The sequence below is a fragment of the Hirundo rustica genome, chromosome 1 (assembly GCF_015227805.2).
Source record: "Hirundo rustica isolate bHirRus1 chromosome 1, bHirRus1.pri.v3, whole genome shotgun sequence".
Taxonomy (NCBI): Eukaryota; Metazoa; Chordata; class Aves; order Passeriformes; family Hirundinidae; genus Hirundo; species Hirundo rustica.
The window spans coordinates 85,929,140-86,195,106 of NC_053450.1; the positions used below are offsets into that span (position 1 = coordinate 85,929,140).

The window sequence follows — 265,967 nt, forward strand, 5'->3', positions numbered from 1 at the left end:
TTTTGCACCTATGTATTAAAAGAAGAAATACAGCCTCAAGATTTAAGTAGATCAGTTCCTGGATGCTGGTTTGACAACACAGATGCAGGTGATTTTCAGTTTAGGAAGAAGACGAAAGCAGCTGCCCTTGGGAGCAAAATATAATGAAGGAAATCTGCTTGGAAATTGAAATATCTGTATGAATTTTTTGTAAAATCTGTGGGGACTTTAGAAACCAAGATCCACAGGGATGTTCCATTGATGGTTCAAGAAAATAAAGGGAAGTGGAACCAATGAGGTGAAGAAAGTTTGTGCAGTGATTATAGATTTATTAGAGCAGGCAAGGATGTGTTGGGCTTCTTGGCTCTGCTCCTGGTTCTACTGCCGTGGCTTTGGCAGGTTACTGATCTGCAGCTCAGAAGACACAATCTGGTCATGGAAGCAGCCCTCTTAATTTCTAACAGGCTTTAGATAATGTACATACAGGAAAATTGGAGGAGCTGGTGAGCTATAAATCAGATAGGTTCAGTTTGTGGCAATTATGAAGCAAACCATCTGTATGCATTACAAGATAGACAAATAATGATGATTACTATGGATTTGTCAAGAACAAATCCTATTAAATCAATAAGACCACCTTTTAAAATAAGGTAATAGATGTTCTACAAAGGAGAGAAGTATTAAAAAGTCATATATCTTCATTTTAGTAAAGCTTTAGACAGTGTTTCTTGTGAATAAGCAAAGACAATATGGTCCAAATTGAAAACCTCAGAGTGTCAGAAAAGGCAGGGCCATTTCTGGGGAAGAGTTAGCAAAATGGGGCCATTATCAAAAGACGTATTGAAAGAGGTTTCTCAAGAGACTATCCAGTATCTGATACTCTTTATAAAAAGAACTGAGTAGAGACTAAGCTTGATATATTTCAAGAGGACATGAAGAAGAGAGCAGATAAAAGAGTGTTAGAGAACAGAGTTAGAATTCAGAGGGAATTTGTCAAACTGGTTATGAGGGTTGGTTTTTTGGTTTTTTTTTTTTAAGAAAAACACAAAAGATGGTATTCAATAGGTGCAATAGACATAGCATCATCAGCTCCCCAGATACAGGATGGGAAAAGTAAATAGGATTACATTTGCCTGGAAAAAATGTAGAGTAGAGTGAATCACAGGCTAAGCTCGAGTCACCACTGTTACACTGTTGTGAAAAGGAAAATGTCATACAATGGGGTAGAAACAGGAAAACAGCCTGCAAAATAGGCAAAGTAATTATTTTGCTCTGCTATCCTATGGTACAGTTTAAATTTCAGTGTTTTGAGTTTTTGGTTTTTTTCAAGTTTTTCACCTGAATCATGCTTGGCTTGGGGAATTGCATTTCCAGAATGACATTGGGTGTCTGGAGCAAAGTGCAGGGCAGCTTATGCTTGATTACCAGTCCAGAAAACATTAAATATCAGGATATTAATGGGACTGTTTGGAATAATGAGGCAAAGCAGTACAGGGCCTTTAAATTCAGAAAAGACTGCTACAGGGAGGAAGAAAAAAGTCTGTTCTCCAGGCCAACAAAGACAGACCTTTCACTAATGGACTGAAATTTCAGTAGGGGATATATTCAGAGCATACATTAGAAAAAAAGACCTCTAGTGATAAGGGTAGAGAAACACTGGGAAAGATTGCCTGAGGAGATGGCAAAAGCACCATACTGGGAAGCCTTTAAGGACAAGATTGAAAAAACAGTTAAGTTACAACAAAAGAGTAGTTGATCCTGTCTTGGGGCAAGGAAAAGAACTAGAGAGGGTTATTTCTTAAGGTCATATTCAATCTTATGCTTCTAAGCGTTTTTCTGTTCTTCACATTTCCCTGGTTATAATATTCACCCCACAAATTTAAACAGAAGTAAGAGGAGGTCTGGTTTGGATGTCCACATATCAAAAAAATTTAGGCAATAGCTTTAAGGCATTCAGAAAGCAATTCTGGAAAGGCACTCAGTGCAGAATCAAAGTTAGTCCATACAGTTTGTCAAGAGAAGGTGAGGGAGTAAATCTGCTGCATTTCACAAACATCCTCAAAAGGAAGACATTTCTGTTAACAAGAAGCAGGCTTGCAATAGACAGATGTTGTGGGTAGAAGAATTTACCTTTTCAAACAACATTTATATTTCTATCAGGTTTTTTTACACATTAAGGTAGTGTGGTAGATATTAGCATAGCCACTGAGAAATCTTCAAAATGCAATGATGGATTTGCCATTTCTCTGAAATAAATACATAAATAACAAATTTTATTCTTTGAAATAAAATGAAGATGCCTCTTTAAAAAACAGCTACAGAAAGAAAGTGTGGGAATGGCTGGAGGAAATTCTACAGCTTTCAATATTCAGATTAGACAAGATGATCATAATAATCTCTCTGGCTTTCAAATCTGTTTACCAAAATTTGTAGAGAGATGTAATGTTTACAGATCACTGTCAAATCTGCATAAATGGATTAGAAAAAGGCATGAATGAGCAATTATTCTTGTGACCTCTATGAGGTATAACACTTACTATTTACCAGGTCATTACATTACAAATTGTCACTTCTTTTCCTCAGTTTTAACAGCATAGATTAATCTCTTTAACAGCATCTGGAGTTCCATAGAGTAATATATTTATATTAGCAGCAATATATATGACAGCAAATATATACTATATATTATGGTATATACATCGTAAGTTATATATATATGACAGATACATATATGTATTTTTTCATCACACTAGTTTTCTTCCTTTTGTTCCAAAGAGGTATGTGGGGAGGGTGTTTCTTTTTTCCAGAGGGTCACATCTGCAGTCAGTCATTGTCAGCTTTGTTCTGGAGTCACTGAAGGGGTAGGTGATGGTCACCAAACATCAGCTGGGGAAACCACCCACAGCAGATTCAACAAAGTGCCACACACAGGAAGTTCTACATAGAACTATTATCCAGGGCCCTAGAGATCATAAGATTCCTGGATGTTGCTTGTAGAGAATAGGAGGTTTTGACTGTGTGGATGCCAGTGAAGAGAGTACATATGCCTTTTCTAAGGCTTGTGCTCTTGCAGAGTTTAGCCTGATTGTGCTGTTCTGACAAATTCCCAAGGACCATGATCTGCATAAAAACACTGCTGAGCAGCTTTTTAGAAACAGCAGCTTAAAATCCCTAACGGCTAGGTGTCATTTTCACAAGGAAAAGATCTGTCAGCTTGTCCTCACTGTGGGGGGTTAACACTGGGGAGATTGACTCTTTTCAAGTTCAGGTTCCCTCTTCTTAATGATTCAGCTGTTTAGGGTCTTCAATTACAACAGAGGTGAATATTCAATCAAATCTGCAACCGAGCTGCAGTTTGGCACTGAAATGTATCACTTGAACTAAATCTACACTCATGCTTGCTTATTACAAAACCTTCTGGGTACACAGTTCCCTTTATGGACTCCCATAAAAGTCAAGGGGCTTTTTGGGCACAGGTATCCCCTCTCAGAGGGCACTGGGCTGGGTCCCAGGTATGCAGTGTGCCAGGTGGGGCCTTCTGAATCCACCAAACCTCTCAAAGAGCGGTTTTCTTTGGCACATCTGATGACAGGCGTTCAATGAGAAAATCCAAACAAGCTGTCATGGAGGAAAAATGTAATTTTGAAATGGGTGGCAAATGGTTACCTTTTTTTAATCTGATGCCAACTTTACTTTCCTTGGACAAACGAGGAGTTAATTTTCTGCATTGGATCTCAGTAGAAAACTGTAGTTATTAGTTACAACTTTGGAAATAATTATAGGAAATATCGCTACCATGTGCTTTTGTTTTTCTCCAGAAGAATAGTGTGTGATGTTTTACAGAGGAAAGAGTAAGAAAAGTATTCCTTATTCATGGTATGGCATATTCCAGTCTTTAACCTTTAACCTATGAAAAAAAGTTTAGGAAACTTTTGGAATTTGGTCATAATGGTTTTTTATGGTGCTTTAACGTTTTATGCAAGGTAATTTGTTTTCCCAATAATGTCCTGCTTTGGGCTGCATTGGCAAAACTGAGGAGTGTATTTTTTATTTTTTTTTTTTCCCTCTCATTTCTTTCCCTCTACTTCTCAGTAAGATTTTGTTTGAAATTGGCTTTTGCAACCAAATATTGAACAATACCAGCAAAAATTGAAAATGGAGATTTCCTGACTGTTTTGATAAGGAAAAGAACTTGTGTTCAGAAATCCCTCAGGCAGCCAACACATTGGAAAGACACATTTTTACTGGCTTATCACGAAAGGATAGATTTATGTCACCTGGGGCTGACGGCACTGCTTGAGTATTTGTGCCTGGGCTTTTGCCCATCTCCCCTGACAGAATCACAGAATGGTTGGGCTTGGAAGGCACCTCTGGAGATGGTCCAGTCCAACTCCCCTACCAAGGCACGGTCAACTGGAGCAGGTGTCCGTGACAGGAACGTGTCCAGGTGGGTTTGGAATATCTCCAGAGAGTGAGACTCCATGAACTCCCTGGGCCACCTCCCTCACACCCCAGGCTCGGAGTCCCAACAATATTGCTGGGTGAGTTTCTGCCTATAGGGACAGTGCTTGGGTGTGGCTCTATCATCGTTTATTACTGCTGCTCACAGAATCTGCCGGGTTGGAAGGAACTCACAAGGATCACCGAGTCCATCTCCTGGCCCTGCACAGCACCGACCCCAGACTCACACCATGTGCCTGAGAGCATTGTCCAAAAGTTTCTTGAGCTCGGCCAGGCTCGGTGCTGTGACCACTGCCCAGGGGCGCCTGTTCCAGCGCCCAGCCACTCCCTGGGTGAAGAACCTTTTCCTAATATCCAACCTAAACCTCCCCTGGCACAACTTCAGGCCTTTCCCTCAGGTCCTGTCGTTATTGTCGTTGCCGTAGTCAAGACTGCTATAATTCAGTTCGTATTTTTTTCCCTTACTCTTCACCACCTCCCGTTTTTCCCGGACGCCTTCAGAATCCCCCGCTCTACGTTGGTAGAGAGGGAGGGAGGAAGGCGGGGAAGGGGCGGGGGCCCTGGAGGGGCTGGGCCTCCCTGGAGGGGCGCGGCTCCTAATGGGGCGCGGCCCGGGGCTCGGCGGCCTCCCCGGCCCGGCTCGGTGTCTCGGCGCTCCCTCGATGTGCTCGGGCGGCGGCTGGCGGCGCCTGCCGGCGGCGGGCGCGGGGCGCTGCCGGGAGCGGGGCGGCCGCAGGTGCCGGATGCGAGCGGCGGCGGGCGGTGAGTGACCGGCCCCGGCCCCCGCCCCGGCCCCCGTCGGGCGCTGCGGGGCAGCTCCGGCCCCTTCCCTTTCCCCCCACCTCTCGCCTCCCCGGGGCGGAGGCCCTCCCCCTCCCTTCGGCTTCCCCCCGCCTTCCGCTCCCCGGGCGGGATCCAGCGTCGCGTCCCCGCCCCGGCCCCGTGGGGACGGAGCTGTCGGCGATGGCTCTCGGGGCGCAGGGGGCGTCGCTGGGCTCCGGCCGTCTTCCCCTCCCGGTGACTTCCCGGCTGCAGCGTCTCTGCCTCCTCCCCGGCCCCTGCCAGGAGCCGGGGCACTGCCGGCGGGGCGGGGGGTTCCTGCCACCTGCGGCTTCCCCCGGGGGCGCACGGCGTCCTGCCGGGTGACGCTCCCGGGCGAGGTCGGGCCCGGGCCGGGGAGCCCTTCCCAGCGCTGGTGGCACCGTCCCTGCGAGCCGGGGCCCGGCAGCGGCAGCAGCAGCAGCTCCGTGGCCTTTTCCTCTGTCTCACGGGTCTGACAGCGGCCTGGGGGAGCGCCGGCGCCCGCTGGGCTGCGCGGGCTGGGCCAGAGCTGTGCGGAGTCCCAGAGTCAATTAGGTTGGAAAGGACTCGTGACATCATTCAGTCCGACCCGGGGGAAATCAGATAGAGTCGTTCGGCTCAATGAAGTGTGGGTGTGTTGGGTGGGGGTAGAGGAAATAAGCAGGGTAGAGAGATGAGTCAAAGCTGGTTACTTGCAGAACTGATTTTTTTTTCGGCTCTTTTGTTTTTAGTTTTTTCTTTTTAACTTCACGTTTAGTTATGCTGTCACTTTTTAGCTACGTCTCCCCAAAATGACTGGGTACCTAGGCAAGTGCAGTAAGAAAGCAACAGGGTAAGGAATGTGGAAGGAATTGGAATAACATGTCGGTTGAGAGATGGTTGTTTTCATTCACATCTATCTGGAGATATCGCACTTCTCAGAGACTTATATTTATTTCTTTTTTTTTTAACTTTATACCCAGTTCTACATTTCTACCTCGTTTGAGCTGCCTTGCAGTCCAGAAGTGTTCGTGAGCTCGGTGACCAAACATCTTTCCTCCTTGCCTCTTCAATATCTTAATTAAGAACCTTGAAAATTATCTCTTAGCAAGGTGTAGGTGTCTGAAATTTGGGATGATCTTGTTTCCAAAAGGGAGTATCCCATTCTGTCCGTTTTACCATTTTTTACAATAGTCTTCCTGCTGCAATTTCCTCTCTTATTGCAGGTAACATCTTCTAGCCATAGACTCAAAAACTCTTGAGTTAAAAGACAGTAAAATATTAAGCCATCCTAGCCCTGACAGGACACCAGAATAAATCTAAGCTCCAAATATTCATTATTTAAAGTGTAATTAAAATATTAATCTCATTTCAGTTTTCCGGGTTTTCTGATCATTCTTATAAAAAGTAAACAGTCTCCTTTCTCCTTTAGTGGTTTCTCTGCCTTTCATTGCTGTAGACTTTTTTTGGTTTTGCTTTTGATAATGTGGTTTTGCTTATGATAAAGTTGCCAGAACAGTTAAAGGACTGTAAATAAACAAACTTGTGCCTTAGAAAAGCAGGTCTATTTTCATCCTTTATATTTTGCTCGCCTGAAAAAGGAACCCTCTATAATTCTTACTTCCCTATTTTTTTGTATCTTGTCACAGCTTGTACTGACCCAGCAAGAGGCATGTCTCCTTGTCGATTTCTTTCCTATGGCTAGCTTCGTTTACAGTTCTTGTGGTTTGTGCCCACTTCTTAGACAACTTTTTACTTAGATGGGATTCCTGTTGTTTGCAACATCACTTAAAACAGATACGGTTATTTTCATTATACTAGTTGAATTTATTTCAGTGAAAATCATTTTAAATTCCAATGGTAATGTTTTCTTTATGGAAAACATTTTAGGATGTGTCTTAGGTGATGCACTTTTAATTAAAAGGTTGTTATCCATCAAACTTATGCTGGCTTTTTAAAGAATATAAAGTTGTCTTGTATTTTTCTAGTCTTCATTCAATAAATTAAAATGTTTTTACAGACTTAATAGTTGGTGGTTTTTTAATATTCTAATTGCTTCTTCATATTTCAGAGCTAAGTAGCAGTCTGGGTTAATGAAATTTCAAATGAATTTTTTTTAAAAAGTAAAGTTCTGAGTCATGAACAGTAAAAAAAATCTAAACTTGTAGGATTTCTTGTGAGTGTGAGCAAGGGTTTTATGCTTGGTGTTGAGAGCATTTGAAGCAAAACTGGACAATAAAGACATTAAAATCTGTAATTCACCACTTTTTTTCCTGAGGTCGTATTAGAAAGAAACTGTATCCACTGATACAGTCCATTCTTTATTATGCTGCTCTTCCCAGAGAAGCTGGACTAAAGCAAAATAAGTAGGCTGACCAGAAAGGCAGAGGCCACTGACCTCTTTTATTAATCAAAACTTTCAGATATGTTATGTTAAACCATACTTAATCAACTTCTTTCAATGTAGTGGTATGTTTAGCTGTAAATTCAGTAAGTCGTAATCACGGTACTTGAAATTAAACGTCAGTTTTGAGTTATTTTAATTCTGTTTATTCTGTGTTTTTCGGCTTTCCGACTTCACTTAAGAAAAAAAAAAAGAAAACAATCAAAAATGAAAAGAAAAAATATCTTGATAGGATGGTTACAGAAGACTGAATATAAAAGGTGTTCTTAAAACATAGATTCTGATAACTACGGAAAATACCCATGAAATAATATACAGTTAGAGTTTTTTATACACCAGGACAAAAGCTTGTGAAACACAAGCACGCACTACCTGCGTGTATTTTGAATGCCTGTAGGCACTATTTATTTATGCAAACAGGCAAAGAAAACCTTCTGCAGGAGAAGTCAGAAGTACTTCATTTTACAGTTATGGACTGGAAAATAGTGCCCGGAAGACTGTAGATGTTAAAGTGAATTTATTTTCTATGTGAGTTTTTCAAACAGAGTGGAACCTACTGCTATACTTGAAGCCAGCTGAAGGTTCAAAATCTGAAAACAGCTGAATTAGTATCTTTTAGCAGAAGTCAGATGTTAGCTCTTCAGCTTAACTTTGACCTTCTGTCTTGGACCACCTACATTCTGTAAATCTGGGCTGTGCAACATTGTCTTTCAAATTACTTTTCCCAGGAGAGAAATATGGTGTTTGGTAATGGAGGGAATCTTGTTTGTAAAGGTGCTTGGAGAATGAGGGATGATGAGACAGCACATGCACAGCGCAGTCACATCAGATTCATGTTTCATCTTTTGTGTTTAACATTAAAGCAAAGGTCTGTGTTTAAAGCTTGCAAAGCATGAGTTCAGAAATCTGGCTGATAAAATTTTTTGTACTTTACCTTGAAAATTATTTTAGAAAATTTCAATCAGCATTTCTGTTCAAGAACCCGTGGATTATTCTCCCAGTGTCAAAAGTTATAAGGAGAAGGGAAGGGCAGCAGGGAGAAAATATCAATTTTGTGATATCCTGGAGCAAAAAAACCCCTCAAAACCTCCCTGAAGCAACTTCTCTAGATACCAAGTAATGACAGAAATGCCTGCAAATAATTAATTGTATGATTTCCATGTTACAGGCTATGAATAGGGAAAGGTGAGATATGTATTTAGTATTTTAAACAACACCAGGTCATACACCTCATTCCTCTGGAGAAATTCTTTGTAATTGTACTTTTTATATTATTTTGGAAGTATATCATGCTTTTTGTCCAAAAGGAACTTGGTCCATGTAGCTTTTCCTTGACTACAGACATTATTAATCTGCAGAAAGTGTGTTCAGCATTTTCATTAGAAAATACTGTGATTACGCCTGGTGATAAGTGTGAAAGCGCGTGCTTCCTTTCTAATGTTGTTTGCTTTGTTTTTAAGGAAAACAAAGTTTCTGAGACACCAAGTCCTTAATGGGTCTGGTTTTCCCTTGACCTTAGCAGAACTGCAGATTCCCAGATTTTCAGTTTTATTCTCAAAGGCAGAGCTTAGGCTGCATTGTGCAGAGACCAGTGGGGTCTCTGGCGCTGTAAAAGTGTCTGTGGATCAGATTACAGAATAAATCAAGGATTTTTAGGTATATTTAGACTTGGGGGGGGTTTTTTTGTTTGACACTGTTGATAACCCAAAAGCGATGTACCCCATATTTGGAAGTTCATGAAAAAGCCTGCATTAGTTAAAGATTTAGGCTATACTAAGTAAAAGTTCCTTTTTAAATAGCCACTTTTGTGTTGAGGACAAACTAAACTGATTTTTTTGAGATTCTCATGAAATGTCTCAATTAAAAAAGCAATTACTTTCAGTTTTCTGTGTAAGAATTCTGTGAGTCTTGTGACATTTTAAATCTCACCGTGGTTTTAACAGGTGTACCTTGCTTCTTGCTGGAAAACTGTGCGTTGGATTTTTGGCAAAAAATTAAGAAGCTATGTATATAGCAGATGAGTTCTTTGCATGCTTCCTTAGCAGAGAAGGCAGGGGAGATTGTGTTTCTCACAAGACAATCTCACTAATCTGTAAGCATGATCACTCCATGCAAGAGATGGGATTTTAGGCGGATGAGTGGAAATGAGGAGGCAAATGCAAAGACAGGCTTTTGTTAGAAAAATACCTGTGCACACAGTCTGTCAGAGAAGTGTTTGAGTGTGTGTTGGACCACGTGAATTAAGAAAAATGCTGTAGCTTATGGCTTGAGTACTCCCCTGAGCAAAGGCCAGAAAAAGGTGTTGGGGAGAGAACATGAAAAATATCAGAATCTCAGTAGCACAACTGTATGTCTCGTCTTTTAAATATTTTTGAGACAAAAGGAACTGCTAAAATAGTCACACTATAAGTGTTAGTGTTGCAGTCCTACCTACAAGCATCCAAGTTAAAACTTCAACCATGTGAACTGTGTAATTACAGTGGTTAGATAGTGTTTTTATAAAGAATATTGTGTATAGTTACAGGGCTCAGAAAAAAAATCTGTGGTGTCTTGTTTCTTTTCTCTAGAAAAAAAAATCATCCCTTTGGGATTCATTTAGTTTATTTTTCTGAACTTCTGGATCTTTCTGAATGCATTTGCATAAACATATTTGAAAGATTCTGATAGCTGAAGTATTGTTTTCGAATTTCTGCCTGTGAATAACATAAGAGTGAGGGATAATGAGGTATTAAGATTTTTTTACCATTTTCCTATTAATTGAATGATGTACAAAAAATTAATCATAACTTTAGAACAAAAGGGGGGTGAGTGGCTGAACTGGAGGAGAGTAGGATAATGGCTTCTGGATGAAGCAAACATTGCGGAATGTTAGCGGTAGAAGCAGATGTAGGAAGATGTGCTTTGTGAGAATTTAGAAATTAATGAGAGATTTATGGCCATCTGTAATGTGGTTTTGTATAAAGCTGAGTTGACTTTATATATATGTTTATGTACAGATGTTTAGGACTTTTCTTTACAATGTTGCTAGATTATAGTGATGTGTCACACAGTAAATACAGAAGCTTTTAACAAGTAGATGAATTCATTTCTGGGGAGTTGCAATGTAATTTATAAGGAAAGTAGCAGAAATTTTGGGGAGAAACATCTGTGTTCAAACTTTCTTTAATTATATTTTCTTCTATGCTATTGCCCTTTTCTAGGCAAGCCAGTATGACCAAAATAGATATTCAGAAAACTTAAATTGGTTGACTTGAGTCTTGGTTATGAATAGGTGCTGTTACACTGAATATCTCAGCAAAAATGTTCATTCAAGAACTGGCATAAACCAAAATGTTGTCCGAATTAATAAATTGGGGGAATAAATTATTTTCAGTGTGAAGTTATAGAACTTTGAAGCTAACCTTTTTAAAAACGTATTTGGTAAGGTGAAATTTTTTTGGATTTTTTTCTCAAGGTTTTCACAGACACAAATATATTCAACCAAGTTTATAAGGCTGTTACTGACATTCAGCTCATTGTAGTTTTGATGGTTTTGTTTAATAGTGGCACTTGGAGATTGTCATTGTCACTTATGTAAAAAGATTTTGAACTGAGGTGAAAATGTGACTGTGGTTCTGGGCTGTCCAGATGTGTAAGTATAAAATTAAATTTGTGTGCTGGTGAGCTTGATGGGGAAGGTATGTGTGTTCGTGGTAGCAGAGTGGAGGCAAGGAAATCTTTTTTTAAGTAGACTCACTGAAATAGATTTTATGAGTCTTCAAACGTTTCATTCTGCTTTCTCTGTTTGAACAGGTGACATAATTGGCAGATGAAATTATTTCTGAGCTAAAAGGAACAAAGAACTCCCCCCTCCCCCATTTTAAAAGTCTCTTTTCATCTGTGTTATAGGCTATTGTTGGTTTTAATCTATTTTTAGTGTTTTGCTATTTTTACTTCTTGCTGCTGTTGAGTTACAAACTCAGTGTTATGTGGTGGCTTATTAACTTCCTTCAGGTTGTTTTTGATATACGATGCTAATGAACAAAACTTCATTTTACAATGGAATATTTTTGGAGAAAATTTGGTGTTTTGATGTCATAATGTCATCTGTGTGGTTGATTGTTCATTGTGGGGAGTATCTCTCCCCTCTCCAAATAAATAACGTCTCAGAACTCCTGATGTAAAAATAGGTCAATATATATGTACTTTTCACATTGTAACTGACAGGATGCTGTCAATTAAAATCTACAAGGAAATGGATCTATACTAGTCTAGGTTTTGGGGTTTGGTGGGTTTTTTGACTTTCTTTCTTTTTTTTTTTTTCCTTTTTTCTTTTTTTTCTTTTTTTTTTTTTTTTTTTTTTTTTTTTTTTCCCTTGACATGTGATAGATAGAAGGTTAATTGATGTTAAATGGACGCTTTGTTAGCCCTTCATCAGCTACTAAACTAGTACAGGAGGAGTGCACATCATTACTACAAAAGGCCAAGGCCAGTATGTTTTCTTCTTGAGCTTTATAGGTCTTTTTTCTTATCCCTTCCTTCTTTCCCTCCTTCCCAACCACACAAAACATAACCAGCTGTAATGATAGGAGGAGAGAGCAAGCAGCTTTTCCAAACACACGCACACACACTCTGGCACTCCGGCCCCCCTCTTTCCTCCTCATACCTCAGCGGACTGACAGCTTCTAGATGTTGCGTGCGAGTGAGTTCAGCTGGTGCTGTGTGGTCTGGGTGTGTGGTCTCCAGCTCAACCGAGAGGCTGCTAACAGGGTGGATGAGAGAGAGCAACGCTGTTTACTTTAATTTATTTCGGATGCCGGAACTGTGCCCGGAGTTTCTCCCGAGCCGGGTTCCACCGTCAGCCGTGTCAATCCCTCGCAGCTGCAGCCCAGGCTGCGGCGGGCGCTGAGCTCCTCTGCCGAGGGCTCTCCCAGCATCTGCCCCGGGTCCAAGCCTTTTAATCCCTTGTGACTCAGAAATGTTAATGGCATCGCTGAGTGCTGTGATTATTTTGCTTTCGCCCCATCAAGATACATCGCCATGAAGATGTACCTTGCTGGGTGCAGGAAAGCGGCCCCTCTGAGATACTGAAGGGAACCTGCGAACTCGGCTGTCGTGAAAGCAAAGCTGCTGCACTCGTTCCTTGTCCACCCTAAAACTAAATATGTAGTGTCCCCTTCGTGGCTGATTGGAATATTCAGGAGCCTTTTCAAAAAGCACGGGCTATCATATTATGTCATTTAATACTCCAAGTCTTTTATTTTGTGTCGTTTGCCTTCTCTGTCACAAAACTTGCACATTTTCCCAAATTGGAACTGATTTTTGGCATGTAACGCTGTAGGTTAACGTGTTTGTCAGTGTTAATATTGGCTTGAATCAACACGCCGGATATGACAGGGCAAGACAAATGAGGCTTTGTTTTTTCTGTGTGACAGTGAAATTACCCACTTTTTTATGTTTGTTCATCTTTTCATTATAAGTAGCTTAGTGGTGTTATGAAGAGTTTCTTTCCCCCTAAATGTAAGATTCGTGAGCGCTTCTTGTTTAAATTGACAAGTATTCTTTTATTATTTAAATAAACAGGCATAGATTCTTAATATCACTTGGAATTTCAGCATTGTTTAGCTTATTCACTTCCCAGTCTTTTCTGGCAGGCTTGCAGGAATGGACTTTATATTATTAATGCAGTGTTGAAGGCTGTGGCAATTCTAGGACACTGAAGATCTCCAGAGGGGTTAATAAATGTCAGTTATTTTCACAGGGCTGCTTTTTGGATGCTTTTAATTCTTGGTTTATGTAGATTGTCTGTCTGAATTTATATTGTTGGGAAGATAAAGCACAGAAAAGGTTGTAATAGTGTTTTTCATCATTTTGTAATTGTTTCAAGTACAAACATCTAGGAAACATTTTGCTTTGTCGTTCTTCTAGAGGTCGTTTGCTGTGTCCCTTCACTGACTTTGTCATAGTGTGTTGTACTTGGGGGACTCTCTGGGTTTTCTAGTGAAAACAAACTATTTATGTACTAGAAGCACAAGTATGTGTAGTTTAAGGTTAAAAGGCCATCACCTACATTCTGGATTCTGAGTATTTATTGCTTGTTTAAAAACGCGTGTTAAAAATCTTTTCATTTGGGAATCATTTAATGCTGTGATGTTAGTGCAACTCATCTGTTGTTTTCAGGTTGGTTTTCTTGTTTTGGTTTGTTTTTTAAAGTAAACAGCAACATTTGAAACATACTGTGATTTGCACAGGGATGATACTTTGCTGTTCCTGCCTCAACATTTTTTAAATTGTATTCTGTCACATACATATGATTAAGAACACATATCTCATATATGAAGGTTTAAATGCCTTCTTCTAACTTAGACTTTCTCAATGATGACAAATTGGGTTTTCCTTCCCTCCCTTGTTCACAGCTTTGATTCCCTTTGCTAGATGACCATGGCACCTGTATCGACCTTGAGTCTGCCTTCCTCCAAGAGAATCTTTCAAGTTCAGTGTCTGTGGCAAAGTATCACTGAAAATGTTAATTAAACTGAATTTTCAGTCACTGGAACCATCTTGCTATTTTGTTTTAGAAGTCAGAAACTCTGTTTTAAAACAAACACTTCAACTGCTAATTTTTCCCACTGCTAAAATTTGTAAGGTGGCAGCATATTTTACTCATCTTCCAAAGTTCCATGCCTTCAAGATGTTTGTAGTCTCATCTTGGGATTTGAAATTACCAGCCAATTTAATATCCTTCAATCCTGAACTTTTGGTTCTTCATGTTTTTCATATTTTGGTGGTACTTCTGGAGTGTGGTAAAATGTAGAAACAGAACAGGTATGATAGCTATTGGCACTTTACTTTGAGTTTCTCCTTTGTTTGCCATTGAAAGCTGAATGAGGAAATCTATGTAAGAGCTCTCATTTCAAACCAACTGAAAGCTTACAAAACTAAAAAAAAAAAAATATAGACTTGTGCTTTCCCTTGTGCTTGTCCATATTTCATTGCTTCATTATTTATGTTAAAGTGGGTTTTCTTAGGATAAAGATGAAACGTGTCATCTCTTTAGCAAGATTGTAATGCTCAGGATTGCCTGGATTTTTTTTTTTAAATTATTTTTAACCAAACCTTTGAAAGGACAGTTTATTTGAGAAACTGGCGTAAAGACAAAGATGTTGTTTGTGAAAGGCATTTTTCAAGAGGACTTTGTAGTAGGTTATCTTCACAGAGGTTTTCTAACTCCTTGTGCTTTTATGATGAGAATTTTGACAGAATAATAGAATAATATGGGCAAGACTGTGGGAGCAGTCAATCAGATATCCACATTAAATTGTTGAGGAGATAGTGTGAGGAAATTAAGTTTTTTTTAAAAAAAGGGTGGAGAAGGAGAGAGGTCTGTTAATATAGAAGATTGTCCATTGTAAAAAACAATCTTGTTGAAACCTCTTGAGTGAGCCTGGCTCCTGAAAGATCTTGTATAGAGAACCGTCTTTCTGCAATCTCTCCTTGTTTGCATGAGAATCAGCCTTTCAGGAAAAGGGCTGTTTTAAAAAAAAATACTATTTTATGTGTAATACATATTTTATAAAAAATAGATTTTATCTTTAGGAAAATGTACAAAATTGCAACAAAAGTAGGTGTGTTTTGTCATGTTTTGTGTAATGAAAAAGTAATTATTTGTCAGATTTGCCTTAAATATTTTTTAAAGAAATTTAGGAACTTGCTACAACAGTATGGGGGCTAGGCTTCCCAGTAAGCACCTAAGTCATGTTAGCTATTGACATCTGTCCTAAGAAGGAGAGGAAATACTGGAAATGAATTGAAGGCTCCCAAGCATTTGCTTGATATTTATAATAATGACATATTATAAAGAGTTACACTGTTTGAAATAAATGAAAGCAATTGCTGTTTAAAAATAATAATAACAGAGCATCTTAGTGCAATAGTCCTTTGAAATGTGTTGAGATTTACTGTGGTATTCTCATTCCAGTGAGGTATTTTAAAGCAATTCTGCAGTAAGTATGGAAATACTTTAGATGAACTACTAGATCTCAGGAGGCTCAGCATTTTTATTACATTTGTTTAGCTCATCATGAAGGGGGATCTAGTGCCAATTCCTGAAGTCCAGAAAAAGATGTTGTAATATTACTTTTGAGTTTTGCTATTGAAACAAGCCAATTACCTGTGTGCCTGGGTATTTTGGAAGCAACAATAGCTGCATGTAAGGGAACTATAGCATTTGGGAGGGGATCAACCAAACAATACCACACAAATAATACCACAGTAGCTTCTATTTAACTAGTGTTTCTCAAGGTTTTTTCTTCTTCATATTACCTGATGTTCATGAAGGTGGCTTTTTTATGTCAGTGTTACGGATTATTCCACATAAATAGTTACAAAAAATTGCTCCAAGATAAAAAAAGTGTTTTATATTGACTAACTCGTATCTAGACACATGTTGCTTCCTGCAGAAGGTGGTTGTGTGCACGGGTGGACGTATTGCCACTGTTCTTTAGAGCTGTGGTATATCCTTGAGCTCTGCTGAGGATCTGTGAGAAAAGCTGCAAACACTACATAGATAAGATTATGGGGAATAGACACAGTTTGTTCTCCTCCTTCTTGGTAAAATTAGGGACATGATTCTTCTCTAGCATCATATTTCTATTGTGCTGCCCACGTTTTGTTGGGCAGTGCTGTGGTGCTGTAGTTTTGAATGTAGCACAGATGAAAGCTGGGCAAGCCTTACGACTCCAGGATTAGGGATTTGACAGAAGATGAGGTCTATAATTTTCACCTGTGGTGAGTAAGTGGCTCAATAGCTGTGCAGATGATGTATCTGGACAAGAAGGCTTGGAGAAGGGAATGCGAGGTAAGAGGAATTACCAATGTGTCTGGATTTGAAAGGAGGATGGAATAGTAATATCTCTCTCTGTCCTTCCTTGAACTTATGGTTAAAAGAGGGACAATCAACAAGATAGGGGCAGAAACAGTTTGTCTGCAAGATGAACTTGATGTCTGGCCTCGGTTTTGAAGTGAAGCAGGGACTGTGTCTGTTGTGAGGGAGGAGGAGGAGAAGCCGGTTCTGTGAAAGGAACAGGAGTAGGGCACTAGCACAGAGCACAGCCTTCTCTTCTGTAGCTGGAGATGACTGTCAGCTGATTTCTTTGTAATCTGGTGATACAGTTCTTTTCTTCTGTGCAGTTCTACCCTTATAGCCTGCATCTGACTACTTGCTTCTCCAGCCTCATGCTGGGTTCATGTAAAATGTTCTAATATTTCACATATAAGAGTATTAAGAACAGACACATTATACTATAACATTATTTTTATTTCATCAGTTGGTTGCTTGCAAAAAAACAGAAACCAATGTTTTATTAAATACGTTATGTAGTTTTTAATGTTAAGGAATGCTATGAGGTTTACCAGGTAAAGATACAAAACCAAACTAGATTCACACTGTGTGTGTTATCATGGGCCCTTACCAGCCTTCCTTCATGCTGCAACTTACTATGTTCTTGCTTGTTCAACATGAATTTACATCTCTTATTAACTGCACGCTGTTCAGTCTGAAACATTCTCTGAAGATATTAATACTTCTGTTGTGTTCAGGATATCTAAATGCCTTTTCTATGTTAATGAATTAGTTTTCAAAAATAGATTTTGAGATGAGTGATAGCACTCCTATTTTAAATATGTAAAACCAAGGAAGAGACATTTAAAATCAGACATATTTATGGAATTGAGGTGGTTGTTTAGGACCTCAGTATTTCAGAGCACTGTGCAGTATTCCCTATATTCAGGATGCCTTTCACACCGACTTCAGGTGTAGCTGTGGGCTCTGAGGTTTGATCAGAATTCAAAGTTTTTTTTATAGGTGACCTGCTATGCGCCTATGGTATGGACAGACAGAGACAGGAGAACCGGTTCGGAGGGCTGCATTTGATTACTTTTTGCATGAGATTTTCCTCCAATTTCTGCCTTGTCTGTCTCCATCTTTATTTTGAGTGTGTGTTCCAACTTTGGAATGTAAGAAAGAAACCAGTCGGTGGGAGTTTCTTTGATTCTCATGTCGGGTCTAGATACTAGCACTAAAAAATGTGGGGAGGCTGTGTAGAAGCCTGGGGTATGTTGGTACAATGAAGGTATTTTGTATATGCAGACGCAGCTGAAACAAGTATGTCTTAATTGTAGTATGTCTTAACTGCAGGTAGCTGGAAGCTGCAGCTTTGGTGCCATTCATTGTTAGAGATGATGTAGAGAGTTTCTCAGTTTCATGGACTTGAGCATTTGCAAATAAAAGCAGAAAATACATTTTGAGTCAAAAAACAATAGCTGAGGGGAGCTTTATATTGGCTTGTATTCCACATTTTTTTTTACCAACCTGAACTTCCAAAATTGTTTACACTAAAGTGTTATGTGTATGTAACTGAGGTTTTGGAATGGTGATGGTGTTTGGTAAGTGTTGTAATTCACGTTATACTCATCATATCATCATATATATATATATACACACTCCTTATAGCCGTTTATAGCTACAGAACTGCACAAAGGAAACTACTGATAAAAGATAGGAATTTGTGATCAGTTGCATAGTAAACTGAATGTAGACTACATTGCATGGGTACCGTATTTGTGTTTGAGCTACAGATCTTATTAATGATAGAGCTAATTAAACTGGTCTGAGCTGACTCAATTTCAGGCACAAAGGAATACTCTTCTAGAAATGCTTCTTCAATAATTTTACGTTCATTTTTGTTGATATGTCGGGGTATTGTTTGTTTTGTAGATGGTCTGCTAGTGTAGTGTTTGCAAGTCATGTTCTAATTTTCTCAGTGCATGTTAACATGGATGCTTTATACAAATAAGTGCTGGGGGCTTCTTCACATGGGACTGTCTGTGTCAGACAAGATATTTGGAGAAGTTACCTAAATATGTAATCATAGTCTATTACTTACCTTAGATTAACCGTTCTGAATTTTCTAAGGAATACAATAATAACTTTCAAGTAACAGTTGGAATAGACTCATTTGAGTTCTGACATAAGTAATTTGAAGTCTGTGCATACATCTTCACTAAGCATTCAGAAGGTTTAATATTTTTCTGAGTGTACCTTTTCTTTCTTTCAGAAAGCTATATTTAATTTCTTTAAAAGTGCAAAGAGGGTATAATTTTTCTTTTTTGTTTTATGATTGTGTCAAAAAAGACTTTCAGAATGGTGTTCCATATTTATATTTCCCTATAATTTTAGAAGAACAGGTCTAAATTGTTTTAATATTTTTTATATAATTTGAGGGTGTTTAATTTATTTTTTCTTGATGAACAGATAAAAGCAGCTCAGATTGCAGTAACTGAACAGTCATCATGTCTCGAGCTCGGCAGCCCCCACTTGTAACCGGCATCTCTCCCAATGAAGGCATCTCATGGACAAAAGTGACAATTAGAGGAGAAAATTTGGGGACTGGACCTACAGACCTCATAGGTAAGTTGAAAAAACACCTCTTGGGTACTGCAGCAGGTAACATTTTGGATATGATTAGAGATAATTTTTTGCATGATAGAATCTGTGTTGGATGTTATGAGGAATGCCCTTTACACAAATACACACTTGAATCCTTAAATTCAGGGATGATGCCCAATGCGCAACTATTCAGACTGACTGTACCTTTTTAGATGAGCCCTTAATCTGGCTCAGCATCCTGTGCTGAACATGAAAACAAGGAGTGAATGCTTTTTGCAGTGTACTTAGACGAGGGGAGACGTAATGAGATGCTCCTTTGTTAATTTCTCAGGAACTGAGAATTTCCACATTAAAATTTTCATGTCAAAAGTGTTTTCAGTATATTCAGGAAGTCACTGGGGGTTGCTGTGCCTTGAATTAACGTCAGTTTGTGAATCTGTAGCAGTTACAACAGAGCAGGTTCAGTGATTTAGCTACGCAATATGTGAAGAACCCTTTTCATTGCTGTATTGATTTTTAACATGTAATTTCATTAGAGTCATCATAGCTCTTGTGCTGAAGGAGGGGACAAGATCTTTTCACTGGTTCTCCTGGTCGCAGGCCTTGTTCATTACTGCTCTATTGCCTCCTTTTTGGGCTGATATGTCTTAGCTTATTTAAATTTTCTACATGTATCCTTGGCCTTTCTTCTTGTTCTTCAGCAAACCTCTTTTAGTTTCACTACCAGTCGAGGGTGACACATCTTGGTTTGTGTGCAGTGTTCAGGATGTGAATGCCCTGTGGCATAACACTGTACTTTCACTTTTGTTTTGTATTTCGGCCGTAGAGTTCTGCTTTCTGTGTAACTCCTACTGAGAATCAGACTAATGTTTTTGTTGTTCTGCTTACTATAGTTCCTTGATTAAATGCAGGAGAATTAGTAGGCAGTTTGAGCTTGCTGTCTGTGAATTTAAGGTTTTGCCTGCATGCATCTTGTTTTTGTTCAGTGAATTTCAGCTGTTGTGTTAAAATATCTGCTTTATAGTGCATCACTCAGTCTAATAAGTTCTGGCTTGCATTTTCCTGGTTTTTATGGTCTTCATGCTCTAAATAAATGGATATCATCAGCAAACTTTATAACCTCTTTATCTTGTCATTTATAAATGTACTGAACATAAGTGATTCTGGCATATACCCTGCGGAATCTTTCCTCAGTCAAAACACATTGTTTACTGTAACCCTGTTTCTGTGTTGCTGAGCTATTTATCCATCAGAGGTTCATATCCTATAGCTACTTCATTTTCTTAAGCCTTTCGAGAAGGACTCTGTAAAATCTACTGGAAATCCAAGTTAGCTATAACTACTGGAATTTCCCTTATTTCTTTTGTAAATTATGCATATGTGTACTTCGGTAGTCATGTTAGAGACAATTTGTCTAATTTGTTGTGGAATCACGGCTCCTCTGAAGGCCATTGGAATTTTGTTTGGCTTTACTAGAAAAAATATTTCGCTTCATGGCTGTAAACCAAGGTTCACGAATTCCATTCATGGCCAGCACAATGAGCTTTATGGCCAAGCATAAGCTACTTCAGTTTTCCACTCTACTTCAGCTTGCTGTCTCTCAAAAGGAGAAGTATTATTTTCCTGAGCTGCTAGGTGAGATTGCGGTACACAATAGAATCCATATTGAGAAATCCTCAGATAACTGATGTTAGGGGTGAGTATATTTCTGTGTATTTGTGTGATTGATGCCCTTCAATAGCCTCATTAGTTCATTGGTATGATGCTCTTAGAAATGATCAGTGTGATCTTGGAAGAAAGATGTGTCCTGAACTGTACCCTCTGTATTTCAGCTGACCAACTGCTAATATTTCTTCTTATATTTTTTTTGAAGTAACATTTGTAACACACAGCTGCTAATACTTTTATGCTTTGAGGTAAAAATAAATAATGCATTGCCTTATTTTTTTCCTTAGCTTAGTTGTCAGCTTTCTCCAGTAAGTGACTAAGGCCCCATATATATAATGATTTCTTTTAATGGTTAAATTAGGCATGTAAATATTCCCTGCTACTTGAATGGAAATACTTGGAAAAGTGAGGCTATATAGGCATGAGAGTTAAGCAAGTTTGAGTGAGGTCTTTATAAAGTTTGAAATGCATTAGTGTAAAATGGAAAGCAAGAAACTTTTTTTCTGTATATAAACACAGTATCACATAATAGAAGAACATTTTTTTGGTTTCATTTAAGAGTTTTCTAGTAATCTCATTGTATCTTTGAAACAAAATAAACTTTTTATTTGTAACTCTATAGCTCATGCTACAAAATGTCAAATCCAGGAGATAACTGTAACATTTGTGTTTTCAAGGTTTAGCTTGTCTTTTAAGACATTTGTAGGTGTATATTTTAGGCATTGTAAAATTGTCCATGTATGAGCTTAACCAAAATTGAAAAACCTCCATAAGAGTATTGCTTATGCCTATTTATAGAAAGGCACATAAAATCTAGAAGCTGGGAATGATGTTCTCAGAGATCTTTGTATCATGCAACAGATTCAAATCAAGTTTTATTTAAAGGGAAGTTTCCTATTTCTAGAGAAAGAAACGTGGTAACTGCGCTCTCGTAACTTCTCCCCCAATATGCCTTTATTTGTTTTAGAAATTGCATTGTGCCATTACTATGTTTCATGTGGTATATAACATGTTGATGATGACTTAACTTCCTTTCACATTTTTAAGATACAGGCAAAGGCCGTTTCCTGCCATTTCAAAAGGATCTTGTGATCTTGTTCTCTTGAGAGCTTTTGGAACCTCTGATGAATAGAAAATAATTGATACAAGGATCTTCAAACAGTTGTTAAAAATTTTCTACTCTACTGAATTACTATAGCTTAGTTCTGGAGTACTGCTTAATCTAACAATGAACTCAGAAAATACTGAGTGAAAACATATTTATGAATCATTTGGGCAAAGTATTTCAGTTAGTCTTGGTTTCTATCACAATCTTTTTCCTTTAGAGAAGATGCTAGCATAAAACTGTAAGAGATGTAATAATATGCAATATAACATAAGGTTATATAATTGCATATATGTAATATGCATCATAATGTATGGGGTTTTTTCTTTTCCCAGTGAAACTGAAACCTGACCTGTTTAAAATTTTATGACTAAATAATCAATTTTTTAAAGAATTTTAAGTCTTTCTGTGTTTATATCCTACTTCATCCCACTCCCCCCTTTTATTCAGAAAGAATATTTAAGAAACAAATCTACTGTCCTTTCTCAAGTAAAATTAATTGCAGTTGTAATAAGATTCAGTGCCTTTCCATTCTTTTTATTTTTTGGATTTCATTTTCAAGATAATTTTTGGCAGGGAGTAAGGCATTTTTATGTCTGACAGCCATGGAAACTGCCAAATTTGTCTGCTGTGTCATGTCAGAGACTTAAATTGTGAGACAAAATAAGTGTGAAGCTTTGGTACTAAGCCACATATGCTGACCCTTTTCTGTCTCTAAGTATTTTCTAAATTGGTCGAAGCTTTCTAGAAATTAAAAACAAAAGTCAAGCCAACAGGGGAGGAACTACTCTGCCTGACTAATTTATACTCCAGTACAGCCAACACACTAGTAAAGCCTTGTTCTTTTGAAGATGAGGCAAAAAGTTTCTAGCTGAGGGTGTTATTTAAGAAGAACCTAATGAAGTTGTTCTCCAAACTGATACTAGAGCAGTTAGGATCTTGCCAGTTTTCCAGGACGGCAGAACTCCAGCTACGAATATGGAGATTGTTCTTCTAGATCTGAGAAAACAATCCATCTATTCCAGCATTCAAGGCCCTGATCTGACCAGAACCAGTCTGCTGGTTGGTGATCAGTTGGTGGTTGGTTTGATTGATCAGACCAATTTGATGTGAAATCTTAGAATGCCTTGGACCTCATGTTACGGTGCACCTTGACTCTTTAAGTTACAGGAGGTTTTCTTGAACACTGAAGCTTGTCATGAGAAGAGACCTTCTTGTATTTCATAGTTTGTCATTCTTCTTGTGAGAAAGTGTAGAAGAGGGACTAGATGAGCATTACATGATTATTTCTTCATACAACAAGGGCAGTTTTTCCATCAGAATCAGTCTTTCATCATGGATTTTTTACAAAAGAGATTGGGATGGAATATTTGTCAATTAATACTACTTCATCCAAAACAGCCTTCTGTGTCCACAAAAACACTGTTAAACAAATAAGGTTGAAGAGACATTGTTCATTGTAAATGTTTTACAGAGTATCTTTTTTTTTTTTGTCCTGTGCAAAGTTATATAGACTGAACTTGTGAAAGATTTGCTGCATGCAGCTTTTAAAGCAGTTTCACAGAAATACAATACTGAACAGAATTTCTCCAGTGTCTTGCAGATGGAAAATCTGTTGTAGTGAAGGAAAAGTCGCAGTGGCCCAGAAGTGGTTGAAGAGATTCGATAAGTTTCAGACAGCACTGTTCATGTCTCATGAATTGTTGCTGGGACAAAATACCTGAAGTCACCTAGGAAACATCTGAAAAATGTATTTGTGACTCCTTGGCTGTAATTGACTATAGGGGACTGGTGAAGGGTTATATATTTATGTAAAGCACAAGTAGCATCATAAATGAATTTGCATTGCAAAATTTCAAAAGATACTTCTATTCACAGTAGTATATTTATTTTTTGTTTTTCTTTTTCCAGGTTTAACAATCTGTGGGCACAACTGTCTCCTCACTGCAGAATGGATGTCTGCCAGTAAAATTGTATGTCGAGTTGGGCAGGCTAAAAATGACAAGGGAGACATTATTGTTACTACGAAGTCTGGTGGCAAAGGAACTTCAACTGTTTCCTTCAAACTGCTTAAACCTGAAAAAATAGGTATATTTATTGTTCAAATCCACATCTGTTTTCTTTGCTGAGCAAATGTATGACTGCATGCCTCTTTGCATAAAACGTATGTTTGAAATGGATCCACCTCAGGACAATTTTCAGTTGTTTAAAAAATGTAGAGTATATCAATAAAATGTACACACACACACACACACATATATATATATATATATATAGTGAAAGAGGGAGAGAAGCTCAGGGTATATGTAAAATTATTCCTTTCTCAATATCTTGATAAAACCCCCAGTGACGAATGAAAAGTAGCCCTTTTTTTTTCTTTAAATAGCTCTAAACTTCTAAAATTTTAAAAAACTTTATAGCAGATCCAGTAATTACTCTTAAATGTAGTAGGTAAATACAAAATCTGAACTAGCTCATGAGCTTTACACCTAAATCGTGAGCTGACAGTTAATCCTTTAAAGAAAGCTGAGTCTCCAGTGCCATTTCTTATTTGTAATTCAAACCATCCTGCAAGACAAAAAGTCTTAAGTATTTCTCATGAGATGCTTAACCATTGAAATTATTTTGCTGAGCAGTCTAGGACCTCTGCTTAACCTAGAATCCAGTCTAAATACCCTGTGGATTGAAAATGTTTCTCTCAGAACCCCTCATTGATGGAGCTGGATAGTTATCTTCCCTAACACAGGAGTTCCCACAAGAACTGTTTTAGGCTTTTATTCTCAACCCTTCAGTGACAGATAAATAACATAATAACAAGTAACTTCTCCCAAGCTGCACTAGTGTCTTAATAATAGAAAGGTGAAATGTACAAGTGCAAATGTTATACAGTGGAGATTTTGATGATGAGAGAGGAGAATTCACGTTTAAAAATATGGGGAAGTGTGGGGATGGAGTAATTTCTAGTGTTGAGTATCTGATGTCTATGTTAAAGATAGACAAGGCCAAGAGTATGGCTGGCTCCATTTTCACCTGAGATTACAGGACATATTGTGCCTCACCTTAATGCATTGTCTATGCTAAGGCATTGGAAGTAAAGTCAATTCTGTGTCCTTGAAGTCATTTATCTTGGTGTGTAGACAAAGTTCAGTCACCTTTTAGATAGCAATTACGACAGAAAAGGAATCGTCTCTAAAATATGGGAATGAAAAGACTTTCAATTAATTGCTCTTCTGAAAGTAGTGGATAACAAAGTTTGGATAAATACCAAAATACTTGCAGGAATGAAAATACTAATACTTTGTGGTCAGGAAAATGCACTGTGCACTCTGCAAGAGGGTAGTGTTTGATGCCCAGCCATGAATTTTCAGCAGCTATAATGAAATAATTTAGCATAATTGCATCCAGGTTGTTTTGCCATGTATCTTTCAATGTATTACCTAGGTATGCATTTTATATTTATCAGGATTTTTCAAATTAATTCAGTATGTTCGAATTTGATGGTGCTGGACTGCCCTTGTTATTTTAGGGATCTGTGCTTTGTTTTTCCTAGGTATCTTGGATCAGTCTGCTGTCTGGGTGGATGAAATGAACTATTATGACATGCGCACTGACAGGAACAAAGGGATTCCCCCCTTGTCCTTACGTCCAGCTAATCCGCTTGGTATTGAGATAGACAAGTGAGTACCAAATGCCTTTAATCCACCTTTTTAGTGGCTTTCTCTATATGTGTCTTTGTGAATTCCAGGAAAGTTGAATGGTTTGCAGGGCAGGGAAAGATTTAAAAACACATACGTCTATTAGCTGCTAGTATTCTGTTTGGCACTCAGAGTTGTTAGTGCACATTGTATTCTGCTTCATAATCCTCTATTTTGGATCATCAATTAGAACTGTAGATAATCTAAAAGCCTGATATATTGAACACCAGTGATGTTGAGATTTTGAGGATTGCTAAATAACTTAAGGCTTCAGATATATACACTGTAGTTACAGAATACCTACTGTTGCATTTGAGTTTCACAGGGCTTTTAAGGATATTAGATTGCTATCTCTTGCTAAAATTGCACTGTAAAATGTGATATATTATGCCACATCAGCTGGTTTATTTTATTGAAATACTAATACTGTTTGCTAGCACACAGTATTCTTTACTTTACTCCTTAAGTATGGTGGAATTTATGACTTATTTTTTGTCTGAAATAGTAACTTTATAGTGAATGATAAACAGAATTAGGGGTTTTTAAATGGGACACTCTTTAAACCTGTCCAAGTCTTAGAAATAGCATCAGGAATACTGCTCTCAATCAAGATACCAGCTCTACCAAATAAAAGACTATTTAAAATTAAACCATTACTAAAGTATCATCTGCTGAATACTCTTGTTTGTGAGGGGGAGTGCATTGGAAAAAAACTGCAGTGTCCATTGTTAACCTTGTTCTGATGAGAAAGTTGCACTTTTGCAAAATATGTGTGGGATTTCTAGTGGATCTACATCACCTTCCAGCTTCTGGCTGTGCATTTCTTTCCTAGCTTGAATTTGTATTTTTCTTTCTTTTCAAAGTACTAACCCAATTTTTTTTAATAAGCTGGAGATTTTATTTCTTTTAAGTATTTTTCTTTAGCCTTTGGTGTAACTTCTGACAGGTGATTCTTTCATGTTCCTCAGTTTTCCAATCCCTGACAAAATGTGGACCTTCATACTATTGACAGTATTCCAGTGTGTTACTAGAAGACTTTCTGTCACTCTTCCACTCTTCTTCCCCTGCTTGTAAATTAAAAACCCCATAACAATCCTTTTTACCACTGTGCTGCACAGCAACTAGCAGTGTGTGCTTTGTTAGCTGATTCTCTTGAGTCTCTCCTTACAGTTAAGACATGATCCATATGACAGATTTAGAATTATCATATAGAAACTTAAGCTGCATTAGTTTAGAATTTGCTTCATTTAGAGTTATTTGGATGTTTGTTAAATAGAAACCCAGCCATGTTGTATTTTAAATAGTTTTTTTCTCAAAACATGAGAAAATGTGCTACTGAAACCTGAGTTTCATATGAAAAGACATAAATCAGAAACATGCAAATACAGCTAGGAAATAACCGTTTGTAGAGGGAGGGAATTAGGAAATCTTTGGGCAAGCGTATCAAGCCCAGATCATTGTTCTTGGTCTCCCAGGTTCATTGCGGGAGAATCAGGAAGATTATGGCAAGCACCAGTTTGAGAGGCGTAACACTGATCAGTATAATAAATAGGAGGAGGAATTGAGGGGTTACATTGTGCAGAGGGGAAAGAGAGTAAGAGCCTGGTCAGCCCTCATGATATGGTTGACAGCACAGTTCTGACTATAGGTGAACATTCTGGGTTTAATTAAAGAATGCCTTCTCAATGGAAAAATTTTCACAATTTTCCTGGTAAATTGGAGCAATGTGAAATTTATTTCTATAAATAGTTTAGCTAAACTCACATGTTTGCAAGTACTTTACGTATGTAATGGGTAAGTATTGAGAAGTTGTACAAGGCAGTGAAAAAAGCCTACTGTAAACTAAGAAAGAAAAAGCAAGAAATTAGCAATAACCATTACTAGATGCAGGAATATTGTTAGAATGCTTTAAAATAAAATAAAAATGATCCTAATAATACTGTGGTATATGCAGATAGGATCTGCAACATTATGTATCTCTCTTTTATTAATACTTTTGGTTTCTTTAAACTTTTTCTTTAAACGTGCAAATTGGGATGTATTTTAATTTTGAAGCTGAAGCATTTGGCATTGGTCTGACTTGGGATTTAGAACCTTTGCAGCGTGGTGGCTGACAAAGAAGGAAAGGAGGGCCTTGTATTGGTTATGCGAATAGTGGTAAACAAAAGAAACATTAATCGAGAAGCTCAGGGAGAAAAGCAGTGAAAAACAGATGTGATAAAATTGAATAGGAATAAACTATATAGGAGCACACTGAAGAGAAGGCAGAGGAAGGTGATTAGACTACAGATTGAAAGAGAAAGAAGCCCTTCCTGTAGAAAGTTATTATCAGGCATTAGCAAATGATACAGAAAAGACATGCTGCAGCATGGAAATTATTTAGTTGTTTTTTGGAGGGGTTTTGTTGGTTTTGTTTTTTTTATATGGGTTTAAAAGTTCCTTGGGTTTAAGAGTTCCTTTTGTGGCTTTCTTAAACTTTTTTTAATGGTACTTCGTCCTATTAAAATATGCTTAAAAATTCATTGTAGCTTTTGAACCATTCAGGTGGATGTTTTCAAGGTGCTGCAAATGAGACTTTGAAATTAGCGAAAAAACACCTTGTAAGTAATGAAAAGAAGAGCTTCAGTACAGCAGTTTGCTAAGTTATTATTCATGCACAGGGACAAAAAAAAAGATATTCAGACTCAGTAGATAGAAGATTGGAGTTTAATTGGGAGTGACTGAGATTTAAGTGAACAAAAGGTTTGAACTATGAATTAAGGGAAATATATAATAGTGGGGCTAACATTCTATTAATAATTAGAATACTGCCTGTAGATATATTGTAGGAGCAACATATATGTCCTCAAAATACACACTGGAATTGTCTTTTCATATTCAAATGTTGCAAGGACGCAAAAAAGGCAACTAAGTATATGCAGTCATCCTGGCTGTTCTACATAATCAAGATATTTAAAATTTTACTTGTATAGTCAAGATATTTTCACTCAACATGTATACATAATGTTCAGGTCATCATCTTTCAGCCTGCAGGTTTAGCAAGTAGTAAGTATATGTAATTGCTGGCTGATAAGTTCTTCACATTTTCCAAAAATTAATTGCAGTTCCTGGGTCATGTAGCTAAGAATCTCACTTGCTAATAAAAGAATCAGTTATATTGTAATGAAACTTGAACTCACTGGTTCTTGTTTTGGTGGTGACCCTTGAAGTCACAAAAGTATTTGCAGAAAAGTGTTTGCACATGTTTGTTCTCCTCCCTTCCTAAAAGTTGATCAGCTGATCCAATCAGATAAAGGTTTTTTGGTATTGATGTAACTTAGTGCCTATTGTGTGTGTGCTATGAGAGATTCATTTCCCACCGAAAAGCAGGTATTTAAAATACTTAATCTTTGAGTTCAAGTTTTTAATTTTTACTGTGGGGTAAAGACTGATACAAAGGTTTAGTGTCCTATCACTATCTTATGCCTACTTTCAGTTCAGAGGGGGTCTGTGCTACCTTCCTCCCCAGGGAGTATTCCTGGCTGTGGTGTTACACAGGAACCTTACCAGAAACATTGAATCATAGAATGGAATCACAGAATTGTTACAACTGAAGATTTTCAGTCTCATTGAGTCCAACTTCTGACCAATCCCCATCTTGTCAACTGAAGCATATCCCCAAGTGCCATGTTCCCTCATATCTTGAACACCTCCAGGGAGAGTGACTCCACCACTTTCCCTGGGCAGCCCGTTCCAACGCCTGATGACCCTTTCAGTGAAGAAGTTCTTCCTGATGTCCAACCTGAACCTCACCTGGCTCAGCCTGAGGCTGTGTCCTTTTGTCCTGCTGCTGGTTGCTTGGGAGAAGAGGCCATCTGTGTTACAATGCATGCATGGTCACAGAGTCCTAAGGAGCGACTTCGCGTCTCTCAGCCCGGGGTCATGGGATTGTAAGGTCACGACTGCAATGGCACTGATGAAGCGGGGAAGAGATGGGCTCTCCTTTGGATATCCAAAGACTGTTTATTCCAGAACACAAATGGGAATAGCAGAGGGGTCTGGAGACACAGAACAGGGACAGGAACAGCCTCAAATTAAATCTAGGACGAAAACAAGGAGGGGGCCGAGGGCACGAGTTATAAACAAGACAAATGCGGTGGATCTGAGGGCTGAGGTCCAATAGGGATAGGGAAAAATGGTGCAGAATGTTAAATCAGAACTGTGGGGAACCAACAGGGTAACAGGGATGGAGTACTGTGGAAAGACAGAGCCAGTGGGATTCAAGGGAAGGAAGAACATTCTAGGAGGGGTACATATATGGTGAAGAAGGGCTGAACAGGGTGACATAAACTTAACAAACCAGTAGAACAACGGAACCTAAGAGATACTAATATGTGGCTGCAAAGGCCCATGGGAGGAAGGTTTTCCTCACCGTAATCTAGAGGGGTGTGTCTCCTTGTGGCAGGCCCCTGGCCTCCACAGTCCCCCACCTGGCTACAACATCCTTCCAGGCAACTGTAGAGAGGAGTCATCCCTGAGCCTCCTTTTCTCTGGGCTAAACACCCCCAGATCCCTCAGCCACTTCTCACAAAAGTTACTCTCTAGACCCTTCACCAGCTCTGTTGCTTCTTTGGATGCGCTCCACCGTCTCAGTCTTCCTGTGTTGAGGAGCTCAGAACTGGACACAGCACTCAAGGTGTGGCCTCACAGTGCTGAATACAGGGGGACAATCACTGCCCTGCTCCTGCTGGCCACACCATTGCTGATAGGCCAGGATGCCCTTGGCCTTCTTGCACATATGGGCACACATTGGCTCATGTTCAGCTGCTGTCAGCTGGCACCCTCAACACACCCCCAGGTTCTTTTCTGCCCGGCAGCTTTACAGCCACTCTGCCCCCAACCTGTAGCTGCCTGGGGTTGTTGTGACACGAGCAAGATTCATCTTTCTTGAACCTCATACAGCTGGGTTTAGCCCATCAATCCAGCCTGTCCAGATCCCTTTGCAGAGTCTCCCTACTTTCCAGCAGATCAATGCTCCAACCCAACTTAGTCATCCGCAAATTTATTTAGAGTACGCTCAATCCCATTGTCCAGATAATGGAGGAAGTTACTGAACCAGACTGGCCCCAGTACTGACCCTCGTGGAGTCCCAGTAGTGACCATCCAACAGCTGGAGGTAACTGCATTCACCACTACTCTCTAGGCACGGCCATCCAGTTTTTAATCCAGCAAAGAGTACACCTGTCCTTGCTGGATTGCCAGCTTCTCCAAAAGTCTTAAATAGGTTGCAGGAAGAAAAAGAGTGTGCAGAGTAGTTGTCTCAGAATGAGAAATGTGGAACTTGGTGTGAAAATTCTGACTTTAGCAGCAGTGTGGTAGTAGTTGGATTGGTTTTAGCAATTTAGAGCTCTTAAAAAAACAGGTTGGTAACACAAGATTATTCAGTTTTGTATGGTTCTGGGAGAGATTATCATAGACACCAGTTGAAATCTGTTGATGGAAAATTTAGATCTGCATGAGATTTGTGAATGAATTCCTTGTTCTAATGTACCACATACTTTCTCCTCCTGCACGACAAGTCCTTGCTTAACCAAGGGTTCCCTGACTCCTCTAACTACTCTGTCAGGCTAAGAAAATACATTCCCTGCAAAACAGTAATATCAGTCAAACCTAGTGGTGGTTAGAAAATTTTTGAATAGTGTTTGTTATTTTGCATGTAGCAGAGGTCACTCTGGTGGATCTGTCTTGTACATGAAAGCAAAGGCTGACATGCTAAGTACATTCCATATACTTCTGTATCCACCCACTCAGTACAGACGCTTCCCTCTTCCCACGCCAGCTTCCAAAACAGCTCATCTGGGAGAAGAAAACCGATGATCTTACGCTGCCACCTAATGGTAAACATCAGCTTGCTAGCGCGAGATAGGAAAAGACTTTCTGGAGACTGAGATGTTTAATTTTAAATAGCTTGTGTGGAAATGCAGTAAATTTCATCATTGAATGCGATGGGTGTTTGGAAACTTGATCACATGTGAAAAAATTCTGAAAGCTGTAAAAGAGTTTTGGTATAGTCGTAGCTTTATGACATTAAAAAGTAAAGTAACACTGTTTGTTGGGCTGATGCATCAGCTGCAGCTACCAGCATATAATCTCTTAGTAGATTTCTCTTGCCACATTCTGCCAGTTCTAAAATACAGTTGCCACTTTGTTTTCATATTTCTAATGAACCCGATGCTACTAGGGAGGAATTGCCAGAGTACACCCTTATCTTGTTGCTGTTGGAGAGACCTTTGTTAACACCTTCTGATTTGTCATGTTTAGTCTACACCAGTGTCCCTTATGCTGGTCTTTTTGCATGCATTATTAACACAGTACATCTGGTACAAAGCCAGCTTCAAGGAGTCTGACTGGTACCAGACAGAGCGCGGAGTGTACAGCAGCTCTAGCTGGAGCTTGTTTATGCTGGTTGCTGTTCAGAATCTGTGTTTATTTAAAGTTGCTCCTTTTGACCTTTCATAAACTTCTGTAGAACTGAGCTTCAAGGTACCTTTTGGTGGTTGTATCATCCTTTGGGACCCACCTTTAATCTGCAAATATTGTCATATATGCTGAAATTATTACTAGAAGTAAAATTCTGGGAGCAAAACAATTTTCACAGAAAAAATACTACTTGCTAAACTGTGTTCATTGCCAGGCTTTGTTAATTAGAATCTGTTGCATTCTGTTGCTCTTACTTGGTTGTGGCTGCTTGAAGGCTGTGATTTACCCACTGAGATTTCCAACTAATCTCTGGAAAATACAAATGCTGTGAATGGGCACAGGTTCTGTAGTAGAATTTGTAAGAGCCCATGAATCCAGTGCTCTTAAATTAGGTTTGTTGCTAGTAGGCTGTAAAGAATCTGAAGTTTGGGGTAGTGCAAGGATGATGCTTCTATTGATGGTTACTTGTGGCACAAGTGAATTTATTGTACTCCACGTGTTTTAAATCCAAAGTAAATGACCTTTACATGGAAGCAAGGACCACTACATCTAATTTTTTATGGCTCTATTAATTATACTCAAAATGTGTTTTAGGGAAGTGAAAGTGTATAGTGGCTTGTACCTAAATATATTTTTATTATGTTTCTCATTAATATAACCACTATGTGAAATCTCAATTTCTTTTGTATTTAAAATAGTTGCTGATGCATAAATAAGACTATTTTAAAATGTTAACTACAGGTCTAGTACCAGATCTAGTTCTGTTCTAGGTAAAATAGTGTGCCTAGTAGAAAGTGTACCTTTGCTGAAATTGTAAATGTAGTGTAATACTTAGGGTTGTCAAGGGTGGTAAGCTTCACTCTTCTTTTTCTGAGGTTTTCTGGATTCAATTTGAGGTCCTCAGTTTCTTTTACGTTATTAAAAAGTGATTACTTTTTCATAATGATTAAGTATTCTTCGTTAAGTAATTCTTGTATAATGAGCCAATCAACAGAGAAATGATTTACAGTTTATTTACATGTCGTCATGATCTAAGCTTTTGCTACTGATTCATCTTCACCCCACAATGTTGAACAGAATAAACCAGAAATACTTTCTCAAGTCACATATGGGCTTGTTTATTAGTAAATGGTAAGCAAGTTTTAATGAAAACAACTTCCCAAAACTGACTTATTTAATTTACTAGTGGAAGTTAATGAAACAAACTTGTTTGTATGTGGAATCGGTCTCTTTTTAGATGCATCTGGCCAGACATTCTAGACATACAGTTGCTTTCAGTTTGAGCATTTTAGTGTGCACTTTGTTTTGAAGACAGCTGTAGCAAGTCTGTATGTAGCAAGCTGTAGCATATCTGTTAGTGGGAAAACCACTGGTAAAATGTATGATAAAAATAAGGATATTATACCACAGAGTATAACATATTGTTAACATACCTCACACGTTCACATTCATGTTTCTAGTCTGTTGTGACTATGTCTAAAATACATCTGCACAGATAAAAGCATTCTTAATTTACGGTTCTACACAAATGCATCTGCTGGAAAAAAGCTCCTAATAACTTTTCAAGGCAGTCAAACATCAAACTGGAAAAAAAATCCTTGTGTTCCTCTGTCTGTAGACAAGATTCATTTGCAGTAATTGATTACAAGTCTATCTTGGTGTATATATGTGTGTGTATATATATATATATATAATTATTTTTTTTTCCCCTAGGAATTGTATAGCTCATGCATAAGCTTAAAGTGTCATGCATATCCCTTATAAACCTGCAGTAATGAGTAGTATTTGGTAGTGGTATATTTGTGTGTGTGTGGGTTTTGTGTTGTATCGGTCTCTTGGTTTTGGAGAACATACATGGAAATTCTGAAAATATGAGCAAAATTCCGCTGCTGTATTGATTGCATTTATTTAAATAGTGCTTGCAGAGAATGTCCAAGTCTCTCCCAAAAACTCAGATTTGTTTTCTTTGCTTTGTTTTTTAGTATTAAAAATGCAACTGTCCACAAAGATGTCACCATGCATGGACCTAATATAAATGCTTTTTGTACAGTTGTACTGTCTATCACATGTGAAGTACTATCCTTCAACTTCATGTTCCTACTGGGTACTTTTGACTAATTTGAGGGTAAAATAAAGTATCTTATATTGTCTTTAAATGAAGAATAAATTGAAACTTTCTTCTTAGATCCATCAGCATTTTCTGCTTACTGTCATTCACGAAATTTAAGGTCATTGAAAATCCTGGATCTCACTACTTATGCCTAAAAGTTTTATTTTAACATCATTACTTTTTCACTGAACATAGGCGAATGTTGGCACCCTCATTTTTTCTTGCCGCATTTGTTTCTCACACTATTTTCCCTGTATCTCTACTTTTCATATCTGTCATCACTTTTCCTTGCATCTCATTTGATTTTTCTTTTGGATTTTAAAAAGTATTGTTTCATGCCCCTGCTGTAATCAGGCGCTACTGATGAAAGACTTCTGTACCATGTCATTATGTACGTAGGTCCTTTGTACCTGCCTGTGCTAATGGCCATTCGGATATGAAAAGAGACTTCCAGGAAACAACTCCCCTCTATATAATTGTACTTTTTAATGTGTCCCCTTTTAGATTTGTTTCACTTAATATACTGTTTGCTTTTTGTAATAAAACCAGTTTTAACTATCTTGAAACATGTTTAGATTACAGCAAAAACTAAAACTAACAAATCACTGCTTTTGTGTCCATTTAAATGGCTTTCCGTATGTGTTAAATATAAGTCTTAGAACTGACTGTGGATTGCTATTCCCACCCAAGTTTGCTCTCAAATACTTTGCATTTGGTGGCAGATTTTCATTTGCATTCAGTATACTTTGTGTTGCAAAATTCGCCCAACTTGTGAGCACCAGAGAGGGACTTCATTGTCTTTTGAGCTGGATGTTGTGATCCAAAAATGAAACAGTACATTTTTGAAATAGGTAAGAGTATTTCAGTTGAAAGGAACGTAAGTCCATCTAGTCCAACTGACTGACCCATTTAGGGCTGACCAAAAGTGAATTTGTTTGCCACAATTAGTCTCTGAAGATGGGATGCAGCTGGTGGTGAAGATGAGAGGAGGGAGTGCACCTGGTGATGTATTGAGTGCATGGTGGAGTAAATATGGCCAAGTGTTGAGTGTATATCCGGACTGAGGGATGAAGGTTGTCATGTTATCATCAAAAAGTGCTTTAGATAGTTTTATTAAGCAGACTTAAAGTGAATGGAATACATTTTCTGGATGAGTGTCTTAGAAACTACATGTAGTTTTAAAAATGCTGTTGTAGAGAATCTGTTTCCACAAGGAATTGGCTCGCATGATATCTTCATGCATTTGTAAGACTGAATAAAAACTAACAGAACCTGCTGGCTGTCACTTGAGACAAGCCTGTTTTTCCTTTGGTGTGTACGGTGAACAGACAGATCAGTGTGTTCTGCTTTGCAAGAGAATTACTTTAACTCAGTATTATACTTTTTTCAGTGTGTGTGCATGTAATGGAAGTATATTCTGTGTATCTCCCTTTCATATTTCTGTGTGACTTCTGCTGTTCAGGAATCAATAGACAATAATTGTGTGAGATCGTTTACAAGCTGTCAGATTTCTGATGTCCTGCCATTTTAAAATTAAATAGAAGCATTTTGTACAGACAACTTTTCTGTCTGATGTGTAAGAGTGTAATTAATATGGTAAAATTAATTTCACTTAGAATAGATTTCAGTCTCTTCCAGTCATGTTACATCTGTCTGTAATAGCTGATTTTATTTCAAGGTGAGTTGCAAGTTAATGTTCCCATCTTATAGAGAAATGATTTGGTGTTTGTTGTTAGTTTGGGGATTTTTGTGACTGTTTTAATTGTAAACTGTTTACAAGACTATGTTTCACTGAAGAAATGAATATTTATTTTTCAGGGGCAGATTTCCTCAAAAAGATTTAGAGTCGCTCTTTCCTGGGATGAGCGCTGATTTCACAAGTGAAAACTTTTCTGCTGCCTGGTACCTGATCGAGAATCATTCAACAACAAGGTTTGTTGCTATCATATAGGTAATTGTTTCAATTGCCAGTCACTGATGGTATTTTACTATGCAGTAGATGTGTCAATGGTGGTTTGCATTTACAGCAATAGAACTGTAGTCACAATTGTTTCCGGTGTTTCTGCTTGGCCTGAAACTTGAATCAACCAGTTTGATTAATCTGCTTCTGAGATTTTTGTTTTTAACCAGACCTAATTTATGATGGGGCCTTTTTTTATCCCTCTCCCCCAATGTCAGATGTAAACTGTCTTTCTTCAAACTTTAGGAATCAAGAAGTTAGCATGGCCTTCAGTGGAAAGTCCAGGTGTTAGGTCATGAACAGAGACACAGGTTATGGGCACTGAACAGATTACTAAAATTGTTAATATCATTTAGGTTGTAGTTAACACTTGTGGAAAATGCTATAGTAGCAGAAGTTGGACAAGCAAGTAGAATCTTTGAGGTAAATCCCTTAAAATCTTGACAATTAGGATCTTAATTTAGAAACACAGTTGATAATACGTACTTACATAAATGTATTATATAAATATATTTTTGTGTGTATAACTCCATGACTTCTACCTGCTTATATTCACATGGTACTGGAAGCAATTTTTAATAGAGAAGGTGAGCTTTATATGTCGTTTTCAGCTAGATACTCTGCTATTTTAAAGGGAAATACCACTTTACAAACTGTTTTAGTTTTGTTTCCTGCTGGTAGAAAAAGGTATGGGTTGCTTCTTGGCTTTGGGGGTGGGAGGATATTTGGTTTTTGAAGATCCAGAAATAACCATTACTCTACTTGGGAAATTTTCTCTCAAAATGATGGTATTTTAAAGGGTATTTTAAAACAAGCAAGAGAACGTTATTACTTGATAGTGACAACATCTTTTGAAATAAGTAACTCAGAGGAGTTATTCCAAATTAATTCTGTCAGACACTGATAACTCTGGGGATCATCAAGTTTTTTTAAAAAAATTGTGGGATTAATAAAGTGATGAAGAATAAATAGATTTTGATGTAGGTCTTCATAAAAAAAAATTCTCTCTGTTTGGCCCTTGGACTGTTTCCACTTTGTTGCTCATCCATGTGGGCACCAATGACACTGCCCAGAGAGTTGTAGAAGAGATCATGAATGATTGCAGACTGGGGACAACAGTGAAGAATGTGGGAGCCTAGGTATTCCCTTTGACTTGCACATGAGGGGGAAAGCTTCAAGTAACAGGGAATGCATAGTGTAAATTTATAGATAGCTGGTACCCCTGGTTTCAAAAGCAGCACTTTTTACTTCTGTAGCCAGATCCATGACTAAAGGACAAAGACTGCTAGTGAGAAATGGAATTCATTTGAAAAAGTGGGGTGGGAATGTGGGAGCATCTTTGCCAGCAGGTTTGCTCTTTGTTGTCAAAAACTTCAAATTCGGAACATCAGGGAATGGTGATAGCAGTCTGCAGTTAAATGAAGGGACAGAATACTACCTATGGGTTCAGTGATGGCATTAAGAATGCTGCAGGAAGTTACAAACCTAGCTGGAAGTGTCTAACCTTAAGTGTGTTTACACACTCATGTGCCATCTGAGAAACAAGAGACAGACCTCCATGTGGAATTAGACAAACACAGCACTGGAATAAGGTGGGATAGCTCATGTACCTAGTATTTTGGGATAGATAGCAAGAGGCCATCTGACAAAGATACCCAGGGAAGAAGAGAAGAACTTGACCTTCACATGAAGAACAGCTGGAATAAATACATGGGGTCTGTTATGGAGCAGGATGGTTGTGATCTTTTTCAGGAGTCTGGAATGGGTGACATTGCAGTGGCAGGAGAAAGTGAACAAAATCTTCCTTAAGCAACTTGGGGAAATTCCAGGGAGTAGACCCTGGTTTTTGACAAGACTTCTAACATGGCTGCAGTGTGGGCCTTTGGTGGTGCTACTCTTCTGAATCTGATTCTTGCAGGCAAGGCAGGGGGTGTGATAACCACCGGTAGCTGTGGCTGTAGCAATTGTGAAATTGTTGAATTCAAGACTCAAAGGGGTGTGGGGAAGGCAAGCAGGAGAGTACACAGCTGGGATTGGAAAGCAGTCATACAGAAGACAATCCAGCATTTGTAAAAGTTGACTGTCTAGTGCAAATCATCTTCTGGTGTTTTTCAGCAGCAATGTGTTAGGTAAGATATGGAGATAATTATTCTGCTTGGCATTGTTAAAGCTGCAGTTGAAGTGCTCTGCCCACTTATGGCCACTGCTTTAAGAAAGATGTGGGAGCTGAGCTGCAAGCTCAGGAGTGGATAAGTATTGGTGGTTATACAGCTTGAATGAGTTAGGTGCTTTCAGAAAAGAAAAAATATTTTTAATACTTTGTGTAGTATCTGCTTAAGTATTTCATCCTTCTTGCTGAAAAAAATTCCATCGATTTGTCTTTGCATGTCAACAGTTTCAAGTAATGATCTCCTCCATCCAATGGAATAAAAAGTTTTAATTTGTACTTTTAAATGAAATCTGGAGTTTTTTGCATATTAACTCCATTTGTATTGGTTTATAAAATCAAAATCTTAGTGTTGAAGGTCCAAGAGCAGTGTAAAACTCAACAGGAGTAAATGGTCAAAGGGTAGGGTAAATCCAGTCATGTTTTGAATCTAACTATAAGTATCTCTTTGAACAAAGAAGCAGCGAAACTGTTTTGGTTCGTTTTCTTTTTCTTCCCAATTCAAAACGTGTAGTCTTAAAAATATTCTAGAATTGTATAAATATCTGTCCCATATAATTTGTGCCCTTTTTCTGGAAATACAGCAGTGGTTTAGTTCTTGTCCTCTACATAACCTTAGCTATTGGAAATGGTAAAAGTGGGGTGCACTGACATTTTGGTTAGCTTACGTCTGTTTTTTTCCTTGAAGGACATTCTTTTTAAGAAATTAGTGTATCATCCTTTTTACTAATTCTTTTTATTTGGAAATATCCTGTTAAATAGAAGTAAACTATTTTGACACACCATTAGACCATCAGGTAACATTGAAACAGTGCTTAAAAGGAGAACTGTACAGATTTTGTTAAATTGAAAATGCTGCTGGTAAGTACTTCTCATATGCCCAAGTGGACCAATCCAGGTAATGAGTAATGTTATTTCTGTCCAGCAGATGGAAACAGAAAATTAGGCAAAATGTTGTGACATCATCAGTATAAAAAGAAAAGTGCTTTTAAGTGCACCAGTGTGCTTTGTCTCCCAGCAGGTGGTGATAGCCTTCTCTGTGCCTGAGCTGAAATTTGGTTTGTTCTCTTACTGAGTCTTTTTGTACCAGCTCTTTTTAAATTGGGCAGAATATTGATGGAATTCTCTTGTCTTAGTTTTCTATTTCATTGATCCCTCGCCTCACAGAGGTGTAGCACAGTTTTTTGGTTTTGGTTTTTTGGTTTTGGTTTTTTTTGTATTAGGGCAATTGCTTTGGCCTGTAGCTGGGAAGGATTAAAAGGATGGAAGGACTTTAAGGATGAAAATTACTTGCTATATTTGTATTTCTGAGCTTGTTCATGGTGGTGTTTTTATAGTTAATCAAGTATTATAGCTACTGAGGTCACATTAATCATCATCAACAACAAAAAAATTATCTACAATTAATTAAGATTTATTCACAACATAAGACTTCTCAGTTAATTGCAGGTGCTTGCAAAAAATAAAGATGTGAAATCAAATGTAAAGTGGCAAAATTGAGAAATATTAGGAAACTCAGATAGAAAGAAAGTTACCAACATACCAACAACGATGATGAGTTGGCAGTTAATATTGCCCTTGAAATGTCTTTCAAAAGTATTTCAGCAGATTGCTTATAAAAACCATCCCTTCATTAAACAGGAATCTATTTAGCTTTTCTTTATTTTGCACTAAAGTTGTATTCAATTCTGAACTGTATGTCCAAACCAGCATAAAAATATTAATTCCAAAACAAAAGTGAGAAAGGATTGTGAGTAAAGCTGCAGAGTTGAACAAATGTCATTGTTAAAGAGACTTCTAATATCTCAGTAGTTAATCTACTGTGTATAAGTGTAGTGAATTTTACTGTCACCTGTTTAATATAGTACAGACAGTTAAGTAAGAGAAGTGTTGCATGTTTAGAAAAACATCCTGACTAGTTTGTGTTATAAAGAAATCTCTTCCATCACAAGTGATAGGAGCCCCCTATTCAGCATTGAAAATAAAAACCTGAGATCTTTGGACTAAGAATAAACTCTCATTATTGAAAAGCATGCTCGTTAGCAATTAATTCACCCTTACTAGATGTTCTGAAAGTAAGTGGCTTTATTTTCCAAGTAGTTTGTTCTGTTTATTTATTAGCTGGCCTTATTGTTTGAATGTCTCTGAGGTTTTCTTGTTTGTTTTCAGTTTCGATCAGCTCAAAATGGCTGTAGTGAATTTGAAGAAACAAGCCAATAAGAAAAACGAAGGGAGTCTAGCTTATGTGAAAGGAGGTCTCAGCACATTTTTTGAAGCACAAGATGCTCTGTCAGGTAAAGATGCCTTGCACTTACTAAGTACAGTATAATATATAATATTATATATTTATAAGTATTTATAAATACTAAAATTGTGTAATGAGCCCCAAATCTGTGTTGTGATTGTCACAAGCTAGAACTGGCTAGCTAATTGATGTGGTTTATTTGCAAAAGATGTCACCAACTGTATCTTACAGGAATTGAAAGCGTTTAATCAAATTGCTTAGACCACAAATGCAAGAAAGAGAAGTGTTAAACTGGAGTTAATATTCAGATGACTCTGTAGCTACTCTAAACTGTAGCGACAGAAAAAAATTTGATTTTTTTGATGCCTTATTCAATAGTCAGATGATAATATTCATATGAATATCCAGACCCTTGTTACTCTGGGAGATCAGAGAGCCTTTCTGGTCTGCTTGCCATTGGGAGAGTGCAGCACACTAGTGAGGTTATCAGAGTTGCCATTTTTGTGTATATATTTATTATATATAAGCACACAAAGACACAGTCTTAAAACATGAAATGTCCTGCAAGTCAAACCTCATTGTGGGCTACTCTAGTCCTGTCTAGTGAGGCTCTGGTCTGGATAAGATAGCAACTATGCCCAGGAAATCACCCGTAAGAGGTTTTTCATTTACCACTGTGCTGATTATCCCTCCTGGTCATTGACTCCTTTGGCCAAAATCTAACTAGGTTCAATAACAAAATTATTAAATAATATAGCAGAAAACCTGAAGAATGTGGTGGTACTCTAAGAAGAACCATTATTTGGCATTCTTTCACCTTTTTAAGATGAGTTTTCATTAAATGCTAGGAAAAATAATAGGCTTTCCTTGTAATTCTTACACATCTTGAAAATATTGAAATCCTATTTTTTTTCTTAAATTGTCTCAAACATAATCCCACATAAATATTGAAATGTGGCTTGTTTTTCACAACCAAATCTGCTTTGCATGTGGAATATTTATTTTATTTTTTATTTTTTTATTTTTATTTATTTTTTATTTATTTTATTAATTACTCAAAAATTTTAAAAAATATTTAAAAAAATATAAGCTGTGGTATTGTTTTGCATGTTTTACCTTTATCAGTGTTATTTTTTCCTAAAATCAGGGTTTATTGGTGCAGTCCTTTAGCTAAATTATTAATTTAAACTTGGGATGACTCAAGTGGTTCTTGATGTCACTTTTTGTCTGTAACCACAATGGCGTGGCTTTTTCTTCCCCTCAGTGATCTCCCTTTAGTGCTCAAAAGGAAGCAGAATTTCAGCTTATACAGTGAATTAAAGTGGTATAATGGAAGAATGACCTTGATGCTGTAGAGACTTAGAGCCTCACTCTTAATAATTCAAAACTGTAACACTGAAGTTCAAGGACAAGATCAGTATTATACTTAGTTTTTAAATTCTGAACCCAAGTTCTTAATGAGGCTGCCGTACAGGTCACAGCTGCCTTCTGTAGCGTTTGAATACCCATTTCTCTGTTGAAATGTCATGTTAAATCCATGTGCAAAAGGAGTTTTGCTTTTCAGTCAATAAATCCGCTCTTATGGCATATGAATTTCAGTCTTGAATGCAGAACTACTTTTTCACCTTTTCTTCCTCCTTATGCAGGATATTTTTGAGGGAATATAGCTGGAAAAAATGCATAACTTTTTAAAGACAAACTTGTGATAAGTACAATCAACTGTTAAGCTGGATGTGGCTTCCAGTAGCAAGAAGAAAAAAACGACTTCTTCGATGCCATCATCAGCCCTACTGCCACATGTCAAAGCTTTTTCCTGAACATTTAATCACTAAAGTTTTCTCAAATGAAAGATGCTGAGAATTAAGAGTAAGCATTACTAGTATTGTTCTAGAGAAACAGCTCAGATGCAGATTTAAAAAAACACCAACAACAAACCACCAAACAAAAACTCCCAAGCAAACAAACCCCCCATTAATTCTTCAGCATACAGTTATGAAATTCAAGCTTTTTAACAGAAGAACATTAAATTAAAAATATATTCTGGCTAGGCAGTGATTGTGCAAGATGATGTGATGGCACTTTTCTGCCCTTACACATGTAAGGGTGAATCTTTGTTTTATTTTCTCCTTTTAAAAAGTGCAACTAGAATTTGTATGCATTACAACAAACCTATGTGAGGAGTAGTTTATATTTGAAAGCTGAACAATTGCTTCAGCACAAACTCTTAGGGACATAGCCATTGTTCTGCAAACTTTTATTATTTGATGCTGAGCATACAACTGTCACAGATGAAAAGTGACTCAAGGGAAAACCCTTACTGAGTACATTTTGTCTGTCTTCCAATATGATTTAAATTTTCTGAGTTGGCTCATTTTGCTTTAGATATTTTTTAAACTCTCTTGCTTTGGGAAGATTTCTAAAATCTAATGTATTTTCTAAAGATACGGGTTTTTTGAGGGCAAAAATTTAGACTCACAATTTTCCCCTTTAGATGTCTTAGAACATCTTCTAACCCCAGTGGTTATGCTTCATAAACTGCAGATCTGTTGCATTGTAGTTATAGAACAGAGCTACTTGTGAGCGGTTATTTCTCTTAAGTCTCCCTAAATTAGTACAGGATAACTTTTTCTAGGAGGATCGCCTTAGGAGGTATAACACTTGCTTCTCCAGTTACTTCATACTCCTCTACAGCTTTTATACATGCTTTTTAAAACTCATATGCATTTAACAATGTTTGTTTCAAATATGTTATCTTGATTAAGGAAACCCTGAATTACTGATTATTGTGCAGCTTTTTTCATTAGTTAGGACCAGTAACTTCTGTCTGGTCTTAAGTGTACTATCAGACTCTATCACACATTTTAATGACTATTAGTATTTTCATAAATAAGCAGTGGAAAACATAAAAAGCAGTCCTAAGATGTTTATTGTATTTTGTGATTTAGAGGCAGTTTACTAAGAAAATAAGAGCTCAAATAGACCAGAACCTATCCTTGTTTGGTTTAATTTCTGGGAAAATAGAACAGCCTTATCAGATCCCCATGTCTCTCTGCCTGTTAGCTTGGCTGACAGTTTGACAGTGGCTGCAGAGATGTTCAACAGGAAGTTTGTTTCATCTGCTGAAGGGAGCTGTAAACTGAGCTGAGGGGAGCAGGGTTTGTCTCAACTTGACCCACTTGTCAGTGTCGAGGAGTTCAGCTGGTTCATTTCCTGTAGTTCTAATTGCAATCTAGAAGGTAGCATTCCTAAAAGGGTGGCTGTTTATGTCTTTGTAGTTAAGACGTATTTTATCGTCATGAGCAAATCGGGTCCCACACAGAAGTCGTCAGGAAAGTTAGCAAATTAATTTTCTTTCAGTATATTGTTTTCTGAAATTCTCTTTGCAATGAACCTAAGGCTGCAGTTTCTTCTTATTTAAATGAAAGGAAAAAAACAGGGAAATGACTACTTCAGTCGCTCATACAAAAACATGTAAGTACGTCTCTATTGGCAGGGAGAGAAGATGATGTAATGCTTTTTAAACACAGATATGAGCAAATTTGGGGTTTAGATTTGGCTCTCTAGTTTGCCATGGCAACATTTTTTTTGCAACTACAACTACAAACACATTTTTTGTGATTTTCAGGAAGTCGGTACAAAAGAAGCGCTGCTGGCTGTTACAGTACTGTTCCTTTTTTCCCTTTCCCGGCCCCTGTTCAGATATGTGGCCTATGGGAATACCTGCGTTATAGGGACCTTGGACTATATTTGGCCGTTTATCTACTACCTTTCTTAATACATAAACTGGGTTAGTGTGGCTGAAATTACCTGTCTGAAATGATCCTAATCTGGCCAATGCCTGTTTTTTTGATTTGGTTTGTTTTTTTCTTCCTACAGACTATTTTTACAGTTCATTCCCTAAGGCTTATTCTTAGAAGGGGCATGTTAGTGATCCAGGATTGGATTCAGGCTGAATAAGTCTGTGCTGCTGCCATTATGTCTGCTAAATTCATTTTCTCTGAAAGTAAAACAAAAAATATCACCTGAGCTATATTCAATTCTGAGCCGGACTGGGAATTTGAAAAGCTAAAAAAACCCGATTCTAGCCTGTCATAAATGTGTCCCTTTGCCTCAGACCATTGAGGAGTTTTGTTACATTTGAATTTAAAGAGATTATGTAGAGCCAACACAGTTTTTCATTAGTGATTCTGTTTGCAAACTAGATTGATGATTAATTTTGAAATGGTTTTCTTTTGTCCAATTAAATGCTAGTGTGTGACTGTTCTTGCTTGGTAGTGTGGCATTGGCATACCAGGTTTTGCTGTTGTCACACTGCTGTTTTGAAACAAATCTAATTCACACTTTTGCTTTGCTTTACTCTCGTGTATATTTTTTCAAAGAGTATGGATTTTTGTTAAACCTATGAATTTGGGGAAATCAAATTCAAATATGTGATTGCTACCTAAGTGTTGTGCAGGTGGCTTGAAGTGTCTGGAATAGCTCTGTTTCTGATCCTCTATGTGATGTGTGTCTATTAATGTTATCTTCCTCATCCTACTTCAAGTGATAGCATATTGCCTTTGCAGGGTAAGAGCAATCTGCTGTTACAGCTAGTGATTTTAAAGATGACAATTTGCAGAGCATAAGAAAGAACAGGGCCATGAAAATAAACTGGCAAGAATAAAACATGATGCTGCATGTATTGGATGCATATCTGAGAGCATATCAGTCACTTCAGAGCAGCAGTTCCTCTGCATCTGTGTGCCCCATAGTAAAGGCAAGTTAGATCATTTCTAGTTAAGAATTACGATCATGCCTCCATGTAGTCAGCAGGAAGCAATAGCTGATGTGCTCTCTGCTCACTCTCTAGCTTTCCAAGGGGGTCTTCCTGTCTGAATACTTGGATCATCTTTGTTCTACCCTTACAGAAAAAAACGCTGAATGAGATGGATAAGTACTATCAGTCTCATATTTTGTCCTTGCATTTATAGGCCTTCTCAGCATTCAAAATTAAAAAATAGATGTGTTAAATTAGCCATTCTAAAAATACCTATGCTAAATTAAATTTAATTTAATTTTGCTTGTTGAAAACTTGTGTTCTGATCTTTCAGCACTAGATAACAGGAGAGACATTAAAATGAGCAATGTATTCTTAGAGAAAGATGAGATGACAAAGGGGTGCCATTAAGTACCTAAGTGGTGTTAGATAGTTTAGTCTTGGATGAATGCTTCCTCTTCATGCAGTTCTTATGGTCACTTTTTGTAGCAGACCAATGGTTACCTTAATGCAACTTTATAAAATCAAAAGCTTTCACAAATGATAAAAGGCTCAAACTTTCCTTTCATGCATGGCATTGTGTAGGGAGTTGGGGTTTTTTTGTCTCAAGGAAGAGAAAATCTGATTAGAAAACAGAGGAAACAGCAGGAGTTGTCACAGGCTGTAGTGAAAGTTCTCTGCCCAAACCTGTACCTGCTTTTATGCTGACTGTTCATGTAGCTTCTTCATCAGCTATTGTTTTAGAGATGCGAGCTAATTCTCCAAAGGAATTCTCCAAAGGAATGCAGTTTTGGCAGTTTATAGTTACTGTGGGGCTGTCACATTTTATAAACTTGGGTTTTTTTCAGCTAAGTTAACTTTTTTGTGTGAAGTTGAAAAGTAGTAAAGCATGTAGAAAGAGAAATAAATTTTGCAATTGCAAATTTCAAACAGAAAATTCTGCAATTGATTGCAAGTTTGCAAAAAGCTACCTATGATTAAATTTGACCCCGACTTATCCTGCAAGCCATAAAACCACCTAAATTTCATGCTGCATTATTCCATTTTGATTTCCATACCACCTTTTAAATGCAACATTTAAAAGCTGCTTTTATTTTTACTATTTTTACCTTTCACACATGCAGAAAGTTAGCACCAGTAAAGAGAGAATAGCACATTCTGTACTCTTTAATTCTGAAGTTCTCTGGCAAAGGCCTGGATCCAGTCCTGGAATTTTTAGTGCATCCATAGGCAGAATAATAAGTCACATTTTCCTGTATATTTTCAAGATATTTGCCTAGAGATATCAGACTTGCTTTAATATAACTCCATCTGAGAACAACTTGTCTGGTCTCATAATGTTTTTAGACTAAAATTTTCAGGGTCTATTTATCAATAAAGCCTCCTTTCCTAGCACTGTGCTTTAATTCCCTTAAAATACCATATTAAGTCTGTTCATTTTCTTTGGTTTTTTCCACTGTGTTGGTAAACAAGCTTGAAGAAGTAAATGCTAGAGAAACAAAACACGAAAAGGCAACTTAAGACAATACTGCATTTAGTTCAATATTTTGTCATTTTTGCTAGGTATAATAGTGTTAACCAAAGCAAAGCCAAGTTTGCTATGCCAATACAAAAATATCTAGAATTCTCAAGGGGCGTTGCAGGAATGACCAAACTAGACTTAGCACTATTAACTAATGGCCGTAGGAAAAAAACCACCCTACTTTTTTTTTATTTTTTAGATTTTCATAGGATAATGTATTAAGAGCTCTGTTCATGACATGCTGTTATTGCTTTCCTCTTTATATGCAGCCCTGCAGTCTTGTTGAATCCATTCAGAACAGTTTTTACCTTGCATTGGGATACTGTCTTCATCAATAGCCTTCTTATATTTTGATAAACTTACAGAAAATCATCAATCTTCCAATAAAGGAAACCAGAGGCATTTTTATCCATGCATTGGACATGAATCCTGGCAGTGTTCTAACATGTGTTCTTCATTCCTCCATTGCTGTTCTTTGGTGCTAGGTTCTTAGTTATCACACTGATCTTCAGAAATACTTTGCTGAGTCAGCCTTGCCCTTCTTGTATTTTTTCCCCTCCTGTTTTCTGCATCTGACTAAAAGGATGTGATTTATTTCAAGTACGTTTTTTCTTTAACCACATTTCTGTGAAAATGAGTAAGACTTTCAGATATGCCATATGCATTTCTAGCCATCCTTTAGTCAGAAAATGGTAGAAAATGTTCATCTGTGTTGCTTTGAGCTGAGAATTATGCTGAGGAACTTTTTAGTATGCCATGCCTGGTGCCTATCTCAAAATATGTTTTAAAAATATCTAATGGGGGAATCAAGTATGAAATTTGCAAATCAAAAGCTGCATGATCCTGGCAAGTGTGGTTTAATTACTAGATTTATGGTTGCCATAAATCTAACAAAAAAACCCATATCATTTCTTAGATTAAATAAAATTGTTTTCAACACAAGTAGTAATTATTTTAATACAAGGTCTGTATTATGGCTTGTTTGCCAGGTAGAAATTTGCAATTAGTGTATTTAGTCACAGTCAGAGTTTGTGAGTTTTAAACTTAGTTTCTTCACTATTATTAATCAGTATCTGCCTGCAGCTGTGAAGTTTGCAAGCCTTTAAATATTCTGACTTAGCTGGGAAATGTGAACACTCACTGGCAAAGATGATACAAAATACAGTTGATTATCTGGCCTTAGTTGAAGCATCCAGATCAAGCATTTCCTCATTTTTTTTTATTGTATGCTTCTTACAATAAAACTCCTAAAAATAAGGAACACATTCTGCTACGTTTCCTACTGCTTTTCCAACTTGTATAGTTTGTGCCAGATAAATCCAGGGTAACTGGCAGTTCAAGAAAAATTCCATCCATCCTTTAGTTCAAGCCTTCAAAGACCTAAAATTTTCTCCTTACTGTTCTTACTGCTGCCAGTGAAGAGCTGAGGGTTAGAAGTTGCATTTGAAGGTGATTTTAAGTACTGGGTAGTGTGGGAAGAGTAAGATGGCTTTCCACCTTCCCGTGGCCATATGCTCCTTTACTTATACTCCAGTGTTGCCACTGAGGCAAGGTTTAGATAAGCTCACTGATCAGTAAAGCAACATTTCTTCCTTAGTGTAGTGAGTTAGTTTTGCACCAAATTATCTCACTACAGCTGCCCTGCAGCTGTGTGATTGCTAGATCCAGGAAAAGGAAGCCCTTTGGGTAGAGGGGAGCAGGGGTTGTCTCAAACATTATCGTCCCACTATTAGATGGATTTAGCGCTTTAAGAGAAAAAAATAACTTGAGTATCTCTAGATTCCTTCCAAAGATGAGGTCTACAGACAGTTCTCTCGACTGCATATAGTTTAGCTTGTCTAAACTTCTAAATCAAAGGCTTTTTGTCTGGTCCCCATGGAAGAAACGTGCACATAGCTTTTTCAGAAACATTTGATGCAAATGGAGTAAGCTCAGACTTTATTAGAAAGCCTTTTTCACTGCGAAAACTTAAGAATTGGGGGTTTGTTTTTTTTTTTGGAACATGAATGTACCTATTGCTAAATCCGAATATAATGTGTAAAAATACCTACAGTAGACAAAGTAGCTTAAACATATAGAAGGAAATACAAGAAATTTATTGTGTGAACACAGAGTAATTTAAGTAGGTTTAGACTTTAGAGAATGTCCTAAAGTACCTTATTTCAGACAATGGTTAAAAAATGCCTCTTGGTTTACTTCGCTAGCTACATATGCCTTTATCTGTACCCTGCAATGCTTTCCATGTTTCTGAAACTTAACACCTTGGTTTATTTTTATTTTTTTTGCCCTGCTGACATACTTTTCTCTGTCTGAAAGTGCGTGATAAATTGATTTAATAGGACCATTCTTTCTGGGTTTCCAACATCAAAATTTTCAAATTAAGATTCTTGAATACTGTTTTTCAGGTTGCTATGCACAAAAGCTACCAATGTAAAAAAATATTATTTTCTGCCTTCTAAAAGGAAGAGGAGGGAATAGCATATTGCTCTTGTATGTTCTTTTCTGAACAAGATGAGAAAGAGAAGTGCTTTGGGCAGATGTATTTTAACTTTCAGCAACTGGTTAAAGATCCTGATATTTTAATTTTAATATCATCCTAATTTCTATATAAGCTGGCTTCATAATGAGAAGCTACATTTTGAGACTTTTTGAAAGTTCTAACATGGTAAGCAATACTCTTTTAAAACTTTTGTACGAGAAAAAAGTCCTCATTGTGTTTTACCTTTTGTTGCCACTATGTATGCTTTGATAGAGGTTTAGATATTACAGGTCACCTTTGGGAATGCTTAAGTGTGCCCCCTTCAGAAACTACATGATATTGAATTGGTCAGCAATTAATGGTATGTGATTAATGGTGCCAAAATGCTAAATTTTAAAAATTTCTGAGGCAGTATGTAACTTAGATTTTCATCTGTGTCTATTTTTAAAGTATCTTTCTAAATTATATTTCATAGAAGGATTTCAAAATATGTAAATTAAAATCATTACAATTTGATATTATTACAATAGTACTTGCAACATTTGGCTTTAAAATGTGTGTTTATGTTGTGGTTGCTGTTCTGCTGAACTTGCTTTTCAGTGTGTAACGTTAATTGCACTACAGTAATTGGCTGCCTCTGACTGAAAATGGTATATAGAAATAGAATAATGTCAGTAGAGCTGCTAATGTTTTTGTTATAAAATTGTGGAAGTATTCTTGTTGATAAGTGCTATCCACATTGTACACAAAATATGTGCAGCAGGTAACAATGCATCATATTTTAAGATAGATCTCTGTCCTTAAAATATGCAAGAATCTATTAGTTTTAGGTCATTTCATTTAAGAGTTGATTGTCTTAAGAAATATGGTGTCCTAATTAGATTTTTTTTACCCCTCTGATGGCTTGAAGAATGAAAATAGAGTTGCTCTTGTATCTTCATGAAAGCAAGGCGTCCTGTAATTTGTGTAGGATCAAGGGATTGAAGGGTCACATTTGTATGTTTGAAAATAATGTAATTTTTCTTGCTTTTTTCTTTTTTTTTTATTACACATTTGCGTTTTTCACCTGTCTCCCCTATCTCCCCCCAATGAATATTCCTCCTTTGAAAGAGGCTGAAGACTGTAGAGGACCATTCTGTTTCAGAATAGCCACCCTCACTCACACCTTGCAGTAGGACTAAGGCCACTGGGTTCCTGTTCTTGTTCACTTGTTAGCTTGCATCTCCATGGCATGGGCAAGTAGGGATGGCACCAGAGAGGAAACCAGTTGGCAGTGGCATCTCTGTATGCATGGCATGTACAGTTTATGGGAATATTTCAGACCTAGTTCAAATTTCACCCAGTGGATTAAATTCCAGGTATCTCCTTCAGCACATTAGGTGTAGTCTTGGAGTGCTTCTTCTAATGTTGTTTCACCTTAAAAGAATCCAGTTGAGGAGCTCAGGTTGCTCTGCCATACAAACTGGAGCAAGATAAGCTGGAACAATGGAGAGGCTGCTTTCAGAACTGTATCTGTGTTTTGAACTAAAATATATATCATTACTTGCTTTTTTCAAAGGACTGTTTTCAGGGGTAGCTTAGCTTCACTCTTCATTCTACTGTGAACCAATGGAAAGCAGTAGGAGGAGTTTCTTTAAGCCTCGAATATATCTAAAGTAATAAGGGCTGATGGCTATTTGACAGAGTGGATTTTACACATTAACAGATTAAAAATTTGAAAAGGAAATAATATTTTATAAGTGCTGCATATATACAGGAATACTTCCTTAAAAGAGAGAAATGCTGGTTTGTGCTGGTTGTGCTGGACAGTAGGAGGGAGAGGGAGGGCTGTGTGAGAGAAGGGAAGTAGAAGAAAGGCCTACCTACACTACATTCTCTGTTCATATTTTCAGAGTAAGATAGTGTCATCAGGCTGTGCTGTTAAGTCTCCCCCTCCCTGAAGAAGAAAATAGAGTAAATTATAGTAAAAGAACAAATTAGTGCTGGTACTGTGCATTTCCACCTCCATTCCACGTGGAAATAAGAGTATGGGATTTTGGCATTTTAGAGCAGAAGAAAAGCAGCATCCTTAAAAAAAAAATAAAGCAACCTACCCTCTTTTTTGTTGTTGTTTTGAGCAAAATTATACAGAAACATTATGATAATGGTTGATGCTCCAAGAAACTCTTAAACTGTATTTTAGAAGTGCCTTTTTATAGATGAAAAGAAGTGATGGGTGAATATTCTAGCACTTGATTTTGGGATCATCCAGATTCCCAGTGACTCTCTTTCTACCCTATAATTATTGGTAATTTCTTTTTTGTGACATCAGTGACTTACAAAGCAGAAGTATTATGTCTTTAAATAATACTTTTCAAAATATTTTTTTTAATTAATAGATGTACAAGATGGCTAATTTAGATTATAATAGCTAATAGATTATTCTGTCCATATGTTTGTGGATTTTTTCCTTAAGTATTACTGTCTTGTTCAAGAAGATAGGGGAAGTCCATGTCAAAGTAATGGTTAAAATTCTGCAGTATCTGGCTCTAAGCTCTGTCCTCCACTAGACTCTGCTGCCATGAGGCATGTTTGTATTTTTTTGTGTCTAAAAAGAAAAATAACACTTTATTTTTAATTTTAAAAATGTTTAAAAGTGTCACTTTGATGTAATGTGTTCCCACCTATTAAAATGTTCTGCATTTTAACTAGACACTTTATTCCAGCAATCCATCAAAAACTGGAAGCGGATGGAACGGAAAAAGTAGAAGGATCCATGACGCAAAAACTGGAGAATGTACTGAACAGTAAGTTTTGTCCTTCCAGCAGCAACTATTTATAGACTTTGGACTTTGTAACAGGCCTTAATATTTCCCTAGGAATATTGTAGAAAGCAGAAAACAGTGTGTTGTCCCTTCCCTGTTTGGTGATAGCGGTTCCAGGGAGTGATAATGCATCTTTTGAAATAAGTAGCAGTGGTTGCCACAACTTTTGGCAGTGTTTGTGATAACAAAGCAAATAAATATCAAAATAAAGACGGTTTCAAAGTGTTTACTTTAGATTAATTTTGGTGGCATCACAACTTTGAGTGGATGAGGAAAACAGAGGAACTATAGAGGAACTCTACAGGCAGAACTGTGGAAGGATGAGCTGACCTAAATACCAGGATTATAAGACATGCAAGTAAAAGCAGGAAAAAAACCCAATTATAAGATGTTTGCAGTCAAGGTCTCTTGAAAGGATCTTTTTCACTTAATGTACTGGCATTTAGACTATTTGGCGTGTTCATTCTTAGTAGAAACCTTGAAAAGCTGTCAGTACTTTGTTTTCTCTTTCTCTGTATTAGCGGTAAGATTGCATTGAGAGAGATGGGTTGAATTTGCTGCAGTTCGGTATGTGTTTCATCAGATTAAAAAAAGTTACTTTTTTTTTTTTTTTTTTAAATTCTGGGACTTCTGCCAAACTAATTTTACTTTGTTTCATTGTGATTTTTTTCACAGAGGATGTTTCCCTTAGTGCTGTATCAATAAGCAGAAATGACATGCAGATAGCTGACTCAGTGTTGGAAAGTCTGAGTGTGTTTTATGAAATCAAGAAAGTGACATGGAAGTTCACTGTTTTTCTTCTCTTGTATGAAGAAAGCAGTGACTGTATGTGTGTTTGTGTGGGGAGCACAAAGAGAGCAGGGGGTTTCGTGAACAGCTCTAGCCCTTTTCAGTAGGGATTCCTTGATGCTCACAATAAAGGTGTAGTTTGAACACACTTTTCCCCTCATCTTAATGCCTGAAATGAAGAAAGCCAAGCTGGCAAAAAAATTAAAATCACAAAAAATACTACATAAAACCTCACACCTCTATATAAAGACTGTAGCGTGTGTCTATGTGTGCAGAATATTTAGTACATCTAGGTAGGAGAAAAAGGAGCATTTGCTGAAATTTTCCAGTGCAATCCTCAGTGCTTTTTATTAAGGCCATGTCATGCACCAAGAGCAGATTCCTTGGAGATCACTTCCCCTTTTACTAAATTATGTGACAGATTTTAAATAAAAAAGCAAAAATTTAGGTCTGTGATATTTTCCTTTATACACCAATATAAGACAAATTTACCTATATTATTTACTGTTTCATTTGATAAGTGGTGGCTGAACTCTATATGTAGACAATGCAAACTGTCTTTTTCAAGCTGGATCTGTAGAGGGACTTGTGCCAGACACTTCAGAGTGGTTTGAAGTTTGGCTCTTCTATGAAAAGAATTGGCTGCTTTTCCTCATGATACTTTGCAAGTCATGATGGGTGGGAGGCAGGGAAGTAGGAATACAAGGATTTTAAAAGAGTAAATAATATTATGCAAAGTAGTTTAGGATCAAAGCTTTGTTTCTTGTCTGACCATTGAAAAGCTTCCATAATCCATGAGTAGCAGGGACTGCTTTCAAAAATGACTTTAATTCTTTAGTTGAATTGTGCATTTTATGGACTGTAGGTGCATGTTTTGAGAGACAACCGCTGTTGTGTGAGCTTGGTTACAAATCCTTAACAATGAGCATCTTTTCCACAGCTTCTGAATGTATGTTAAGAGGGTTCCAAATTCTTGAATTGAAATGGTATGGGACAGTGAAAGAATAGGTTGGTGTTTTAGCTGGAATTATAGATGTTTGGAATTTTTGCTCAATTTAATTGCTAAACAAGCTGTTAAATTTATATTATTAAAAGCATGCAGTGTCTTATAATTCATTTAATGAAGAATTGTATATTAAAGGAGGTAAATCAAAATCCTTTATGTAGTGTTTTTGTCAAGTTCTAAGACAGACAACTGTTGAATAACTAGGGGTTTATTTTGAAGTAAAAAATTCATGCACTGTAGATGAATCATCTATTTTGAAAACATACTTAGTTAATATAAGAACTGAAAATTTGTCCATGGATGGTTCATCAATAATAAAGAGATAAAGATTGTTATTGTAGAAAGGATTTGGAGGAATGAGGAGGGAAGAAATGTTACAATATTTTAATTTTAAAAAGATTGACCTGTTTTGCATGAAGTGTTGAATTTCATTTATATATTATTCAGTAATTTGATATATTTTAATGTCTTATAAACAGAAAAAAAAGTATCCTTAAAAAAAAGGTAGAATAATTTACCTGAATTGAGGATTTCATAAAGAGATGAAGACAGAAATCACTGTGGTCTTCCTGCAGTTGTCAATTCCCTTTTGAAAAAGGTTTGCATTGAATCAAAAAAACCAAACTTCATGAATGTAATTTCAGTTCCCAGGTACAGCGCATTGCTTCTGGGCTGTTAAAAGAATGGACCAGAAACATGTGAGTTCAAGCAAACAAGATGTTACTTACTAGAAGGATTTACAAACCAGTCATTTCTTATAACTTTGAGAAAAATCATATTTTAACAGTGATCTGTATTTAAATGTCCAGATAACTGTTTTCATTGTGCATTTCTCCTTAATGGATTAAAGTATTCTATGCTGAATGGTATGTGGTGGAAATAGATGTCCTGACAAAACTTTTTTTACATCAAGGCTTCAAATTTTCAACAAAGTTTAAACATTATTTAGATATAACAATTATTTTACAAAGACTACTTTTAACATGAGCAGGCCACCCACAGTGTTGACTAGAGAAAATGGCATGCAAGCCACCCAGCGAGACTGATGTAATTTTTTTCATCTTTGCTTAAAGTATAGTCACTAGACCAGATAATGTAGAAACTTCTACACGCAACGTTCAAAAAGGCTAAAGCAGTTCCACTTTTTTTCTTTTGTTTAATTAAAAGTAAGTCATAAATTGAAAAATGAAAATATTCATATGCAGTAAAAGTCTACTATAAATGAAATCTTATTATTCTGTGGACACAATCTTTATTAGAAGATAGAATGCTTTTTAGTTTGGATAGAAAAAGTTTTAGGGTGATATTTAATGTATTTGTTGAAGAGTGTTTGTAGATAGCATCGAGATTTAAATATGTGAAATTGTTGACCAAGCCTTCATTCGGTGTGTGATGAAACCGGTAAGAGTTTTAATGCAATGTGAAGACAATTTGTATTCATTCTGTTACAGTGACCAGCTAGTTAACTTTTTAGTCATGACATTGTCTTTGTCTTAACCACTGGTAATTTTAAGTGCCTGAAATATTAATAATTTTTGAGACTTGACTTGAAAACATTAAAAAAAATCTTTGCAAAACCCAGTGATAACTTTAGAAGCTCTGACATTAATTACCAAAATGAAATGGTACTTTTTTTAAAAAATAAAGCCTTCTATGACTTTTTCGATATCCTGAGATGCATAATTTGGTTGTAAAATGTACATCTGGAGCCAAAGCAAACTATAAAATATCTGCACCAAAGCTAAGCATTTGAAATAGGAAAGAGTGATTGTTTTTAATCACACAGGGGTCTTACCACATTAAAATGCTAAGTGGTTCACTTTGAAATAGTATTTCAGCAGTTGTAAAATATTAACACAGTTGAACAAAAAAGTATGAAAATCAGCAGTAATTACTCATTTGCTCTAAAAAAACCTTGAATAACTCATTAAAATAAAGAAAATCTGTTTGTGATTTCAACTGATTACTTACTCTACTTTTTTTTGCTGTCACCCTTTTTGAAATAGGAGCCAGTAACACAGCAGATACCTTATTTCAAGAAGTGCTGGGTCGCAAGGACAAAGCTGATTCAACGAGAAACGCACTTAATGTTCTTCAGCGCTTTAAATTTCTTTTCAATCTCCCCTTAAATATTGAAAGAAATATTCAGAAGGTATAATACTTCAAAGATTATTTCCAATTTGCTGAAAGTTGCCTTTTGACATTAATCTTTTTCTTGACAAACGTAAATGCTTGGTTTTTTTTTTTAAAGGGCGATTATGATGTGGTTATTAATGACTATGAAAAAGCCAAGTCCCTCTTCGGAAAGACAGAGGTTCAAGTGTTCAAAAAATGTAAGATACGGGTTATGTTATTTAATGGTTTCGAGCGGTTTTTTTTAACTCAAAGGCTAAAACGCACATAGGAAACCAAAGGGCTTTATGTGGTTTTGATACGGATTTTCATCCATACAAATTATAGATTTATAGGAGCCAATTACTCTAGGCAATATTTCTGACAAGCTTTCTGAGTGAGGTATATAGTACAAAATGTGAGATCACAGCCAATTTTATTTATTTATTTAGGCTTGTTATTACTGGCCATAAAAAGTATTACAGTAATTAAAATGTGACTTTGAGTGTCTTTCTCACATATTGTTAGAAAGACTTGAAAGTGTAATTCTCTGGTTTTTTAAAATGTGTATGTATAATATTTTCAGATGTGGCTTGTTATAAAATGATTTATATTGATTTCCACATTAATTCCAGAAGTGTCTGATACCCTAGGAAAATAACATAATTTTCAGTTCGTGACAGTGCTTAAGGATACATTGGATTTATTCCTGCTCCCTATTCCTAGATTATGCTGAAGTTGAAACCAGAATTGAAGCTTTACGAGAACTTTTGTTGGATAAGCTGCTTGAAACTCCGTCAACATTGCATGATCAGAAACGTTATATACGGTAATCATTTGCCTAGTGCCTTCATCAGACATATGGTGTTAAATGTGTATTTAAACGTTTCCTAAATAGGGTAGTGACTAGTTTTACTATGGTTTAAATACTCATTTTAAAGCTGTATTTTGAGACTCTTTGATAATATAAATAATGGTCATGGAATGGTACTTGATTGTTTATTGAAGGACCAAGAAACAGTTCTTGTGAGAACAATTTATTGAAGCATAATTGAGATTTGAATTTAATTTTTTAAATCTTTAAGGCGTGTTGAAATTTTGTCTCTTTCTCTAAACCGACATATTGCAAGCTGTGTTTGAAATGACCACTCCTAGTTTGCATCTCTCAGAATAGATTCCTTATTAACTTGTTTAGTATTTTAGCTTGACTTGATGTTGAAATGGAGTCATCGTGAGTGGAGTCATCGTGAGTCGGATGACAGGGAGTCTTTAATCCAGGTTGTTCTGTTGTTTGAAAGTGCTATTGGCTCTTTTGAGGCTCAGGCTAAACAATGAAGTTCCTTTGTATTTCATGAACATGAACCAGTTGCCCAGTTTTCATTAACATTTACAGATTTTCTGGTTTTCAGAAAGCTGATGCCTGTTGTAGGGCTGCTGAGATGAGCTGATGTAGCTGATTCAGTCCTTGGTGCCAAACTTTAGCGTGCTCTGGAACATTTGATGGCTTTATTTAGAAAGCTTTTGAGATTTGGTTGCTACCAGGGCTCCTAGTGTGTCTTGACAATCTTGACAAGTGTTTTTATAAGTTATCCTAAAAGAAGCAGACCAACTGTGCTGCTCAGGAAGCATTTGTAAAATTCAGACACCAGCACGAGGTCTTGAATGTTTCGTGTGTGCACCAGGCCCTGTCGGTGTGTTGGTGTCTTAGGTCCCTTTAACTCGTGAGTTAATGACTACAGTGACGTGTGTGCATTTATGTAGGGTGCTCCTCATTCTTCCGGGTCCTACCAAAATGTTGCCTATTAATTGAAATTGGTTTTTAAGATGAATATTTCAGCGTTTTATGTCTATGAAGTTGGCACTGGCTATTCCTTTTCTCTGGACACTCAAAAACTTTAAAGAGCAGCCGCTTAACCTAAGCCAGGTCTTAGAACCTTTTCTAAGGATTCTTTGAAAGACTCATAGTTATACGTGTGCTTCGATTCTGGTTTTCTATTTGCAGGGGTTTTGTGGTTTTTTTGGTTGACTGTGTTTTATTGTTTCTTGCTTGAGTTTTTGGGGTTAGTTGTTTTGGTTGGTTATTTTTAAGGTGTTTTGTTTTCTGGCCCCTTACCTTGAACTATTGACTCTTTAAAAATACCCCAGTCTATATTAATGCAGACTGTGTTAATGTAACCAAATGCATTCCACATGTAGAAGTATAATAAAGAAGAGCAGGGAGTGGATGAATGTGGAATAATTTAGTTCCAATGAATCAACAGAATCCCAACCTACAAAATTGTAAAATTAGTTTCACTACTTTAAATATACATAGGTAGATTAGTTTAAATTTTCTGAAAGCAAGGTATGAAGTAAATTTTCTGAAAGCAAGGTATGAAGTAAATTTTCTTCAGGGGACTTCAACAAAAATGAAACTAATAAAATATAAATAGTAAAATAGTCTGCATAAACCCTGCTGTTTTTATGAGGATTTTTTTTTCCTTGATACACTTGTTTTGTATGTCGCTGAAGCTGAAGGCTGACCAAGACCTAAAGTACTGTAGTTTTCTGCTTCAGATATTTAATGTTTATAATTAGGCTTCAATTCATATTTTCCTCTCATTGTATTTTAGGGTATTTACACTGTTAATTATTTTTTACTGTTCAGAAATAGTTTACCACATCACTTAGCAGCCAAGTAGATGTATGTATTTCAAGCCCAATGGTAACTTTTTTTAAGTTTTGTTCCTAAGAAAAGACGGAAGTTCCCCATAACACTAAAAAGGACTTGAGCTCATGATTTGTAAATGCCACCCTGTCAAAATGGTTAATTCTTTATTTTTCTCATCCATCCAACCAATCCTGCATTCACAGTTTATTTTTTGTTCAAATGCTGCAGGCATTTGTCAAAGAAGACAGAATTCAACACAGTCCTAATTAACATTAAGTATTATTGTAATAAAACAGCTTTTGTGAGGGAGTAAACATTCTCTGCACTGCTTAAGATAATATATCAGAATAGTTCACCTTAAGCATCTTGACTTTTTTTAATCTCTCCCAAGTCTCATTAATGCAGAATATAACAGAGTGCTTTAAACAGTAGAGCAGATAGCACTTTTTGAAAATACTCTTTTGAAAGTACTGTTGTCAGATAGTCTTGAATGCCTTACATGAGGCTACATTCCTTTTGTGTTCTCTTCAAAATCACAACAGCTGGCTTCTAATACTCCTCTCTCCCTAAAGACAGTGTTTTGCTTCTGCAAATTAGAAGCCACAATCCTTTTTGCTCTCTCCCTTCTCTTTTTTTTCAGCCTGTGTGTGGACAAAAAAACACCAGACCAAAACAAACTATTAGACGACCCAGGAGCTTGATTTACATATGTTTGTGCTAGCATGTGCTAAAATTAATGAGCTGCCAGAAATTAATTCCTTCTGTAATTACTTGTTAAGATTACATGATGATACAATCATATACAGTAGGAAGAAAAAGACTGTATTTTATGTGCTCGAGATGCTATCACTGGTTCCACTCAAATCTGATGTGCTAAACTGAAACCCTGCAGATAAAGAGTTTGGTTTCCTGCATGCTTTACTAGAGACACAACTGGAAATACATATTAATATGACATAAAAGGTTTTTATTTCTATAAGATTTTTTTGGTGGAATTTTGACTCACTTGTTGAAGAAAGTGATAAAACTTCTGTTTGCTGTGGTTGTATCTTAATTATTCTTGAATTCTTAAAAATATGTAAAAAAGGAAAAAGTGTTTCTTAGTACATGCTTGGTCTGTTTTAATGAGACCTTCAGTGTGTCAAGTCAGAACTGTGATTTTTGGACTGGATTTTACAGATATCTTTCTGATCTTCATGCGCCTGGGGACCCAGCTTGGCAGTGCATTGGTGCTCAGCATCAGTGGATTCTGCAGCTTATGCACAACTGTAAGGAGAGCTATGTTAAAGAGCAAAAAGGCAAGGATACATTTTTATTTCACCTTAATATACATATATATGTATGTATGTATGTGTATTTGACACTTAGGAATTTGGCATTGCCTTTTATTTGATTCTAGTTTTAGTTTTTCCCCATCAATTTAGATAGCTTTTTACAAAGTTGAATACTAACTTAATTTTTGTCTTTATTCCGTTATAAAAACAAAACAGCAGTTGGAGTTTTCTTTTTGCTTAATTTATAACTTTTAAGCTCTTTACATGGGAAAAAAATTAAATTTCAATCATTATCTATGGTTTACTGTCCTCTTGAAACACTTCTTTGAGGTCATATGAAGTTCGGATTGTTCTCTGAATCTGCCAGTTAGATTTCTTTGTTACAGCATATTCTGTTATTATATGGATACATGGGACACTGGGGCACAGTGGAGTAATGCTTAAATCCTTGACATGTATTAATGGTATTATGGAGTACTCTTCTTCTTTGTGTGCATTTTCAAAATTCAGGTTGTGCCGAATCTGTACAGACCTGTGAGCTGGAGAAAGGGGATATTTAGGCCAAGTTATTATTAAGACCAATATGGATACATAGTTATATTCTGTCTTTGACAATGTTGCTCCTCAAAAAAAAGTGTGGGTATTGCTTGCAGGTATGGTAACAACTTAGCTACAAATTAACATGATCTATCACACTAGCCTACATATAAAAAGCCTTCCAGCAGGTGGAAGGCTGCTGGCCTGACACTTCTAGTCGTAAAATCTGAAAACTGGATTTTCAAATTTGGAAATAGGAACAATGCCTTGTTTCTTAAGAAGTCTTACAGAGTTTGCTGCCAATTCTGAAATGAATAGTCATGTTGGAATCTGGCATCCCTTGGCTTATAGGTAACTCCCGTGTTTAGTGTACGCATATCCCAAGCCAAATAAGGTATTTTATTCTGAGAAACCGCAAAAGTTTTACTGAGTTAGAGCTGCTGTAGAAATGTGCTGTAAATTTTCTGCAGAGGCTTTAACTTTGTGTTGCACAGGTTGTGACATGAGGCACGGAGCGCATCACTTTTGACAGCAATTTTTAGCTTAAAAGTGTGCACAGACCATCTTTGTTCTGCTACATGGTGTGAAGTGCTGTGAAACCACCTGGAATGCCACACCATTTTCCTGGCATCTTGGTGAAAATTCAGAATGTTTCCAAACTCCCCCCATCTTCTTTCCTTGTCAAAAGCCCTCATGAGGCACCACCACCAGCCTCACAACATTAAGTTATCAGGAGCAAAACCCACTTGTGAGAGCAGCCATGGTTAATGATTCTAAGCTTCCTTCTCTCACTTGCAAAATTTTGAATGGCCATTTTCCAGCTTTTTAGCAAGAAAAATAGAGACATGATGATACTTAGTACTTGAGACTTTTTTTTTAGTGGTCTATATAATTTTGTTATGCAGGCTCTAGTGAATGTGTGGAAAATGTCTAAATTCCTAGATTTGCCTTGAAAAATCTCAACATGTTTGGTATTTTTCTTTCAACAAAACTGCTTACCTCAGCCTTAATGCCAAAGGGGCCATTATGATAGAGCTTTGTTTGACTCACAGAAGAAGGAATTTATATAACTTGAATACCTAATAAGTGCGAGTATCAATAGATAATATTTTCTGCCTGTAAGAAAGAAATGATAACAGCTCATTGAATTCCAATCATTTTCTTCCGGCTTTCTATGTGGTGTTCCACTGATTATAGTTTTTTGTACAGATTTTAAAATACTCAAGAATCAATCCTAGCTGATTGAACTTCTCACTTAGTATCTAGTAGGACAAAGGAAAGTTGGTAAGCCTGATTTTTACTTTGCATCGATCTTTAATTTTGGCATACACCAGGTGGAGAAGGAAAAAAGAAAACTCAGAAGTAACTGCCAAGTAGAGCAATGCTGGATGTGATTAGAGGCATGGCATGCATCTTAATCTACTTTAATGTGTGTATGTTTTTCAAACAGGGAAGGTGTGGAGATTTGCTTAGTTTCGTTATGCAAGACTGTGAGATCTAATCAACTTAAACAAGTTAGAAATGTTGTATATTCATAAATTCCTAGGCTCTTTTATTTATGATAAAATAATAATAAAATTTCAAACATTTAAGTCTTCCACTTAACACATGCTTCAAAAAAAAATTTACTTTTTTGTTTATCCAGCATGTGGAGGAAGAGATGGATGATAAGACTGATATTCTGATGAAAGGGCATTGCATTTCTTCTGGGTTTCCATTGTTTCTAGCAGATGGCAGTCTTCATATTATGAATGCTGGAACAAGCAGACAGCAATTTTAGTCCCATCTTGAGCATACCAGCTATTTCTGGCTATTCTTACCTTAGTTCTTTTGCCAGCTGAATTTGTGGGTTCAAACTGATTGAGTCAAAACTTTTCAGAATAGTAAACATAAACCTCAGTAGCAGATTGTATCTATTTCTAAATTTCTGCAAAATTCTTCACCTTCCAGCTGAGTTTGCGCCAAAGCAGTTTGCTGCTATTTTATTAGTTTTGAAAGTAGAACTGTGCTCTGAGTCATTATACATGACTTTTAGTACTTTAAATAGGTTTGGAATTAGACAAACTCTCTGCTTTTCTTACCTGGATAAAGTTGGGTTTTTTAAACCATTCTGAATGGGATTTTTGCAGATGATTGTCAAACTGCAAATATTCTCAAAGAATTTATTTGCTGGCCATGATGTATTCAGGAAGGGAAGGCTAACACTGCAATTATTTGTTAAACAAGCTAAAACACAATCCTAAGCAAATTCTAAGGAGAACTTACTCCAAATTTACTCACTAGTATAAGTCAACAGTGTATTATATGAGACAAAATTGTTCCAGCTGTCTCCACACAACAAGAAGGCTGACCCATTAGTCATTACAACTGAAATAATTTAATTTTCTCATATAGAAATAGCATCTTCTCCTATTGTCTGTAAGAGGTTATGACCTATCCAGGCCAATAGGAATGGCAGTCAGGAAAAGTCCCCAATACCAACAAGAAACAAGTCTAGTTTTCCACATCCTCTCTAGGGTCCTCACCTGATGATTGCCTTCTTGTTAATAACTTCCAAGGGTCTCCAAATTGAAGGACAAGAGTGAGCTAATTTAGATGCCAAGGTATTGGAATGTGCTATCAGAACTTTGTGTATTAGAGATATATTTAAATACATGTTTGTTTTAGGTTGATATCTAAGTGTGTATTTTTGATCTAAGTGTGAATCTTTTACTACTATCACAAGATTTAAAAAAAAAAACCCTCTGGTCTTGTATGTTACTGGAGGTGAACTCCATTTTGTAAGAAATACTCAGCAATTGGAATGATGTCCTAGATGTGCAAAGTATCATTTAATATCATAGCATGGTGTGGTCTCTGATGCAACCTGAGGAAACCATGTCAAGTTTACACAACTGTAATGATCTTGGGAGTTGTTTCTCAGAGTTTATTTCAGGTGTCAGCAGAAATCTTGTTTGTTTCCAATGCTGTTGTTTCCAGTTAATCCAACTTGTGTTAATATTATTTCCAAAAACTTAAAGGGCATATCCAGCTGTGCTAAGCTTTGTCAAATAATTTGGCGTTGTGACTTAAAAAGCTGACAACCGCTGACATCAAATTGTTTAACTGAATTTTTCCTTTGATTATAGTAGACATTGATCATAATAGATGCGGTAATCTGATCATTAGTTAATTGCTTGCATTTATTTCAATGGATACAGGTAGGATGGAGATTTCATTCAAGTCCTGTGTATGAAATACTTCACAGCAGCATTTTGGAGTGTATTTCCCTTGAGGAATAACTCTGTATGTGTATGGATGTAGCGTTTCCCCTCAGTCTAAACAACCCTGTTAGTTCGCTGATTAATCTTGCATTATGTAGATTAATGTTTCATTATGTACTAAGATATGGCTGTTGTTATTCACCCATCATTGCCTTTAGCCTATCTTGCTATAGCATCTTGTCTTGCTATAGCAGACCTTCCTCATTTATGAGGCAAAAAAGAATGCAGGCATGTGATGTTCATATTATGAGAAACTGCTTGACTCCAAGCGCACATGTTTTAAGGAGTCTGTGAAAGTGCAGATGAGACAGCAGATCAGAATTTCTCCTGCACTGAAGTAGCCAGGACAAAGAGACCAAACAGCATCACCAAAGGCATCGTGAGGCAGTGCAGGGGATACCCAAATCATAAAGCTCCCAGGCTCCTGTCCTTGTCTTAAGCCATTCTCCAGCTTCTCTGATGATCAGATTCTTTCATTAATGCTGCAGCTGTAGGTATGGGGGTAGCGCTAGCTCTGCTTATGTAGTAGTGCTTGTAAATGTATGGATTTATTGCATTAAATAGAAGACTTAAAATGCTATCTACCTTACTCATGGAATAGGCAGTTGTGCTCCTTTATTGTTTTTGAGACTTTTTTATGGTCATGAGGTTTTCCTGAAGCATAGATGTATTAGTGTTACCTATCTAGTCATATTCCACTGTTTTGTCCACTGGGAGTACTTCAAGTAGGTAAAGCCAGATGGCTGCTGTTACTTAGTGTGTAGATATGTTAAAGAGAAGGAGATGCATGAGACAGAAGAAAAAAAAGGAAAAAGAGCATTTTTTCAAGCCATGAATATAAAGGTTACCATGAAAGAGCATATGCTCACCCAAAACAGTATTTATTAGATTTCTAGTCAGAAATATTTGAATGGTAAACTGAATTGTGCTGGTATTTTATGCCTTGTATTGGCTAAAGCCCAAACTGCTGGTTTTGACCTTTGATCTTATGATTTGTAGACATCTAAGGGACTTTCAGTTCTGGTACCTGGATACTAAATGGTTTCCTTCAGTTAAGACTTTACATATTTTTAAATTGTAACTGTACATGGCAATTCCTCTATTATTAAAGCATAATTGTAGTTTTTCACTATGGTTTATGCTTCCCAGATTTGTTGGAGTGCAGGAAACATGAAGAACATAATGACATAAGATGACATGAAAATAAATGTAAATAAATGAGGTTTAGCTTAAAATTTTCCTGAGGCACTGGGCAGATGGCCAGAAGGAGTTAAGCAATGGGATTCTTAATGCAAGAAGCAGGGATAGAAGCTGCAGAGGTTATGACTCTTTTCTGTGTGGCCAGTGGTTATTTGCTTAGATTTTAGTAGTGGTTTAGTAGGTTTCATGATCCTTTGAACTAAAATGGGTACGGGCTTCTATCCAGTTATCATCAAACTAACTGAGAAATCATTAATTTCTTAGCAGGTTGTTGCTAGCTTTGTCAAGTCTCACTCCTACAAATTCCTGTTAAAACCACTTTTGCCAGTACCATTGATGGTGATTCTTTGGGTGACCTAAATCAATCATCTGTGATGCAAATCTTTTGAGATTTTATTTCATATTGTTGCAAATAAGCTACCTGTTAGTAGCTAACCTGATTAGAAAAAAAAGCTGTAAATGGAAACACTGACATGGTTGTAGTGTGATCTTTCTGCTACCCTTTGGTTTGCAAAATATATAATACACAACCTATTAAAGGTCCCGATGTGGAGCCAGCTCTCCAAACAAGAGTATGATAGTACAGTCACTGTGGTTTTTTTTCTTTTCAATTATTATAATCTCCTTTTTTAGTCCTTATTCCTGAAAAAAAGTATAATTTTTGCAGCACTGAGTATGATGCACAGCTCTCCAGATCTTGTAAAAAACTCTGCAGGGTTTTTCTGTGCCAGAGTAGCAGCAGCTGTACTTGGTGTGAAAGAGAGAAATGGATGCTTAGACCATGTTGCTCTTTCTTTTGTGCCACACTGAGATTCTATTCACCTTGCAATGAATGATCCATCTTTGTTAGATCAGACAGGCCGGCAAGGCTTGTGTCAAAAGGGCCTTTTCAATTTGTTATGCTAGCAGCTGGTTCTCTTCCATTGCCTTTGCTTACTGTACATCTGGAAGAAGAATTCTTGCAGCTGGGAGTCATTTCATGTCTAAACCACATCCCCTGTCCATAGCAGAAATACCCTTTTGACAGCAGATGTCAAGCAAACTCTTAATGGGTTATTAATTAAAGAAAAAAAAAAAAGTGAGAGAGAGAATAAAAATTGATCAGTACAAAAATGAACAGCAGATTTATTTCCTTCTTTTACTACCCGTATTTATAAGTTTGCTGTAATTTAGAAATTCAAGTAGAATCCAGCATGTTTAGGGACATGCTTATTTTATGTAATATCTTAAATAATATTAAAGTACTATAAAGAAAGTAACTATTGGGATTAAAAAGGAACACAGATAGCTTAAAATCAAAATTTTAAAGGTTATTCTGAATGAAGACAGATTGAAACTCTTCAGTGGCCAGAATTTTAGCTTTGTGTCTGCTCCAGTCTTCAGTACTTTTTCAGGCAATTGAGTTAAAGTGAGTTTTTCCAAAAGTGCTGATGGTCTTGATGTCTGCTAAAGCTAGTAAAATGAAGTAATTTTTATTTATGTTCTGAACTTGAATGCTTGGCTCTTGTTTCAGAATTTTTTGGCCTGAAGAGCTGACAATAAGGCATATCCTTAGGCTGTGAAATACTTAGAACACCACTAGAATAGGCCTAGTTACCCTTTTTGTAGTAAACTGAAAAACAGTTTCATTATAAATGCATTTACAGTAATGAAGACTAGCCTTAAGGTATAAAAAAGCATTCATTTTTAAATATCTCCCCAAAACATTTTTTCTATCAATTTTAATCTTCCATGCTCATCTCCTTTCTAGAAAAGCAATCGGTTTTCTTCTTAGTCACCATAAAATGTAAAGTTAGAAAGAAAAAATGCGAAAGAATAAAACACAGTTATTCATCCGCCGAGCAGGTTAATTTTTCAGTCGTTTCTCCTGCTCGCCTAATTTCTCGCCTAGACAAATTGAAATTCTCAATGCGGTGTCCTTGAAAGGAATCTTATCCTGGTAGCGTCGGTGCGGGCTCCAGGCACCGTGTGTTTGGTCAACAAGCAACAGTGGGTGGTCAGGCTGCAGCACAGGACAAGGGCCCGCTGTGCACGGGAACAAACGTTCAAAGGTGTTTAAGGCTGGTAAGGAAGTCTGCCGCCCTTCAGAGAGTCAGGAGGCTATAGATCAGCCTTCCCTCGCTATTGTAGCCTGTGAGAAAATTCACTGTAAGATACATAATGGCTGAGAAAATACAGTAGCTGTATTCACCTGGTTGCACATCTTGTAGGCTCTATTTTTTTTTTTTTTTTTTTTTTTTAATTCATCTTGCTCATATACACGTTGTGTATGTTGTATGTACGTGTGCGTGTTGTATATGAGCAAGTCTGTGTAATGGCTGACATTTGACTTAACATGGAAAATCTCACTGAACAATTACTTAACCTAAGGCTGGTCACTTGTTAACAATTTTCTTTGGCACTGCAGGAAGTACTGGCACAATGTTAATCCCCTGATAACCAGTAGCTTCTGTAAAAATCTTTACTGCAAGTCGAGTAATTGATGCACCGGGCTGGCAGAATTGCAGAGTGGCTGGGGCTGGATTACCGAGGGAGGCGAGAGATGTGTGACTTCTTCAAGAAACCTCTGGCTGCCAGACCTCAGGGGGAAAAAAAACCCAGGCAGTTGTGGAGCAATGGATATTGCAGAACAATTTTTACACTCAGTTTGGTAATAGTTTAGGAATATGAAGGTAAAGCAGCTTTTAAAATTTTAAATCGCTGGCTGGTTTGCATACCTTGGAAAAATTTATTTTAGGCAAATTTCATGTCAGTTGTCTTTTTAATGGAGTTTGTAACACACTGCTTGCCAAGAGCTTGCAGGTAACAATCCAAAAATGGGGTTGAGGTTTGTACATGAGCTACAGAGGCTGTAGGACAGAAGTACCCTATAGTATGATAAACCTGCAGTTAGGGGTCAGTGCAGGTGGCTTATGATTTACAGAAAGTTAGAGAAGTAATATCAAAAAGAATTGTGCATTTACTGTGTTCTTTAGATTCTTATTTTGGTGAGATCTTACTGCACTAGAACAGAAGAAGAGTGAATGAAACCACTGAAATATTTTTATTTCACACGGCCTCTGAATGTGCAACTTCAAAATATCTGTGCAAAAAAAGTTGAAACCCACTAAAGTCCTTTAAAAATAAAATTAAACTAATTAAGCAGTATTGAGATCCTTAAAACTTCATATTTGATCTTCTCATGATTATATAGTTGCAAATATAATAAAGTGTTAATTATACTTTTGTTTTATCTTTAATGTTGGATAGTAGGAGAGAATGTAGTACATTTATTTTTTCCTGTGTTTCTTTGGTTAAATATACACTTGGCACTGGAGTCACTGGCAGATAATGCTCCATGTAGGTGCTGTATTTTGGAAAAAAATTCTTTTGTAGCTTCAAGATGCAGTGTATTTTTAAAAAGTAAAGATCTACCAGGAATATTTTTTTCATGTTGTTTATACTTCTCAAAACCTGTTAGCACAGTAAAAAGCTAATTTCTCAAAACTTTAAATTGTTGCTGTCCTACATTCAGGATCTAGGAATGTAAAAATAGTACACAAATCAAATACTGAGTGGGCAGTAAATTATTATTTGGTTAGTTTATTTAGGTTTGTAAATATTATTGTCTGCAGTCCATACTACTATTAATTCATTGTATTACATTACACTGCTAAATTTAAGCTGCTGGCTCCAGAGAGAGAACAAGTTGGGATAGAAGAAAAATGGTTTGTAAGTTAACTCCTACTTTTTTTACGAGATGTATGTGTTAGTGTGCAGTCTTCAAGCGCTATCTTCTGGTAGGGTGAAAGCAAGATCAGCTTTGCTAATGTAGTCCAGATGTTTATTAGTCCTGAGGGTATATGTGCTGTTGTAGTTCCCTGCTGCTGTGTTATACTTGCTTGTAATGCTAGACAACCAATTAAGAAATTAGTTCATGTTAAACTTTCTTTTCCTGGTATGCCAGCAAACTGATGATGTGGTTTTTCTGGGGGAACAAGAGAGTATTCTTTACATGTTTTCTGTTACTGGTGAGTATATAAAGCATTCGGGCTGCATGGGTTTAGTGCATCAGCAGCAATACAGCTGCCTCAAGCAAGTGGTTTTAATTGAACTGATTCACATTAAGGTGTTTTGGTAAGTGTGTCTGTTTTTCCTAACTCTGACGTTTAATTGTCGCTGTCATTTTTAGAGAACATCTGTTTACAAGACATTTCTTATATTAATACACAGTCTGAAAGCTGAGAACTTGAATCCTATGCAGAGAGATCAGAGGATTTTTTTGTTGTAGTTTTTATGAACATAATATTGCTACACTCTTGCCAGTATTTTTTTAATAAAATGTGTTTTAAATCTGTGACAATTTTGACTTAGCCTTCTTGACATACCTTTTTTTTTCCCAAATAAAATGCAAATATGTTGAATCTCACTCAAAGGTCCCTGAAATCCCAGGAACTATTTGAGACACTTAAATTTTCTCAGTGTTTACTACAATTTTCTTTTTATTCTGTGTAGAATTTCTGTAAGATAATGGATATATATATATATATATATATTTTTTTTTTTTTTTTTTTAATCTGAAGAGGAATTAATTTGTTTTGGTTTTACTTCATTCTGTAAGGTGGCTAGATTGTTTTCCTGGATGCTGATTACTGCAAAGCTTTGGGTTTTTGCTTTCTCATTAGTGTGCATTTTTAGTTCTTTCAAAAGGAAAAGTCTTTCCAGAAATTCTTGTTCAAATTCAACGTAGATCTTCTCTGTGGTGTGAGTGGATAATGCACTTAAATCACTGCAGTAGATTCTATGTTGCTGAAACTCATCAGTTTTAAAGCTGTCATAAAGATGAGTTGTGTTTAATAAGTGGTGTAGGAGTTAAATAGTGAACAGAATCATAGCACAGCCTGAGGATAGGAGGCTGAGTTCACTGAGTCAGTTCATACAGTGTGTCAATCACAATTATGAATAATGTAGCAAATTGGATTTATTTACTTATGTGTCTTATACTATCAACAGTAAGAAGATGAGTGGAAGATCTGGAAGTTATTTTGGTAATGTTAATGCTGCAGTGAAAGGCCATAGGAAATTTCTTTAAAAGCCTTTAAAGAATTATAAGAGAAAGAACGTCTTTCAAAATGAACCCAATACTGTCACCTATTGGAAGTTTGTGATAAGTTTCACAATACTTTATATTGCACTCTAAGCCCAGACTATTGAAATGAAAGGATTAGCCATGCTGCTCTGACACAGAATAAATGTGAATAGTTTTTATTTTGTTTTACTCCTGAATCTTGACTGTTTTAGTACTACAGGTGGTGGTCATCCTTTGTGGCCTTCCTGTTATTTTAAGTGAATCTAGCTATCAGTGGAAAAGATGAACAATATAAACTCAAATGCTGGGATTCTCACTAAAAATTTCAGCATGAATTACCAGGGGCAGTTTCATCTCAGTATAAGAAAAGATTTTTTTGCATTGAGAACAGTTAATCACTGAAGTAACGTGATTTACAGCGTCCCTAGTGACATTGTAAAGTTGCCATCACTGGAGGTTTTCAACACTGAACTGGACAGGGTGCTAGATAATCTCACCCTGACTCCTTTTCCCATGAAAGGTTGGACTAGATGGTCTTCTGAGGTCCTTTCCAAACTGGGCTGTTCTATAATTATGTGAATTTTGATTCATTTAAGTTTACTTGTTACAGCTCAGTTGAGTAATGCTGAAATAGTTTTTGATGACTGCTTTCAGAAATGTCTCTATAAGGTGAAATGCATAAAGCAGAAATTTAGACTTTAAAAAGGTTATTTGCAGTGCCACAGTACATCAAAAAATTACCACAGTCCTCTTATTCTTCTTATATGGTTATTTTTCAAAATGTATGTTAGGCTCCAAGTATCCACCTTCATCAGATTAGATCCTTGCTTAGACTTGTGAACAGTGACCTACATGTGGACAGGCACCCGAAGTTAAAAATAATTGTTTGATACACTGGAAAATATTTTGTGGGTTTGTAGTTATGTATAAATAAAGACATTTACAAAGGAAACATACCATTAGTTCATCTGATTCCTGGTGGATGGATTCTCTCTACCTGAACTCTGTAGAGGCAAAACAGCTAAGTAATAGTTGAACACTCTGCCCTTAACTGCTTCAGCTAGATGCAAAAGAAGCATGTGCTGCTGAAAAGCGTATTTAGGACATACAGCAGAAAAAAAGCATCAATGTCACTAATGGCATAGGTACATATTTATCCATGGCTTTCAAGCAACTAATTGTAGGGCATTAGTTATAAACAGGAAGATACAGACCAAAGAATGGCCTTTTTCCCATGGTACTTGTGGTTTTGGCTCTGCTACAGAACTCAATAGAGGTGCTATTGAATAGCACTGATACAGATGAACAAAGAGTCTAAATAAAACAAGATTAAAAATGTTTTTGTAAGATAACATTTGTATCACTGAATTAAATTATAATTCCACATGCAGCATGCAATTTCATGTCAACTGATGTGCAAAATTATTCTAACTTTTGAGGTTTTTCCCCTCTGCGCAGGCAACGCGTTGCTCCACAGCCCCATGCTGGACCTGGACAGTGATGTGCGTCCATCGCCCATTGGCCATCTCAGTCAAACTGCTTCACTCAAAAGGGGCAGCAGCTTTCAGTCTGGCCGTGATGATGGTAGGTATCTGTTCTATTTAAAAAAAAAAAAAAAAAATCCGCACTCACCACTGTACACTGTGTGGTGTAGTCAAAAAGCCCAAACGAAAACCCACACTCTGTGTATTTGTTTTGGATTGTTACGAAATACATCTTAAACATCACTGTTGCTTACTAAAGAGAAGTCCTCCATGTTTTCTGCAAGCAAAGAGCGGTGCATAAAATTCAAAGTCAAGTTCAAAATTTGCTTCTTAGAATGTAGTTAAAGTAGTAAAAGTCTTTTTTTCTACAAAACCATGTCTTTTCTCTTGTGTGCAGAGCCTACTACGTTTCTCTTGTTACACCTTTTGTGTACGTTTGCTAACCTTGCACTTGCACCTTCCCTGACTTCACATATCTGGCTCCCTCATTCTTTAAACCCAAAAAGGGAAACAAAATATTTGACTAAGCTCAAGCAGTCTGTCTGTCCATGACCAGCTGAGCCTTCTGTGTTGTAAGTGTCCCCAGTACCCTTGTCCAAACAACTTCTTCTCAGGAATCTTTCAATGGTGACATCACAGGAGACAGGAAACATGCTTTTCACAGAAATAGACGTCTTACTGTTACCCTTGTCATTTCTCAGCCCAAAGCCTGGCATGGAGGTGATTAGCAAGTGTTACAAAGTAAAACACTAAATTTCTTGTTTGTTTTTGAATGCCATCCACTAGCAATAAGAATGCCTCACTTAATGTAGCAAGCAACACCCAAAATCCAGTTTAAGTTGTTTGAATTCTTTTGCATGAACAGGGACTTAATTGCGTGTACAGCTGACAATTCCACTTCAGTTATTTTGCTTTTAGAGTCTTAGTTATGGATCTGTTGCCTTTTACAAACTGAAAAAAGTAAATTTGCAGCAAGTTTTGCATACTTGGTAGACACCAATTTAAACCAAGATTCAAAGAAAAACTGGAGAATTGGAGCACTGTAGTAATAATCCATCCGAGTTTCCTAGAGGTAGAATGAGTTGCCTCTTAGTTGAGTTCCTTGGTGCTTAGGTGCACGTGACCAGTGATACCTCTGCCATCCTTGTTCTCTGAATGGAGAGACAAACCAAACCTACAGTTTAGGATGCCTGTGCAAGAGCTGCCATTCCAAACGTGCCGTGATGTGTTCTGCAGTTTGTTTGTGGATCTTTTTAGTTTTTGGTACATTTAAGGAGTGGCATCTCTGGGCTTTTTTTGTGATTTGGTGTGCTTGGGTGTTTTTTCCTCTGATATATTTGACAGTGATTGTCCAAGATACTGGTTAAAGAAATTGCTATGATTTCAAAACTGCAGCATTCAAATAACATTCAGTTCTTGCTTGACCATATGTTCATGAGAATATGTAAACAATAGACAATAGCTTTAGTTTCAGTTTTAGAATGGTATAGCAGGTATTATATTATACAGCATTATAATAGAATCAATGGAATAAAATACAGATTGGAGCTTTCTCTAGCAACAAAGTAAAAATATCCTGAATTTATGGTCATTGCTTTTGATATGATGTGCAGTAGCTTATTCTAAGAGCTATCTGCTGTCTGCAGACTTGGGACTAAGCCTGAAATGTGCTTCCTTGAGGGGAAAAGATTTTCATAGAAAAAGTAAATCTTGCCAGTATATTTCCAGTTACCAACAGACATCCCTGGTTATAACCTTGGATTGATACTGGAGCTTTTGTCAAAGATGAAATGGTTTCTCAAAGGAGCTGAATTTTTTTCATTAGAAGTTGGGGTTTGTAGAAGTTACAGAGCCTCTGCTGCTATAGCTCTGTTGGCACAGCTTTCTTACGCAGTCACAGCTCGTTAATGAAAGTTTTTCTGCCACTAGGTCTAGACCAGTTCTCTGGCAGTCATAAACCAAGCTGGTGAAAGTATCTTATCTCTGTCTGCACTAGGAGCATTTCTAGTTGAGCTTTGACATTTTCATGCCTCCTAAACAGATAATATCACTCTCAGTACAGTTGCAATTGAGTTATGTCAGACCCTCTTTCCAAATTTTGGGCTTCCATTATTATTTTATTTTCAAACACTATTACAAAATGCCTAAACCTTTTTTCTGTGAGAGGAGGGTAGGGTAGATGTTCAATTCTCCAGGATGAATATTTCACATGGTTTACTTTATTTACTGTGTTAGTAAACTTTCTCTTTACCCCCTTTTTCCCACTGCACAGGAAACTGGAAGAAGTTATCTGTTGCCAAGATTTCATTTGAAAGTTTTCAAATGTCTTGATTGTTTTCATGGTACCTTACATTTCAGAGTGGTTTGAGGACAGAAGACTGTCTGAATGGATTTTTAGGTGGATTGCCTTAGATACCCGCACAAGGGGAATTATTCTGTAGACACTGTCGTAGTGCTGGCACCTTGTAAGCATGCAAGAGGAGAAGAAAGAGCTTGTATGTTTACAAACTGTGTACACATATATGGACTGGGCTTTAAATTTTTTTTTTTTTTTTATCAGAAAGGTTTTATATACACGGTATAGTCACTTGTGTTATAACAGTGCAGCAGCAAGCTAGTAGTATATTCTTCTTGTTATTTTAAAAAATGTTAATGTTGCTTTTTCCATCCCCTCTCCCCCTTTTAGCCTGGCGATACAAAGCTCCTCAGCAAGTTGTATTTGTTGAAAAGTTGACAAAACTTGTTGTAAGTCAGCTGCCCAACTTCTGGAAGCTCTGGGTTTCTTATGTGAATGGAAGTTTATTCAGTGAGGTATGGTTTCTTCTATATAAAGGACTTGTGAGTTACAAAGGTCTGTAATAATTATATTTGAAGTATTGTATTTCACTGGTAGAAGTAACAACTTATTTTAGTAAGAGATTTTTCTTTTTAAGTGAACATAAGCACGCAGTAGAATTACGTTAAATTCTGACAGTGGAGATTGTGTGTGTGGCTGTGTTCTAGTTGCTGGACTCAATATCTGGGTACTTTCACCTCTTACTCATAGCTGGCCCTTCACTGGTGATCTGAAGAAATAGCACATTGCATGAAGGGTAGAGATATGTGAAAGGCAGAGTCATACAGAAAAAATATTGTTTCCTTTCTTTGGAAAAGGAGTACTCATTTCTGGAGTTTTAAGTATTTGGAAGTGAGGTTAGGTTCAAGGCCAGAGTAGCAAAATAACCAAGGCACAGAGCAGAATTCATGGACACGTTACAGGGAGTGTAGTCTGGAAGGTTAGTCAGCTGCAACTACCTGTGCTACTACTCCTTGTTGCTCAGATGATCTGATTTTCCCAATTTATGCAAATATAATCCTGATAATGTGAGAAGAAGGGGAAAAACAAATGTAATAATTTAAGACACATGCTGGTTTTATGTACACACTCTTAACAGATTTTGAAAGGATACTTCTCAAAATTTATTATTGATAAATTAATTAATTTGTAGTATACTATGTTATTGTGTGTTTAAATCCTGAAGTCATCACATCTATCTACTATTCTTTGCAGAATAGGAGAAAAAAACAAAAGCCTTTGGAGAAGAACATTTAGAAGCTTATGTTCTTATTTTCCATTTCTCCAACCAAAGAATTAATTTATCTATTTATTGCTACCGCTTATAAATCAATATACTGTTTTCATATGATTATACTAATAGGTAGTATATCCCTTTACGTGTTGAACACAATGTACAGAGCATTATAGCTTCAGTGAAGTAGATGTTATGTGTGATCCTCATTTTACATGATAAAAATCAAAAGATATGACATTTACACATAATGTTCAGTGAAAGAAGTAAAATCAAGAATAAACCTTAGTACTGTTGACTTTCACAAAAATAATTTATTTCATAAGGGAAAATACAGTCTTTCTTTTTGACACCAGTACAGTTAAAAATTAAGCTTTTCAAATTCACCTGTTAAGTTACTGTGATTTTTTTTTTCTATGTACAATAAAATAGAAAGCAGTTTCTAGACAAACGAAGACTTGAACTGTATACAAGGGTAAGAAATCCTGCATCTGAAAATGACTGCAAGTGGAAAATGTAGTGATCTTCTGTCCTGCCTGAACAAAACATTGTTTCAATGTATTAAAAAAAACCAAAAGAAGTAGTTTTGTTTAATTCTGAACTTCTGAGAAATTAATCCCCATAGATTTGATTTCTTCCACTCCTTTGGTCCTTACAGGAGCCCCGCAAGTTCTTGGGGAGATAGGAGGGAATCCATTGCTCCTGTGTGTTCTGCATGCCACAGTCAGTTGAGGATGAGTGAGAGGAGGGGGTGACAAAAGCTGGAGCACTTCTAGAGCAGCTGAGAATGTCTGTCATCATAGTGCATTCAAGACTGGAAGTTTGTGTTTTGCTGTCAGAAGCAGTACAGATTTTAATTGTCTACAAAGAAAACTATTTTACCGTGTTGCTTGCTATTTATCATCATTCAGAAAGCAAGGCAATTGCTACTTTTTTTTTTTTAAGAAACATCCTATAAAATATGGTAGATAAGGTTATTTCAATTAGCTTAGTCTTCAAGACATTTAGTTAGTCTTCAAGACATTTTAAAACTGTAGAAAGAAAATCACCACGTATGCATTTCAAGATGTATTTTATGTCATTTGGTTTGCAGGGTTTTGGCAGGGTTCTTTTCAGTTCTGCAAGGTTAGCTGTATGCCTTAAAATATTGTCAGTTAAGATGTATGTGGTGTTTTAACAGTTCGAAAAGTTGAGTTCTTTGAATCACTCTAGGTGAAGTCACAAATGTGAATAGTAACCGTTGATCTTACCACAAGATAGTTTTGGTCTGTCTGTGCAGGAAAGGTTTAAGATTGGTCTTCAGCAAAACCACTGGGAAAAAAAAAAAAAAAAAAAAAAAAAAAAAAAAGATACCAAAGATCTATGAATTGCTCTAATTGCTCTGTTTAATCCAGCTGTAAATCTGTGTGAATTTAAAGTGGCTACCTGAAGTTTCAAGGAATAAAATTTATTTTATTTTCAATGCTTTAGAAGAGAGAAGTGGGAGTTAAATGCAGCAATAATTTGAAGGTTGTTCTCCTTGTCTGAAATGGTATAATTCAGAGCTTTAAAATACAAGAGTTTTGCAGCTATGTATTTTCCACAACTGTTAAGCAGTTTGTTTTTTCTCTAATCTTTGCTCACTTCAAATTATTTCTTTTATCTTAAAAATCTTAAATGCTTTAACTAAACGAGGATTTTGAAAAACACAGCGTTTCAAATGAGTTATTTGAAAGTAAACTGTGTTTGATGACACTCCTGTCATGTTATTGCACTTCCTGTCCAGTAGATGTTGCTATACAAATATAAAATAGGAGATCTTCTGAGTATAAAAATCGGCATTTACACTTCACCTAAGATTTGAAATAGCTTTCCCGATGTAATTTATTCTACTGAGATTTCAATACTCTCCACAGAAGGGTAGAATTGCAAACAGGAAGACTGTTAGTCAAATCATGTTTTTCTTCAACTGTAACTGTCTCATGCAACGAGTACTCATGTTCCTCTGTTCTCAAAGAAGTGACAATAAACATGCTGCTTATTTTACAGTCTCTTTTACAATTAGTTGAAATATTTAAAGAGCTTTGTAACAAAACACTGTTCCTAAACCAAACAAAAACCCTGCAACTATTCCCCTCACATCATGCATTTCCAAATTGCCTTAATTCCAAAAATTGTCTCCCACTTCACATTCATGGCTTTCTCTGGTCAGCTTCCATGCTAAAAACCACAGTTTCTCCATGTAAAATTGATGCACAAACAGGCTATATATGTTTTAGATTTCACTAACACTGCTGTGAGAAAAGTTTAATCTCAGGAAGTTTGCACTGCTTGAGTTACTCTTACTCTTGTCTCTGACTTTGTCTTAAGCACGCATTTTTCCTCAGAGTTAAACATTAGGGTACTTACCTACAATAAGTTGAGTTTATTGAGATATATACAGTCTTTGCTTAGTGAAATGTCCTGAGTTTGTTTTTATATAATTACATCATGAACTCATCGGTTTTCACTTCTTCACTTTGAAACCCCCTTTTTCAGAATTATTTTAACAGTGGTTATAAGATACTTACACTTTTCAATTTTCTCATTTTCACAAGACTGCTGAAAAATCTGGCCAAATGGAAAGATCGAAGAAAAATGCTAGGCAAAGACAAAATGATTTCAAGGTAAGTAGATGTGGTGGGGAGAACCTTAGTTTCTTTCATTTGTCTTTCATGGCAAGATACTTTAGTGTCACCTTGAAAAATAAGATTTCTTAACTAATTTTTGTACCTGCGTACCTCCTTCTCCTCCCTTCTCTACCATATACAGCCAACTATCGATCTAACATTTCTACCTGTTGTATATAGCAAGTGCATGGCTGCTTAAGCATCTTGGTAGAGATTTTTCTTTGATTTTTCTTCCCTTTCTCCTGATGCAGAAAATGATTCAGGAAGTGATGCACTCTCTGGTAAAACTTATACGTGGAGCCTTGCTTCCATTCAGCCTCAGAGAAGGAGAATTAAGACAGTATGGTGGCTGGGAGATGAAATCTGAACTTTCTGGCCAGTGGCTAACACATGTTATCCAGACTGTAAGGTAAATAGATCTCTGGACACATAAAATCATTCTATTCATGGAATATGTGTGCTTTAAGACAAAATGTTTTGTTCATTGCGTTAAACACCCTGAATTTTGAGAATGTTAACATTTTCAAAAATAGGATTGTAAAAAAACTTTCTTATGTCAGATTCAGGATTCTGTGTGCAAGTGTAATTAACGATGTCTCATGGTATAGTCTTATTACATAAGAATATATTAATTTTTTCCCATAGTATCTTATGAAAAAGTTTGAACAAAATATTTGCCTGGCACAGCATAGAGCCTAGATACTCAGTGAATGAAATGCAATTTTATTCTTTAAGACAGAAAGCAATTATTTGCTGCATTTGCTGCATGTCTTCCCATCTTTGCCAAAATGGGTGAAAATATCATGTTTTTCACTGTTGTTTTTCTTAGATCATAATTTACCATTATGGTTGTTTAATGGAAGATGATACTCCTGCTTATAATGCTATTCTGCTTATGTTTTTTATAAAATTAATGATGTACGTTTCATTAATTGCTAAATGACTCATTAATATACAGAATTTGCTTGCATTTGTCCATGGGGCCTACAAGAATTGTCATTATCTTTTGAAAAGTAACTACTCCTTTTGAGTAATACCTGGGTATGATACTGTACATTTTATCTCGAGTTTTCAGAGCAGGAACCAGGCAAAGCACAGATGAAGAAAAGAAAAGAAAGGGTTATAATCATGTATAGATATTAGTGCAGATGGGGTGATACACTCCTCTTGTCAAGTCTGTTTAACACTTTCTATCACTCTGTTGTCACTTAAATTATCTCTACTGTAACCACCTAGAAAAATATTTCCATGTGAAGTTTGTTATTCTGGCTGAATTTTATGGAATGCTTTCAATTTAAGAAGGAACTGACTTTATGAAAAGATATAAAGGGGTACCAGTGTTGCCCTTTTATGAGAGGCAAGCCATGAGTTTCACTCAAATTATAAAATTCTAGACATTAGCACTTGCACATCTGTAATACTGGCTTGGAAATGTAAGCAACGGTTCTCTAAAGGTTAGCTGTGCTCCTGCCATCTGAGATAAGATCCAGGCTGAAGGCTACAGACTATATGAAGACTCTCTTTCGGAGAATCTCCTTTTGCTTTCCGGGCATTGCCCTTGTAATGAACAACTGAACTGAGAGCTGGGGAAATCCTCTCTCCCTCCTACTCCTTTTCCCACCTTGTTTTCTTAGCGATGGCACTTGAGTAAAGTGGGCTAGACTTTACTGCAAAGTGATCAAAAGTGGAAAAGAAAAGGGGCATCTGAAGAAGAGGAAAGGAAAATGTCATCATAGAGTACTGGTCAGTGATGACCAGGTCAGAAGTTTACACAAGTGCTGCAAGTATGTTAATTTTCAAGCCCCCACACTTTGACAGTCTGACAAAATTCTTGTGACTCACTAATAATGAAGGTGGGCTGTTCCCGAGAGGAGTCTACACATTGCCTAAGACCTTTATTTGTTGCAAAGTTATGTAATCACTTAAGTCTTATTTTCACAGTTCATACTAAAATCATTGTGAAGCACATGATAGAATTTTACTTCTCTATCATCTCACAAATTATTTACTGTTTTCTGCTTGTATTTAAGAGCGATAAAACTCACAGTATTAGATAACAAGGGGTTGTTTTACATCTGCGTGATCTTAATTTTTCTGCTCTTGTTTGTATGTCTTACACAGCTGTCACACATACATATTTGTGTGTATCACACAGGTGGTAGCAGAGTCTTTCTCTTGTACCCCATCCTGTCATTGCCCATTATGAATAGGTTCCAGAGAATAAATTAAAACTATGCAATCAAGTGAGCTGTTGCTGGCAAGGCTTTTGCCTTTTTATAAAGGTATGAAAGGGTTAGGATGTATTATAAGAGAAAAAGGATGATCTTAGGGATGTGAAAGCTATGTGCTCAGTGGAATCAACTCTAAAGAACAGGGCTTCTGTGCAGTCTAAAGTAACTTAAATTTCTCACAGATGGGTATTTACATTCTGTTTCCTGGCTGGCTGGGATAGTACAGATTTTTCTGATCTACTAATTCAGTAGTTGGGCTGGGTGGAGATCAGCCTGGTTAATGGTGGGGATTTGGTGGTTTATGCCCATTACAAGAGGTATGGAACTGGAGCCTATCAGTGGATGATTTGAAATGTTCCACTTGTTTGCTTTGTGCTTTCCTATTCTTCCACTTTGGCACTTTCTATTAGCTGTGCTTCCGTCAGTATTAACAGTAGGGCAGATGGCAGTGACTGCCTTTGAATTGTCCTTGCTTACATATCCAGGAGTTGGATGAAAGCAGTGGACATCCCTCTGTGCCCCTAAGTCTGAGCATGACTGCAGCTTTTTAGTTGAGAGCTGAAATGCTAATTCTTGCAAGTAGCTGCTGTGTTACTATTTCTAAAGGAAAAAAACCCAGAAATTAATGTCTCCATCCTCACCTATAGTACCAGTGTTTTGTTCCTGGTCAGAGTTGGAAGCAAAACAGTAAATTAATTTACTCTGCACATGGTGCAGTAGCTGTATTTTGACTCTTTGAATATGTAAATTCCTAGCAATCTGATGCACAGCCACATCACCATTTCTAGCAGCTTAATTGCTGTTGCTGTTTTCATGCAAGTAAAAAAAATCTCAGAAACCCAGTTATGGATCTTGTATTTGACCTAGGCATTCATCTAAAAACAAACAAAAAAAAGTTGCTTCTACTCCAGAAGGATCACTGTGGAGCACAGGACAGGAGATCAAGCAGGAAAGTGCAAGAAGATGGTAGAAAAAGGTGACATGTTGCTGTGATGACATTATTGTAATCTTACAGAAAAATAAATCTGCATTTACAATCTTCTTATTTAATTAAATAATAAATCTTCTCAAAATGAGATAAATGCTTTTCAAAGAAACACTGAGAATGGAGCTGTTGTATTTATATATGCAGAAAATGTCTGAAAAATTCCATGTAGTCATATCAGCTTAAAAAACCTTGAGATTTACGCTTCCATCTAACTTTATTTGTTTTCCAGGCTTAGTTCTGAGTCTCTTACTGCACTGGAGATACCCAATGACATGCTTCAGATCATCCAGGATCTTATTCTGGACCTTCGTGTACGTTGCATTATCGTGACGTTACAACACACAGCTGAAGGTAATAGAAAGGCTGCAGGACCCCTTGCTCACTGTCATTCTTTGTGCCCCTAATTAGGCCAAACCATGGTCCGATAGATAACTGTGTTTATTACAGATGTTGTAGTGGCAGCGGGCTCATCTGATTCTGTAGTCTCTCACAAGAGTTACTCAAATACTTCATTTTTCTGCCAGAAATAAGTTATAAGTATTTTCTTCCCTCAGTCTAATAAATAGAGTAGGTTAGACTTGTATCTTTTGGGTTGAGACAGTTCTACAACAGAAGTGATTTATTTCACAATGCAGCTTTTCCATGTTAGAAATATAATTTATTTTCTTTCTTAAGGTTTTCTATAACATGAAGAATTAAATAAGCAGTGTCACATCCCCAAGGACAAAAAAAAAAAAAAAAAGCACAAAAAAAACATCCACAGCCCTTTATAAAGTATTTTAGTTGTGTGGTTTCCAGGGCTTTTTACTAACATTGTAATCCCCAGGGTTTCCTGATGTGTACACAACTTTTGCCATAAATGTCTGGATTATGAAGGCCAGTAACACATTCTCTAAATCTAATGTGACTCTATGCCATCAGAGGCCTTTCTTCTTGCTGTCTTGTAATCAACTCTGAAACTTAAATTTCAGTAAAGTACATCTCCTAGAAATAAATGTCTCCCCTAAAATCGGGGCAGGTTGATCTCCTAATTCTCTTAGCAGGGCCATGGGGTTTTTTTCCCCAAAAGACTACTTACCCTCTGTTAAAAAAAAAAAATTAGGGCTTTTTAATATTACAATTTAGTCACTTTTAATCTTTAACATATGATTTTATGTGAGCTAAGAGTTTTACTCTAGGTTTAACTATGAGTTAAACTATAAGCATAGGTGGCTATATCAAGCAAATTTTTAAAATTTTGGTGACAACAAATCATTAGTTATCTATGGTGTATTTGTTAAAATACTGATATGAATTGCATTCTTGGCTCTTGTTTTATTAATTCCCATTTCACAATTAACATTATTTTTCTGCATTAATATTAAGCAGGCTGAATAATTTCATATGTTGTCTTGTCTCCTTAAAACTCTGTAAAGTATTATGACTTTCAGATTTCACATAGAGTGTGATAAAGTTTTTTTTTTGCTTTTCACCCCTTAGCACAATTGAGTTCAATTGTGTTTTCTTGATGGTGTAAAAGATTTTTTTCTTTTAATTGTGACATGAGGATGCTCTTATTGGACTCACTTATTCCTCTGTCTAGGAGCTGTGAGTGCTTCCTTAGATGTCCTGCTGTTTCAAAGGAAGGAAGAATTTGACTGTCAACCATTTTCTTGACAGTCCTCAGCTTATCTAGTCTCTGAGCTGTCTACCTAGCTACAGTCCAAAGAGCTCCAATATGTGACCAATGATGAAAAAAATCTGTTGTGTTACTGGCTTTACCCACTTGTAGTATCATGGCAATAGCCTAGTTCTTTGTTCAGATGCAGGTTGTCTGCTCCACATGTTGTGATTGCTGGCTACACATTCTGTGTAGGAAAAACTTTTGTGGTAGTCTGCACCTTAGTTTTTCATCCTTTTCTTTCTTGAATCAAAAGAAAACAGCTCCCTAGAGATGCTTGTATGTGTAATTGGCTGGATAACATAGCCCTTTTGTCCAGCCTTAACGGCAGCCTTCCTTGGCTGCTGCTTCCATCCCCTATCAGTGAAGCACTTCTGTGTGTTGGCCAAAGCATCAAACCAGAGGAATGAGGCCTGCTTGTATCATAACTCTCATTCCATACTGTTGCATTGCATGCCTTATGTGTGGGCTCCTTTTTTTGTTCTTTCCCTGCTAAAGAAATTTGTACTTCTTGAATGTATTTAAGATAGTGGGGATTCTTTTCTGCATGTGACCAGGTTAATTGGGCCCCTGAAAAAACTTTATTACTGGGCAACGAGTGAAAGAAAAGGTAATGGGTATTCTCATGGAGGTATATAAATGTATCTCAGAAGTAGCTATATCTGCAATACATAAGTCAAGAAGGCTCCTCCTGGACTTGAATTTCACCTCTCTAATATCTCTGAAATATGAGTGAAGTGCTGATATAAACTTCAGTCTTATCTCTTGCTGTGTGTTGTAAGTTGGCAAAGGCATTTTAACTATCAAAGGCATTGGTAGTTAAAATATTCAGATGTAGTTAAAATATTCATTAGAGCACTTTAGCTTTTCAAATATGATAAACCCTCCCACGCACAGGGTTTTATTTTTTGTTGTCTTATGATAAACACCATATACACACACTGGCCCTGAGAGGCAGCCTGTGTTCTTTCCCTCCTGTATGTGGTCACTGGTCATAAAGTCATGAAAGAGAAATTATGTGAATGTCAGACTAGACAAGGAGTTTACATGTATGTATTTGACTGGAATTTGATGAGCAGTGAAATATGAGAAAGCAGTTTGGTGGGTTTTATATTTGTATTAGCTAAGAACAGTATGCAAAAGTGAGCAGCCACAAAAACATGTAAAGGCTGACCAGTGCAATCTAAACCCTTAGAAGAATATCAATTTAATTAAGTAGGAAAGTGAACAGAGTAATTATTCTGCGCAATCCCTTAATGCCTTTTGTCCTCACTGAGCCTATACTTCCATGAGAGTTGCAGAGTATGACACTATAACTAAGCTTCTTCATTTAGCTACAGAAAGCACTAAGAATTTGAAGATACCTTTCAGCATGCATTAGTTATCCTCTTTTCTTGGATTTTTAGAAAAGATGGTAATTCACTGAAATTTTTGTTCATTTAAAAGGGAGTTTCATGATGTGCAGGCACTTCTGATGAGCAGTTTCTCTGTGGGAAAATCATATGTCAAAGCCCCACAAACTGCACACGGTTCATCTTTGTTCTCTTTACGCTTCAGTTAAAACACAGTGATGATGCAGGATGCATGCCATCCATAGAGGAATCGTGTTTTTATAGTGCATAGGTTCTGGATTCACATCCCAATAAATAGTTATATAGTAACCCTGTATAAGTTAACAACTTCTGGGTAGTGGAAGAGAGTGTATTTGCATCTGCGTTCATGTACTTTTGAAGAAAATCTAACACCATGGATCCTTTACCCTGAGTGGGGACCCTGTGCCTCTTTTATAGTTCTGAATATGAATTAAGTGCCATCCTTTCTGTCTTTGCTAAAATGCTAAGCAGTTGTTCTTTCATTTTTAATTGAGGGCTGGAGTGTTACAAACTAGAGACTTGGGTTCTTAGATGAAGTATTTTGTATTGTGATTAAAAACTTACAAAATTAAAACAAACTGAAAGCCTTTGCAATATTCCTTTAATTCTAAACTTTCCAGTAAACTATATGCCTCATGCAAGTCCTGCCGTGTATCATAGATGTGCTTCTCTGTGGTGTCAGCAGCACACCATGTGTGAGTTCCATTCTTAGTCATTTGAGAGTACTGAAGGCTTTGAAGCCTGTAGTGCTATTTGTTTGTATGCCTAGTCATTGCAGTTCTAGTGTCTGTGGTTTCTTTTCAAGTTCAAGGAGTTTTTAATAATTAAAATTTATACCTTGTCTCCCCACCCACCCATCCCATGTTTCCCCTATTACTCTGTCCTACAGATATAAAGAGATTAGCTGAAAAGGAGGACTGGGTTGTTGACAATGAAGGTTTGACATCATTGGTGGGTATACTTGGTGTCTTGTAGGCGCTTCCTTTGCTAGATTTTTTCTTTCTTTTGCATGTGTAACAAAAGTGATTTCTGTATTCTCCAAAATTTAAATTACTTTGGACTTCATATGTGTGCATATTGGTATCTGTAGTTTTGTTAAGATAAGATATATAAGGGAAGTGGGTTTTTTTAATTGTTTGAATGGTTACTTTTAATGGTTTACTGGAGTAAAAAGTCATAGTTGAGGTCACAAGTTCAGTTCACATCAAAATGCTTCATAACTTAGTAGGCACACTACCATGGAATTGGTCGGTAGCTAAATAAATAGGTCACTTATATGTTATAATGAGACATTGAACTGAAAAGCAACTAATTTAGGAGATTGCCTACATACAGAAACAACCAATGACTTGAAACCAAATTCAGATAAATTAGTGAGATGCTTTCTGGAAATAAACAGTAATGAGTAATGCCTAAAACACAGCAAGCGCGTTGTAGGTGTGACTTAAATACAATCTGCGAAAGCAGAAAAGGCCTGTGGGAGGGAGATTTGCTTTGTGTATGTTATCTAAGGGAATGCTCCACAGACTTTTTTAGTTCTTATTTGCTTCTATAAATACCTGTTTGAAGTTGAGTAGGAGGACATTAGGCAGTCACAATATGCATACTGTAGGAAGGAGTGTTGTTGTCAACTGTAGTACTGTAACCAGATTTACGGCTTCTGGTCTTGATATCAGTTGCTGCTGCCATGGGCAAGTCCCTTAACTTTTCTGTTTTTCACTGTGTTCATCTGAATGAGGGCAGGGGGAAGGTTCTTCTACAGAAGTGTTGTTTCTTTATGCTTGTGCTGTGGCCTAACCCATCTTATTTATAAAACTGCTTAAGTTGTTTTTGTACTTAGAAATCACCCATTCATTCCTTGTATACAATACTTCACTGGATACCTTTTGAGGCCATGGTTGAAACATGCTGAATTTTAATGGCAAAGTTGACTGTGTTTGTCATAGTGAGATTATTTACCTACTAAAGTAGAGTTCATTGGGGTAGTATTAGAGCAAAGGTTAACCAGTATAAAAAAGAGCCAGGCAGTGTCTTTGGGGACATTTGAGACTTGAGGTAGAAACTGTTTGTAGGAAAGGTTGAAGACCCCCATTTATATTCCAGGTAAAAGATACAGTGAGATACAGAACCAGGTTTTTTCAGCTTCATAATATCCAAAGAATCATATATCTAAGCACTTTTGTCTCCTGAGATGTGTTGCTTTATAGTGTGGAAGCAAAAATACAAGACCAGCACTTTACTGCTGTCCTCCTTCTTTTAAGGGATCCAAAAATACTAAATACAGATTGAGTGGCTTTTTTGAATTGATTTTCTTGATTTTGCCATGTGAGCATCAGTTTCCCAATCCACCTCCAACATTTACAGAAATAAAAGTTATTTCTAAGCCTAAAGTTGGTGGCATGCCATAAACTAGTTACTGAATGAAAAGCAAGTTTACAGGACTTACAAACATTTTTGTCCACTTCTTTGACCCAAATCCAGTAAGATGATGTCTCTCTTTCCTAGAGCGGTGACTGCTTCATGTTGCCCTGCATATCAGGTTCCTGCCCAATACCAGCAGACAGATGCATTAAAAAAATAAAGTGTGATTTATCAGGGAAGAGAGAAAGACAAGGAAAAAGGGACTAATGACTCTGCTGTGAACTTGCTTGCACTTTCAGGATGAAGTTGATACATGTTACCCAGACACTCATATTTCAGGTTTGGAAACCTGAAGCTAACAACAGCCCCTCAAACCATTTTTTGTTCCACTGAAACAAGCTTCAGTCTGATTTTCTTAGAAACCTTTTTCTGAAATACAGTGCAGAAATATTGGACATCCCAGGCAAAATTCTATCCCAGCTTGGATCAAAGGGTGGAGGAGAGAGTGTGTCAACGGGCATTGGTAATGCTACCACAAAAAGCTCTAAAAGTTTTTTGTAAGTCTTTTATATGAGGCTGTTTGGTATAAAAGTGTCTCATTCTGATGAAAAAAAAAAAAAAAAAAAAAGTACATTGATCTATGGTAATAATTCTGTAGATAATTTACATACAAAAGCGCATCACCATTAAAAGGTCCTCTGGTAATACATGAAGTGTGGGTTTGTTTTTTTTCCCCTCCTACCTCTTATTTGGGATAATTTGGAAATTAAGAGCTTACTATATACCTTGTAAGTTTTTATGTGTTTGTGTAGTGCATGTTTAACGTGCTTATCTACACTTAACAACTCATTTGACTTTCAGCCATCCCAGTTTGAACAGTGCATTATTCATTCCTTGCAATCTCTTAAAACTGTGTTGGACTGCAAACCTGGAGAAGCCAGTGTAAGTTTTGATTTATGTTTTCATTTTTGTTCGTCTTCTGAAACCCAGTAGTAATTTACATGAAAAGAACTTTCAGAGAATGATCCAAGCATATAACTTTTCTTATTTTTTTCCCTATGTGCACCTTTTCACTTGTGCTATCTTTTAGACTTCTGTTTGTGATTCATTTGTTAAGAGTAATTTGTGTTTATGGGGCAGATGGAACCTGTATTTAAATCCTTAAAGCTGTTCTTCTGAAAAAAAAATTCTACTCGTAATTTTCAGATAGCAGTAGGCATTACATCTAAAATAAAAAGGGGAGAGGCCATTCCTCTTCACTCGGTGTTGGATCTAAATTACTTGAAGAACTTAAATTCAGTTTTTTGTCCCCATCTACTCAGTACTGAGTAAGCCCTGATTGGCCGAAACACTCATGTTTTCTTTCAGGTTTTTCAGTGTTCTAAGGGAGTTTAACACTTTTCCAAACTCCCTTGGGGCTCTATGTATGGATATTGTTTCTCTGTCCTCATTTACATTAATCTTTCCGACTAGCTTGTCTTATGTTCTTAATGGACATTATTCAGAAGAATCTGCAGTGAATTCACCTGCATGATGAATCCTTCTTTTTAGGATATAAAGACCTTGAAATATCCTGTGAGCTTTTGCTGCAATTCCATTAGCCGACAATGACACATACCACATGTACTAGGACTTTCTTCCTTTTACTGTGTTATCTCCTCATGCTTATCAAATGGTTTACTGGGACTTGTATTGTCTCTCCCATTTTTAGAAGAAAAATTGAACTTGATCCATTAGAAAACAGTGTCCCAGCAGTCATTCCTTTAATTGTGTCATCTCTTTAGGGATGAGTTACTCAGTCGTTCCTTGAGAATAAGGCCATGTGAAGTTGTTCTGCTGAAATAATATGCTTGCATCCTCAGGTTTTCCAGCAGCAGAAAACACAGGAGGATGTGTGCCAGCTAAGCATTGGGATCATGCAGGTAACTTGAGCACTTTGAAGTACGAAATTGTCAACAAAAGTGGCGATCAAAAATGTGTGTTATACCTTACCCACCTTCCAAAAGGTAGTTTAAATTGATGACTGTGTTGTTCCTCTGGTACACACTGCGATACTGAGAAATGTTTGACTTAAGTAGGTAAAGCTTACTAGCTCAATCTAGTGATGGCAAATCCTCAGAGAGTAAGTGACATAGTATTTTACTGAATGTGATTGTTCAAGATTTTACTGAGAATTTATACTTCCTGAAATGATGCCATCTGACATCTCTATTCTGCAGTGAGAGGAGAAATGCTGATTTTCATCAGCTGGGGATCTAGCTTTTAATTTTTGTAGCAGAAAACTGTGTTCTTTGTAACAAAATCTGGTTTTTTTAATTGATTTGAAATTAGGTAATAGCATTCCTTAGGCTTTTGAACCATTTTAATAGTTTTCTCGAATAAGAAATCATGAGCCAAAGCAACAAAAGGATTATAGTAAGGCTTCTGCAATTTTTACTTGGGATCCACTGTTCAGATTGAGCACATGAAAACTGTTAACCATGCTAATAATCAGCATGGTTAATAATCAGCACTGCATCGTTTTAGATATACGTCATGCAAATTGCTTATCAGGATTAAAATTTACTGTGTTTTCCTACAAGTAAACTATGATGCATGCAAAATAGAAAATATACATTCAAAATTGTAACTAAACATTACTGTATTTATGTAAGGTTTAGGACAAAACAAGGTGATGATGATTGCTCTGCTTTTATTGAGTGTAGTAAAAGTGAATTTGAGAACTTTTTTTAGTTCTGGCAGAAAATTTAGATCTTGCTTTATTATTTCCTAGGGCTTTATAGATTGTTTGGAACAACTGAGCACCAAACCTGATGGTGACATAGATACATCACAGTAAGTAAAAAGAAATAAGATTTATATGTAGCATTGTGCAATTGTGTGTGCAAGTCTTACATTTCAATGGGGGTGGGGTTTATCCTTTCTGTATTTCATATTTCTTGTGAATACTTTTTGCCTCTGAATAGTGATGCTTTGAAATAAGAGCAAGTACTTTTTACGTCAAACCTTGTGTGGCATCATATACATCATGTAAAGATCATACAAGACAATTAATATTACATTACTTGTACTGTTTTATTCAGACACTAGTTGTGTGCTGTTGAAGCAGATGTGTTGGTTTGACATGACTTTACATGGAATCAGTTGTACTTGTCACTAAGTAACATCCAGTCATGGTGAAACATCCCCTGCCTTTCTCTTCTTCCCTTCTATTTTTTACTGATTTTATTGTTTTTTCTGCTAAATTTGTGAAAGTTGTTTGTTCAATAAATGCTTATGAGTCACTTATTTTGGAGACCAAAACAAGTCAGAGTAGCCTGAGCTTCCAAGAGTTACAAACATTTGTAAAAGGCCTGACACTTGGCAAACACAGCAATATGCATTAGAAAGGGCAAATTAACTCTGGTTTTAATGAAATGTCTTTTTCTTCCTATTCAAATGACCATTGGCTGGAGAGGTGTTAAAACAGAATCTGTGGCAAAACAGGAATTATAGAAAATAGAAATGCTTTAGGAAGGAAAGGAAATGTCTGTAGCTAGAATAATACTATCAGACTACCAAGCTCCTCCTGCAGGCTTTGTGGGCATCTTGGAAAAACTGAACAACATGGGCTGCTTTGTTATCTGATCTAAAGGGGGTTTGAAACAAGATTACATTTCATTCCTGTTGATTTGAATCCACCATGTATCAAATAATCAAAAGCACTATACTTTTGTGTATATACTTACCTTTTAAACAATATTCCTAGTCTTTCAGTTGATGTTTCATCTCCAGATTTGTTTGGAAGCATTCATGAAGAATCAAGTCTTTCTTCAGTAAGTTTGGCTTCTATATCTAAAAGCTGGTGTGAAAATACTTCTCAAAGACACAGCAATGTGGTTCTTTTTTATTGTTCCATTATTGTAAATATTTTTAATTTAGTTTTCTTTTTTTATAGAGAACAATTTTGTATTCTGCAGGCATTTCTCTTGTTGAAAGCACTAGTTTTTATGGTATCTTAGTGTACCATGTTAAGGTAGCTCATGACAGTGGTTTTTGTAAGCGGGTCCTCAGAAGCTAAAATGACATCACGGAAATCAGTGAAAATAGCACTGGTGTTAAGTCAGCTGAGGATTTGACTTTGATTTATGACCTTGTTTTAGACTAGAAGAGTACTTTTTAAAACCCACAAAGAAACAGATATTCAGTAATACACTTTCCCCCAGAAAATTTACAGAGAATAAGTGCTGGTTATTTGTTTGGCTTGTTTGATTTTGGGCTTTTAGGAAGTTGGAAAAAGATTTTTAATACTCTTGACACTTCAGATAATATACTTTCTTTCATTTAAGCAACTGATGAAAAAACATAGGTTTTACCTGCAAGAAACCTACTGAGAACCTCTTGTGAAATTAATATTCCTTAGTACAGGTTTTAAATGTTATTGGAATCCCAGCTTTGCCTAATTTACAAGAGCAATAATCATTTCTGCTGCAATAAAGAATCATAGATTGCCAAACTGGGGCAAGTTTCTGAATTGTGGACTGTAATTAGTAGTTCTTTATATAATTTTATTCTTGCAACACATAGATTTCATATTAATTGTTGACTTGTGGCTGGGAATTCTTCCTATATGTCATAGGTACAAAGACTTTAAAAAAAATCATAATTTTAGACAACGTCTGGCTTCCATGATTCCATGGTATCATTTTCGTATGTAATCGTATGTAAATTGTCTTCTCTTTCTTAAATGAAAACAGAGAAAGTGAGTGATTGGAGTAAGATTTGTCACTGTATTTTTTAAATTCTCATATTTTGAATAGTCTGCATACTGCCCAATTATAACTTAAAGTAGAAAGCAACTCTCAGTCCTAGTCATCTTATTACTGAAATACAAAACTGTCAGGAGGTCTGGGTCTGAAAACCAATACCATTTTCAATCAGATCATTGCTGTTATGGTGACTTTACTGTCAACTAATTTTGTTTTCAAGATATTTTCTCAGTTATTTTTAACTTTCATCTGAAGTAGAAAAATAGTTTGAAATTAAAAGAAGAAGAGGGAGAGAGGGAAGACCCAATCTGTTTAAATAGCAGTTCTGTCTTGTTTGGTTCTTTGTTTGGAAACTGTATCTTATTATATCAAGATCGAGGAAAGGCAATTGTGGTTATCTCAACTCCAGAATGTATTTAATTCCCTTGTAGTTAAAAAAAGTCATTGAAGAACAGACATAAGTTATAACACCCTAGAATTTCTTCAAACTGCTGGAATTATATAATGTAGTTCAGAATGTTCTAGTACTTTGGAGCTGGTGAGTGCATTTGTTCAGTACCTGCTTCCCTTGTTTTAGCCAGCTTCATTGGGAAAGTGAAGATGATCTTCAGTTGATTTTATGATGGTCATAATTCTTAGTATATTTCTTGAAACAAAGTAAAATCCAGAAACAGCTTCCTGGAAAGCTGTCCAAACCTAATTTTTGTAAAGAAGTCTTAACCACAGTTCTGTATTAGTCACAACTATTCCATTGAATGCTCTGGATCCTTTTAGAAGAAGCATCATGTTCAGTCATCATACCTGATATTCATTCAGTAGTTTATTGACAAAAGTATTTGTAAACCCTACTTTATTTATAAGAATGTTTATTATGCACAGAGAGTCTGTAAAATACTCTTATATACATTTACAGTGTTGCTTATGCTGATACTTCTTTTTTCAACTGTTATGGTTTTTCTTCTCTTAATTTTTAGGAGCAGAGACTTTTAATTGCGCTCAGTAATTGCCGTTACCTGGAACGTCACACCTTCCTAAATATAGCTGAACATTTTGAGAAACATGGCTTCCAAGGTGTTGATAAAATAACTCAAGTAAGTGAGAGCACTGGAATGAAGCATCATTGCTAGAAGACTTTTACTTGGTTTACCTTCTGTGAAAAGTAGGTGCAAGTGTCCAAACATCCAAAAATGACTCCTGGGTGAGCCTTCCACAAATTGGTGGGACTCCAAGCATTAGTTGGACACAACAACAACAACAACGTTATGATTCAGTGTGTTCATACAGGGCTTAAGTAGCTGGTATAGAAAATGTGACCTCTTGTTGAGGACTTGTGTGTTCAATGGCAGAGCTTATCAGATTTCTTAGTAAAGCTGTTTAATGTCACTGTGTTCTCTAATGCGGAGAGTAAAAGATTGTTATCTCAGGAATATACTTGATAAATTATTTCATCTGGAAATCTGCATTACTGATAGGTCTTGTTCATAAACTAGTTCATGGTTTTTTGTTGTGTTTTGGGGGTTTTTTTGTTGTTTTTTCTTTTTCAAAGAACGAAAATGTCGAAGTGGGTGGCAGTAGCTGTCTCATTTTCCTGCCTTTTTGTAAAGATTAATCACTTCTTATGAGAAATGTTGTGACTTAATCCTTAGGACCATAAAGCTAGTTTATTTACAGAAATATTTGTTGGTTGGAAGTAAAATGTTATCTCTTTCAGTACAGAGTACAGTATTTCACTCAAACTGATTGTTCAACTATGTAGTACATCCTTAGTCACGTTATGCCTGAATGTTGCTTGAATTTCTACAGCCTAAGTAGTTTTGAATAGCATTTGAAAGGGTTTGCTATGATTTGTATGGTTCGTACAATATAGAAAATTACTTTGGATACTGCCATTTTTTGCTGCTGAGAGTTGAGCCCAGTACAATTAGAAGCAGCTAAGACATCTGTTACGTATGTGTTCAACACCCTGCCTTGCACAGCCACAAAGTTTGGTACATTTATAAATGAACAAATTCAGATGTTGAACTGGCAGATTGATTTCCAATCTGCATTAACCTTTTGAAAACTCTGACTGGTGCAGTATTGCATGTATGGGACGCATCAATGGGTAATGCCAGCTGGGGGGATTTGGGTAGATAGTCATCATAAGAAGGCAAGTTTTCAGCCCTTTATTAATTCTAAATGAGGATGGAAACTCCTAACTGTTTAGGGGAGGGGGAGATTGATTGTTTCAGTTTTTTGTTATGTCGCCTAAACTTCTGAAAGTTTTTAATTTATTTCAGTATTAGATTAAAAAGATGTAATAAAGAATTGGCAATTTTTTTAAATATTTGTTTTTCTCTGAAAAGACTGAAATTAAATTATACTTTTAAATTCTGTGAACTTTATAAATTTAAAGTTAATTTGGCAGTGTGTTTTAGTAAAAAACTGTCTGTTCTTACACCGGTCTGTTTTTTTTAAAGTTGTCTTTGTTAGTAGAGAAATCGTTCTTATCTAACATTCTGAAGTACAGAAATTGTAAATGATAGCCAAGAACATTTCCTTACATTCTATATGGTTATTTCAATTTTTTTTTCTTAGTGCGCCAAATACAAAATTACGTGAAACAGCCAAACATTACACTGTGTTTTTAGCACATGCTGCCTTGGCACATACTCATGATTCCTGTACTTCTCTGTGGAAATTCTTTAATTAAACTTATCATCAGTTTAGTCATTTAGGAAGTAGAACAAAAATATGTATCCCATAAAATTCATCCAGCTCATTGATTGAGCTTCTGAATAAAATTGTTTCCACAGTTCTGATAATTAGATAACGTTGAAAGGTAGAGGCTCAAAATGGCTTTAGTGCAAGAATTGAAAACTGTAGTCACAGGGATGTTCATAGCAGAAAGACAACAATGTGATAATTGTATGTTTTTATAAGCACTTAGCCCACGTGAGGATCAGGAAAATGGATATACACAGTGGATGTTAAAGACTCCTGCTCTGCTTCCTTCTCCCAATCCTGGGCTCAAAATTACTTTCAAATTAATTGCTCATTCTTTCTTGCCATCTTTCTACCACCTGAAAAACCCCTATCTTAATTGTGTATTGAACTTGAAACAGGTTGAAGAGAATTTGTACGAAACAAAAAACCCTGTATTGAATGTGCAGATGATCTTTTGTACTAAATGACTTCAAAAGTGGAAGGTGGAATTACTTAATTCTAAAACACTTTGCTGAGGAACATTGAAGCAGTTGTTTCACAGATTCTTTGAATAGGTGCATATTTGCAGGGACTTTGCACTCTAACTTACTTTTCCCACTAGTTCAAAGCTAAATAGGAATGGTCTAAGGGTTGTTATTTTCCCTAATCATAAGAAATTGAAGTGAAAAATGTCTTGAAACCTGTATAAGAGGAAAAAAGAGAAAGATTTCTATACCTTTTTAAATGTGTTATTATTTTTAAAAATAGGCAGTCAGGTAGAGGGGAAAGAGGAAGAAAATAGCCTTGATCTTCTTATGCTTTATAGAAAGCTTTTCTTTGGGATAGAGATCCTCTTGTGACAAATCAAAGAAGATATGTCACCTAGAAAAGCAGGAAAGTGTGGTGTGTCTTGTTTCTGAGCACCAGCTTCAAGATTCCAACTTGCCTAACACCAGCTCTGATCTCAATAACATCTGTTTTCCCTTACACTTGTGATCTTCTTCGTGAAAGCTTCTCGGCATCTGTTCCTGACTGAAATATTCCAGTTCCTTTTTCTCTTCATTTAAAAATGTAGGCATACCAGAGTAGAGCACAATTTACAGACATCCCTCTAGTGAGTAAGGTTCAACCCTTATTCTACAGTTTGCAGTATTAAATCCTTAGAAAAGAATGATAAGGAGTTTTTCTTTCTTTTTCTGAATTCCCAGTCTGATCTAGAGACCTGCTTTTAAAGCAGACCTCACTTTTAAACCCTTTTACTTCTGGAAATTATTATTCATATATACGTGTGTGTATGTGCCTTTTCTCCTAAATGTTGAGGAAAATGAGCACTAGTTTAAAAGCTTTTTTTTTGTGTTGCTTAAACTCTTATTTGTGAAGGTAAATACATTTCAGCAGAAGTCACATGAGATTTTTGATCTTGATTTTCATTTCATTTTATTTGCATTTAGCATCCATTACTATGTTTAGATAGTGGTGTTCCACTTCAACATTTTATGATATGCACTGTGTTATAGAATTGTTGTAGAAGCTATAATTACAGGGAGTACCTATGTTTAATAAAAAGCCTTGTATAAAATTTGAAGTTGTTCAGATACAGAGAACAAACTGTCCATATACCCTTCATTGTGGCTAAGTTGTGTGAATTACAAAAAAATGCATGGAGAGCTGTTAGAGAAGAGTTCTGCAGATGTTAACGAGCTGTAGCTTCTGTTGTACAGAGATTTGTTGAAGTAGAGAGGGGAAAGTTCATAGGTTCAGTTTCAGAAGGCAGAGACTTCTAAATAAATACCGTAATTTTTTTAATATAGTGATAAATTGTAAAATTAAAATTGATAATTCTAAAGTATTATACAAAAATCTTCATGTTTAAGGATGGAAATTTTTATGGGTATATTTTGAAGCATTCACAAAATTCAGTTGTTTACTTTGCAAGATAAAGACCTCCTGACATACCGGAAAAAAAATCATGTCAGTAGACAGTTACTGAATGATCTGCCTGCTTAGACATTCCTTGTATTTTTCATGAAAGTGTCTACTGCTGAATACAATCTGGAAAAAAATTATATTGGATGGCGTGGACAGATAATATGGAAGTTCTTAAATTTTTATGTACATAATTATGAATTGAAATGTGTCAGTAATTGCTGCTTTTTGCTGAAATTAAAGAAGACATGAGGAAATTTTTGGGGGTATGTAATTAAATTTTTTTAGTTAATGACTATTTACTATGTTCTTTCTCTTTCCTTTTTTTTGTTTAATTTTTTAGGTTAGTATGGAGTCCTTGAAAGAGCTGGATCAAAGACTGTTTGAAATGTACATTGAATTCAAGGCAGATCCAATAGTTGGGTCATTGGAACCTGGCATTTATGCAGGATATTTTGATTGGAAAGATTGTCTCGTTCCAACAGGTAAATATCTGCTTATTAAACTCAAATGATTTTAACAGTGATTGATAGGAGCTAAAATATACTGTACAATTAAAAACTTTTTTCTAGTCTGTGTTTTTAACTTTTGACATGTTCTCATTATGAGTTCTTTCTCACAGACTTTCCTTAATTTCTAAATCGTTTTTCAAATACCCCTAAATGATTAAAGCTGCTTTCATTATTGATAATCTCTTTAATACTTGTTTTTTGTGATTATTTTGCTTCATTGCTTGCATATAATAAAAAGAATTATAAAAGCCATCTTTGCTATTTTCTTATAAAATTCATTGAGGGAGTTCGGGATATTTTCCAATAGAATCTGGCTACTCTGATAATAGATGTAATTACAGTTCTCAAAAGGTAAAATTATGAGAGAATGCGTATTATAACAGTAGTTTGGGGAAGAATGTTAAACCATCGAAGGGCAGGTATAAGGTGTTTAAAATGACTGAGATGTTAGTCATTATTTAGATGCTTTAATATCCTCTGTTTTGAAGGGGCATAATATATAAATGTGTCCGCCTTTTTTTTTTTTTTCAGTAGTGAATACTGTGCACACTTAGGTCCTTTGAACATGTAATTTGTCAAATGTAAAATTGATACATTTACATCACTTATCACATGAATTGGTTAATGCCAAGTGGAAATTAGTTGCAGTGACATAGTACATAGCATTTTGAAGGTGAACTTGTCCTAATCAATTTGTACATTCTTGGTTTGACTTTTTCATGGAGTTGTATGTGACAGACCTAGTAAAAATTCTGTGGTACTTAAAAATTGGTTATGGAGGTAATTACAAGAGGCACAGTGGTAATCTGTGAATCAAGAGCTGCAGGTGCTTGTTTGTTCAAAAGCAGAAGGATCTTAGAATTTATTACTTTAGACAAAAGTGTCTCTTCCATCTCTTGTTTCTACTTTTGTGCTCAGAATATACGCTGTGGTACAACATACTGAGGAAATAACTTAGATACTCATCTTGCACATTCAAAAGCGTGTCTGAATAATACATAACTTGTCATCGTATTTGAAGTATGTTTTCCCTTGGCACATTTGGATTCCCACCAGCTAAGCAAGACAAAGATATTGTGTCAGCTTTTTATATACTCATTTCTTGATCTAGTGCATTGACATCTACTTACTGGGCTCACCTTGCCTTTAGGATTATTCTGTAATTTTTTCTTTGTTTAAAGTATTACGTATCATAGTGTTTGCCAATTCAAAATAGTAGAAAAGCTGTTTGGGGTTTTTTTGTTAATCCCCGAGCTAGACATTTTAAAAAGGAACATATAGACACTTCTTCTATGCTTCTCCAGCTTGGTGATTAATTACCTTTCCGATTAATCAACCTCTGTCAAATGTACTCTATTGACTACTGGTATGAAAGTATCATCATTTAACATAAACCAGCAACTAAGTGTCACACAGCTGCTCTATCACTCCTCTCCTGCCCTGATGGAATGAGGGAAAAAAATCAGAATGGTAAAAGTAAAAAAACACGTGTTGAGATAAGGACAGTTTAAAAATTGAATTTAAATAATAACAAATTTTAATGTAAAGGAAAATATCAAAGAGATAAATAAACCACAAGGAAAAAGAAAGAAAAACAAGTGATGCAAATGAAAAATAGTCACTCACCACTAAGTGACCGATGCCCAGCCCATCCCCATCCAGCTTCCCCCTTAGTTTTTATGCTGAACATGACATCATATGGTATGGAATATCCTTTGTCCAGTCAGGGAAAGCTGCCCAGCTGTGTCTCTTCCCAGATTCTCATGGATCCTCACCCACTTGCTGGCAGGCAGGGCAGCATGAGAAACTGGAAAGTCTTTGACTCAGTGTAAGCATTGCTCAGCAGCACCGGAGTCGTGGATGTGTTATCAATATTATTCTCATACTGAATACAGAACTGTACAAGCTACTAGGAAGAAGATTGACTCTATCCCAGCTAAAACCCAGACAAAGAGTAGCTTTGAGGATCTTCAGTTTGTTTGATTGTAGCAATGATTCAATGACCCCGGAAATATTTGGTGCTCTGAAGATAAAAGTAGTAAGTGATTAATAAGTCACCTCTTTGTGATGGTAGAGGAATTTCATTATTGAAAAAGACTGGATGAAAAAAAGCCTCTTTGTAGGGCAAATGAGAATCAGACTTCTTCCAGTATTCAATCAAAGAAAGAAAAAAATCACCCAAGAGCCATATAATTGATTTTTTTTCCATAAACTGCTGTTCACAAGCAACTTTAAATTGTACACTAAGATTTTAATTAAGAAAATCTACTCATACATAATCTAAACAATGCAGTTATACTGGAGTAGGCATGCTATCTTTTTTATTTTCCTCTTAGAAAAACCCAAAACAAACAAAGCTTTGTTACACTTAATCTCCAACAGCATTGAAAAATGCCTACTTTATTAAACTGAAATAGCATACATATGACTGGGAGTGGGTCTAACTTGAGTCAAACACACTGTTTACTCAAGGATTTGTTAAAGAGTGACATACTGACTTGTTAAGAAAAAATGTGTATTGGAAATTATTATCTGTTTTCAGTAATCTTTTTGTCTGCAAAATTTAAAGATGTGTTTTCTTTAATTTGCCTGGTTGCCTTGACTTGCATAGCCTTAATTTTAAGAAACAGAAAAAAAAAAAAAAATACATGAATGGCAGGCCAAACTATTTAGGCCTCAGTTGCATTCAGGTGACCCGCCTGGTGGATGCAGGAAGGGCTGTGGATGTTGTCTATTTGGACTTCAGCACGGCCTTTGACACTGTCTCCCACAGCACACTCCTGAAAAGCTGGCAGCCTGTGGCTTGGACAGGAGCACTCTTTGCTGGGTTAGGAACTGGCCCAGAGGGTGGTGGTGAACGGTGCTGCATCCAGCTGGGGTCAGTCACCAGTGGTGTCCCTCAGGGGTCTGTGCTGGGGCCACTTCTGTTCAACATTTTTATTGATGACATAGATGAGGGAATTGAGTCTTTCATTAGTAGATTTGCAGATGACGCTAAGCTGGGAGTGTGTGTCAACCTGTTGGAAAGTAGGAGGGCTCTGCAGAGAGATCTGGACCAGTTGGATGGATGGGCAGAGTCTAACAAAGATGAAGTTTAATAAGTCCAAGTGCTGAGTCCTGCACTTTGGCCACAATAACCCCCTGCAGCGTTGTAGGCTGGGGACGGTGTGGCTGGACAGTGCCCAGGAGGAAAGGGACCTGGGGGTGCTGGTGACAGCAGCTGAACACAAGCCAGCAGTGTGCCCAGGTGGCCAAGAGGGCCAATGGCATCCTGGCCTGGATCAGGAATGGTGTGGCCAGGAAGGAGCAGGGAGGTCATTCTGCCCCTGTACTCAGCACTGCTCAGGCCACACCTTGAGTGCTGTGTCCAGTTCTGGCCCCTCAGTTTAGGAAGGACGTTGAGATGCTTGAGTGCATCCAGAGGAGGCTGGTGAGGGGCTTGGAACACAAAGCCCTGTGAGGAACAGCTGAGGGAGCTGGGGTTGTTTAGCCTGGAGAAAAGGAGACTCAGATGTGACCTTATGACTCTCTACAACTCCCTGAAGGGTGGTTGTAGACAGCTGGGGGTTGGTCTCTTACTCCAGGCAGCAACTGACAGAACGAGGGGACACAGTCTCCTGGAATCAAGGGAAATATAGGCTGGATACTAAAAAAAGTTTTTCACAGAAAGAGTGATAAGGTACTGGAATTGTCTGCCTGGGGAGGTGGTGGAGTCACCATCCCTGGATGTGTTTAAGAAAAGATTGGATGTGGCACTTGATGCTATGATCTAATTGAGGTGTTGGGGCATGGGTTGGACTTGATGATCTTGAAGGTCTCTTCCAACCTAGACATTCTGTGAATCTGTGTTCCTGAGTGGTGCTATCAGTGATGTGTAGTGTTGTATCCTTACTGTGTGATTGCCAGTGCATTAGAGTTTGGCATGAAGTTTTTTTTATGTGCTGTTTCTGCATTAGCTTTCAAATAGTACTAATGATGATGATAAAAAAAGGCAAATTTTGACAACAATAGTTCTTTTTCAAAAGGGAGAGGTCAAAACATCAATTTGCCCATATATTTAAAAGATAAAGTAAAAGGCATATAACTTTCCGGATGCAGTCTGAAACTTTCAAGCATCCCATCTGGCCATTGAACATCTGACCAGAACTGGGGGCATGTTGATTCTGTGATACATCTTTTGCAAAGGACATTTTTGAAAATGTGCATATGAAAATACTGGATTCGGTTAGGAACAAGATTACGAATTTTCTGGTGGTGAATTTCCTGTCCAGTCCAGAACTTCAAGACCACAACTGTTTCTGAGCAGTTCTCTGCAGAAGTCACCTGATCTGGACTATTGGAAGTCATGCTTTTGGGTAGATGGAATTATTCAGGAGGAGGATGCTCAGATAGGAAGTAATGTAGCTGCAAGAGAGGGAGAGACCGGAACCAAAAGCTTGTGATGAAGACCGGTATCAAGCAAGGAATGGAGGTAGAGCAAGATGAGAAACCAGGACTGGATGAGCAAGTTAAAAACATAAATTAAGGTAGGATTTAGAAATAAAATTAAATAGAATTAATCCATTTTTTTTTAGAAATATAAATGGATTGCACAGGATTATTCAAACAAGAGGCAGGATTGAAGTGCAAATAAAAGGACAGAGAAATCTGATACTCACTAGATAAGTGAGCTTACCAGAGGCTGCTGTGTAATTTAAGAAATCCCCTCAATCTTGCCCTTTCATCCTCTAGGGATAACAGCCTATTAATATTACTGATTACTTTCTTTGCACCGTTTACAGATGTTATGTATGAATTACTGTATACTTGGAGTATCACTACAGGCAATGCTATATATAGGCAATACCACTGGGTAGCACAGCAATGGCCTAAATGTTTTGCCTTGACAATATTATCAAAGTTGTTTCTTTTTGAGAATCAAAGCTTCAAATGTCAAGGTCTCTATCATCAGCAAAATGAATCAAATCCACATAAATTTCCTGTACAGGAATTTCATGTATTTATTGCCAATATTGTTGTTGAGCCATGTATACCAATGCAGTAAGACAATTTTCTGTTTTCTAGCCTGTTTTTTTTTTTTGTTTTCTTTTCCATATCAGTAAAAATTATGCACAAAGAAAAACTACATAAATACAATAATTTATAATTCCTTCTTTAAATAATATTTTTTTCCCACATGAGTACACTTGACTTGCTTCGTAAAATGACAGCTGATTTGGAAATACAACTGGTTTTTATATTTAGTGGAACTGATACAGGCAAAAATCTATCCTGAGCTGTTACAGAAATTGAGACGTGAGGGAAGCATAATCTGGGTGGGGGAAAAAAGTTGCAGGTAGGTTTCTGTCCACAGAGTTTGCTATGTCATGTAAATACCTCACTTAAGCGCTTTTGTCTTTATCTTTAAAATGCCTTATTTGAATCCTGTCAGTTTGAGCATTCATGGTTAATTTGACTACCTAAAGTCTTGTAAGTTATAGAACATTCAGAAAAATCTTATCCAAAAACCTTGACACTATTTATCACTGGCACCTCATCCGGCATCTGGCTGTAAGTCCTGGGGACAATAGTAACTTGCATCATAAAATTCATAGGAAAATACAAGAATGAGAAGAACTGTATTAAATGAACATTTCTGGAGAAGAATTTGGAATAAAATTAAGATGCCTGCCTTTTGAGCAAGCTTTGAAAAATATATGCTATTCAAGTGTGGTACCCTGTTTCTGTCAGTGTGGAAGAAGCTTATGCCTTGCTCATTTCAGCAATTGTCCTATAATTATCAGATATTTCCTTATACATATGCTTTTTGTTACAGTTTTAAATTCAAAAAAAAGGATAAATTGTTTGCATGGGGCAAATTTTCATTTAGCCTACGTGCTAAAACTTTTATTGTTTAGTTTTTAAACATGCATGCGCTTTTCAGTTTGAAATATCTAAATGTCAGAGCTTGTGCACAAAGTGATTTTATGTTTGGCACTTTATTTTGATCTAAGGTGTCACTGCTGGTGTTAGAAGGAAATTTTATTAACTTAATTAGATTTATTGTTAATAAATAACATTTAAGTTTTCACTTTAATTTCAGGGTAGACTTCTGAGTCTTTACAAGACAGTTTAATTTTAACATGTAGCAGCAGTGAAATCGACTTTAGTTCTTTTCTCTTGTTTGAAACATTGTTCCAATTTATTCTACATTATCAACATAATTAAAAGAGATGAAAGGAACAATAGGAAACATAGTGTTAATCAGTTGCCAGGGATGTATTTAGATTGTTTTTTGCATATATTGGTCAATCTGGTAGTTTAACACACAAGGCGGGTTTTTTGTTCCCGTTCATTCATCTCTTTTTTGGTTGTAAATTGTGTTTTGTTGGGGCTTTCTTATTTCTAGTTTAAAAAGGATAAGTTATATCTTAGTTGTGTGACAAAATTAAGCAGCTTTTTTATTTCTATTTTTATATGGCTTTTTAATATTAAAAAATTGAACTTTTTTGACGTGGAATATAGTCTTTTGAAGTGTGAATGAGATGGTTGCTCTGAATTTGGATAGAAAAGATTTCTGTGCATTCATGTTTGTGTAGTACAAGCAAAGGTAGTTGTAGTATGTGGGCATTCAATCTTCTAGATTATTAATGTGAGCTTTTGCATGCAAATGTCAAATTGCTTTTCATAATATGGCAAGTTTGATTATATTTAATTTGCTTTCATATGCAACTACTGTATTAATTTCTGTAAGACTGTAGTATGTGAGGATTTGTTTGCTGCACAAAAGGTTCATTTATTTTTTTTAACAATTCAGATAATGATGAATTCTCTTGATAACTTACTTTTGAAATGCTGGCTGCTGTGCAGTCTAGCCAGCATTCACTCAGAGTTCACAAGCATACAGCATACAGCTGCTGTTCTAACAATCTTTTTTAAATACATATCTTCTGTGTTTCACTTGTGTTGTCAGATGTTGGGGGGGGGGTTGTAGCATTTAAAATTTCACATTGCTTTGAAAGTTTTAGGTGATTTTGCACTTTCAACTGAAAGGTGATTGTGGTTTTTAGATATTCATTCTGCACTTGGCATAAATTTAATATAGTCAAGTTATATCTGAATTTCTTCTTCTTTAGTGTGTTAAGAGATTATTGTTTGAAACATTCCAAATATATGAAATGCCACTCTCAGAGTAAAAGATTAAGTGCGTCAGATCTGCTAAATCAGATTTTTTTATACTTGTCACATCTTTTATCTGTTATTTGTCTAATTTAATAATCTAATAAAAACTTCTAATGGCAATAGCCTGATGAAAAAGTACTCAACAGTTAAAAATTAAATATCAAAAGGTATATTTAATTTGTAGTTACGCAGCGACATACTTGTCAACCCTAACTTTTCTTCTTTTGTTTAATTTGGGGCACTAGCACCCTGCTTACATGAGAGATGACAAGTGCATTTACATCTTAAAAACATTTGGATATAGTACAAATCATTTTCTTTTTCTTTCTTTCTTTCTTTTTTTTTTGTTAGAAATAAGCAATTACTTTTTGACTGAAATGTGCAAAATAGTTTTGTTTGAAATCTCTGTAACCCTTTAGATTTATCCTAACCATTTAAAAGGATGGCTTCAGAATTATCTTACTTACATAGGGTAGATGATTTTGAACTCCAACAGCCCTCAAACTGTTGATGTCCTGTCTTTAGGAATTGTCTGAATTTTTATGCTTTAGTAAGGCCAAATTCTGGTATTTTGATGAAAGGATATAATGTGCCATGTATGTGAACAGGGAGAAAACGATGTTTTGCAGGTCTGTTGCACATAATGTTGGGGGGAAAAAAGTCTTCCATGCTGGCAAATGAAGTTGCTAAAGGATTTGTCAGTTTGAGGGGTTTTGTTACACAATTTTAGTAGTTTGTTTATGACTGTCTGAGGGTGACTTTGTGATGCCTGTATCCCCAGTCATCTGTTCTGTTTATGCTGTATGTTAAGTTCTACACCCTTAAAACTGGTTCTGAGAGTGAAGCGGGGGAAAGAAGAAGCACACGAGAGGATTCTTATATACAGCAGTCTTTAAATAGTCCAGTTAAAATACGCTGGTTTTCATTCAAGCTAACTGCTCTTGCAACATACATTAGTAAATTGATGTTTTGTGCTTCTGGTAAGGAAATATCAACTATATAACAATCAGATTTGTATGAGGATGAGTTGAATTCATTCATCTTTAAATGACCCATTCAATCAGCAAGTGTAACAATCCATGCGTTGAATAACTACAGTTCTTCCATTTGTTTTACTGCACATAATTCTTTACAGAGCAGAATCACGTAGTAAAATTGTAAAGTCAGGGGCCCTCATATTGTAGTCTTGCCATTTTTTTGTAAAAAATTAATTTGCTGCCTGAAACATAAGCACAAATTTCAATACATGTTTCAAAATACCTTCATCTGTGTAATTTCATTTTAACCTGTTTTTTTTTTTTTTTTTTTTTTTTCACTTTGAGGCATTTAGGTTTCATTGTATTTCTAACTTCTGACAACACTGTATTGTCATATTATGTTTGTGTCTCAATTAAAAATTTTAATGATTATTTTAGCAGCTGAAATGGAATGCATATTGTCCTTGCAAAAGATGAGAAGGCAATGGCCCTTCAGCTTCCTGTAATTTCTGCCAACACGGCACCTTTAATTTCTGGCTATTATAGAAATCCCATTAGAAACCGTCCTGGAGAGACATCGCATTTTCCAGTTCCTACTTGCTACACACTGAGTTGCACTTTTATGTTGACTTTATTGGATACGCTTCTCCAACTTCTTGCACGCAAGATTTTCTGCTGCCAGTTTTGATTCAAGTTTTTGTTGGCTGGTCTCAGCAGCCTCTGTGTCCACATGTACAAGCATTCAGTAGAGTTTATCTGCATCTTACCTGGTTTATACCTTATGCTTCCTCTTGCTTTTCAGTTGTCCTCCCTCACTCACAGTTCTGATTTATGGTGTTTTATGTTGTTGAGCCTACCAGCAGTTGTTTACTAGACTGCAGTTCATGACTTTTCCAGTTTCTCTTTGGCTTTACCTGTCAAACTTCTTGCTAAGATACCTTGTGGCATTTCTGTCTATGTGTCTATGCCTTACTAAAGACTATTAAGCTCCATGAATTAAGCTCCAAAAACATTTTATCTTCAGTGTTTTTTCATTAAAAGTTGGAAAACCTGCATTCTTCTCAAACTATAAAATTAAGTGTTTAGCAAATTTGAAAATTGACTGTTTAAGCAAGGTGTGTTTTTAAAGGGAAATAATGTATTTGGGAAAAGTGTCAGTCTCATTTGAAAAGTTTGAAGACCTAAACCAGACTTAATTTATATTGCTTTAGGGATGGGAAGAGCATGAGTGCAAAATCCTTGTATTTCTAAAATGAAGTTTTGCTGTGATTCCTTGGTCAGATGGAAGCTTAGTCTTGTACCTTGAGAATTGTATCTGCTCATGTACCTGTTCTAACTGGTGGTATGACAAATCACTCTAACACCTGAATGAGAGTATAGTTATTGCAGCTTCAGAGGATTTACTGACCAGGCGTGTCTGACAACTCAGAAGTCTCTTCTGTTGTCTAGCCAGTTGTAGGAAGTTGTGTGATACTTGTCATCAGTTCAGCATTTTCTTGTTTATAGTCAGACTCTGTGAGGACATATGTTAATGTCAACAGCCTTTTTTTTGTTGTTTTGGTTTTGATTTTGTTACAAGGAGACCTAATTTTTTTAGCCCCTCAAGCATACTCTTTGACAAACACTTAAAATCTTCTAATATAATTTAGTATATTTATGATTGTCTTTGGTAATAGGATCTAATCCCTGCATTGCTCAAAGCAGAAAGCTAATTGGAGATTGGAATCAATGATAATGCATAGAGGAGAAAGGGCAAGCATTTTTTCCACCCTCTTCAGCACTCCTTATTTACAAGCGTGAATGAGTGTATATCCACACAAGTTTTGTAATGCCTCAACCCTTCCAATAAAACAAAAGTAGTAATAAATTGTGTCATCAACAAAACAATACTCCATGGTCTAGCTTGTTGGCATAGTGAATGCTTTCATGTTTATGTTGCATTTGATTGGTACAAATGGCATCTTTATGTTTGCTGTCTGATTTACTGAATTCTTTGGGTGCCCCAGTGTTACAGAACGATGGAGTTTTGGAGCACAGGGAGGTTGGGTTTGCAGGTTAGATAACTGAGCAGAAATGAATGGATGGAAGTATGTGAGAGGAAGAACTCAATGGGGTTGGTTCAGATGTGTTTGGAAGCCAGAACTGAAGACTAGGGAGGTGAGGGAGGTATGAGAAAATCATAGGCCAAAAAGCTTAAAACTCCAAGTCAATAGTCATTATTAGTACTATTTGGTTTTATTTCCTTCCTAGTTGGGTTATAAGCCAAAATAAATTCAAACCTTGGCTGTGAATGAGGTGTTTGAGTGAGCTGTGTTAGACTGCTCCTTCAACTGTTACTCTTAGAAACCAGATTTTTTTTTTTTTTTTTTTTTTTTTTTTTTTAAATCTTGGTAATGCTCAAGGTACTTTCTGTGGCAATCTTTAACAAACTGAGGTGTAATGAAACTAGTGGAGTGGGGAAAGTAAATCACATGAAAGTAAAATTACCCAACTATGGTATTGGTAGTTCCAAACTATGGTATCAGATCTGGAGTTCCTAGTTAGGCTTTTTAGCTTGGATTTAATCCTTTCCTTCAAAGATCTATTTCCTCGGGTGTGCTAATTTTAGGCACTTTTTTCTTTCTCGTGGAATATGCAGTTGGGTAGTGATAGCTGCTAAAAGATCTGGTGGACTGCTCCCTTCTTCTTGGACTGTTTCCAACTCCCTCTGGTAATCTTCACCTAGATCATACTGGGGTCATCTTCACAGTTTCAGAAGGCAGCATGCATGGGAGCACTATGAGATCAAGGAGCATTTCCAAGTCACGATTAATATTTGTGAAACTTAGTTGTGTTGTTACCTATTCATAGGTGAATGTGGCTCACATTTAAGGTTGATCTGTAGGTGATACTGGTTTGCTGCTGTTTCTAGCGAAGTCATAGTCCTCTAGCTCAAATGATAAAGGATCAGAGATTTGTGTATGATTTTTAGATGGAAAGTCCCAAGTTAAAACTTTGTTATTGGTCCAAATAAACTAAGCTCTATCAAAATTACCAGACTTTTCTGTGCATTGACCTGCCTGTGTAGCTCCTATAATTCACACTGTTGTGCTTAGAGAATGGTTTTGTCTTATTAACCTTTAGCAAGTACTCATTAGAAACAATCCATAACAGTGAGTGATCTCCCCTGATAAAGGTGCTTAGTGTCTTGTGGTGGATATTCTTCAAGGGCCATATAAAATACAGCATTATACTACCTCTTGTGCAGATAAAGGCAATCTTCTTAAAACATCTGAAATTTGCCCCAGACAGCTCAGCAGGGGAGGTCCAATAACCTTGATGCCCTTAGTGAACCCACTGGTCAGTCACATTCTTGGTTATGATTTGAAGTTTTGTCTAAGGGGTCTGTGGCCAAGCATAAAACAATACTGATTTCAAGATGAAAGAGGAGTAGTAAAAGCTTTTATTTTCTAAACCCTGAATGTGTGCAGTAGTTCAGGATGCTGTTGGTTTTAACATTTTAAAAACACTGATGAAAATACAGCCTCCAAAATGAACCTGGCCACTGGACAGACTTCCAGAGTTCTACTAGCACAGTGGGAAAATAGCTGTCTCCTCGATAACACTTTCTGCTCAGGAGTGCATGTGTGCTTTTAAGTTAAAAATTCTAGTGTAACAGAAAGCCTCAGCTTTCTATACAAAACTTCTATATAAAATTCAGCCTGGAGCATATTCTCTCAGTAGCCAAGTTATCAAGCCCTTGAACTCTTACTTCTTAAGTGGGAAAATATGATCAGCTTCTAACAGTACAGCAGATCCATTGTAATAAAAAACATTTCATTAGCTTAAAATTTCTTTACACAACGAATAGCAATTTAAATTTAATGAAACACTTAAACTTTATTGATGTGTGGATGAAATTAGTGTTGGGCTTGTTCAGCAGTTGAAGTAATTCAAAAATATTAAAAGCCTTTACTTTGAACTGTGAAAAATCTTAAGCTTTCCAGTTATTGTGGGTCACTCCTGAGTAAAGATAGCTTCCAAATGTTGATTTTGGATTGAATAATTTTTAAGAATCTATTGTTCAGGTCATGCAGAAACATTTTTTATTTCAAATCCATTCCATTTTCAAAATGCTGTAGGGATTCAGTAAAGTTTGGAAGTGAAAAAACAATGAAATAGTAACATTGGAAGTCAGTGCAAGTTCTCACCTGCACACTAATAAACAGGATTAATATGTGATCTCACTGAATACTGTATGTGTCCTACAACAATTTTCTCTCATTTTCTCCTCTTTCATAGCAGATTAGAAGACAGTATGGTGGGGTGGGGTTTTTTGTTTTGTATGATTGTTGGGGTTTGATTGGGTGATTTTGTTGTTGGAGTTTTGGTTGGTTTTCTTTTTCTGCAGTCACATCTCTAAAAGCTGCTGTTACCTGATTCCAGCTCACTGGTTATTTAAGCAGACAGATAAATAAAACTATACATAAAATTCAACTTAGAGCATTTTTTGCCATAAATTTAAGGTATACTCTTGTGAGTAATTATTCCTGATATGCTGATCTACATGCATTTGACTGCAGTACTGCAGTGCTGCAGTTTTCAAATACGTACATTGGTAGAAGTAAGGGCTGGCTGAAAGGCAAAATGGTGATTACCCCTTCAAGGTCATCCCAAGTTACCAAGTCTGTAGAAAATTAATCAAGCAAACAACAACTAGATTTTACCGTAGAAATCAAATTTGAGAATTTGGTGAAATGAACGAGAGCACAACTTCCTGCTACATTTTCCAAAGAATCCACTGAATCTGTAATCAAAGTCCCTTTCTTCAGTCAGTTTTTTCCCATGACTTAATACTTCCATTCATGCCTACTAAATACTGCACCCTGTTAGTGTTTGTAAGTTAATACAGTGGCTTTGACCTGGTTGCCAATTTGCTGAATTTAGTTACCAAAGACAAATAAAAATTTCATATACGTTCATGAATTTCATGCACAATTGGAACACAAAGCAATTTGAAAGAAAGGATGTAAAAATAATAAGAACGGGTTCTGAGCTTTTTTTCAGTGTGGTGACTGCTTGCATTTTTTGAGTTAAGAACATTCACAGACCTTTGCAGAATCGGGTTTGAAAAGTATTGGGGTTTTTATATTATGCATTGCCACCTGCTTGTTATCATTATACATTTGTATAATTCAATAGAAATAGCAACTTTCAAAAAAATCATCAATGTTAATAACAAAACATGCTGTAAAAAAACATGAAAATTGTGCATCTTAGTGCTGCTCATAAACTTTTTCTCAAAGCACCACTTTTGAAGTTGCTCACTTTAAAAAAAGTATTTTAAAAGGTCCATACTGTACTTTCTCTTGCCAGTTTTGCCTTTTCTTTTACTCACCCAAGTATGTCTGTCGTAAGCCACTCTCATAAATGCAGGACATGTTTCACGGGTAATTAATTGTTTTTTCAGTTACTTGAAGGTGAGAGAGATGCGGAGCACAACTGGACACTAAAATTCTTAGTGTCTGTATTGTTCCAAACACTTTATTTGTGAAATTAGTCTCTTTTGGATCAATTGACTTCGGTTTTCTCATTTCTTATAATATTTGAGTGACAACCAAAGTAAATTCATAAACATAGTATATCTCTAAGCCCATTCTTCATTTATGAAATTGCTGTCATTTTGCATTTGACAGGCTATTATTACAGTACCAGTGACTTCAGGAATTATGAGAAGAACACACAGTTTCCTGAGTGAGTCTGTGTTTTGAAAGGTTTTAATAATTTTAGGTTTTATAAAATCATGAAAGGACACCTTCAGGGTGCCTTAAAAATGATGTGTTTGAAAGAAATAAATGAATGCTCTTGCAGACTATGCTTGGTTTGTGTTAATGAAAGGAAATACTGCTTGAGATTTTTGGATTCAACTGTTCTCAGTTTTGATAGAGATGTTGATTTTTAGTCTACCTTACAATTAAAGGAGTGACTGGCTTTTCCCATTGAATTGGTCATCCTGTATCTTTATGGGGTGAATACAGCTGCACTCTTTTATCTATGCAACACTTTTTTAAATTGGCATTCTTGTCATTACATAACTCTTCTTGTATGGGGACTTCTGGGGGCAGTCTGAAGGGCTTAGTTCGTGTTGCTGACTTTGACCCCCACTGACACCACTGTACGTGTGACTTCACTTCTGTGAAGTGAGAGAGGTCTGGGTGTGACAAAGACCCCAACTTGTGATGAGTTACCACACTCACATAGGTTTTTGGAAGCCTGTGTCAGAGTTGTCAAGGGGTACAACTGGGTTGGGTTTTTTTCCTTAAGAGGCTGACTTGTGAAGAATTTGGAAAATAAACGGCAAACAGGTTACAATACTGGAAATTATATGAGTGCCAGGCTTCAGAGGTATGATACTCTTCTTTTGTCTACAACCCACCAGCTGGTCTGTTTCTCAATTTTTTTGAATTTTTCTTAAATCTGGAAAAAAAAAAAAAATAGGAAGGGAGCTTTTAAGCAGCAGAACTCTTTATTGGTCAGCATAATCAAACTCTATTTCATGAAAAAAGTGTTGATGCACACAGCTGCTTGAAAATATGTCCAATAGATAGCAAATATTTATATACACTTTGTAATCTCTTCTCTCTTATGTGTGATACTGTGTCACTGTTTCTTTTGCCTACAGACTTTGGAAACTTAAGAACATTCTGTGACCAGGAAAGAGCCATTAAGTTTCCACTCTGCTACATTTCCTGGATACACACAGAAGAATCACAGTCCTGTCTTACAAATTGCTAAAGTCAGCGAGAACCCAGTCATTCCAGGGACGTGTGCCCTCTTTTCAGTACCTTACCTGTTGGCTATTGATAGTCTCTGCTTTATCAAAAGAAAATCCTTTAGCATTAAAATTATTCTTATAGTGGAAATCTAGTGATACACAGACACATAATATATAAACTTAGATATATAATGCTATGACTTTTATATGCTGAAAATCAAGGGGGCAGAGGGAAGAAATTAGTTAAAATTTTTTCTTCTGGAAAATGAAGCAGCATTCTGCAGCAAATGGATTGCTGCTAGATAAAGTTCAGGTAATACTGAGTCATCCTTAGATGTATTCATTTTCATGTCAAAAAAGGAGGGTTTGTTATATCTGAGTATCTCACACACAGATTTCATTCTTCAGAACCTGGGGGTTTCTTTCCATTCAGGAAGAAAAATGGGTTTGGTTTAGATGTTATGTTTTAGTTGGGTGAAATGTCTTTTCTTGTAGTGCCTGTTTTTTGTTTTTTTTTCATCTTCCTCAAACCACCTACTTTAATATCTAATAGTTGTAATTATTTCTACTGTTGGATTTCCCCTAAAGTCAAACATATAGCCACTTTAATTCAACAACAACAAAATAAGACTCAACATCCCCAAAGCTGTTAATGCTGAAGTAGAAATGGTGAAGTATTTTTTAAGTAATGCTTAATCCATAGAGCAGCACGCTGTTGGCTGTGAAATGTTTGTATTCTTGTTCTGACACCAGGTAGCTTTTATGGGTTACAGCCACACACTGGTGCTTGCACTTGTAGAGCACTGTAAAGGCTGTAACTTTGCCAGACCATATTGTTCTTACTTAAATGACAACAAAAAGACAAATTTCTACGGGTCATGTTTCTTAAGTATTGGGTTCATCTACGGATCATCAATGCATTTCTTTACCAGTGGTGATTTGAGTGAGCTGAAACCTGTGTATGCTTAGATGGAGAGGGATGAATGGCTATAACCTCTGAAGTAGGGGGTTTTTTTACATTAATGCATCGGAGTTTTTGGTTTAAGGGGTTTGGGGCTTTTTTGTTTGTTGTTCTTTCACCCTTTACATTCTTTGTTACCTGATTAGTGGGCTGAAATTTGGCTGATTCTTCAATAATTTTAGTAATTTGAGAATCTTCATGGTTCAATTCTAAGTACGATATGCAGCATCTTTTGCTGAAGACCTTCATGTCTGGATTGATAAAATGCCTTTTATGCTTTGTTACTGTGTTTGGAGGAAGAAGTGAAAATAAATCCATGTCTTAACAAAATCCTTGCCAGAACATGCATATATATCAAATTGGCCTTCAGCTACCTGCTCTTCTTTTAAGTATTTGATGCTAGCAAACACCTCTCCTTCCCCAGTGAAGCGCTGTTGGATTTTGCATTTTCTGTTGTAGTCTGTCACAATTACAGTTTTTGCTCCTTCTTAATAATAAAGGAAATTGTATTTTATCCCATCCTAGAAGCAGTGGAGCTTAATATCTGTAAGGAAAGCAGCAATATTGGGTAGATGTCTTCAGCTGTCCCTCAGATCATTCTGTGGTTTGAATGGGGTAGCAGGAAGGCACAGAACCAGTATTATTCTCTTTATGTTTTCCTCTTGTAGGCTGAAGGTAATGCATAGACAAAGGTATTAATCACATTATTGTCAGTCTTTAGAGCTTCTGCTACTCCTAGGCAGCTGAAACACAGAAACTTTCAGGTTCTTTGAATGTCATATTTCTATTGATTGAATTAAAATAGTTCAAAAACTACAGGTAAAATAAGTCTGAAAAGCCTTCACATTTAATATTTTTAGAAATTAGTTTTGTAGCTACTTATGCCAGGTCCTTCAAATGACATTCACTGTGTTAGATCAACACACTACCATGGCTGAAAATAAGTGCAAGGTGACTAATTCAAAGATAAAGCATTCTGGCCTTCAGATCTCAAAATATTTAGAAAGATCCTGACTTTGCATGATCAGCCTCTTCCCTCGCTTCAGAACTGTTGTTTGTAAAAGCACTTTGCCACATAGATTACCAGTAATTTCTTCATTAAATTTCAATTATTAATAGCTATTTTCTTAGGTCACTATTAGTTCTTGGGACTTTTTCTCAGATTCCTATGGCACTCTATATTTATAATTACCGTGAGCTATGCAGACAAGAATTTCAAGAAAACATTAATCTGATTCACAGTTTAATTAGTATGGAGCTAGTAAGAACAATAGATTTATCAAAACATTTTCAGTTTTACTGAGAAAAACCTGCTAATGAACTATTTATAGTACACTTATATCTATTTTTATCAATAGTCTAAGGACTGACTTAGGACAAATGGGTTAAAAAACAGGAAATGTGGTTAAATAAGTGGGTAATCTCTCCAGAGAGTTTCCAGTTTGCCTACACGTTCACATTTTCTTCTTAATGTAGTTTCAAAACAACATTAAGTACAGTACCTTGAAATCCATCTCTGTTTAAAGGAGGGAATTTTTCCAGCAATAGCAGGAAGTGGCCTAGTGAGAAATTTCTCATTCTCGTTTAAATTGAAATGAGATTCTGGAGTCCCTGTTTTTAAGTGGGTTTTTCTGCTTTAATGACAATGGATTAGTTGTGTGACATTTAACTTGGCTCAGGTGTATCATATGGATCCATAAAACTCTGTGAATGCTGTAATTATGTCTTTCATTCTAGACTGGTTTTAAATAATGAATTCACTCTTAACTTACCTTTTTCTTATATATGGTATTTATTCTTTATGGTATTTATGGTATTATCTGCATTTATTTGTTAATATATTATGCAAATAGTTTTAAAAATATTTATAATCATGTTTGAAGGCTGTAAGAGTAGTGTTTTTAATCAGACTGCGTAAATCTTACTGTGAAGTAAGGAATTTACTGAACATATAATGTCCATTTAATTCTCTATGAGGTGATGTCTGTATTTCTTTGGGCAAACAGAAGGCGTAAGTAAATGAAAGCTATTATTTGCACTGCTTATCATTTGGCTTTTGACAGCTTCTAATTATTAACTTTTTAAAAATCAATATGAAAAATATTAGTGAGTCAAAGAGGAGGGAATATAATAAATAAATACATAAGGTCACTTAGGTGGTGGTAAAGGTTGTGACCTGACGAATCTCCTGTATTTTGAGAGCTACAGCCAGAGAGGTGTTCTGCTCTTAGCATTCTGCAAGCAGTTTTCTGGAAATATTTTTATCCACAGCAAATAACAAAGCATGATAGCAAATGTATTTTTAGTAATTAGGGAGAAACAAGCAGGCTTGTCTAGCTGCCTTAATTTAGAAAACAGGCCACTGGTAGTACCGTTAGCTGAAGCCGATTTCCTATCAACTGTCTTTTAAGGGAGAAACCTTTGTGCTGCTGTAAAGAATAAAGGTGAGCTGCTTTGTTATGTCCATGGGGAAATTCCAAGTTACTTCTCTACTTTTTTTAATATATCTTTTTTTTTAGCATCTATGGGGTGTCAGGTTAGATGATATCACTGTGTGGGTGGGGGCACTTCAGTAAAATAGCATAACATGCTCATGTACCGGTGCTGTAGTTCATGAAAGGCTCATGCAAACAAGTTAGGTTTCTGTCTATTCCTATGGGTTAGGGAACTATCTTGAGAGGTGTAGGCTGCCTGGAAATTAAAAGACTACTTTTTTAAATGGGTATTGCATTTACTGTAGTAATTGCAAAAGGTTGCTAGCTTTTAAAATCATTTTCCAGAAACATTAAATTATTTAGGGCATTTTCTAATGAGGCAAATACAGTTTGTTGTTCTGGGAACATACAAAATTAAACAGACTGTCAGTCACATTAAACTTTCCCTGGTTATAAAGATTAGATTTCTGAATAGTTTTGAGGGCCAACTTTTTTCAAATTCATTTAATGCAGCCTCAGGAATGCTGTGCTGTTGGTCCTCATAGATAGTAGATGTCAGCCTTTTTCATGTCATCCTGGGCACTTGATTCTAAATTCAAATTGGTTTGTTTTGTTTTTCAAATCTAGGTTAAGTACTCTGAAAAAATCAAGTAATAAGTTTATTCCTTCATTTAAAGAATGTTTCTTCATAAATACCTTCCCAATGTAAACTGTTTTTTGCTATATGTACTTCACAGTCCAGTACCCTGAGTCTCTGAAATATTTTACATGTAAGGTACATTATAAGTCATGTTTATTTGGAATCCTGCACCCTAAAAATAAAAATATTTTGGTGTTCATTTGAATTTTCACTTTTAGTCTGTACTGCTTCCTGTTCATTTCTTGGGATAAAGTAGTTGATAGATCTTTGCATGCACTGGAGGTATCAGGCAGTGATCCATAAGTATGGGAAGGCTGGAGTTATCTGTAGATCTTGTAAATTAAAATTTTTCTGCTAAGACACATCTGTACAGATAACCTTTTTTTTTTTAAATTGTTCCAGCAGCTTTTGCATGGAGGCAGTGCTGACTGCTCTACTCACCTGCTGTGACTTCAGACAGTGTTTAACTCTGTAGAGCCTCTTCCCCCTCCCACCCATTCTGTCTTATGTGTTTAAATGTTCAGGGATTGGAAAGAGATTATTTTAGCTGGAAGTTATTGTTTAAGTTAGATTGAAAAGTGAAATCTGTAGTGTGTGTGGGGCAGCTTGGTTTGTCAGGAGGCATCCATCTAGGCTCGAAATTCCCATGTGGATTGTACGGGGCAGGACAGGGCTCACTTGGTGTGTTGCAGAGCACAGGCTGCCTTTTCAAGGGCTGCAGAAATACAAATAATTGTCTGCCATCCCAAAAGGAATCCTGCTAGCCCCTAGCACTGCTTCTGCAACAGGAGTTGCATTGGAGAAGAGTGTAACCACACTAGAAATTGTGGCAGGATCATTTTAGTTAAAGCTGCTATTGCAGCTGCAACAGAGCCAGAGCCTAAAGGAAACTTAACAGTTAAAATCAGACTGTTAAAGAAGTTACATCCACATGGCTTTGTGGATACCATTCATTAGTTTCTTTTTTAATGTGCACTATGCAGCACTGATTAACGACTTGCAGTAGATGTGTGCAGCTTTTTTTTTCCCAACAGTTTCACACAGCAGATTAAAAACTCACAGAAGAGCTGCAGGAGCTTAACTGACATATGGTTCAGAACACTTTGTGTGTGACTTGCTGTAAAGTTTGGCGTAATATATCTGAAGCTTAGAAATTGCCTTTCCAATACTGTTTTGCTTAAATCTAGCAATCGGGTGTAATGTAACTGAAAAGACTATATATCAAAAAAGTTTAAAAGCCAGTTCCTTCATTAGAACAGAGCAGATTAAATGCTTTTTGCATTCGCCCTCCTCTAAATTTACTATCAGTGCAGCAAATGAAGAGGTCCATGAAGAGGTAATTATTGGTGTTCTGCAGCTAGGTATGAAAAATATTAATCTTTTGGGATCACCAAATTCTGTACATTATCATTTTTTCAGGAAAGTCTTCATTAAAAAGTAATCATGAAAAAAAGAGGCTTCAGACTGATGGACTGTTCCTGGCGTAACCCGCCAAATAGAACAATAAATTGTAAAAAATACTGCGTACAATTGTATGTGTCTTAAAATGCAAAATTTTGGACTTGCAGGCATCAGTTTTCCTATCTCTACCAAGTCATGCTCAAGCCTCAAGGCCAACAAATTTAGTGCTCTCTTTTCAGAAGTGCTAAGAAACATTGCTACCACCAGCAGCAGTTGCTTGCCCAGTTAAGTATTGACCTCCTACAGAATGGTCTCAGAATGCTCTCTGTTGTTCCCTAAATTGGTGGCTCTGTGCCTACTCAACACTCATTTCTGTTTCAGTCCCTCAGAGCTTAGGTTTCTAATAAGTCAGTCAACTCAGTCGTGAAACAGGACTGGTAGCTTAGTCAACATATTAAGAACTGTTCAGTCTTCTCCGCTTTATTTAAAAAAAAAAAAAAAAAAAGAGTGGCAGCTGTCAAACTGTAAAATTTCTTGTGGATGGCTTTTCTAGCTCCTCCAGAGAGAAACAGTAGCTTTCAATATTCCTGCATGATTTCTTTTTAACTAAATTTGCCTTCTTTATTTTCTTTTGACCCTTCACAGCCTCTGCTCCTCATGTCAGGCTTACTGCTGATGAGCAGAGGTGCCTGCTGACATCACCTGCTTTTTGTAAACAGTTATGTGCATTTATGCTCTCCTCCTCCCTTTTGCACAAGAGGCAAGCTAAAAGGCTGGTTTAGTGAGAGGCAGCAGCAAGGCTGGATTCCCAGCTATCTGTCTCAAACGGTGTTCCAATCTCACAAAAGTGTGTCAAACTCAGTCTAACTAGGTTAAATTTTCCTCTGCTTCTCTTGTCCTCACTGAACTTCCGTTCATTCTTTGAACTCTTGAGTCTGCAGGAGGCTTAAAAACTGCTTGAAGCTCATAGCATCCTTCACACTATCAATTTACTGTAGAAAGAGTGGCAACATTTGAAGACCCAAGTTAGCTTCTGGCACAGAAAAAGCATCCTGATGAGTTCAGTTTTACTCTCTGTGCAACCTTTGCTCTTTTCTTGCATGCAAGTTTTTGTAGTCTCTCTATGTTTTAGAATTACACATGTGGTATTGGAGTCCCAGCTCTTGCATGCTTATTCAGTCACTTTGGGGGTTTCATAGCATAACGATGTCATATAAGTACTTGGGAGAAACATATCTCTGAGAACTACAAGTGGGACAGCTGGTAGCACTACACCATCTGAAGATCTCCTGAATGACTCCTGTATTGGTAACCTAAAAGTCTGGTTTCTGTTACTCCTCAGAACCACAAACCTTTTTCCCTTCTGCTTTTCCCATCATTCATACAGTCATTCTTGCTATAGCTTTACAGTGTTGCTAAAATTTCTTTGAAATGTAGACTGACACATTTAAGTTGTAAAAAAAAAAAAAAAAAAAAAAAAAAAAAAAAAAAAAAAAAAAAAGAATAAAATTAATAGGTGGTGTAGACTGGAGATGAATGGATAATTTTTTAATATGTTTCTCTGGTAAGAGGTACAGTGGAGAGTCCAAAATTGGAAGATGCTATTTTAAAGTTTCTGTCAGCCATTGTGATAGTTGATGGCTGAAATTGTCCTTCATTTTAATGTCTCAAGTCTTCCCATCCAGTTTTCTTTAGAGCAATGCTGGGGCTTTGTTAGTGGCAGCTAGAATTCCAGCAAGTCAGTCTTTGGTATTAAGAATAGAGTGGGAGTGGAATGCATTTATGTTGTAACAGAATAATAACATTTTCCTCAGAGAAATTGCAAAGTCTTGTTGAGACTTTCTTTAACACATTTCTGTCAAAAGCAGTGGAAAGGCATTGTATTTGTGCTTCAATATGCTAAATAAGAGGTATTTTAGACTTAAGAATGTTATGTTTCACTTGATTAGCGTAATAGTTGCAACCTACAGTTACATGGTGCATTAGCTTTCAGCGCTGTATAATAGGACTGGCAGCATGGTGTCCCAAAAACTGTAATTGCGTGGGCTGCTGAACACTTGTAGAGAAAGCTGCACAAAAATTCTATTCTAGACAGGATTTTTTCATTTTGAAATGAATTTCACAACAAAATCACAGTTGGATGCCACTACTTGTATTTCCAGTGCATCATACTCCAGAAAAGTAATACTTTGCTTCAGCAAAGCCTGCCACAAACAGTACAGTGATATAAATCAGAAATTGGATATTTTTTAATTGTAACTTTTCAAAATATAGAACAGTCATTAACTATGCCTGCAGGTCCTGACATTCCAATATGTTTGGCTTTGTCTCCACATCCAAAAATTAAATCCTTCAAAATAAGACAAAAGGAAGGGCTGGGGGAAAATACCCTTTTTACTTACGTTCTAGTTGTGGTAGAAAACTGACACCCCCCACCCCCCAACAGCAATGATTGTCATAAACCAAATATTTCATAGCTTAGTTAGAGCAGACCTTTACACAGTGACCTTCAATTTCCAGCCTAACTTCACTGATAGTCAGTTCATTTATATCTTTCTTTCTTTCTTGTGCCTATGTTCTTCACCTTGCATAGTTCTCCCTTCTTTCCCTGTCTGGTTCCACCAACTGGCATTTGTGCAATTGCATGTTCTTTCTGTCTTTGGCTTGTTTAGCTTACCAAGACAAGGTCTTTCAGGTTATTAAATGCTGCAATTAAGGCACCTGCAGTTTCATATGCATAGACTGTGTCTAAACTGCATAGCTGTGCACAGTTTGTGCTGAATTATTTGCTCTTAAATTGTAAAACCTGTCCAAGAAACTGAGGAAATATTTGTGCTGGTACTGAGCTCCCTGATCCTGCAGTCATTGCAAGACTAAGCCTGCTATGAAAGGTCAGGAGCACCTAATTATTTCTTGCAATCCCAGTAACACTAATCTCCTTTAAGTTCTTAGCTCACCCATTTGTCCTTGTGTGTGGTACAAGGATGGAAGATAAAGCATGTCCGCTTATGCCCTTTCACTGAGGTTTAAATTAACAATTTTATCGTGCAGCTGGGATAGGCTAACAATATGCAATACTAAGCTACTCACTTCATTTTTACCATAGCTTCCACCTCCATTCCATATACTGAATTCATTCTGAACTCTGACATAAATAAACACTTTACCTTAGCCAAGAACCATCAGACAGTGGTGTTCGACACCTGGCACTAATGTTGCTGATACTAATATTTCATGCTTTTAGAAATTAACAGTACTTACGTAGTTACAACCATGATAGCAACTTGGTAACTAACTCTTCATTAAGTATGTTATGGAAAGTTTCTGCAGATATAGTGATAGGCAACTTTTACTATCGCAGTCAAAAAGCTGTTTAATTTGGGTGCTTACAGCAGCAGACAATTAGCAGCTCCTACTTGGAGCCAAGATGTATGAATGCATGAGAAGAGGCATGCTTCCTCAGGAGTTTAGGTGGGATAGGTGGGAAATGAGGATTCTTCCTTGGAACCTCTTACACAACCCACTTCAGTCTCTATGCACTCCAGCTTTTCACTCACCTCCTTGATAACTTCTTCCCAGCTCAGCCTGCTGGCCACCTCTTCAGGAGACACACGTGCCCTGTCTGTTTGACAAGGCAGCCCCCTCTCTGTACTTTCCTTATGGCTCCCCAGCAGTAGCAGGGTTTGAGTGAGATACTTTATTAGGGAACACTCAGTTGGGCCAAAGAAATGCTGCTTAAGTCACAACTGAAATTTTGATTGACTGAGGAACGTGCCACGGCAGTGCTCAGGTATCCCTAGAGAAGGAAGACTGTCAAAGTCTTCATCTTATGCAGCATTTGTGCAAAAGTAAAATCACAGTTCCCACATGAAAGATCCTACTGTCACAAGATGAGGCTGGTAGGCAGCCAAAAGCTGAATACCACATAGGATTGCAGACCAGAAGCAACACTTTGTACCCCGAGGTTAAGCTGCAAACCAGCTCCCAAATTCACCCTGTACCTCCTTGATGTGATTTGCATACCATTGTTCAGTGTCTGGTCAAGTTCTATTTGCTTCTGGAGTGTGATGGAAATTTTGGCCTCTGAGATATTAAGTGTGCAGAGGATTTAAACAGAGGCAGAGTGAAGTAAAAGAAGGAAAACAGTAGAAGGGGAAAAAGGAAGGGGGTGTTGCATTTCCACATATACCTGTGATCTTTTGGTGTTGTTCAAGTATTGGTGTGTAACAGTCTTGCTTTGTTTTGCAAGGTTACAGGGCAGGAGAAAAAGAATCAGTTTCATAAAATTTCTGGTGTTGCTTTATTCCTCCCTCACTACCATGCTAAGATGAAAGAAATTTTAAGTTTGAAGCCTGGTATACAATACTGTTTGACTTGTCTTTGGTTTAATTTAAATGGAAAAAAAACTTCTGAGATTTTCAAGGGGAGGAATAAAGGTTAAGAGAAAAGGCACTAGAAATGTTTTGGAATGTGGGGAGAAAGGCTTGTAGTTTTCTAACCTCCAGGCTGCATCCTATTGCATGTCCTAGAGGCTTGTTCCTCATGCAAGACAGTCCTGTCATCCTTGTGTCCTACTTTTATAAAATTTATATCCATAATTGTCTAGCAAAGAAAAAGTGTCTGCTTTCTAGATCTTGAGGCAAGTTGTGGGATCAGTGGTTAAAGATATGAGCAGGACTGAGGTGGCAGTAGTGAGATACTACTCTTCTCACAGAATAGCTCATTTTGATGATCTCAGGTAACCCCTTTTAAAGCTGTTTTTTGTAGCAGGACTAAGTTTCTGCATTGGTATTATCTGAGGAAAGGTGGAGCAAGTAAGATGAACTGATTAAAGGTTCACTTTGTAATTTTTATAGCATCAGTCTTAATCACACTGTGATCTCTGAGTTGTGTGGCCTCACCAGGCTTTGTCGATGATTCTCATATTTTACTGTTGATTGACTATATTGAAGGGAGGGATGGGATCTCTAATTGCACTTTCTCTAATTCATGGTGGACTAATCAAAATCAGAAGCTGAGGTCAGGTGGATCACTAACTCTCTCTCATTGCTTTGTTTCTATTTCCAGCATTTACACATACTTTAGTGAGTTGAATGCTTTCTAATTTTCCTTTGCCTACAAAGTGAAGTGGCCATAAAAACAAGTGAGGCAATTTTAGATTTTTTGCCTATTTTAAATCTTAGACAACTGGAGTACAGGCTGGGAAAATTAAAGAATTACAGCAGCAGAGAGAGTACTAAGAGTCTGTCCTAACTAAAGCACACACCTCTGGATGTTCTTCTGTTTAGAATTCACTTCTTAGTGTAAATTGACAAGCATTTCATAAGCTTGGCAAGAAAATGCTTATTTGACTTCTCCACCTTCCCCAAAAGGAAATTTCTACTAAGGCATGACATCTCCTATAAACTGCCATGAGTAATATATTCTGAACCGCTTTCAGATAAACAAGAGACCTTGCTATTCCTATCTATAATAATTCACAGATAGGGCAGCTGATAAAGTTGTAAGGTCTTGAAGACTGTTATACAAACAAAACCTCTTGTCTTTGTTCTTTAGAATTTATCAAACTGTGCCATGGTGTGTGTATTCTAGCAAAACATCCAGAATGTATTTTTTAAATAAGGCTATTTTTTTCTTAAATTGCAAAGTTGGTGAAATTATATTGCTAGAGAAGAATACTAAAACAGGAACCTACTGGCTTTTTTTAACCTTCTGCTGTAAGGAAATGTGCCTTTCTCCATTTGATTTGAAAAAGGAAATAGACTGGTGGTGTGGCTGTGGAACTTTCTCTTTCTGCCTCTGATTGCAAAACTAGTAGTAAAAAATGAAAATAAAAACCACCGTATTGAACATCAGAATATTATGGTGTTGTTGAGGCAACAGAATGAAAGTAATTATTTTGTTTCTTTTGTTTCAGGTGTCAGAAACTACTTGAAAGAAGCATTAGTGAATATCATTGCTGTGCATGCAGAGGTGAGGAGAAACTTCAGATAGTTTCATACTTATATTAATATTATTTCAGTGTACTTTTCCTGGTAAATCCTGGCTTTCACCGGGGTTTTTCACCCTTTTATTGAAGTGTCTTCATTATAGATGTGTTTTAGATTAGGTTTAGCCAACCTGTTATGCAACCGATGACTTTTTTTTTTAATGAGCAGAAGGAGATGAGTAGTTCCTGTTTATCCTCTCTAACACTCCATTACACCTTTTTGTCTCCATTATCTGATAAAGAGGAAAGCCAAATTCTAAAGTTAAATTTTCCCTTTCCATGTAGATAATATATAGATATATAGCTAGTTATGATGCTCTCTTTCTTTGATTATCTTTATTTTCCAAAACATCTGTAAATTAATTTCTGTTTCACCTTGAAAACAATGTTCAACACATGCTACTCAGAGTGAAAATCCAATATATGTCAGTCTTCTGCATACAATGGAAATAGGAAAGCTAAACCCAGAAAGTTTTATAGTCTTTGTACAGCCTGAATACTGCTTGAAAAACCTAAGTAGGTAACGGCTACCTAGGCTACGGAGTCTATGTTAAAACATTGCTTATACCATAATAAGCTTGGAGGGGCTGCAATTAATGCAGGAACCTTTTGGGATTATATGCAGGAATTTTCTATGGTTCTTTAAGTTAGAGCCTGTGTTTTACATAAACACTCCTTCTAGTCATCAAGTGTTAGCAAATTACTGTTGCTCCTGGTAGAAGCATTGGTAGTAATATTACTCTCACCTTCAAAAATACCATAACTATGTCTGCTCTCCCTTTTCCCTGTAAATTCAAATATAATGAGATTCACCTGAGGCTTTTACTTATCTTATTCCTTCTTAAATTACAAAGGTTCATATAAATTAAAATATTTTCAGGAACTTCAAATTTGACTTGCAGTATTTTTGATACTATTTCGGTGTTAAATTATAGCAGAAGCACTTTCACAGAAGCGTTGGGATTTTACCAAAGGCTTCGAAATGAGGGAATAAGAAACACTAAAAACATGTACCAACATGATACCAATTTTTAATATTTTTTTCAGTGTAGTGGAAATTGGTTAAAATGGAAACTAGTGGTTTTGCTTTAAAAAATTCAAGAGTATTTTTGACTTATTGAGCTAGGCTTGTAAACGTGTATACTTATTAAAATGCGGCAGCAGAAAGGCACATTGCTGTGCTCTCTTGAGACCGATACTGATTCTGTCCTGAATTGCATTGCTTCATAAATTTTTAGATGTGAAATATTACAGAATATGAGACCATGTGTCAAGACAGAACTCCCATTTCTACTGGTGAAATTCTGTTAAGCTGGGTCAGGCTTAAGTTTAGTTAGCAAGGCAGCAAGTTTCTGTAGTTTATAACAGCAAAAATTACCATCAGATGAACAGCAGGGATAAACTGAGATGGAAGAAAATTGTTTCTCTACCTTTGAATTCAAATTTAGCTGAAATCAAAATAAGGGCTTCTCATTGCAAATTTGTGATGATTCACCCTTGCTGAGAATTATTTTTCCTGGATTCTCTAAAGTAACTTGGAGAGTGCTCATTGCAGGCAGAAATATTCTCAGTAGAAGATCTTCGGTCATGCTCCTGGTATGTTTGTGTTGAATTGGTCAGCACTCTTTGGTGCTGAGTAATATGACCCCTTTCCAGCACTGGTAACAGCTGGTAGCTGATATTTATGGGGTCAGTGTACTTGGCTTGTGGTGCAGACCTGCCTTTTGGAATGGTCAGCCTTCTGGGATGCCTGCTACACAATTCTTTATTTAAATCACTGAAAACTCTGTAGGAATCTCTTTGTTTGCTTTTTTTTCCCCCTTGTTTTTTGGGGGGTTTTTTTACCCATATGTGTTAATATCTTCCCTCAGGTACTAAATTTCCTTGTCAGACATGGGATTTAAACTTTGCATAAAAGCAGAGGTATTCCTGCAAAACAATCCACTACTTAATTCTTTCGACCAATTCAAAGCAGAAACTGGGGAAGTGTTTCAAAACCTTATACATTTCATTTTCCTTCTTGTACCACTCCAGTCACATACTTCAGCTTACATTCACCACTCCAGCTTCTGGTGTCATCTTCTCTCCCAACTCTGCAGTTTAATGCAGCTTTATCATCACCTTTAAGCTTTGACACAAGTTCGGTGTGTCTAACCTATAATCTCACTTCCTCCTATATTCCAACCTCTTGGCCTGCATTTTCCCGAATTCTGTATAGAAAAATCATGCTTTCTTTTTTTTTTTAATCCGCAACAATTTCTCACTTCTGTAAAGCTCCCTTTTAGGAAGATTGGTCTCTTCATACTTTGCTTCAAGCATAGATTTAATAATTTTGTGTTGCAGATACTATTCTGAATATGCTGCTTTTAAAAGTTATACAGATAGGTGGTTGAAAAGATGGTCTTGATGCATTGGAAAACCAGTAAGGTTTAATTATTTTATTTTATTTTATTTTATTTTATTTTATTTTATTTTATTTTATTTTATTTTATTTTATTTTATTTTATTTTGCCAGGGAGCTAATAAATGGCAGCAGTGGCAGAGTCTAAACAAAAATCCATTGCCACCCTCATATCACAGACTGTCAAATGTTTATCTGTGCCACAGAGTATGATGACACTAGCCATTCAACAGTGGTCAAATATGGAGTCTATAAGAAATGTATGTGTAAAAAGTGGCTGAATGTGTAACTGTGTCAGACACACAACTCTGAATTAAAGGTGCTATCTACAACACAGTGGTCTATCTACAGCCACCTGACTACCTGCATCCATCAGCCAAAAGCACATATTTTGGAGTTTAGCTGCCTTTTGGTATAGCAAGAAGGTTGTCGCAAATCACATAGCCAAATTTGCTATTAACAGGGGAATTGGTCGAAGTGCAGTGCAAGTGTCAAAAGACATCCTTCATATTCTTGTTTCTTTTGAATTTTTTGTATATTGATAAAAATGAAGGAAGCCTTTCAGTCAAAGAGGTTTATGTTTTTTATTTAAATGTTAGTATTGAAAATATTTCTGTTAATGCGGGTGTTGTGCTCATGGTTCTTCTTTCATAAAACTTAGGTGTTTACCATTTCCAAAGACTTAGTTCCTCGGGTAATGTCAAGGGTTGTAGAAGCAGTCTCTGAAGAACTGAGTCGACTGATGCAGTGTGTTTCATCCTTCAGCAAAAATGGAGCTTTACAGGTACCTGAATACCTTGTACTGTCAAACATCTGAATCTAGAAAACTGAGAATAACAGACAGAGGTATAATCTGGGTATTTGTCTGATTTATTGTAGCAGTGAAAGCAAGGAGATAAAAATTATTAGTTTACAACCAATTTTATATTTATGGATGAATACCCTTTGGGATACTTGTTCTTGGGTTTGATTATATTTTAGGGTTATCTTTGTGTTAGACAGCTTTAAAAGGCTACCTGTATCCTATAAGATAAAAAGCATCATAATGGTATCTCTTTGAAATGTTGTCAAATACTCTCTTTGGCCTGACATAAAAATTCACTTTAAAAGAAAAAAACAATGTATTGATATTTTGAGATTTAAAAATCCCTGAAACAGGATTCAGTAGGATCTTGTAAGTCTTTGCAGGACTAGTCACTTGTTTGTTATACTCTCTCCACAAATACCATGTTGTTGTAACATGGGCAGAATAGCTTTGCTGTCTTTATTTACAGCTGGATTGGTAGTTGTACTTGCTATTGGGTAAGCTTTAAAGGACTCTAAGAAAAACACCTTTTTTTAAAAAATCCCTTTGAGTCAGATTGCTATGGGTGTAACAGAAAAAGAACAAACTCCCTATTTCCATTGTACATTACTTCATTCTTGCATTATGATGGGAAAATAATTATCCAGTTGTAAGCCTTATTTTCCAGTTGCTGTCAGTAATGGCATTGGACAGAGAATTAGTATAGGAAGGTCACAGCCAAGTAAGATTGACTCCGTATTTAAACCAAATCCATGAATAACAACAAAGCTACTCCTATATCCCCTTTGTCTGATTAAACAACCCACTGTAGGGACTTGCTGCCTAAACCCATAATTGAAAGGCTTTTCTCTCCTTACTCTAAGTTTGTCACTCATGATCATTTTCTATTCCTCTGAACATGGAAAATCCTGTCTGACAGACAGCAGCAAGCATGAGAGTCACCCAAGCCTTGTTAAGCTGAAGAAAAAATTCTCATTCGAGCCTCACTCTATTCCCAGGTCCCATGACCCAGTTTTGCAGGGCTCACCCTTCCACCAGGTTTGCTTAGGCTGCAGTACTTGAGAATGGGGCACTGGTACCTCCTAAAATGTAGAAAAGACTCCAGAATCTTAGGCATAGGACTTCAAAAAGTCCACAACTCTTGAGCTTGGAGCACTATACAACAAGAGGTAAAATATTCTGTGTTAAGAAAAGCTTCTCTTATGGGTATAAAATTTGGGGTGGTTATGTTATATTTTGTGTCAGAAAGTTCTGGCTCTAAAAAAGCATAAATTTTAGCTGTCTTTCTGCGTAGAGGAGGGATGAGGGAGATACCTAAAAGCCAAAGGCTTTCATTAGAAATGGAATTAGTTGTCTGTGTTGCATTGTTAAAAGTTTTGTTTTGAAAGATTAATATCATTAGTTGTGTCTAAATGCAGATCAGTTACTGTAATGTCTAACTGGATTAAATTTCATCTTTATGCTTAAAAGAACAGAATGTAAATTTTTATGAAGTTTCCTTTATATTTTTAAATTAAATTACCTAATGATCTCTTGCAGAATATATCTGTTTCATATAAAAATTGTGAAGATAATGATTGCCTTTCAAAGATCAAAGGATGATCTATGAAGTTTGTTTAATCTGTGAGCTCAGTCTCCTCCACAGTTTACCTAAGTGAAAATTAATACCTGGGCCCACAGTACAGTGCAGGAGTAAAATCCCCAAGCTCTTTTGCCCACCAGGTGACAAAAAGAAACAAAGTACTATCATTCTACTTCCTCATCTGATGGAAAAAAATAAATTCACCAGAAGAACAAAGCATAAAATGTGTATTGACAGATTTCTGTACTTTTGTGTTTCCTTCCTCCCTGGCTAAGCAGTGCTGTGAGAAGTTAAGCTCACTGTATTGCACTAAAAAAAAAAAAAAAAAAAAAAAAAAAAAAAAAAAAAAAAAAAAAAAAAAAAGGTGACATCCTTCTATCTTTCTATCGCAGTATAGAAAAGGTGAAACAGAATTGGAGATTTATTACTGTTACCAAGAGACAAACCAGTGTTTTTTAACTACTACACAGTGACCATGTAAACAGTTTGACTTGAATCAAAAGTATGACATTTTTCCTTTGAGCAGTCTCCTGACAGAGCTGCATGGCAACAAAGAATACAGGAAATAAACTGTTAAAAGCCAAGGATGCTTACAAGGGCAGTATGCAATAGCATTTGCCTCTCAGGAAGGTGAAGCTTTGGGATACTTGTATACAGTTGGTGAAAGGACATTGTGTCATTGTTTCAATATTTGTATTTCTGTCTTTAGGCAAAACTTGAAATCTGTGCATTGAGGGATACCGTGGCCATATACCTAACACCTGAAAGCAAGTAAGATGTGCTGTAATGTCACTTTTTGAAGTGTAATGGAATCCTTGGTAAACATGCAAAAACACATAATGTAAATTTAGAATGCAGGAATTTTGCTTCAAATAGAATATGTGATCTACTGTGTAAATATATAAAAAACAGATGCATAGCAAAATTTTATCAGTTGAAAGAAAATAGTTACTTTTTGTTGTTTTTTACTTGGACTTTTAGATACAAACTAATATTTGCCACCAAAAACAAACTGTACAACTTCTTAGCAGCAGTACAGCTGGTGAGGATAATTATGCTACAGCCAGAGACAAGCACACCTTGATGAGTTTTATCTGGTTTTTAAGGCAGTCTCACAAAGCATAAAACAAATAACCTGCCAGATGCATCAGAGAGTCTACAGATCCAGATACTGGCAGGGTCCCCTTATAGGGATATGGAGAATTAGGGTTCTCCATAGGCTTATATAATACCCTGCTCCTTCTCCACACATCTTATCAGGGAAATGGAATTCAGCTTCACACTTTCTCCTAGAATCAACACTTTCAAAAGTCTTTCAGCAATTTATCATTTCTCACTGAGGCAAGACCAAAGATAAATAGTGTGGGGGACACTCACACATATTAATACAAAGGGAGAAGGAAAAGCATTAGCACCATCAGTGGTTGTGATGCAGCCAAGGCATGTAAAAACAGGCTATGATAGCTGTCAGCAGTTTTGGGTAAAGTTGATTGACTGAAATTTCTATTAAAAAATTATGGGTTTAAAGTAGAATTAAAATCTATTTTATGGGAGGATTGGATACGGCCAGATTCATTCTTTATTTAAATTACTTTCACTTCATTTAAGATTGGCATTACATGACCCTGCAGGTGGCAATTTGGTCATCTTACCAATTGGTAAGGTCTCAATGTGTCTTCATAGAGTCACACACCGTGTCCCCTGGTGTGACTGCATTCCAATTTGGAGTACTCAATTCCCTATTCTGAGTGTCTGACAAAGGCCTCAAAAGAAAACTACTTGGCACTGGCTCAGGTTGAGTAAAATTGAAATTATATTGTCTGTAATAGGGCAAAGCACAGTGACCGTGAAAGCTGGAGCTTTGTAGAGGATTTTTTATCCCTGGACTTGTCACTAGTAGTAGTCACTGTATCAGTCTTTTGCTGACAAGATTCTACCTATCTGTGCAGGTCCTGCATTGTTCCCTCATTTCTGTTCCACATCTGTTGCTCAGAGCAGAGTGGGAAGCCCATCTTTGGAGTTACTCAAAACTTGAGTGGATAATGGCCCAAAGAAACCTCCTCTGACCTTGAAACTGGCCCTACTTTGAGATCAGGGTTGAACCTAAAGTCCCTTCCAACCTAAAAGATTTTATGACTCTGTTACCTCAATGCAAAGCAACTCTTTGTCGGCACCCTTCTGTAAGGCAGAATGCAGTGGCCTGTCTACTAAGCACAGAGAGACAAAATCAGTGTTTTATCTGTTCTTCATGCACCAATGGTCACGTAGTTTTAGGCAGAAGGCAGGCTGGCCACTACTTGTTACTTTCTGAACAGTCCAGAATGTAGGATGTAACAGTCTTCAATCAGCTGCTGATTTAATATTGATATATAATGTACGTCACATTAGGAATTTCAAGATACCTGATTGACCCCATGACTGCTTTATGTTCAATTTGCACATAGATGTCAGGTCTCAGGTAAATATTTTGTCAATTTATTGAAAAAATGAACATATAAAAATATATAAAATATTTTTTTTACAAAATATATATTTTTATATTAAATATAGCATCTCTCTGTAGGATTTATAGAGAGAAACTGTAAATGCCGAGTTTTGTACTAGCAGAATATGAGTATTTTTATTTTCCTTGCAGATCAAGCTTTAAGCAAGCTTTGGAAGCCTTGCCTCAGCTCTCAAGTGGAACTGACAGAAAGTGAGTACAATGCACCCTCTTGTTTCCTTTATGGTCTTAGGAGCCATTGCTTTTTACTCTCGTTGGAAAACTTTGTTATAAAAGGGTTAACTTTCACTGTATTTGACCCTTCTGTGTTACAGAGCAGATGCCTTTTTGGACAGAGTCAAGAATAAGCTCAGTCCTTGCCTTGTTCATGACCTATTGAATTATCCACAAGAGCCAATGGCTTTGTGGCATATTCTGCTTGCCCATCCTAGTCTTATCAGTTCAGTGTACCTTTGTATTTGTCTTGTAGTATCAGTCTAATTTAGCCTTCCTTGTTAATCTTAAGATTTCTGCGAGTTCAAATGTATTGTTTTACTGAATTTAGTAGCAATAAAAAAATGGCCAAGAACAAAGTTCAGGCTTTTGCAAGCTGATATATGGGGAACTCATAAAACTGGCATGTTTCCTTTTAAAAACAAATAAGGAGGGTCCATGGTTCTTTCTTAACATATGGTGGAGGAATTTGGGGATCTTGCTTTCCTGCCATAACAACCTTTGGCAAACAGGTTGCTTTGCTACATCCAGTCTGGTATATGGTAGTCTATTTTACAACCACACATTAATAAAGAGTAAAACTAGGACAGATTTGTAATGAGTAGAGTAGTGTAAGTATAGATGGTTTGAACTAGAGATTGGTTTCATTGTACTTTCCTGCATCAAATCAGTTTGCACTTAGCAGTCAGAATATTTTGTAGACACATAAGGAGACTGTTTGTGCAGCTCATGGTCTGTGCCTTCTTCCAGATGTCCTTTATGTAGTCAAACCTGCTCTTTGCTAGCCACAGCAAATCTCAAGATACCTCATCTTACTTAGCTCTTGTGCTTATTAAAGTTAGAAATCAGTTTTGAGTAAGGAGAGATCTTCTAACTCAAATTTTCCAAAACACCTGTAGAATTTTTTTTTTTCACTTAGTCACGAGCATGTGAGCTTCATGAGACAAATGAGAATCAAGAACTTCATTATTATTACATCTGCCTCAGTGTTCTGAGCCCCAGACAGTGCAGAACTTGTTCTGTTTCCCAGGTCACCACATGACAATTGTCTTTGTTCCAGGCAGCTCATTGTAATCTACGTGTGTTTGTGTAAAATAACACATTTGTGCTCTGACTGAGAGCTGTTTATGTGTGTTCATTCACAATCACTGCTATGATGCTAAATGATTAATGTGGACGTGAGGAAGCAGATATTGATTTTTTGGTTTGTCTTGCAACTCTTGGGCTTCTTTGTTTGTTTGGGGTTTTTTTAACACACAGTGTAAATTTTTTTTTTTCTGTTACTGGCTGTTCAATAATGCAGCAGGCCAAAAAGTTCAGGTGATACAAGTCTGCCCTATATGGCTTCATTTTGAAATAGGGCAGAAAGTTCAGACATCACATTATTCCATAGATTAAGGAGAAAATAAAACACCCAGTCAAAACTGTAGAACAACTTCACACATCTCCACTGTTACAGTCAGTATTTTCTACAACAGGCCCATCAACATCATTGCTCCTACACCTGTAGTTTGTGGATTACAATAAATACTGTCCTCTGCACCAGGTACTTTCTTGACAGCTTGGTAGATGTAAATTAACTATTGTTATGCCCCCCAAATGAACTCATACACAGCTTATATATTAGGGGCAAAACAACATGATTGGGGTGAATTAATGTTTCTCCTAGAACAGTCATATCTCTGATCTTTCAGTCTTGACACTAAAGAAAAATCTACAAATACCTTCCAAAGACAAGGCTGAGAACTGAAATTTGCAATTCAGCTACCCAAGAAAAGCAGACAGTGTACCTGAAATCAGACAGAATAATCAAAACTTGTGGTAATCGTTCTCTTTTCAGAATCTCCTGAAGTTGTAACTGTTTTCCCTTTACAGGTTACTAGAAGAGCTGCTAAACAAATTCAAAAGCAGCATGCACTTGCAGCTGACCTGTTTTCAAGCTTCTTCATCAGCCATGATGAAAACATAGACAACAACACAATGCAGACAAATGTGCTCAAACATTGTACATTTTTTCTGGACTGCTTCAATTCCTTTGAGCGCCCTAAAAAAATTAAAAATAATTCCAGTGGAAAATAAATTGAGATACAACTTTTTCAGTAATGTTATGGGGTGTCCTGCTGAGTGAGATTTCTGTTCCTACATACTTTGATAAAATGGTTTTCTGTCTACTGTATTTCACTCTGTGGAGGGAATTAAGTCAATTTTGTTTACATACACTTGTTCATGAAGAAGTATTCGTCATTGTTCTGCAGTCTCAGTTTCACTTGTTAAAAATATATTGAAATGTATTTTTAGCAAATGTCAGCTTAAATTTGAGTATTACTCATGTTGTTCAGTGTATCAATCTTAATTTCTAGGTAGAAATTAGTAGAGTGATACTGAAGGGACTGGAAGGCACAAATTCTATAAACTATCGAAAAATATATAATAAGCATTACCCCCTTGAGCTGACTAATAAATGTCCAGCTATCATATTAAGTACACTGCTTCTTTTGCATTTAAAAATTGTAACTTCTTTTTTTCTGTGCTCATCTACAGTTTTGGTGTTTGTAAGTCTGATTTCTTGAGGGCTTGTATTTTCTTACTTATTCTTAATTAAATATATTGCTGCTTCTCATGTTTCTCCCTTCTATTTGAGTATTGATGGTAACCTTCACATCTGAAATAAGGTCTGCTTTCATTGGCAAATAACAGAAAAGCCTTCAGAGTTTATAAGGTTAGTAGAAAAAATGTCCAAGTAAAATATTATTTGGTGATAAAGAGTAGAATAATTAACAGCTTCTCACGTAGTAAGGAGGAGCACAATATGTCATTTGTTTTGCATCTTCCTGCTTACTCTTGTATTTTCTTGCTTTTACAGACTTACTACTACTGTCTTCCTCTCGTTAGTCAGTCCTCTTTTCACCACTAGTTATTGGATTTGTATGGGGGGGAAATAGGGTTTTGAGAGAGAACAGTTTTGCTGCTGTTGTTTTGGGGGTAACAAATGGGTTTAATTTTATAACTAATATCATGGCTTTGAATTAAATAATGCAGTAATAATATATTCTTTCTGTAATTACAGTCATTTTGAGTAAATTGTTTCAGGAATAGTGCATAGTTTTCAAACAATTTCTTAATGTCAGCTCATTTCTTTTGCCAGTTTAATTATGTGCATTAAAAATGCAGCCCACAATTCCTATAATATGTAATTTTGGAGAAAGTTTGATGCACACATAGTTGCTTGTTAAAAAGTTCTGTGTAAGTAGTGGCAGCATCTTGAATTGAAGTGTGGGACTTCAAATATATATTAATATCATTAAGCACCTGGAGCAATGTCGTTTTGTTAAGTGTTGTCCATTCTATGGTGGTCATAGTCTCAACTGCTGATATTAACTGAATCCAGTTCTGTAAAAGATTTCACTTCAGAGTAATAAAATATTAAGAAGTATGGTCATAAGCTCTTCTTGAATTCCTCACTTTCCAAGAAATGTGATCTCTTTGAATTTTGCCAGTCTACAATTTCTATATTTGTATCAGACATGTTCTAAGTATTGAAAACTTATTCTGTTGTCTGTACTGCCTTAACATACATTCAGACATCTCTTTATTGTAAGGTCATTCTCATACTCATCTTTTGCTACAGCAGCTTGTTGCGTTTCTTTAAAACTTGAAGCCAGACTTTCATGTCGGTGCTTCTCTGAAGTAACTTACACTTCAGAATGTCTCGTTGACAGCAACGAGGATAATGTGGAATCGATCAAAATATTCCTTGAATTCCAGCTGGTATGAAGAAATGTTCACAGTCAAGTCAGAGCACTGCATTAGAATAAATCCACTGTGTGGATTAAGGAAGTCAGCAAGCATCATGCTGCAACAGGGGCTATTGGAATCCCTTTGCGTGGAAGGGGGGTTGGGACTGCTGAGGCTTCATAGCCAATGTACAGCAGGCTGCAGTTCCTCTGAAAAGAAGATTACAAAAAACAAGAAGTGGTCTGTGTGGGTTTTGCAATAAAAAACTGTTAGAAGATACAATTAGATTTAAAAAGTGTTGTTGAAAGTGGGAAAACGCAGGGAGACCACACCAAAATACACCATCAGTTACAGCTTGCAGAGAAGAGACTTAGCAAGGAAGTCAAAGTAAAAGAAGTGAAAGGCTCTGACATTTAAAGCAAGGTAAATGCTGAAAACAGTACAACAGAAAATAAAGTTAATTATTACATGAACTTTGAACCTCTAGAAAGATCTAAAATTGATACAAACTGGAAAAAAAATGTCATTGAAAACATTAAAAACCTAGAGAGCTTTATTTCTTACATATGTGAAAAATATAGGGAGTAATAAGGCTGTAAAATATATCTGAAGAAAAGTAAGTTAAGACTTACAGGAGAATTCAACCATAATATGCTGTGTTGAGATATTCCGCCTCTGAAGATGTTGAGGTATTCTTCTGTTACTTTATTTTGACATTTATTTTGAATAGTCATGATTAGTTCAAGAGGTAGGCAAAGAGGAAATAAAAAACAAATGCTGCATCAATGTAGTTAGGGAACACAGGAAAAAATATTTTAATCCCCCTGTAAAGTGATGGGAAAAAAATACGGAAAAATAGGGGAAAGTTATTACATATCTGGGGGTTAACTTAATGGAATAGCTCAAGTAGCTTGAAAGAATGAAGAAATCATGTTCCTTCTCACTCACAAAATGTTTATTTAATTGACATTCTTAGAAATCATTTATGAAGTATGCTCATAGTGTGTCATTGTCCAAATTAAACATCTTCCTAAAGCTTTTTAAAAGTCACGTGGTTTATTAATACAGAAGGAACCACACAGTCCTGCTACTCTTCATGCCTGTACTGAATTTTAAGGATAAGAGTAGGCATGAGATGACTGAGGATCGGGCAGGTTGTATTCTGTGTGCTAAACCCCTTGCATCTTCCCAGGACTCTGACCAGTTTAATTTCACTGTATGGCAACAGAGAGGGAAATAAGAAGCAGTTGTGCTTTGCAGGGGGCGTTTGGCTGCTCCATAATGTGTGACTGTTGGCCTTGTAAAACAGGTCCGGTCTCTCAACCTTTGCCAAAGCTATTGCATCTCCCTGAAGAGAGAGTACTTTATGGCAAAGGTGAGAGTTTGTTTGTTTGTTTGTTTTCTACCCAGGCAGCTCTTTGCCATCCAGAACCAAGTAAACATTTCTGAAGCAATAGCATGTTTCCCTGCTCTCTTGGTAAGCAGTGAGATGCAGGTAGAATTGGCCTATGAAAACTAGTGTAACACTGTCCAGAACATGAAGCTGGGAAAAAAAAAAAAAAAGGGAAACTTAATTATTGCTTATTCTGATTCTACTTTAGTTAAATATGCTAAGGGGAACAAAATAAGAATTGATTGTTGATATAAAGACAGAGGTAATAGCAATATCTTAAAAAATCACAATAGAAGAATTTCATGGAGCTCTTTGACTGCTGAGCCTGACAAGCAAAAAAATCCCTCATCTGCAAAAGTCCAATACTCACCTAAGCTATGCCCTAGGAAATTTATCATAAAAGTATTCACAAACTCTGTACTCCTTTTTAACATTGAATGTATTGAAATTCAAATCCTTTTTAATGTTGAAGGTACTGATAGATTTTTTTTTATTATTATTTATTTCTAATCTGAGAGAACATAGAAGATTACAGTTTCCTAGATACAGTTTTGGCCCCATGAAAAAGGAAGTTTCAGGAATCTTTTGCCATGGTTACCATGATGATCAGAGACAATCCTGCACAGGGGATTTATACTTCCAAACTACTGTCAGACCACATTTAAGTCAACTCCAGACAACAGCTTTGGATGTGTCCAGCTAAAATACTCTTAGCTGTGTTTTTGAGGATATTTAATACTGGTTGTATCAATGGATGCAAATACTGTAGCCAAACAGATTTCTGGACTCACTAGAAATGAGGGGGTTTACATGTTTTACACACTATAAACATAACTGCTATTTTGCTCTTATCATTTTATCATTGTATAATATCTATAAAAATTAGAAGGAAAATATCTTTAACCTCATCAGAGTACACTGAAACTGAAAATTGATTGTGGTGCCCCTGCTGAAGCCTGAGATTCAGAATTCACCTCTGGATCTTTTACCTTGTGAAGCTTTGGCTCTCTGGATCTGATTGACGAGGTGCATCTTATCCAGGGATAGAAGGAGCGACACCTGAGGATATCTAGCATCCACAGCCTGTTTCTGGTTCTTAGGAACTGTAGTTCCTGCATGGCACTTAAAATTTTAGCATCAGTTAGGAGTTAGTAATAGACTCTTGACTACTATCAAAACAAGCCACAGCATATACATTATTTAACTAGTAAGATGCAAATATGATTTGAATTAGTCAGGTTTCCAGAAAAGTTGAAATACTTGGGAATTTGTTAAACATGATGATAGACTTCAAATAGGACTTTGGTGCTTTGGCATTTCTGGTCTAGCTGTGTAACTAGGGGAGTTCTACGTGACTACCCTTATCTGAAGATAAAAAATAATTCTAACTTGTAAATTCCTTTAAAAGATTTTTAGGAGAGAATTTGGTGTGTTTGCTGTTCAAAAATAAAAATGTCCTTAGTTACATTCCACCCTCTCCATATAGTGACAAACCTACCATGGCCCTATTAGCAGTTCTCCTGTTTTTCTGTATCAAACATTAGTACAAAGTGTGCACACATAAGCCATAGCTAGAAATGCTTCTGAAGTGCTAACACAGGACACTTTGCTTCTTTCAGCATTCTTAAAGAGAGCCATAAAAAAGGGAGCTAGGTGGTTAATTATAGGCAAAAATAATTTTACACAAGCTGTGTTACATGTTAAGAGTATTTTGGCTTCATGTGGTTGACAGGCTGTTTTCTGACTTAGCATTACTTACTAGAGTTTTTTGGCATGAAATGAAAGGCAAAACTGGGAGTAACAGGGAACACAGTTTCATAAGGGAACACGATAGCCATTTCTGTCTTCACCTTTTTAAAGTTCTGGTTTTATATAGTGCTGCCAAGGGTTAAAGAGGAGATATGTGCAGTTCAGTTCCATTTCTCTTGTGCTGTTTTGAGCTGCAGAGTTCTAAAATCTTGCCTTTAATGAAGGTATTAAGAGAGAATGTCCACAATGGTATATTTATTTCAGAACAAGGTATTTATCATGTAAATTCTATACTCCTTTCAGTATTACGTGACAACCCTAGGGGGCTTTCCTTTGGAGAATCACCAGTGCAACTTTGAAGTCTTGTAAAACAGTGTGCCTTGCTGAGTAACTTAAATGCCAGTTTGTGACACTTATCACTGCATGGAACAGCTTTTTGGAGCAGCAGCGCCGACAGATCTGCTGCAGGATTTTTTGGGGAGCAGATGGGGGGACTTGGTGGGCTTCTTTGTTGTACCTACTTGCTTCTAGCCTGAACATCCCAGAATACAACCGTATTCCTTTCCTCTCACACCCCTACTATTTAAAGGCTTGTAGTAGGTTTTGTACTCTTCTGCACGCAGCCCTCCTTGAGATCAAGACCAAGTAAGGGAAATCTTCAGCCAAATTCCTTTTGAATTGGAAAATTTAAACAACTTGAGGAAAAAGGGGTAAGACAATGGAAAGTGGAATCCAGCCTTATTTGTAACAGATGCTATTAACACATGCTTAGTTTTATAGCCTATTCTGGCAGCCTTTCACCTCTTTCTTCTGAAAAAACTTTTAATGTTAAAAGTTCATTGCCAGTCCCAGGCAAAAGTTCACAAATAAAATGGGCTGATGGTCTCAATATAGCTCATGAAAAATGCATTAAATACAAGCTAAGGATTAAGAATTATCTTTTCCTTTACTCCTGAAATGGAGTGCAGGTAGAGGAGAGGAAAACTTTGCTGCCTGCTTCCGTGCTTTGATGACACCTGTGTGGTGAAATTACTGCAGTTCTGATGTGACTGCAGATAACCAGGGGGCTCAGCATAGACTCAAACCTGAAGCCTGGTGTATCCAGTTATTTCTAAATACACAGTGATCTAGAAACAACCATGAGAGTCTTCATTTTGGTGGCATAGGGTTTCATGCTGCAGTACTAATGCAACAACTTTGTTGCAGCCACAGATTCTGCTTTGACCAAGTGGAGCACTTGCCTCGCTTTTCTTGGTTCATAAGCAGATTTTTAGCACTGAATGTCAAATCAGATAATTTATAAAGTAAAATTAGCAAAATGAGACAGTTTTTCTCACTGCTCATTACTCATTTTTTCTGATAAATTTCACTCATTTTAACTAGATTGTACTTCTGCTCACAGAGGGGCTTCCCGTTCCAGCTTATCTTTTTAGATATTCAGCAGATAATTCAAATTCAAAATGTTAACAGTGTTATTTTTAGAACCTGACATAAATACAGGCAGACACAGGTTTGAAAATAAGTTAGGAGAGACCAGAGAACTCTGAACCATTTGGGTAAAAAATGTTGGTAGACAGCTGTTCCTGCTCTCTTTGTTACAGCCTGCACGGGAAAGGGAATCTGCATCGCTCTCTCTTCAGATATCTCCACCTACTCGTGCTGGAGAACAGGAGAATGTGATATCTTGGTGCAGAAGGTGAGATGATTCTTTGTAGTAATTAAAAATGCTACAAAACTGAATAGAATGAACCTCAGCAAATTTTTCTGTCTCACAAGGGTAAAACCTGCTCTACATTTTGAAATTTCCTAAATGGGCAGCACAGCTGGACAGGTTCCAATACAATCTTTGAGGAAGACATCTCTCACAGGCACGTTTTATCCGTGTGCTGCAGCGCTGCCCAGGTTGACCTTTTTGGGTCATTATTTAAGTACTGAGTCAAACAGGAAAACTGATTTCTAGCTCATGTAGTCAGTGACAGCTTTGCAAACCCAGGTGGTTCATGGATTAACTCAAGGGCAAAATACACAATTTTTCTTAGGGTCCCATATGTGTGAATGTTGAAACTCTTTCTATACCCTGATAAACTCCATTTTCTGGGGGCCCTGCGTGCCAGTGCAAATATGTTCTGGGTGTATGTGGTTTTCTGCTCCTGACCAAACCCCCCTGAATTGTGTTAATCCAGACTTCGGTCCAGCCTCCTGAATGTACTTGGGGACACACCCCATAGCAAATCAGAACTTGTGTGCCAGCTTTTCCAGTACCAATCCCATTGGTTTTTGCACCCAGATTTACAAGCAGATTTTGACACCTAAGATGGGATGTAAGAGGCTGCAGGGTGCACTATGGTAAGGAGTCCCAATTCCCATGGTTTAAGCTGTGCAGGAAGGAACTGGTGGACAAGAATCTCCAGCAATGTCTGCTCTCAGCCCAGAAAGCCAACCAAAGCAGCATGGCCAGCAGGGCAAGGGAGGGAATTCTGCTCTGCTCTGCTCTGCTCTGCTCTGCTCTGCTCTGTGCTGGTGAGACCCCACCTGCAGTGCTGCACCCAGCTCTGGGGCCCTCAACATGAGAAAGACATGGATCTGTTAGGGCAAATCCAGAGGAGACCACAGAGATGATCAGAGGGCTCCTCTGAGAGCATGTCTCCTATGAAGACAGGCTCAGACAGCTGGGGTTGTTCAGCCTGGAGGAAAGAAAGGTCTGGGGAAACCATCTAGACCTAAAAGGGGCCTGCAAGAGAACTGGACATTTTACAAGGAGGTGTAGTGGTAGGACAAGGAGGAATGGCTTAAAAATTAATGAGGAGAGGTTTAGATTAGATATTAGGAAGAAAGTCTTTGCTGGGAGGGTGGTTAGATACTGGAAGAGGTTGCCCAGAGAGGTTTTGGATGCTCCATCTCTGGAAGTGTTCAAGGCCAAGTGGAAGGAGGCTTTGACCAACCTAGTCTAGTGAAAACTGTACCTGACCATGGCAGGGGAGCTGGAATTAGATGAGGCCTAAGGTCTCTTCCAGCCTAAACATTCTATGATTGAGTCCATGAATTCAAGATTTCTTTGGTCAGAAAAAAGGAGCCAAGTGGTGTTTTTGTTGCTTAAAGTGAGAACTGAGGGCAGGTGAAGATCAACATTTCAGTTTTGAAGACTGATGAAGTGTTGCAACTAAGGATTGTTTAAATATGAACTTCTGACTTCTTCTAACAACTTGTTTAGGTGCCTCTTCATGCAGCTTATGTGTTCTTGAGACACGTTTGTGCTCTTCTTATGGGGTTCAGAGTGGATTCTGCTGTGGGATTGAGAAACTGCAAAGCTGGAAACATTTCAACGCATGGCTCTGGGGAGTGTGAGGCTGCTGCATCGCTACCCTGTGCTCCAAGTGCTCCACCTTTGCCTCAAATTCATCATCTGTTGCATCAGATCACTGAGCAGATGATTGCCAAGCACAGGGGCTGGCACAAGGAAGAGAGCAGGGACAAAGAATGTATGGTCTAGAGCTGGATGGTCAAGAGCAGCTCCGCTTGAGGCGGGACAAAGTGCCCAAGATTCCTCTCCTGACACGAGATCAGCCTTGGCGCCTCCCCTGTGGCCACATCCACTGATGCAAGAGCAGAGACATGAACCTGAGGTCCTCCTGGAGCAGAGTCATGGTACATCTGGGTGGCTCATACATGACAAGCCACGCTTGATGCTGCAGTGGAGGCAGCAGTGCTCCCACTACTCTGCCACCTCCACACGCAATCTATGAATATACTGAAAACTCAATTTACAAATCCAGTGTAGCTTCTTGTGACACTCTCTGACACCTTGGATCTCTGACTCCAAGTGCAATGTGCAGGGATGAACATCAGAAATTGTGAAAGCCAACAGACACTGTCCGTCGGCTTCCACAGCCCCCAGATCACGTGTGTGGCACTGGCTGTCTTTAATTGCAGAGCTGTCCCACCAGGTGTGCCACCACATCCCCAGGAGATCCGGAGCCGGGAGGTGACACCCCCAAGCAGCCAGTGCGTCAGTGCCAGTGGCAGGGATGGAAGTGAGATATTCAAAGCCCGGGGCCTCTGCTCTACCCAGCAGACCACACCCTCCAGGGCTTCCTGCCTGTGGTGAATTGTGTCGGGTTTTATCTGCCAGACAGGTTTAAAAGCAAAACACAAAAGAAAGAAAAATAAAAGTCCCCAAAAACAAGCAAACAAATAAACAAACAAACAGTAAAACCAACTCAGTTCTCATGAATGAAAATCTACTCAGTCTTCAAAAGTTTTCTCAGCCTTTCGGGTAGCAGCATGTCACTCAAATAACTGAAGAAATGTTGTGGGTTTCCTCTATTTCTTATGACCTTCAGTCTGACTAGCTCACTTTTACCAATGGTAGTGAGTGACAGATACTCACTGATAAAAATGGTTCCACCTTTCTGGGGAGCCTTTTTATCAGGTCGACCACTTTAGTAGAAACAGCTCACGACTTTTGGTCTAAGCTTGACAGCTCCATTGTGCTACAGAAATGAAGGGCGGGTCAAACACACCCCCTCTCCCCCCTACATGCCTATATTTAAGAAAAGTAAAACTAATACACTAGGGCTGTAATAATCAGACTTGTACACGACAAGGTCAGCCACGACTGACCACACGGTGGTAAACACTCATCTAGAAATATGTGTTTGAGGCCTGCCGCGAGACGTTATCTGTATTCATAGTGTCACATTCTCTCGAACAGAGCGCTTTTCCCAGATCCAAGATGAAGTGTGTTTGCAAGATCAGCCTGTTTGCTTTACATGTTGTTAATTTTTTTGTTTGTTTCAGCTTATACAAATATGAGTGAATCTCACTGAATGACTCTCCTTTGAATGTGGCCAATGGCCAATTTGCCATCAAACATCCTTCCTGTGCTTTTATCATGCTGCAGAGAGCAGGGAGGAGAATAAAGACACAGTGGGCTTGGTGGAGCATCGTCTGAAGTGACTCACACCATGAAGTGTGGGTTCTTTGGAATGATGGCCCGAGTGTTTATTTCCTTCTATTCTTCATCTTGTTGGGGTTTTTTTGTGTTTTCTTCCCACTTCCCATATCTGCATTTTGTTTGACTTTACATCTACTCAGTTCCTCATATTCCAATAAAACCCAGTAGCTACCATTTTGTCAGAGTCTTGGGGCTGCTTGGTTCTTTTGGGATTTGTGTTTCATGTGTTTTACTTGGCCTTTTATTGGGAAGAGGGTTTTTTATATATTTGATTTATTGGAGGGGGCGTTACCTGAGAGGGATTTTGCAGTGGCTATATCTTTTCTTTAAAAAAAAAAAAAAAATTACCCTTTTCAACAGTGTAATATTTCAGCTTAACTTCAATGTAGCAAAGGTTTTCTCTCTGGCAAAACAGAATCCGTTTTACACATTCTGTTATATCACATTTGAAATTGTGCCATTTTGGTCCCGGGAAAAAGGAGGATGTGTTGTGGGAGCAACACCAGCAGGAGTTAGGAGTGAGCAAAGGTTCAGTCTCTTCAGCCCTGTCTATTAGCAGGTCTACCCCTGCTCACAAATACAAATACACATGCTTTTGCTTTTATGTTTGTCCCACAGGATGAAAACTGAAGCTAGGTCTGCTCTAAAAAGCACAATGCCTTCCTGAGCGTGAAGAGGAGCAAGCACTCCAGCTTTATGGGACATCGTCTGTGCTTCTTCCTGCATACCTGGTGGAAGATTCCACTGCGGCATCCCTGCAGTTCTTACCACCTGCCCAAGATTGCACCAAGATGGTTTTTCATCTGCTGTACTGCTCTGCTCTTCCCAACAGCCATATAGATGAAGGGCAAGGGGTTCACTTACCAGGCTTTTAATTTTTCTGTGGAGCTTTTGCCTCAGCAATGCTTTGTGGGAGTGAGTCCACAGTCTTACAAGCTTTACAAGTTTTACCTCCTGTGCTCATGTGCCATTTAGGCCATTATCCAAACCCATGCAACAGTTTATCATACACGGTTGCATTGCTTTTTCCTTGGGAGGAAGAGTTTTGCTGCTCATTATGTCACTGAGTACCTCGAAGTGTACTGAGGTGCCACCATTCCCATATGGAGCCTTCCCTCAGGAGCATCAGCTGTTCCCAGGCACAGCCACAGTGGCCTTGGTCCACACTCTCCAATACATGCCCGACGTCTCCTCACCCTCACCAGTGGGCCATGCAGGTCAGGCTGTGTTCCTGGAGACACTTGTGTTCTCTCATTCCAGGGAATGGGACTCCTTACCACTTCCCATCCTTCCTGGTGGCACTCTAGGGCACTGGGGGAAAGAGGGGCTAGGACACAAAGGGAGTTCACTAGAGAGACAGAGAGAGTGAAGACTTGAAGAAAAGTGATGGAGATGAGTCAGAAAGCATAAGGAAGAGTGAGTTAGCCGGCAGCACTCAGGGCGAGTGCAGGTCATACCCACTGAGCAGTCCAGGGACACCTTCTCCCCGTGTGGTCTGAGGAACCAGAACCCTTTGGTGTCCAAGAGGGGTGGCTGATGACGCCCAGGCAGCCAAGCCTTTCCCCGGGATGTCATGAGGATGGTGTGCTGGCTGGGACTGGGGCCCCGTGGTGTGACAGGGACACAGCCCACCTGCAGCCTCTGCCTCCCCAGATGTCCAACAGGCCCTAAGGAGAAGCAGAGGTGGAACAAGGTTTGATTCTGAATCTGAGGACAGCCAACAAAGAGAGTGACAGGCCTTTTCCTGGGACTGCCCAGAACCTCCTCAAGTGCCCCGCTGCTCTCTGCCTGGCCAGGCTGACCAGGACAGTACGGTCCCTTGTCACCCCCCAGCAAGTTCAGAGATACAGACGAAAAGCTCACAAACACATTTCATGGAAGCCAGCTCAGAATAAAAAGCAACTCTTCATTTCAGGAAACCTCATTTTGCATTTGTAAAACACTTTCATTCAGAATAAAGGTGGGGGGGAGAAGCAAAGCAGGGTGTTGCTTCTTCCCAACCACAGAAAATACACTGTGCACTGTACAGCAACTTTCAGCCTTTGAAAAATGTAAAAATGGGGCACAAGGAAATGCAGCAGTTGCCTCTTGCTTCTTAGTTACAGTTGCTTGTAATTTGGGGCTAAAATATCCCAGGTTGGAGTCTGCCCCAGTATATTTTCTTTGCCTGGAAATTTTGAGTAGTCACTGATCATTTAGTTGGAAGAAAATATACTCTTTCTCCCCCACTCCATGTTTCAAGAAACTTAGTGACCTTTTCCTCATGTCCCCAGGCTTTGGAAAAAGGACTTGAAATGTGGCAGGACTTTGGCTTGTGTGTCAGGAATGTGCTGCTTGCCTGCAAAAAACCTCCACCCAAATTTTGCCAAGTTACAAACCTCTGAAGAAATAAACCATCCTGCTCACAAGCACTCTGTAGAGCTGGACAGCTAAAAAAAAAAATGTCCCTATCTTTATTCCACCCCCAGGACTCCCCTCGAGCCCCCCTGGGCTCTGCACCTGAGCCCCCCTGCATGGAATTTCGTGCTGCAGCCCCAGGGAGTGGGTCTCACCCAGGAGGAAGGTCCCACCACGGCAGGCTCCGACAGGGCTGGCAGCACCAGCCTGAGCCTCCGAGCTGCTGGGGGTGAGGCAGGAGCTGGGGGTGGAGGGGAAGGCAGATGTGGCTTGGGGTGGGATGAGGGGTGAGAAGAAGGTGGGTGAATTTGTGCCTTAGAGTTGGTGGTGATGGGAAAGGGAAGCAGTGAAGGGGCAAGTGCCTGGAGCATACTGGGACATACCGGGTAAGGACTAATCATAAGGATGGCAATTCATCCCCTAGGAGGTGCAGCATCACGGTCCAATGAAATGGATTCCCATCTTGTTGCTTAAGTTTGCTGTCCCTTGCATTTCTGTCTCCTTTAGCTAAGGGAACGGCATACCCAGGCACACAAATATTGCACAAAGTCAAATGCTGACATCCATTACACTCGCCCACACGGCCTTCATAATATTCTCCTCTGTCTGCATAATACTGTAAGTGAAGTGCAAAATAGGAATAAAAGAAAAACCAACCCAAAGCAAAGAAGCAATGTGAGACTTCTGTGATTAAAGAGATTTCCTTTGAGAGTTCAAGGCCAGGTACTTTTATCAATAGGCTTTGTAAGTAAGCAGGCTTGTAAGCAATGAGTGAGTTTGTAAATAAAGGGTTGACTTTCTGACAAGCTGAACACCCACCCCTTCAGACAGGGCTACAGTGGTGATCAGCACCTGTGAATCATGGGCCATGAGGCCTTTCTGTGCCAAAACAATCCTTTATCTCTGCTCTTTTTCCCCAGCTTGCCAAAGAGCCTTTTCATGTGCTATACTTTCACCCTTCAAATCTTTTATCGTCCTTCTGCACCCACAGAGGTACCTGGCCCTGGGAGGACATAGTGGGTAATCACTCCAGTCAATCCCAATCCTTATTCAGAATTCTGACATTTCCTTCTTAATTGGGATAATGGATGCAATTGCTCACAAGAATAGGTTGCAGGGGCTTGGGGTTGGTTGGTTTTACTTTTGATAGGTGGTACTGATGGTTGCTCTGTCCATTCAAAAGCAATCTCCAAGGCCCTGTGCCAACACCCGCCTCTCACTGCCGCCACAGAGCCACTGGGCACCATCCCACCATCGGTCCAGCCAGCACCCTGGAGTCCTTGGGAAAGTGACAGGTTGTGAATTGACGCCACAAACTCCCCCTGCCCACCAACATCGCATCTCTGTACACAGTATTGAGACCTTGACTGTCAACACAGGGCTGGAAAAGCCTCCTGCCAGCCCTGTCTGCAGCTGTGTCTGATCCTTCATGTCTCATCTGCCTGTGAGCAAGGACAAACAACAAGGAGCATTCTGGAAATGCTCCTTTCACCACCAGCTAGGACACCAGTACCTGGGCAAGGGCGAAATCTGAGATAGGAGCTCATGAGGGAGAGTTACAGGGCCTTCCTGGAGCTGAGCACCCCAAAGGCTTCTTGCAGCAGCCCTGAGTACCCAGGGCAGGTGCAAGTCTCGTGCCTAAGACTGTAAAGGGGTCCATGGTGTGATGTCCAGGTCTTGTAGGCATATGACTGCATTCAAAAAAATGCTGTCCATATTTTAATTTTTTTTTTCAACTATCTAAACCGTATATTCTTCTTATCAACCCTCTCATCGTATCACTTTTTCAAAGGTGGTGGGGGAGGGATCTAGTTAGTAATGTTTCCATTCTTCTGCCACTTGCCCCATTGACTTAGACAGGAAACTTCTGAGGGCAAGAAATGTCACTTATTAGAAGCTACTGCAGCTGCCAACCTCATTTTGGCTTGGTGTCTAGACAGTAAAGCAGAAGAGAGCATTAATAAAAATTGAGCAATCAAATGCCTGAAAGTTCTTGTTTGATGGTCTCAAGCTCAACTTCACATGAGGCAAAATCAAACCAGTGAGTTTTTTGAGGGTTTTTATTGGCTTTGGGTTTTTTGGTGTCTGATCTAATTTTGACTCCAACTTGAAGGTGACCTGATTTGTGTATGTCTTCTGCATACACACGTGTGCTCATTGTGCCTTGCTTTTATTAATTGAAGTAGGAAACTTCATATAAGATGGGCTGCTTTTTCAGAAGTTATACTGTTACTGCTGGAAAAAGGAAAATAAGGTTGACTCTTTATGTGACCAGCATAGAAAGATGTCCCTTGCTTTTAAATTCCCTCACTCCAAGTAGGGTAGCCTCAGTGTTTAAAAAAAGATAAACATTTCTCTTTATCTCTTCTTATAATCACATGGGCCAAGGGCTCATGTCTGTGTGAATCGTTTCTAGGAAAATACTTCAGACTGCTCCACTGAGCTCTCTTCTGGCTGTTAGAAATCCCTGTTTATGTTGCCACAGCTTTGTAAAAATGCCAAGAGAGAAAGAAGGCAGCCCCCCAGCTATGTGTGCTCTGAATTGCTGTCATAGACAGAGGCCTGGATTCATCGGTTTGGGAATTCTTGAAGTGAGAGCAGCACCAACTCACAACACCATGCTGTGTGCTGGGAAAGGGCAGCAGGAGCTGAGGCTCCTCGAGACATTTGGCTGGTGGATCTGGGGATCTTCTGAATTTTAGATAAACTGAGAGGCCTACTGCTGCCTCCAGCACCACAGTTCCTGGAGGTGAGGTCAAACCACCATTGCTCTCTTTCCTTCCCTCTGAGCACACGTTTCGAGCTAATGTGCTTCCTGGCATCGGACACCTCCTTTGACTGGAGGGATAATCTGCGCTCTGCATCGCCCTGCACTGCAAGGAAACAAACCTCTTAGTTTTGCAGCTTGGCTATATTTCCTTTAAAAACTGGTGAGTTTTAGGGGAAAGAAAGAAATCAGAAAAACAGCAACAGGGAGGAAAACACTAATAAAAATGCTCTTGGTCTATGCCTGGGGAAAAAGAAGAGCCCTCACTTTCATTTAAGGTGACATAAGCCCCACACAGCCCCCAATAATCATCTGGAGGATGAAGTTTGCTCTCCAACACTGCTCTTACAGAGGGAACCCCACATCCAGGAGCAAAACAGCAGCTCCAGCTCAGCCAGCAGCACTCAGCTGTCCCTGCACACCCCTACACACATCTGAGAGCTGCAATTCATACAGCGACTGCACAAGTAAAATCAGGAGAAATGCGGACTATATATAAAAGAGACGGAGTAAAGGCAAGCACTGGACTGTGCTTCTGAATACATCTCCTGTTTTTAGACGAAGCCGAGCTTTGCACACACAGCCCCTGAGCGACTCAGCCCCGCTGTGCTGCCATCAGCGCCTGCGGTGGGGCCCCAGCTTGCGAGGCACAGCTTTTCCTCCAGGCACTGCCTCGCTGCCCGAGCACCCAAAACCACACTCAGCTGCATCACACAGGACCAACCCTGGCTCCTGGGGAGGCAGCCCCTCTGCTGGGCTTTCTCTGAGCACCTATGGAGCACAGCTCTGGAGAGCCAGGAGTTCTCCCAGTGGGCTGAAGGTCACTGATTTTGGCAAGGGTGAAGAGGTGTCCTCCGCACCAGAGAGTCTCTTCTCCACCGAATCCAAGCCTCCTCTACTCATTCTTGGATGCTGACTTCAAGAACAGCAGTGTCTGGGCACCTCAGTACCTCTGCTGAGTCACCTGCACCCATGCATGGCACAGGTGTCAACACCAGAGCAGGCAGACTGGACTCGGCCCCCCCTCCTAATTTCAAACTTTCTTACTGTTGTGAAGTACTTTTGAATGGCTTCCCTTTGATATTATATTTTGTTTTGTTTTGTTTTGTTTTGTTTTACCTTATTTTTTATTGTTTCTTGGAGATCTTTTTCCCCAAGAAAAATCTTAATGAAATCTTGCTTTCCCCCATCCCTTGCTGAATTAAAAAAAAAAAAAAAAACCCACACAAAACAAAACCGCCACACCACCAAACTAGACAATGAACAAAAGCCCAAATTCCAAATGTCAAAAAACTCCCTGTTTCTTCTGCAAAACAGAATTCTTATTGTCCTGCAGCCCCAACTTATTGACAGGCAGAGGCAAAGCAGACAGACCTGTGGCAGCAGTGGGAAAGAAATTAAAGTGAATAAGAAGGAAAAACCACAAACTCTTCCAATTGGGATGCAGCTCAATTGCCAAGGTGCTGCTGCTGTGAGCATTGCGCAGGCTGCAGAGCCATGAAGTGCTGGAGATTTTCCCATCACCCAGGACAAGGGCTTTCCACATGCCATGGGGCTGGAGCGGGGTCTAACGCGGGGCAGGGCCATGCAAACACCAAGGAGTTTGTTTTGCTGTATGTCAAAGCCAAACCAGCACAGGCAATGACAATGTAGCTGTTGCAGAAAAACGAACACAATTGGCCACCTTGCCTCCCTCCTCAGCCAGTGCTTCAAAATCACAGGGAGGCAAAAGCAGTAAGTGAGAATAAATGAGCAGTGGGGAAGGAAGAGCAGGAGGCAGCCCCATTGAAACTGGGTAAGAGAAAAACACAACTTAAAAAAAAAAAGTCACACAATGGTGTAAAGTTCCTGATGCCAACCACAGAACAAAAAGAACTACCCTTTGGTCTAAGTAAATGTGGTCAAGTAGCTATTCTCTCTTCCAGCAGGTTCCCAACAGTAATAAGGGTTTTACCTCCAGCTGAAGCATCCTGGCCCCTCCCAGCAGTGCCCAGCTCATGCAATCCCCATTACTGAGCCACAGGAGCTACCCTGCTCAGGGGCAGCTGGAAATGAAAACCATTTCAGACAGCCAAAACATCCAATCAGCTGTGGATGTGCTTTGAGAACACAGGGCTGCAAAGCCCTGGAATGGCTGGAGCTGTGCGGTGTGGATATGTGCATCACACAGCCATAGCTTTGCTTTGGGCACATCCTTGGGTTATGTTGTTGTGAGGGTTTTTAATATCCTGGAGACATTTGGGCACTCATTTAGTGGTATTAAGTCACCTCTGATTGCAGAGGGGACCCTCTGCATCTCCTCTCACTGTATTCCTGCGGATGCCCCTGTGGCTGGTGGTAGAGGATGCTGCAGGACACTCTTGCAGGCTGTGTCTTCCAAAGCACCCAGCATGGCCACGATGGTTGTGCCCCCCCACAGGATGCCAGCAAGCGTGTGCTGGCGCTTTGTGTGTTGTAAGATGTGCTATAGCAATGCTACTTCTTGGCTGCATTTGTTACACTCACCCCGCCACCATCTCCCAGACTCTGTGGTGTGGCACCACGCAGAGCTCCCAGCTGGGGCCACCAGCTCATCTCAGTGCTTAGTGACAGAGAAATGCCCACACACTGCACCAGAGAGCTTGTAGTCTGATTTGAACCAAGACGAGACACAGACAAAAAACTCACCAAAACCAGCATGGGAACATCAGGATGGGCCAGAGGGAATGACAGTTCAAGTCTGAGCTTTTCCAGATTTACGCTGTTCTGTACATCTTTGAAATGACAGAGCTAAGTCCGGAGCAAATCCCCTCTGTTTCCATCGACAAAATGTATTTGCTGGTGCGGGAGGCGGAGAATCTACATACTTATTTTATTTTTGCTGTTATGCATTTGAAGAGAAACAAGACCTATTAGAAGGCTGAGCCTGATTTGGTATGAGGAATTTGGTACCAGCCAGGGCTGGCAGATTTCAAATCAGAGTAAGAGCTGTGGGTAGGAGTGCAGCACGGTGGAGGAATCCCGGCTCCAGTGTGAAAGGCATCACATATTCAGGAGCCCAGAAACGGACCCTCTCTGCACTGCACCTCAGTTCTGGCTCTCTCAAGACTCTGACTGAAAGATTAAGCCATTGAAAGGCTGGAATTAGCTATTTATGGACAATTTTCTGTTAAAGTGAGTTTTGATGCAGAAATATTTTCTCCTCACGCAAAGCATCTGAGGGGGTCGGGAGGGAATCAACATCCTATAGGCCGTCCTGTAGGATGGAGCACCCAGTACAGGTGGCCTTTTTATCTTTGTAATGATGGACAGATGAACACAGACAGACAGAGACAGAGAAAGCTGCTATTAGACACTTTTTGGTTGTCATGCCTGATACAGCTATCATGCAGAGTCTGATTCACTTCTGGAAAAACTCTGATCCGATACCACAGCCAGACTGCTGAGTCCGTGGCTGCCAAGTGGGCCTGCGACTGCTGCAAGTACGAAGTGAATCAGCCCCGCCACGGGCAGACTTTTCTTAGGTACAAGCCTTCAGCTGGCAGCAGGCAGTGGGAGCCCGGCTGCCACAGAGAGAGGGAGCAAAAGCAGCTCAGCACTCCCGGCAGCCAGACCGCCATCTCCTACCTGCCCCGTGCACAGCTCTGGTGGCTTCTGCTCTGTTTCACCCGCAGTGACCCCGAGTACCTGCCCCTGGCACTCACGGGCACTGTGCAGAGAGCTCAGGGCTGCCTGTGTGCCTCGGTGACTCGGCACCGCTCCCATGGAGGGGCCCCGTCTATTCTTGTAAAGGAACAGATTCGAGTAAATTCTGACTCTATATTCCCACCTTTGCTTGACAAACAGAACAGGGAAATGCCATTAACACGCAAGCCTTCCTCAAACCACCTTGTTTTTGCTAGTCACTCGCTGCCAGTCACAGTGGAAACAACACCACTTCCTCCCACATGCTGTCAGTGACTAGACTAGTTATTTGCTTTTAATTGAATTAGCCAGCCCATTGCTTTTTTGTTATCCTATACAAAGCACTAAGTTCTGCAAACACCTTACCAGAGTGACTAAATCAGATGGTGAGACAATTATTTCCACCACATCAGTTGCTTCAGTTCCAAATTGACCATCAAAACAGAGGCAGGTGGATGCAAGGTTCCTGGGGATGTCCTCGGCAGTTAGGTAATACCACAGACACACTCCCAAATAACTGAAGTCATCCCAGGTTTTTTAAAACATAGACTTTTCTCTCAGTGGTGACATCTCAGCCCACAAAGTCAGTGGAATCAGGATTTTGAGCCTCTAACCCAGCCTTGTCCTGCTCCAGTTTCTTAGATTGTGTTTCACCAACACCTCAGTTTCCACTAAAATAATACTCTGTTGTTGTTACTGCTGTCATTAACACGATTGCACTCAGTTCACAATATTCCTTGAAGAGAAGAGAAAATCTTTGCTTTAATCATCAGCATAAAAAAGTGATAAACGGCACATTTTCTTTGTGTACTTAGCTTAAAACTCACCTGCTTCCAGAGCATTTAAAAGCAAACCTGAATGGTTTCTCACAAATAAGCACAGAACTATTTTAGGGGTGCAAGGATGGCTTTGTGTAGCCTTTAATCATGGGTTTATTCAGACCTACCCCTAGCAGACCTTTGGCCTAGCAAACCTCACCAGGTGTTTTCCCACACACTCTGGGGGCAGGCTAACTTTTCCTCTGGCCAGGCAGAAGACCCTGTCCCGTGAATCCTTCGCAAGCATCAGGTAGGTGACCTTTGGCTGGTGCATTTAGCCTCTCCCCTCCACCCATGGGATGGGGGAGAGGAGGGGTGGATGCCCCAGCCCAGCCCACAGAAGGACTGCAAGGGACTCAGGGGCAAGATGGAGACAATTGGTGTGCAAGGCTTGGCTGCATGCTCATGGAAAGGGAAGGACATCTCTGCTGGACTGTGTGATCCAGAGCAACCCCAGGCATTGTGCAAACAGAGCACTTCCTTGCACCTGTGCAGCTCACAGCAACACCTTCTTGCTGGGAGCACGGTCACGGCACTGGCAGTCCGAGGAGCTGGGCTTTCCAGAAGAGAAGTGTTGACTAGCAATGGCAGCTTGTACTTTTGCATCACTGGCAATAAAATCAATGATTAATTGAATGATTCACTACTTAAAATCGGCCTTCTTGGCCCATTAAACCCTTGGCTGTCTTGATGAGATTCCCTGGTGGACTGCACAGGAACTTCTGTCTTTGTTCCAAGAGTAATACTCTTCACTTTCTACTTCCAAACATGGAGCTGGAGATGGCTGGGCAGGAGCAGGAGCACGTGGATATCTGTGGGGAGATACTTACCTGAAGCCAAGGAAGCTTTGCTTGATTTTGTTGAGGAACTGAGGAAATATTCAACATCCCACTTTCACTATGGCTTTACCACATCAGGACCACTTGCTAACTTTCACTCCTCTTAAAAACGTTCTTCAGGCTGTGCTCTGCTCCTTATCTGATCTCTGGACTCTCAGTTCCTTCTCTAAGGCCACCTTTGTCTCTCCCTCAGCAGCATCTTCTTGTCTCTCCACCTGGCCTTGCCGTGACCTTGGCTGTATCACTGGCTGTGGCTTTGCTGCTTTTTTCAGCACAAAAACTTGTCCCTCTGCACAAACATCCTTCAGGTCCTCTCCAACAGCCCTGAGTATCCTGATTTTCTCTCTTCTAGCACTGGACTCACTCTGGCTCCCTCTATTCCAGCTCATGAGCTACTTTACCCGATTCTCCAAGTGTGGATGAAAGCTTCCTGGCAAGGCCTTCCAATCACCCTTTCCTCCAGCTCCCCTGGACCCAGACACACACTTAACATTGACTCCCCTAAACACAACCAGATCCTTACTGCTGACCATCATCATCCTCCATCCTCTTCTTCTTTCTGGCCTCCCTTCCTCCTGACTGCCAGGGCATCAGTGGCTGCAGCATCCCTCTCGCTGTGCTGCCTTCTGCTCCTTTTCTCCCTCCTAGCTCTTCCTCAAACTTCCTCCCCTATTACAACCACAGCTCGCTACCTTGTATTACTCAAACTTCCCTCCCCTTGCCCTCCACTTACATCCACACTCAGCAGCCCCACTGTCACCTTCCCTCACAGCCAAGGCCCCATTGCTGCCCCTTGGGGGGCCCTTTCACTCCCTTTTCCCTCCTCTGTCCTCCCCTAGCATGGTCTCCAGGCTTGCTCCTGGCCCATTCCCTTATCTCAACTCCCAGTGAGCTCTTCCAGACCTGCCCTCATAACAGCTCCCGTTCCCCCCACGCCCCACATAACTGACCCTGTGAGGCCACAAGCAGCAGCTCGTACCTGCCCACCCCTTTTCCCACTTTCTCACCCAAATTTAGCTTGTCTCTTTGTTTTGTTTGTTGTTGTTGTTTGTTTGTTTGTTTTGGGGGGGGGGGGGTTTGTGGGTTTCTTTGGTTTGGGTGTTTTTTTGTTTTGTTTTGGGGTTTTTTGTTTGTTTTTTTTTTGGTTTTTTTGTTTGGTTGGTTTTTTTGGGGTTTTTTTTGTTTGTTTTTTTTTTTTTTTGAGGGGAAGATCTGTCTGTATGTACTGATTTTTATTTTTACATTTTTTATGGCTTTCCTGCTCCTCATGTCTGCACGTGCTGCCTTTTTCCTGAGAACTAGCTGACTTCTCCTCCTGGGCAAAACCCACTTCTCTACTCCAGACCCCTGCAAAAGGCAGAACACACTAAATGGCCTTAATGAACCCCAGCTATACCTGAACTGTCCTCAACCCTCTGTCCTTCTCCACACTTCGCTCCTTGCCTTCACTGGGTTCCTACCTGCAGCCACTGTCCTCTGCCTCCTCCATCCAAAGATGCAGAGGTTTTCTGGGAAAGACACAATTTGGCTGGAATGGTAGAGGGCACTGCTGACAATCCTTGTATCCTGCTAGACTAATTTCAGTACTATCCCATCCGCAGGGGTGTGACAGTACTGTCCCACATGCGCCAGAGGGGCTGGAAGAAGAGGCTGCATGCCAGCATTTCCCTTCCCCTGCCCACAGACAGCCTGTCCCTAAAGCTGGTGACCAGAGAAAAGGGTTGTTGGTGCCAAGAGCCTTCATCCTGGGAACACCTGGCATGTGGAAGGAGGAGAAATGTGTTTATTGGGCCCTTGGGGTATGTGCTTTGTTTTCCACAAGACTTTGCGGGTAAGATGGAGTTCTGGAGCAGCAGAGTTAGCAGGCCCTGTCCTGCAGCGCTGTCTCTGGGGGTTAATAAGGCACAAGGCATCAATGGACACTCCTCCCTGGTGGAGTCTGAAAAATTAAGTGCCAAACATGTGTTGAGAGCCTGCAGCAGATGCTGATTTGCACTTGGTCTTTTTTCCTCTCCCCAGCCTAATATTTTCATAAAATTTTTAGGTTGCCATTGGCACCTCCCTCACATGGGAATAAACCCTGCCAATCGTGTAGAAGATTATTAGAGAGGGGCGAGGGTGGCTTGCTAGCTGCACACACACACACACACACTCTGTATGCAATACCTTCATGTTTTACTTAATGATTCTGGCTTTGATATAAATGTTGCAATCAAAAAAAAAAAAAAAAAAAAGTAATCAAAGTTCACAATTTAAAAAAAAAAAAAAAAAAAAAAAAAAAAAAAAAAAAAAAAAAAAGCCAGGCCAAATAATTTTGCCAGATGTCTGCATCTAGCAGGCTGCAGGATGGTTAGCAGCACAGAAGTCACGCTTCAACTTCCTGCACTCATCCTCCCTGCACTCCCCTGCCTGCTGGAGCACCCCCACCACTGCCTCCCAGAAATGAGCCCGTTCATTTCCAGAAAACGCCGCGCCGTCCCCTCCCGGTGGCTGGGACCCCGGGGTGCCTCTGGCTTTTGCGGGGGCGCAGGTGCCCCCAGGGCACAGCTCCAGCCCCCTCCAGGTTTGCCAGCTGGCTGGAGGGCGGCACACGGGGATGTGCGGCCCGGGGAGCGCGGACGGCCCGGCCCGGCCCGGCCCGGCCTGCTCCGGCCCGGCGCTGCCGCCGCGGCCGCGGGTGGCGCAGGTTCGGCCGGGTCCCCGGCACACGCGGCCCTATCACAGCTCCAGGCTGATCTCAAACTTCCTTCTTGCGGTTTACGTCGCCTCGATTTATTCATTTCCTAGTAATTTGCAGATAGACATCGATGCTTGCTATATTTAAATAGTGCCTGTAAATCTGTGGGGATTGTAGGTAAGCCATTTTATTTGCAGCGATGGTTTTTAAAGGAAAGTGAGACTTCAGAGTCATCCTTCAGGCTGGCGCTGTCTGCGGCTACGGGTGAGCTGCATCCAACGCCCAGTGACACCAGGCAAACCCCCTGCCCGGCCCGCGGCGCCAGGGACAGACAGCTCCCAGCTCCTCCAGCCTCCCGCCGCCGCCGAGAGGGCTTGTGCGCCTCTGACCCCGCACAGACAGCCGCGCCAAGCTCAGCGACCAAACCAGCTAATTAGCTCAAATAATAATATTTTTTAACACGGTGCAATTAAAACTTCCGGGATTCCGCTATGCTGGGGGGTGGAAGAAGCTCGAGGAGAAAACACTGTGTTTGGTTGTAAAGGGCAAAAAGGATTTCCAATATCCCCATGCAAACATCTGTCGTTTATTTTGCCACTTTTCCTTTGGAAAGTCCATGTTAAGAAATGGAACATAGGATGGTAATCTATGTTAAAAACCGCAGAGCAGCCAATTCTCTGGGTGGAGGGTCACCAGCCAGTTTGGGAAAAGATGAGATAAAGGATGAGGACACCAAGAAATCTTCAAGGGTTTTTTAGCTGAATTGTGAAAACCCCATTGCTCTAAACAGCTCTGACCTTTCCTATTTCTTGGAGGCTGATGTCTCCACAGTAGATGAGGTCATTCGCACTGTTTTTGAAGTCTTACTCTCTCACTACTCCTTGCATGGGTTTTTTCCTGTGGGAGGGGACAGCCACGAAGAGGGCTAGACCTCTTGATCGTGTAAGAAAAAAGGAAATGAAAATGAGCTGCTAGAGATGGATCAAGGCCTGACCCATAACTTTAGTATCTGAGGATATAAAATCACGAAACCCAGAAGTTTGAAAGGAAAAAAAGTAGGATATCTAGCTCTAAAAGCGATTTTATTGGAGGCTATATGCTCTTTGCTAGAAACTAGAAATGCTCAGCCTTTGCTTTTATGACCCAGTTATGAATGGCTCTGACAGGAGCATGAGAAACCATTGACTCAATCACCTTGAGAAACTGCAATTTGAATGTGGTGCCTCGGGTGGAGAGAAGCTGAACACCAGCTTCCTACGGAAAAGCCATGATTGCCATGATTACATTCTGCTGATCAGTTCATGGGTTTGAGGGTCAGAACCACAACTGGGAAGACACAAGAACATCCTATTCACATTTACAGCACCTGTGGTGCTGTCTAGAGACTAGCTTTCAAAGGTTGCGCCCCATCCTGCTTGGCATGCACAACTAAGAGGCACAGTCTGCCTTTAGATCTTGCTGCCAGTGTAGAGCAAAACTGATAGAGGACCCAAGAGAGAGTCGAAGGGGAGAGACAGACCCACAACAAGGTACCTAGCAATGCACATTACTAGATGACTGCAACCACCAGGAAAAAAAGGAAATTCCTTGATGACCGTTTGCCAAGGCACGTGAGACCAGGAAGAGAAGGTATAAGACTCTATGAGATAAATAAGTCCCTGTTGTATGAGTAGGACTTATCCACGGACAATGACAGGCTACATGCATTTTGGAGGCAAACAGCAGAAGTGCTTGAGCTCGAAAGCATCTGGCCACTGTCTGTGCTGTGCTGGCCATTCCCAGGTCAGAGAGCGAATCTGCGTCTTGCAGACCTGAGGAGATCGGGGCTCTCTATCTACCTGATCCAGATTTAAACATCTGCTTTTCACAAAGGAAGTGAGAAGGAGCAAGACAAACAATATGGTGAGGATGGGATGAAATGTGCTTCATGCACATGGTGATGTGCACACTGCACTTGCACTGACATAGCTGAGAGAGCTTGGAAAGCATATTTCAGGTAAGATGTCTGAGTGGCTCTAACCTCACCAGGTTCACACGGGCATTCACAGAACTTCCTCTGGGAGTGGTTTCATTGATACTACACAGACATAATTTCTGCCTGGCTAGGAAAGATATTAAAAGCTGGGGTAAGCAAATAGGACAACCAGAGTCCACAAGTTTTTGGATTTCAGACATTCCTAGAGCAAGAATTCAGAAGCTGGTCCCAAAATCATAATAGAGAGAGCCAAAGGCCAAAGATGAAAACACTTCCTGAGAAATGGAGGGCATGTGGTTTGTGAAAAGTCACCTGGATCTGTCTATTCTCTTAGCTTAAAAGACAGAATTTTTTGCATAATTTGTGACCTAGGGAGCAGGAAACGATAGCTGAAGCCTGGAAGACTGATCTGAGAGAAGTGCCCAGCACACCAGGTCTGGCCTCAGCTGGCAGCACTGTAAGCTAGAGTGGCAGGAGGCTGCCAGCTGCCTGCAGAGACATGCGAGGCAGCCATGCTGTGCAGAAACAATAAAAATGCATTTGCAAAATGAAGTCTTGTTTCATTGCCATTGTTCACCAGGGCATGACGCTTCTCCTATCTGAGATGAAAACCTGGACTGGGCTCTTCGCACTCTTCAATTGCCTTTTTGTGGAACATCACCCTGTGCAAAACCACTCTGACATCAGCTGTCCAGTCAGCCTCTGCTAGGGCCAAGCAGAAAAACAAGTCCAAACGCAGAAATAAGGCACCTGGCCTGTTTTTCAGTTTCCACTTGAGCACAGGTGACTGCCTTTTCTTCTTGCCAGCCGCCAAAAGGACAGCGACAACCCATCCAATGAGTGTGTTCCTAAGTTATTTAACATCTATAGTTCCAAGAGTCTCTTTCTGAGACACCTAATTTAGGTCCTCCTTCACTGTCATTTCAGCACAGTCAGGGCACAGAGCATTCTGCAGGCATTGGGCCATCTGGCTCCTGAAGCCCGGGAGTGAAGCTGGTTGTGGGTCACTGGATGCGACCAGTCCTCTGGGATGCAACAAAGACGTGCTTACCTGACCACACTTTTGAAAGTTAAGTGCTTGAATGGCTGCACACCAGCAACCGCACAACTATGACATCTCTTCAGAGCCAACCAAACTCATAAACATTAAACCAAAAATCAGTAGTTCTTAGCCTACGACCAGCCAGATCAGAGTTCACATAAAAGATACCCAGGCAATCTTTAATATCTTGCCATCCAAGTCCATCTAAATTTGGCACACAGTTCTGCCTGGGAAAGGAGATAAGATTGTTTCAATCTGCTTGGCCTTTTCGGTGAGTACTCTTTCTCTTTCTCTCTTCCCTCCCCCTTCCTCCCCCCTGCCTCTCTACAAGTATACACAGACAGTGATCTGAGAGTGTGCAAGAGAAAATGCTTTACTTTTTCCTGAAAGCCCTGTGCAGAGGGTGGTGTTTCCCCACCTCCACGCTGCTGACAAACGCTGATGTAAACACCATGCGTATGCCCGGCTAAAAGGCCACAGGGGTTTTCACGTGAATCCTGTGTTTTTTCCACAAACCCCATTACACTCTAATTGAGGTTAAAATATATCTCCTTGTTTCTGGTTAACCTACAACCCCTCTAAGGCTCATGCAGTTTACATCAGTAGGCAAAACTACTCAGCAGAACCAAATTTGGAATATAGGTGCTTCTGTTACAAAACCCTTTCAAGAAACAGTTGCAACTGCAGCTGTATTAAAATCAGAAAAACCAATACTGACACAGAAAACGTTGGGAGAAAAAAAAAAGCTAAAAAAACCCCCAAAAAACAGCCATGCCTTTGGTGTTGACAGGAGTAAAACGTCATTTACAATGCCACCGAAAACATAACAGGAAGGAAGTAGACCTCAGAAACTATAAACAGAATTTAACCGAGGTAGGAAGTACCTCAAATGCTTTCACATAGTGACTGTAAAAAAGATACTAAAAGGAGAAAATATTTCCAGGTTTTTTTTCTTGTTTGCTTTTTGTTTCTTCCCCACTTTAGGTATTCATATTTATTTTGGGCAGTAAGAAATGGTCACAAAAGTAAATGAAACTTTAAGTCTTCATATGCAAAACAATTTTTTGGTTCAAATAACAACTTGATTTTCCTTCCACTCATCCCCCTGCACCATTTCTCCAAGCAAGTTGTGTTTGGCCAGAAATTAGATTGTGCTCTTCTCCCTCCCTCCTTCCCTCCCTCTGCACAGCTGCTGGCTTTAAATTATGCTGCTTCAAGGAAGACAATTAAAAGCTCATTCCAAAGCCAAAAATTATAATGCACCTCGATTGTCAACAGGAGTCTGCACAGAAAGAAAAAATACTCTCCCTCCCATCTTCAGATCCTTCACAGATCTCACAGTTGTACTTCACACCTCGTTTGCTCTGTAAGCTCCTGCACCCAAAACCCCCTCTCAGAACTCTGATTTCCAACAAAGAGGGGCTACTGGTAAATTCCCTCCTATTTGCAACTTCACAACTTTACTTCACTTCACCACTTTAGCTCAGTTCACCATCCTCCTTTTCCCCCTTTCCTAGCTCTACTCACTTTAAAGTCCACTGGAAACTATAACAACCAGGAACTAAGTGGCAGTCAGAGGATCCCCACATGCTGGGCTGGGCAGGAGAGTACCAGCCTGGTCCCCAGCCCCAGAAGCCCTGGAAGGGCAGGGGCAGAGCACTGCAGCACCAGATCCCCAGCTGCAGGGCTCTGCTGCAGTGTCCATGGAAGCCAACAGCCAAAGGGGAACCTCCCCGTTTTCCCTTTTTCTGCTACCTGTGGCTAATATCACAGACGTTTCCGTAAGCAAAAATCCTTACCTCTTGACCTTTCTCTGCACTTTTAGCTCAGAGCAGAGTTCCCCATAGACGGCCAGCAGCGCTGCCCAGGTTCACAGCGCAGAACCGCACGCGTTAGATTTGGCCCACTACTGAAAACAACACATACGCACCGAGTTGGTAGGGAAATAGAACTTTATTCCAAGACGTTAGCTGAAGCAATGAGCATATGAAGCAACAATCACTAGAAAAAAGTGAAAAACACATCAAATACTTGTACTGTACCAGTTAAGTTTGAACACAGAAGTCCCTTTCAGTAAAATGTATGCGCAGGACAGAAGCAGGACATGCGAAGCTCAGATGGTCACCTAGAGCATTGCTTTTAATGTCTAAGAAAGGGGTCTCCCTACAAAAATCTTTAAGCCAGGAAAAAAAAGCCTTCAAGTAACATAGTTGAAATGATCTGTTCATCCTGCTTGGCACTGTGGAGAAGGAGGGGATAATATATCCCAAAAGAGTATGCATCTGTAAGATGTATAAATTCAAAGTCCCTAAGACACAAGTCTGCTGCCAGACCAAGTACCGTTTTTTCTTCCTCATTTAGGAAGTCAAGTGAAGTATGTCTGCTAAGCACAGGGGGACCGTGTTCTGGAGGGAAAGCTGCTAAGATCACACGGTCTGCCTGCCAGCGAGGAAACTTCATTGACACACACACATCCAACAGACCTCTTTTCTTTGTCTTTCTAATGGCACCCTATCACCGAAAGCTTCAAACTGCACCAAATTCTGCAAACACTCAAGCAAGTATTTCCTTGACTGTCTTAGTACAGGAGGCCAAATGCTGCTCTCCTTGAGCTCTTCCTTCACGTTCATTTCAGTACCACTGGAAGAAAGCTGCAAGTGCACACAAACAGCAGAGCTGGCTCTGTTTAAGTCAGAGGTGGTGGTTATTTTAACTGGCTTATGCATGTGACATCAAAAAGGGGTAGCTGGACCATTTCTGTGCTATTTGCAAGGTCTGCCAACTTCATTCTAATGCATACATATACACATACATACATATGTATGTATAATGCATGCATAATAGCTTACAATTATAAGAAAAATGCAATTTCTTTATAAACCTGCTCTTTGGGACTCTAGAATTTTAGTGGTTAATCCACTAAATTCACAGGTAATATGAGTTGAACGGTCACTTTTCTTTACACAGTACCATAAATGCATCACTTTAGAAACTGCTATCGTGGAGGCTAATCCAATAACAACAATGGCAGCAACAAAATTCATTGTCAGGACAAGTGTCAGTCAGGCATTAAAAAAATAGGTCTCTGAAGAATTGCATTGTTTTCAAAAAATACACTGAAATATTCTATACAAGAATATAGGCATCACACTTATGAATCTAAATTTATAACCACTTACACATATTAGCTATTCTCAATAAACCATCTACGTTTGCTACCCACCTACAGTAGCTACCGTTTCAAATTGGGAACACAGCAAATTTATGTACTTTCCCTGAGATCAGTAATCCAAAATAAATAGCCCTGCAAAGGTAACAATGTAAACTCTGGATTTAAGTCTTCAGTAAGGATCAGTCCTCAAAAGCCAAGGAGAACATTAAGCAAACGTAAACACAGCAATCATTTTGTCAGTTTTGAGTTAATTCTCAGTGACAGTGGAACCCTACGTGAGACATAGCATCCAAATGTTGAAGACCCGTCATTTTTATTGTACAATGGAGTTGTCCTAGTTGTTCACTTTCCTATCATTGAACCCCGAACACATCCAGCCGTGATTGTGGATCTCCAAATTGTGACCCAGATCTGCTCTTCCACTCTGCACAATCTTTACAGTGCCATTAAAACCACTCTTTCTGAGGTTCTTACTCTTGGATAGAGGAATGGCGAATAGATCTGTGATAATCCTCTGGACTAGTCACAAGTTCTGGTAAATCATAGCCTCTCAGCAGATGTCCACTGTTTTGCTGAGCAAAGTAATACAGTTGCCTGGCAAACATTGGTTCAACCTTAAGAATAGACAAAATGTTAATCAGACATGTGACAAAAGTTCATGCTTCTTATCTTAGTTATTTCAGGGTGGTTTTAAGTTACAAACAAGATGGGACAAAACAGTTCTGCTTAGCAGAGTGGGAAGACAATTTCAGCAGTCTCACCGATCTCTGTTTTAAGCTAGGTATTACCTAGCCTAGCCTAGCTCTGCTGCCAAGTGCCTCACTACCTGCACACACTCCTTACCTTCACTGCCTTCATTTAGAAGGGACGGTAGCAGTGACACAAATGATGTATGAAAAATTACAGTCCCTTAGCCAGCCCCAGGATGTGAGCAATGCCCGCAGGATATACATGCCCATGGCTACTCGAGGTGTTTAAATACATATTGAACATGCCAAAAGTCTTCTCTGCATTGCAATGCATTTTGAGGACTTAACTTGAAATGTTGTAGCCCTCAGGTAGGCTGAGGTATGTCACAAAATGACTCAGTGTCTGAAGTTAGATTTCAACTTAACATCCAGGGTACTCTTGTTCATTCAAGCTCTGATGAGGAATTTGTTCAACCCCCAAGTGGGATTTGTATGAGCTAGCACTGCCTTCACTTCTGTCTCTTCAGAAGCCACCACTCCCTCTCAGGGCTTTGGGCTCTGACTGTAAATATTTGAGCTGTACACTGAGAACAAACACCTGAAGCTCTCCTTACTGTCAGTGGATTACAGGCTGGATGACACTTTTCCACAGCCCTCTCCTTCTGGTCAGCCAATCCCTCCATATTAAAAGACACAGTAACTGCTTCGGAGGAAATAAATGCCATGGTGGAGATGGGAAGACAGTAGCACAGGTGCCCCCAGGCAGCTTCCAGTGCATGACTGTTTGGTGGGATGGTAGAGTCCCACCAGCCCACAAGTCAGGACAGATCAAGAGGACGAGCAGATTGAGCAAAAAGGGGAAGCAAAGCTCCAGAAAGAGCAGGAGGTACAGGCTCATAGAGAAGATGCCAGGACAGGAGATGGATTAGGGGGCTGGAGAGAGGATCTAGGAAGCAGGAATGGAAAGGTGGAAAGTCAACACAGAAACAGAAAAGAGTTGAAGAAGAGTCAGGGATGAGCGCCTATCTCTAACTAATCGTTGCACAGCTCAGGATGGATCTGTGAGCTTCTCAACTTCCACCTCAGAGACCTGCTAGGCAGCAGAGTGGCAGCACAAAAGCTACACTGCCTAAGGAGAGGGCACAGCTTATGGCAGAGGTCTGACTTGGGACCCGTCCTGCTACTGAAGGAGCTTTCAAAAAATTTAGAAAAGACACCAGTTTTCTTCTCAAGGATGCAGTAAGCTAAGCCTTGCCACTAATGTGAGCATTACCACCTCTCTTGTGGTTTTATGGGCCAATAACAGCCAATTCAGAAAGTACCTGGTCTCAGTCTCTGCCATCACCCTCTGAGTGCATCCCGAAACAGCGGCTTTGAGTGTGCGTGAACTGAGGTCAGCCAGCCCACGAGCCTGACACCGACTGAACCCTAAAGCTGCACAGGCAGCCCCTGCATCCCATTAAGGGCTGAGGTCCTGGAGAGGCAGGCTGGGATTCTGGAGCACCTTCAGTGCAGGGGGTGTAAAAGCACCACATCCTGCACTGGCCAGGCGGCCCAAGGAGCTGCACAACGGGGCTGGTGGTGATAACACAGCCCAGCAGTTCCAGGTGCATTTCAGCTTTAGATGGGATTTGCGGCAGATCACAAATTACATGCTCTACAGAGAGGGAAAATCAGGTGCTCTGCCCTACTGAGGGCTACCAGCCAATCCTTTGCAGATCTGGGGATTGAACCCACTTCTGGAAAGTGCTGCATTTTCAACGATTTACTACCTCTCTCATAATCTGCATGAGGCACAAAAGCCTGACTGGCAGATTCACGTCCTCCAAGGAGTGTGCTTGTTTTAGGTAAGGCAGAAATCCTACTTACATGGGCTGTAATTAGTTTCCTCTGCCTCTGTGGATCTGGAAATTCCTCCCCAAAGCACAGAGCGACCTGGTATCTCGGCAGAGGACGTCCATGGTGAGCAAAGGCTTGCAGCTCTGGGAAGAGAGAAAGTACCGTGCTGTGGAATAATCATGGGAGACAGGCAAGCACCACACAGCTACTCACTCAGCCCCACAACCAGCATGGGAGAGAAAAGCAGAATGGCTAAAGGAAAAAAAATTGTGGGTTGAGATAAAGACAGTTTAATGGGTAAAAAGAAACAAACAAAGAAGACAACACAAAAAAATACAAGTGATGGAAAATGCAATCACTCAAGACCGAATGACCTACACACGGCCAGTGCCCAGGCAACAGCAACCTCTGACAAATTCCCTCATGCCCTCATGACCTCAAGGTCATATGGAATGGAATATCCTTCAGCTGGGGTCAGCTGCGCTGGCTGTGCCCCTTCCCAGACTCTCATCCACACCAGACTGCGGCCCGTGAGGGCAGAGTGAGACACGGAGAAAGCCTTGACATTGTGCTTGCACTGTTCAACATCAGCTAAATTGTCCCTCTGTTATCAGCACTATTTAGGTCACAAATCCAAACCACAGCACCACATGGACTACTATGAAGAAAATTAACCCTGCTCCAGTCAAAACCAGTACAGGTCAGTAAGACAGACTTTGTGGACGACCCTAGAGCACAGTGAAGAAGATAAAGTAAGTCCAGGGGATGATGAGAGAGGTCAGGAAAAAGACAAAAGGTAAGCACAAGACATTGAGTTTGGAGACTTTCCCTCGGATCAGGGGGAGCTAGTTACAGCACTGCAACTTTTCTGTTTGCTTTGTCTCACAATTAATTTCATTTGCACAAACCAAGATGTCTTCTAATTAGTACTTCTATGGGACCCCAACAGCAGAACCCCTGGAGCAGACACTACTGCTACTGGGAACTATTCAAGCACACACACAAGAGCAGCACTAAAACCCATGGCTTGCTCATGCCAGAGTCACAAAATACTGCCAGGCACAAAATTTAGCCACAGCCAGAGTGTCACAGAGCCACGGTCATCACTGTGCCCGGTGCAGGACACTGAGGTAAGGGAAGGGGAAGGGCTCTACCTCAGCCATGTACTGAACCAGCAAAAGAGCTTTTTGTGTCTCCTGTGCCCCTGCACTCTCTTTGCTAACTCATAACCTTGTGCAAAGTGAAATGATCAAATGATATCATTACTCTAATAGTCAGTGTCCCCATATGAAAAGTAGCAGGGGAGGCCTTTATAATGTACTTCCAATCAGACCAAAATCTCCAGTGTTGTAGACCAAATGTTGTGGGTTTGACATTGCATTTCTATCCAGAAAAGAGAAAATTCCATCCAACACAATATCCTTGATAAAGAGTGTGTTAAGTGCTATGTTTCTAAACAGCTGATAGGTAAATATTCCATTCCATTTCCCTGTTCATGCTTTCTGGAAAAAGCTGCAGTTAATATTAAAGCCAATGTGTTACAATGAAGCTCCCTCCCTGCTAGAGAGGGAAAGGAGAGCCTTTGAACTTGACATGACAAATGCATCTTTTCCCAAAATATACCCCTGCCATTCCTACTCTAACTGCAAGCTTTTCAGACCAAGATGTGGATTCAGTGGCTACCACAACTGTATTCCAGCCCTGGCTTGGACCACCACTCTTACTGAGAGGGCCAGTAGAACAAGTAAAACATGGAATAAAGTGTAGCTTTCCCCAAAAACTCCTGAAAAGTGTCTCTGGGGATAAGGCAAGAAAAAAGATATATTTTCCATGGGACTCTGCTTCCCTCTGTGCTGCTACAGGACAGAGATGGTGATCCACCCAAGGCCAATCCACCCATGCTGCTAATGTGCAATTTCTTTCAACTTCCTCTTTCCCTAGTTTTACTTGGCCTCAGCAATTCTCCAAATCCTGAATACCTGTGGGAGTGCACATAGCACAGACCTGGAGAAGAAAGCCCTTTTTTTCCCCACCACCAGAGTAGAGTAATCATGGTTTGAGGTCAGCCCTGTGCTTCTCCAAAACCTTCTACTCGCTCCATTTCCCTTCCAGGCCCAAGTGCATTGTCGAACACCAAAGGGCTCCCCATATGCCTCCCCAAACCTTTCCCACCTCCTGATACTCCAGCTCCAGCTGCCACTCCTTCTGTCCCACCAACCGTTCTCTGGCTGCCACCCTCCCACTCCAAGCTCTCTTCCTCTGTTCTTCGACTCTCCACCCAGCTCAATTTACAACAAGTACAATCCACTTCTCTCTCTCCACAGAGACCTTTCCCCTGGTTTCTGATTTATTGTCCCATTTTATCTTTCTCAGTATCAGAGGCTTCTCAGCACAGGCCCCGATGCTCCAGTGCAGTTTGCTTTGCGGAGCTCAGCTCCTCAGTGGTTTCCCAAGAGCTGTGGTTGGTTCATAGCAGCTCTGCATCTGTCCCTTTCTCTGCTGTTCATGATTCCCTCTCCTGGCAGAGATCTCTGCCTCTCTTCCCAGGGGAGTCCCAGTTTCCCAGTGCAGGGGATTCCCTGAGCTTGCTTGCAGGCTGGGACCTCAGCACATTCAATTAACAAGCAGATGTGACAGGCAAGTCACAAATTTCAGTGAGCGTCATCACATGCAAAACCCCACTTTGCACATGCCACAGACTGTGACTGCAACCACATACTTGGGTTTGCACAGGCACTGGTGCATAAGTAATTTAGGACGGGTGAAAAATAACTATTGCTTGAGCTTATCTTTGGGGTTAGGTGTCTAAAAAGAGATGTCCTGTCAACCATTTGGAAGAACCCAGAGCACGTCTAAAAAACCACCTGAGAAAAGGGAAAGGGATTTCTAAAACCATCACCAGGCACAGAATTATACATCTTTAAATTAGCATGTGATTGAAGCCCAACCCAATACCCAACCTCAAATTCCCCTTTCTAACTGTCAATTCTCACATCTATGTAAGATTTCTCTCTTTAAATGCATTTTTTTCTTGGCTGTTTCTCTGGGATAGCGCATCAACCTTGCTAAAGCAGATGAGTTTGTTGGGGTTTTTAAAGTTTTGCAAGGCATTATTGCCCTGAGAGCATCATGCCGGTGCTGATGCCCTGTTCTAGTAAAAAAACACACCAAATCATAGCCACTTAGCTCATCTCTAAGCAAAGCCAGAAATATGGGCCAATGTCTATTCCTGCTGCCCAAGCGGTCCCCTGGGACAATGACCATCTCTCACCAGTTTGTCTGGGGGGACAGCTCTCCTTTCTCCTACTGTGCTGGGAAGGGGGCTTGAATCTTTGCCCCTTCCCTTCATGGGCTGGAAGGAGACAGCACTGTCCTAAAGTACTCCCCTGCTCCTTCTGCACTGCCTTGAGCAAAATGAGAACTTTCCAGAGAGCTCTGGTGAGGTATGCACCTCCTTGCTCAGAATATTAGGCAATCCTGAAATTCCCGATTTTGTGAAAACCTTTTGAAATCCTAGATATCTTTTAGACACTGGCACAGACTGAAAAGAAGGCTTGCTACTGAAACTTGTGTACTCTGGGCAAGACCTCAGGCTTTCTCTGGATCAAGCTGAGAGGAGTGCAGGTGCAGACCACAGACCTATCAAAGACTTTGACTAGCAAATCCAAGAGGAAGATCCAGTTTTTTGTGGGAAAACAATTTTGCTACATTCCTCCTTATGCTTCATGTAGAAGTGTGAGGGATTGGGTGTCACCAGCTGAGCCCCAGTTGACTCCTGCTGGTCTGTGCAGGGGCACTGAATGTGCAGAGAGCACAGAAATTTATAGGATTACTCGGGACTCAAGTACCCCCTGGCTGCATTTGCCCAGAAGTATCGAGGGGCAATTCTCACTTTAATGAAAAGGGCACTCCCATAAAGCTGATGTGGACAGTGACCAGGTGACATTTCCAAAAAGGCATCAAAGCCATGGTGGGAATTACCTGCTAAAAACTGCTGAGTATCAAAGAGCTTGCATGTTTGGTCCCGCTCCAGCTTGTTGGGTCGGTCACTGCAGAGCGCCAGGGGCCCATCCCAGTAGATCCGGCTTTGGCAAAGTCTCTTAGCGTAGAGGCCATCAGGCGCCATCCATAGAATTACTCCTCTTTCCAGGTGGTTCAGTAGTTTTTCTATGTTCTTCCTCTGGCCATTATCTTCTGGATAAGGGAAGATAACTTGGTCCAGGCTGCTGACCTCGTAGCTTTGGCCATGGGATATCCTACAGCCTTCAGGACTGGAAGTTGTCACCTCCTTCACCAGTATTTCACGGTAATACAAGCAGATGTGGAGCCGGCAGTCTACCAGGAGAAACAAACAGACAAACAAAAAAACAATCACTGTGATACATTAGTACGGATGTTTTATGTTTCAGATCTGTGCTAAGGCCAAGAGACATAGTTTGCATAAGATTTCTGAGCCCAGTGGTCAGCACCACCCAGAAGCTCATATTAGTTAAAAAAAAATTAAAAAAATAAAAATAATTTAAAATACTATTTTTGAGGGGGGGCAGAGTAGCATTAATGCTCTCTCATCTTATTAAAAGGGGTACTGATGCATGGGAATTTGGTAGGAACTAAAATCCCACAAACTTCACATTTCCATTTAAAAGGAAAAATCTACACAGAAAAAGTTGATGTTGGTCACATTTTCCAAATTCACGTCACAATTAAACCCACGGGCTCAGAACACTTCCTCAGATTTAACAAGGAAGTAGCTGTGTTTCCCCCCAGACTTTGCATAGAAAAGGCTTCTGCACAGGGGACCTGCAAACTTTCTCTCAGCTGCCTGGAGAGAAGCAACTGCTGGCTCCAGCTCCAACAGGGCTGTATACAAAATCCCCTAGCTTGCTTTCAAATGGCCATTTGGTCCACTTGGCTGTCTCCTATGAATTCACACTGAATATATATATATACATAGTATATACATGTCTGTACAATATATGTTCACATACACACACAAAGACCCATACACTGACCCTGATTCGGGAGAACAATCCCACTTAAGAAACCCACCAAGTATCACTTTACAGGTCTATCCATTATTTCTATGAAAAGCACATTTCCACACCTTTTGCCAGAACTACTTAGAAATTTCCCCAGCATCCAGACATCTGCAAACCTGGCTGAAATAACTTCTTTTTTTTTTTTTTTTTTTTTTTTTTTTAATTTCCCCACCAGGGATAACAAAGCCAAGAAAAGCCAGATGGCACCAACAGGAGCACTACAAGGTACCCAGGCAACATCAGTTTGGGGGATGGGTCTCCTCCCAAATGAAAACCTGAGCCTTAAGTCACTGGCAGTCCTAAATTGCCAAACTCCCCTAGGAAGGCCTGATTTGGTGTCTCACCAAAGCAACCCAGCACTAATACCACAAGCCAGTGAAGCACTTTCCATTAGCTTTAACCTTGGAAGCTCCCCTTGGAGCTGGGGCTGTAAGCGCTTAAGTATCCTGGAAAACAGACTTAGAACCCTAAATCAAATTAATTCACCACGGAGTTTTGTTTTTGCCTTTTTTTTTTATTTTTTTTTTTTTCCCCTTCTTTTTTCCTTTCATCTGAAAGGAGAGATGGTGCCTGAGCAAGGCGAAAGTGGGAGTCTCTTGTCAAGCTCCCCAGGAAGCCTGGGGGGTTACGGACCTTACCTGACAGAGCGAGGGCTTCACCAGACCTTATGCTTGGCTCAATCGGGATGCCAGGAGTCTGGGACTCAGGAGGAGCACAAGCATAAAATGTTCCCGTCACCTGACAACCTGTTTTCACAAACAAAAGTTAGTGACAGCTGCCTAAATCCTAAACGAAAAGCTAGGGCAGAGATCACAGCAAAGCAAAAGTGAGTCTTCTGGGCCTCGCACAGGAACTCTCTCTCACTTTCCCCTTCTTCTTAAAAAGGTCCTATATCCCAATTTCTCCAGGTAGGCCAACTCTACCAACCACTCCACATGTTACCTGGACTGTATTTTTATTTGGGTCTGCATGAAATAGTCCCTTAGCCTTTCTATATTCCTGCTAGTCCTTTTCCTTACTTAACATGTTATTCCATTAGAGAAATAATTTACATTTTTAACTAGACTACAGTGCCCTTAAAAGTTGCCTGCAGAAAACAATTCATTTTTCCAAAAACTTTACTAATGATGGGTATAACAATAAAGCTGGGATTAACACTGTTTAAACATAGGTAGAGAAAACTGTGCAGGAGATTATTAGGGTTTTATTAGCAGAACTACTACTAAACTGTTCCAACAGATGCCTTTCAGTAAGTGGATTATACCATGAACAACTGATGGCTTTCCTCTGTTTCTTAATGCCAATAAAAGCCTTTGGAGGATGATGCAAGTGACTTGCAGACAAGCACTCGTTACCTTTCTCATTGGCATGGTCAGAAGCTGGAGTGATGGGGATAAAGAATACCCACAATATCTTGACAAGTTTTAGAGCCCAGGGATAAACACGGCATCAACCACTAACAACTACCTACAAATTCAGCAAAGTATCCAAATGTGTTTAAGTACTGCAGAGGATGTACTTCAGGGCAGAACTCACTCTGCTTGATCTACCTTAATTTTTTTATTAGCACATAACTCAACTAAAAGCAAAGCATTCTGCCTAACAATTCCAATATACTGACAGCAAAAGTTGCAGTCCACTGAGTATTTACTTTTTAGCAGATCCAAAGATTTCTCTGCATCAAAACCAGGACAGAGCTGTCCTCTGAAAACGCAGCACCTACTCCAAGGGTCCTTTCTTGCTTCCCATTCTTTCCGGCCCTTCTGAACCAGGTGCTTCTCCTCACAAAGTAAATGCCTGCATCCTCAAGTGAGTTAACCTGCCAGGATCTACAACACACAGTTCCCTTTCTCTTATGTTTTATTCTCTGCAGGCTTCAGCACTGCCAGTTTTCACAGTTTGGGCTTTTTCCTACAGATGCAGAGCTTGGAAAGCCGTGATTGTGTTAGGCTCTGGTACTATGAGAACTTTGGGGAAGGAAACATCCCTTTATTCTGTTTCTGCTGTACCAGCCCCAAGAGAGTCTCAATCCCTGACAAGTTGTCCCACTGCCACAGCACTAAAATAAAGTAATAATTCCAGCTTTCCTCTAGGGAGAATAATGCCAGTCTAACCCACAAGGCTGGAGGGAAATCCTCACTGGTGTATGCCACAAAGAGTCCAAAATCAGAGAGAGAAGCTGAAGAACATATGTTCCCATTTGGGGTTTTTGTGAGGGTTGGTTGCCTTCTTTATTGCTCAGGGCTTTCGAGACAGCTGAGGACTTTTGGGGGCTGATTTCTACCAATGCAGAGAACTGCACAGCCCACACACCACACATACAGTGGCAGCGAATGCGAGAGCCAGGACAAAGGTGGCTCCCTTTCAAGGGAGCCCAGTGCTCCTCTCCATCCACAACTCTTAATTCAAATCAAAGCCACAAATGATAAACCTGGAGACTGAGGTTCCTCCAGGTGGCCAGCCTCAGCAGGCAGCCCTAAACAGGGGTGTCTTACCATTCTCACAGCTGGGCCCTTGCCAGTGATGACCGCGAGCGGCGAAGGGGACGCTGGCGCACTGGTAGGGAATGTCAGGATGCGGCTGCTCCGGGGCAAACTCCCTCCAGTTCCGTTCATGGGGCACCATGTAGTTCGGTACCTATTCAATTTAACAAGGCGTTCTTTTAGTAGGCAGCTGTCAGAACTAAGGCTATGTGTTGCATCAGTTTTCTCATCTCAGCTCCTTGATTTGCCCTGCCAAAGCCCATGGAGGTCTGAGCTGTGCCCAGGCTGCGCAGATGGCACTTCGCCACCACCACCAATGAGGCTTTCAAATGAGTTTCTCACCACTGGTGTAAATAATAAGCGGAGTGGAATAACAAAAGGCAGTCAAAGCGCTGCTGGTAAATGTCTGCTTGAAAGAGCAAGGCCTCATTGGGTGCTTGCATTCTGGCATCAAGACAACGGCAGTGCGCTAGGAACTGTCGTCCAACAGAAAAGAGCCATTACTCCGGGATAAACAACACCGAGGGAAATCAATTGCCCTGTGGCCTCATCTGACATTAGAAAAGTTGCTTCTCAATTTCTCAATTTTCATAATGAAGTTTCTTCACAGGGAGAACCTGAGAGCCCCACCAACAAGGACAGACATAGCACAGAGCACGGAAATTGCACTGTTCAGTGCAGAGGCACCAAGCAAAACGCTCAACTAGTGCCATACCTGGGATGGTAGTGCAGTGTAAGGAGAGGTTATCGGAAAGGGATGGTTCATCATTAATGGCTGTTCCTCCATGCTGATTTGTTTTGCACCTGTGTTCACCAGAGGGATGAAAATAATACGTCAACCACATCTTAAGGAAATCTGAAATTGGCACATTAAAGACAAATTCATACAACCTGCCACTGAACAGAGAGAGGACCAAAATGCCTTCCAGTGCCCACTTGGGATGGATTCCCTGGCTCCCCTTGCAGTCAGCTCCGGGAGGCAGTCTTTCCCACTGGGCTCTGCGGTGCCCCACAGCACAGTGCAGCCCAGCCTAGTGCACAATGATGCCAAGCCTTTGTCTCCCACAGGCCCTGCCTGGCACCAGGGCCTTCTTGGAGAGCAGGCACTGCCCTGCCCCTGCCCTGGAGGCTGCAGGCTGGCCTTCCCTCACCCCCAGCTCCTTCCCCCACAAGGCAGTTACCTACTGTCTGCCCCAAAATCGCTCTTCCCTGTATTCAGAACCTGGATCCAGCATGCAATTTTTTTTTTTTTTTTTGCCTGTCCCTTGAGCCTCCTGCTTGGCTCTCACTACACAGAACTGGCAGGGAGGCCCCAGCTAAAGGAGCAGTTCCTCCAGTGATGTGCAGGCGCCTGTCTGCATCTTCCTGCAGGGGCTCCCTTTCAGTGCTCCAACTCAAACGCCAGCCGTCCTCCCGCAGACGCAGCCTCTCAAGTCACCAGAACAAGCTGCACTTGAGCCCTCACTTTTGTCCCTTAAAAGACTTAAAAAGGCTGCAGGGCCATTCCAGAAAAGCACAATTCAGGCCTCATATGCTTGCAATGAGATATATTCACATTCTGTTGCACAGGGAATTTGAGATGCTTTACCTTTTTTGGCTCCTTCTGGCACTATTCTGTACACTTTATAGGGATCTGAGATGTCCAGCTGGCTTCTCTCCACCAGTTCTTCAAAGTCATTGCTCTTGTTCAAAGCACACCTTAATCTTGTCTTCCAGGTAGGGGGATCTGGTTTATCAATGCCCTCTCTGAACTTTCCTTTAAAAAGAGCCCAAGCCTGGAAACATTTCAGATAATCAAAAGAGCAGGAAAAAAAAAGAAAAAAAAAAAAAAAAGAAAAAAGAAAAAAAGAAAAAAAAAAAGAAAAAAGTACAAGGCAAAATGCTTGAAACAGCACATGTGTGTGTGCTTACATGTGCATGAATTGTTCATGAATTTACTCCCTATAGGGCTGGGCTAAAAAAAAAGCAGCACAGTAAGGTACAAAAAAACAGTTTAGTGGTCATAAGAAAGGGGAATTAATGTGGAAACAGACGTGCTACGGTCCCAGGAGCATTTAGCTCCACGCAGAGAACTGTGGAAGGGTGGGCTGGCCCACAAACACAGGGACACCAGGGCACAGCCAGCGCCATCAGCCAGGCAGTGTCCAGCAGCAGCCAACCAGCAGAACCAGCCCGCAGGGACAGGTGGCAAGGATGGGACGGTGAGGGGCATCCCCCCTGCCCTGCCAGTGTTCCACAATCCCAAGCCCAGGCTGAGCCGTACCTTGAAGAGGGCGGCGTCCTCCTCCCGGTTGTAGTCCTGCTTGCCGGCGTGCTTCCATGGGATGCGGAAGATGCTCTTCTCGTCGTTCTCCCACACCAGCCCGGGGTACTTGCCGCTGTCTATCTGGTCGATCAGCCACTGGCGGAGTTTCCCATTGCCGCAGCTCACTGAGTTCATCCCGCACTCGCCCGGCTCCAAGTTCATGCCACTCGTGTCAGAGGTTGGGCGGGGGGTTTTGGGGTGCCCCACCAAGCTGAGCTCTCACACGCGTCCAAGCACCGGCTCTCTGGGAGGCTGGTGAGGAGGAGGAAACGGGCAGGATGTGGGGAGAGGTAAACCCACAGGTCAAGCGCTGGGCTAAGTCTGCACCAGCGGCGCCCGGTCCCTGATGTCACACACACCACCCCAAACAGCAGCCACGGCACACAGAGGGGCCCCGGGGGCCCCGGGAAACACGGTACAGAGCCTCAGGAAATTGGGCACAGCCCCCCACAGCCCTCCCCAGGCACTGCCTGTGCTGCAGACTTTGACAGACTTCCCCCTGTCCCAATACTGTTTTGCATGAACAGACATCGGTTGTTGAAATTGTTATTGTAAGTGACTTAAGGCACAACTCCCTCGCCCTGCTGAGAGCTCAACTGGGGGTTCACTTTTCAACCAAAAGAGGAAAAAATTGCATTAAAATATACTTGCACACGATGGTGCACATATGTGGTATCAGACATATCACGCACACGATCCGGAGGGCTTCACGTGCAGCTACGGTTTACGTGGCATCTATCTATAACACCAGAGTAGCTTTCACAAGCCCACCTCAGCAAGACACACTTGAACACATGATGTCCTATACATATCTACCCCTCCAACTGCTCCCAGCACGCACACATAGCAACATTCAAATCTATACGCTGCATATGCCTAAAAGTGGAAAGACAGCAACCCACAGAGCCCGGCAGAAGGGCACTTATGTCCCCAGGGACGTGGGAGCTTGCGGCCCACCACACAGAGCCCTGTAGCTGCAGGCAGAGGCGCAGGCGCGCACCGAGAGAGCGGAGCGGCTCCGCGGGGATGGCACCCGCTGGGAAGGTGCAAACGCCGGGACACCGGCACCAGTGATGGGGGCCTGGCGTCAGGTTTGTCTCACCGAGCTGGTAAATGCTTGAATGCCCGAAATCTTAGTTTGGTGGGTTCCCACTCCACCCCCACCCCCCCCATTACATCTAACAAAATTAAGCGATTCCTCACCCAGAAATTTTTACCTCTACCCACGAGGAGCCTCCCCGAGCCCCTCGCCAGACGGGCGCACACTGCTGTGGGCAGATGGGCAGCACCGCTCCGCACCCCTTACACCCCTCCGCAGGGGCAGCATCACCCCGGACACCAAACCCGGTCCCCCGGCATCTCCCTTGCACATGGCGCGTCCGGGGGATTGGGGCACGTTCGGGACCGCTGCTCCCCAGCGCGGAGCCCTTACGAGCCCGTGCGAAGACCCCCAAAAAAGTCACCTTCCCCCCTTTCACTGTGCACGAAGCGGATGCTTCCCACACGTTCCCTCTACCCTCCCGAGGGCAGCGGGAACCGGCCGGGCTGGGGGCCGGTGCGCGCCTTCACCTCCGGAGCAGATAACGGGCGGGAATTATTTCTTTTGCTTTAAATTAAGGAAAAAATAGAATGAGGGGGAGAAAATAAAAAAAAGGGGGGGGGGAGGAGTGGGGAAGAAAAAAAAAAAAAACAAAAAACCAAAGGCAAAGGGCTCGCTCAGGTGCCGACAGCCGCAGGAGAAGCCCCGACTGGGCGAAGCCGAGGCGCCCGCACCGCCCACCCCGCCTCCCTGCTCCCGCGGCGGGAGCGCCGTGCCCGGCCGGGCTGGGGGTCCCGGAGGGCTCGGCCGCGCCCCGCTTACCTCTGTCACGGCGCTGGGAGCGGGCAGGGGCCGCCGGCTGCCGGGCGGCTGCTGAGACGGGGCGCGGAGCGACTGGGCCGACGGCACCGGGAAGTTTCTTTATATGATGGAGGGCGTCGTGCCGGGCGGGGGGGGAGGCGGGCCCGGACCCGGAGGTGGAGCCGGCGGAGGGGAGCGGGGACTTGGCGAACTGGAAAACATCTGAGGCAGTGACATATACTCATTGCTGGTAAACACGCTGCGGGCGGGAGGGCGTGCAGCCCGGCGCCCTCCGCGTCCCCGCTGGGTTGGATTTTTTTTAAATCTGTACAGACAGACGCACATACATAAATAGCCCGGGGAAACTCCTGCCGGTGAGAGCCGGGCGGCTTTTACTGTAAAGACCCAGCTCGCTACACCCACCAGAATCGTCCTAGACGGCGCCGGCCGAGCCCCCGGGATGCTCAGGCAGACGCGGGGGCATCCGCCCACCCGCCCGCGCCGTGCCCGGGGTCGTACCCCCTGCCGACACCCTCTGCCACCCAACCCCGCTTTGCTCGGGCCGCGGAGCCGGGATCGCCGAGTGGAATGAGACGCACCCCTGCCTCCTTTCCCCCCAGTTTCCCCCCAGGGCTCGGGTTCTCCCCGTCCAGCCTCCACCGTGTCTTGCAGCCCGAAAGGTGTGAAATGGGGGGCAAGCTGGGGGGGCAGCAGCGGCGCCCGTCCCGGAGGCAGCGAACCCCGACGGGGCGGCAGCAGCGGGAGCAGGGACAGCCGCCGGCTCCGGCCGGGAGCCGCTCCCGCCCCGCTGAGCCCGGGGGATGCCGTCTCCGCAAAGCCCGTCTTGAGGCACCGTGGCTGGGACCCGCTCGCTCGCCTGCCTTCAGAGCCTCCTGCCCTAACGTGGTGGGAGCTGGTGGATGAAGGAACGAGCTCCGGGCTTTCGTTAAAGTCTCTCTCGCCGCCTTTCGGGTTTCAAGCACGTGTTTCGTGCCGCGACACTCCGGTGTTGTTGTTCTGTTCTAACGTCCCCAGCGCACATCCATCCACATCCTCTCTGCCGCAACGTCTCAGGTCACAGAATCTGTCACCGCGCTGCGCCGGAGGTTTAGGGTATTAATTGCAAATCTTCAACGCCATCTTCTGAAATTTAAATGTAATTATCGCCACTTTTGGAAGGAGAAGTGAGAGGTGCAGGCATTTTCAGGTATTGGGTTTGCAATACACCGTCCGTCCTCTAAAACAAGCATTGGCAGGGCCAGCACGAAATCCTTTAAGTTCGTGAGCCAAGGCACCTTCAGAACATTAGAATACACGTTTGAGATTTGAGGTGACTGCTACCATAAATCATGACAATTAACCACAGCTTTACCAAAAGGCATCTGAAAGACATTCTAAAAATCCAATTTCAATTTGTAGGGTTAAGACTGTGTGGTACTCAGGGTGCCAGCTGTAATTCTACTAAGTATAAAACCATCTTGAAATATATCACCATCAAAGGAATACTTCTCATGTCTTCTCTTTTGTGGTTTTTAAACCAGCAAATTCGGGACCAGGGTGAAACATGCAGATTGGATCTGCACTACGTCAAACCCTTCAGGAGAAAAATAAAAACGTTCTTTCTCAAATGCTGGAGAATATTTAAAAAAAAAAAAAAAAAAAAAAATAGTTGCACTTGTCCAAAGAAATCCATGGATGGATGGAGAGGTAGGTAAGTTGCATATCAAGAGAAGACAGTGATAAAATCCCCACAGAGTACGTATGTAGGAAGTTACCTGGCTGGGTGGTTGGTTGCTTTGTGCAGCAAGAACTCCATTACAAAACTATCTCCATTTGCCTAAATGTTAGAGGAGATGATTAAAGCCATACCCCTACATGCACACTTGGCCTTTGCAAATCGGTCTTCTCATGAGTAAAACATTCTAATCTCATTAGCTTTGCTGACATTGTTAGTCAGTGTTTCTGGACATCACCCATTTCCATTTAAGATGTCAAAAATATGTAGGACCACCATTTTGGTCTGCAAAGTAGAAAGCTCTGATCAATAACACAACTGTGGTGTCCCCATTTAATGCTGCACCACCGGGTGCTTTTTGCATATCCTAAGTCACAATTCCCCTCTAACCAGCCTTGCTGGTGATACAAACACTCCAGCACCTCACAGCCTATTCATCCATTTCTGGTGTTTTCCACACCACTGCAAGTGCCCAACTCTTCAAACCTTACCCAAAAGCCCTGTTGCCTTCATGGAAGTTTTATGAGTTAATGACTGAGGTCCTCTTGTGAAAATGCTCTTGCTGCTGTTTAACCACGGCAGTCATCGCCGGGCCCCCCGTTTTTCACACTCTTAAGGTCACACTGACTAAAGGCATGCCAGGAAAAGTGACTGTTTCTTCTCAACAGTCGCTCACAAGCCCTCGGTGCTAAGGAAGATGTCTTCTGCTTTCACCAAACCCCTCTGAAGTCCCAGCTGACTCACCTGGGAATTGCACACATGGTACAAAAGCAAAGAGAGACAGACCTCATCTCAAAGCAGCTGCCAAGGGCTCTCTGAAGTGCATCCCTACAGAAAGGGGCAGTGCTGAGCCATGGGGCACGCATATTGGATGCTCTTGCACCCAGGAGTTTAATCCTCCTTTCCTTCAGGAAGGTTTCCCTTCCTCTCCTGTCTCCCTAAAATACCAGTGGGTGAACTCAGTCCCTAGGCCAGGGGGTCCTGTCAGAGGTATGCCAGAGGCAATAAGTCTGGCAGCAGAGACCTTTCGAGGACTGTGACTTGTTCAGGGGCCCTCTCTGCAGCCGAGACCATGAAATCCCCTTGGGCATCAGCACAGGGGGAGTTCCACGCTGCAGAAGAGGAACCTGCAGAGGGGAGTGAGGGGCACCCACTCCCTGGTGCTGCTCCACCCTGGGGTGGGAGGGCTGCACTGGCTGTCCTGGCATTCCACCCATGGTGGCTCTGCTGGTCCCAGTGCTCAGCAGAGGTCTGGCCCTCTGCACTCTGGCTGCAGCCCAGAGGAGACCCACCAGTGAGCAGGAGAGTGGCAGCGAGTGAGCTCCTTCCCCAGCTCTCCTCTCAAGGGAAGACCCTGACCAGGGCTCTTCAGGAACCCAGCAAACCTTGTGCAGAAGCCCTTGACAAATGACATTGGTAAAAGCATTTTCAGAAGTGCATTAAGCCCCTAAAAGTATTTTTGGAAAGCCCACAGCTACCTGTCTACACCTTTAGCTGTCCCAAAACCCGTTTCCTGAGATGGAGGTTGCTGGTGGCACGGGTTTCTGCCATGGGATTTTCATCCCTCAGAAGTCCTTGCCAATCCCTGATTGAAAGTCCCTGTGGAATGATGTCCTCCACTGCCTAAAGCAGCAGCAAAACTCAGACCCAAACAGGGCACTGTTAAAGCCACCCAACACCTCGCTTCAGTCAACAGCTCTGAGACATTGAGGGTTGAGTTCAGAAGCCATTCATACATCAGGAAGATGTCTGTGGATGTAATTGAATGAATTCAGAGACACTGTGGAAATTCAGGGCAGATTTCTAATTACTTTGATTTATTCCAGCAAAGCACCTGCTCTGTAAGCAGTCTAACATGATTCAAACAAAAACAGCAAACAATTTTATGCCATCTTCTAGTGTAGTAACTTCAACTTCTGGTGTCATAAGAGCTGCCTTCTCTTTTTGGAAGGGTATTTGCAGTTCCTCCATTTAAAATAGTGACTCCTAAAACAGTATTAGTCATATATTTTCCATAATTATTAATTGCAGAGACATTTTAAACTACTAGAAATAAACCAAACTGGCAAGCATAGCTATGTTTTTCAAGCAGAGGAATCTCACAGCCCAGCTGACATTATTTTAGGTGGATTTGGTGGATGTTTTGTATTCTTTTCCCGTACTTCCCCTCTGCTTCACAGCCAAGAATATTTCAAACCAATTCCCATTAGGCTGCTTTCGTGCCTCTGTATATCAGCCTGTGCACAAGACTGAAAGAGCCCTTCACCACATGTCCTCACTCCTGAGACATCATAGAATCGTGGATTCAGTTACATTGGAAAAGCCCTTTGAGATCAGCAAGTACAACTGTTAACCTAGCACTGGCCAAGTCCACTGCAAGAAAAGACAATACATTAACTGCAAAATCTTTTTTTTTGAAAAGTCTGCAAATTAACGTCACATAAAAATGCTGTTCTGTGGCTTTCCTTTGGCAAGCACATCCACCCAATTTGGCACACAAGCAGTGAGGTGCCCTTCCCCAGTGCCCAGATCTCAGGCCAAGAGCTTGGAAACCCTGGGTTGGAACTTTCACCTCTGAAAACCAACAGCAAAATTTTTATGGACTTCCTGCTCCTGAAGGAAGGAGGCTCCTTGCCTCCTGATTGAACTCCCCAAAGCATTTCAACCTATAGTATTCCAGCTACTTTCATCAACAAGCAGCAGTCACAAATCTAAAAAACAAAACAAAACAAACAAAAAAAACCCCAACAAAAACTATAGGAAAAGAAAAAAAAATTCTAAGTCATTTTCAGATTAAAAAAAAAAAAAATAAGGAGAACACCTGATGCAGGCTGGGAGCTGTTGAGAGCAACCTCTCCCTTTACTCAGATAATCTGGGACTCCATCTCTGCAGGGCAGATACCAAGGACTGCTGCCATGGAGGCAAGGGAATCATGGTCCCCTGCCCGTGATGTGAGGCACAGTGTGGCCATGTGTCCCCTATTCCCTGGAGCAACAGGTCCAGCTCACTGTCACCTGGGAACCTGTGTTATCCTTCCTGCAGTGGAAGAGGCAAATCCAAATTACAGGATTTGTCTTTTTTCATACCCAACCTCCTTTATTTGCAGAAAAAAGATGGACTGACAGGTAGGAACTTCAGACCATTAGCCCACCTGCCCAAATTTCTTCAGCTATGTTGTGTCCTCAGAGTGTTTCCCTTAAAGGCAGTTCACAGACTGCACTCAAAGACATCCTAAATATGATGAGCACTGACAAAAAAACACTTAACTGCAATTTGATCACAGAAGTTGACCTGTAGGCCTAGCTAGGGATGGACTCTCACCGCAGTGGGCTAGTGGGACTGCTCCAGAGGTGAATCTGATCTAAACACAATTTATGACAGCAAAGAGCAAGGAAAAGACTGAATTCCTGCCTTGGAAACATTCCATGTTTGGAGTCCATTTCCAAATGTGGGATGCACAAGGAGGAGGCCAGGCTGGCTGTTGTGGGACGAGTACAGAGCAGGTGACAGGGGTGCTGTCACCTCTGTGCCTTGCTTGGGATGCCGCCGGGATCACTGTCTGAAATCCAGTCCTCCAGCAAGGAAGAAGTGAGTTTCCAGGGAACTGGGAAGCACTGAGCACTGTGTGGCTGACACATTGTTTGATTCCTGGCACATTCTGAGCTTGTTGAGAGCCTGTCTCTGGATGACGCTCCAAGTGCAGGGACGCTGTGAGAGCCCCATGCCCAGGGGAAGGGAGGCTGCATATACGACCACTTTAAATACTTTTCACTTTAACCAGTTGTTGCCGGATTTCATCCCAGCAAAGGTAAGCAATGTGCTTGGGTTCCTTTTTGTCTAAGTTCAAACCCACATAATTTCCTGGGTTCAAAAGATCAGCTAGGTTTTGTATATTTTGGGGTTGAGGTTCTAGTTCCAAGGAAGTGAGCTACAAGGAGCCCTGTTAAAGAAGAAAATTACTGGGAGAAGGGATTGATTAGGGTGGCACAGCAAGAAAACTCCCTAAAAACTAAGCACTGAATATTAAAAAACCCCACAAGGTACATACTGCATATGTATCATCCATTCTGCTCCTGCTACCTAATACAATTGTCCATTAAATTTAAAACTATCTGGGGTTTCTGTCCTTTTGAACTGGAGCATCTTTCTGAGAAACAGTGCAAAGCAGGAATTTAAATGATAGAGAAAGGAACTCAGGTGGAAGGGAGGAGCTTTGGGAAGTCATAGATGTGGGTGCCATTAGGATTTCCCTGCTTTAAAGAAACTGGGAGGATCACCAGTGGCACACTTGGTGCACACACAACACTCTGGAAGAAGCTTCACAATTTCAAGCATAATTTGGTTTCATCCTGTCTTGATTAGCAAGAGGTAAATCCCCAGCCCAGATTTACTGAACAGATGGTGATGGCATGCAGATCGTTGTGAGAAGGAGGTGGTGATGGTCTAGCAGTTTGTTACATTCTTCTTTCTGATAGACAAAAGAGGAACCCAGAGCCCCAAAGGAAAAAATACTTAGTGAGCAAGGAGGGTTATAATCTAAAATATTTAAAGAAAAAGAAAAACCCATTTATCTGTTGTTCTTCTTTAAGCAGGAACAAAAATAACGTGCCTGCATTTTTCTGTTGAGGAGAGACCTGGCTCCTCATTCACAGGGGTGCAATGTGAGTGAGCAATCAAGCCCTAAATGAATGTACCGTGGTATTTCACTTTGAAAAGAAGCAGGTCGGCCCTATTAGATGTGCAGGAGAATGATTTAAAAAGAAACAAGTCTTTGTAAACAAGGATTTCGATGGAGGGTGAGAATGGGGGGTAGCAAGTCAGAATTTCTCCTGCTATCAATGATCAGTCTAGCACGTACATAAACAGGTGAAGGCTTTCTGAAAGTTTTCAGAAACACGTAACTACAAATCCAACCAAAAATCACTTTACAGCACAAAACCAGATGAAACACTGGATGCTCAGTGGTTTCAGCTCTAGCGCTTGTATCAGCAGGCCCCACAAAGCCCTCCACTGGCCAGCTGTCATGGGCAGGGGCTTTAGTGCAAAATCCTGCAGGAGGAAATTCATCCTTCTGCAGTCCTGTGACAACTGGGACCTTTCTGTTACAGTCCTCCTTGTCAGGTACCTTTGTAAATGAGAGGGAGTGGGAGCACAGAGAGTGCTTGACAAGCTTGAAGTAACCCCTGTCTCCTGGGATGTCAGCGTCTTTCAGGCTAAAGCAGCTTTGGCACGTTTTTCACCCTAGGTGATGGAGGATAAACTCACTAAACGTGAGGGGAAGTTCACAAGAGCTGAAATGTTGCCATAAAACAGGAGAAAACTCCACAGCATTGTGACCTTGTGCCCACTTCAGAAAAAGAGACTTGGCTGCTTTTGGAAGTGTCCCTGGAACAATGAATGTGTGAAATTGGAGTAACAATACACAGTTACATCTCCTCCCACCTTTCTCCACCCCAGATCGCAGCAGCTTTTGGTATTGTTGGAAAAGGAAGGGCTATGGCAAGTGTAGTGTTGTATCCACAACTGTCTCATCAGGGGAACAGCATCTGGGGCCACCAAGGGCAGATTTGCAAAGGCAGAGGGGGAAGTTCTCAATGGCAGTGAGCTGCCGCTTTCCTTCCAGTGGCATGGGAAACACTCCCCTTGTTAAACACATTGCCTGCGTGGCTTTATTTCACTCTGTCTCGGGAAAATTCTGAATATTCTCCTAATTTCGCCTGACAGTTGATGCAGACCCACGATGCCTTCTGAGGACTGAACAGCTGCAGTGACTGTTGACAGCTGATGCTGCCTGGATGGCCTCTTTCATTGACTTTTGTACCAGGTTGCTCTTTTTCAGTGGTGAAAAAAGAAGAGATCTTTGCATGCATGGCTACTCTTGGTTAGCATGAACAGGAAGGATGCTCTGAAGGGTGACTTACTAGCATGGGGGAATGCTTCCCTTTTGAAGCAAAATAATTTTTTTCACATTGTCAGTGATGAAAGCCTAGCCACACTCACTTCTACTGAAGGTAGCTGCATGCTAGAAAACACCAAGAAATTCCCTCACCCACTCAGCATTACTCATTTTGTTACATAATTCTTTTACCTTTTTTTTTTTTTTTTTTTTTTTTTCCCTTTTGCTATGGATTAGATCAATAAATACACTGTCCCTTAAAAACCCAGCTGTCTGTTGTGTTTCTTTATGGCAAATGCAATTTTGGCTGTGACTGAGCAGGAAGGCACCATGGGCTACTGGTCCCAGAAAGATGACATGAATACCTTGCCACTGGTTTTATTGCAGCACCTCAGGCCCATCGTGGGACAGTTCACCTCTGGATATTCAGACCTGCCAGCCTTACAAAGGCCTTTGAAATCCTCTTGCAGAGCTCCCCAGCTCTTGCTGTCCAGAAGGACACAAGTCACTGCCACTGGTTGCTCTAAGAAGCATACTGTCAAATGCTCTACATAGTTTTAAAGTTTTTCTAACCCTTCTCTCTCATTTAGTCCTTGCAGATGGGAGAATTTATTGGTGATGCGAGAAGTGAGATGAAATCCCTTTGCACCTCTATCGAAGGCAAAATTCTTTTACGTCTCTGTATTGCTACATGAGCCTTTCCCCCACACTGGTGCTGCAGCTGGCTGCCTTGAGAAAGGGGGAAATTTTTTTAAAAAAAGAAAGAAATGACCATTTGGTGGCCTTAAACTGCTACTCAAAGTACCAAAAGCCAGACCCTGCTGTCATTGAACTGGGGAGGGGTTCCCCCTCTTTGTTTGCTGGGAACAGTGTCCAGGCCAGGAGCTGCCTGTTGCACAGAGACAGACAGTCCCAGCCCTGCCAATGCAAGGGGCTGCCTGCTGCTACACTGCCCCAGTAGCTGTGAATTATGAGGTTTCCCTCCACAGCTGCAAGGCAATGACTTTTTAAAAGACTTTTTTTTAAAAGGACAGACAGCAGCATTTTTGGGGATGCAAACAAAATTCCCTGCTGACATAGTAAAGCTTCTTGAGTAACAGTAAATGCTCCACATAAAATGGCAGATGTATTGGGTTTCTGAGGCATCTCTGGGGCGAGGACTTTACTGCCACAGTTATTTCCAAGTCACCACAGTACTGACAGCACCATATGACTGACAGCAGTCTCAGAACACAGCTTCAGTGATGCTGTTCCCAATCTGTCTAAATTCCAGCCTAGACCAATATGCCTAGGTAGCCCAGTCATCCCATGCCTGGGATAGGTGTGTGCTTCCACATCAGGCAGTCAGATAAAGTCCTGTCATATAGATTCTGGGAAAGCTCCAAGACTGGTGTTTATTTTTCATAAGGCAAATGAGGAACATACCATATAGTGCTGGAGAAGCAGCACGACAGGCTGTCCTCATTAGGGGGAAAAAAAGTGTCTGACAGGGAACTCAAGAACATCATTATTGATGCCTGAGGCTCATTTGGGAATCCATATTAAAAGGGCTCCGCTTGGGACAAATTCTTTCCTCTTCCCTCAAAGGTTCCCTTAAATCAAGTTCTCATAATTTTGACACTTGCCAGAGATCAAATACGATCCTTTTAACAACTCTCAGTCTATAAATTTTCACTTCAAAATATTAACTCACATTTCCAGAGCACAGAGGCCATTCAAAGAAGGTCACAGAAGCCTCCAGTGCCTTGGGTGAGGATGGTTGTTGGCGCCACTAAAGAGCACAAGCAGATTATCTGATGTTATACCATCAGAACTGAAAAGAACTGTTCAGCTCGGTGCACTTTCATGAAGCTCCTCAGACTTTAAGGGAGAAGAGGTTATCGGTTCCTTTCACCTTTCTGCGTGGACAGAAGTTTAAAATATAAAATTTCAGTACCAAGTGGATCTGATCAGGAGAACATCAAAAGTCAGCATGGGGCTCATGTAGCCTAGGTGAGCAAGTCCTAAATCTTACCATGGAATCACAGAGTACCAGTGTGGAAGGGACCTCAAGTCTCACCTGGTACAACCTTTCTTGGCAAAAGCATGGTCTAGACAAGATGGCCCAGCACCCTGTCCAGCTGATTCTTGAAAGCATCCAACGTTTGGGGAATCCACTACTTGCCTGGGGAGATTATTCCAATGTTTGATTCTTCTCATTGTGAAACATTTCCCTCTTCTGACCAATAGTAATCTCCCCAAGAGTAACCTATACCAATTACCCCTCATCTTTTCCACACAACTCCTCATAAAAGGGAGTCTCCATCTTATTTATAGCCACCCTATAAATATTGGGACACGGTGATAAAGTCCTCTCTGAGCCTTCTTTTCTCAAGCTCTTTGTCCACCAGGACCAGGTCTGGGTAGATCCCAATCTGTGAAACTGTTTGTCCTGGATTATGTTTTCCAAGGTACAAGATATTACACTTGTCCTTCATAAGGTTCCTGTTCACTTGCTCTTTCAATCTGTTCAGCAGGGTGGCTCTCCCTTCCAAAGTGTCTACTTCTCATCTCAGTTTGGTATCATCACCAAATTTCATCAGGGTATCCTTGATTCCCACCATTCAGGTCACTTGTGAGGATACTGAGCAGCATTGGGCTCAACATTCTCTACTGATGCATTCATGGTCTTTTCTCATACTCCTGCTCCACAATACTGGAATGGTGCTCTAACCGCTGGCCCGTCAAGTGCACCTCACTAGCAGCTAGTTTGTGTATTCACTCTGGACTAGAACCATCAGGTTGGTCATGTTTCCATCACTGGGTTCTGGGGGGCGTTCCGGTGTGCTGAGATACAATAGTCAATGAAATTCTCCAAGTGTCCTTTTCCTTTCACCTCTCTGATTACACGCAGTATTAACCACCTTTCCTGCCCCCTTGGTAATTCCAGAACAAAACCTTTACTCTGCCTCACTCTGTATTTCTCAGGAAACTTACACAATTCCTGAAAGTTCCTCCAGTTTTTCCTTCCAGTTCCCACAAGCGCCACTACTTGCTTATAGAGTTTTTCCCTTGTGATAAAGCAGCAGCAAACCAACAGACCAAAATCAAAGCGTGACTTGGCTTTCCTCTAAAAAGATCATTATGCTTTTCTCTTTACCTTCACTAAGCTAGAACACTACAAACCCCCTTAAGATCAGCTTATCTGTTATGACTGTTCACCTCCAGGGGCTTAACAAGTGTACACCATGGCTGCCCAACACACCAACAGTGACAGAAACTGAGAGTCACTGATGCAAAGCTCTAGAAGACCATAGGAAAATGAGAAATTTGATGACAACCCAAAGTCCTACGATGACTTTGAGCTTTTCTCTTCTACTAAATGTTATGTGTTATGTTTAAAGATGATCACAGCAAATACCTGCGTAACTCAAATTACTCTCTTGTTCATTTTTCCTGCTATCAGATGTCAGGATGCGCCACCTTGCTAGAAGATCTTTAGAAACCTTAACTTCAGGCTATATCCATCAGTAGTCTTTTCTAAATAAATAAATTATGCTTCTCTAGAGGGGATCTTCATACTCTCTTCCCACATCTAGTTATTACTGACAGGTGGAAGGGAAGGTATATAATATCAGAGGTCTTCCTTTTTGCGACTGCTATGACTCCTCTCCAGGAATGACTGTGTACCTGCAGGGCCTGGCTGGAGTCATCCCTGAAATGTGAAGCTGCTGTTCCATAATGCTGCAACAACGTGCGACAGACCGCGAATATTGATTGCTCTCCTTTGAAGGATGGCCAAAAAGCAAAACTGCCAAAAGCATCGTTGACTTCTGAAAATGCACATTAAAGGCTTATCTTAGGGTTGCACTCAAATGTTTAAAGCTTCCCCTGCAGGTGGTCAGGCTAATCCTCTCCCAAACCGAAGCAGCTCAGCGTCTCCAGTGCACAGTCAGCTCCCAGCTCCCTGGGGTACAGCTCACGCAGTTGGCCAATAAACCACGGCGTGGGCCTGTCCCAGCTCATCAGCCCTCTGGCAAGCCAGGGCATGCCGTGTCGAAGCACGGGACCAGCTGGGATGCACAGCTGGCAACCCTCCTCACCGTGCAGGTTTCGCTCTAGGTGATGGAGACATGACCCTATTTATTACCATCTCCCAGGAGAATACGGCCGTTTCACACCATTCCATTGTCGAGTGTTTCCTTCAGGCATCATCTTGGCATCTTCTATTGAAGATGGGGTTTCTAGCGTGTCATTCCATCCCTTCTCAGAAAAAGTAGCTGCAGCCTAGCAGTACTTACAGAGGGCTCCTTTTTGCTTTAATTGCAACTTCTTGTTTAAAATATCCGCTGCCCATCTGCCCTCCCTCTCCCACACCAAGCACACAGGTGGAAATTCTCTTGCTCAGAGGTTCACAGTACTTCATGAAATATTAAATTATAATATGGCTGGTTTAAAACAGCTACTAATGCCTTTCTTCTACAGCCCACAAAGCATTCTTGTAACCAAAGCCACAAAAAAGGAGATATTTTTAAATGAGCTGTGTGGATTGATTCACCGATTACCGTCTCTTCCTCCCATTTATTTTTTCCCATCAGAGCTGGCAAATCACTCTCAAAGCACTCACCACACCATGCTCTTCCTACTCTTACCTCTGCTATTTCCACAGCCTGGTCCCCACACAAGTTATTTTCAGCCAGGTAAGTTATCTATTAGTTTCTAATCACCTTAATATACATGCTTCCAATTAAAAATGGATTAAACTGTTCAGCTTTCTTGAACAATTGATCGGCACAGGGTCCAGCAACCACCTCCATTCAGTCTTGAAGGGAAGGAGGAAAGCTTGGAGGGACTAATGGGATCCTAATTACCCAGCTTAGTGCTCAAGGCAACCCTGGGGAGGACAAAGAGCCTTGGCCATCAGTAGAAAGACGGGGGCTTCTCCAATACAGTTTGCATCTACTCTGGCTGGAAAATTAGGGTATTGTTTTTCAACTGAGGTACCCACAGCAGGCACTGCAAGTTCCCCAACCCTGCATTAAGTTCAACGTGTCTCAAGCCATTGAGGCTCCCTGATCACTCAATTTGAATTCCCACACACTGACCTTCCCCCAGAAATTACCTGAGAGGTGGCACTGACAGCATTTCACAGAGTGCTATGCATTCAGAGAAAAACAGCTAAGTCAAGGGGGAGTCCCTTCTTCTGCTGCCTGGAGTTTCCAAGCTGTCTTTGGAAATGAATCAAGTTCACGTCTTCCATGAAGCATTCCAAAAGTAGCAGCAGCAGCAGCTTGGCCAGGGAGACACTGATTTTGTTCTTTCTCCACTTCTCATCTGCCAGAACAGTCTTTATTAGATGTATTCACCATATGCACTTTCTTTCTAGGACAAGAAAATCAGGACAACACTTTTTTTTTTTTTTTTTTTTTCTATCACCATAGACATATATCCAAAGTACTGTGGAGAATCCCTTTTTTTTTTAGCCTGCAGACTTTTTCCTGGAGTACATGGAATGTATCGGCACATGCATCAGGAGTTGTCACCACGGTACCCTTAGCTATTCCAACGCTTTAACTTTCTGCCATGTGTTATCCCTGCTCTTCCTGCTGCCCGCCGCTCTCCCCATCGTTCTTGAAATTACAAGCACATTACATAACCCAATCATTTAATTTTTACTTGTGATTTTATGTCCAACTGATGCAGCAGAGGGATTAATTACATCTACAACAGTCACAACCAGAATTGCTCTGGGCCTCTTTCTCTTCACTCCATTTTTTCTAATATAGAAATTATGACAGCTGCACTTCATTGTTCATGTTGAAATACAGCAAATGGTTCCTGGGGTAGTAAAATCTCAAATTTTCTCCCATCTGCATCCAACCACCATCCTGTGCATCTTCATATGAAGGTGGGATGAAGGTGTTGACACCCTCACAGCTCCTTGCCCTGCATCAGGATCTCTCTGTTACAAACATATTTTAACACCCCTGAGATGGAGGGCAGATACCTCATTTGACAATACACAACTAACATGGATGCAGTGCTTTTCAGTGGGGGCATCTCAAAACAGTACCAGGGAAAGTTGTAGCTGCTTCCCCATTTTACTGGGAAAATGAAGCAAACCAGACTGAAACAACTTGCATAATCACACAACAAATGGAAGCAGATCTGGTAACAGGATCCCAAATGCTGCTCACCCCAGCATTTTATGGATTGGACAAAGGTGACAGACTCAGCATCCCTTCTTGGTAAGTCAAAGCCACAAGTCCTTTGTTTCTAAAAGGACTATGGAAACTCGTAGCTTGTCTTACTGCAACACTGGTGCTCCTGCAGCCATTTCTGCATCATTTATGCAATTTGTGCATTATCAGGGAAGTATAATTCTAAGGGAGAGAAGCCCAGCTAGAAATATGTGAGATCTCCCCAGGGAAACATTGATGTATGGTGACAAACCCAGAGAAATGAAAGTCCACTCTAAAAGAAAAGAAAATACTGTACAGTATATAAGATTCTTTCAGTGTCAGCAGAGTCTAGAGTGCATTTCCAATGAACTACTATATTACATTAATATCCACTGGTGGTTATACCTTTTCCCATTCATCTTCCAGACTTATTCCTGATGGTTAACTTCATACAGCCTTACCCAGCTGAGAAATGACAGAGGTACACTTGCACAGCCTCCAAAAATATGCGCAAAAATATGATTTTTTGTTTCTTGTTCTCTTTTCTTTTCTTCTTTTGAGACATTGAGGGATTTCATAAGCTGCTTTGCTGGGAAAGTCACATGCTGCAGACTTAACTTGTAAAGACTCCCAAAATGCAATCCTTGGAAAAATATGAAGTGAGCATGCATATACACTGCCATAACTCTGACACCTTCAACATATACTTCCTCTAAACACAGGACAGATTTTTCCCTACTTAGAAACTTTCAACAGAGTCCCATCTGGCTTTAAAATAGCAGGGAGAAAACCACATAAAATGTTTGCAATCAGTAGTAACCTGCACAGGATGCTGCTCCACCAATGAACATTGCTTTTTGGCATACAAATCAGAAATAAAACATTTCTTTTTACTGTTTTCAATGACAGGCTCAACACTGTCATGGATCAGTGTTACTTATCCAAAGCATCCAGTGCTGTACTAGAGCCAGAAGGCCACAGAAGATGACAACATCCAACAGAAGGCACATCAGGCTTTGGAGAAAACCACCCTACCCATAACAGGACAGATACACAGGCAGCCAAAGTGTACTTGTTAATACAATTAATTAAATCAGCAACCTTGTAACAAGATCATTTATTCATACAAATACATACTTAAAGGAAACAAATTGTTTGCAAGCCACACACTGGCACTTACCCTGACTCAAAAGGTCTGGGATAAATACTAATTATGAAAAAACAACAACAACAACAAAAAGCCACAGAAAAGAAAGGTAAAAGGATGGAAGGAGGGGAAGAAATGCAATAAATTGTAACAAAAATCCCATTCGCTGTATTATCCGCCAGCAAATTAAATAAAAACTCACTTCCAGAGAAAGAAGGGAAAAGGGAGAACTAGAACTCAGACTTTCAAAGGGTCCATTTGTAAATGTCTCCTGCCAGGTCTAACACTGCTTTGCCAATGCCTGTATGAATGATGACCAATCAAGCAAACAACCTAAGAACACTTCACACTTCAAGTAGCTTTGACGTCTTGGTTCTGATCTCTCTATTTATAGTTCAATAAATAATGGAGGATACAAACCTGCACATTCATAATTGTCTCATCTAAAATGGAAACTGGGCTCAGGTCTGGCAGAACATCCCACTTTTTGAGACTGACTCCAAGTGAGTTTTAGCACATGAGCAGAACCGAGTCTCCAACAGCAGCTCGGTCACAGGACCGAGCTATGCAGCTGCTCAATGGCAAAAGGACACCACTTGCTCACACTTCATTAATGTCCACTCCTAATATTTACACTAGAAACTACATGGAAAACTACAGGATGTCACCTTGCTACTCACAAGCTACTCAGTTTTGGTAAACCACAGTTGGCATAATTCACTAGAGCAAAGCACACATTCAAATATATAAAGAAGAATTTGTTCCTCGGCTGAGGGCAAAATAATAATATTGGACCGAACAGCTAAATGTAGCAGTGAAATAGTTAAGCACAGGAGCTGGGCCACGTGGAAAACAAGACCCAGATTTAAAGCTCTGCTGGGAACAAAGTGTGAAATTAGCTGTTTCTGTCACATGCCTTGTGTCTCCAGGGGTATCTACAGAAACATTGCACAGTGCAACATCATCCTCCTCATGCTAATATTTTCTACAGACCATCATCATTTTCCCTCTGCCAATGCAATCTTCTTGAGGAGGTGGAAGGACTCTCATAATTTGCTGGCAAAGCCAAAACTCCTTATCAGGTTATAAGCACGTGCAGCTAAGGACATCCAGCTTTGCCCTCTGCTTCCCTCAGCTGACTGTATGGTGGGACAGGACTCCAGGAATCAGATCAAACCTGCCACTTTCCAGAACTCACAACAGCTCCATGTAACACTGGAAGGAACGAGATACACAGTCAGGAACAGCAATACAGCACCATGGATCCAGCACAATTTTTGCCTGTGATTTGGTTAAAAATTACCCTTGAAAAGTACCAAGAGGTTAAAAGGACCACTTTAAGCAGTAAAGCATTTTTCATTTGGAAACTGCTGTTTTCCTTTAGCAGAGGAGAAGCTATCTCTCAAACTTATGAGGTTTCCCTAGATCAGAAGGGATTATACTTTAAGCATGTTTTCTGTCTCATCAGTGTCATAGCACATATATCTAAGACACTGCTATGGATAACAGATGGGAGAAAGAAGGCAATCACACTACTAATTCAAGTGTCACATAGCAGGCTATATTGAATTTAAAGTCTCTTCATAGACATGAAGAGGACTAAAACACACATTAATAAAATCCGAGCTATCCCATTTACACTGATGATTAATAATGTGTTATGTATTATGAAATGTTTTTGAACAAGGTGCAGCTATCACCTTCAGAGCTATCTACAGACACATCTACTTTATTCTAGTGGAGGATATTACTGATTAGTTGAATGCCCAAGACTCCTTAGGAATCACCATCCACACATTCCCAATAGTATAGAAAATAACAAGTGGGAGAGGAAGGAGAGGCGAAAAAGGAGAAGATTCAAAACTCACTCTGCCCGAGCATCTAATTCTGCTTTCAAGATAAGGGAGTCCTTATGCAATAAAAGCTCAGCCATCAGCAGTGATTGAAGTGGCCATGAGATCTGGCTGTAACCTGACTGATAATACTTTCAGGTTAGTGGGCTTTTTGGTTTAGATTTTTTTTTCCGATTGCCCAAGTGTCAGAAACACTCTCTTAGCAGAGGTCGTGTCAAACCAGAAATTCGGTGAGTTATCCGTGGGAATTTGATTGGGGCATTTCCTCCCTTACACTATAAGTTTTTTAATGTTTTCCCCTGAGAATCATCTGCCACTTACATCAGCTTCCTCTGACAGACCACTACTGAGAGCCTTGAGCACTGTCAGCCTGAAAACCAGCTAAGTTTTACAGCTGATTAAGCCTTAAATCAGTGTGCTATGGAAAAGAAAGTATTTCAAAATAATAAAAAACCACATAGCCTGTTGCAATGATGGGTCAGCAACAATTAGTAAGACAGCAACATGCAAGATCTTCTCGAGAGACTATCAAGAGGTGCTTGTGCTGAAGATTCTTGAACTCACCTGGAAGAAATCGGTGAAGAGAGGGGAAGTTTCAAGAAGTCTGTGTGCAGGGGAAAAAGGTAATCTAAACACCAAAATGAGTTAGTCTTTTACTCTTACTCTACCTGCAGGGATACAAACAGCAAGTAGATGACTTCCGGACACTATTATTGATTTCAAAAAATACAAAAGCAGATCAGGTGTTAACATTTAATTTTATTTATAAAAAAACTGTAGAACGTATTAAATACAAACATTTGGAAAAAGCAATCAAGGCTTCGCTAAGATGCCCAGGAAGAGGAAGACAAAGAATCAAGGAGCTTATCAGATTTAGAATTTTTAAATTAGCTAAATAATTGCTATAATTTTTCACTGACATCTTCATAGATGGTGGCCATTATAGCAACCAAAATTATTATCCCTTTTAGAAAACAGATATGATTTGCCGTATCTTCCCACTCAACCACAAAATGCAAGGAAGCAACTTTTTCCAGGTTAAAAAACAGAGTAATAAATACTATTAATGCATTTACCCATTACCTACATTCTATAACACTAGACATTTGCTTATAATCACACATGGATATCAAGTTTAGCCCCCCCCAAAAATCGATTATACATTTCAAATCTAGATATCCAATAAGGTGTTATAAACTTTATACATTTTCCAGTGAACATCAAAATGAGGACAGTGTTTTGAAGTACAGAAACAAAATAAATGAATGCATCACCTACACTACAAAGGCTGACTACTAAGAGGTGAATTGGGTCTAGTCATGTTCCAGATAACTGGAAAGTCCTACAAATTGCCACTGAAAGGCTGGTTGGAAGACAAATCATGTCACATTCTCAGTCTGCATTAGCTCCTCTCCCTCTCTAAAAGGCTAAAGGTGAGAACTGTAGCTCTCTCTTCTGCCCCCGTGGTAATTAGGGCAAACCATCATTCTCCTCTCTACATGGACAAACCAGACTCAAGTTTTCTTAGACTGCTGCTGCTCTTATACTGCTCTTACCTGCAGCATGCAGTACACACAGACCACTACACAGGATGCTGAAGGTGGCAACTGCAGAAAAAACTCCTTCTGCCTTTCAAAAAGGGAGAAGCACTTCCATTCACTGACAATATGGCATTCCCTCTGCCTTCCCAGGGTACCCTGTATCTGCTTGGAGCTGCAGCATAACGCACACTGATGTGGCTATATGGCCCTAAAGCCAAACTCACTTCCAAAAAAAATCCTGTTCAGGGGACTGACTCTTTGGAGATAACCAAACTATTTAAAAAAAACCAGTGCAGATTAATCTTGGACACATGAAAATAAACAGTTATCTCCTATTCTGCCTTGTATATGTCAGAACAGTACAAGAACTGCCAACTTATCAGGACCCACAGCGTTACTACTGAAAGGACAAGAGTGCCAGGAGTGTTACAGGATACACAGTGTTGGCAGCCAGCTACAAGATGGACTGGCTGGATACCTGCAAGACCACAGGCAGAATACTTCTGACAAAGCTGCCCTTTGGAGATGGGCTGATGCTGCCCTACATATCGTATTATGAGTAGAGGGCTGAACAAATGGACCCGCATCCTGAACGTGTGTCAGACCCTGTTACCGAGGAAAACATTTTCCAATTATCACATCTACCCTCAGAGCACAGAAGGGACTGCCAACCTGGACACTGCTGGGCTGGAATTGTTAAGCAGACAATTATTTGCAGATCAACATCTCCAGGAACAGCTAAATACCTCTCTTACCAGGCAGCCACTGGATATACCAAACAGGCAGTGGTTCATTTAGCTGCAAGCTTGAAAACAAAGTCACTTCCAGCACTTTTCCCAAATCCAGCAACATCCCCTACTGCAACAAAGATATGACTATCCTGCTCTTAACGTGCTCGGTACGCTTAAAGCACTTAGTGCAATGAGAACCCTGATGCAGGCTTGACCTCGGATGAAATGGACAGGTCAGTTCCACCCCATTCCCTTTTTTCCTTTTAGGCAATTATTGATATGCACAACCCGTATTTCACAAACCACAACGTATTGTTTTAAGATACTTAACAACAGATATTTAACAGCCAGATTTTACTTGACCCAAAAGCCTTTCTCCCATCCAAAGAATTCACTGCCACCTGCAAGCAGGAAATCACACACTGAGGAATCTTGTGAAGGAATGGGAGGCCAGAGTACTGAAGAAATTGAAGGAGACGCAACAGTCTATTTAGTACACTGATTGCTTCTCACTCAGTGCTCAGTTTTTAGCATGATATACACCACACTTGAACAAATTAAGGAATTGGTTTTAGTTTTCTATTGTGGCTGTCTGGGTGGTATTTTTAATTTTCTAGAATCTTCAAGAAAAGTGGGCCTTCCATCCTCCATGTCAAAGACAAGAAATTATGATCTTGCCATCAGAGTCACCCCACATTACACCATCAGAAATCAATACACTGCCCAGCATCCCTACTGACGTGTTTGAAGTTACAGTCTTACAAGCTGCTTGTCAGGCAATGGCTCCATTCCAGAAACACACAACATTACCAAGAGCGGAGTATGGCCACTAGTTTCAACCTAGTTTAAAATACATTGTATAAATGCATTCCTGTAAATCTGATCACAGTAAAATACACAGTGGTATTTAAATGGCAGGACAGTTGAATTCCAACAACTCAATCTTTAAACCAGTGAGAAATATGGGCAATTTTAAAAGAAAACAATAAACTTCTCAAATACAGACGTTTGTGAAATATACATGCACACGCACACTCTCGCACCCACTTACTTCACTCAGTGTTAGATTAAGATTACACAAGGCAATTTTCAAGGTTGCATTTACAACCACAATGACAAGAACAGCATTTTTGAGGTAGCTGAAGTCAAAGAGCAAACCACAGCACAAGCAAAGAAGCAGGTGCTCGCACTCACACCGAGCCCACTCTTTGGAGACGCGTTATCGTGCGCGCAGGGGCGTGTGCTGAAGAGGCACGTGTTCCGTGGGGAATGAAGTTCAGCGGCTCTGGAGACATGACAAACTCTTCTCCAGAAAAGCTTATGTTGGGAGACCAGATGCACAGTCAAGGGACCATGGCTTAAATCACTGCACATCAGCTGAGCTGTGGTAACAGCCTGGGTGCTCTTGGTCTGTGGCAGCTCTGCCGACAGCTCAGTCTCACAGGCAGTGAAGCAAAGACAGCTGTGGCGGTTGAAGGTGTTATTACTCAGAGCTGTCTGTCCCACTTCTCTCCTAGATGCCACTGCTGGGGGAAAGGTACTCGGGCCCCTGTCCCACCTGCTCCAGCTTTCAGCCTAGCATTCAAGTTCACACCCACCTCCACGCTATCACTCGCCAATGGACTGTGAACAGGAGCAGCGGAGACACAGACTTGAGCTCCCTTTTTCAGGTGCAGTAGCACCTTCGCCGCACTAAGAGTGCAGAAATGCCAAACTGCCACAGCTTGAATCACCAGACTTCATCTCTCCAAGCCCTTTGCTAGCCTACAGCAAGAGGAGTTAGTTGGTTGAGCTAACCTCACAGCAAATGCCAGGCAATGTGGGCAGAAGGGGATATAGATGTGGCTGGCAGACAAACTGCCTCAGCCACAGTAACTGGATCCTGTCTCTGGGCATAAACAGAGCTTGACCCTGCCCGAATTACAAACTGTGGGAAACACACTCATACACACACACATACATAATGTCATTAAGAAGCTTTCTATAAATCAACAGTTTGCATGGTTTGCTGCTGAAAGTCTTGAAGATGGGACGGAAAACATGGCAAGATGTTTTGCAAGTAGAAAGAAAAAAAAAATGGACCTCTTGCAATTAGGTCTCTGTTGTGTAGTTGCTGTATGAGAGCGATGGCACAGATGAGAAGTTGTTATTCCACTGCCTTCCTCCAGTAGTTTGATGCAACTCAGCCTGCTCTTTATATTTGCTCAGAAGATTTTTGGCTTCTTGCAGATCCTGAGAAGAGTTTTCCCCATATTCTTCTTTCAGCCACTGCCTGAACTGCAGAAATTAAAAATACATATACAAAATGATGGAACAGTAACATGAAATTGATAGAGAAGTAACCCTTCTTCCTGTCCTACGGAATTTCAATAACCTTTAGAATCATACACAGTTCAAAGAAAAGCTCTCCAAATACTGCATCAACAGCAGCACAGAATGCACAGCACAGGAACACATATTTGAAATCACTGAGACCCCTTACATCTCCTGAAACAACACATCTGTAGAACAGCTTGGCTGACTCAAGTAATAGAGAGCAAGGAACACCTGCTGGGAAAGGACATCCTGAACGTAAAATCTCCCTGTTCCTGCTGCATACACAAACAATAAGAGGAATTAGCATGGAAGCCAATATGATCAGCCAACTTGCCCAAGTCACAATAGGCTGCAAGAAGGTTGAAATCAGAAAATGAACCACTCTTACAGGTTTTTTACCTTGAGCCCAGAAACACCGTAGTAAAAATGTAGTGTGCTTATCATAAGAGGTGTCTTCTAGGAAGAAATAGTCCACGAGTTTTACAAGCTATAGAATAGGATCCCATATATTACTGATATGAACGACTGAATATGGTACCTGTAACATATGTACCAGGCCCAGCTGATGATCAGTCCAGCTCTGTAGTCTGCTTTGAGAGTAACCAGATATAAATGATGAGGAAAGAATCAAGCAATGGCAGGGCAGTAATGCCGGGACCTTTTCCCTGGTCATTTCCTCAGCTTGCAGCAATTTTCAGCTCAGGTGCTTTCAGAGGCTGAGGCAGTATCTTTGTGTTTGATAACACAAATGAATTCTTTTGTCATGAGATCTCATTCTAAACCCACATTTTTTTACCACAAGACACCTGTATGCCAACAAGCTCCGTAAGTACATATTGTATAAATCCCCCACTCCTTTTCCTTGAGTTGAATCTTCCAAAAGATAACTCTGTCTCATAGGGAAGAGTGGAAATTTCACATGTTCGCTTCTTCTATCCACTCAACTCCGACACTTCTTTGCCTGTTGGAGAATTTAAGTCCAGTTCCTGACAATTTTGTTGAGTTTATCTGCAGAAGCAGCTAGTAAACAAAGACTCCAACTGTTTTGTCCCAGTGGGGATAATATTCATTTTCCAAAACTTAACCTTCATAGCTTTGTTCTGTTTGAGGCTCATGAACAGCTTGATCCATAAAGATCATTTACTAGGTCATTAGGAGACAAGACCTCAACATAGACAGTTCTTCCCATTCCTTAAAGAGGTCCTCAGGCAAATCTGAAGCCTCAGAATACCACGTGGAAGTTTGGAACAAGCTATGGTGTGACCTTAGTGACTAAACCTCATCCTATAAGACCAAGATCTAGAGGACAACATTCCAGAGAGCCCACAGGATACCACTACCCTTTAGTGGCACAGCAAAATACCAAATGCTGCTGAAATCTGAAAAAGTTCACGCCCTAGGCAGATGGCATCATTCCACTGAAATCAGGTGTGTAAACAGACACCTGCTAAGGATGTGGTTGCTCTTAAGAGACAGTAAGAAACTACAGCCCAGCCAATGAGTACAGGTGGATACTTCTTTTTGCAACCTACTGCCTCCCCCTCAAGTGCATAAAGACAGAATGCGCAGTCCATGGTGGATGAAAAAAGAGAGACGTTACTGTCTTTATCAGGCTATTTGCATACAGCCTTAATTGTCATTGCTGTTAGACCAAACCAATTAGAGTAGAAATGACTGTAAGGGAGGAAGGAGACAAGTCTGGAAAGTCCCTCTCTGACTTTTGTCTCTTAAAAATCAGTTATTCTACCATTAACACCAGTTCCAAACAATCCAGGAAACATTCCGTTAAATATTAAAAAAAACACAAATATTTACAGTTGCTAACTGCATCATGCAAAACAAATGGTAATTTCTAAACCCTGAGCTTTCTGCAGCAGAATGACAGGAATGGAATAAAAAAAACAACATCCTTTGTCTCGTGTATTTTGCTTTCCGACTTTGGTTTGCCTCTGTTGTTGTTATTTTTAATAAGCACAATAGGCAAAAAAACCCACACAACAACAGCATGCTGAGCAATGGAAAATAGAAGGGACGGCCACAGTAGGTTGGTAACATAAGTGGAAGTCACCAATCACCCACAGGGAGCAGGTCTTTTGCGTAGGATGGGGTTTTTTTGGAGTAAGAAACTGATTTTTGTTTTATGAAACCGCTTTGGCAGTCCTATTCTTTCATTGATTCTCCTAGTCCTACAAAACCTTCAAAGGCTAATAAGAAAGAAAAAGGGTCAGATCTGAGGCTGCCCTAAACATCAGAAAATTTATTAAGTCTTAGCCACAGGAGGTGGGAGGGGGTCACAACAGACAAATCATAATGAGGACTTAGTTTAACTACTGGACAGGAAAGATTTGTGATGATGATTTCTTTCCTGCTTACTATTTCAAATGAATGTGTTGGGGGGAAACCCATTACTTTTATGCAACTGGTAGTTATAGGTTGGCCCTTTTGCTGTGTTCTGAGCAACTCACCCTTTACCTTTTACCCCTGTAAAGGTGCTAACCTTGAACTGTGTCTTAGATCACATGAAGCAACCACGAGATTGACAGCACAGTTGGGCAGGAGGTGTTTAGATGCTGTGCTTCATCCCTTCTCCCAGCCAGCATTCCCTGATACCTCCAGATCCACCCGTATCTCCTTTGTGGAGCAGGCTGGGCTAAGAAGCCATTCCCTCAAAGCAAAAACGGGGAGTCAGAAAAACCACACAGAGCGCAAAATAATGAGAAGTAGCCCATGATCTGACTTGGAGTTGTGTTTCACAGCTCTTTTTTGTACCTCATTTACCTGATCAACGTCATGTTTTTCGAATTCCTGTAGCTGTCTCTGGAAGCCCATGTTTGGATTGGCACAGGATCTCGCCGCACGGACAACGGACAGTGCATCTTCCCAGCCAAAGTCTGTGATGGTCATGATGTAGGCAACCACCAGTGTGACACTTCTGGAGACACCTGCAAGGCTGCATGGAAAACGGGGTGCGATTACACCGTAGCAGCGCTGCACTTCACCTGTCACAGCTAAAAGCATCACTTCTCAATATCATAGCACACTGTTGTGTTGCTTGCCATGAGGAAAAGTGTTATAATATTTGAGTTAAATGGTTTTGGTGCTGCTTTTTCAAATGCGGTAGAAAAAAAAATATCTACATGGTCCAGAAAGCAGGGTTTGAATGGTAACTCATATAAGACTGAAAAGGAAGAAATAAGCATGAAGTAGTCACAAAAGCAGGGGACAGTGCACACATTCTAAGTTAGATTTGGGTTTTAAAAAGGCAGAAGTAAGTCACCCACTTTCTTTCTTCTGTTTATATAGATCAGAGCAGCGAAATAAGACTGTTTCCTCTCCACCATGAATAAAGGCTGCAATTTCATGGGGCCGAAATGAACTTTAACTGAACCAATAAGAGGTACGAATGTCTGGTTGCTTGAGTTCCTCTTTCTGCTATCCACTGCATTGTGCAGCTTGAACTCTCAGGACTCTCCAGTTTCCCCAGATGAAAAGCTGGGATAGAGTAAGAACCATTTAATGCCTGGTTGGAAAACACTGGACAAACTCAGAACTATTTCTATTGAGGGTATAAAGAATGTGTTAGAGTTATATCTATATTATAAATTTTAAAAGAATAGATTTTTTTATTTACCACAGTAAAAAAGTTACCAGACTCTTTCATAATTTTATGTTTCTGAAATACCTCACAAATTTAAATATATGGGTTTTTTTAAACTCTGTCAGCATTCAGACGACTTACTCCTGTTTTCCATACACCAAGACTGACCAAATGGCTCATGCACAGCCCTGTCATGAGTCAATAGCAAAGTGAGGATTTATGCTCAGGGCCTTTGTACAAGTCCAGTGCTCAAATCACAAGATGACGCTGATTCCAGATATAGACTCAGATATGTCCCTTGGACATATAGCACAAAGACCACAACCAATAGCAGAGAGCAAGAAAAAACCCAGGGTGGGATTTCCTTTTCTATTCTTTACAGTCTCAGAAGCATCTCTCCAATCAGGGTCTTGCTATTAACAAATGCAACATTTGAATGCTTCAGCAGTTTAAAGAAAAGAAAGAAGGAAAAATATCAATTTCTGTTCAGACATTTTTTTTTAAACAACTCTGAAGTCACCAAAGCAGCTGTTAGAGAAACTAATCAAATTAGGATTATGGAAATCATATTTAGAAATACAGTGATTAAAATGATGGGAACTATATAATATGTCTCCAGCCAACACACTCCTAGTCAAATTGATCCTACAAAAATGTTTGATAAGAGAAGGTCAAGAAGAATTTCATGGGCTCCTTTCATCTCCAAGCAGCTGCCCACCCCAGAGACACGAAAGTCCTAGCATAAGGCTCCAATAGCATTTGTAAATCTTCTGGGGCTTTTTGAATAAAGGGGGAAATTCAGTCCAAGAGGATCTTGCTACAGAGGGGAGATGACCACTAATTTATTAAAATTATGAACATCCAAATCAAGGTAGAGAAACCCTTAAGAAGTTTTTTTTAGCGAGCAGTATACATACCAGTGAACTAAGCAGCCTTCACCTGCGAGCCGGCACTCATGGATAAATTTGATGCTCTCTCTGAAATGCCTTGCTCTGAAAACAAAAGCAGAAGGGGGATAAAGAAAGTGCTGTATTTAGTAAAATCACTACTTAGAAAGAGAGAAATATATCCGAAAGCTCACTTCATGCTGTTTCTAGAATTTAGAACTGAATACAGGTCTTACAAAGTAAAAGTTACCGTCTGCCAATGAAACACAAAACTCACTGACCTTAGTTATTCGCCACTCTATCCGAGTAGGAAACTGGTATTTTAGGCACTACAGTATGATAAACTTTATTCTGATGATTGTCAGGTCTGTATTTTGGTTTGTGTTTGATTCTTCTTTAAAGCAGTGACTTGACCTCACACGTCCTTGTGCGCTCAGATGTCAGATGGAACTCAGCACAACTACACAAGCAGTTCTTCAGACATAATGTCTCTCACAAAGAGACGCTACCTGCTACCCAAACTTATGCTTAACTTCACCTCCTTCTTCAAGTCATGGGCTAGAGCATATCTAAACATTAAGACTTTCTGCTTGGCTATGTGAAATCACTCCCTTTTGTCTCTGCTATGAAAAAATGCTCAATTCAAGCCTTGTTTTCTATAGTTCCTTCCAGTATTCTTTCAGACAGCAGTACCCCTTCTGCCCATATTTAGGGTATCAGCCTACAGCCCGCCCTTTTTAAAGCAGCAGAAAACAAAATGTAGAGGAGACCCCGTTTGCAAACTTTAGGGTTTCTAATCTCATTATCCTTTACACATGCCCCTTTCATTTTAATTGGAGCACAGTGAAGGATAGCAAGTGGGCAGCTGTCATCATCTGAGTGACTATGCAGCACTGTCTCTCTGCATCCCAGTTCCACGTTGCTCACCCCTGCTTTCCGACTGCGATGCCTTTGGCGCTGCCTGCAGTTTACCACAGTGGCAACCAGCACCTCTTAGTTCAACAGGGCTGGGGTTCACTGTGGCCTTTGACTGCTCTTGCAATTCAAACTCAGAAGCAGTAGCAATGTGGGCAACACAGGCAGAGGAAAGAGGTTCTTAGGGGGCAGTCATTACCAGGCCTGTTGGCAGGGGCAAACCTGAAAGCACATTGCGCTCAACACCCATGAAACACAACGTCCTGTATTCAAGATGTTTCCCCTTTCTGGGTGCATATTATACCACAAGGGTAAAAGAAAAAAACCTCAGCCCAGCACCAGCAGCCACACAAAAATCAGGAATACCCACATAAAAGGAAGCTTCCCTTCCTTGCCTAACAGTGCAGCTGCTGATACTGTAAACACTCCCGACCTGAAGGACAAGACTGATGCAACGGAGTGTCACTGCCTGCAGAACTTTTCAAAGGCAATGATATCTAACTGGAACAAACGAAAAGAAGATCCCAAAGCCCGGAACTCCCTCTTCAATACAGTTCCTGCATCACTGGATATAGCATGGAAAACACAGTTAGAGAACACCTGAGCAGCTCATTTAGAAAGTCTCAAGGCACAGTGCAATCCCAAGCTTTAGGACAGCAGGTCAGCTCAGGATTTTATGTTTCTTACGGAGGTGATGAAGAATGTGGGATAAGTGAAGACAAAGCCTTACAAATGTATGTGTGCTCGGACTGCCACACCAAACCACTGCCACCGGCTGTGTTCTAACAAATCACGGTGCTCAGGTCTGCCAGGGGAGCACAGGAGGTTTCATATAAACAAACTTAGAGGACAAATGAGATCTCTGGCTATGCGTGCAAGAGGCTTTGCTATTGCACAAGGAAGAGTTTAGCTGAGATTGAAAACATTTACTCAGATGTAGCTTGGTTAGGTCTGTATTGACAACTTGATCTTCTCATCTTTTCTCTTTCTCTCTAGAAAATCTGGCCAGGAGGGCAGCTTCATGGACCAGTGAATTCATTCCAATGGTATCGCACAAATTTTGGTAAGACACTTCCAACACTCTGGTTTGAAAAATATCCGTGACTGAGCATAACACTTTTGCAAGGTACTAAACATCTTGAGCTCCATTCACCCAGTTTTCTTCACCCTTCCTCACTGCTGATGCTCAGTCTGCTGATGTGCTTTCAAGTGTGTTTACAGGCATTCATGAAAATGAGAAGAGAAACAGTCACATCTAGAATTAGTGCTGCTCACCCTGGCCCCTCCTCACCTTGAGCCAGAGAAAAGGAGATATGTGCTCCTCCACAACGCATCAGGGTCTCGTCTGGAGTCAGCAGACATAGCTGCCTGAATTAATTTTCAAAGTTATAGTAAAATCATGTTTAGATGAAAACTAAGATTGAGGACCAGTTAGCTGTGTGGCAAGTGCCAGACACAAAGAAGAATGGTAAGTCTTACATTAACCACAAAACAGTTGACTATCATCTCTAACAGGAAAGCACTTGACAATTGTGTTGATTTGCAGCCCATTTGTTGGACTTCAGGGCAATTTATTACACGATATCTGGCTCTTACATCTCCCAGCTGAAAGCTGGGTCCTGAACTGCATCATCTTCAAAGTGGGAAAACACCACAGGAAGAACCACCACCAGTACAACACCCCTACCAGGATGCTGTAAAAGTTATCTAAACTTACGCATTAGCATGCTACATAATTCAAAACTAGACCAAGAGCGGAGTTATGACACCAGAGCTGTATTTTAATTCGTTGCTAATTGGATTTCTACTAATATTTATAAAGGTTAAAAAGACATCATCCAAATCAGATAGGACAAAGTACCTCGATGTTTCTTTCCTTTGGTGGTGTAAAAGAAAAAAAAATTCTACCAAAATTCTCTCCTCTTAATAGGTCATCTGCCTTCTGTATAATCACCACTAACCACCTGACTGTTGGAGGTTAATTCCTTCGAAACACGCAGCAAAAGACAATTAACTGGAACAGGGCAGGAAGGGACGATTTTATTTCTATAGAAATAACTTTTCAGTGATGAATTCTATAGAAGATGACGTTTCTGGAGCAGTTCCTGGCCCAAGGTAAAATTCTCACAGACCAGAGAAAACACTGATTTAACATCTAGGAAGTACCTTGAGTCTGAAAAGCAATTTCTTTCTTCCTATGCTTGCTAGGGGCAGAACAGGGGGGGAAAATAAAGCTTTTGAGACACTTTAGTGAACATCCACATGCTAACAGAGGAATCCCTGCTTTATTTCCCTGGCAAGTCATCCCTCTGAGGAAAAGAACTCCACTAAACAAGTTTCCCCGGAGTAAATGTGCATTATACACACAAGACACCAGAGGTTTCCTTCAGAAAAACTGAGCTGAAGTGCATTAAGAGCTCACAGTCCCAAAATTCAGCGAGTAAAATGTTTCCAGTTGGTCCTTGCTGTTGGGAAACAGACAAGAGAGCCGTGTGCGCCCCATTAGTTGCGCCTGTGCCATTGGTAAGAGAACACAAGGACCAGCAATACTGGATGCTGCTTGGTTAGTTGTTTTTTTTCTCCCTGTCACCAGCAGAATCCCTCTTTCAGAAGAAGAGGGCAGACATGCAAAGATGTTGCAGAGGGACCAATTCTCTTTCCTGTTCCCTACCTATCCCTCCCTCCAGAGTGAGCACAGGCAGTATGGTTAACCACTCCTAGATAAGACTGCATCCAGTCCTCACAGGCTAAACAGGGACAACTTCCCCTTGCTTTCAGAAGTCTGCATGTGCAAAGCAAGCCATGGTGCTATTTGTGAGCATCATGACTGGATTTTATTTGAAGGCCTGGACTGTATAAAGAAGAAAAATCGGTTACTCATCAAGTTTTATTTTAAGTGATAGAATGTATCAGTATTAGAAGTAATGACGTTTGCTTGCAACCACCTGATACCAAAGCGAGTATTTTAGATGCCTGCAGTGTAACAGAAACAATACTCATGCAAATATTCTATCTTCTTACAGAAGCCTTAAGAGCCTTGGTACTGCGCCAGACAGCTCAAGCACAGGAGCTGTTTTTTCAGTATAACTCCCTGATATTTAACAGTGAGGGAATTGTACGTTGATTATTGTCCATCACAAATGCCATCCTCTCTCTTTCCATTCCCAATTGATTGCTACTAACAAAGGAAGCAGATTTAGAAAATGTTGTCAAAAATGTTACACACCTCGAAATATCAATGAACAATTAATGAGATGTGAATGTTTTCCTCTACTCTCATATTAGCTTTCCTTCCCAAAAGGATATTTCTTGATTTATTTTTATTCTAAATATTAAGGCCATGGAAGCTGCCCATGACAAAGGCAGTTAGCTATCTGCCTTCTCATTACAGACCTGAAATTTAAGGGATTAGGGTGTTTTTTATTGCGGGTGGGGTGTGGTGCTCTTTTTTTTCCCCTCACCCTAAAATCGTGACAGAAACGCAGAATGAAGAGGCAAATCATCACACATCAAGTGCCACACTGGAATCTTTCTACAATGTGAGAAACACATGCTCTAAAAATATCCCCCAAAAGCATGAGCCGGAATATTGCTGTGATACAAGAGAAAAGCAGCGCTGCACTTCCTTCCGTACGTACCAGGCCCCTTTCCACTACTCGTTTCTGTACCAAAACTTGGTAGGAGGATGCGACTGAAACCCCCCTCACCTCTCCCCAACGTAAACAGTGAGCTCTAGAAGAAAGAGCTGGTCACCATCCAAGTTCTTTTGTTTTGATTTCTCTTTGGAATCAAGACTTGCTAAGCTCAGTTAAAACCAGGGGTAAGTCAATGAGCATTACACGCACTTTAGCAGGGATGAGAAAGAGCAAGGCTTGGACACCCCAGTTGCAATATCTATGTCCTCGAGGTGAGAGTCACTGCAGGGCAGAAAACTCCCTGCCACGCCAGCTCATGCTAAGAGCAGCAGGGACTGCTGAGGAAGATTCAAGAAGTCCCCAGCAGATAGTTGCAGGGGTAATTTGCACACAGGGATTTTGTTTTGAAGGCCCACTGTGAAGAAGAATTTATTTCAACCTTTGAGGCACCAGGCTTCAAAACTCTTTCAAATATTTTGCTTTGTTAACTGCTGCACTAAAAAAAAAAAAAAAAAAAAAAAAAAAAAAAAAAAAAAAAAAAAAAAAAAAAGAGGAGCAAAATACAAAGATTTACAAAAACAGTGGCCAGAATAAACTGCCTGAATTAGGCACCAACTCACTAAGGAATTCCCGAAGTTTGAGGCCACAGATGAAGAGTGTTTACAGACTGAGCCTCCTACAAACACTCACAAAAAGCAGGATGAAATGAAGTGTTACTGTGTTTCCTTAACGGATTAAACCCCATATTTGTGTAATGCTCATTAGAGATCAGAATCGGAGCGTTCAGAAAATTTTAAAATAGGCATCATAGTACCATGGGATTTCTGGGGTTCTGTGATTTATTTTTAAAGAATACTTACAAGTTCTGCGAGGGTGAGTCAGCAGCAGGAATGCAAAGATACTTCATTCCCTGTGTAAAGAAGCAAAAAGTTATGAGAAGAAAAGATTCAAGCCAAACACATTTATTCAGCACAGCACAAGTTCTGCTCTAGACGGGTGGAATATTAATGATTTTGAGGAAGCAACACCATCATTCAGACAAGGAGAGATCATTTCTATACAGTCAGATTTTAAAACATTTGCTTTCACGTTGCTAAGACACCAGTGTATAGCTTAGTCATGCCTCTCCCAAGGCTCAATAATGAGCTTTTAAAAAAGGAACATCTTTACTAAAAAGATCTAAACTCCTTTCTGAAAACATAATTGTTCTTACATTTCTAGGAAAATTAAGTTACATCTTCTCCCGCCCTTCCCTTTCTCTGAACAGATGTTACAACCTGAAATTGTGATATGCAGTTTCTTTTAAACTCACACAATCATTTTTCTTTACCCAGCCAATAAACCAAACAAAATGTATTTCAAAGAAGAAACGTGTTTGTGGTATGGATTTTGTGGGGGTTTTTTGTTGTTGTTGGGGTTTTTTTTTTGTGTGTTTTTTTTTTTATATTTGGAAATCTTCAAGAAGGACAACCATAAAACTCACACTTTTCTTCCACAAAGTTAGCCTCTCTTTCTTAGTCAGTTGGCATAGTAAGTTACAAGATGGAGCAGGGAAGTTAGATAACCATTTCTGATGCATTAAAAATGTTTCTAGATATATTTAAAACAACATATCTATAATCCTCCCCTACTGCTTTGCATTGTCAATGCTCATTTCAACTGTAATTTTATTTTTGAAGTTTTCTTTGCTCCTGTGACTGTTAAGAAATAAAACACTTCTGAAAGCGCATTTAGCTGACTTCTCAAATGGGACTTCCAAGAATACAATCTGCAGCTCAGACACAAAAACCCTGTATTATTCACTGGAACTCTTTTGAATTATCTCAGATGCCGAGTTATGGATTTTTCAGATGCACTGATGAATTCAGATAAGAATTTGAGCAAAAGGATCATTATAAAATGCACCTTAATCTATTCTTTCGTAATGACGCACACTCCTGTAATAATCCCACGCGTTCAACACCACGCACGGAAAGTCACAATTTTATGTACAGGAGATCCTTTGCCAACAAGGTGCAACACAATCTGCACCTACCAGGCATTTTAATTGCCAGCTGGGGGAAGAAGAGGAATTTTCACTGCTCAAATGTGTGGCTACCTGAGTCAGCATCATCTACAACCCCTTCGCTTTGCTGGCTCAGAAACCCCTCCGTTCTTCCCCTACACACACTTTGTTTCTTCACTTGCCACTGTATAAAGAGCAAGCCCTTTTACAAGAAATCCTGACCCCAGCACCATGACACATCTCTGCAAGGTGCACAGACTTCACCGCTATGTCAGAGAGATTGTGGGAAACAATCAGAAACAGACGATAACAGTCAAAAACATTGTGGGAAACCAGGAGGGCTCCACAGCCAAAAGCTGATCCAAAACAATCTCTACAGACACATTCATTTAAAAAGATAGCATAACTGTAATACTTGTATTGATATTGATATGCTGATGAGCCAAGGATAGTTAATTATATTGACAGATTAATTACTAATATAAGCATTTGTATGATACATCTGAGAGGTTTATCTTGGACACTAGTATCACTTCAAGTGAGTCACTCCAGTAAAACGAGGGCCTGAGACCCGAAAGTAAATTTACATGCAACTCCGTACCATTGAAAAATTGAAAATTGAGGGCAGGAGATGGGCTGGCTGCGGAGTGCAGTACATGCCAGAAGGTTCGCTCCTCCAGCACGCACTGACGCAAGTTGTTCTGCAGATTTCAGAAGCTATGGCACATGCTGAGTGCTTTTCACAGGCTGAGTGCAGAGGGGCTTTCAGATCGTGCTCACTCTAAAAGCAGAAGTAGCACCAGCACAAATTTAAGACCTGCGATGGTCTTTTTTTTTGTCATGGCTGGTTAGTTGCAACTACTGCAAGCAAGCATGAAACCAGCATATGAGAGACCACACATGGTCCCGAATGCCTCATCCAAAGCCTGATCCTGGACACCTTCAGCACTTACACAACTTCCACCGAAGCCCACAGCACACGTTTTTCACTACTGTGCTTGCAAATGCTCAGCATCAGCCTATTAGCTTTATTAGTAAATCTTCTCAGAAAGGAGATGGTTTAAGTTACTGGAATCTGGTATTTTGACTGATGTATATCATCTGTGTTTTTGGAAGGCTGTGGTGATGGACTCCTCCCTGTGAGGAAATAATCACACACTCAACTCAGAAATAGTTAGAGGTGGGATTTCAAAAGTACTGTGCAGTGACCTAACCCATCTCCCACAAAAATCAACAGTGAAACTCTCAGCAACTTCGAGCCAAACACAGTTTGGCCGGAGCTGGTAACTCCTGAGGATCCCACCCTACCATCTAGTTTTGCTTCTCTTGGTTGAAATAATAATTATACTAATAGGACCAAATATCATTCATCGTAACCGGACACTTGAAATACACCACCACCACAAGACTGTATGAGGCAGGTATTCATACATGAGAGGATTTTTTGTGTAGATATTCCTAGGCTGATTGCTGGAATTAGATTTTCCTCACACATGCTGTGTAGACTTTCTTTTTTTTTTTTTTTTTTTAATATATCAGCAATAGGAAGACACTTAATTGCTGAACCCTGCTGTTTGTGACTCTTTTTGAAAAAAAAAAAAAAAAAACCTACCCAGGATATTTGTATATCTGTTCCCCAAGACACTACTGTCTTTCCTGTGCACATACTCTGCAGGTACCATCGAAGAACTGTCCCAAAGGGACCTTTTAAAGTAAAACAGTTTATGCCAAGCAAACAGCTATCTACAGCATTTAATATAGGGTATTATCATGGATTAAAAAACAGAAACACCACGATTTTCTTACCTAGCAGTTTGTTTCTCAAACTGCAAAGCATAAAATGTTAGACGGCAACAATCACTGGAACAGTGACTACAACAGAGGAAGCTAAATCAAAGACTATTGAAGCCAGCTTCTTGTGAAAATTTCAACAGGCTCCAAACTGGTCCCTAGTTAGCAGTTTCATTAAATAGACCTGAATCCAGTTGCAGATGCAATATTCCAGATTGAACCAAAATTGCATGTTAATAAAGATGGCAAGACAAATACAAATTTTACACCAACCATACAGAAGTCTTTATTTACATCTTTTTAAATTAAGGACACTTTGTTCCCTAAGAATAACAATTCTGTAAAATTACTCAGTGAAGGAAGGACAGAACAACTCAAAACAGATAATGTGCCACTTCACCTACACACAGTAAATTAGGCGCTACAGAGCAGCTACTCATTTCAAAACATGGTATTTATTTGAAAAAAAAGAGAAAAGCTTGCAAAGCATAAAAACTGGTGAAAAGAGAAACACCACTTAAAACACTATTTAAAATCCAATACAAAGTAATACATTCCCCTTATTTATTGAATATTCTTGCATATATATTGCGACTCAAACATTTCTTCAGCTGACAGCTATGTCAGTCATGCTTTATCTCTCCAAACACTCTTTTCCTCAGACTACCCAACTAAAATCTATTGATCCAGCCTTTTTAATTACACAGAATCTACGTATATTATTAGCTAATATAAAGTCCCAGACATACGGCATGGGCATGCCCAAGCTCCTAGGGCAATGAGATGCCGAAGATAGCATTTTTCTGCTCAATTCACTACTACTTTCCACTTGTTACTTTGAAATCACTGCTCACTTTCCTTTCTCCTTCAATCACCTTTACCACCAAACACCCCTACTTTCCAACACACACACATATACACACACACACACATACACCTCAGACTTTTTGCTTGCTACTCACATGGTGATCCTAACTGATGCCCCATCAAACAAAAGCAGTCATTCCATTTCTTTTGGTGTATTTAACCTGTTAACATTGTCCCCAAAAAATCAGTAAAATAAAATATAATTTTCTTTTTTGTTTTCTGTTTCAGCAGAGTAACCACCAAAACTAGATTTCTCTCATAGGCCCTGAAACTGAGTGCTGCAGTTAAACGGATACAGTGAGAGCTAACAAAACTAGGGCAAGTATTCAGATTTCAAGATTGTCAAAGTTGAAACAAGGGAGAGTTAAGTAAAATTTCTAAAATTCACTGTTATTTGAGAAACAACAACAACACTGGTGCAATGTCATCACAGATTCTGAAAATAGTAAGTCAGTTCTGCTGCAGCAAATATCAAGGCATTAAACCAGATTTCAGGTGCATGCAGAAGCTTTACACTACAGTCAAGAAGGTATTAATGGAATTGTGTCAATATTCAATTTTCTAACTGTTTTAGAGGTTGATCTGCTAAGGTTGGAAACTGAACAGTTATGTCACACTTGGAAAAGTCAGTAAGACTAAAGAACAAGACTTTCCCAATATCATTAGCTTTCAAAAAAGATAATTAAATCTTTGTTATTAAATCAAGTATTTCATTCACTGCTCAGGAACGCAACAGTTCAGTATAAGGAAAACTATGTTTTTATTCTACTTAAATAGAATCTTATTTTAAAAACAGCATTTTAATTAAACTTGTAAAAACAGGCATTTGGGGTTTTTTGGTAAAACTTCTAGAATTTTGCAGTAGCAGAATGACATATCTCCAAGTGCCAAATGCCAACTAATGGGTCAATGACTGAAAACAGGACCTTTGCAGAGCACGCACAAATTCAATTGTACAATACCAAGAATTATTTCAGTTCTGAACAGGATAAAGTGCAAAAAGCACTGTAAGACAAATGCAGCACCTATACAGATGGCTGCTCCTTGACAATGATCAAAGATATTCTGAAGTCATTGACAATGATAATAATCATTGATTACATCTTAATTATACTAATATATGTTTTATATGTGAAAGGGAATCACTGTCCAGTGATTCTGATATAAAATGAGCACTCACAAAACAGCTTGCAGGAGAATAAGAAGGACTAAAAATGCTACTCATTATTTCTTGTTCAGTGGGTTTTCCAAGTAATGATTTTACAGACATTTTTCAGAACATCATCTCTGCCACTGCCGTACATATATTTCTGATGTTCTAGTTAGCACTGGAAGCCTGAATCTAGAGTATCAGATTTTAAAAGCTGAGGAGAGGGGAAAAGAATCTCAAGTTACAAAATTTCTGCTCTCCAAGGGCAGAGAGTAGGGGAAGGGTCCGTTAAAAAAAGGGCAGAGTGTGGGGGAAGGGTCTGTTAAAAAAAAAAAAAAAAAAAGGTTTAAAAAGAGCAGTATTGTATTTTTGGCATTAAACTTCTCTATTTAAATTTATGTAAAAATACCATCAACGATTTCCAAGAAATTTTTTTTAAACATAAAACCCTAAACTTATACTTGTGAACCAAGATGCAAATAGAAAACCTCCAGCACCTGGCAAGTTCTTTCAGGTTAGTCAAAAACCATGTGTTAATTTGAGTCGTCACATCAACAGATGAGGACAGGAGGACTTATTTTTGTTTAGGGGCATTTCAGCAAAAAAGCTAAAGTGGGAAACAGCCGGCACAAAGCCTCCTCAAGCCAAACCAACGAGAGTTTATAAAGAGTTTAGTCCAGTAATGCACCGAACTGAACCTGCTAAACTGAAAACCGTTCAACCGTTTGTTTGTCCTTTCAGTTACTTTCTGTAGCAATCACCATTGGTGCTGATTTTATTAATGACTCATAGAAAATGCATTTGTGTTTCAGCCAAGGACAACCACTAGTTGACTTTAGCAAACAACACACTCAGGTTTGGCTTTGAAAAATACTATAAACAAAATTGCAATTACATGAACAACATGAACAGCAGCAAACAGGAGGCTCCTGCAATAGAATTCACACATTTCATTTGTGCTATCAGGAATAATACAATGTCAGAGCTTTTTACAATGCTGGTTCATAGTTTTCTTAAGGAAGTAGTGTCAGTGGCACTTCTGAAAAGCTCCTTAAGGCTGGAATGTGTCAATCACAAATATAAAGTGTCCTGTTAAAACCCTCCTGCCCCATCTGTCCTCTCTAAAATTAAAGGAGGCAAATGTTGAAAATTTAAGGATTTTATTTTAGTTGCACAGAGCTGTGGTTACTATTTCTAATTCTAACCCTGAATTCCAGTTCTAACCTGTCTCATATGAAGGAATACAGAGTGAGAGAAAACACTAATGAGTTTGTATTAAATTGTGGTTTATCTCCTTTAGGACACACCAAGAATATTTACAGGACTTCAGCTTAGAGGAAGGCCTTTGTTAGCTTGCCTTGACTACATGACTTATTCAAGCTCCCGGGCATGTCAGGGCATATCTGAGCACTAGCAATCACACTTGATCCCTTAACCCTCAAGGGGGTCTCTGAGTACTAAAATAAAACATATATTCCAATTGCCTCTTTCTTTAAAGAAATGCTGGATCATGATCACTTCACCTCTGGAATATGCTCACATTACTTTTTACAAGGGCACATAGAGACAGGACAAGCGGAAATACCTTCAATCTGAGAGCAAGTTTAGATTAGATACTAGAAATAAATTCTTTACTGCAAGGGTGATGAGACACTAGAACAGGTTACACAGAGACATTGTGGATTCGCCATCCCTGGAAATGTTTAAAGCCAGGTTGGATGGTCTAGTAGAAAGTGTTCCTGCCCATTCATTGCAAGGGGGATGGAACTAGATGATCTTTAAGATCCCTTTCAACCCAAACCATTCTATGATTCTGTGATTAGAAGCATGGGATAACACATCCCACATCATGTCTTCCGCAGATGCAGGTCAGAGCACTTGTCCTGCTCTGGTTAACACCATAACCAAGCAATAAGAAACACCAGACACCTACTGGTCTCAACATCCCTCAAGCAAACAGCTCACCATTGACAGCTCCAAGCAGTCCTCATCCTCCCCTCCCTGCCACGTGCCATGACAGAAACATGCCTCCCTCGACACATCTCGTGTGTGATGAGCAAGTCAAACGGTGAACTAATTTAGTGCATCACCACAGCAGCCACTGCCAGGGGTGCCCCATCAGGAAGGCCTGGCCTGACACACTTTAAAAGCTGCTTTGTGGAAGTCTGTTGGTGGCTTCTTAGTGGGCTGCTGGGGTAATAATTGAAAAATTAGTCAGAGCTCCCAACTTCACAAGCAGAATCAATGCCAGACAGGGCATTACTTCAAACTAGAATCGTCTGGTGCTGCTACACCTGAAAGAAAAATGGTAGCTGTTTTGCTCAGCATGGTCTTCTGAAACATCTCATGAGAGGAAACCCTTACCATGAAAAGACAGTGAAACATCGCAGAGGAAAGTTAAGGTTTTTTGTTAGAAGTGCTTGTACACTTTCTCTTGAAATTAGCACAATGGCTGAAAACCAACAGCTTCTACCACTGGTGATATATGAGTTTAGTGCTATGGATGGAAATGCAACAGTCCAACTTGACTAAACTGTTAATTTGTAGAGCTGGTCTTTATACAACAGCCATGACCTTGCTATATGATATTAGCACCTCTGAGTTTGAAGGCTGTCTTGCCATCTCTCTCTTTAACAGTTCCCATAAGTGTTTGGGTTGGATCACAATGACAACAGACCCTGCAGAGAGAACACGTTGCCCAGTCGTACCCAGTAGGGCCTACACTTATCATGTCATCAAGATGCAAATTAATTATATATGAAAGGCCTCCTACAGTTCAAGACTTCTGCATGCTATACAATATTGCAATACATTTTTATCAGATTGCCTGTTTTCACTTTCTGAGCAGTGTCTCTCCAGAATAAACATACGTTATTGCTCTGTGTTTTGTTTAAAAAAAAATAAATTACAGCTGATGGGTTTCCCAGTATTTCCCTTTTTAGTTATTTCATGTTAAGCAGTCGTATGCCTTTGAGTACAGACAAACCCTTTCTGGACTACTATCTGTGTGAGGATGGTCCTCAAATGGTGAGGGGTGAACAGATCAAGGGCAGCCCTGCTTAGAAGGACTTGGCAGTGCTGGTGGATGAGAAGCTCAACACTGCCCAGCAATGTGTGCTCACAGCCCAGAAAACCAACAGCATCCAGAGCTGCATCCAAAGCAGCGTGGCCAGCAGAGCAAGGGAGGGGATTCTGCCGCTTTGCTCTGCACTGCTCTGCTGAGACCCCACCTGGAGTGCTGCACCCAGCTCTGGGGGCCCGACACAAGAAGGAGATGGACCTGCTGGAGTGAGTCCAGAGGAGGACTACTAAGATGTTTAAAGGGATGGAGCACCTCCCCTAGAAGAAAAGGCTAAGAGAATTGGGATTGTTCAGCCTGGTAAAGAGAAAGCTTTGGGGTATTCTAATTGTGGCCTTCCAGTCCATGAAGGGAGCCTACAAGAAAAATGGAGGGGGACTTTTTACAATAGCATGTAGTGGTAGGACAAGGGAAAATTACTTCAAACTGAAAGAGAGTAGGTTTACATTAGATATTGGGAAGAAATTCTTTACTGCTAAGGTGAGATGCCCCATCCCTGGTAGTGTTCATGGCCAGGCTGGATGGGGCTCTGAGCAGCCTGGTGTAGTGGAAGGTGTCCCTATCCACAGAAGGGGGTTGGAATGAGATGGTCTCTAAATTCCCTTCCAACTCAAGCCATTCTATGAATCTATGACTACAAAACAAATCACTAAAGGAGCTTTCAGCACTTCCAAAGTTATCAGCTGGGGAAATTGGGGGTAATTCCCATTATACATACGCATTAAAATATTAAGTCATATCCAGAAAGGGCAACCATGAGAAAAAGAAGTTCCCCCAAACTTGTGATAGAAGGAAAGAATTAGAAAACTTAAAGGAGATAAGGCCAAAGTTCCCTGGCCAAAGTTATCACATTAAGTGCTAACAGCAGATATTATAGGTTTCTATAATAATTTAGGTCAGAACCTAAATGGCTGCAAAAATGCCATCCACAAACTGTGCTAACCAGATTACTTGCATTGTGCCAGAGCTGCCAGTCCAGTTCTTCTAAAACAGCTGACTTTGCTTGCCATTTCTAAAAAAGTACACAAGTATGGTCTAAAGATCGTGGGTGAACATGCAAGATTATCAAGCTCAGCTAAAACTGCATTAAGACTTACAACATACAGCCAGGCTTGAAAAATATGAAGCAAGATTCCAGATCTTCATGCAAGCTGGTATGAATCCATTATCTATGACAGGTCTTCAGGCTATGACCATTAGATATTACACACATTTCTCAGTTTTTAATAGTCATTTAGTTCTTCACTTTCTTCCAAAGGTCTGGATTTAGTAGCCAGTTGTACACTTTATTTTTAATTCTTAATCTCGATTCAGTACTTCCTCTTGTGATTTCTCCAGTGGCAAGCTTCTCATCCTTAATACCTTATAAAACAGGTATATCACAGCATTCAGCAGTGATAAATCTGGTGCAGAGAAGTTATACAACTTCTCCATAGCATCCTTATTTTTCTACAGCTTCTATTCCTCACACTTACTGGTTCTGTTCCAGTTACAGCATCTTTTCATTGCCTGTATTCTATTAATGCATTAGACTGTTTACTCAGGGAGTACGAAAGATTTTTCTGAAAGATCTTCATAGAAATTTTTAACTCTGTTATTCACTTTCAGTTCAGCTCCTTAGGTACTGAGTCTTTGAAACCCTATTTCTATTTGGATAAAATTTTAGAATTTGAAATGAAAAAAAGTACCTAAAATTCTTTATAAAACAACCTGGCTGAGAAGTTCTTTATTTCCAATGACACAGTTAATTTGTGCTGGCTGCAAAAGCTGATGGACTGGGCAAAAAAGATTATAGAATCGTAGATTGTGCCTAGTTGGAAGGAACCAATCAGGATCATTCAGTCCAACTCCCAGCCCTGCACAGGACACCCCAAGAGTTACACCATGTGCCCTGAGAGTGCTGTCCAAATGCTTCTTGAACTCAGGTTTGGTGCTGTGCCCACTTCCTAAAGGAGCCTGTTCCAGTGCTCAACCACCTTCTGGGTGAAAAACTTTTTCCTGGTAACCAACCTAAACCTCCCTTAACTCAGCTTCATGCTCTTTCCCCAAGTGCTGTCACTGGTCATGAGAGTGAAGAGATCAGTACTTGCACCTCCACTTCCGCTCGTGAGGATTCCGAAGACCACAAAGAGGTCTCCCCTGAGTCTCCTCTTCTCCAGGCTGAACAGAGCAAGTGACCTCAGCTGTTCCTCATAAGACTTTCCCTCAAGGCCCTTCACCATCCTCATGGCCCTTCTTTGGACAGTCTCCAATAGTTCAATGTCTTTTTTATATTGTGGTGCTCAAAACCACACTTAGTAGTTCAGTCAGCAACCAGCTCTTCTCTGCCTCCCTTATCCCTCCACCCCCCTACCACATCAACACTTATTTAGGTAGTCAGATTCAGGAAAAAAGAGGGGAAAACCACTGCCCTGGAGACAGCACGTACCAGATTAAGACGATATTGTTAATGGCATCAGAATACAAAGAAAAAAACCAGATAACTGTCCTCTTAGAGTGCTCTGGTTAACTCTGCAGAATGAGGGGGGGGGAATCGACATATTGAAAATAAAAAACAAACAAATATTCTGTAGCCACAGAAAACTAAGAAAGAAAACTGGCATGCATACAGAGGCAGCACACATGCAAAAAGCTACTCTTAATGCAGTTCCTCATTAACAGAGTGAACAACAGAGAGCTTTTGTGGCAGGGGACAGTACAGGCATGCCCACACAAACTCTTGTCAATTTAAAATCTACATCAACATGATCGTTATGATGTCTACCCGATGAGTGCAGCACACAAAGCTTCCTGTGACACAGCAGGAGTCAGTCTGACAATGATAATGCTCTAAATAAATTAATGCCAAAGGACTCCACAACCACAGGCGACTGGTAATGGGATTCATACATTTACTGGATCAAACCTCTGGTGCAGGTCAAGAACAGCAGCAAAATTACTGGTAACTGACAAATGCGTGGTGGACTGTGAGAAAAAAGCTGCTGGTTTCAGTCCATTTCCTGACTGATGGACAGGTGTCTGCAATGCTCACAACAGTCACCACAACTGGCACCTCAAAGTGTCTCAGACAGACCAAGGACTGTGAAATGCTCTGGCTCTAAAATACAAAGCTTAAAGACAGCTATAACCCAGCCTCACCTGAATCAACTTCCACACAAAAATGGAGCACATGAGAAAACCCACCTCTACCTCCAGAAATATATTCCAGCAATTACTAACCTTCACGGTGAAAGTCTTCCTTACTTCCAGTCTGAATTTGCGACACGTCATTTGCCGGCCACAACGACATGCAGTCCTGATGTGGCCTTTCCACGTGGGGACCCACAGAATGCCTACCCATCCCTGCCTCTCTTTGGGGATGACACCTCTCTGGGACAGGGCCTGAGCACCTGTTTGACAAGAACTCAATACCCCTCCTGCTCCCAGGACTCACGCTGCTCTCCTTCCTGCATTGCAAATAGCAACCACTGCCCAATGCAGCATGGGAAGCATTCTTCCCTCTACCAGCATTTAAACCTGTGGTCGTGGGGAGGAATGATGGGAGGACTAAGAATGCTTCTAAGTTCAGCTGCTTGGACATGACTGTCCACCACAGCCTATACTTTACAGAATGAGATGCAGCTGTTTTCAAGCTCCTGCACAATCCACATCAACAGTCTATTTAGTTTGGGCCATATAACCACCCCCAGAACAGGGTTTAACACCTGGAAAATCCAGAGACAAACACCTCAATGGACCTGCAATCATATTCTTCTGTTAAGATTAACAAGATTTACCTTTACATACTTTACTTTGAGCAACTGGAACAAAAAATTTTATCATCTGTAAATGTGCTGAGGGTGCACTCAATCCCTCTATGTCATTGATGAAGACGTTAAATGCCAAATACACTATTACCTAAAGCACACTTGGGAACATATTTCCCCATCTACCTTTCAGTGTCTCATATCCTGAATAGAGATTTTAAAACCTAAACTGAGAAACAGCATAGAAAAAGCAGGTGGCAAGAAATCCAATTATTCTCCTCTGTTCACGGCTTTTGTGTGGATTTTTAAAACATCTGTGAGTGTCCCATGGGCAGCCATACAAAGTGCTCTGGAGTAGCCAACTTGATTCACCAAGGCTACTGCCCCTGTGCATCTGTGGGTGCTGTTGGACAGTGCTCTCACTCATTATATCTGAAATAACAAACCTGGATCCATACAGCATCTGCACCTTTTTCTTGGACATGCTACCTGCTACCCATAGGATTTTCCATGAGATGTTTGTATCACAGGAGCTATAAACATGCATCTTTAAACTATAAAATTCTCACCAAAGTGGTTAAGATCCTGTATAATAATGGTGTGCTTAATCAGAACAAATAGCCTCAGAACACTCTCTAAATACATTTCAAAATTGGTTTTATTAGAGGAAAAAATTCTTTGAAACAGTTTAGACAAAAAGAACTAAAGAACAATATGGCAAGATCGCTCAGGCCAGATTTTGGCAAATTTCTTCCAGTGTAAATCACTTGAAGTCTTACAAACAATTCTGTGTCTTGCACTTAATGCAAGCTAGCCATGTCTAAGGGCGTAAGAAGTTTCAGAATCCAACTAATTTTATACCTACTTTTTCCTGTTATTCCAGCTTGAAAGTACTCATTACTTCCTAAGGCGAAACTTTGATTATGAGCCACCTGTGAATCAGACATCCATAAGGGTTTGTAAATGATGATTGAGATAATGTCCAAAACTGAATTTCTATAAGAAAACTTTTTTTTTAAAGTGTATCTCAGTAGGCACATGTTAGCTAAACCAATATAATACTTTGTTGTGAAGCTCTTCAATCATTCCCTAATAGCTTACTAACTTACGAGGAACCTATACCCAAAACCTGAAGTATGTAAGTCACACAGGAAAGCATACTTTTTAAAGGTATTGTAAGCATTTCAAATAACGAGGTAAAAACAGTCTGTAACACCCCAGAGAGGGGCAATGCCTTGAGTTACTACAAAAGAAAAACAGTTTTACAAGTTGGTGATCACCACATAGACTGAAGTTTGTTTTCATTCTTGACTACGCATGACATGGTCGTATTGAATCCTTGACTATGAAATGACAAAGTCAGATTGGGCATTTTCATTCTCCATCCACCCACCATAACTGGGTACAGAATCATTACTTCTGATACACCACTTTAAGTGCTCTGTTCAGAGGTATTATTACATCAAAAGAGTGATGAAACATCAAAATCTGACAAGCAAGATGTGGGTAATTTGTGACTTCCGCGAGCTGAAATACGCATCCATATTCTTTGTTTCACAGACAGGCAGAAAACACCAAATTTTCTTTGATAACATGCTACTAAAACACTACTGGCTTTTCAGTGTCTAAAAACACTTAGCTTCCTAAGCATGCACAGAAAACTTTGTCTAATGAATTATTTGTAGCATTTCCTACAGGTACCTACATCTCCTACAGGACTAGGGAACAATGGAGATAAAATATTGTTAGTTAAAGACAAAGGCAAATACTGCAGAAGCAAAGGCAGCTTTTTACAGGTGATCAGCATTCACATAAATGCATACACATGAAACAGGGTATCTCAGGGAAAATACATTCCCTTATCACTACAATTGCAAGTTTACAAGTCAGAATAACATCAGATGATTTCTCAACACAAAAGTAATCACCTTCCATGCATGAAACTTGGGGAGGAAGGTGATAAGGGATACACATAGGGAAAACATTCCTATTTGATTTCAGTGGACATAAGAACAATATGGAAACACAAGCTGTAAACAAACCCAACTACAACCTGGCACAGATGTAAATAACAAAGGAAGTAACCAAACCTAAGAGAGGTTTTCAGAGTTTTTTGGGTTTTTTTTCCTAGGCTCTTGTTCCTAGACAGAAGCATTCAATCACAAACAATCACTGCAGTAAGACCATGACTGATAAAGTAATCAAAATTAGCTCAGCTCCCAAACAAATGGAATTTAAAACTTTTACTATACTTTAGGAACTGGGGAGAAGTTTTAAAGGAACCATACTGCATGCAGAGAAAATTGAAGGCACAGTTGGAAGCAGAGGTGATTAAAGCAAGTCCATCCTCAACCAGTCACTGTTTGTTCACATGCCACTGAAACTTTTGAGTTTGGGAAGAGATCTGGGTAGACATAATCCTTGATGTGTTTTGTGGTGGTAACTAGAGGAAGGAATGGTGACCTGGTTATATTTAAACCACAAAACCTCCCAGTTCTATTTACCATGCAGCCTCACAAACAGATGCACCACCACAGGCAGGGAGGTGGTGTGTGGGCTGCCAAAACTACCACCACCAGAAGCACTGGCCTGAGGCTACAGCTGATCTGTGCCATAATCAGTCTTCCTGGTTTTCTAATCATAATAAAGCAAAACAAAATTCCATTCATTTTAAAGACCAGCACCCTAGAGGCAACATGACATCTCCTTTACTGAGCACAAATGTTTATCTCTTCAACTAAGAGCACCCTTAATATTCAGTCTTTTTCAGACTTAACAAGCATCAGGCACTACACAAGTCAAATGGACAGTGTAACAAAGTCAACAGCTAAAGCTCTGCTTCAGCACATTTATAAACTCGAGGTCAACATTACCTTGACACTGGGGTTGGTTGTGACTACTGGGGACACCTCTTGTTTGGCTTGCCTATTGACTTGCCTGGGAGAACTGGAAATTCTGTAGCTTAAGGACTGAAATCACTGGAGACATTTTGCATTAAGAAAAAGAAGAGCAAAGATTCCCAGCAGCATATGAGGGCTAACACCAATAACTGCCTTACCCACAATTTTGCCACACTTCCTGAGAAGTGGAACACAGAGAAGGAATGAACAAATTTTAGAGGATAATAGTTCTGACATAAATCAAGTAGCAGGATTTTAAGATGTAGCAAAGCCAAGCCAGACTCCCCTCCAAGGTAAGCTGGTGTAAAGAAGAAAGCATAGCATTCCAGCAAAGGAGACCTGTTTCCTGTTCCCAGCTCCTTCCCTGCTCAAGATGACACAGCAAATACAGCTCTTCAGATTAGTTTCCCTTCAGTAAAATGGGAATAATACTTTTTGTTAAAGTGTTGGACACTACAGATGCTCTGCCATTTTAGGTCTATTTTGTGAAGATCACTGGTTTCTCCCACAGTCCAAGCCTAAATAAGGCTATTTCACATAGAAAAGGACTGCAAACCCATCTGCCATAAAGAGTCAAGGAAGGGGCCCAAGTAGAAAGCAGGGTTAGTACTGGGGAAGGAATGTTGTTTATGTGATGTTTAAACTCCACACAGAAGGAAACTTACCTTTAGTATTAAGTTAATAACATAATCCCATTATTGTGTTATACAGATTGACAGTGTAGTTCTTTTCCTTTGTCAGTTACATATCTCTTCATTTTAACAGCAGCAACAACAAAATCTGTGGCTGTATCTCAAAACAGCTACAGCTTTCAAGAAAATCAGTCTTAGAACACTAACTGCACAGAAAAAAAAATAACCCCAAGATGACTCTAACAGTCAACTGCAAAGTAAGGAGTCCCCCCAAACTCTTACCTCGAGCATAGGGCGGGCACTGTCATGGATTGAAAGAATGTGCGTAATGTTATTCTTACTCAACTGCTCTACATCTCGGGCATCTGTGACAGAGGGAAGAAAAGGAAGACAATTTTTTTTTTAATCTCTAGAAACAGCATTTCCATTGTGCATGCTGAAAAGTTACTTATTGTTTATACATTTCCTTTTGAAGCTGCATAAAGTCAGGCAAAACCTCAAATGCAGCTGTTCTAGAACACCATCATTAGAGTGGGTAACGGGAAGACACACTTCTAACTCCAAAACAAATTATATACTATATAAAGACCAAGCTTAAGTGACACAGGAATATGTTCTCAAGTCAGAAGTTTCATGTACTTTGCATCTGAAATATAAGTCTGTGCACGTCTGTGTGCAGGTGATGGACATCTGAACACGCACTCAGAGCTGCAAAAGGAATATCTGACCTCCTCTCTACCCACAAATCCCCCTTCAGGGAATACATTTTCCCTAGGGAAACAGACCCTGTGACACCCAGGTCTGAGAAGGGAAGCCAACCATATCACTTGAATTGAGGTCCCAGCAGACAAGCCAAGATGATAACAAGATTCTTACTTTCTATGAACTAGTAGAGAAAAATGTGCATTTAGCCAATACAAATGAAAATTTTAAGTCTAAAGAGAGACAAGGTGATGAAGATATCGAATGTATGTAAAAGCAAAATGCTACAGCGAGGAAGTGCAGTTGTGAAAAGGTGGTTCCTAGACCTGTAACCAAGAGGTTTCAGACATTCAAAACTGGAAAGAAAACTGAGGTGAATGAAAATTTGATACTAGATATGGCAAAACCATAGGCTTGATTCCATGAGAAAAAAGTGTAAAACAGACTATCTCTCATCAGTGAGCAACCTTCCCCATACTAACTACCAGCATGTCAGAAAACGACCTGAAAGAACCACCAACACATGTAAAAGTTAGCTTGTGCCCATTTACTTCTGACCTTCTTGCTTGAGAATGGCACACCATGGCAAGTACAGCAGTGGTTTTGTGATGTGAACACCTGCCTTTGAAATCTGCCCATACAATCTGTTCACATTAGCCTGGTTGCACACAAAAAGAGAGCACTGACCACAAAGGTTTCAAACCGGCTCTCTCTAGGTACAAAAATAATAGCATCACCTGGATGTTCTTTATGTACATGCAAGAGTTCAATTAGCATCTCTTGTATCATCTTATCCACCTACTATAAAGTTTCAACACCACAAAGAAGAGCTGGACATTTAATTATACTGCCCCATAGACAAGATCCAAGTGAGCACAGTAACAAGCAATAAAATTTAAACTTAATCCAATTATGAAAGCTTCTCTATAGCTAATAAAATGAAGAAAAGAGTCAAAACTGTAAGGATTTTACTCACTTCTGCTCAAGCCTGCATGATCAACACAGATGCCTAATCCTTCAGGAGAGAATTAACACAAATTCTGTCTGAAACAGAATTAATGCCTAGCTTCACAGAGCAAATAACATTTCCTAAAAATCTCAGAGCAAACATTTCAAAGAAGAAATGCTAATGCTTGCCAGGCGAGGTCCTCTAATCCACCTGACCTTCAGATTTTTTTAACAGTTTGTAGGACAGTCTCAATTCCTTAGGGAATGTCTAAGCAGGCAGGGATTTGGAAGCCCAGAAACCAGTCTAAGTGCCCCTAAAAATCACTGTTTTCTGTCTTACAAAGAGTAAGGGCAGACTTCAGAGCCTGCTGGCCGGAATTCACAGTGTTAATGCGCACCTAGCACAATGAGGTGCTCTCTCTAATTATCAGTAGGTCCTATGTGGTAAGAAATGTCTTTCCATACAAGGCACTCTGCCTCAAAAGAAGATATGATCCAAATTAAATGCTGACTGCTTTGAGCCAGTTTGAAAGGCCTAATGGACATAGTACAACTCAAAAAAACTGAAGTACCTTAGTTCTTCAGTTAACAGAGACTTAGGCTAAAGGAATTTCAATAAATCAAAGCTATACAGTGAGATTTCAGATATTCCTAGAAACAAGCTGGAAATGGCCATGCCGACCTACATCACCAGGTAGCCAGCAGGTCCTTAATATTTGGGAAATAACCATTCAATTCTCTAAAGCAGAGGAGAAAAAGCTTCCCAGCTACTATCTGGATCTAAACTTCAAACAGTTTACAAAGGGGAAATTCCCCTGGTTCCCCAGCACCTGCATTAAGTCTCTACAGATACTACAGATAAGGCTATTTAAACAGCAGTACAAATAAGATATCCTGTCACTCATAGTCTCATACCATAAACAACAAAAAAAATGTAGAGGTTATGTAAAGAACCACCAAAAACCAAAAGAACCACCATCACCACAGCAATTCTAACCTCATTGCTGTAGCACAATGCTGTACAAGCACATGCAGGCTCACGTTTTGAAATCCCAGTGTGAAACACCCCATTTTCAAATGCTAAGATTAAACCTACCTGTCAGAGCCCCTCCTGGGCATCCTCTAAAGGGTGCCTCAACTGCGGTATTATTCTTCACAACAGGTTACCTAACGTTCTGCTTCATACAGCAAAATGCTTCTCAGCTAACGCAGATGTGGACTTTTGAGTAAGGCTTTTGCGAAATTCTCTCCTCACACAAAATGACACAATTCACACTGGGGAAGTTTTCCTCTCCCCCTCACACATTTAGCCTATTTTCCCTCAGTTTCATACTATGACTCCAAGTTTAACCCCTACTCATGCAGAGAGCTGCAAACACTCTAAGCACAAAAGCAATGCCAAAGTCATCAAAATGGGACCAGGGCCTGTCAGAATTTGTCTCCCTGCTGCTCTGGGAAGCAAATCACCTAGTGCAGTGTACTTCCATCCCCCATCAGCAAAAGAGACACAGCTCCAACCACTGCAGGTAAGACAGATCAATGACTGAACTGCAACACTACAGCAGCGAAGCCTCAAATGTACCTACAACCATTCTCTCTTACTTCAGTATTTTAGTGCCTCCACAGAAATGCAAGGTGAGGGATGAGGACTTCATCTCAGGGAAGGCAAGTCAGCCCAGCACGTACAACAGGATCAAGTCTCAATCTGCAGATGTGCAGAGACTACAATTTCATCATCATCATATCTTTAATTTTTTATTATAGAAAGTAAATTTTTGTCTACACTTTATTTTCTTCTTTGGAGAGAGCTAGATAGAGAGACAGCGACCTAAAGAAGAGCATCCTCTGCATGGTTCAGAGCACTAAGGGCTAATACTGAGAATGGTTTCCCATAAGGAAAGCTTTGTTCCTGAATCGAGTTATGTAAGTTACAGACACACACACACACAAACCGTGTACATGAACAAAAACTTCACCTCTCCTGTCTCCACACTTTGTTCTAAAACATATTTTGTCCCATCCTCTCAGTAGGACTTTTTTGGGGAACAAGAAAGGTGGGGAAAAGATGTCAGTACTCTGTTTAATGAAGTACCAATAAATTGTCTTCCCTCAAAAGGTGAACCTGAAAAAGGAAAGGGTATAGCCATCTCTCCTGTTTTCAGTACCTGATATAAAGCCCTAGAAAATGGAACTTTAAAAAAAAAAAAAAAAAAAGGGGGGGAAAAAAAAAACAGATGAGAATGGGAATTAATTGACTAGAAACACAGCAGAACTACTTGGTGGGCATAGCCTTTTTATACACTTAGTAATGGGAAGGGCAGAAACTTCCCCAAGACTCCCCAAGACTGTTCAGATCACCCACAGCAAAACTGGACTCTTTGGGGGAAATTAAACCTCATATTGTGGCTTTCCCCTTCAAATTAAAAAGCCCCCAAATATTCCATGGAAAAAACCTTGAATGATAACAAACAAGGAAGAACATAAGCTCTTTAATATTCAAGGTAGAAACATTCTTGAGTCTCTGGTTTCTGCTACCGCCACACTTCTCGGTTTGGAAGCAAACTGAGTACCCATTAAGAACCTCTCAGCAGAAGAAATAGATTTTTTGTTTTCCATTTGTGCAGAGAATCAGGCTGTCCTTTCATTCCCTTAAGGAACAAAGCAGCCATTTTTGTTGAGAGCACAGGTGACTTTCAAGGGGCATCAGGTGCAGAAGACAAGTGGACATGCAGTCCCACAATAAATTCTTTGTCTTTTGAGAGGACTGCATTTCATCTGTAAGGTACAAATGTAACAAAACAGATTTTCTCCAAAACTAGAGGCAGACAGAAGAGTTAATGTCCTCTTTCTTTTCCCTCATTTTTCCTTCTTAGCCCCCATTTGCAAAGAAAAAACTCCTCCTTCACTTTCACACAAGAATCCCAAGAGCTCTGTTTCCTTCTGGGCTTTCAGACCAGACTGTCTTGTATTTTATATGGACATCTATGGTTCTTCTTGAATTTTTCTGCCCTCTAGCTGTGCAATCTCAAATATACCCTCTCAGGAGCATACCACACTTTTCATGTGCTACTGATGAGCTGAAGCATACTTACAGAGCCTATAAGATAAAAAGCACTTGAACACATGCCAAGATCTGTGCTTATTCAGGAAAGTTTTTCAGAGACATACTCAACCTCTGTGGACCACTGGGGATTTCAGGAGATACTTCAGTGCTTTCCATAATCAGCCCTATATATAACTTGCTACCCTAAAGACCCTTAAGGTGGTTATTAAAGCCCTTTTCTCAGTCTATGTGCTTAGAGGTTTGTGCAGCAGCAAACGAAACAGAAGCGGCAAGTTCAGCTCCCATTTCTGCCACAGGTTCATTTCACAAGCTGTTTCTGGGGCCTCAGTTTATCTCCCAGTCAAATGCAGAATTTGCACTGCTCTGTCATAGACTGTATTTAAGTTTACTAGGTTCTAAAAGTAGAAATATAGCTGAATGGTGAATAATAATTCCCCAATCAGAACAATTGCTGAATGCCTTCTCCAGACAACAGCCCTCCAGAATTAGCGTTTAACATCTCGAACATCCTACTTTCACTCAGCAGAAAGGCATCCATCTGGAAGAACCGTGCCTTTCCCAGCCTGCCAGTGCTCCCAGGGGTCTCCCATGCAGCAACGAGACAGGAGTGTGAGTAGGATGGCACATTGATTTAGCTCTGGAAAGTGTGCATGCCCGGCTCCCTGAGGAGCAGCTATCCTCCAGAGGGCAGATCAGAGCGATTTACAAACATTCCCCTGACTCAGCTTCAGGAGAAGCTCCCTCCTCTCCACCCCTGCTCAGGGACTCAGACAGTGCCTTGAATTCTCAGCCCCGTGTCTGGGCAAGATGCCCAACACCAGGGATTCAGTGTTTCCTCCCCTTACTGACAAGATGCAACTTATTCAACTTCAAGCTATCAGTCTTAAGCTGAAGAATGGGAGACTGGTCAAAAATGTGTTACAGGAAATAATTCTGTAAACCCCTGTTTCTACGAGTAGCTAGTCATTTCAGCTGCCCAAATCAGCATACTCTTACCAATCCAAATTGCACATACTGCTGAGTATTCCTCAGTCAATGATTCCCTTTGTGGCTGTCTCAATGCTCATTAGTCACTTTTTTAAAAAGTGCCACCAATCTTGTGCCCCAAGAACACTGGAATCAAACTCCTCCAGAAAAGTACACTGGTGATTAACCAACAACCTGTTCCTAAATGGGATGACTTCACTGCACAGAGAGCTTGCTGCAACCGCTCCTAAGCAGTGAGGCAAGGGGGTGTTGGGGGACAAGGGACGCAGAGAAGGGTAAGGATTGTAAAAGTATGCTCTTGTATTAGTGAAGTACTGCAACACCTATCTTTTCCTCTCCAGGTATGGCAGCTTATCTGAGATTATAACAGGCACTCGTGAGCGTAGAACGTAATGATTAAAAGCAATATGAGCAAAGGTCATAGCAGTAAATAAACGGACATTTTGTTTGTATTTTTAATTAATTTAAAAAACGGAGCCCATAATACAAACACTGGGGTTAAAGTCAACTCGTCTTTCCTCTCTTTTACGGAGGTAAGCAGAAGCATTACACCCTCTGCCTTCCTTTCAGCGAGGTTCCCAGGAACACTTCCCACTCAGAGCACTGCTCTGGGCGCAGGCGTGACCTGCCGTGCCATTCCAGGGCTGCTCCCCTGGCACACGGAGAGCGGCCGGCCGGCCTGGCGTGGGCAGAGGCGCTGACTGACCCCACAGCCCTGCCCAGCTCCCCTGCACTGGAAACAGAACCACACCAGCAAACAGATGCTCCGGCTGAGTTTCACTCTCCTGGGCGAGGGATGGCCATGGCGAGAGGGACGGACTGGGAGCCATGCTACCAGGGCCCATCCTGCCAGACAACCTAACATCTCCACTATCCAACATCTTCCCAATTCTACCTCTTGCCTGAATCACTTCAGAAACAGAAAACAAAAAGAGGAAGTAACGTAGCTGTGACCAAGTCAGTTAAGGGCTTTCAAAACTACCCTCTTGGCCTTTTTTTTTTCCTATAATTTTTCTTTTTTCTCCTTTCATTATCAGCATGAAATCACCTCTGTCCTCTCATTTTCCTTACCATGGCACAATTCACTCCCCCACACAGTAGCCATTGTGCTTGTGTTTATGGTGTGGCAAAAGGCAGCTTTTAACCTCACATGCATCTCCAGGCTGCCTTCCAAAATGATCAGCTCCACGTCCCAAGGGACAGCAAGCACTGGATCCATAGTATGGATCAGCAGATCCAGAAGCAGGTAAATCAAGCAAAAAACACTGAACTCAAAGGTTTTGGGATGGGGAGGCAAGGAAGGAAGAGTGGGCATGAAGCAGAGAGAAGGCGCAGCACCATCTAAATCCAGTGTAGACGTTGCCAGTCTTAACAGACTGGGTGTGGTATCAGACAGCCCAGGAAGGACAGGATATCGCAGGAGCCCCGCTTTGCTGTCTTACCCAAGAATAGGAAATATGGCGTCTACATCTATCGAAACAACTGTATATGCACAACCGGTTTACCTCTGAGTAGGGAGTCAGCCAGAACAGCAGCTAACAGAGTGCTTTGAGAACAGGCCATTTATTTGTATGTCTACATAAGGTTTTGTGTGTTTTATAAATGTGTCTCTTTTTCCGTACACAAAAAATAAACCTCATGCATAAAGGAAAAAAATCCATAGAAACTTACATCTGCAACAGAGACCGTGTGAGTATCAGTGGTCAAGCTGCAACCAGCAGACCCATCAGTCTCACAAGCAGTGATAACAGAACTCTTTAGCAGTTGTTATAAATAACCAAATAATGAAAGCAATGAGCAGGAGGCATAGTAAGACTTTACTTATAAGGCGGACTTGCAATAAGCCTTACAAAGAATCTGCTAGGCTCACAGGCTTGCTTGCCAAGCTTAGGAATCGTTTAAGGCAGGCCAGTGTTTAGGAATTACAGCTGAAGCATGCTCCAAGGAGATGGTATTCATTTCACTTTTCTCAAAGTACTTGCAGCACACCACACAGATGAGAGAGCAAACGAGTTCTTCTTCAAGTGCTACCAGGTGAATCCAGATATGAAACAAGATGGGGTTAAAAAGCTACAGAGATGCCAGAAAATTCTGAGTGCCTGAAAAACAACACTGTAAGACCCCCTGCTAAGTAATCCTAGAGAGAATAGTAAAACTAATCTTACCTTTAAAGTTGCCAATGAACAAGCCAGGCAGAATCTGTGAGAAAGAAATATAGTATCAAATATAGATATCTTGTGGCAAGACAATTTGACAAAGTTCAATTTGCATACAGGATGGAGCATACTACTTTAGCAGACTATTGAGAAATGCAATCTAAAACATGCTGACAACATTTCGTGCCTCTTTGCAACCTTCTTAAACCAGATAGCTCTAGGCACGCCGAGCTTTGACAGCATTCCTTGGCAGTCGGGGTGCGTTAATCGTGGGGATTCTGTGACTTAATGGAGGCTCTCCAAGAACAGCAAATGTGGTTTACAAATTACGAAGCGGCCTCGCAATACAGCTCTCCCCTGCCCCCCACACCAGGGTGAGAGTTACCCTCGTGGAACTAATGATGAAACTCCACACTGCTAAGGTGATTTGCCTAAAGTTGCTAAGGAAGCTGGAAAAAGCCCTGCAAAATTACATCCCTCGAAGCTTTTGAAGTGCAAAGCCACGCAAGTCAGGGCTGCAGCACTGTGGAGCTCTTAGAGGAAATCACTGCAAACACCAACTTGCGTGTTCACATAGAAAGGGAACTGCTGAAAGTCTGTGAAATGCATGTTTCTCTCCCAGATCTACCCACTCACCCCACACTCTCAGATGCCTGCACAGGTGTCAGTTACAGGACATTCTTTAACTAGGGAGTTTCAAGGTCTGCCCAAGGACCCGCATGTGCAGTCTGAGGGCACGTGCATGCACAGACAGAGGCAGGTGACACTATCCCTCCCACCTTCTCACAACCCTCCCAACTTGGGAACAGCAGTAAGGATATCAAAACAACCCCCAGGCACACCGAACGCACATTTGCCGGCCAAGATTTTTTGCTCTCTGCCACCTGAAGTCTCTGACCTACACCCACATCCTTTGAGGAGGTCAGAACTGTGGTGGTGAAACCATACGATCCATTTTTCTTCAGTCCATGCTTAGCATACCACCAATACAGAGATGTCAGCACTGACTTCCTACAGCCTTAGCAACACCCCAGCGTCACCACAACAGCAGCAACAGTCTCTCAGGCACAGCTATTTAAAGGGAAAACTCCACCCATTTAGCTCAATCCGGCAGCTGTGAAGTCCCAAAAGTCTTGAAGAACTTTTCATCAGGAATTATTGCCACAGCCCCCGTTTCACTGCAACCCTCCTGCTGAAAGTCGACCCAGCTCACCATGCACAGGTTAGCAGGGCCAGCAGAAAAGCCTGTAAAAGAGCTTCTGACCTACCCTAACTTCAGGGCTTTCACCTGCTCAAAGCATCATGTTCGCTGTTATTTATCAAGCCTCGAAGGAAACAAAGACTGCAGCACCTCTTGCACGCCTTGCAGCTTTGGTTTGTGCAAACATTCCTCCCTTGAAGCTTTGCTGGGCAATCACGCTCTGCCTGCTGTGTCACACCAGCTCTAAACACAGGGCTCAGTGCTCCCCCCGATCCAGAAAGACGGCTTCTCTGGGACCCTTGCTGTACTTTACTGCTTGTAGACTCCTTGCTTGCAAATTATGGGCTGATTGACAGCGCTGGCTCGCACATCAAGAAAACAGCTCTTGAGTCTTGGGCACCTGTACATTTTGCAAAGATAAGCTCAGCCAGCCTTCTCCTTTTTCCTTCTCTCTTCATTTGTACAAACTCAACGTTCCTACAAAGACAGCAAAATTCCCCAGGGCAGTTTACCATGCCAGGGTATTGTGTAGGATAAAGAACCTATACAACATTCTGCTGTCCCCTTCCATGTGCAAGAATCATGGTTTCAAGGGACGATTCAGTATTTCAAGCACTCTTGATGACACTGCTAGAAGTGCAGGTCTAATGCTGCATCCCAGGCTAGGAAAAAGAAACCTGTAGCTGTTCCAGAGAGGACAGTACTCAAAAGTCATCACCAAAGAGGGTAAATTCTGCAAACAAAATCATGTTCTAAAGCAAAAGGGACTCAAGTTATGAATTAATTTCACCAACAAGATCACCCCAGTGAGCTCGCTCAATGTCAGCATAAAAAATGAAAAAAATTTTAAAAGGCTTTCTGCTATTTTAAAATAGCTGTCTGGTATTTCCTATCTGCAGCACAAATCTTCCATCGCATCACCACTGTAGTAGACTATAGCATTTTAGACTCCAGGATATTATTTCTGCATCAAATGTGCATTCTCAAGAGAGAATAAAAGCCTAATTTCCAGTCCCAGTCATTAAGCTTTGACATTAGAAATTAAAGATACTGAGAAACACCGGGGGGGTTGCAGAAATGAGGTTTCTTGTTGGTAAAAGAGGAAAAATCTAGAAGTCTGCATTTGTGCATCACGAAGCAATGCTGTACGCTAGACAGGTAATTAGGACACCGTGCAACCAAGGACGGCTGCTATCCCTGTTGTACTAGTCATTCTAGAAGCAAGAAACATTACTATGGGTGAAAGCTACCTGGAAAGAAGTGAATCTTCATGTCATGCTGACTAATACTTCAGCACTCGACTATGGCTGGGAACTTTCAGCTGTGTCATCTCACACTGCCTTCAGTAACTGCAACTCCGGGCTGTGCGAAATGAAGGCTGATGGCTGCTAGGGGCGTGTGAGAGAGAAGGGGTGGGAGTCAGAAGAGCAGAAAAATAAGGTGGTTGTTTCCGTGAACCACTTCTCAACCACTGCTATATGAATAAAAACAGTAGCCTCTTTGTATGACCCAAAACACTGAGAAAATGACCGCAGACCAAGTAACCGATGTAGAAGAATGCACAACCAAGGGACAAGGACACCAACGTGTCTTAGCTTGCACCTCATGTGCGAGCAGCTCGTGTTCTCCACCTTGCACAAAGACCAAGCCCTGGAACAGACAGCAGTTGCTAATGCTTCTGTCAGTCCTCTCTGACTACACAACTCACTGGAAAATGGCTTAAAGGGCTACTTTGGTGCTGTTTCCTGTATGCACAAATGCTTTTAATAAAGCATCTAACTCCTTGCCCAACACTGCTTCTGGCTATGTTAGTACTGATGGGCACTCCAGAGAACTCCATGGGGCTCTCTCAGAGATGGCCGGGCACTGCAAAAGGAGAAGACAAGCCTACCTTTGTCTAGCAGTACGGGAGAGTGGCACACATCAGGGAGGGGGATTTGCTGCTGACATGAACTGGCACAGCTTCTCCGACTTCCATAAAATTGGCTACCTCAGCTGTAACTAGCCACACCGGTTTAAATTTCTTATGAATCCACTCCTACAACAAACAGGGCTTATCTGCCCTTTTTGTAGAGATAACACTCGAATCTTCTGAAGATTTTACATGAATAACTGTCAGTTAACTTTAACAGCACTAAACAACAACTAAACCCCAGGAAGAGCTCTTCACCAAGATCCTGTTCACAGATAGTCAAATCTTGTCACCATCTCAGCCGCTAGACTTCAGCTCCTGGAAAACATCTTTCTACATTTCGACCACAGACTTCAACTTGAACTTTGAATACAAGTCAAAGTTAGACATTAACCATGAACACAAATCAGACCACTGAGACAAGTTCCTAAGTCAGACACCATTACTCATTCCGTAAAATAGACATCTTAAAAATACAAGAAAAAAAGTGAAGTACTGAAAATTAATACTAGGCAGGTCAATGCACATTCACAATCCGATTCTCCTTCTCTGAACAGAATAAGAAAGGTATGTATGAACAAATGCTTTCAGTTTAATTTGGGAAATGTCAGAAGGCTTGGATGGGCTTTAGGAAAAAAAACTAGGCCAGGCTAATTTTACAGAGAAAATTAGCAACGAAAGACAAACCCCACCTAAAAAGAACGCCAGGCCTCCAGCCCTTATCACTCTAATGGCCACATAAAGTCACATGCAATTGCTATTTGCTATGAAATACGTCAGTATCATGGGACAGAAAAATAAGGAGGGGACCATGCCATTGCAAAAGGATCAGCCTCCAGAGGCTGCAGCAGTCCCTGGAAGCTCTTTCTTACCACACCCTTTACCGGGCATCATTAATCCCCTTCCCTCGGCATCAGTACAAAGGGACTCCTCAAATGAAATAATCCACCATCAAATAAGCTAATTATTTTTTCCTACCATCTGCATACAGCCCTACCACAAGAAACACACTTCAGCTGGAAACTAAGGCAATTTGTATTGACTGCCTATACTGAGTCCAGCAAATACCCCCTACATTGCGCTGATGGCTCCATGCTTCCCCTTGGCCCTCCAGCTTTGCCAACCCACAAGATGAGAAGGAAGAGATGATCCAGGGGCACTTTCAGAAGGCGGCAAGCTTCAGACCATCATGTGGGACCCCTACAAGTACAAACCCTGATGGCCAGTACCCAACATGATTGTAGCCTCCTTAGAGGAGCCAGCTTTTCCCAAAGTGTTGAACATCGCAACCTCTTGGATACAGCCATAAGAAAGGGGAGAAAACTCCAAGCAGTGTTATGCTTGTCCCAAAAGCACCATGTGGTATGTGTCAGGGCAACATTTAACAGAATTAAAGTGACCAGTCACAGACTGCCAGTTCCTACCCACATATTATCACCGTAGAATGTAATGCAGCCTCAAAGGGCTGAGAGGTGTCCTTTTGGTTTTATTTTTTCTTTCTCCCCAGACTGCAACTTAAGCAGCCCATACTGCATCCCTCTAAATGTTCTGATAATTTCAAGCATTTCAAGAAAGATACTATAAACATACCAGAAGCCTAAAAGTAGTTTCTCTAGCTGTATTTCTTCCTAACTGGCCATTTCTAAAAGGCTAATACCAATGAGCAGTTAATATCACAGCATTATTCCCAGACTTCGAAAGCAAAAACTGAGAAAAAGACCAAGGGATGTTTTACCTCCTGTGCACTAACTCAATTCTTCACCAGCCAGATCTTTTTTTCCCTTGCCAAAGGTTTCTATTTCAATGTCTCTACCCATAGCATGGAAAGTCTTCCCCTTCCAGGTGGCACACTAAGCACTCTGGACGTTCATCAACCTGACTTTCAGGGGCAAGGATGTCAGTCTGGGACAACATGTGAAGAGCTATTTCTAGCTGTTCTCTGCTTTGTCAGAGGCCACGCACACAGCAAAGCTACTCCCAAAGCACTCAGAGCAGGATGTAAGACAGAGATGACTCAACTTCTGTTCCTCATAGTAAGCTATATATAAAAGGCAAGCTACCACCACACTTTCAAACCCGGGTTTTAAACAGAGGTGGAGATACTGAGAAAAATCGCAGTGGTCCCTAGATAACCACTACGACACGCCAGGGGAATCGGTGCGTACAATAAGCCCCCTACTGCCAAAAGGCCAACACCCTTTGCAAAACAGATCCATCTTCCTTCCTCTTCCTCACTGCGATCCCCACTGGTGCCGAGCGCTTTCCTGTCCCACCGGCACCGGGCGGGCCCAGCCCTCCAGCGACAGCCCTCGTCCAGCGGCTGCTCCGCGCCTTGGGAGCGGAGCGAGCCTCGGCCGAGTGACACCATTCGGTGCCGCGCTCCTGACAGCCCCAGCCCCGGGTCAGGGGGCGCCGCCTGTGCCCCACGGCAGCGCCCAGGGCTGGGGGACACAGAGCGGGCACTGAGCCCCGGCGCCGGGGGCACGGCGGCCCTCGCCGACCGCCGGGAACCCGCCTCGCTCGGGAAGGGGAAGCCCGGGCACATCACCGAAACCAGGGCCCCCCTCTCGCCCGCCCGCCCGCCCGCGCTGCGGCTGGGGAGGAGCGGGCGGCGCGCCCCGAGCGAGCGGCGCGGCCGCGGTCTCCGTCCCTCCGCCCTCGCCCCGAGGCGGGGGACCCCCACAACCGAAGGGAAAAGCCCTCTTGCCCTGGCCTTTGTTCCTGGAGCGGGCGCCCGCGGCGCAGGGGCGAGACAAAGGCGGGGGCTCCGCGGCATGCCGCCCGCTCCGAGGCGGGGAGGGACCGCCACCCCCGGCCCCGCTGCGCTGGCCCGCGCACATGCACTCGCGCACGGCGACAACGACGAGCGGGGTTACCTTGTTCATCCCATTCCCCATGGCTTAAGCGACCCGCACGCCAACACCGCGGGAGAAGCCGTCGGCCGCTGCTGCCAGCGGCGGGTCGGCGTGCATGGGATAGTGCTTGCCGAGGGGGGACGGGGAACGGGCTAATTGCTAATTAAGGGCGGCCGCCGCTCGCCGCTGCCGGACAGGGCGAGGCGCATCCCTCTCGCCCTGGCCGCGGCCGTCGCCCTCCTGGATGCCGGGCGGCTGGGGGCGGGTTTCCGCTCGGCCGCCCCCGGGAGCGGCGAGAGCCGCGGGGCCGCGCCGCCAGGAACCACCTCCCGCCGCCGCCGCCACCGCCCCACGCGCGGCGCGGCCCCCGCTGGCCGCCCTGGGGCTTGTAGTCCGCGCAGCCGCGCCGCGCCGCCGCCGCCCGCCCCACGGAACTACCCGTCCCAGCGACCCCCGCGCCGCAGACCTGCCCCACCTGGCGCGGCCGCCGGCGCCCGGCGGCGTTCCGCGGAGGATGAATAAGCGCCGGCCGCGGCGGCGGAGGGGCGGCGGCGGCTGCGACTCGTGTGGGGAGCTCCTCGGCACTGGACCGCCCGCCGGCGGTGCGCCCAGGGAGGGCAGGGCTGCGGCGTGGGGCGCGGGAGCCGGCGGGTGCTGCCCGCCCGCCTCTGCCATCCCGAAACCCTTTTGGTTTAGTCTATGAAAGGACTCTGGCAGGAGGCACCGGGCCCTGGGCTGCCCCGCTCCCGGCCCGTGCCGCTCCGGTGTGCCGGTGCCCACGCGTGAAGCAGGAAGCAGAGCCTCGCCCGGCCGGCTGTGCTCCGTTTTAGGGCACCTGCGGTGGCCCCTGCTCTGTTATCCCAGCCAGGCTGCGGGCAAGCTGGGATCGCAGGTAGAGAAAGGACATTCATGTCCTTAACTCGAGCAGACAGACACACAGGAGAGAGCAAATAGTTTGAAGCAAACATCGCAAGATCAGAGTGACTGAGATGGGGAGAGACTTCTGCAGGCTGCCTGGTTCAAACATCTTCCTCAAGCAGGGAAGGATGCTTTTTCCTGAGCCGTGGCAGGCGTGGCTTCAAAGCCGTGCTCACTACTTCCACCCTCATGGTTTGCTCCCTACTGCACAGTTAAGCGTGACAGTATAGAGCCGCATCTCTCTACCCATGGGGATGTGTTTTTTGAGGTGTGGTGATGGGCATCTGGTGGTTAGTGAGGGAAATTTTCTCCCAAGAGTTAATTTTATAGGGGATACACACGGTTCAAATATACAGGATATTACTGCATAAGGTCTCTCCCAGTAACCAGTGCAGTAACACTGCCTAAAAACCCTGAAATCCTTAGTGGCTCAAGTGTAAGACAAAGAAGGATGCTGCTGTGTGGCCACCATCAGATTCCCTGTGCACTTATACCTGTGTCAGTGGTAGATAGGTGTAAAAAGTGAAGATGTCATTTTTTGGGCACTCCTTGATAGGACTAGGCATGTCAGGGGCATCTGAAGTCCAGCACGGTCCAGTGAAAGGGTGAAAAATGGAGAACATGGTAAAGCCAATGGGCAGCAAGGCCAGGTATGAAATAATGGATTGATAAACTCTGTAAAGGATAGATTAGTGACAGGGGACTCTTGCCTAGTGTCAGTGGTTGCCAGTATAAGCAAACTCTAAGGGAACAATTTCACAACTTCCAGCTGTAATCAAATATTAGTGTCCTCGCACTACCCTTGACAACACTTCTGTTCCCCTTTCCTTAGGCAACCCTTGACACCTGCCTGACCCAAGACCAAACTAATTCAGAGTATGAACCCTGGAGAAAGCTGAACAAACCCTCTCCCCATGGGGTCAGAACAGTGCACACAGAGACTGGGATCACCCCAGCCTGACCAGGAGCTGATGCTGTTCCCACAGAAGCCAATGGCACACCTGAAAGCCAACAGAAGATAAGTTTAAGTACATAAAAGATGGAAAACCATTCCTGAACCTCTCCCTCCCTGAGACTCAACAGAGTTTGGGGACTGTATCATGTCATCATCAGCCTCAAAAACATCAGAGCACTTTCTGTAAGGCCAGGAAGAATAGCCATCAGATTTAATGTGCTCCCCTTTGCCCTTCTCCCTTCTGCCTCCCTACTGTTGAAAAGCACAGCAGCGAGCTTTATCTCAGATATTTGCTTTAATATTTCATTGGCAAAGCTCTCCAGAATGTAATTTACTTTGTTCTCATGCCACACAAAATATGAATGAGGTCCAAACAGTATGAATCACAGCTTGCCATAATAACTGCTAAACACATTGAATCCCCAAAGTGAAAATTGTCAAAAACTCTGGCAAAAAGGAGAAAAAGTAAATAATATCCATAATAACTGCCGGGATCTGTTTTGTGCTAAGAGGTCCAGGATAAATGGAAGGCCTTGTGGTCAATCTGCTGGAAGCCTGGGTTCATCAATTTACTTCTCCATAACTCAGTTCCTTTATCTGAAAAACCTAAATAACCATAATTCTAACCTTTTTTCAAAGAGCCCTGGAAAAGTACTGTGCATGGGAAGTTCCTGTGAAATTATTACATTAGGCAATACAGATGTAATACAAGTATATCTGACTAAGTATCTGACATTTTTCTGAACAGGAAGTGCTAAACATCCTCATTCTTCTGAGTGGGAGGGTGATCATCTGTTTTAATTTCAAGTTTTGTGACTCTCTTCAGGATGCCTACTTCAGCATGTAGTGTTTTCCCATATTAAACTTTTATTGCATGCATGCAACCTTTTACAGTGAAAGAGCAAAACTTAGAGTGGAAGTATATAACATACCAAAATTAAAAAGCAGTGAGAGGAAATCCACTTTTGTCTAAAACATTTACCTTCTTGTATAGTATATAGTTTGCCTCTCCACAGATCTACAGGGGGAATACTGATACTGTTGCCAGACCTGCCTCTCTTACCCAGTTATTCCAAAAAGTGATAGTTTTAGTTCTTCAGCCAGTTGTTTAATAAAATACTACAGAATGCCTTTATGGGGCCAGGTCTTCAGTATGCCTGAATCCTCATAAAGTGTTTATTCGTTGTCACTTCTCAAGATTCATTGTTACTTCTCTTATTCCTTGTACTTAATATCTGCGTGGCTTTTAATATTTTGAAAATTCATTTTAAAAAGCAAGCTACCCTGAGATGACTGGACTGAATAAATTAACTCAGAAAAAAGCAAAAAAGCTCTTGCTGAATCTCGTAGTCTTCAGTCCGTATCCCTGAAAAGAGATCACTTTAGCATTGCCTGTAATCCCACAAATCCAGGGATTTTCTTGCTTCTTTGTGATGTGAGGATCATAAATTGAGTAATCCGCACTTCTCGACTTCACACACAAATGTATCTGCCAATGCCAAGTCTTCAGCAGCAGTGACCGTATTCTAGGCAATTGCCGGAAAACTAACAACCAACCAAACTGATAATGAAACTGAACCTTTTTAAAAATTTGACAAAACTTCTGCTTTGACAATATGTTGAGCTTACTGTGTGAAAAATAAGTAAGTAAATACTCTCGCTTGTTATCCTCTGATCTCATTTTCTCTAAACCCTAAGGTCACATGCAGCCATAGGCAGAAGGCATGTGAGCTATCCGTGATCTGTCAGGAACTGATAAGACCTGGGCTGGGTTCCTGGGAAGCAACCTCACAACTTAGTTCTCAGAGGTGGCAAGAAGGAAGAGAAAAAGGATGGTTAGTTAGAAATAGCCAGTGGGATGGTTTTCCTCTGAAACAGAGCAATTTGACAGAAAGGAACTGTTTCATCAGAAATAAGTAACAAAACTTTAACATTCATAAATAACACTAGGTTTGTTTTCTAACTGCTGAGAGGAAGATCAATGGCAGGAAAAGCCCTTGGAGGACTCATTCTCTTTCTTTTAATATTTCTACTTGGTAATAAACATTGCCAAAGCATTTCAAAACCTGTTTTCTCTGGATAGAAGAGAAAACACCTTGATTTACTGCCATGTAGCCTCAGACCAAAGTTCATTAATTGTTTGATAAATTTACTGTCTTAAGGCCAAGTTTGGCTTTTACTATATCTCTGTGAATCTGCAATAGCTTCATTAAACTCAATGATTTTGCAGCGAGCTTTAAGTCCTGAAAGTGAGGGGAATTACCACTGTGGTTTATATCAGTGAAAATCAGCTTTTAGGAAGATGCTCTCAACAGGCAGAGTAGCTGGAAGGTCGTAGTTCTGCATTGTATTCCTCTTGCTACCTCTTTCCATTAATGGATAATATCAGCAGCTTGTAGAGTATGCCAGGATGTGAGGGCTGAGCCAGCAGATAAGACGGAAGTAGCACAAAGAAGGGCTTTGCAGAAGGCAGGGCTTAAAAGAAATTTAAAAAAAAAAAAACAAAAAACCACCACACACCAACAATTCAGACAGAAGGAACAATGCCAGAGAATGGCTGAAAAAAGCATGTAGGATAATTTAGATGTAGGTTAGCTGCCATGGCAACCATGTACCAAATTACTCCACTTCTGTGTCTCTAAGCCTGCCAGCAGCTAATTTTGTTCGTATGTACTTCAGGCTTTAGAACAAATTAAACCACCTTAAAACTCATGAGGGATTGCAAATGACGTGCAGATACTGGGACTGCTGTGGTATGCTTCGTTTAAACAATTAGAAAATAGAGATAGAAAAAATAATAGCCCTTGAAATTTTTTATTTCAGTAAGTGGCTAAAAAATATGTAATTTCTTTCACATTCATAGCAGGTAGTCTTATCCCTGCATTTGTACTGTTTTGCCTTGCACATATTTATCAAATCAACCTGACACTTTTATCTCAGATGTGTTTATAAGAATGAAAGTGGTCTTAGCAGCAGCTATGTTTATTTTTCACTGCAGGAAACTGCCATGTTATAAAAAGAAAAAGACATGTTCTTCTACTCCAGGATTCTTTGGAAATACAGTAAAATCTTAGATCCCTAAGGAATAGAAACAAGGCTATCAAAGAGCATGCTGCAAGGCACATGCATATTATTAGTTACTAAGAATAGCCCATTGCTGAGTGTGAGTGAAAATACCCAAATGCATTCCCTTGATAAGCATGTATTCCTCTCTCTGGGCACATGTCAAAGTGTCCTCAAATGGAAAAATAATGTTATAATAGCCTAACCTCTACTTCCAGGCCATATACATGTAATCCTGGAGAAACACAACAGAGCCTTCACAACACCTCTATGGAGGAGGCCCACAGACCATTAGAGCCATTGGACTCCTCTTGTAAGGTCCATGAAAACTCTTCAGAGCAGAAAGAGGTCAGTTTTTGATCTTCCCACTGAAACTTGGTGAACATCATTGTGATGTTCAGCCATTAGTTGAGAGACATAAAGTTTTGACCCCCCCAAAATCAGCAGAAATCTTTGAATCAAGTGCACAAAAAACTGTGATTTTTGTGCCAGGAGATAATTCCCCATCACTCCGTCATCACATGATGCTGTAGAGTGTGGTATTCAGTAACCAGGGCCTGCCTCCAGGCAAAGTCCTGGACAGAGATCTTTATTTTGATGGCTTTTTCCCAATAGCTTCTCCTAATGGGATTTGTCTTAAGATCACCTGTCTTTGAAAAACTGAAAACAGTTCTGAATTCCATATTATGTCATATGCCAAAAATATCTATATTATGCCAAAATTTAAGATAATAGCCCTTAAATACCACATATAAAAAACTAATACAAACAGTTATGCAATCACATTCTCCAAGAACATTCAGTTGCCCAGCGAGGCCCTTGCACTGTTGCTTTTGTGGCTCACTCTTGATACAAGAGTATTATCATGCAGCATAAAGTATTTGATTTGTCTTGCAGAGTTTTCTCTTGGTTTCATTATTTTAGCCTGTTGCAGTTGTCTGTTTCAACAGAGTTGCTCCAAAGTTGCTTCCAAGCTGCATGGATACCTAAAAATTCTGGCTCCAATGCATCTGTGATTCAACATGTCCAGGACATTTCATTGTGCTCTCTGGGAGTGGTGTGTAGCACAGCTGGGAACAAGAGATGAGTGGGAAGCAGAGCACAGAGCATGCTTACAGCCAAGAAACCTGCCTCTTGAAGTGTGTAGGTGTAAACCCTTAAGGTATTCTCAGGTTAAGCAGCAAACTCAATGCCCCTTGCCTTCCTGTCTTCTGCAAGTTATAGTTAAAAATGTGTTTTCTCTCTAAGTATATGGCCATCTGAGACACCCTGGATCAGTATGATGGCAACTACTCTCAACAATGGTTCAGTACCTTTGTGGATGTGAATCATGTCAAGCTCAGGAAGCAGCGACAATGCCAGGACTTCAAATTCTGCTGTTTGAAAATCACTGTTCTTCTAACATCATCCCCTGCTGAGCACTGTGTCTCCTGAGGAGAGTATCCACTGCTGACAAACCATCCCACTGATGTGACCCAGTTAAGTACAGACGGACACCTGGTGTTGACGTATAAACCTGTGCTCCACTGCACATGGTGTAGATTCAGACTCATTAAACCAAAGATGTTTTCATATATTATCATAGCCATTATGCCTTGTCTGGCATTACAGGCACAGTCATCAGTAAAGCTGTGTCACAAAAGCATTACTAGTCTGGGGTGGCTACTGTTTGCTTTCAGGTTGGCGGTTCATCGGTCTTCTTTTCAACCAGTGCCTCCTTCCAAGGGAAAAAGTGATGAAACTGCTGATACTCTCTTCTCTGCTTACACTCCGCTCTCTAGGCCGATGTCTGTCTCTTTTTGCATCTACTGGACACCTTGCAGTTGCAGGAGATATTGCTGCATCTGTCTCTGAACTCTTCAGGTGTTACTGTGATGTTTTGTTGTGTTATTTTGGACTGCGAGTCAACCCCTGTGCTAAAGCACCAGAACACTCAGTAAGCTTCTAAGATGGCAAGGGTTAATCCAGGGTCTCCTTGTGGTCTAGTTTGAGGCTTTTTTGTTTGTTCTGATGCCTTGATCCTTTGTGTGGAACTTGAGACACTGGTTCTCAAGTTGTGTATCTCTATGGTTTCACTTTCCTTTGTGACTCCAGGTTAGATCTACTCTCTCAAACTGTTCATTTGACATAAGGATTTAAGAGCAGCAAAGGCCATAGCAAAGATCCATACAAACATACATACATCTTCTCGCATCAGTGGCAAGATACCTGTGAGAAACCGGGTGAGTACAGGAAGGTTCCTTCCTCTTTTATATCTTCCAGTTTCTGGCAGCCAGCAGGTCAAGTTTGTGAGCCAAGGGCACACCCACTCCCTGGACTGAAAGTTAAGCTGGTGTTTTCGTGGTAACATTTACAGTGACTGCCAGATCTCTTTCTCAAGAGACAACTGCTCAGTCAGAAGCAGTCATTAGGGCTGCTTTTAATAGGGCTGTATTTTTCACATATGCACTCTTTTGTATTTATCAGCATTGTATTTTTCTGCCATTTTACTACCCAGTCAGTTGATAATGTGAGGTCCCTGTGTTATTTCCTCAGGCAAATTTTGGTTTTGACTGTCGGAAACAGCTTTGTATCATTAGCTGCTTTGGCTATCCACCATATTTTCCCAGCCTATTTGTGCATGTGTTGGTCAATTCAGGACCTGTCCTAATCTCCTGTGCTTTCCTTATTGAAAATTCCTTTAACTGTGAAAAAAGATCAGTAGCTCCCACCTTTGTTTTTCATCCTCTAACCCGTACTAATTCACAAAAGGATCTTCCTTCAAACTATGCCTTTTTTATGAACCTTCTGAGGTTTGGGGAGTGCTGTGGAAAAAATCCTGAAAAATGCCATTATACAAATGCTTGGAGAAATTGGAATAGGGAGAATGGTGGAGAGCAAGGAGATGTATTTGTCTTTGAGACCAGAAAGGTTTTAGTCTTCTTATGTTTTAACTTCTCGTTAACCTGACAAAATGGTGTAGTCTTCCAGAGCACTGCTTGTGAAAAGGCAGCATATTTCCACTGAAATCCATCTGGCAATGCTGATAACATGTACTGAATGTTCAGCTTGTTAGTAGAATTATTAATTTTTTTTTTAATCTACTCATTTCTTTGAACCCAGTTTTGTAAGCAATACTACTTCTGTCTCTTCATTGTGAACAACTGTGCTCTGTTCAGAAAGAGTCAAACCCACTGGGAGGGAATGCAATACATAAATTCCAGTTAGACTTTGGTGGGGTTAATGCAAGTTTATGCTGAAGTCCATGAAGGCAGTGCCAGGGTTTGCATTTTTACCTAACAGGAGCAGCTTATGCTGCCAGTGAAGTCAGAGTAGCTTAGTCACTGATTTCAGTAGGAAAAGGAACACCATTTGTCACACGAGATTCACTTGACCTATCTTTTTGTAAATAATGAAAGAAGACTTTCAGGAAATTTCACAGTGTCTTTTTTTTTATTTTATTATTATTCCATCTGCTTTGATGGTTACTTTATTTGTCATCTGTCAGAAAATGAAACTCAGTTTATACTCTTAATATCTGACTAGAGCTATAATGCATGTACATGGGCTTGTACGTAGAAGTGGTGCCAACACTGAGTAATTTTAATATATTATATGGTTGATAATATCTGAACAAATATTCTACAATAAGTCACTATAGAAATGAAGGTAGGTTTCCTGTGTGGCTTACAATATTATACTAAAATACAAAAGAAACCTGACTGGGTTTCAGTTATGAAATAATAGATACTGAGCCATTTTCAGGTTTGCTCCATATTGTCAAAGTGTTTAAACAGGTGTCTTTCACAAAGTTTGTGAAACAAAAGTTCACCTCAAAGTAAATCAACATTAGGAAGCAAAACCAGTGCTGAGTGATAGTGCTTAAAAACTGAGAAACAAGAGTGGTTTTAAACAGCAACTGAAAAGATGCTTTGATGTTTTTTAAAGCACTGCCCTATAGTCTAAAAACACGTTCGAGTTTTCTGTGATTATGTACAAGACACTGCATCTTTTATCGGTGTAGTTCTGTAGTTTGGATTATGCACATCAAACATTAACTTTTTTATTGTAATATGATCATGTCAGCAGTTTTTGAAGAAGAAGGAAACATGCTTATGAACCTAACTGCTAAACCCCATTATTTTTTACCTAGAGCATTACCTTATGTGTACAAATGTGGGAAAAGGGCAATAAACTTTAAAGCCTTGTTAACTTCACTTGACCAGCAATTATACTTACGGTTTGCAGAAACAGGCAAACCCCTTTGCAGTGAGTGCAAGGGTAGGCCAAATATTGTTTGCTGAGTTCAAGTGACAACTGTAATCAACACCTTAACTTGATGACAGCTAAGAAAGCACCTTTCCCTTGCACTATGAGCTGAGCACCTCCCATTGCCACAGCGCAACAGGTGGCCTCCCTCTGAAACACAAGACTCAGCAGCAGCACAGGCAGGAGTATTTAGGTCAAAGACTGCTAGCAGAGGCAGAGGTGGATAACATGACCTGAGGAGAAATTAAGAAAATCTTAAGAATTCTGTCTGATTTTACATAAGTCCCTAAAACCTTCAATTCATTTGAATTCACTGAAGGCAAATCACTTTATGCCTTTAGGTGTACAGAAACCTTGTGACAGCTGGGCTTGCATTGTGTAGCTCTCTGACATGACTTAGGAAGATAAGACATGAACAATGGGGAGTTATTAACATGAATAATTTTCCATGCAAATTGGAAGAAGTGCAAAACAATAGGATGGTTCTGGCTTAATGGCATCAGGTTTTCTGCAGAGTTGAGTGTAAAACATCACAGTAGGAAATAAATAATGGAGTCAAAACCTGCTAGAACAAAACTGGTTTGAAAAATTAGCTCAAGCAGGTGGACCACAAGATCCCTTTTCCTGGAAGTCTTTCCAGAGATTCGATGTCCAGAACATACCTGGAAAACCAGAGCTAAAAAAACCCCACAGATTTTCCAAGCTTGAAGAAATTTACAAATACAATGCATGAATCTAAAGATCTTCACCAGATTCACCTTCTTTCCACACCTTGGAGTCAGCAGGATTATGACAGATGCATTTTCATCTATATTAATCAAATACGTTGCATCCTTCAAAACAGGAAACAGAGAAGCAACATAGAAAGATGAGCAAGTTAACTTTCCTCCATGACTCTTTGTGTGTTTCAGAAGAAAGGCTGTAGGATGTAATGAAAGCTACATGTTCCTTGGGGTAGGTAGTTGCTGATCTGATTTTCCCCAGACTATCTCTGTTACATGTGATAGAGTTCGCAGCTGAGCAGCAGAGCTGGTGCTAGTCGGGGTGGCAATATCTTGTACTGGTTAAAACACCAGTCCCAGGAAGCTCGAGGGAAAAATGATTCTCACAAAAAATAACAGCTGTTCCCCTCCCTGGCTGTTCTGTCCTCTCCTTGCTGAAGCCTCCTCCATTCACACACACCTGACACCCCATGGGACTGATCTGACAGAAGTGTTTCCATTTGACATTTTGGTGGACAGTCTATGGAGCAGCAGGATGCTTTCTGAAACAAACAGACCTCTTTTGGTTTATTCACTCCAAGAGTGGGAAAAACTTTAGAACACAAATGACAGGAAATAATTTTTATGCAGTTCATCAGGAAACAGAACTGGGCAAAGCATCAACTATTGAGGACCAGGAGCTATGACATGCTGCCCATGCGGCATATTTAGTGCCTCTGTGCCTCTAAGGAATTCAAAACAGAACCTTCATAAAAAGGGTTGATTTTGCTGAGTCAAATCAAACTACTGTATGACTCTGTGTTCAAAAACTCCCAATGTAGTTAATGTTCTATTGGAAACCAAAAAATGACAATCAGCCAGTTCCAGTCCATCAAGTGCAACACTGACTGAAACCAGCAGAGCTGTGTCACTTGCCCTAAGTCTGAAAGGTTTCCAACAAATTGCTGACATAGAAGAGGTCATTCAACCATTTTTAGTACTAGGGAAGGAGGGAGGGAGTGACAGAAGGAATCATACCCTTAGAAAAAGATTGCTGTATGTCTGTGTTTGGAAAGTCTACACTGCTGCTGCCTCTGTGAGCCTTTCTGTGGTTACAGGGAGGATTTCAGTCTCTGTGCTCCTTCTGGTGCACTTGGCAGTCTGGCACCTTCAATGCATACTTGATTCTCTACTGAAAGTCTTGATGCTCCTTCTTAAAATTAAGAAGATGTTTTTCTCTGCCCATGTGAAATGAGAAAGGAAGTGTAAATTTGTTTGCATGTTAATTTCTGTTGCAGTGATGAATCATCACTCAATACAACAGCTTTTGTATTTTGTACACAGGTTTTCTGCCTATGTGGAAGAAAGATTACCTTGTTTTGGCAGTCTGATAGCATAAATCCAGCCAGATCTCTAAAGTTTGTGATGGCTTCTTTCTTGCTTGAAGCTTTCCTCCAGAATATCATATTATATCCCTTAATATTTTCAATGCAAACTCACCACTTTCAGAGTGATTGAAATATGATGTGATACAAAGGGAGTGTTCTTGTATACATTGAGTCAAGACATGAAAGTCCTTGCTGCAAAAGCCTGAACTTTTTCATGCAGAACTGAAAGAAAAATCACCTGCTTTAGATGGTCACCTAGCTGTACAGAGGTAAAATTAAGGGGAAACCCCTTCTTCAGAACAAGTGATGATGACAGCTGTTCCTACAGAAGGTGACATTCTTCCATGGTGACTTCAGAACAGTGTCAAATTTAAACTGGCCTTTGGCTCTTTTTGGCTTTAGACACAGATCTCTTTTTAGTGAGTCTTCAGTGATCCTCTCGTGATGTTAGTTTGGTGGCTGGCAAGAGAGAAGGCTGCAATTTAAGCAAAAATGCAGGAGAAACTATGACAGTTGCATGGGCAGCAGCAAAGTCTGAAGCACTACACTTCTTGGAAATGAAAGAAAAGCTTTGAAGCTACTTCAAGATTGAGAAACAGAAGAAAACTATCCAGTTCCTGAGATCAGGTACCAGCCTTAGCTGCATCCAAACATCAGCTTGACAAGAGTCTCATGTCACAACTACACTCATTGGCACTTTGGCAGTGAAGCCTAGATGCACAAACTTGTGAGGAACTAATGCATGTTCCAGCAGGTAATCTAAACGTAGACAAGGTGCATGTCTCTCCCTAGGACCCGAGATTTTACCCAGCAGTTGAATAAAGCTGTAATCCTGTTTAGCTGTAATCCTGATGCATGTTTTGTATGCTTGTTGTGTGCCTGTGACACTGAAGCTATTGTTTCATCATTTTGTGTCCCCCTGAGACACCCTTTTGGTAATAAAGTAATTCTGCCTTGCCTTGGATATCACATCGCCTGTGGCATGGAGGTGAGAAAACTGAGCTGGTCTAGCACCTGTACAAGTACACTAGTTGTGCAATGTAATTCTCAGTCTCAATATTGTTACTTATGCATTTTTTCCATCACAGTTAATATTCTGAGTAGTTTCAATTGTCATCTATGGGTAGAATTTTCAAAACCGCAAAGTGTCAGCCTAAATCTGTTTTCAACAAAAATGACAGTATTTTTATTGACCTTGAGTGATGGTTGTGCGCTATAAAGCATTTAATATTGTATTGGGTAGAAAAGAACCTCCAAAAGAAGACCTGCTCCTGAAAGCATTTGGCCGATTAAGTCTTTCTTTTTAATTCTGTCTCTGCTTCCCCAGAATTTTCTAAACTTTGGGAAAGGTATCTGACCATGAACATATCAGAAAAATGGGGACAAAAACCTGGTTTAGAAATGTGGACACGTCAGCCATTGAAAGAGACAACATCTGCAAAATCACACAAGAATTAACTGTTTCTCTGCCACTGAAAATAAATTTTAAATTTTCTTATCCTTAGTGCTCATAGGAGCCTTTTAGAAAAGCCTCAACTCTTTCTGTGCCATACTTCAAGGGCTTATACAAAATTGCTTTTGACCTGCCGTTTCTGAAACCTCATTCACTGACAACTTCTGGCACTTTGTCCTAAGGGTGAAATCACCCCTTTAAAATTAATTATTAAAATTAATCCTTAAAATTGATTGTACCATTCTCCAACATCCTACACGGTCATCTAGAGTTTCATGCCTGGTCATAGGGAGGGTGGTTAAGCACTCCAACAGGTGCCCAGACAGATTGTGTGCAACCAAACCCTACTGGGCAAGGCCTGAGCAACCTGATCTGTCTGCGACATGCTCCCTGTTTTGAGGAGGAGCTTGGACTATGTAATCTCCAGAGATCCCTTCCAACTTCAATTCATTCTTGGACTTACTGATTCTGCTTTTTTTTTCCCATGTACCACCCACTGCGATGCAAGATCTCACATAAAAATGCAGCTATTGTAGCTCTCCCCTGCTAGCCTTGGCCTTTCACGACTGTTTTTTCCTGGACCTTCCCTCTGCCTTCCTAATAAGTACACTCTTTCAGTATTTTCTCATGGTGTCTAGCCACCAGCTTAAAGACAACACAGACAGAATTTCAAGCCTTTCTTATAAAATCCTCAAGTTCAGTCTCACTTTTAGGTACCATCTTTTTTTATCCAGCTTTTTAAGACTACGTATTCAAGCTGTATCCAAACATTGCCGTTTCTTTGTATATCAGATCTCTTACACTCATCCCTCCCTTTCAGTAATGAGGGACCTAAGATAAGGTTCCAGGTATGTGAGTTTTATATTAGTATTACAACTACTTCTGTACATCATTTTGTGAGGGTTATTTGGTTGGGTTTTCTTCTGCACTTTTTGGTGACTCACTTGAGAGATTCTACATTTTCACAGATTTTTCTTTTTTTTTTCCTTTCCATTTGTTTTTTCTTTGGTTAAAGGACTTAATCTTCTCAGACAGTTTTTTTAAAAAAAGTAATTTCTATAAACTAAAATTAAGATTAATACCATGGTCTTAGGTCTCCTTGTAGTTCTCAAGTCACATCTTTACTATTGGATGACGTGAGATGTGGTCGTAAAGATAGTGGATTTAAGATTCATAGCACTTGGTGTTGTTTCCTGCATTTCAATAGGTCCACAGTGCAGAGCTTCATATGAAATAGCAGTGCTTCAGCTGGAATACATGAAGATTTTGAGACATCTAATTTACATTTTGGAAGTAGAGTTCTTTATTTAAATGTGCCTTTGGTGTCTACCTACTGAAGTCTAAAGGGTAAACATAACCAAAAGCTAAAAACTGCACCTCAGAAAAACAGGCATAATGCTGTTTCAACTCTCTTAACCTTCTTCTGGGTGTGACAATTTAATATCTTTCCAGCAAGGAATGTATTTTATTATATGTTTCCAAGGCATAACTGGTTGTCCACTCTTTTGAATGAGTGGAGAGATTTAAACAGAAATTTAAAAAACAAAACAAACAAATAAAAAACACCAAAACCAAACCCCAAACAACAAAACACCACTAACAGGCTGTACTTCTTCAGCTTTTAAAGGGCAGCCTTTTAAGAAATGCATCTTTTCTAATGCTGCAGCCTTTCAGAAGAGATTCTACTTTCTAAGAAAATAAATGAGAGTAACTTCTGTCATTACATCTTGGTCCTGTAAGTTAGGCTAGGAAATGCAGCTGAAACTAAAATCTTCCATACAGTTTCTGTTTTCTGAGAGTATTTTTGAATATCAGGTGACTATGTGGGTGGGGGAACTTCAAGATTAGCTTTAATCAAATCTCAGCTTTTGCTGGAACTTCCCAAAGCCTTTCTCACCCTTTGCTCCTGACTGAAACATTTTGCTAGTTTTGGGTGCATTCCAATTAGAACCTAAAATATTTTGGTTTGGTTTGTTGTCTTGCGATGTTCCAAGTACTCCCAAGTTTCATTTCACCATTCAGATCTATCTCTTTAGCCTTCTATTGTGAAACTAGCTCAAAAATGTTACCTCTGTATCTGAGATACAGACCACATTCAAACAAATCTGGTGTTTTCCAGAAGATTTTTAGTCTGAATAAGGAAGAAAAAATGATCTTCCACCACAGGCAATGAAGACAGAATTAACAGGACTGCAGGAAACTGAACCTATAGTGAAAGTAACTACTTGATGCAATTTTAGAAAGAAAAGATGAAAGGCAGCTTTCCTATGTTTCTGTGTAAAAATATCACTGATTCAGTAGTGGCCAGCAGAAGAGCCTACTCACATGAAAAAAGTATTAATTGAAGAAAATGGCAAATGTAAAGTTATAGCTGGAATTTGTGATCAGAAAGAAGACACTTGGGAAAAGAAATTTATTTCACACAAAAAAGCCCCAGCAGGAAAATCTGTTAAAATGGGTCCTTATAGCTATTTAGTGTGTAATATAATGGGTCTCTTTCCTAGCTGAGAACTTTCAGGATGTCATAGAACATGTACTAAATCATACCAGCAGCCATCAATTTATTTCCAATGATAACTGGTTAAATATACTGTGATTTTCCTCCTTGTTTCAGTTTGCCTTCAATTGCTCATGTCTTTTCTTTGGCTTTCTCCTTCTTCTCACCTCATGAGTATAAATTTTTATCTGCTTTCCTCATATAACCTCTTGTCATCATGATCCTTTCCTATTCCAGGTCCTGGTCTCTTTTGCACTTCCTTGCATCTCTTCCCCCTCTCTCATTCTAAGCTTTTCTTGTCTGCCTGTTTCTCCTCCCAAGACAAATAACCTTGATTATATTCTATTCTTAATTCTGCTACTTCCACAGATTTTTCTCTCTCATCTCTGTTAGAATAAGATTCATTAGGAAGCAGATAAATACAATTATTATCAGTAAGGCAAAATACCTAAAATTATGGCCAATATTCACATACAGGGCATTATCAGAAATGTGAGCTGCATATTTTTCTCTTTGAAATCAGTACACTATAAACAAAGCTTTTTCTGTTGATTTTAAAAGTGTAATTTTTCTGAACTCTATCAATTATTTCTAGCTGTTACTTTCCAGTATCTGTGTTATATTTCTTTCTTTTCACTATGTACCATTATTAGTTTGGGCTTGTTTTGATTAGTTTACATTGCATCAGTGAGGTTTTTGTGCTGGGTGGGGTTTGTTTTTTCCAAACCATCTACTCAGTTTTTATTCCTTATTGCATTTGCATTTCCTTAAACTAATTCGTCCTACACTACCAGTGTTCTCCCTTAAGTAAGTACAGTTGTTTCTTGCAGGCTTGATACTTGAAACATGGAAGAGCTCTTTCTTTTAGAATTATTTTGTAACCTGGTCTCTACTTAACAAATGCACCTAACTGATGATTTTGGATACTCCAGGTATGTTGCACATGGCATCTGTAAGCACACTGTTTAGAGCTGGCTTTTTAAATTACATTTCAAGCCTCCACCAGTTCAATTCCTGGAAACTGAGTTCAACTAAACTGTTTTCCTCATAGTCTCTAGTGACTTCTTAACTGCAGCTTACACTTCTAGCACTGCTAGTTGTTCTTGGCACAATTACATCATTTCTGAAAATTTCACATTCACTGGTTTCAGGGTCTCCATTCTCTCCTGATTCTCCTCCACCCTCTATAACAGCTCACAAAGCTCTTTAGAGGCATCTCCATTCCACCCCAGCACTGCAAGGAGAATGGGGTGTTCTATCAAATCCTGGGTTTGGTTCCCTTCTCTTCTTCTGCCCCTCACCTCTGAATAATCACTCTCCTGGTTCACTTTACTTCATACTCACCACTTACTGTCGCTGTAGGACACAAAAGAAAGATGAAAGACTCCAAATATTTCAGAAGGCAAAGAGTATAGAAAAGCTTTATTGTCTAATTCTTACCCCCTTTTATAAGGTGTTCTGATACAGACTTAACGTAATTGGTGAATAGGAATGACACCTCTCTAATCCCACTGGTGAAACTAGAGAAACAGCAAAACACCACTTGGAGAAAAATTGCTTTGGGAAAGGATAGTTGTTTTGCCAAGATTGTTTTGAGAAGAGGCTTTCTTGAGAACTCTTCCCTTGGGAAACAGTTAGCAGCTGCTAGCAGGCTAAAATCTCTTCAGACTTAGAAATGTCAGGCCCACAACTTACAGATCCACATTTCCACTCTCGGCATGAATCATTTTAGCCAAGCTAACAACTTAGCCTGACTTTCTGACATCTCTCTCTGGATGTATAACCATCAGCGAAAGCTTAATACGGTTGATCGTTCTCCCCCAGTAATTTCTATTCCTAGCTTTGGTGACGCAGTCATCCACCATGCAAATGTTTCAGCCAAGACAAACTTTCTGCAATAATATTTTTTATTTCACCTCACTTTTAGAGACACCTCTTATCCTTGCTTTTTTAAATCATGTGAAATTTAACCCAACCAGTTTTCTGTCTGTAGGACCCATCACAGTCTAGACCCTAATCTACTGACTGTGTTCCCTGTTGAAATGCTGATTATGAGAGGTCTTTTCAAATATCTTATTACACAGCCACCTGTCACATTTTGAGATCTACACCTTTGCTTTTTTCTTTTATCCTGCTTACGTGTGCCTTCATGTTTCCCTGTGAGATGGTCCATTACAACAAATGTGGGTCCTAATTACTCTAACAGTGAGATAATTTAAGTTCCATCTTCCTTACCAGACTGTGTTCCACTGTTATATTTTTGGGTTACTCTTAGATTATAAGCTCCAACAGGAGAGAATTACCTTGACGTCAACGGGGTTTATGGTACCTGAATAAAAATTCTAATTTTAATAGAATTATATGAAAATTAATAATATCTTGTCCTTGTATTCTTGTATGGTTCTGTACAGAGTTCCTAAATACTATAATCCTTCTGTAAATTACACATTTTCCGAATAAAGTTTACTTCTAAAGTACTCTGGGCAAGACTTGTAAATGCTTGCACATTTCGAATAATTGTGTATTAAGTTATTTAGTTTAATCTTATTTACTTACTAGAGCAGATGCATCCTATATTTTACCACAGTCAAGTAAAATGACTACATAAAACATGTGAAAACCCTGGGAATCAATAAGCAATTAATAAATACAGTACAAGTTAAGAGCTCTGATGGACTCTCTAATACTCATACCTGAGCAGATTTATTTTAGAATACCTTTTTTTAATAAATCAGGATCCAGTGCATTGCAGGATAATGTCTGCATATGCCACTATTGGAATATGATATGAGTGCCAAGTGAAGTGACTATGCTGTTGCATGAGCAGAAAAGTAAAATATTTTTGCATATAGAGATTTATTTAAACAGTGAAGATTCTTGTTCTATATATGAAATTTTATAACACTTTAATTGGAAAAAAACTGCTGCAGGGGAATATCCTAAAATTGCCAGAAAATAAAAATGTGAATTGGTAACAAGAGAGCATTTATAAATATCCCATGTAACCACTTTACTATACAGAAACATATGTAAAAAAAATTAGGAAAAGGCGGCAATGATAGAAATAGCTTAAGGAAAGAGAAATTCTGCATATTATGCAAGCTTCTTAAGAAGCAGAAGTAATTTGACTTTCAGATTTTTTTCTGAATTTAATGAGTTTCCTTTCATTAAAAGCCGTATGGCATGATATATTTAACTTAACACTACACTCTGCTGAGTGACATACCTGATTTAAGGAGGTGCCAAGGTATGGAAAATAAAAGAAACCTGTGCCTTTCACCTTTCAAGGAAGTTCTTACAGGATCCAAAATTGATCAGCATTTTTATCAACATTTGACTATTTCTTAATACATCTTCTGCTGTCATCTACCTTATAGTTTTCATAAGTTGGGGGGAAAAAAAAAAAAAAAAACAGCACTGAGCTTTTTCTAGTCCTTCATCGATAGCAAGTTCAAACCACTAACATTTCCATTATCATTCAGCTAGAAAATTATATTTTGGTCTAAAGGTCCTGTGAAAGAAATAGAAAAACTTTGTTTGGTTGAGATAGGTTGAAAATTACTTCTTTTTCTGGGTTGTTCTCACAGAACAAACTGCTTAAATGAAGGCAAACTTACATATAAATTTTCACCCTAAACAGAGCATAGGATAATGTCCACAGTTAACTTGACCCAGTGATCTGTAGTCATAATTGGACCTGGAAATAAGTATGGAAAGAATGAGTTTGATTTCTAGATATATTCACAACCAGCTGAGCTACAGAGCCGCATTCCTGTCGCACTGTACCTGCCCATTTATTGACACCTATACAGGCACAGATATCTTCCCAGCATAATGTCTCTCCAGTCTGTGACTTACCCTGGTACATGAAATTCCTACATACCCACTTGTAAACCTAAGCTATATTTTTTAATTCTGCAAATATCAGAGGCCTCCTTTCCTCCTCTTTCATCTGATGAAATCTCAACATGTTCACTCAGCTTTTCCCCACTGCTTTATAAGGCAAAGGTTCCCATCACTTTCCACAACTTCCTTTTTCACCAGCTTCCCAAACTCATTATTTCCAGGGAGTGGGACCAAGATGGCCAGCTTGTTCCACCATGGTACATCTAGTAGTCTTAGGACTCAAGTCTACATGTCTTCCAAGTTCAGTTACATCTACTGGTGTGCACTGAAGATTGCCTACAGAGATGCCTTAGTTTCTCTGAAGCAATTTCTAGGTCCTTTACACCCCTCTCACCTCTTGTCCAGTTGCCTGGGACTCCCCCAGCTGTGGCTGAATGTGGATTTCCCCCTAAATGGGGAAGTTCCCCAGAAGAGACAGGACTTACAGGGAAATAAGTGCAAGTCTCCAGTTGTACTGAGCATCAAAAAGATTGCCCAAGGGACTAACAGAGGGACAATTATTTTCTTCCCATGAGCTACCTCATCTCTGAATCTTCTGCTCACCCTTCAGAAAGAAAGAAAGAAAAAAAGAAAAAAAAAAAAAAAAGACTGAAAAATAAGTACAAGAATCTCAATAGTCTAACAGAGGATGCATAGTCTAAAGTGGAAGCCAGGATAAAGAGTATCATCCATGAAGATACGACATTTCTGCCTAATACAGTTTTGAGAAAATGACCTGAGCTGTGTCTGCAGATGCATTTTTGTTGTTAATGATGCTCCTTTTGTGAAAATGCTGCCTGTTGCTTAGACTGATTGCAACATATGAATCCTGTCCTGCTTCTTAAGAGTCAACAGGAGCTTGAAAAGCTAGTGGGACCATGAAAATTGAGATCCATGTTGCACCAGACATTGTTCTACTGCATTTGTTTTAACCTCACTGAAATATGGATGAGGGCAGAAGAAAATCTCTTCATTTGTTGTAATTTTTTCTCTAAATCTACTAATTTGAAACTTCCCCTTTAGTTCCACTTTATACTGTGTTCTGTCCTCACAATTCACACACTTTCTATTCTCCATATTCTTCTTCTTTCATTTTGGTTTAATGGTTCAGCCACATCTTCTCTGGGGTCGAGAACAGCTTCACATGGTAAGATGTGTGAAACATGGGGGCATTTACAGGAACTTGGAAGCATTTCTATAAGCATTCCTATCAAAAAAGGAAACTTTTAAAACAGAATTTAAGGTAGGGGTTTGGGGTTTTTTTCAGATTGAGTAGTTTCACAGAGTGTCTTCAGTGGTTTCCCTTTGTAGAAAGAAAGAAACTAAAAATAATCATTATTAAAGCTTAATGGTAAGATCTGAATAGTTTCAGAATGAGCTTTAATTGCCTCAGTGCTTTTTGCATCTGATAGTGACATCTTTTGTTTATACCGAAGTAGTGCAACCAATATCCTTTGGATTATTGCTTTGAAGAGTAAACTTTGTAGCTGCAATTCAGTGGACGTACACTACATAGTATGAATTCTTTCACCCATAATTCCAGTTTTGCCTTTTCTCTTGTGTCAGTGATGAAATGAAGATTCATACACTGAAATTAATAACTCACTTATTCTGTATCTGAATCAGACCCCGAAGCTTCCAACTTGATATCCTACTTCCTTTCTTATCTCCACAAAGCATCTTGAGAAGAAAAATTTCCACTAGATCCTTATGCCACAGATACTAATCCACGTTAAGTTATTACTTTCTCCCCCTATTTTAAGAAGGCATGACTGAGAAAGAGCCATAGGGGGGAAAAAAGTCTATATTAATAGTTTCCTGTGGGTGTCTGTCAATATATCCTGTCACAGTCTAAATCAGGGACTGACTTTTATGTGAAGAATGCAAAAATTGAAGTAATTAAAAATTAAGAACATCAATCTCAATAACTCAATTTTAATATTCTCTTCTTTTGCATATACAGACATTTTAATTGTAACTTCATTACCAAAGAAAAAATGAACTTTAATCAGTCATGAAACCAAAAATCCTTGAAGGTAAAGATGCTGGTTGGAGTAAAACAGTTATTTTGCTATTTTGCACTAAGAAACTTTTCTTTTTTTCTCTTTTTCTTTTTTTCTTTTTTTTTAATAAAAGACAGTAAAGCAGTAAAATGAATATCAGTTAGAGACTGAACATTACTTTACCAACACCAGTCTTGCCTGGAGAAATCTGGGCCCATGTTATTCTCCTCTTCTACTGAGTAGTGCAGCGAGATCAATGTGCAGGTGTGCACAAAAAGAGTGGAAAATCTCTACAGTGCTGTCTTAGGTTAAGAAAAAGGACCCCCTTGCAATTGTATGTGCAACTCTACTCTGCTCTTGAAAACTTTTCTGAGTAGGAGTAGTGAGATGAGGCAGAAAGCTGGCTTAGCTCCTGAGAGTGCCAGATGGGAGAGAAAGCTTGGATGAGATGCAAGCCACAGAGAACAACTTTCCAGGAAGGGAAAATCCCAGAAATTACCATCAAGAAAACAAATCCATGGGAAAAGCAAGTCACAGTCTTTTCCAACCAAAATTAGCCTCACTTTTGGTATCATAGAACATTCAGTCTTTTGTTGTCCTGAAATATTGAAGGGAATGACCAACTACCAGACACAGATGGGGGTAACCAAGCTGCTTACATTTTCCAAAACCTTTGAGATAATCTATATGCCTTTTCTTCATGCTCAAGCCAAACATCTTCTAAAGAAATTCCGTTAGCACTCTAGGGTTCACACAAACCATTTGCTATTGATACAAACATCAATTCATTGTTGTAACAGGGCCACTGTGATTTTCAAATCACTTCAGATCAGGAAACGCACCAGATAATAACAGCTGTTTAAAAAAACACCACACAATTTCTACTACACTAACCAGGAAGCAGATTTCTCCCAGCACACAGAATGAAAACAAAACCTTCCACAGCAGGGCCACTTCTATTTTCCTTTCTGTCATCGTTTTGTTGACTGATCCTTGAGAAACCTCTCTTTACAATATTGCATTTTGCTGTCATTCTATTACCTCCCACTCAAAACCTGGAGGAAAGCACAAAATTATTAAAGGTGATCTCAAATTTGGGGCACTTGCAAGATATCCAAAGCTGTTTTGCCAAAGACTCCCTCTGAATAGTGCTGGGCAATTTGTTTCATCATTGTGTCAAGCCTAATGCCGGAACAATTTATTTTTTCCTAGGGTACAGTAATGTCAAATACTGTGCCAGTGGAGTAATTCCGATACCATAAAATAAACATAAAATTTTATTTACAGCCTTTAATGTGCACTTCAAAGAAAAAGGCCAGGTGAGGGGAAGAGGAGTTGCCCTGCACTGGGGGCCGAGTGCTAGCATTTAGGCGTTTTCTATCATTAATAACCTCATCGTGACCTGTGAGTGGCAGGGAGCATACACAGTGCCTCTATCATCCTTGTTACCTATTGCCTCTCACTTGCAGAGGATGTGGGTGCTGTGGGTTACCAGAAAATGTTGGTAGAATATGTTCCTCTTCCTTGAGAGCACAGTTCACAGTGAAACCAACCGTTCATGAACAATTCCATTCCACAGCCTTGGGTCTCATTCATATCTGCACAGGAGTTACCAAGCACAGTGTTGGGACCTGCACAGGAGCATTCTTGTCTCCGAGGCAACCTTCCTTCAGGAACAACGAGCTGAAAACAATGTTCCACTGCCCTGTGAAGGAGTGAAAGCACATCAGGGATCTTCTGTCAGTTTGTGCAAATGTTGGCTGTAAAGCTCAGTGTGGTTGTCAGCTCAAACCATTAGTTACAGATTCCCATTTAAGTCAACTTGAAATAAGATTGAAGCGTAATTTCATTCAGAACTTTCTTCTCTAGCCGACTGGATACCATCATTCAGCCCATTAAATATTATTTATCGTCTTCCTGTATATTTAGCAAACCATTAGATCCTTGGTAAAGAATGGAACTTCATAAATGTGAGATGATCATTTTCAACTTTGCCAGGAAACTCATAAATTTACATAACTCATTGACCTTACCGTCTATTTGCAATATTTCAAAAAGCAGTGCTTATTGAGTCTCCCAAGTGATCTCCATGAAATGAAATTTTTGAATAATGTGAGGGAGGAAAAGGAATTGTTTAGAAAGGAAACCCTACAAATAAAAAAACCTGAAGAACTATACTTCTAGATGGAGGAAAAGGAAAATCCCTCTCAGTAAAAAGCATCTGGGAGGCCACCAAGCATCCAGGAAGCGTCCAAGGTCACAGAACAAGTAGAAAGGCATTGATTTCAGTTCAGGTTTTTTTAATTTTATATGCAGTCAAAGTATCAAGTTTTGAAACTTTTGGAAATACGCATTATATAAGTTTAGGGAAACTGGCTGCCTCATCTTTGCTACATTTGCTAAATGTAAATATTTAGCCAAAAACTTAATCTTGGGGAAAAAAAAAAAAAAAAAAAAAAAAAAAAAAAAAGATAATTCTGTGCTTTTGTGCAGGCCTTATTCTCTATCATTTACTTTTACTACACATGAAAGTACACACTTTTCATGTAAGTACAGGCATATACACATATATGTAGTGACTAAAAGCAAAAAAATTTCACAGAAAATTAAGTGAGCTTTATGTGACTGGAGATGTGCTGGGTTTAATCTTACATATGATCTCAGCGGAGACTTGGGTATGAATACACTATGCCTGGCACACACCTGAAGCAACAAGGCAAGAATAGGTGCCTTCTGTAACATCTGTAACATACCCAGCCCCCTAACTGCACAGGAAGACTGGGAGGGATGATGATTTTATAGGGAGGGATAATGAGGTAAACGATGCCAGAGGATAATTTTTTTCACATGCCTCTAAACGACAAGAGGTGGATCTAGATTTGCTTCACCATCAAGTAGGTACTTCCTTTGATGGAGAAATCCTTAGCTTCTCTATCACAGTGATTTTCCAGCCAGGTCTGAAAGGGACAAGAGTAGCATCTACAAATCCAACCCTTGACATTAGATTGAATTAATTTTAGAAAGTTCAATGAAAATTTTCTTAGCACACTGCATTTGTGTAAAAACAACCCCAAGAAACCAAAAACAAAACAATCACTGACCAAAGGCAGCTCATCAGTATGCCACTATCCTATTTCTGATCTGTCTTTGACATCAAGATTCAGCTTCTTATGGCGAGCGCAGAAGTAATTGGCAGGAATTCAATCTCTATAAATTGTAACATATCAGCAGTACAGTATAACTTCATGGAAAACAGCAGCAGCAGGATTCCACCTAGTAACAGTCACAAGTCAAACTCAAGAAAGATGACGAGGAAATCTATTGGCTTAATTTTTTAGAAGAACACTTAAAAAATTCACTAGAAGATAGTGTTAGCCTTTAATAAAGAGACATGATGGGATTTTAGGATCTTTTGGGTTTTTTAATTTGGTTTCAAAATAAATTACTGGAGTTTTGGTTTAGGCTCCACCTCATGTTTATCTCCCCACACATTTCTAGAATTCCTTCAAACCACAAATCAATTTCTTAAGAGAGGAGCTTTTTAACTTTTCCTCCTATCTTCTCAGAAATCAGCCATTCCAACCCAGAGAGCTCATGTTTCAAGGCAACAAGACTTCACACTCATCAGTAAATTTGATATTTGCTCGGTTACCAGGAAATACTTCTGTATTCAGGCAAAGGTCTTACGGTCTTCTAAAGTAATAGAACAATAAGAAGGCAGTAAAATTGATACAAGACAGCATGATGTACCTGTTTAGATTTTGAGGTGAAATTATGGATCTTGACATTCTCTCAGGAATTTAGATTAAAAGCACAATACAAGTGTTGTCAGTTCTCTGCCTGTTTGAAAAACCAACACATAATCCCATTGCTGGGGCCATACTGGGATCACTTGTAGGGAATATAAGAATAGTAAAATCAGAACTGTACAGCTTCACTCAGTTTCTGAAGAATTAAAGGAAAAGATGTTATGCATGAAGTTCAGGAAGGATATTGAAGTGGCCAATTTTGTCTTGTTTGAAGCCCTGGAAAACAAAGTGGGAGACTGAAGAAGGGATGAGCATGCTCAGAGAGGAAGCAACCATCAGGGAAACAGCAGGAATTGGTTCCACCATTCTTCTGTTGCCCCAGGAGCATCTGAGGGCTTTCCAAGCTCCAACATAATTCGTCTCCCAATTCTTCTATCTTTATCTACCTCTACCCAGTGTTTTGACATCCGTGGGCTAGTACTGGCACTGAACTGTTCCTGGCCAACATATTGAGGAGTCACCACAGGGAACATCATGGCACTACTCATGTGTGAGAGACTCTGGGCCACCAAAAAGGGAAGGGTTTTCTAAACAGGCAAGGAAATGCAACAATGCCCAGTCACAGATTACAGATACAAGGAAATGAAGGCTCAGACAGATCCTGGAGAAAGGGAGGCCCACAGGCTTGGTGGTACTTTTGTTACTCATAATGTAATTTCATTATGTATGTGGTCCCTTTGCTTTCTCTCACAACTTCCTCTTCAAAATCTTGTACAATACACGTGCTAAGATACCACCCTACTGTTATACTGGGACCAGCTTCTACATGGCTGCAAGACTGCGCAGGATCTGGCCCTTTTTAATCCCTTCATGCAGCCTCCACTATTTTTGTTGCATTTTCTTAGTGAGCTCAAAGTCTATTCTCTTCAGAGTCCTTCAGCATAACTCTCACAAGACAAATGCAAATTTAAAGAAATCCCAAAGTATTCAGCAGGACTTCAATACCTCCACAGCAGCCCAACAGAGGAAGGAAGGAAGGAAGGAAGGAAGAAAGAAAGGAAGCACAGGACTTTTAAACGACTTCTCCTTTTTCACAAGCTCTTCCTGCAAGAGCTCTTGCAAGCCAGCATTGTAAAGTGAGAAGCAGCAGAATCAGGCTGCCATCAGGATGCAATCAATTCACTACACAGGATTTTCATTCATGGGGTTCAGTATTAAGGAAGGTATTTTGAAAAGCTTTTTTCTGACTGCCTTTTTCCCCCCCCACCAGCAGTTACTAGAAAAGATACTATGGAGCAGACCTGATCTCAACTCCTCTATAACAGCTCCTCCATAAAAGTGTTGGCTGGCAGAGATTGTGAGATGTCTGTTTGTTTTGCAATAGAGACAACTGCCAAGGGTCCTAATATTATTTATTAGGAATATTTAACTGCAGTATTCCATGGATCAAATCCTACAGAGGCACCTGCTGGGGAGGTACGTCCGCTGAAGTTCTGTCATTAGGTTCCTGTTAGATTTAACAACAGTAGCAGTTCAAATCCCAAGAAATTCAGCTCATGCTTCTGTCTTTCAGATTACAAATGTGAGATAAAGATGTAAGATTTTTTTTCTGAATATAATTTCATTTCCAAGGTAGAGTTTTGGAATAGAGACATGGAGATATAACTTCATTAAAAACTGGATTAAAATCTTTTGGCTTCACTTTTATAGAGGAGGTGTCTATAATTGCAGCTGTACTTAGACTGTCTGCAGTAACTGTTAGCTATTCTAACCAATGCTAATCTGGGCCCTCTTAAACTGTGTAGGTACTTCTGACATTAAAAACTGCCAGTAAACTTGAGATAATTATGCAGGTAACAGAAATGGCATCTTGGACCGCATATGTTGGCCTTATAAACACAGGCTATCAAAGAGTAAAAGCTGACATTACATACTGAGGTAACTCATCTAAGTGCTTAAACCTTGTACCCCACAGATGTTAAGATTAAGTAGAGGCTTGTACCCAGTGTAGGATGAGCCCCTCTGTTGACAAAACAATGATTTCGTTTAATAGTGAAGATATACATCCAAGACTCACAGTCTTATTTTCATGCAAGTTATTTAGTTTTGATTCTGGATCTTACAGAAGACTTACTTTTTCTTGGTTTTCATGCTGACAGCTGTTTTCCTGTTAGTCCTGTACTATCTCTGAGAGCAGCAAAGGTTGCTCTAGTTGGAAAATCACACACAGAGGGAAACAAAGGCTCACTTTCTCTTCTTTCACATTTCATGACATCACTTACATACAATCATTTCTCTCCACACACCCACATTTTTCATATAAGAGCCAAAATTATTACGAGGATTTGGCACATGATACTGCATAGTCCTGGGCTCTGGGAAAAACAGAGTTAATCTTTAAAGCCCAAACTTGCACAAGCTGCAGCTCAACCCTTGGCTCTACATGTGTCTTTCAAACTCTAGGGGAAGCCAGAGGAAACCTTCCTGAGCAGCATCCCTAACACATGGCAGCACTGCTGAAACATGATTTCTGCATTTTTTTAAATGCTGCTGGCTCTGAGCCATCTCGCCCCCTCCTGTAGCACAGAGGGGATAGTATGTTGTGTAACACACATTCAGCCTAAAACTATTCATCTACGCAGCTCTCACCTGTAAATTCTGCAGGGGACCAGGAAAAAATGATGCAGTCCAGACATCTGACTAGACCACTGCCATTTCCTTCTCGTCACACAGATTCTCCACCCCAATAAGAGATCGCAGCAGGGTTTAAGGAAGGTGAACAGTACAACTGTTCAGTACAACTGCTGAGTAGAATGGTACGGATAAAAAAATTGTCAGCAAGGTGTTCACACACACATCTTGGAGGCATACACAAGCGTGCAGTCCCACACCTGTTTCAAACAAATGGTATTTTCATAATCTTTTATATGAATCCCAACATGCAGTTTTCAAAAATACAGTTGTGTTGTGGAAGTGAGAAAGCAAATAATAGATGCTGTGCACTACACAAAGAACTGTCACGGTGTCATTCTTCTCTAGAAATCTTTCAACATAGTGAAAGAATGATTTTAGGTTTTATACTGCTCCAGGGTAGCAAGTCAAGCAAGGAGGCTGGATATGGCAATCAAAATGAAATTTAAATTTGTCTTTGACAGCAAGACTTTCCAGAAGAAGTGTCATGAGGAGAGGACATGGGCATTAGAAGGTCAAGTATCAGCCCTCATCAGAAACTCTAAGAAGAGCTTTAGGAGCATCACCTGCCATGCCCATGCAAATAAAGAAATTAGTCACTACATCGTAAGAGATGAAACCATTACAATTAGTGAAGACTGCAGACAAATAATTCACACAGCCTTACTCCAGGTCATGCCCCAGCACACGTAAGGCTCAGGAGAAGCCTGGCATGTCTCCAGCAAGCCTGAAAACATCACTGTGCTTCAGAACATATTGCTGGGGAGAATGGTTTGACTAAATGGCTCTGCAGCGAAACCACCAACACCTACGAGGTTATGCAAGTAGCTCAGTGTTTGTTCTATTACATTGTTAGAGCAATGCTCAGAGAAATTCAAGTGTGATCCATCAACCATCAGGTTATGTATTAAATTATGTCCAAATCTGCCTGTACTGCAACAGCTGAAGTAAAAAGTTTGAAGTCTGCCATGAAATAGTGATGTTTGAAGGAGAACGGTGTATGCACATCTTAATTAAAGATTTTGGTAGGGAAAAAAAGGAGGAAATTGGTTTCTGTTAGTTGCAGGCTAAATGTTCCTATTCAAATCCTATTATATCACTAATAAAGCAGATGAGTAGTTATCCACAGAGGTTTCTATTACCTTATTATTTTTTTAAACTCAATTCCATGACTCATTTACACATCTCCGGAACATGTAGTGCATATTCTTGTTCCCATTTCTCTCATATTTCTGTTTTTTCATTTCCTTTCTTACAGTTAAAATAACTTTGGTTGAAGGGATAACCCTACTACATGGCAGCAAGGCCTCCCAAGATCAGCTCTAAACCACCATCATAATTTACCGCTCTGCTGTGGAGCAACATTTGGTCACAGAAAAGGTATTCTTGAGCAGAGAGCATCCAAGCTTCATCCCTCTTGGCCCCTTTTCAAGCAAGGGGGCAGAATGCTGTCAGCCTTCATATCACTTGTGGACTGTGATTCCCCAGAGAAACAGCAGCAGCAGGGGAGACGCCCTTCCTCCCCTTACTCTCCTGGAACACTCGTCTTGGGCACTAGCTGACCTTTTGAAATAAGCATTCATGATAGCCAGCATTTTCATAACCTTAGTCTTAAAGACCTTCTTTCAAAAGTAGCCTTTTGCTTCTGGGTGCTCAGCCTGAGCTTGCTCCTATGAATGCCTGTTGCCAAGGGTTTTCTATGGAATAAGCTGAGACAGGGGCTGAGTAGCCCTTTGGTGCTCCCACCCCAACTGATTATCGGGTTTCAATATATGCATCCAAAAATCAAGATAAATGAACTTGAGTGAATGACTGTTCAAAACAGGAGTCTGTGCAACTTTCCCATGGCCAAGGAGATTGTCAGTGGAAGAAATGAATTGTTCTTTCTTCCCAGACTTGCACGTATTCCCCTGACTGTCCTACTTCTAAACCACAATAATTTTTCATATTTGTGCACTTACTATCATGAGCACTAATGCACACTTTTCCAGGAACAATTGTGCTATCATCACGGTAGTTGGAGAGGGGGAAGAAATTACACATACCTTGCTGTGCTATCTTCCCACAAAGTAGAACTGCAGTAGTGAGGAATTCTGTTATGGGACAGAGCAAATAAAAGGGAGAAAAAAGGTCTATGATGTCTCTTTATCCAAAAAAGTATGGAGAATCCTTTAAGTTGGGCATTTGAGTTTGCAGAGAGAGGAGAGGGAAAGGAACTTATCTCTCTTTCAATTTACTACTTGGGGTTTTGCTGTAAGCTTTGACTGCTGCTACATTGCTTGTCAGGTTGAGCCCCTGAACTACAGAAATTAATCCCAGAACAAACTACTTTGGCTTGTGAGCTGGTGTGAACACAGGATGCTAGATGACAATAGGCCACAGAAAAGGTCACAAAACCCATTGGGGGAAGCAATGCACATGTTGAGTGCTGTGAGAGTCATGCTGAGTAGCTGCACGGATAACTGAGTTTGGGGGATTTCTCAGCTCTGCTCATTGCTCTTGGGGTTTGCAGTGCTGCAGGTAGCAAATAAGAAAGGGGGAGGGGAAGGAGCTGGGCAACACAGATGTAAGGCAAGGAAGTCACTCTCAAATGTGAGGGCTCTGTGACAGTAGTGGTGGATTTGCACTACTAGTTAAGGTTCTTCAGGAAAGTAACTTTGTGCCCGTGCCTTTTGCGTAGGAGGTCTGGAAGCAAATGGGGATA

General features: G+C 40.0%; 3 protein-coding genes across 4 annotated transcripts; 1 reads left to right on the plus strand and 2 right to left on the minus strand.

The window, feature by feature from the left end:
- The first annotated feature begins 4,338 nt into the window (after positions 1-4,338).
- On the plus strand, positions 4,339-133,364 carry EXOC2 (exocyst complex component 2). 2 transcript variants are annotated; one of them, XM_040062072.2, is made up of 28 exons: positions 4,339-4,426; positions 18,915-19,070; positions 23,734-23,910; positions 25,373-25,499; positions 35,905-36,018; positions 40,383-40,507; positions 51,921-52,001; positions 55,821-55,966; positions 56,066-56,147; positions 56,653-56,755; positions 59,756-59,874; positions 71,377-71,502; positions 74,089-74,213; positions 77,548-77,616; positions 77,871-78,028; positions 81,068-81,189; positions 84,761-84,822; positions 87,094-87,174; positions 88,095-88,154; positions 89,006-89,067; positions 89,981-90,047; positions 91,955-92,071; positions 95,935-96,076; positions 122,350-122,405; positions 125,484-125,606; positions 127,919-127,980; positions 129,845-129,904; positions 131,801-133,357. In XM_040062072.2, the coding sequence occupies exons 2-28, from the start codon at positions 18,953-18,955 to the stop codon at positions 131,892-131,894; spliced, it is 2,778 nt and encodes a 925-aa protein (XP_039918006.1). In that variant the 5' UTR covers positions 4,339-4,426; positions 18,915-18,952; the 3' UTR covers positions 131,895-133,357. The 2 variants fall into 2 exon arrangements, with proteins under 2 accessions (XP_039918006.1, XP_039917988.1); XM_040062054.2 differs by lacking the exon at positions 4,339-4,426 and adding an exon at positions 5,141-5,202 and having other exon boundaries at positions 131,801-133,364.
- A 26,561-nt stretch (positions 133,365-159,925) lies between these two features.
- Positions 159,926-175,389, minus strand: IRF4 (interferon regulatory factor 4). The gene is made up of 9 exons (XM_040068505.2): positions 175,323-175,389; positions 173,420-173,713; positions 172,745-172,931; positions 171,872-171,960; positions 171,169-171,310; positions 169,312-169,419; positions 167,616-167,969; positions 163,665-163,777; positions 159,926-161,720 (listed from the first exon to the last, which is right to left on the minus strand). Exons 2-9 carry the CDS (start codon positions 173,621-173,623, stop codon positions 161,577-161,579), a joined length of 1,341 nt encoding a protein of 446 aa, XP_039924439.1. The 5' UTR covers positions 173,624-173,713; positions 175,323-175,389; the 3' UTR covers positions 159,926-161,576.
- A 17,444-nt stretch (positions 175,390-192,833) lies between these two features.
- Positions 192,834-235,970, minus strand: DUSP22 (dual specificity phosphatase 22). The gene is made up of 7 exons (XM_040070383.1): positions 235,734-235,970; positions 229,754-229,787; positions 222,170-222,252; positions 206,578-206,627; positions 201,198-201,272; positions 199,461-199,632; positions 192,834-196,643 (listed from the first exon to the last, which is right to left on the minus strand). The coding sequence occupies exons 1-7, from the start codon at positions 235,752-235,754 to the stop codon at positions 196,458-196,460; spliced, it is 621 nt and encodes a 206-aa protein (XP_039926317.1). The 5' UTR covers positions 235,755-235,970; the 3' UTR covers positions 192,834-196,457.
- Between the last annotated feature and the right edge of the window lie 29,997 nt (positions 235,971-265,967).

What these genes read in the sequence shown, in the direction of transcription:
- EXOC2 (XM_040062072.2), top strand. Translation starts at nt 18,953, where the DNA reads ATGTCTCGAGCTCGGCAGCCCCCACTTGTAACCGGCATCTCTCCCAAT. An exon ending in GCTTAAACCTGAAAAAATAG is followed by an intron (nt 23,911 to 25,372) that starts GTATATTTATTG and finishes TGTTTTTCCTAG; the next exon opens with GTATCTTGGATCAGTCTGCT. An exon ending in ACTGGAGAATGTACTGAACA is followed by an intron (nt 52,002 to 55,820) that starts GTAAGTTTTGTC and finishes TTTTTGAAATAG; the next exon opens with GAGCCAGTAACACAGCAGAT.
- IRF4 (XM_040068505.2), bottom strand. Translation starts at nt 173,623, where the DNA reads ATGAACTTGGAGCCGGGCGAGTGCGGGATGAACTCAGTGAGCTGCGGC. An exon ending in GCCAGAAGGAGCCAAAAAAG is followed by an intron (nt 171,961 to 172,744) that starts GTAAAGCATCTC and finishes TGGTGAACACAG; the next exon opens with GTGCAAAACAAATCAGCATG. An exon ending in TACTCAGCAGTTTTTAGCAG is followed by an intron (nt 163,778 to 167,615) that starts GTAATTCCCACC and finishes CTCTCTTCCCAG; the next exon opens with AGCTGCAAGCCTTTGCTCAC.
- DUSP22 (XM_040070383.1), bottom strand. Translation starts at nt 235,754, where the DNA reads ATGGGGAATGGGATGAACAAG. An exon ending in GTTCATTGGCAACTTTAAAG is followed by an intron (nt 222,253 to 229,753) that starts GTAAGATTAGTT and finishes CCTCTGTCACAG; the next exon opens with ATGCCCGAGATGTAGAGCAG. An exon ending in GACTCACCCTCGCAGAACTT is followed by an intron (nt 201,273 to 206,577) that starts GTAAGTATTCTT and finishes TTTTGTTTTCAG; the next exon opens with AGCAAGGCATTTCAGAGAGA.